This window comes from Haliaeetus leucocephalus, unplaced genomic scaffold (assembly GCF_000737465.1).
Source record: "Haliaeetus leucocephalus isolate CR32 unplaced genomic scaffold, Haliaeetus_leucocephalus-4.0 Scaffold306, whole genome shotgun sequence".
Taxonomy (NCBI): domain Eukaryota; kingdom Metazoa; phylum Chordata; class Aves; order Accipitriformes; family Accipitridae; genus Haliaeetus; species Haliaeetus leucocephalus.
Window position 1 is genome coordinate 8,174,783 of NW_010972742.1, and position 288,358 is coordinate 8,463,140.

Sequence of the window (288,358 nt, forward strand, 5' to 3'; positions counted from 1 at the left end):
AGACGGTGGGCAAATGATGAGACTCTTTCTGTTGCTTTGGGTGTTAGGCTCAGCTAGTGAAACGGAAAACCTGTGTCTGCCAGTACAGCACTGGAGGCACTGGGAGTCTGTGGGAGACTCCACTGGAATAACTCAAATTTTCAGTATTCTGGGCTTCCAGGTCCATGCCTCGTGGATAGGGTTGTCTCTCGTGGATGAACTGAGCTAATGTGGTCAGATTGAAGCAAGTTGCCAAATGCCTGGTGGACTGAAATAGCCAGATGTCAAAAGTGTGATAGGTGTTGTTTATATATGTTGATGTTTACACTAGTAGGACACATATAGCAGATCAGAGACACACGAAATCCATCTGCCCACCACCCAGTTTCTTCTACAGGGATGGCTGGCCACGCCTGTGCTGATGTTCTTCTTCACTTGACTCTTCTGAGATATTCTTTGAGCACATAGGATTGGATTTTCTGTTTGAATGCTGTGGAGTTATTAGTGTCCAAAGCAAAGGGATAATTTCAGGATCTGAATATTAACTTCTCCTTCAGTATCATTTGGAGGGGTCTGGGCTTTTCAACCTGGCTCATTAACCAGGGCATACTCTATCCTGAGGGGGATATCAGGAGTCAGGACAGTAAGAGAGAAAAAAATAGAGAAAAAAGGCAAGGAGGCGGAGGAGACACAGAGTAAGCAAGAGAGAAACACCCAGGGCTTAATGTCAGAGCGACTGTAATAATTAAAACACATTTTGTAGTGAGTAATGAAACTTTTTATGGGACCACAAAAGCATTTAAAGTGAGAGCTGGCAAATGGTCTGTCAGCGAGAACTTTTTAAGATCTTGATTAATACTTTCCCTTTGCCTCCCCTTCTACCGCCCCCCAGTTAAGTATGTTGACAGTGTCTGAAGAAGGAGAAGCCTTTGTTGCACATCTCTTGAGCAGGGCTGTGTCCAGGAGCAGGCTCCAAGTGATACCTCTTGCCATTTAATACCTTTAAATGTTTTCTTGTTAAATACATATAATGCATAAATATAATTATTAATATCTCTGGGAACTGGGCTGCTCTGAAAAGGTGCCAGGGAGAGGCTGGAGCAACCGCAGAGCTTGCTAATAACCCGCCGCCCATAAAATCAGCCGGTTGTGAGCTCTCAGCCGTTCAGCTTACGGCTGCCAGAGGCACTGGGCAAGGGAAGAGCCGCTGGGTTTGATGGGGAGGCTGCTGCTGAGGTGAACACACGGAGCTGGGAGCCAGAAGGTCTGGCTCTTGGGCAGCCTGGGCTGCCAAATCATCTTCCCCATCTGCTGGGCAGGGATAATTGCACTCACCCATCGCTTTAGGGGCTCTGTGATCTAATTCCTGATGTCTGCAAAGGGCTGGGAGAGCCTTGGGTGGAAGGTGGAAGGCTTCGTCCAGGGTTTTGTCATGCTTTTGGTCAAAGCCAGACTTCTGCTTCACAGTCGTGAGGCACATTGCCGTGGAGGGAGTAAGCAGAGTTGGTGATGCCCCGTGTCCTGGGGTGGCTGTGGGCAGCTCCTGCTCTCTGTGGGTGCCCCTGGGTGAGAGACAGTAGCTTTTTGTGGGGAGCCATGGCTGCAGGCAGCCAGCAGGCAGCAGTCCCCTGGCATCAAGGAGCTTTGGACCTCATCCTTCTGCGGGGACAGGCCCTGGGGTGACGTACAGTGTTGGCTCCATCCCGCAGCTAACGCTCAGCAGGGCTTGGCACACTGTTCCCAGGGCTGTGCACGCTTAAGCGCACATGTATGGACACATGTTCATGTTGGCACCTGTGGGGCATGGACCCACACTCGTGGGCATCAAAAAAAATGTACGTGCACACACACTACAGCTCACCCTCCTTGGCGTCTGCTGCTGCATGCCCCAGCACACACACGTGGACCGATAACACCTACTACTCAACGTATTCGCATGCACTGCTGTGGATGCATGTCCAGCACGCACACACACATTGGCTCCAACCTGGGACCTGCCCAGAACGTGTTTACTTAGCATCTGTGCATTCTCAGATACATAGGCACACACATTAAATATTCCTCTGTTCAGATGTCCACACAGTTGCAACACAGCATGAAGAAAGCCAGAACAGTGAAATGTGAGGCTAACACTCTGTTCTGAGCCCGCGCAGACGTAACAACAACAGAAACACGGGCACAGGGTCATTTCTTAAATTGAATTTCTTCTGCTTGCTTCGTTTGTTTCTGTGGAAAAATAGCTATCTTGGAAGGCTCTGGCCTGGGTATAATCCTGATTATAGCTACACGGCAGGGACCTGTGCTTTCCTCTAGCCTGTTAGGTAAGCACACAGAGTCTGCAGCATCAGAACTCTTCAAAAGCAAATGGTTTTGCTTGTTCAGTAGTCTGAGGGTATCATGTAAACCGAGAGAGGGACTGTGAACGTGGAAGTCTCTTCTGCTCTGTAAATGTGTCAGCCATCCTGTCGCTTTTCTTCTGTAGTACCTGTGGCAATTACGCTCTGCTGTTGACCATTCATTTGGAGTATTACCAGCCTGAGATCAAAGCTGGGCTTGAGTATGAAAAACAAAACCAAAAAATGGTCTATAAGCAAACAAAAAAAGTGATTGATTCCTCTACTTTTGAGACTTCTGTTATTTCAAAACATAAACTAAAAAAAGGAGAACTTATTTCTTTGTCCTTTGCAGTTTCAGTCTGATGAAAATATGTTGCCTGTCAGCCCTTTTCTTCCCCTTGCCTGTAGTACATTGAGATGCTAGTCCTTGCACAGAGGGTTTTCAGAGGGAAAGTAGTTCATGTCAACAAAGATGCATGTGCTCCATAGGCTCGTGTACACATGTGGACACTCCTGCTGGTCTGTCAGACATGGGTGCCCATGCGTGGGGATCCATGCTGCAGTCATGTGAATGCACTCATTTGCATGCACACAGGGACACTGATGATGGTCCTTGAAGACTGTCAAGTTTGGCTTAAGCTCTTAAAAACCAAAAGGCTTATGATTCTTGCAAAATGCATCACAGGAGAGGAGATTGTTCTCCCCCAAGGTCAGCTAGACCAGAGCAGTCTGTCAAGCTTCCTCCCAGGTGGATTCAGAAGAGGATGGTGTGAGGAAGGCAGAGGGAGAGATGTCTACGTGTCTGTTAAGTGCTCGTCTTGCATGGAACAGCCAGCCGGGACAGTGGTTAACACCAATCAGACTGATAGTTTGAGAGCTTGGGAGCGCCATGCTGTGACAGGCAACTTGTGATGCACCAAGCACTAAACACTAGTCAAAAGAAAGAGCTCTGGCTTGTCTCAGAGGTCAAACTAAGCCTGGAGGACTGAGCTTACATTGCTCATGGTCATTACATAGCTCAGCACCCTGCAAACCCAACCGATCTCTTCACTGTGGAGACAGGAGCTTCCCTTGTGCATCCCACAGCCTCTCTGAGCCTTCAGCCCAGCTCATCCATCTCAGCTTCTCACCCCGTCGTTCCTTGAGTGCCTGGGGATGCCTCTTCGCTGAGCTGTACCTGATCGGCTGCCGGAAAGCAGCTTTGCCAGCCCAGCATGTTCGTTTCAGATACTTGGGGAGACACCAAGTATCCCTCAGCCAAAAATGGAAATTTTGGAAAGGGAAATGAAAACCCCCTCCAGCTCCTCAATGGAGCTGCAGTGCAAACACACCAACTTCTTCCCTGCGCCACAGATACTATAATTATAGATTAGATTAAATCCCAATGTTTCACTTTATTTACATTCCTGACCTAGCCTATTCATTTCCGGTGTTTGTGCCAAGAATCAGCACAAAATTTACTGGAAATAATATGGAAGTCATCAGGATCCCTTCCAGAGCCTTTCTTTGGAGTGTGTTCATGTGCTGAGAAGGAGCCTAGAGTTTGCATTCCCTTTGCTGGCTCAGATGGGGTTTCCCCAGGGTGATCCTGAACCAGCTCGAAGGCTCTGGGAGAGCATGTTTCAGGAGTGTTCATCCTAGGGGATGAAGATTGGGCACTGCCATCAGATGGAAGGGGATTCAGTTAGACCTCAGAATGACAACACAAGGCTCCCATCCACAGCCAAGACCCATCAAGACCTGCCTGGCCAGCATCGTCCCCTATAGGAGGCCCCTGGAGGCCATCACCAGCATGCCCAGGCTTAGCCTTTGTCACCATATGCAGGCTAAGAGTGAACATACTTTATTTTGGTGAGCTTAAGGAAGGAGGCAATGGTGTTAAGTAGGGGGAACCCATCATAGCACCGAGAGACAGCGACTGCAATTCAGCAAGCTGGATGCGCTAAAGGAGCTGGCCCAGAGCAAAGCTGATTAATGTTGACTGACCTCTGCCTTGTGCATAGCTGGGATAAAAAGAGGAATGGAAACCCTTGGTGCTCAAGAGTGTGCTAATGCTGGCAGCAGTCCGCTGCTCCTTATATGACACTAGTTGTTATTGTTGGTCTTCCGTCAGGAAGACACGTGAATGAGCACTGGAGCAATCGGAGACAGATCACAAATAGCTCAGTGGCATGGGTTAAAACACATCTGTTACAGCCCTTGGCTGAGTCCCCTGTGTGCACAGGAGCTGTGCTGCTTCATTGAATCCACCTCTTCTATTCTGCATGCTCTCCAGCTTCCTGAAGCCGAGCGGTATATGGCTATAGTTTCTTCTCAGGCATTCCTGGGTTGCAGAAGCTCAAACAAGACAAGTCAGGAGTTGAATAAGTGTTTGCTAAATCCCAGGCCTGTGCTCTAAATGCAGGCTCGTCCTTCCTCAGCAGTTTAGGGTTGCTTCAGAACCAGACTGCCCAAATGCTGGTTCAGGTGTGTGGTTGTTTTTGCTGAAATAAGTCCAGCACCGAGCTGTCTGGGCCCACCTGGGCTACATGCAGATCACTACAGCAGAGGTGGATTGGCCCTATGAAAATTGTACAGAGAGGTCACAGGCTTGGCAGAAGAAGGAGATAATCTCTCTTTCCACTGATATTAATGAAGTCCCATGCATGGAGGAAGGTGGGGCTCCTACTGAAGTTTCAAACATTAGCAGGGTACAAATATAAAAGCCATAGAGAAGACATTCATGCTTTCTTCCTGACCGGTCAAGGTGCTGGAGGCTCTTCCCAACTTTGCCATTTGCTCTACTGAGCGATTTACGCAGATCACTTTGTCTCACTTTCATCTTCATCTGTTTGCCTGTCCCATTTGTAAGCTCAGGTTTTAAGCTTTCTCTTGCTATCTCTGTGTACAGCCCAGCCTGGGTGGATCAGAACAGGGCCTCCAGGTGCTGCTACAATGTTGCTATACCAGACGTTTGCCATCGCCCTTTTAAAAGTTGGGTTTCTGCCTGAATCCTCCTTCTGATCTGTCTCTGCCACCAGTATTCAGCCACCTGGGACAGATCTAGAGTCAGGACGTGCCTTTCCACTGACCTCAGTGGAACCTTCTTCCCTAGTATCTGCCAAGCATATGAGCATCTCCCTCCTTTTTGCTGGAAAGACCAGGTTATCCTCCCCAAATTCTCTGCTTCTGCTCATACCTCATGCCACAAAGAGAAACAAAACAGCCTTTATTGCTTCCCGCAGCTGGCTCCTCCCCATGCCTTCCTCAGGACATCCAGATTGAAATAACATTCTTGGTTTTGTCCTAAAAACTCCCAGCATCCAAATCCCAAACCTGGCTGGGTCCAGGCCCATTCACATTGCTCCTCTCGGGGTGGCTGGAGGAAGGCTAGCAGTGGGGGAACAAGGAGGAGGCATGGACAGATCGTTGAGTCGGGTATTGCAGCTAGGGGAGTGTGTGAATGTGAGATTCTTCCTGGAAATGGTAATGGGGTGGAGAGGAGGAGTTTGGCCTCTTCGTCTGTTGGTAGACAAATGGACCTTTGCCATTCCACCTTTTCCCCACCACCAGTCCCCTATCACCAACCCTTTACAGTTACAGACTTGGAAAGTATTCTTATTTCTGAGCATGTAGAAAACGAATGCCACTAACATAGATCAGTCCAAGTATTATCTCATTGACTAATGGGAGAGCAAGTACAAGGGATGCTATATAAATATCAACACAGGCGTTGCTGGCTTTGATTTACCTCTAAGCCAGCAAAAGCTGCATTGTGCTACTGCATTGGAGTCTTTGTTTTGTTCATCAGTTCTCCATGGTATAGAGCACCTTTTTACTGAAGGCTGGAAACCTGAGGGCCATGTTGATTCGATTCTTACAGCAGGGTTTGAACCCTCTCCTCTTCCAGGACACAAGGAATTCACTGCTTGGCGTGGATGTTTCTTTCATCTTGTAGGGAAGAAATGGTTCTGGATAAGGGCAAATGTTTTTGTTCTTGTTGGCCACGTCCTAGCTAGGGAAACTGAGTGGGCTGGAGATGAGCAGAGTCAAGGGATGCCCTTGCTCACACTTCGCATAAGCCCCACTTCAGAAGAGCGCTTGGAGAATTGCTTTTTTTGGTCAGGGGATTAAGTAATGCCACCTGCACAAAAATACGATCTCCTCTTCCTAATTTCCTTATGCAGTCTGGGACCCAGGTACCTGAGAGCGCACATCAACGAACCCGAGGCATGCCCTCAAAAATGCTGCTGGCTGTCTTGGTGTCTCACACCCTCCCCTCTATCTTGTTCTTGCTCTCAGTGTGTTGGTGGTTTTTTCCCAGCAAAGCCAATCTGGCAGCAAAATGACTTTTTTTGCATGGTACTAGAGACAGCAGGCGATGCCACTTTGCCAGCTGGAGTTTCCCCTCTGTTGCCAGAGCGCAGATGAAGCTCCTGCCGCTGCACCTCCATCCTGGGCAATGAGCAGGAGCGATCCTCGCTCGCTTTGCGGCGGGCAGCACCGGGGCTTTGACACCAAGAGGCAGTGTTACATCACGTCTGCAGCAACGGGTCCTGCTTCCAGTCTTGCTGGGGTGCACACAGCCCGAAACAAGCTCTGCCCATGCTGATCCTGGAATTTAAATTACGGGCAAGCATGATGCAGAGGGATCCAAGCAGGCTGCATGCGAGCCAGCCCAAGCCAGACACAACATGGCAGCGTTCGCTTGGCAGTCCCATGGCTTTACACCTGCTCTGCCAAGCCAAGAGGAGAGCAAGGGGGTATCAGATGGGGTGCAAGCCTGGGCTGGCAGGGCTGGTCTACAGCAGGATTGGAGCTGGTGCCTTACATAGTACAGTGCTGGTGATGTTTTCCTGCTCAGGTCTCTGTTAGGGTGATTGTCCCTTCACCGTGTGTTGTTTTGTGGCTGAATAGCTCTTGTACACCCCAGGCAGACGTTGTCTCTGTAAAATGGTGGTTGGATTTGCCACGTATCGGTTCATGCATCACTAGCCGACACTGATGTTTAGGTGGGAAGTTTCTGCCTCCTCCTTTGACTGCTTCCCTGTGCCCAGTAGTAGCTCAACCTGATATTTGCAGGTTTTCAATAGGCTAATTCTAGCCTTAAGGAGTGGCCAAAAGCATCTCAGCTGTATCCATAAATATGCCCCAGGAAGGACATGACAAGCTGCTTTGGTGCCCAGGTGTTCAGATAGTACTGCACCCACGGGTCTTATCTGAACCTAGAGCCATACCCACAGCCCATGGAGTAAATCAGCTCACACAGACCCTGGATGGGACCCCAGGTCCCAAAAGCTGGAGATATTTGGCCCAAAAAGTGATGCTTATCCAAATAAAAAGATAAGTCACAAGCTAATCCTACCTGCCCATCTTTTCCTCCACAATCTAGAGGCAAAGTTTGGATGCCATTACCTACAAGATCTGTCCCAGCACAGACCAGCAATGTGCATACACATCTCATATATGGCCTGCAAGTCCATAAAACCAGTTAAACGGTTTTTTTTGTTTCTTTTTTCCAAAGGACACCTGCAGCACATCCCACCCCATCCTTTTCTTGTAACAACAGCACAGAGACTCCCAGAGGCAAGTTATCTTTGCAAGATATATATCCCTGTTATCTTCATTTTCCTTTTTTTTTGTTTTTGCTGTGTATTTAAAAAAAACCCTCTTTTAATCTTTGACTTGCACACAACATTACACGTGTAAGTACCCACCTGCTGGTCATGCCACCCTGGAGTTTATCAGCACACAGTGACCCCTCCAGCTCTGCCACCCATTCTCTCCCTCAGGGTCAGAGGACAAGGCTGTTACCCAGCTGCAGAGAATTTGTCATGGGGAAGCTGTGCAGGTGATGGAGCCCCTGCACAGGTGGTTGCTGAACTCAGCTGCTTTCCAGTAGATCTTGAGTGACCTTTAACTTATTCCTTGGGTTTTGGAATCATTCCCCCCCTGCAAAAGAAGTTTGCTTGTATTTTCCTAGTTTGAGGACATTGAGTGCATCTGGGCTTTTCTGTGCTGGTCCCATCTTCGACTGTGTGGTCTGGCCCAGACCCCATTGCAGTTGATGGGAATTGTTATTCCCCTAGACGTCAGGCAGCCTTGGGTTCTGATGATGGAGCAGGAGTGTGGTAGGGCATGGCCACTGCAACTGCTGCCGCTTAACTCTTTTGCTTAAAAGCAGACTCATCAGGAGTGCCCATATTTTGGGACCTTTTTCAGTTGTATGTGCTGAGACTAGAAATCCCTCATCTTCACAGGTTCACAGCTCTCGTTGCCTGTCTCAAGTTATGTTAGTGCTTAGATGGCCAAGTCCCTGCTGCAGAACCCGTGTTTGCAAAAGTAGCCAGTGAATTCAGCCATCTCCATTTTGGGAGCATCATCTTCAAGGCTTCACTGGCAGAGCCACAGCTCCCACTGGCTTCAGCTGAATTTGCGCCAGAGTAGATCAGTGTAAAATGGAGACAGTCAAGGTTAGCAAGTAACCTCAAAGTAGCTGCTTCTTCCTGAGTTTTCCCACCTGTAAAACAGGCATGTTAAAACTGAGCTACACCCTTTGCTAGGTTTCCTATACAGCGAGGAGAACAGCATAATAAAATGGGAGAGAAAGCTGAGAAGTAGCTGCTTGGTTGCAGAGGTGGCATCTACACGTTGAGGTGGAACTTGCCATGGGTCGTGCTCCCTCCTGGAGCTATGGCCCACTTGGTCTCTGCTTGGTCTCCTCAATTGGATACCACCCTGTACTGCCAAGGATATTTGCCTTCAGTACCTTTAGAGTGATTGCTCCCAGCACACATGCCCTCATTGCTTCTGGTCACCTCACACACATACTCACTTCCCTCATCAGGAATGAGATAAATTGGATTATACAGCAATATGGTTTCTGTTTTGAAAAGGGGAAAGAAAATACCCTGGCTTTCACTGAAAACCCTTGGAGCCAAAGCTTATGTCATAATTTAAATGTTTCTAAAAAAAGAAGTAGGGTCTGAAGGTTGCTTTTTGTTCAGGGGATGGTGGATGGAGGGGGTGGCGAGGCAGGGTCCTGTCTTCACTAGCTGAGCTGATGGAGCGAGGTGTGGAGACTTGCTGCCCTGGCAGGAAGGAGTGTGAAGGGAGCTCTGATTCAGGGAGCTCGGTGCCGGATCACTGGGAGATGTTTGCCCAAACACCTGGGGCCACTGGCTGGGCAGCCAGGCAGCTCAGTGAGGTGGGCTTGGGTGCTTACCTTGACTCAGCTCTGAGCTGTCACACCCCTCAATCAGGGTCTGTTGCTTTTCTTCCGTCTTTTCTCCTCTTGATTTCTGCTGGGGAAGCCGCAGGGCAGCTCATGGCAGCGGCAACCTGAGCTACGTCTGGAGCCTGCCAGCCCCTGGCATTGTTTTCACCTTCCTTCTGAGCATCTCCCACCGCCCTGTGGTTATGGAAATAGCCTCAGCTCTTAATCTCATGGCACAACCCCAAACAGAAGGGCCTGCCGCTGGGCTGGGATACTTTCATATTTTCTTTCTATCTGGTTTACCTCGTTGCAACGTCTCAGTCTTCCAGCCTTTCTGTGACAGTGCGGGGGAGTACGTATCCTGCACGCAGGAGGCTCTACACGCGCCAGTGCCAGTTTCTTGCATGGGGCAGGGGATGCTGGGGTGTGCCGCTTGGTCTCTGCGAGACCCACCCCAGGCTGCTGGGGAACCTCTCAGAAGAAGCACCCCAAACCAAAATGCTTCTTCAGTGCCCTTTGAAATGTCACCACTGATGTCAGGGAAAGGATTTCAAGCCATTCCAGCTGCCACAAGTTGTACTCTTGGCCCTGTATTGCACCTCCCTTCTTGCAGGAGCATCCGTCCTGCATGGGCGAGGATTGATGCATGTCCCTGGCTTGGGCAGCCTGTTCTCCAGTGGAAGCTGCTGTCTTAATAACAGCATCTTCTTGCTTAATTGTGAGCTTAGTTGTCCCAGAGCAAGTCTGGGATAATGCCCAAGAGCCTCATCAATGCGGCTCTCCCTCCTTTATGCCCATAAAGTAGACCGAGACAGAAACAAGGACGCTGTCTCATCCCCACCCTCTGTCTTGCCTGCCCAGCTGGCCTCATCCCCATCAAGGCAGTATGTAGGGGGCTGGTGGGGACCTGAAGCTGCCCGGGGTAATCCTATAAATCCAAACTTTGCAACACTGCCACAGCCTGTGATGTATTTACCCGACTGACAGGCTGCCTCTGGGGAGCATCAGCACTACCAGTGTCACTCCCTCTGTCCTCTCTTCCTCTTGTACTTCTCCCCTCTGGGTTTGGGGGTTTCTTAGGTTTGTGTACATTTTGTGGTACTGCATCCCCGTGGGTGCTGCCCTTTGTCAGCGCCGGACCTGAGTGCATGCAGATGTATGGCTGAGGACTGGTGTGCATTTCTGTCCGTACTGTTTATAGGTTTGGATCTGGGGAGCAGGGACACCTCACTTTGCTGGGGGTCTTTCCCATACCAGCAGCAGGAGCAGGTACCTTAGTGCTACCCAATAGCCCCATAAACCCACCATCCCATAACCCTTATCCCGCAGCCCATCTGAGGTGAAATCATGGCCAGATCATGTTCTAAATAACCTCTGGGTGTGCAGGTGGTTTTTGAGATGTTTGATGAGGACACCTATGGCTGTGCAAGCGTGGAGCAGCATGTCATCGTGTGGCTGGTTAGCCCCAGGCTCTGGTGGGTGAAGCAAACCCTTTACGTAGGGCTTTCCAATGTCATTACAACCAAGAGCACTGCAGAGAATGGAATATCCCAAATACTGCTGAAGCCCAGCAAAGTGCTGCACCTCAAGTTCCCCTTGGCAGTGTACGCCATACCACGCTCCCCAGGCAGCAGCTTACAGTGACATCCCTGCAGCTCTCCCATTGTCTATCCAAACGTGCCCCATCGCTGCTCCAGCAGAGCTGCCCTGGTGCAGCCCAGCCCATGGTGTGAAGCCCACCCCATGGCGTGAAGCCCACCTGCATCACCCCACACGGCTCCCGAGCTCTTGCAGGCCACCTCCAGCTCTCAGCTCTGTCCCTGGCTTGTACCTGCTGCACTACCACACGCTGAATTGTTTTCCAAGTGGAAACATGAGTTGAAGTATTAACTCCACAAGGGCCTTTCTGTGCAGTGCACCGGGATTAAATATTTATGTTGGCAAAAAGCATGTAATAGGCAGCTCAAGATCAGAGATAATGAAATTGAGGTGTGTGGAGAAAGGAGGGGGAGGCAGGGGGCTTGCAGGAGCAGAAGGGAGAGGGACCCAAGTGAGTTGTAGTATGTGTGCATGGGCGATTGCTTTTGGTTTTATTAATACCCCACCTGTTTGCCGGGGGACCCCAGCCCCATCACTGGGAGCTCTGCAGCCACGAAGGAACGCAGAGATCAGCCGTCGCCATTCCTTGCGTGCACACCAGCGTCAGGCAGGAGTAATTGTCACCCGGGTGACTTTAACTTAGAGCCATCTGAAGGGAGGTGGGGCAGGGACTGTCCTGGAGAAGATGGCTGGGCGGAGTAGCGAGGGATGAGACCCTCTCTGTGTCATCTGCAAATGATGTACGATCCTAAATCATTAATAGCGGTGATATAGGATCCCTCTCTCTTCCAGACCGCTGCAGTCAAGGTTATTTACCGGTGACTGTATCCAATCAGGCAGCAATGTGGTTTGGATTATACGGAGGGTTCCCAATCGGGTCAGGAGGATGCTCATCGCAGCGACTGCAGCACACCGAGCAGGGAAGGCCCATGCAAGCCTCCATGGTGGGTGTTAACGAAGAGCCCCGCAAGGATGGGCAGCAGGGGTGCAGGAGGGGAGCGGGCAGAGGCGAGGTGCACGGCGTGGAGGGTGCTGGGCGATGCAGGAGGGGCGACCCGCTCCGCTGCCACGGGAGGAAAACAAGGAGCACATGGAACAGCAAAGGGTGCTGCTCTTTCTCAAATCATTATCTTTATGAGACAGCAACATCTCTCTCTTTCCACCCAACAACAAATATCATGGAAGGCGGCACATGGAGGGGGGGCGAGTCCTGCGCCGTGCTGTGGGACTGCGGCCAGTCACAGAGCCTCCGGGGAGGTATGAAATGAGGCATGAATGGAGTGTTAGGAGAGAATGGAAACTCTCCACTGGCTCCCAGGCCGGCTCTCTTGCGGGGGGTCCCTTGCTCACGATGACAGCGCTGCCTCTCATAAACACGCATTTCCTCATCCCCGTTTGTTTCTCTCTCTTGTGCAATCTCTTGTACCAGACGGGAATGGGAGTGAGTCCCAATGGTACATGAATGTGTTACAAAAAACCTTCCCACCCTGCCACCAACGAAGTACTGAGAAATAACAACAGGGTTTAAAAGAAAAAAAAGAGAAAGAAAAGAAAGATAGGGGAGCCAGATGGATTTGCTACTGGCCGTGAGTTATTCTGAGCGTACACTGAAGGGCATGGCTATGCTGGTAGTTTGCAGCATCAGCCAGCACTCAGAAGCCCTCACTGCTCTCGGTGCTGTGCATCCCTCTGGGAAAAGGAAGTTCCTTCTCCAAATGACTTTCCTGGGTGAAAAACATGGGATAAAAATAGGGGCAAAGTAACTTGGCTGAGATCACATAGTGCTCAAACCAAGAGATAGTCCCAGCTCTGACCTGCCTGCCCCACACCGTCCTCTGTGCTGGGTTGTTTTGCCTGGGGTACACGAGGAGCGCGGCTGCTGCCCTGCTGCCGGCCTCTGCTGTCAATACAGATTGTCCAGGCTGCCCTTCTTGAACAACACTGCTAGGATAGAGCACAGCCAGGGTGAGGTGTGATGCTAAGGTGTAGGAGCAAGGGAAAGGCCCACCATCAGACACAGTAAGTCTCCTGGACCAGCAGTAGAGGGAAGAAGGTCTCCTGGACCTGTGCTGGGGGAGCAGGGATGGAGGATCTGCGTGTAAGCTCTAGCTGCAGAGGAGGAAAAACTGCTGGGTGTTGCAATCCTTCCATGTAGAGGGAAAAGCAAGGGAAGAAACCTGCAGGGAGCGATGCCTCTAGAGCAGCATTTGCGGGAGAGCAGGGCTGGCTCCACACCTCCGGACGCTCGCAAGCATGGCCACCGCAGTGACAAGGCGCTCTCCCGAAATGCAGGGCAGCGGGTCTCCGGTCCCAGCGGAGGCCGGCTGGGGGTAGCAGGGCTCTTGCTCCGGGCTCGTTGGCTGTATAGCCATCCCTTCAATAAAGAAATGATTAAAAGGGGGTGGGGAGAGGGGGGGAGAAAAACCCAAAACATCTGTTTTACTTCAAATCAGGGAAGATTCCTTTGCTTGCAAGGAATGTGTAAATCACGCCGGGCTGGGAGATGTACATAACCCTGCCTGAAAGCTCCTCTGCACTTCAAACGAATTCTAACGTGCTTACTGGGATTTTGTTTTTATTATTTGTTTCCCCCCCCCCCCCCGTCCTACCCTCCACCCTCCCTGTCTGCCTGCCAGAGCTGTGAGAATCTCCCGCCCGCTGCCAGCCCCTCGCCCCGTCCCCCCTCGATTCGGGGGCCTTGGGGCACGGAGGGAGCGGCCAGCGGGCAGCGGTGACCACAGACCTGGCTGGCGTCCTTCTGCCGGGGCTCGCTGGCACGCAACATCCCTGCCTTGCCACCATCCTCCCCCCGTGCCGTCCCCATGCCGATGTTGCGGGGCCGTTGCAGGGACCCCTTGGCTGCCCTTGCCACTCCTGCAGCCTGGCACGGGGTGTGGATGCCTCTTGCTCGGAGGCTGGCACATTTGGATCCTGCCTGGGATGCTGCGAGCACGGCGAGCGGAGGCGTCCCCCTCCTCCGAGCCATTCCCTTGTGTGCCGTTATTGTTGTTGTGCTTTGTTTTGCTTTGTTTCATGCGGAGGGTGAAGCTAGGGCTGGCCAACGGTGCTGGGGACAAACCCAACGGAGATAGATAGATTGACAGCCTCTGCTCATAGGGGTGCACAGCCACCTCCCCGTGCCAGCCTACTAAGGTGACTTGCCCTGCACCAGAGGGACCACCCTCGGGGCCAAGGACAGGCTCCGCTCCCTGCGGTCGATGCAGCCCTTCGCCTTTCTTCTGAGGCTGTCGAGCAGGAGGCCCTATTGTGATGGCTTATATAAGAACAGTCAGCCATCAACTCGCTTGACGTGGACCACCCACTACTCCTCAGATGACACTGTCTTTTGAAGTCGCTACCAGCCTGGGCTGGATTTCAACCAGCAGCCCAGATGGAAACCAAGCCCCCAGGAGGATGAGAACAAGCCCTACCAAGGGGTTCTCCTGGGGTAGCAAACTGTGGAGTGTCTGGTTCTTGTTTAGAATGACTGTGAGGTTGGGAGGGGCAAACATTTCCCAATTTGCCAAGGGTCACAACCTTCCTCTCCCCCCATCTCCCCAGGGCCGGCGATGGCCAAGCTTTGCAGAGCATTGGTAGGTTGAATGGCTGGTATGGTTAGCTGTGAACATTTCCATTGTGGAGCTCACTGCAGGGGGCCAGGGCCTCGCTCGTCTCTCCTTTCTCCCTGGCACAACTGGAGGAAGAGTTTGATTTATTCCCTCTCTCCTTCTGAGCAGCCTTCTCATCTCCTGCAGCTGCAGCCTCCCCAAGCCCTGCTGTCTCTTCATGGAGGAGGACGGCAGCCGTCTCAGGAGTATCCCAAGGCAGGTACTAAAGTGATGTGTCTCTCTTGGGAGGCCCACCAAGCACACAGGACTAGTGCTTTAAAATGAGGCTGAAAGCCACCAACCCATAGATCTGTGCGAAGAAGACAAGCAAAACCACAGAGTAATGACTTACCCCTAAATGTGTAACCTTCATGGAGCTGGGGCTGGAGGCTTCAGGGTGTGTGTGGCTGAGGGAAGAGGGGCAGGGTTGACCCAGATACAAGGGCGGAGCAGAAGGTATTGCAGCAGGAGGGAGAGAGGATGCAGGTGGTGTCTGGGGATACCCTGGCCATGGGAGCGAGGAGGCATTGGTGGGAGGGTTGTGGAGAGCTGGAGGGATTGGTGGGCGTTGTTGAGGTGCCCATGTGAAGGCTGTGGTGGGACATGAAGGACATGTGGGACGCAGAGCCTGGGGAAAGCCCTCCTTGGCCATGCTGTTCCCAGGACAGCTCGATCCATCACCAGCTCTCGCTGACGCTCTGCAGCCGGAGCAGGACAAGCCCCTGCAGTTTGCAGCCTCAGGCATCAATCTGAGCCATGGCGTGGGTGGAATTGTTCCAGCAGCATGGGGAGTCAGAGGCAACTCATTTGACCTTTGTCCAAGGGCTTTGTTTGGGATCTCCTGGTGACTCCCAGCAGAACAGGGACTCTGGCACTCGACAGACTGATAGGAGCTGCTTTTGCTTCACTGGAGGCAAAAGCACCAGCCTGTAGTGGCTCAGCACCACCTCCTTCTGATTCTTCACTCCACGAAAGTACATTAGGATTCATATTCTGGGGGACCTGGTACCTTCTGTGGCTTTGCCAGGCAGAGTGGGGGAACACCTTGCCCAAGCCCTGAGATAGGCAGTGGAGATTGTGAAGAGCCAGGCCAGTTCTTGCTACATTGCCTCTGTAAGCACATCTGTGAATCTTCATCCTCACAGCCAGCAGGATGACAGCAAGGACACGACTGCCAAGAAATATGGAACCCAAACACCCTCTATCCCTCCTCCCCAAAGCTGGTAATTTCATAGTGATCCTGCTTTTTCTGCCACCGTCCTGTTCCCAGAGTTGAGGGACCATTGCTGTGGGACACCCTAAGATGTCTACTGGGCATCTTCAAGCTAATAAAAGACCAAAACTTCTTGCTCCTTGGAGTGTGCTGAGGAGCAGGGTTGCAACATAGGCTGTGTTAATGTTATCTCATGTCAGGGCGGCTTTTTTTGGGTGTGCTCTCCTGCTGCCACGCCAAGGAGCTGTTCTCTCATCCAATCTGTCTCCACCAGAAGCCTCGTGTAGTGAAGCGGCCCCTCTCTCCAGGGAAGCTTGCTCTGCTCTTACTCCATCAGTGGTGTAAAGCTGCTCCTGAAAGGATGTGCTCTGAGCATGCACCATGCACTAGGGGAAATAGAAACCTTATCAAGGGTGAGGGATGGGGAAGTAATTATCTGCTACTTGCCAGTGGTTGCAAGGAGCAGGGGTGACAAAGGAGGAAGTCTGTAAGATGGAGAAGAGGGCAAGGGGGGACAGGGGACACTGCTGGTGCTCTCAGCCCCGGGATGGTGAAGGCACTCTGGGGACACAGCGGCCGGGAGGGCTGCACCGACTGGGCTGCACCTTCCAGGTGAAACTGCAGCCCTACTGAAACGGGCTGGCATCTTTCCCTCAATTCCAGTGAAACACATTTTCGCCCAAGGCAATCTTGGCACTGCCGCTTGCAAGGTGTCTGGCTGGCAAAGGGGCTCCTTGTGGGATCTTGGCCCTCCAACACAGGTATCATTCAGGAGCAGGGCTCTAGGGAACAGAAGGTGGCCTGTGTATCAAGGCCTTCTTTCACAGCCATGGCGGTACTGGGAATCGCTGCTCTAGTGGGGTTTATTGACAGGGTTTCGAGGGAAATCTCAGGAAACTGAGACATTGCAGCTGAGGCTGGGAAAGTGAATGTCCTACCAGAGATTTCTCTAGCAGGGAGGCAGTGGATCCAGGCAGTAGCAAGAAATATTCGTGATTTTTAATTAATTTCTTTCTTTCTCTTTCATCCTTTTTTTTGATCTTGTTTGACAGGGATCTGAAACAAAGATTGATGAAGTGCTATAAGGAGCGAGAGCTGAACGACTCTGCATTGTAGCTTGGCTCAGGCATGCAGCGTCTGCCATGCATGCAGAGGGGAGTCGGGGTTACCAGCACTCACACCTTGCCTGCTGCAGGTTTTGGCTTTCCATGGCCTCGTAGCTCAGAGAGAGAGGGCAACCCTAGGAGACCTGGAGCAGCATGGTATGCTGATCCAGTGCTGTGCGGAGACAGCATTTCAGTGCCAAAAGTCACAGAGTGGCATTTTCCCGTTCCTCAGCTCTCAAGCTGATACAACTGTAGCCGAGCTACCTCGTTTATGCTACCTGAGGATCAAGCTTGCGTGTAGACATGCTCAGTGGTCTCCTATGAGCCTCTCCTCCCTCTTGTCATCTCCCCAGTGCCACCCAGCTTCCAGGGGACAGCAGCAACTGCCTCAGACAAATCCAGGTGCTGGGTAAGAAGGCATCTGATACTGCTTTAGCTTCTGTGTCTTTTGTCGTGCAGAGGTGCATGGCAGCTGTGGGGTGTGCAGTATGTGCAGCGGGTGCTGCAGAATGCCTCTAGGAGCACAGTGTTGGTGATGTCGTGACACCAAAGTGACACTGTCCCACACTGCACCCCTGTAATGCAGCAGCTTTAACTGGCCCTGCCCTCCTCCCTGGCAGCTCCAGTGAGAATACCACACTCTCAAGTCAGTGGTTTTGAGCGTGGACAGGGCATCAGCTGCAACTTAGGGTAACATTGCAGTATGGATAACCCTCGGTGACTTTCCCAAGGCTGCCACAGAGCAGAGATGGACCCATGGCTGTGCAAGCCTGTCCCAGCCCCACAGTTGCTCCACCTGCCCTCACTGCCTCAGAAATCAGGTCTCCTCTGCCCTTTTCCAGAGGTCTCCTTGAACAAGCAGCCTCATACTCTGCAGAGCAGCCTGTGCTCTTCCTCCTGCCAGGAGTATTTGATGGGCACTGTTTTATACACTTCTAAAAGGCATCAGACACCTGAGGCATGTTGTGGCAGGTACATTTATTTACCTCCATCTGACAACTGTGGTCTGGTATTGTTGCAAGGCATCTGTTGAAGGATAACAATTAGTCTTACAGCATTTGCTGTCCTGGAAAAAAAGCTGTGAATTGTGAGAACTATTCACTGACAGCCTCATGTATTCGTGTAACAACAAAGCTTCAATACTCTGATGTGGCACCAATGTTACTGCTAACCTGTTCCTCCATCGCGCTGGTGGGAGCAAGGTCAGTTGTCTCAGATGGTTAAAAGAAGCCCAGTTACAAAACGTACTTTTCTTGGGTGGTAGAACTGTGAAGAGAGCTTTTTAAAAGATGGGTTTTTTTTCAAGATGGCACTATCCACTGTTTCCTTATTGCAGTCTAGGCTCTGCGGAAAGGCAGAGCCAAAACCGATGGCAATGCAAAACAGAAGACATTGGTCCTTTTGCAGAAGAGGTATGATACATAAGCAGCAATTTGCTGGGTGATGGTAGCAGGTTGCTGTCACGTCCCTCGATGCCTCTCCCCAGCATGCAGCAGGCACCGAGCTCCTCAGAAACTCCTCTTCCACGACAAGCTTCCCCCTCTGCGCTGGCACAGCCTGAGGTCACAGCACAACCCCTTGTCCACAGCCCTGTCCCGCATTCCTGCCAGGCTTCAAATGCCCTAACAGGAGCACCTGATTGCTATAATACTTGTGACGGTGCCAGCCCTGGGGAGACAGCATGAGGACATCCACTGCTCTGTAAAGCTTAGCCCAAATCCCAAGCCTCCAGCAGGGTCTCTGGTCAGGATGCAGCATGGTTAGTCCCGTGCCAGGGTACCAGTCCACCTCGCTGGCTGGCACCCTGGACATGGGCACAGTGTGAGCAATCAGCCCGAAGTCAGGGCTCAACAAATAGATCAAGAAATCCTCTCCTTCCACAAACCACACCCTGCTCATTGTCTGCTTGGTATTTGCTCCAGAGACCAGGGGGGTTGTTCTCATTTACCTTTCTTAATTATTTCGAATCACAGAGTCGCCAATAAGCTAAGCTGCATTTCTGTGGCTTGTGTGGACCGGCTGCTTTTTATTTGATTTGATTTCTTTTTAAATTGTAACTGTTTCTGAATTGGGAACGCTTGCACTAAACACACACACACCCCTTTCCGTGCTTGCCCAGACTGCTGCTGGCAGGCGAGCCCCACTCCTGCTCCATGGCCCTCAATGAAAGTGGCTGGGAGGCTTGACAGGAGATGTACGAGCCCACAGTGGGGCGACAGGGGTGGGTGGGTGCCCAGTGACCCCGTGGTATGCGGCTGGGGGTAACATACCCACAGCTTTGCTCCACCCTGCAGCACCCCAGGCTCCCCCACCTCGCAAGAACAGTCTTTCAAGAAAAGCATTTGTGTAAATTTATTGATGTTTTTAGCAGCCAGGAGATGCTGAGATGAAGGTCTGTTGCTGCTCACCAGACTGATGCTCTGCTGTGAGTATCGGGACAAAGACGCACGCACACCCTCTCAGCCTCCCCGCTCCGGGCTGCCTCCAGTGAGCCCCTCACCTTGGCCTCTGGGAGCTGAAGGTACTAAAAGACTGGGAGAGGACAGTGTTTGCTCCTGGGTCCCCTGAGCACAAGGGTGTGCACAGTGCCGGGTGAGAGGAGTGTGTTCACACCCGTGTGTGTGTTTGTGGCAGCGTTCCTGGCTGCTCCGCTCTGCACGTGCCTGAGTCCGGGCACAGCCCGAGCCTTGCTGACCCCGGGTCCCTCGTGCCCAGGCCCCATGTTGAGATCACTGAGGACAGGGAGGAGGCAGGGATTGCCAAGAGCTGGTCCATTGAGGGCTTTTAAATGGAGGCCTCCGAATTGTTTTTCAGCTGGAACAGGAAGCGAGAAGGGCTGGCAAAGCAGGGTGTGATGTGTGCATGTGTGTGTGTCAACACGCTGGACCAGCCTCAGCGGCGCAGCTCTGTTTGCGTGTGAGCCCAGAGACCCTGGGCTGTGCAGGAGGCGCGGACAAGCCGTGACTGACCAGAGGGTGACAGCGGGATGTGCACAGAACACCAAGGTGATGCAACCTCAGCCAGGTCAGGATTTGTGTTTTCATGCTCAGCGTCACGGGTGGTGGTACCCACGCTGCCAGGGGAGAGAGAATCCATCGCGCCGTGTGTGTGACACCAGACAGGTCTGCCCTGCGCCAAGCTCCTGGAGCTAGCAGCAAAGCAGAGTCTCGTGGCTGCAGGAGCCCAGGCTTATCAGCCAAGCTCAAGCCAAGCCCTACTGGCAAGAGCATCCTGTGGTTGCACCACTTCAGAAAGCATGAGACCGCATTTCTGCATGACACTGGGCTCTGGAGCAGAGTGTCTGCCCTGTCTCCCATTTACATGGTGCAGGGGTCTCCATAGCACAGCCCAGGTTTGCCACACAGCCATTGCTTTTGGATGCAGCCGGCTACTCGTAGGCACTCGGTTACTTAGCGTGGGTGTTTGGCAGCTGCAGGAGTGCTTTTTGGACTCCTTATCGGCCCCTTTTCACTGCAGGCCAGGCAGCCCATTTGTGGTACGGCATCTCACTGAGCAGCTGCAAAAGCCCAAAGGCTTCAGGAAGAGCAGCGCACAAGACAGAACAGCAATGCCTGTGGTATCTCTGTAGGATATAAAGAAATCAGCCGCCAAGCTAAGGAAGGTCAGACGCAGAAGTTTTTATCTCCCTTCCCGCAAATAAGGATCATGAGCAAAGCACTCAAACATCATGAGCATCATGAGAGGGAGTTAAAAAAACATGAGCCAACGTTGTTGTCTATAAATAAATAACATGTTCTGGGGTTTCATTCTCAGCCTTACAGTTTCATGCCTTCAGAATTTTGTATTTTGGGTTCTTTTTTTCCTCTGCATTGGGAAAGGATAGAAACATCTATTTCTTTTTTCTTTTCTTTCTTTTTTTTTTTTTTTTAATGCACTTGACAATCTTCCACAGTCATTGGATTCCAGGAACTGAAGCTTTAACACCCCCCTCTGCTTTCTCTTCCTCCTGCAAGAAGCATCTTGAGCCTAGTGATAAAATCCAGGCTTTAGCCAACGTTGGGTCGGGTATCTACAAGGAAGGTGTTGTTGACATTTCATGAGGCCACATGTTAATTGTTTTCTATCTCTCTCTAAAAGTTCCTTTGGGTCCCAGTAGGTTTGAATTTAGTAGTAAACATTTAAGCAGCATTACTTCATAGGACTTCATATACTGTGTTTTGCTGCAGAGGTGGCAGCATTTCCAGGCATGGAGGGGATGATCTCTGCCAAGAGCATTTGTGCTTCCAGTGATGAAATGCTCTTTGGAACCTCTTTGGGCAAACTATGTCTTAGCATTTCTAGAAAAACAAGCATTCATGTATGATCTTACTGAAGGCACGGGTGAAGAAGAGGATCAGCTCTGAGGCAGTAGCAGGTAGCCCTAAGCTCCTTTGGAAAGGACAGGGAGAACATGAGAAAACATCGTGGGGAAAGTTTATTGCTAAACCAAAGGCCTCCAGGTTATGAAGGAGGCTCTGCCAGATTGTAGCTAACATATGGCATTCCAGGTTGTCTGACGTGGTTTCTTGCACTGCGTGTGGGTCTGGGACCTTTTCCTTTCTGGCTTTGACTTCGGAGATCCTCTGCCTTGGGCAAAACACTCAGCACCACTCTTTGGCCTCATTTTTTTAAAAAAATTATCAGGGTTGGCATAATCAGGTGCACCTCCATCATCATCAGTGGGGATGCTGCCTGTTTTGGTCCTTGGCCCAAAACGCTGTATGTAGATGTAAGTATGGCAGGAGGATCTCCACGTAGCATTGCAGAGCTGGACTCCAGCCCACCATGTGCTCTGCGCAGCTCCCTCCCTCAGTCATGCTCGCTTCGGTTTTCCCCTTATTTGCCATGCAGACATCCCCATCCCTCCCATGCGGTGCTGGTCCCTCTCCTCCTGCCAGCCACCCACTTCGTGCCCTGTTGGGTCCCAGACTGGTCCCGTCTGTGCTGGTGGCTCCTCGCCTGCATCTGCCAGAGGTTTCTCTTTGATGCAGCAAGCAAGATCTGCCTGTTAATGCTGGGTTTACGGTGAGCTGCAGATCTTTGCACTCTCTTCTCTTAATTGTCTGTTTCCGGGAATAAAAGAAAAAAATAAACCCCAGCACTCTGCGCAGTGCCATTAACTGGCCATAAAAGTGTTTTGCCGCAGAGAGGCTGGGTGGTCAAGTGGTTTGAGAACAAGATTGGAAACCGTCATCTCCTGAGTTTCCAAACTGTTCATCTCACTGAGCCTCTCCGGGGCACGATGCTTCACCCCGTATGTCTCTGTTTACCATCGATAAAACAGAGCTATTAATACTGCTGTGCTTCAGGGTGATCTTTTGGACTGTGATTAATGTTAAAACCTTCTGAGTTCACTCGCTGGAAGGAGCTAGAGAGGTGCGGAGGGCTGCGTACTGCCAGGGCTGCCAGCTTCCACCAGAGCTGAATTTATTGGTGCTGATGCCAAAACATCTCATTCAGAGTGAATGGAAGTGAAAAACTTTCCTCTAAAGTTCTTGAAAGAGGACTGGTTTCAGGTGAGGTAAAGCAGTTATTTTTTTTCTCAAAAGAGAATTTTTGACCAGATCAAAATCACTTTGATTCTGATATTTTTCCATTTACACTTTGTGGTTTTTTTCTTATATCATCTGAAAAAAATGATGAAATGAAGGGCTTGTTTGTTGATACATATTTTTTAACCCAGGCCTGACCGGTACAGATGCTCTTGCTCTTGGCAGCTGTGTGACTTTTTGTTTCTGTGTGTGCTGGGCAGAGGGGAAGAGTGCAGTCAAAGGGCTAACGCAGGTCTTTAACATCACCCAAAGGAGTGGATGTGCTTTAACACCCGGCCACGCAGAGATGCTTCCTCCTGACCCCACTGGTGATGGAATAGGTGATGTGGGCACTAATTGCCAAATATTACAATTGTGTTTTGATAAAAGAAGTCTGCTGTTTTTCAAGGAAAGTGCTCTGGCACTGATTGCCTCAGAGCTAATGGAGCCTTACTGACTGAGCGGCTATGGGCAGAGCAGAGGTTACACATTAGCTGTGCTCACCCATTTAAAAAAGAATATACAACAACATAGCCGTGGTGGCTAAGCAAGTGACCCCAGGATGGGGCTGGAGATCAGCTCACAGCAGTAATGTGCATGTTAAGCCCTCTTACTGCTTGTTGTGCTTATCCTGATGAGCAAGAAGAGCGTTGCCCGGTGCTGAGCACCTGGCTGGGCAGCAGGACTCCTGGGGTCTCTGCCCAGCTCTCCCGCTGCAGAGTTCCTCATCTCACTGGGGCTGAGGTCCCCTCACCCAACACTGGGTGCCCCTATTGCAGTTGCTTTCTGGACCTGGAAGGAGGGGGAACTCATGATGCCAAGCTGCAAAGACATGTAGCTTATCTGCTGACAGCAGGAGACTCCTTACTCACCTAGAACCCCTCGTCTATTGAAGGGAGGAGGAGGGATGGGATGCAAAGCCCTGAAGTTAGACTCCTGCCCTGAGTTCGATATTACCCTATTGCTCTGTTGCTGTCCCTTAATTATAGCGGGAGAACAGCCTGTGTGTGGTACTTGTGAAGTTGCACAGTGCGGACGTCCTTCCTGAGATGCTCCCACTCTGAGCAACGTTCCTTGTAAATTAAGGAAAATGATGTCATGCCAAAGAATTAAATAGCATCTCCTTGGGTGAGCTCAGCGTGTGCGTCCCCTGCATGCCCCAGCTTTGTGAAAATGGGAGTTGTCCCTACACACAAGTGGGTTCCTTGGCAGTCTGCTGGCATCCTTTCAGACAGCAAGTATTGTTAAGGAACTAATGCTAATTGCTTGGAGAGAATATGTCCTGTGCTGGGAATTGCTACCGTGCAAATGTCAGCTCTTATCAGCTGTATGTGGGGTGCACAGGGCCAGCAGGGAGGAGAGGGGGGTGGCTGGCGGTGCTCGTGTGTGGGGTGAGGAAAAGGGAGGCATTGCTTCTGTCCCTGTTAAGGATGCTAAGGAGTTAGGACCATTCCCTAAGTAAACATACCTCAGAGTCTCAATCCCATTTAAGCTTCAGCTGCTTTTATGGTACTCTTTGCACTCACTTGCAAGAGCTGCTCAGTTTTACCTTAGGATAAGGAGTGAGGCTGTGTTATTTCTCAGGAGCTGGGTACCCCGCCACCAGGCATCTCAGACCTCCGAGGGGTTCAAGCCAGCTCCTGCACTTTGTCAAAGCCAGCTCGAGTTTCCGTGCCTGGCTCAGAGTGAATAAATATGAACCGATGCCTTTTGGGAGAGTGGATGGAAGATTGTTGCCCCTGCTGCGAAGAAGCATTCTCATTTTGGAGCTTTGATACTCTGACCAGGACTCTCAGCTCAGTATCCCGGGACGTCCCATGCAGCCACAGCCTGTTTATTCAATGCTTCATCCGGCACAAAAGTAATATTTTACTGTCAGATGCTCTCCATTAGCTTCAAGTGTGAAATTACCATTCCCACCCTTTTACCAACCCCACCCTGGTGAGGAAATGAGGGAGAAAACAACCTCAAGGGCCATTCACAGGATGTGTACGAGCTGTCACTTGTCAGCACAGAGCCCGCTTACGGCAGGAATTACTGCTGTGCTCTCAGGAGGGCCGGAGAGGAGCCCGGCTTGCAAACGCCACAGCGTTACAGTATTTGCATCAGCGCATGGCAGAGCAACCCCAGAGATGTTTGCATCCTTTCGCAGTCAGGTGGCTGCAGGGTGCAGCCCTGCAGGGCTCCCAGGGACGGTGGGGGAAGAGGAGACGCAGCTCCCTGGATGCTGCGTGGGGACGCGGTGGCCTGTCCCCCTGGCCCTGGCTCTTTTGCTTTCCTGTTCTAAGCCCGAGATCGTCTCACACCTCCATGAGATGCCAGAACTGACAGAGAGGAGCCTGGACCACATTTTTCCTTTCTTTTGTGAAGGCCGGTTCCCATAACAACCTGGTGGTGTGGGACTGAGGGATAAAGACATGATTTTCCTTTTCCATCCTGCCTTCCAGATTTACCCTCTACGCGGTGGATACACGAGGGAGACACTCGGAGCTGAGCACGGTCACCCTGAGGACAGCCTGCCCGCTAGTAGACGACAGCAAGGCAGAAGGTCAGTGTTCAGGCACCTCATTTTCCACGACAGGAGACATTTCCTGCTAATTTTGCTTTTCCTCTATTCATTGAACTCCTGCAAGCCCCTCTAGTCCCTCCTCTCCCAGTGTGAAGGCTTCTGTAAATTCACCCACGGGCACAGGGACGTTAATCTGGGAGGGGTGACAAACTGCAAGAGTGTCCAGTAGCAAAGTCCCCTCGGCTGGGCAGCTGGTGGCTCCTGTGGTCCTGTGCCAGGCAGCGCCACGGCATCCTTCCCCACACACGGCTGCGGGAGCCGATAGTGTGTGTTTGACACATATCCCCTGGAAAAAGAGCTATCTCTTCTTGCAAAAGTGAGAGGTGCTGGGCTGGGGCAGTGAGCAGTGCGGGACACTGTTGGCTCTGGGTGTTTAAAGGGATGCTGGTGGCAGCTGGTTCGGTTCTGGAACAGAAACACCGACAAAAGCCCAGCCGCTTTTGCACGTTTGCATTTTCCAGTGTTGAAAGCAATCCCATTTGTTCTTATGCCCAGAGTGCTTGACTGCTTTCAGATTTAAAAAGATTGCTCTAAGTGAAAGGCGGATTACCTGTTTTCTTTCTTGCTTGCTTTCTATTTTGAAAAGCACACAAAAGAAAGTTTTGATTAATGCTTTGTTCCATGTTATTGATAAGCATTCCCAGGAAAAATGAGAAAATGGGAGACTAAAGAAAAGGCAGGAAATGGAGTTTTGTGCATTTTTCATTTCCAAAAAGAGATCCTTTTCTACAGCAGGGAGTGCACCCTCTTGTTTAATACATCTGAGCTGCTCTAGTAGATACCCACAATGATGATGTGCTGTATTTCTGGCTGAAGTACTATCTTGTTATCAACAGTGTTGTATTCTTCCTGCCCTTTATAATAGCTGTGCAATTGCTTTTGGTTTGGTGAATTAGGGAAGAGCTTGCCTGCCTTACCTAGGAGGATAAGGCTGCGGCTGCCTGTGCTGACAGCCTTCCTCCTCTCCTTCTTCCATTCCTTCATGGAATATTCCTGGAGTCTTTGGGGCTGCTCTGCTCACGCAGGGCACTCACTGCAGGATTAGCCTAAGGAATTGCTAAATGCTCCCCAGGTCACTAAACCCTGCTGCAGCCAGCCCCAAGGGACTGGCAGCCATCCCAGATGCCAGCCTCTCCTGCCAAGGGCTTCACTCCTCCTTCTGTGTTAGCACCTTCTGGCTGTTCATTAATTCCGTCCCCCGATCCTTTCCAGAGATAGCTGACAAAATCTACAACCTCTACAATGGCTACACCAGTGGGAAGGAGCAGCAGACAGCCTATAACACACTGATGGAGGTCTCTGCTTCCATGCTCTTCCGAGTCCAGCACCACTACAACTCCCACTACGAGAAGTTTGGAGACTTTGTCTGGCGCAGTGAGGATGAGCTGGGGCCCAGGTACCTGTCCCTTCACTGCATCCTCCCCTGCCCCGCCACCTGGAGCACCCCTCTGCTTGGCCACTGTGGATGTGACCCTCATTGCCTTCTCCTCGTAGCTGAGAGAAGTCGCCTTTTGGTGTTCACCAAGCTCTCCTGCCATCCCCTAGGACTACCAGGTCCCGCGCGGTCTTTGGATGAATGCTTATGGGACATCTAGCAGCTGGGTGGTCTTTGGATGAATGTTTGTGGAACATCTAGCAACCAGCCTGAACCAGGCGGGTGATACTGCAGATGAGCTGGGTGCGTTGGAAAAGCTGGGGAAGGGTGGGGGGCAAAGGGTGTAAATTAGGCCTGGGACAGAGTGTAAACCAGGACCGACTCAGATCCTCTTCAGTTGTAGAGCCATGGTAGATGAGACCATGGCTTGCCTAGGGTTCAAAGATGCCCTGATTAATTGCAGGGTGGGCGGCTAGAAAGGATGACTAGGGGAATGAAGCAAAAATGCAGCAGGTACGTATGTGTTGAGTGGGGTGTACAGTGGCAAGCATTAGGTATCAAGAGCTGCAGTACAGAGGCAGCTTTATACCTTGGAGGTGTTTGAGGAATACAGGGCAAGTCCATCTCTATATTGTAGGATTTGTGGATGTCAAATAGCCAGATAATGAGGAGAAGCAGAATCCCTCCTGGCCACTTTTTGGTGGAGCCCACTGGTGTCAAGGAACATGATGTGACCTCCAGAACCGGCCCCCCATAGTGGGATGGATTCTGCACCCAGGACAGATCCGTTCTGACATCCTGCATTCAGACTAGCTTCCTCCACACCTAGAGAATATTCCCTGTGGACAGTCAAGGAGAGGACTGCTTGACCCAGGTCTGGCTTTGGGCACCTGCTACTACCTCGTGTGGTTGGGGATGTGTGTGGCAGTGCAGGCACCCTGCCGCAGGAGGATTATTTGTACGCAAAAACAGTTTTGAGCCCCTGGAAGGGCAGAGCTGAGGTGCTGGTGAACAGATTATTACTTTTGTCTGGAGATTGACTATTTGATACCATCAGAGGGGTCAATGGTTGAGCAATCTACGTGCGGTAAACTTGACTCTTCTAAATGGTGCGTTTCATGGACATTTCCTTCTATTTATTTCTCTATCTATCTCACTTGACATACATTTATTCTCACAGTGGTATATGGTTGCCATACAAACTGTAAATATTTCCCAAATTCCCTTTTCTACCGTCCCTCTCACCCAAAAGAATAATTCAGCTTTCTGATGCAGGCACTAGAAAGGTCCTCCTAAATTTCAGCCCTGTGGTGCCCCTGACACCATGCAAGGATGCCAGCAAGCGCATGGTACCTCATCTGTTACCTATATACAGCTTTATGCTAGAAATATTTTCTCTTTACTATACATTTCATGCTCTGAGGAAGGCTGGGAGAGGATTGTTTCCAGGAGTATAAAAGAGCAACGTTTCCAGAGGGACTGCATCTGCAAACCCCCAGTGTACAATGAAAGTGGTGGTAAGACTCTTAAGAGATCACAGGTACGTGGACTCCATTGTGTCCAGGGGCTGGCAGTGTCCCAGCAAAGGCCAGACTGCCACCCAGCCCCTTGGGAAACACTCAGCAAGAAATGATCAGAAGTAGCCATATCCCTCTGGACATCTTGAGGTCTCTTACAGGATTCAAGACCTGCTTTGAAGTTTTTAGAGACATGGTTCATCCAGCATCCTCATCTAACATGTTGTTCTCTGAGAAGCTGGAGCAGAGGAAGATGGAGGAATGGGGCCCTGCAGTCATGAAGAACTGGAAAAGATTTTCCTTCTCTCCCTCTTGCTCCTATCTGCTTGTTGGACACGGCTGAGGATCTGTCCATAATACCAGGATGACAGCTCCTCACAGTAGTTTACACCCCTCCTGGACATGAACCCAAGCTGGTCTGGGGCTTGCCCTCCTCCAGAAATGACCTTGGTCATAGTTTCTTTGGTAGTTCATTAGTCTCTGGCACAGAGCCATTCTCATCCTTCCCACTGCCTTCCTCCTTCTTTGATGACACTGCAGGCTTGTTTGTCCTTTTCAGTTGTTCCTCTGTCTCTAAATCCCTGGGAACCATCAGCCTCTTCTTGTGTAAGAAGTATTTCGTCTGTTACTTGAGATCCAACACACTTATTGAAGGATGCTATCTAACCTGATACCTGCATCAAGCCATGGGATTTTCAAGGTGACATTTAAATTGCCTGTATTGCCTGACTCTATACCAAGCTACATCTGGAGTCAGTGGTCGATTCAGCTGCTGTCTGTCTTCCTCACGGAGCCAGGTGAGCTCCTAGCAGCGCTCGTATGGCCCTGTTCTGTACTTGAGAAATATGTGACCTGCAGCCAAGGGGAAGCATCTATAAATGCCATGGCAGCGGTGCCAGGCTCTTGTCAAGAGCGAAGCTTTGCCATCCGGCCTGGCTTGTCAGGGAGCTTGGACAGAAACAGAGGCACTGACGTAGCGGGAAGCGAGTGAGGATTTGCCAAGGGAGGCCATCTCGTAACACGATTTTAATTGACGGACTGTTCTCCTTCCCAGGGGGACATTCATTTTCGTACCTTGAAATGTTTATCAGATGAGCCTCAGCTTCACAGTAAATGTTCGCTCATAAAACTGAGCGACAAGAGGGAAGTTGATTGCCTCTGTGTAATAAATACATCACACTGGAGTCCTCGTGAGCCCAGTTTCCATGAAAGCCACAGGTTACTGCAAACAGCTGCTTGCAAGAAGACACACTGACAGCCAGATGTCCCAACCAGACCGTTTACATTAAGGAGACATTAAAAACTTAGCTCATAGGTGGCCCTAAACCAGGACTTTCTGTGGTCAGCAGCATCTTGGCACCTGGCTGGCCGCATCCTGCTAGTCTCCTTTAGCAACAACCACCTCTTTCCTGCTCCCCCCGCTCCTCTTACAGACACCAAGCGAATCTCACAGAGTTAATTTGTTCCAACAAAACAGAAGAATCTGTCGAAACCAGTGAAGGTTTAATGCTACTGTGCATTCAGACCTTTGGATCTGTGCAGCCAGAGTGCTTCCTGACTCAGCGATGGGGAGCTTTCTCTATTATTTTCTCTTACTGTGTTTTCAGGACAGTTCCTATGACCACTGCAAACAGGGCCTGGCTTTAGGAGGAGGCAGGACAAATAATAAAGTTAAAATCTTTCTTCCATGCCCCTGCTTGTGGCTAGCAGCAACAATGGGGTCAGGATGTGGCATCAGCCCAGGGCTCACAGCCTCTCCTGTGCTCGAGCAAGTCCCCCAGGCAGGCAGCCGGGACTGCCGCAGGAGACGAAGTGCATCTCCAAAGCAGCTGCCTTCTGGTACCGAGGGGGAATGCAATGTACTGATGGGAGGCTGTGATAAAAGGCCATCGAGTCCCGGACTCAGAGTCCTCCCACACGAGGGTCTGACAGACCCAGGTCAGTTCTCAGTAGAGTGGAAAAATCTGAATTTATGACAAAATCACCCCATATGGGAACACAGCAGCCAGGCAGCCACCCTCTCCTCACAGCAGTCCCGGGAATCTCATCCTTCCCTCCAGCCCAGATATCATTCTTTGCTTCTTCATGCTGGTTCATTCTCTTTTAGTACTTTCCTCTTAGGTGAGATGATAGGGCAGGGTTTTGCTGGCTCTGGATACATTTTCATCCCACACCAGCCATCAAAGTGAGTGATTGCTGTCCCCTGTGCCGCTGGGGGAGAAATGTCCCCGCGGGAGCACCCCCAGGGCTGGGCAGAGCAGGAGGTAACATGTCTCATGCTCTTGGGCACATCCTTGCAGAGCTGGGGCTGGCAACCAGGGACCTCAGTGCCCTGTCCCCTGTGCAATCACTGCACCGCACTGCCTTGCAGGGGGGCACTGGTTCATGCACAAGCCCTTGGAAAGTGCCCTGGCAGCAGTCACCCATCCCCCTCCCCTTTCCTCTGCCCCACCATGCCATGAGGTACTGTAGAGGGAAGCAGCCATGTAGAGCCATCACTATTTTTAAATCCCCTTCTTCATCATTTATGACTGTGGCTGTGACCTCCTAAATCCATCACATAAGTGGAGACCAAATCAGACCCGAGCTGGCGCCTGCTTAAAACAACGGCCCCTGCGGCAGGCACGTGGCAGGTGGGAGGACACTGCTGGCTCATGCCAATGTGGGGAGACCCCCTGTCTGGGCTATGGGGTGAGGGTGAAGGGGGCTACTTCATCCCTTTGGGGGCTGAGAGCTCAGGGTCTGGCCACAGGCAGCCATGAGAGTGACTCCCCCCCTCGCTTACGCCCCTGCCGTCCTCTCCCGATTCCTGCCCTTTAATAAGGCAATAAATTAAGTTTCTGGCAGGGATGAGGTTGGTCAGCATTTAGGAAGATTTCATTTCCAGTATTTGAAAAGGTGGTCGTTCTGACCCGACAGCCCTCCACAGGGAGCACTTGGGTAATACCCAGGGCTTGATTTATGGTGTTAAATTGGCAGCCCAAGAACTGCTCCTGTAATTTATTACCCAGCCTTCACCAGAAAGCCTCTCTCTCTTTCTCACCCCTCCCCTCGCCCGCTCTGTCTCTCTTTCTCCTTATTTTTTTTAAGAGGGAACAGCTGACAGCCAAAAGCTAAATCTAACATTTACACATGACTTCATTACCCCACTAAAATAAATGACTCAAAGCAGTGAAACCCATCAAAACTGGGGCTTTGGCACCGGACACCGAAAGCGAGGGGCCTGATTCCCTCTGTCCCCATCACCCTGTCTCCTCCTTGACCACGGTGCAGTGTGTTTTCAGCATCCTCATAGAGCCACCCCATCATGTGTGCTGCATCCCACCCTTAAACATCAGTTCTTTCCCAGGACCGACTGCACCGAGCATAACTGCAGATGCAGCAGGTGTATGGAGACCAGCTCCTTGAGGAGCACGGTGTCCGGCACATGAGACTTCAGCAGGTCTGGATGGTTTGGCCCCTGGACTTCTTGCCAACCTTGAGCTGCTCCTCACACGCAGGAGTGTTTGCCTGGATAAGAGACCTGAGTATGTCTCGGGAAGCAAGGGCAACATGGTGATTTTTAGCAAAATCGAGAAGATCATGGAAGCAAGTGGAGCAAGTAATGAAAATGGGAAGGTAGAGAACGCCAAGTGAAATGGAGGCAAAGGCAGGTTTTGTGGGAGAGAAGTGAGAGGTGGGTGAAGAAAGCTACGGAGGGTAGGAGAAAGGTGAAGTGGTGAGAAGGGAGGAGAGGAAGAGAAGAGCTTGGCCAGCAAGCATGTGTAGGTGCATGCTGGGGAGTCCACTTGTGGGGTTTGTCTCAAGGGCTGGTCATGGCCACTCATTGTCACTCCCCTCTTGCTGTGGCTGGGAAAGTCTTGTGGCGAGCTGGAGTGGGAGCCAGTCTAGGGGAAAATCCATGGGCTGCTTGGTTTGCCTTCAGATGGACAACTTCCCCATGTTGGCGCAGAGTTCAGGTCCACAGATACCTACACAAGCACAAGCAAATGGGCTGGGGAAAGGCCAATACCCCCTTTTGGCAGCAGAGATGATTTACAATAAATAAGGATGACCATGGAGCTATGGCCTTAGAGAGATGATAGTTATCCTTTATGAGGAGGACGGTATTCTGGCTCAATGCTCTCTTCCCGAGCACTGTTAACTCACGTAAAAGTCCATCCTATGAACTGACTGTGGGCCCTGTGCTTGCTCAGCCTTCCCTGATAAAAAAGGGAGAATCAGTGCAGATGTTAAGAAAAAATTTCTCAAGATTAGGGTGGGTGAGCACTGGAAGGATCGCTAGCTCTTGGCTCTAAGAACAGGTTAGACAGATATTCATCAGGTTGATCCCAGCAAGGAAATAGCACAGATGATGCCTTTTGGCCCCTTCCAGCACCAGTGACTGTGATTTCCTAAGGTCTGTTAACTGTAGTGACAGTCACTGCAGACTTTGATTTGCTACTGAGCTTAGCTTTAATCAATCAGTCTTTACTGAAAGCATCTAATGCCGTCACAGAATTTCATACCTTCTTAGCGGCAGGCATCCAGCAGTGAAGGCCCTGTTCTGGGCAGCGTGTCAGGTCTTGACACGCAGTGGGAGCACTGGATGCTGTAGGAGGTCAGGTGGCTGCTGTGGAGAGTCGCATGAGTAGAGGTTTTCGGTCAGAGCTGGGCACAGCTCAGCCCATGACATCACTATGTGTGTGTGTATAGCTAATGAAGCTCAAATTGCCTAGTCAGGCTTGTCTTTATAGATTACATTGATGCATGGATACCATGTAGTGTTGTCCAAGAAGGGCCAACTCCCTTTGCTCTCCCCTTCCCCTGGAAAGCCAACCCTGAGCCTGTCACCCCTGGGGAGGAGCGGGGAAGTTTTCCCTGTGCAGCCCTGAAGGAGCAGAGCTTTCCTACAGCTTTCATCCAGTCTTCCCAGTCTGGAGGGAGAGGTCCGTAGCCGGCTGGAGATGCCGGGATGCCCTCTTGCCTCCTGCCACTGTCTCTGCCCTCTGCTCTGGTGCTGGGGTGACTCTGACCAGCCCTGCCCCGGCGTCCCGTCCCCGGGTGCCTGCGGGTGTGCAGCCGCATCAGGCTCCCAGCGCTCCCCCCTCCCCGGCTGGGAGCTCACAGCCCAGGCTGAAACATCACTCAGCTTTCATAATCAAATAATCCCCATGTTTATGCCTCGCTGACTGACAGCACTGCCCCTGACATATCATTATCGGGAATTTACATTCCTGCAGGAACTGCGAAATCCCCTAGCCCCGAATCCAGAGCTTTCCTGTGGCACCAGAGGGAGAGGAAATAATCTGTGATCTTGAGACTTTCAGACCACTGAAGTAAACCCTCTTCCCCTCCCTTTGTTTGATTTAGCACTTTGCAGACTCCCACAAGGGGATTCTTGGTTTCTTATGGGTTTATTTTGTTTTGTCTTAATGTGTTGTGCTTTTTTTCCTCGCTTTTCTGGTGTCAGTCCTTTTGGGCCATTTGCCTCCTGGAGACTTGGGAAAACAGGAAAGGGAGGGCTGGGCTCATCAGTCAGGAGCAGTAAGGTGCAGGGGGTCTCACCAGGGTGCATGGGGGCCAGCACATGCGCTGGAGCCTGCCAGGAGCACATGGTGGTGGTGGTGACAATCTAGCCGGTGGTAGACAGTGTCCCCAGGGCACCCAAGCTGCTCCGGTGGGCCAGACCTGAGCTCCCTCCAGCCCTGTTGACCTGGTGCTGTGAAATAGTAGCTATACCCAGAACTTTTGGGCAACACGGTGCTTCCCTCCACTTGAAACAGGGAAGACAATGTCTTGGGCAATGGGTCTTGTCCATTTTTGTCCCAAGACAGAGCTGGTGATGGAACCCAGAAGCCCTGGCTCCTGGTCTCCTCTTTGCATTGGCCACCCTGCTCTGTCTCTATCTCTGTCCCCTCCAGGAAGGCACACCTGATCCTGAGGAGGCTGGAGAAGGTCAGCAGTCACTGCTCGACCCTGCTACGCAGTGCCTACATCCAGAGCCGCACCGAGACCATGCCCTACTTGTTCTGCCGCAGCGAAGAAGTCCGGCCGCCCGGCATGGTCTGGTACAGCATCCTAAAGGACACCAAAGTAACGTGCGAGGAGAAGATGGTCTCCATGCTGCGCAACACTTACGGGGAGTCCAAGGGGCGGTGAGGGAAGGTGCGGGCCTGGAGCTGTGGGAGGCAAAGGGACTCTGAGGAGTCGAGGACTCGTGATGTGCTGAGTGGCTGGTGGGGTTCGGGGTCGGGTGGTGTTCGGAGGGGGTGGAAGGGGACAGCGAGGCCAAACAGGACTTTCTCATGCAGACGGCAGAGAAACAAGAAATCAGCAAGTTGGACTTTAATTTCTTTTCCTTTTTTTTTTAATTTTTCAAGAGGAAAAAAAAAGAAATTACCTAATTTGACTCAGCATAAAAGCCTCTCCTTTTTAATCTTTTCTTACTGAATTTCCTGGACTACACGCTCCAAAACCCTGGGAGGAGGAGATACCCACTCAAGGCCAGGGCCAGGCAGAGGGGAGCTGCTGGGCACAGGGTGACCCCCTCCCTGCCTGCCCTGCCTGCCCTGCCACTGGGCAGGAGCTGTGGGGCGAGGGCCCCGGTGCCGTGGTGGCCGAGGACGCCAGGAGGAGGTGGCGCGAGTGGCCGGTGACACCGCGCTGCCAGCGAAGGTCCCGGAGGGGGATGCCAGGCAGGTGCCGGGACGCTGCAGGCAAGCTGGGCTTTTGTACCACTCCGAGTCGACGGACCGGCTCCGTGCGCAGCCTTCGTTCGCAAGGCTCCCGGCGGCTTGTTCTGTGCATTAAAGATTCACATTAAGTCCATCTTCGCTGCCTCCTTGGTGTTTCTTCCTGACACCGTCTCACCGCCACTTGGGCATTCGTAGGGTTTCAGGACCAGAGAGGGCATCACCGACGGCTGTCCCCGTGCCAGGACGTGGCTGAGATGAGGGGCCGTATCTGGAAACCGGCACTCACCCCAAGAGCTGGACGCGCAGAGAGGAGGGGAAAGTGCAGCCTCTTTGTGCAGGGTCCTCTCCCTTCCCAACACCCAGCTCGGCCACCGGCCCCGGTGGGAGCTGAAGGCGTGTGGGAAAGCCCAAGAAGGAAGCCAGGGGCTAAAAAGACATGGAGAATCTGGTTTCTTTTACTGTCAGATGTGGGTTAGGCTGGACTGGGATCCCTGTGGGTAATGGATTTCTCAGCCTGGTAGCCAAACCAAAAAGGGCGGGAGGGTGGGGGGCGGGGGGGAACAAAAATTGGATCAGCTCAAAGCTATTGCTTTTTCTTTTTAAAGCAAAATAACAAACCTGGAGGGGGAAAAGGGAACAGTGTGGGTTGAATGAATCGGTTTAGTCAGCCCAAAGAAAATAGTTTTTTTTAGTTTTTTCAGGTTATTTAACCCTTTAATGTAAAAGCAAACAAGCAGGAGGTTGAGTTTCAAAACGAAAATGTTTTGAAACCAAACAAAGGTGCTGAATTTGATGTGGAGGAAGTTCAGCCAGAGACCTTTTTCTTCTTGAGCTAAACCTATTTTCCTGATTTGCACCCACTTAAATAATTCTGATTGTTTCTCCCAAACTGCTCTTTTCCATCCCGTTCCCTGCCCCCGGCTTTGGTTATGTGTCTTCATTTGTCTTGAGCCATGTTTCATGTTGCACATTGGGAAGGCCTCCAGTACCTGGTCAAAGTCCCACTGGAGTTCACAGAAAACTTTGCCTTGACGTAGCAGCCTGTAGCCCAAGCACCAAAGCATTGCAGGTTCCCTGAGGTCTCAATTTTGAAGCTAAATCCCTTCTTGTGACGGAGAGGGAGAGGACAGTGCCACTGAGGGATCTGGGCTATGGCCACTGCATCCCTGAGGCTTGTACAGCAACGAGCACAAGGGCCATGGAGGGACCACAATGCCACGTGTGTTAAAACCTTTCAGCCCCCAGCACTGCTGCTGCCCATTAACCATCCCTTTGCCCTTCGGAGGTGGCTGGTGTTGAGTTTGGTTGTGGGGATGAAGGAGATGACCGTGACTTGCTGCAGACGAATGTAGACTTTGCATTTGCTTGGCTGGAGCTGCCGAGCCCCGGCATGGCTCTCGGCACCCGTCCAGCACCCCGTGCACCAGCCAGGCCTGCAGCAGGTCTGTGAGCCGCAGAGAGACCAGAGCTCACAGATCTTGCACCCCCTGAAATGGGAGACACTGGTGTGGGAGGAGGTGAGGCAATATTAGTTCAGCTTTGCTATTGTGTAAAACAAAACACAGCAAAACCCTTGAAGTGCAAATGTGCAGGCATCCCGGCTGGTGCCCGGACTGGCGTTTCTGGCATCGCGGTGTCACACTGAGCTGCTCATTTCATTCATGACATACGTGCCATGACATGGTATATGGACTGCTGGGGGAGGAACCCCAAACCTGTCTTCGGAGCCACTGATGCAGAGTGACGGGGACTGATCCTCCCCTCCCGGCAGCTGCAGAGCGGGCAGTGGTCCCATCGCCCCCCGGATGCTCAGCAGGACATGGCACACACCGGGACGGCCAGGGCCGGCAGCAACCGCGCCGAGCCTGGCTGGTCCCAGCCCGACAGCGTGCTCTGCTAGCGCTGGGTGCACCTCCAGGTTCTTTGAAGCTGTCTTGTTTTCGCAAGGCTCTGGCCCACAGCCGTGCCTTTCCCTGTATTTTACAAACATGGTGCTTTATTTTGTTTTTGTTTGTTTTTGCTTGGAGATGATTCATTTCTCTTGAAAGCCTCGTGCAGTGTCTGCTGCGATGGGGAGCAGCTCTGCGGTTTCACTGCAGGCGGGAGCCGGTGTTGACCGACCTGACGGACAAATTGCTTGTGTTTTCTGTAACGCTGCTGATGGCACTGGAGGCAATCGTAGGTGTGACGGGGCTAATGTTACTCATGGGATTCCTGACCATCATGAGTGTGGTGCTAGGTGTCAGGAATAGGAGATGCCAGCCAAAATACAGGGCTGGATGGATGCCCTTCAGCATGTTTTTCTCCACTCTGATACAGTGAGCTCCCCCACAGTGGTATTTTTTATACCTGGGATACCCATCCCAGAAGCCTCTCTCAGCAGAGCTCGTCGGGAAGGCGCAAAGCCCGCAGCACAGGGCTGTTTTGCTGCAGGTGGAAAGGAGCCCTTCAGCTCTGGTAGCCCTAACTTCTGCTGGGAACAAATCACAAGCAGCGCAAGGACAGGCTGGCTGTCCCCCTGGCTCCACGCTGCAGCTGTGTCCACTGCAGAGACCAGGGGCTTAATTCTTGCTGCTTACCTTGGAAGGCTGCTGAAGAGCTTCGCTTCGCATCCTTGGTGAGGCTGGCTGTTGCATACGGGTACGTATACAGAGCGAGTTGTGTGTAAGCCTGTGTTAATATGTACACAGCAGGTGGAAGAGTCTAGACTCCCGGGCAGGAAGGCTGCGGAGTTTGACGGCTATTAACCTGTCGAGAAGCGCACCTAACTCCCAGATCAAAGCCAGAAGAGCCTCTGGCCGGTGATGCTACCCGGCACGGCATACCCAAGCCAAACAAACCCGAGGAATTCGTCGAGGTTACACATCCTCCAGCACGCAGCTGAAAGGAAGGGTCTGTATTTTCTCCCTGGAAACTTTGGAGAATGTAACCCTCCGGCTTTCAAGATAAACAGTTGTAGTCACAGCCTAGCAATGCTGGCAGATGGACCCGTGCCCTGTAGTGTGCACACCCCCGCCCCCCCGACACACACACACACTCCCCCCCCATTCCTCTGACTCCCTTAGGGAAAAGGGGTCCTTGCTCCAAAGCAAGTCATTGCTGCCCCAGGAGCTGGTTCCTCTTGCCAACCTGTACCCCGACTGCTGCGCCACTGGCTGGGATTTGGCAGACCTGGGCCAACGCTGTCCTGGGTGGCGAGAGCACTAAGGGGTGGATGAAACATGAAAAGTGAGTGGGGAGATGGGCAAAAAGATGCCATCATCCAGGTTTAATAGATTAAAGCGTCCACATCCATTTGCAAAGCTGAAATTATTTGCCTGACGGCATGAAGCAGGGAAGGGTAACCTGGCACCAATGGCTCCTGGATGGAGTCACCAGCTTTAGCGTGAGTTCAGGTCATAGAGGAACCTCCTCTGTGCCTTTGCAGTGAGTGCATGTGCAGGTAACGGCATCGACAGAGCAGTCGTGGGTGCGTGCAGGGCACCCGCTGCTCCCTGTGCAGCCTGGCCCTACTCCCACCACCCATGCACCCCTCCCCAGCACCCCATAAACTCCAGCTCAGCACCAGAAGCTGGTTTCTCTGCAGAGGCTGCTCACTCTTCACCATAGGTGTGTTCACACTCTTCCTTTTAACAAACCTCTTCACTGCCACTTTCAGCAGCCCTTGAACGTCCCAGGGGGCACACGCCCTTCTTAAGGGCACCCCAAATGTGCCACTTGTTTGGCAGCTCAGAGCTGGTGACAGCCACAGGTCCCCTCCCAGGGCTGCGTGGGGCTGTCCCCTCCCGAGGAGCAGAGCAGCCCGGAACAATCCCCATTGTCCCCACGGCCATTGTTCCCCACCGCCCTCATCCCCGGCCAAGCTGCAGCTGGCACCGTGCACAGAGGGGCTGATTGTTTGGGTTGCTGTGCCGCTGATGACACACCACTTTGGGACAGCTTCTTCCCACGGCAAAGGCCTCTGGAGTCAAGTGCTGTATTTGCTGCTTTATTTATTTGTTTGGTTTCTGCTTTTCCTCCCTTTTTTTTTTTTAACTTTTTGCTTGGTTGGATGAGGCAGGCTCTGCTGAGGGAGTGCCAGAGGCTGTTCAGCATGGGCAGCCCAGGTCTTCTCCATCATGGGGGGTGTCTGGGATGGACAAAGCCTTGCAATAGCACTAATGCTTAGACATGACAATGCCCTGTGATGTGACAGATGCCTCAGTGGCCTGCAGGCTCAAATCTTGTTGCGCTGGGAGGATGCACACTGCACATTGTACCTGCTGGGCCAGAGGCAGGATTAGCTGAGCATCACCAACATGAATCAATTTGTGCACTGCAAGACACAAAGTAAAAGGTTTCTGGATTTTTGTTTTGTTTTTTTTTTTCTAAGAACACTTGCCCTGTCTGCCTCTCCCAGTGTTGCTGGCCATGACATTAAGCCAGGAGGGACCACCGCAGCTGATAGTCCCACCATGGTGGGGGCACATGCCCTGGGCAGCTCTGGCCTTGCAAGTGCCCTTCACAGGGCTGGGCTGGGGCTGGGGTGGGCACGGCTGTGCCCGGAGGGCTCTCGGCAGCTCCCGGACACCAAGAGCTGCACAGGCTTAGAGAACGGTTTGAGTCAGTATGGTGTGCTTCAGCTTTGGCATTTCATATGGTGCTGCAGTGGTCAGGAGGCTTTAAATGCTTGGGTGGAAAGTTTGAGCATTGCAGTATTAATAAGGTGTGCAACAAAAAGGATTCCCTTTCCCTTCCCTGCTCCTGCCCACCTTCCCGTCTCTCCAAGCCCCTTCAGCAGCCGCTGTGGCATGGAGCCTTCACTCCTTACAGAAACACAGCAGTGCCAGGGCTCAGGAAAGACCATGTTATTAGGGTGACATTTTGAAAAGAACCTGCCTATTTTGAGCTGGTCTGTGCTGCAAGGTGAGTGCCCAAAGACAGAGCTGGGCTATGAAGTTCAGCCAGAATCAGTCCCATATTTCAACTCTTTCATCGAAAGTGCCAACAAACCTGAAGCAGAAGTTGGTTCATCCCCATGGGCTGGATGATGACAAAAAGGGGAGCAGCAGTGAGCTTAGATATGGGGCTCTTGGGCTTCTTTAAAAAACTATATGAGTGGGGAAGCAGTTTATAAATGTATAAATTGGCAGATAACGTCTCCAGACCAGCGTGGAGGGGTGGCTAGAAGTGACCACGTTGCTGTTTGGACTAGTTCGTCATTCGTCATAAGTAATGTCATCAAAAAGTTGTGAATAGCTTTTTATCTGCAAAAAATATTAATTTTGTGAAAGCTGTTTTTAACCACTAACGATCTTCCCCAGGCCCGAGAGTAGTCAGCCGAAAGATTCTCAAGACCTTTAAAACTATTTTGACACAGTATTGCCTCATTTGTACTGAAAAAAAAATCTAAGACCCTGGCCCTTTGGCTGCATTTTATCGGAGAACTTAAGCCAGTTGTTGACTTGACTTGAATGATGTAGGCAGCTGTTATTCCAATTCAGGGCAGAGGGAAAATGTGGGGCCATCATAGTGTTGTGGTAGTTGATGAGCAGCAAAAAGGAGAATTCTGGCCTGGGAATGGCTCACTTTTCTTCACCTCCCAGGTATGTGGCTTAGAAACTGAAAAACTGAGGAAGTGGAATGGAAAAGCCCAGGAAAAGATAGTGCTGGACCATGTGAGCAGTTTCCTTTATATTCCAGTCTTTCTACAGAGGCTTTTTTTAAGCCTCTGTGTCCTTTTGTCCAAGTTGTTCAAAGTTGCTAACAAACAGCTTCATTTTCCCATTACCACAATTACCAATGCCATACTTGTTTGAGAAGCTGTGGCTTTCAGCTGGGAGAGGACTTTGCCATATGACTTCAGAGCAATTTCCCCAGCTTTCATATATAATTAATGCAGTCAGCTCCTTTTGATTTAATGCGGCCAACAGGAACCACAGCTGGTGTCACAAGTGCCTCGCAGTCACTTCAGTACATGGGCTTCTTGGAGAGGCTGTTGGCCCAGTCTGGGTGACTCTGAGTGCGCCATCAGACTTCCCGGGCTGGCCACCGCACAGCAAGGTGACTGGCATTACTGCTATGCAGCTGAGATATTAAACCTGCCTTCCTTGCTAGGTCTCAGCCAGATTTAACATTTGCTGGTGGCCACGAGCCTTGTTGCCATCTCTCAGGACAGTGGCTTCAGCCCTTGCTCAATGCGTGTATCGATTTTTTTTCTTTTCCTCTCCCCCTCTTTAGTGATTGATTTCCAGACAGACACATAAACTGGACTAAGAAACTGTTGTTTTGACTGTGCATTTCAATTGATCGTGCTCAGGTGATTGTGCACATGCGGGAGGAACAGAGCTGAACATAGCTCAGCAACTGCAGCCCAGCCCAGCAGGAGTTGGTTGCTGTTACTCTGGCTTTATGGGTAACTCCCAGCTTAAGGTCCTTATTACTGCTTAATAGATAATTCAACACACAGCCAACTGATTTGTATATTGCTATAGAATCACAGAATCATAGGATAGTTTGGGATAGAAGGACCTTTAAAGGTCAGCTAGTCCAAGGCCCCTGCAATGAGCAGGGACATCTTCAACTAGATCAGGTTGCTCAGAGCCCTGTCCAATATAGACACAACCCATTTAATACATTGTTTATGGACCTTTTATCTACAGTATGTTCTATTGATAGGGCTGTCTGTGATGTGCTTATACACTATTAATAATGCATTGACCACAGACAAGGATGGTATAGACAGCACGATGCGCTCTTGCTTGTGCTCTTTCTATCTCTCTCCCTGCTCAATATATTGCAGTGGATCTTTTTGACAGTTAAAATGCAAAACATTTTTTTACTGACTCACTTATGCCAGTGTAAAAAATAAATAATAATTTATTCTCACCCTTCAGTCTATTGTCCCCAAACATCCCATGGATTGTGTGGCATGGAATTAATTTATTGTTTAATCCACAGAATGCTTACACACTATGGTATTACTGCCACACTTTTAAAGGGGGCCAAAGTGGTACCAGCCAGCACCGTAACTATGTCAGGATGGCAAATGGTGCTAGCTGGCATTATAGCCCAACGCTGACTAAAGCAGATGCAAAGGGAAATGTGTAACAGGGAAAGCATAGCTGGTATTTAACACTCCTGCCCCCACGCACTCCCTCCTTGTCCTCTGCCCAGCCGCCATGTCTTACCAGGGCTTTCCTGGGGACTTAAAACATTCATGAGTTTAGGAGTTAACTGGGTTAAAAATGACTCTCTTTAGGATGGGGGTCAATAACTGTCAGGGTTTATGGCACCTATACTGACTGCATGCCCATCCTCAAGGTTTGGAGATGTCGATGCTGAATCAATTCACATTTGGAAGCTGAATCAATACAGATTTATCAGTATAACAGCATAAAGTCCCTTTCCTTGCCTGCCACAGCAGGGTCTGAGCAGGAGGCACGCTGGGTCCTGTACCACGGCCCTGGCCCCGGCGTGGGGGTCCCACCGGAGCGGTAACGGTGCGGGGGTAGCAGCGGCAAAGTGAGGCAACGCAGCAGGACCAGCGTGGCTGGGACCAAGGGGAGGCAAAGCCTCAGGGGGAGGAAAATCTGCAAAGATGGTGAGCCAGAACAGGGCCAAAGGACTTGGCCACTAATGATCATCAACTTAATTGCCCAGGGAAACTGCCCTCGGCTGGGGCAGGTGGGCTGCACAAGCTGCGCAGGGCTGAGCCCTGGGCTGCTGCAGGCTTTGCTGGAGCTGCACCTCCTCCAGCCCACCCTTCTCTCCGCAAACACCTGCCGTGGCAACAAAAAGCCATACTTTTGGTCTTGGAGGACCAAAAGTTTCTTAATCCAACTCAGGTTATTTCACACATTAGCAAGAACCAACAGCCCTGTGGTTTGAGTCCACCCTGTTTTCTTTTGGACCTGTGCATGCCTCTGGGCATGCAACTGAGATGGGTCCACCGCCGCGCCGACCAAAATAATGCTATTGGGTTGCAGAGCCTCATTCTCCAGGAGGAGAGAGACATGCACCTTCACTGCAGGTGAGCCAACTCTGGGGGGCGGTCAGGACCAGGACAGGCTGTAACACTGCAAGTGTGCGTGAGTGTGTGTGTTTATACTGGGCACAGGGCTTTATCATCACCAGACGTGCGTGAGCTCACTGTGCATACCTTACAAGGCCTTGGTCTGGCATGGGGGGGACTGCAAGCCCAGCTATCTCTTGACCACTGGAGACTGCCTTATCTTTATCTGTATGTTTTCTTGTGTGTCCAAAGGCTTTGTGCATTGGGATGTTCAGCTCTGGCTGCACATAGTTATCTTTCAGCCTTCCTTCCCTCCTTGGTAATACCCCTGAGGCAAGGCAAATTTCCATTGGGACTCATTTTCTGGATGACCATGTTCTGCATGTGATGGAGACTGTGAGCAGAGACCATGGACAACAACTTTAAAAAAAAAAAATTCTTTTTAAAATCAGAAGCATCCAACCTTCAAATTCTCAAGCATTTCTCACACCAAAACCTACACCAGGCACCAGCCTGCCCCGAGCGAAGCAGGACCTGACCCGCCTTGACAGAACCAAACCTGCTGGAGGTGAAATGGGCTCTTGGGATGACACATGGCTCTGGCCGGTGCTGCCTCCCTCCACCTGCTGCAGCCCTCTCCCATCAGTGCTCTGTCAAAACACTCTGATTTTTCAAAACCCCTGCCCAACACCAAAGCGCTGGAGCTCCAGCAGGAGCACGTGGACAGGGTGGCCCGTGCAGCTCTGCAGCCAGATGTGGGGCCCCACGGCCACACTCACCCCCCCCCGGTACCCAGTGATGCTCGGGGCCGGCTCGACCGACAGCAAAGGAGACGTGGCAAGAGCGAGTGATCCAGTTCAGAACTCTTTAATACAAGCTTATATTGTTTGTGTTTCTGATTCTCTGTTCTCCCAACATCTGGGGACATTAACCCTCATATGTGTGTGAGCATGTGTATGAAGATATATACAAAATCACACAGTTAAATATTTAAGCATACAAGGTATTATATATTTATATAATATAGAACTTTAGGGTATAGGAATCAACAATGGCAAAATATTTCTGATGAATCTGACATAACTTTTTTTTGAGTGAAACATGACCTGTTTTTGAAAGACCAGAGGAAGTTGTTGCTTATTAAAAGAAAGAAAAACCTGTATAAAGAAATTCTGTGCAAATGATTTAAAAAACATCATGAACCAAAAAAGGACAACTGTTAAAAACTGTATTGAAAAAAAAATAAATTAGATGAACAATTGTGTAAATATAAATTAAAAAAGATGACAATCTTAATAAATAAGCTTTACTATTTACATCTTTATATATTGCTTGGAGACTTAAATTAGATCCGTTAAAAACAAACGAACGCAAAATAAAACCCAAAATCGGAGCAGCAAACGTACAGGCGTGAGGTACAGAATTAAGGGTTGAACTGTATTTTGCTTGTTTCTTTTTTTTTTTTTCTTTTCTCTTTTATACAGTAGACCAGTAGAATTCTTGTGAAAATAGATCCTCAGCACTTCATTGGAGTATTGGTTGACATGGCTTCCAAAAGGTGCCAAGAAAGATTCCATAATAATAATAATAATAACAACCATAATAATCATAATAATTATAACAATAATAAAAAGATACAATATGATACATAAATATGGAAGAGCAGTTGGTAATATGAATACATTTTTCTCTAGACGAGATCACAGTTTTATTTGTAAATATTACACTGATATATATATATAATATTACACATATAATATTATATATATATCATATATATATTTATATATATATTTATATATATAGTATGGCTCAATCCTGCTCCCAGTGAAGTCAACAACAACAACAAAAACCCCTGTTGACTTGATGGGAGCAAAATTCAGCCTATCATCTGCAGACAGGTAAGTAATTACAGAGGCCGTACAATGCAAACTCCACAATGGTTCCAATTCCCTCTTTAATTGCTGGTGAAATGTTTCGTTAAAGCCCTGGTTCTTTGCACTCAGAAGATGGAAACTGGTGGCTAAATTGTGGCCTCACCAAACGAAGGAAAAAAACCAAAAGACCAAACCAAACCAGAATGGGAACCAAAGACAACTTGGACTCATTAGCTCCGCATCTCGACCTAACAGGACTAACACCACCAACAAGTAGCACCAAGACTCCTCATCGAACACCTGAAGCCAATCCGAGCTCTTGTTTCTGGCCTCAGAGGAAGCAGTTATTATTCTTGATGAATCTTGGATGTATCGATCAGACGAAAAGGGGAAAATTCAGTTTGCCAAACTAAGACAGAAACAAACCGTTAAGCCCCACTTTGCTCTCACTAAAACGCTGGGGGTTTGAACACCGGTTCCCCAGGTGGCAGGAACAGCCCAACACCAAACCCCTATTGCCCAAATTGACTGTAGCTCCAAGGAAATACATCTTGGGCCACCTGGACCTGCTCCTGCTGATGTTTTGGTCACGCTCCCACTGAACTCAGTGGTCAAGGTCCTCCAGTGGAAAGGGGACTGTCCCCAGGGCTCCAGTGTGCCCAACACATGAGGTCAGCTGGAGACAGGCGTGCAGGGAGATGGCTTTCCCCAGAGGGTGGGATGATGTGGAAGAAACACAAAGCAAATCAGCTCAGTTGCAACCGCTGAGACCAAAATGGGCCCCACAACTATGACGATTTCAAGAGCGTATCTAAGCTGGGCATACAGTCCTCTCCCAGTGATATGAACATGCCCATCACCTCTCACTGGGGCATCCAGGGATTGGGCAGGGAGGGCAAGATGCTGCCAAAAGGCTGGGAACTTCCACGGCATCCAAAAAAGTTCAAAGGCCAAATCGCCAGCTCTGAAACCCCTTTGAGCATCCCAGCCTCGGCTGACTTAACCCCATCCCCTCCTGTCTTGTAGCTTGGCCTCAAATGGAAATGACGGGCTGGAGTGCGGGAAGGGGACGGTCAGCACCCCGCTTCCTGCTCATGGGAATCACCTGTCTGCTCATGTAGCAGCTTTCTCCTTCCCCCCCCCCCCCCCCCAGTCTCTCGCAGCTCTTCGGGATTCAGACTGTGCAGTGCTTCTGAGTGCAGTAATTAGAGCACAGTGAAATACTGGTTAAATGTGTATGTACAGTTGGATAATGTAAAAATAAGCACAAATACACACTTAAAAAAATAATCTGGAAAAAAAAAATAATAATAAACTCCGCCCCCCTCCCCCCAGAAACAACGATATACCAGGGGGAAAAATACCTTAGTCTTAGTTCCTGGACTTATCACAAAGCACAAGGAAAACAAAACCAGACAATGTTATAAAACCTCACGGTACTTCTAGGGAAATCTACACTTAAGTATCTAGCGCTCTACTCAGCTGGCAGAATCAGTGTTTTCCTTTCAAACACACAAAAATAGGCTTTGCTCTTCTTGGATTTGGATTATGTGGGTTTTCTTTTATCCTTTTTTTTTTTGTGGCTTTTTTTTCTTTTCTTCCTCTCTGTAAAGCCTCACTTGTTGTTATTTTTTCCCCCACCTGAATCAGTTGCAGCAAGAAACTTTTGTTGGCTATTGGGTTTTCCTTTTTTCTCTCTTTTTTTTTTTTTTCCTTTTTTTTTTTTTTCTTAACACAGGTAAAACCTAGAACAAACCGACAGTTACAACCAAGTGAAACCGAAACCGGAAGGGAGGTAGCTGGAACCCGACTCCAAGAGTCCTCTGGTGCCATCCTCCTTTCTCAGCCTGGGGGGGGGGACAGCGGAAGATGCAAGAAAAGCAAGAGGACACCAGCTCAGCCCATCTGCAAGAGGGTGGGGAGGGAGAGGGGTAGCAGCTGATAGGAGTTTCCCACCCCACCATGCACCATTCACTGCTTTCTGCTCCAGCTTTCCCTCCTGCTGGCCATGGACACCACCCATAGCCAGGAGGCTGGCTGGTGGCCCCAGGTAGGGTGCAGCCTTGGCTCACTGTCATCTGTGACAGAGAAGATCTTGGCACTAATGTGACCTGGACTTTATGAGCAGCTAAATTTCATCAGCATGAGCACCCTCTCTTGTTCCCCCAAACTTCTTGTTTGATGTTGTCCTACACTACTGGCTCGGTGGGTGGGGGTGGTGGGTAATGTCCCTCTCAACTCCCACCCAATGGCCATCACAGTCATGGACGGTCTTTCCTAGGGACTCCACTGGGCATTCAAGGCCCTTACAGTGGTAGATGCTGCAAGGCCATCCAACTGACCTTGCCCCAGGGTGGGAGCACAGGGGACGAGAGCTGAACAAGTATCCATGCCTCATGGCTCCCTTCACGTCCCCCCGGGTGCACGGTACAGCACCTGAAATGCAGAGGGCAAAGCTTTGCCCAAATGCAATTTTTTTCCAATGGAAAAAAAAAAATGCTGTTGGGTTTAACATGACTCAGGGCAGAACTTCTTCTGCTCCCAGTTCTGTCAGCCCCGTTGGAGGAGATGGACAGTGCCAACATGGCAGTTAGAAAAAAAATCAAATAGCAGCGTGGAAAGCCTGCCCACGGGAAAGGGAGTTGGGTCACCCCTGGACTGCAGGAGTGAAGCTGAGGTGTGAGGCTGTGCTGGCAACAGGCCACCATCTCCCTTGAGCTGAGAAGGACTCCAACTCAGCGAGCAGGGGCTGGCCCTGGCTGGGCAGAGGAGCTCAGCAGGCCCTGAGCTCCTGGGAGCCCACAGCAGCAAGTGGCAATAATGCTTATACAGACCTGTCTTTCCCGGGCAATGTCCTAGGTGAGAAAAGCAGATGGAAAATCTCCTCCATGCTGAGCTGTATAACTGAGAAGTGGATTTTGCAAGCTGAGCTGCCATCAGGATGCACAGAGGATGTGAACTGAGGCTCCCTGCTGGGGTGAAACCCAGGTGGGATGGAGGGGGGAGATCATGCCAAGATGCCGCAGGCATTGAGGACACGATACAGTGGCAGTCCGAAAGGCTTTTGAGGTTGTGAGGTCCTCTGATGGGCTGGATGGCACATGAACAAACGGCCAACACAAAACGGGAGGACAAAGGGACCAGAAGAAAGCAACCTTCTCAGAGTTATTTCCTTCCATTGTTAATTAGATGGCAAGAGGCAAAAGTGGAACTTTTGCCCAGGCCAGTTTTTGCCACTGCTCTCTACACTGGAGGACATTCAGCCTAAGTCCACGGAAGGAGCCCTGATCCCACTGCGCCTCTCTTTCCTGTACACCCCTGCACGGTGAGGGCAGAGCCATCCACACAGCTCCCATGGCCAGGTCTCCTCTGGGAATAACTAGGAGCTTCACCACAGAGAGCTCCTCACCTTCTTATGACAATCACCTCTCCATGCCTCTACATTTTAGTTCTTGAGATTCACCTCTGCTTCATTCCGATAGAAACAACCCCAACAGTGGGTGACAAGAGCCTGGCTCCTTGCACCTACAACTCTGTCAGTTTTCCATTTCTAGTTCTCCTACCCATTTTTACATTCATCTCCATGACCCCTCACCTTACCCTTCTGCCTTGCTAGAGTGCCTAAGTGTTCAATCAAGCAGGAGAAGGAAAAAGTCTTTCCAACCTGTCTTTACCCAGTAGATTGTGCAAGTCAGGAGAGTCCCAAGGAACAGACAGACTTAACACTTGGAAGGATGTTCTTTTGGATGTGTGTTCTTCCTAGCAGGAGCCTGAAGCAGCAGGAGACAAAAGACTGGAAAGACCTCTGGGATTTCTGTGGGATGGGTTGTAGCAGCAGCAGCAGCAGTAGATGCATTGGGCATCTCAGCGACTCCACATGATGAACCCTATGATGAAGTGAGTCCCCAAGGGTCTGGCACAACATGTTGCCCTCTGGGCTGAAACACGAGGATGGAGCTATATGACAGGGAAGCGTGAAGTCTGCTGCAGCTAATGCCCTTCCTTCTGGAAGATTACAAGCAGCTAAGCTCCTGGTCTATCAAAAGCATCTGACCCACTGGCCTGACAGCTTAATACTGACAAATATGGCCAAAATTCTAATACTGTCTCCTGCAGTCCTTTCACCATATCATGTACCTCCTCCTCCTCTTCCCTCTCCTCAGAAAACATGAGCATGAAACGGTTCTTAGATATAGACCACCATAAGAGGGGGGTGGAGGAGGTCTAGAGAACCACTTGGCTGGGTGGAGACCAGAAAGCAGATTCCTTTGGCTGGCTGGTGTCCTGTTTTCTTGCCCCAATGCTGAGGAAGAGACCAGAGGGTTTGAAAGGCAGGTTATAGGTAAGCTTTAAGGCAGACTGTTTGGTTGCATGGGGTTGTTTTTCACCCTGTCCTGACACAGTAAGGAAACTAGTTGTATGGGACATAGCAGCAGGAGTAGCAGCAGCAGACATGCTCAAATGACAAGTGCGGGCGCGAGTTACCCTCTCTGCTCCTCAGAAGCAATCATCCACATTCCTCAATGCCAGTCCTTAGACTCCCCACTCCCTAAATACACCATGGGACCACCTGCCCATCTCCACACAGAAACGTCCCAGCAGCCCTGCAGCTTGCAGGCAGGCTACAAGGGGACTTTTGTTGGCTTTTTGAGGGCAGGGGGAGAAGGAGGAGCTGTACAGAAAGGCCACTGCAGTCTGCTGAGCTCCTTGGCTGGAAGTAGCATTCCTGTGAGGAGCAGATGCATCCCACGTCTCGAGCTGGCTGGGCGTCTGGCAAGTCACTTGCCAAGAGGCACAGCCCTGTGGAGATCCCACCCCAACCTCAGTGCCCCGAGCATGCGATACCTTGGCATTCAGCATCAGAAAAGGCTCAGCTTGGAGTCCTCCAAGAGCACAGCCTCTTCCATGAACGGTCTGAATTGTGAGTTTGGAGAGGGGAAAGTTTTTGTGTTGATCATAATCTTTCACTCTTTCTCTCTTTCTCTACTTATTTCTATAAATATGTGTACATAAATAGCTTGTTTCTCGCCTTGAATCTAGATATGAACTGTTCAAATTAGGTGGGCTTAACATGCTGTTTTGATACATGAAAGTCTTCTCGACTTGACTCTTGGTTGTTTGTTTCTCGTCATCGCTATTTAAGATATAGTTAATACATAAACCCCTACTTTGAGTTCTCCTTGGACAAAAATTAAAGGCAGACTGGTTGAATTCTAAGGGTCCCTGGTGCAGAAATGCCATCCAGTTGAGCAGCTAAATGTTAAAAACGATACCAAAAGGGATGTGGTGTCTCTCCTAGCCTGCCTTGAGCAGTGTGGTCCTCCATTCCACGTCGCTTGGCATTACCCAAGACTGAAGCCACGGAGGTCTTTCTGATTGTGCTCTTGGGCGTTAGGGTCCCGGCAAGCACACTCTCCTTGTAGGTCACAGGACATAGGGAAGGGAGTAACCTGGGGAAGGAAACCAAAGACACAAAGACATGAAGGAGGGAACACACCTACAGCACCCTGGAGAACAAACGAGACCTCTGCAGTGATATCTTCAAAGATCAGCTGCAGTCTTCAGCTATGTTGTTTTTTTACAGTGATTTATTTTAGTGCTGAGCTGGTGGTGCACTGAGGCCTCAGGTGAGCTACCTGTCCATAAGAAAGGCTGTGAAAAGTGTAAAGGAGAACTTGTTCAACTCATGCAGTTACTGGTCAGCAGATATACCCTTAACAGCTCACATCAATCACATGAACATAGCTGGATAGGGAGACATGTACTTCTCGGGCGTCTCTGGGGCTTTTTGGGGTACTTATCACAATGCTTGGATCACAGTACACAGCCAGCCTCTTCTGAAAAGCTATCCTTATCCCAAAGGCTACAAACACTAAATGACAGCAATGTTACAAACCCCTCATCTCACAGGACCAACTCAAATGCTCACCAAACACTACTGGGTCCAGCAGGTCCCAACTCCAGCCGCCCCGTAGCACTCCTACCTACCTCCAGCTTGGGGGTTTTGGTGAACCCTGCTCCTGGGCCATAATCTCCCCTCTGTAGGGTATCGTTTTGCAGTAGGGCCCTATGACTTGGGCGCTGCTGCTGTGCCTAAGTCCATTTGTGCATTTAACTATGAATGTTCTTGGTTTCAATTCCTCAGGAACTGAACCAAACACTACCTAGCAGATCAGTGAAGCTGGAGGCCAGCAGAGACTTCTCTAAATACCAGTTGTGTTTCAGGTGAAGAGATGCAGCTAACGGGCACTGAGGAACAGCAAAGGAATGCAAGTGAGAGACTGCTATGTGCATGATCTGTCATCTGTCCATGATCCCTCTGGAGAAGCGTGGGAAGGAGCTGAAACAATAGCCTGCAGTGCCTGGCGAGCGGAAGTTGATTTTGGCCTATTTGCATCATAGTATTTACATAAAGAAAAGGGGGTGGCAGTGGAACAGTGTCTCGCTTGCCCTGAAGTGAATTCCCAAGAATTTCTCCCATCTGCACAGACTGAGCAAATGACCTCATTCCCCTCCTTTACACTCCTTCCAAGACAGTGCCACAACCTGTTCAAATGTTCCCGGCAAGGGCTCCATGCGTGCGGTGCGTCTGCTTCCCTTGGCTTTGCTGCCACATGTTTGCTCTCTCTTTCATAAACACTTTTCTCCAGGCTACGAAGCCTGGGTCTGCCTGTTCCCTATGTATCATCAACAGCGCATCTAGGAATGTGGACTAAGCACTGTGCATGAACACATAGCTGTCATTTCCACCTAGACCTTCCATACATGTCCCTGCACGTCCATCTCTAGCGTGCCTTTCTCCTGACGCACACAAGAATGGGAGAGAGGGGTGTGGATCTTTATTTCACAACTGGGAAGCCTAAGGCAGGGACATGCTGACAGAGACATTAAATAGCCAACGCTCATCACCAAATCAGGGTTTAGACAGCCTCCTCCCCTTGCTTTTGACTTCATTCCCAGAAGACCTGACCCTCCAGGTAGAAGAGGGTGATGACTCTTTATCAAGCCATGGCCTTGGCGACTTATGAGCTAAATAACCAACCAGTGAATAATCTGAATCTACAATTGTGCAAATGTGGGGGTTGCAAAAAGAAGAGATAGTCCAAAAAGTTAAAAGCAAATGAATTCAAATAATTTGAAACTAAAGAAGTTCATAAACTGCAGAAAACAATAAGAGCTTAGGGGTCACTTAATCCAACAGAAGCCAGCCAGAGCAGGACTGTCTCATATCACAGTGTTATGAATATTCTTAGATAGGAAAACAGAGAAGTCTGCAAACAATGGGGTTTGGGGAGGAGGCTGAGGAGGGATTGTTTAGTGACTGAATTAAAATACTGGAAAGGAAAAAAAAAAGATACATAAAAAAATTGACTGTTTTTGTTCAATGTAGAGGGAAACATTTTGGTTTAGATTATCTGCTACGGTTCAGGTTTGACATTTCCCTCCAAGACATACAAATAAAAAAGACTATTCCAGAGCAAAAGTTATGTCTTGAAATAAAAACTTATCTCACTTAGAAAATGCTCAAACAAAACATATAAGTATGTCTGGAGTTTTCCCCTATTTTTATTTTTTTATCCTGAATCATTCAGTTCAGTCTGGATTTGGCAACGATTTTGACTTAAAAAATCCTCCCTGTTGTACAACGAAGCTACTGGTTGGAGGCGAGACCTGGGAACTTGATTCCTTCATTTGTCTTGATCAAGCTTTTCCCTCTCCCTGGCCTGGATTCACTGCATTTGTCTGTAACAGTCTAACAAAGGCAATTAAGTGGCCCCTGCATTCAAAGGTCCCTCATCTTCCCTTGCACTTTCTTACAGGTCACTGTAAGCGTGTGCTCAGCACTGGAGCAACCTGAACAAAAAGTGCATGTAAGAGACTAGGTCGCTACTACATTGCAGGCAATTTCTGGTGAGATAGAGCCACTAGAGAAGAAATGTCTTGCCGTGTGTTGTCCTCTAGAAACCCTCTGGTCTCCTAATAGTGGTCATGGACAGAAGAGCAGAAGCTTTCTCTCTGGGGCAGAGCTGTGGCCCCAAGAGCAGACAGTTTCATGGCTCAGCAGCAGTTCACAGCAGTGGGTAGCCTGAGTGTAAGAGGGTTTCTTCCTGATCAGATTAGCCTCATTCACTTTATGTCCCTTACAGAGTTTTTTTGTGCAATTTGATTTTTACAATGCTATTGTCCAGATAGATGAATTGTTTTGTCTTATGGCAGTGAGCTCCAGAGATCAGTTTTCTATTATGTGAAAAGGCAGAGATTTCTATGGGTACTGAGCACATCCACAGTCATATTAGACAAGACAAAATTCTCCAAACACTTCTCAGTAATTCACGGTTTCCACTTCAAACAACAGCTACAAAAAATATACGTTTGACTTCCCCAAGGACCTGATTTCCACAGGTATTTAGGGAATATTACCCCACACACAGCATCTACTAGGATTGTCACAAGTACCCAACTCAGAGAAACTGTAAAAACCCTTAGAAGAAGGACTGTCTATTGCCTTGGGCTCATAGAGTGATAGCCCTCTGGAGTACAGAGCCATGAATAAAGCTGCTGGATGTGCTAGAAATAATAAATGCTGAACCTTTTTCTGAATGATAGCCCATTTAGGTGTGGAGCCCAGATATACATACTCCAAGATTAACTGCTTCTTTTCTTTTTAAATAGGTCTGTGAAAGCCCAACTCATTAACAGAATATATGACCTGTACTGAAATTTCCAGATATACCCATTGTAAAGCCAGTATTAAAGAATCGGCTCTTCTTCCTTCCACCCGCCAAGTCCTGCATTTCACTGATGTCTATCTCCTGTTGTAGAAAACCTGGCTAATATCTAGGAGGGCAGGGAGAAAAAGCTAAAAACTAAGCTTAGGGCCTGGCCTGGTCATTTGATGAAGTAGTGCAGGATATTGTCTCCTCAGGCTAATTAAAATAGGTTGAAAAAGGCACAACTGAAGAACACAGCTCTGCACACCTACGCGCACCCCCTACGCACACACATCTCCTGGAGATGATCCAGAACAGAGCCATGGCGTGGTCTGACAGCACTCAGGGGAATGTGGGTCACACCTGAACCACACTGGACCACAGACCTATCTATCTTCAAGAATAAACAGACACTATCTAAATCACATCCGTCACCCCAGGAGCGTGCATGGCATGACACGTCCTGCTCTGAACCTAAAGGAGCAATTGCAGCAGGTGTAGGCTTATGGGCTAGGCAGGAGGTTAGCACAGACATCTGGGGTGCAAGACACACGAGATCCGAGACACCTCCACCTCGACCAACTCACCACCCGTGCTGCGCAGTATGAACCCATACTTCCATTCTCCACAAAGGTATGGGAGCCCTAAGCATCCTCTCCCACGCTAGGCGATAAGACCTTGGATAAAACCCAGGGTCCCTCTTGGAAACAAGGCCACACTTGTCCTTGATGCCATGCTCCTGACTATGGGAACAAAGACAAGGATACAACAGACCAGTGCAGAACTAGGATCCAGGTCATGAAATGAGTGAGAGGCCATAAATCCTCGCTACATGGCACCTATGTGAAGAGGCTGGTGACATCCCAAGACAGGTCCCTGCTGAGAAAGGCCAGTCTATAAGGCACTGGTGGGAATGTTGACAGGAGAAATCCCAGACAGGTACAGGGAGGGATGGGAAACAGTTCTGCAAAGGGTCAGAGCTCATCCCTCACACAGGCCCGTATCAGGTTGACCCGGCTGTACCTCCCATCCAGCGCGCTTGGGGCTGGTTCACAGCAGCACCAGGGCAGGCAGAATCAGGCCCGGGGAAGGGGCCAGGTTGGAGGCGGGGAGGGGGGAAGCAGGGGAGGAGGGCTGCGAAGTGTTGGGAAACAGCCTGTTGTTAGATTTCAGCCCTGAAGTGTTTGCGAAATCTCCCAGACAAGCCTAGCTGGAAATATGAAGGCCCTGCTGCAGACAGAGCCTCTGTGGGCGAGCGTGGCATGTCGAGATAAGCGTGGCAGGCCGTGCTGAGTGTCGCAGCCCCGCGCCTCCCGAGACCCCCGCAGCTCAAACGCCGGGGAGTATTTTGTTCCCTGACAAGGCCCTTGTGGGACAAAAATGCATCTTGTAAGGATCTTCTCAGTGGGTTTTGGCGTTTAGGTCACCAGGGGTGTTTTGAGATAACGGAACAAGAGCGAGCCCCCTTTTAACTCCAGGGGCTGGTATGCAGGTTCACACCTAGGGCATTGCTCCAGAGGGCCTGGGAAAAGTGAAGATGAAGCTCGCAGGAAACCTCCTCTCCACACAGCACATACAGTTTTAAAGGCTTGAATTTTTGTTAACTGCCCCACCATAAACCTGGCTTTCTCCCACTGAAGCCAGCAAACATGGTGTAACAAGACGTAGCTCAGCTGAACCCAACAGATGCTCCTCTCTCTCTGTCGGATATAAATCGGGAGCAGCCTCACCAGAACCAGTGGAAGCAGGATGGCCCAAAGCCAGCAGGGATCCCTAGGAAAGCCCTGCCCGCACGGATCCCCGCATCCCCGCCTGCCCGCTGAGCAGAGCAAGGGAGCCCGTTTGCCAAACCACACGGAGCTCAGTTGCTCAGCAATCAGCTGCACTTCCTACCCTCGTGCTACTGATTGTGCAAACATGAATGTAATTAGTCTAAATAATCACCAAAGATTTAATAGGAGCCAGACCACCCAGAGGCCAAATAGCTGGCGGTGGAGCAGGGAAGGTTTGTTCGTTGGTTTTTGTAACACTTGCTAATGAAGTGAGGTCAGATAGCAAAGCAAACACCCTCCACTAGCACGTCCCCTGGGAACGCTGTATGTTGTGGGAAGCCCCATGTCCCTTGAAGCCAAGAACGTTCTCTCAGGATAGGCAACATGTGCTACTACCATCACTGCTTTTAATTTATCACCGCCTGGAAAGCCTCCCTGAACGATTATGAAACCAAGTTCTGATCCCCAAAATAAGCTCCCATCCCAACCAACCATGACTGAAAGCGCTCCTCACATGGCAAACAGCTAGCCACTGAAGCTGCGACCAACGGTTCACGGGTAAGTGAGTTCACCCACCCGCCTGGGTGAACCAGCGTGCTGGGAGCACGCAGCAGCGCTCAGCCGCTTCCAGAGGCATGAAGCAACACTCCGTGCTTGTAGCCTTCCTTCCTCCATGCTCACCCACCATTCATTGTATCTCGTCAGCTAATTATAGAGCTGACAAACACACCCAGCTGGGGACACTGAAGTTGTTGGGAGCAGCATCATGGCAGGAACATCAGGTCTTCTGGATAAGCAGAACTTCCTCAGCTGGGGTGGTCACTTAGGCTGCTAATTGCACGAACTGCCTCAAAACCATGTTCTGCCAATGGAGCAAGACCTGAGATTCCCCGAGACAGGTCTGTGTTGCAGTTAGAGAGCTGGGAGAAGACGCTTATTTCTCCAAAATACCAAGAAGTGGTTATTTCTGTTGTCCTAGGGGTAGGACTGCAGCAGACCCCCCTTTCTGGGGAGACAGGGACAGTCTTTGGAAATCCCTGCTGGAGCCAGCAGCAGCCCCTCAGTTCAAAGCTCCTTTCTTTAGGCCTTGAATTCTCGGCCATAAAGTCTCTGAAGAGGTTTTGATAACTTGCCTATCTTTTAGATAAGCAAAGCTTTGGATGAATCCCACACGGTCCTCTATCTATCGCAAGTCCTCATTTGTTTTCCGCCAAGGCACTTGCTGGTTTTCCTCTCCAAGGTGTTGGACAGAAATGTCAAGAGGCTGAAGGGGCGGGACAATTTTTCTATTTCTTTTCTAAGTGCTGTGGGGCAAAGCAGTTGAGGGAAAACCCAAGTGATAACTGAGACAGGTTTTTCTCATGGGAGCTGTGGGTTTACCCCTTATGTGACAAAAAGGAAAGGCAGAGAGGAAAGACAGATGAGAGTTCGCCCTTTCAAATGGTTTAAGTTGAGGGAATTTTAAAACAGCAAATTCTGTGTATTTAAATCTGCAGGGACCAGACTGCAGGATCTTCAACTAAGCAAATCTGCGATCCGAGTCTGGAACAAAGTACAGAAGCAGAGCCTAGAGAGAGACATTTCTGATTTCTGCGAGGCCTTTCTAGACAGCCTTGTCCAGGGAAAACTTGTAAAAGGGAAGGGGGAGAGAAAAGAAGTGAAGGAGAACAGCGACCGGAGAGAAGATTTCCTGAAACAAATCAGAAAGCAATAGCCGTAGCCTCTCTCCCTGCAATGCCGCACACCCCAGGAGTTCCTTGCAGGCAGCCGCCAGCCCAGAGACAGCCAGTTATGCCCAGGTTATTTATTTTTCTCACTTTAGCAGTGTCACGTATTTAATGTTTTAAAAAATAGTATCTTCTTTTATCTGCGGCAGGATACAAAGCAAGAAGCAGCTTCCTAGAGCAGCCAGGCAGAAGGGAGCTGGCAACCTGTGCTGGGTCAGGAGGGTAGGAAGATTAAAAGGAGATGGGATTTTGCTTTGTCCTTCACGGAAGACTTTATCCCCTCCAGATACACAACAGAAGCTTTCTCTCCCTTGGAGGTTGGCCGGCAATGGCCTTCCTGTCTCTCAAAGCTGCTCCTGGGTCATGCACAGGGCAAGCTGTGAGCAGCGCAGCCCCGTCCTCTGCCCCAACTGCAAACCCTGCCGCCGGCCCCCTGCTCCCCACGCAGCCCACCTGCCCGGGGCTGCGCCCTCAGGCACCGCAGGACACGCGTCCCTGCTGCCTTGGGTGGCTCTCGTCCCTGCGCCAGCCCTGGCTTCGCGCCCGCTGCAGGGTGACGCTGATCAATTAGCACACAACAAATAATTAAGCTGATGAATGTCTCTTTTTCCCGCTTGCTGACTGCAGTTGCCTCGAATTTATGCCCAGAATATGACTGAATTTATTCGTTGTCGTTTGTAGCATTCAGAAGAGATCTTTAATGATTTCTTTTAAGCTTTCTAGCCTGATTGTGAATAGTGCAGGGCAAAATACTCATTATTTCCTATCTAAGCAGCAGCGCTGATTAGTCGGCGGTTGGTCAGATAAGTCACACCACTCTGTTCCCCTCTCGCTGCAGAAATGCGCAAGGTCATTTGCTGCTAATGCTCAAATGCAAAGGGAAAACATGGCCTAAGTGAATGCTGCACGGAAATTGCTTGTGCGTTTTCAGGGCAACAAAACAGAGGCATGAAAAATCTTACATTAAGTAAGAGGGCTCAGAATTAAAGTGAATATGGGTTGAATAATTTTGCTTTCACACGCAGCCTGGTTCACAGCATTGTGTGCAGCTGAAAGTGCATTTGGGAGGGTAGTGGGATTGCAGTGAAACTTAAGTCTTGACAGTTTGTGGACATTAAAGATCTGAAGCCAGCTCTTACTTGACTGTTAACTCCTGAATCTTCACATGATGCAATGTTAATCTTCAGCCCTTTCCCAAAATAATGTGCAGAGTTGCTATGTTCTGTTAAATGTGAACCATGTGTCACCTCAGCAATGGCTGCAACGGTGAAAAGATGATAAATCTAAAGCTTGTAAAATGTCCTGTGACATTTTGGGAGAAAAACAGGTGTTGCATAAATGTTAGACATTTATGGGTAAACTTGCAGGGGCTTTAAAAGACTGACACATCTGCCACATAGTATGTAACCCTGAAAGAAAAGGAGCAAAGCAGTCTCTTTCATGTGTCTCGCTCTTTCTACAATCGTATGAAAATACATCCTCATCTGGTATTGGAATTAACAGAGCTGGACTCGCCCCTCCCTATGTCTCCTCCAGGTTTTTGGCTTTTACACCCAATGTGTATTTTAAACTGTGCCTTTTTAAGTAAGTGGCAAACTGTGCTGGAAGGATTTGGTATGCGGAGTATTTTTATTCAGCTCCCTTTTCTCTCACCTTTCATTGTTTTTCCCTTTGGAATATCTCCTGTAACGCTCCACTCATAAACCTCTTCAAAGGGAGGGCTGTATTTGAACAGCCTTGCCTGAAATCTGGTCTCAGTCAAAGGCCTCAGACGGGAAAATAACTCGCAGAGCTGAGACCGGCGGCCCCACGGCTGCTGCCGCAGGTGTCGGCAGCCGCTTTGCAGGCAGAGAGGTGCTGCCTGCCACCTCTTCGGCTTTGACGCTGCAGCCCCGCCGGCTGGGTTATTATTCCCCCCCTTTACCCTATAAATGTAATAAACTGGGACTTAGCATCTTGCTTTTGGCATGGAAGGTCCAAGGAGAAGGTGGTTTTCTCACTCCTCCTGAGTGCATTGTTCAGCTCCTGGGATGTTGGTGGTGTTTTGGGAGAGAGGAGAAGATTTGGGAAGCTGAATGCATGCCGAGGAAGCGATGGGCTCTGTGGTTCAGCCCTCAAACCATGTGATCTCTAGGATGGGTGTTTCTAACGTCCAAAGTAGGGCAAGTCTAATTGTCCCAATCACAAAGACACAGCTCCTAGTGAAGTCAGAGGAATCAGACTTATCTCCAAAAAGCTACAAAACCTCCCCATCCATGGGGAAAATGCACAAGACCTGTGACCAGCTGCCTGTCTCTGAACCACTTGCCCCTTGCATCATGCAGTTTTAGCACAGAAACCAGTAACCAACTAGGCTACAAAGTGCTTTCCCCCTCTTGGGTGGTCACTTCATTTCTGGGTGGCAGCGAAGCAGCAGAAATTTTGAGTGTGACTCGCCTGGCTGGTAAGTGCTCACGACTCTGTGCAGATCCCACTCTGTCTCAACTCCCTGCCCAGCAATAAATTCTGCTACCAAACCTTAACCCTACCCCTCTCCCCCTCAATTCGGCACTCACATCCCTTGTGTTTCAGTCCCATCCCCACCCCAGCAATACACTGTGCCCTTAGCGCCTGTCTTGATGGGGCCGGTTTGGGTCGGTTCCCTCCCAGCCACCTCACTTCCATTCCTCTGGCACCTCTTGGGATTTTTCATCCCCTGCTCTCAAGCCTGGAGGCAGCAAGATAAAGTTTCCCAGGCAGGCTGTTGTAGGAGGAGAAGACCTACGCCATGCTGAGCTACCGGGCACTTCCAGCTCTGCTCTCCCAGCTGGTGGGCCTGTGAGGCCAGCAAGCAAGCTGTGCTTGCCCTTGGGCTGCTCCTCCCAAGGAGGTAGAAAACCAGCCAGAGACAGGAATCTCTTCTTGGAGACAACACTGAAGATGAGCCGCTGCCTGTCACCCCGCTCGTCTCTGCAGTGGTTGTTTCAGCAGGGAGCCCCGTACGGGCTCTCCAGGTCCTACTTCACCCCTGGGGAACAGAGAAGCTCACCTGCCCGTGCTTCCCTCCCAGCACATGGCTTGCAGGGGCACTGGCAAAAGAAACACAGCAATACAGGGGAAAATTTGTCCAAAAAAGCACATTTAGGAAAACTACCTCTTCCCCAGTGGAGAAATGAACAACTTCCACTTGCCAAGACATGTCCGCTTCCCTTCCCAGTGTTCCCAGATGGGCCAGAGACAGCCCACACTGCTGTACTGGTAAGAGAACTTTGGCTGAACCAAGGAAAAGAAGCCTCCAGCCAAAGCTGTCTTAGAAAGGACTGGTCCCTGCAGAGAGGTCTTCAGTCCCTCAGCTGTGGTAGAAAGGACCTTCTTCCTCAGATGGGAAATGGATGATGTCATATGCTGAGCCCAAGCTCCCTCAAGTTTTCTTATTTATTCATATATATCAGTTAGTTAACAAAGCTGGATTTTTCTTCTGATCTACACTCAAATCTTGAAGACAAGCTAAAAATCTCACATGGCAGAGGCTAAAATTTTCTGTCCTTTCTTTGGGAAACAAGTTCAAAATCTATCCCGGTTAGAAACATATGAAATGTTGTACTGCTTCAAATCACAAGCTCCATTGCTCCAGCCACTGTCTCTAACAGTGGCCAGAAATGGGTGATAAAGAAGCATAAAAAAGAGGGATGTGTGGAGGGATCCTTCCCCAGGCTCAAGCAGTCAATGCTTTAGATATTCCTGAGGCAGAAACTGCATCCAGATCACAGCGTTTAATAGCCACTGATGGAGCTCACCTCCACGAATATGCCTGTTCTCTTTTCAACTTCAAATTCATTTTTATTCTTAATAATACTCTGTGGCAATGCATCCTATCATTCAAATACACATTGTGCAAATAAGCACTTTCTTTCATCTGTTCGCATCTTGCTTCCAGGTAATTACCATTTCCCCCCCTCATTGCTGTGTGATGAGAAACAGTGGAATTTATTTTCCTAAGCATCTTCCCTGCATTAAATACTGTTTTTATAAATCTCTGCCACTAACCATGTCCATTGTTTCTTTCGCCAGATTTGCAGGTTCTGGTCTATGTGGTCTCTGTGCAGAAGATATTTCACATCTCTACTCAGCCCTCCTGCCCTGCTCCACACCATTCACTGTCCCACTCTGTCCTTTCGGAGATGGGGTGGTCAGCAGCGAGCCGTGCGCATGTGGGTACACACGGATCAAAGTACAGACCTACAATGATGCTTTTGTTTTGCTCTCTGTTCTTTTCCTAATGACTCCTAACCTTTAGTTTCCCTTTTGAGCATCGAGAGTATGTATCAGGACAGGCAAATCTACCCTTCTCAGTGTTTCTGTGTGAAGGTCGCCTGAGCACTAGGTGCAGCTTTGCTGATGAACATGCCCCAGGGTTTTGGAGGAAGGCAGCCTTTGCCTGTAGAGAGGCTAGGGTTGATTTCCAATGAATGAATGATGCCTGGACTGAAGGTCCTTCTGAGACTTCAGACCTCCCCTAATCTAGCAAAAATAAATTTTCTTCCAGGCGCAAAGCAGCACTCACCAAGGAATTCCCAGTGAAAAGAGGAAGGGGCATCCCTACCTTTTTGGTCTTGACTGTTGAGGCACAGCAGTCCCCACCATCATAGTTGCAGAAGGCTCGGTTGTTGATGGAGTCACAGTAGTTGTCCCCCATGAAAGGCTGAACAAGAAAAAAGCAGAAAAAGGCTGAGAGTGTGGACATGGACAAAACCTGTAACAATATGTCAGAAGGAAAATATGAAGACTTGAAGGAGCCATATAGTTTGTAACATTACCAACTCCCCTGAAAAGCAAGAGAGAATTATTCCTCTCTCCCTTCAAAGCAGACAGGAAAAAAAAGGACACTAAATGGAAGGGAAATGAGCCCTTGTTGGCTTTTCACATCCCACATAAGATGATGCTTCAGGAATATTAATTTGACTAGGCCCAGAGACAGCATCAAGGCATCTAAAATTGTGGCACCTTTTGATAATTTTAAGCTAACCTTCCAAAACTATGTGGGATAAGAAGGTGGTTATGTATAGCAGCAAAACTGGCTTGCTTTTAATAGCTGTACTTTCCACCACAGTTCTCCCAACTATGCAACAAGTGTCAGCAATGAGGGCACAAAACATATCACAAAGAGAAATGGAAGTGGTCTGAGCTCAGCATAGGGACGACGTGCTCTTGTTCGCCGACCAGCAGTGACTGCGTGTGACCTTGGCCGTGACACATAATCTTCCTCCATTCTACAGCTCAGAGCCGGGATAATGGCAATTATTCAGAGGGACGTTGTGGAGAGCTATTAAGTAAAATTCATAAATCACCTTGAAAAAAGAAAATGTGGTCACTAGTCTATGCAATGTGATCACTAGTCTATGTGCTGCACAGGACCTGAATAATAATCATGATTCTGAAGAAAAGGCTCGAAGTCTGGTTCTTCATTACACGTTGGAGCCCTCTTGGTCAGTAAGTACAGAAGTCTTTCTTGGAAGTCAAAACTGTGCCTGGTATGAGAATCCCAGGCAGCAATGAAAGCTCAGAAAAATGGATGCTCAGCAGAGAGCACAGTCTTATCTCTGTAACACTTATTACATGTACAGGCCCATGGGGCCATTCCCATTTTATCTGCTCTTTGGAAAATTCATTTACTCTGCTCTGAGAAAAACACAGCAGGGACTTTCCTACAAGAAGGCATCATTGCAGAGCGGGTGGGGAGGCTTGTGGAGGTTTCCTGGGAGGATTTTGCAGCAATTGCAGTACCAGAGTCTCCCTGATGACAGATACCTGAAGGACCAGCCATGAGAGCTCACTGTGCTCTCCTCAGACAGAGCCATGGCCATGCTCATAGGTATTGAAACAGACCCTGCGGAGTGGTGCAGACGCAGGCTTTCACTGCTGATGTCTTGCAAATTTAAATATTTCCGTCAAGGTATAGGAAATCCAGGCAATGATGGCAATATTGGACCACAGCAGGACTACCAAGAGATGACTGACTCATTGCATGTCACTTGTTGAGCTACATGCAAATACTACAAATGCTGACAAAGAAATCAGAGTTACAGGGTGAGGCTCCTATCCCTGCAAAGTGCCTTAACTCCATTGACTTCCACAGAGATTGACGTATTTGTACAGGCAAAGTCTTTGACTTGCAAACACCCTTCCAATTTAATTAATATGCTAAGAGTTAAAAGGGAATGATTTATAAGTAGATGGAGAGATATTTTTATGCCAACCTGGTCATATTCAAAAATGTGAACTTTGCCAAACCTCCCAGGAAATTTTGTAGGCTTCCCATGTTTCACTTGTACTGCCTGGCTGTGCCCGCTTGTCAAGAAAGGCTTGACTTTAATTTTCCATGCCTATGCCTGTACCCTACACATATGAACACTGGAAAATTAGTAGAAGAAACTTGTGGAAGAATTTGCATTTCACTCACACCGGCACAGAGTAGGCAAGTCTGTCCTTTGGAGGAGAAGAATGGGACAAATAGCATCTATTCTGATTTGGTACCAAAATCCTCATTTGGGAGACCTTGGAGGCCTGGCTGTGGAGGGTGAGGTCTCTATAGGTCTTTATGCATATCTTAGTGCTCCTGTATTTTCGGAGGACTATACAGGTAGTTCAGAGGGACTAGTTTTCTACTGAAACACCTAAGTTAGCTGCCGAGAAGTCTGGGGCTGACTCAGAAACCTCTATTCCTGCCACTAGGGAGCGACAAAAAATCACATTGCGGCAGCAGTCTGGGTTACCACTGTGAGCGCCAAGAGTAAAATAAGGCCTCGCTTCCAGCCTTCTATTCAGGGAACCCTCCCTAATGTTAAGGATATTAATACATTAGGGATTGTATCCACTTAATGGCCCAGTATTATTGACCTACTGGCTTATTAGTCCCTGTTTCCATAGTCGTGAAAAAAGGTTTGGCGAAGATGGCTTTTCTTCTGAAATCTTAATGCCAGAGAACAAACTCTGGCCCATTCTTGGATCCTGGAAGCATCATGCTCTAAAAATGATGCTAGAGGCCATTATCAATTGTCTGGGCAAAGCCTTCCAAGATGATAGATTGCGATGCAGTGACACTGCTGAATGAATGATGAAAAGAAGAAAGTTCCTATTGATGCAGAGGGGTCTGGCAATTAACAATGATGGAAGGGAATAAAATGCTGAGAAAAAGCATGTCAGTAATAATGGCTTCTGGTAAATTATTACATCATTGCAAAGTTTGCCTCAGTAACAACTATCCTTAAACAGCAGGAGAATGGATACCCAATGGTGCATCAGCACCTGAATGGCATTTCTTAATGGTCGCTGGATGTTATTTTAGCTCTCTTTGGAGAATAGCGGCGCCTAGCCAGCCTGCATGAATGCAATGCGTGAGATGGCTTATGACATTCAAAGCACTGACAGCAGAATGCTTTTCATTTAGGGAACAACTAGACAGAAACTATTACATTGTTGGAGAGTTATTACTCTCTTGGGCCCAACATTCGTATGCGAAGGAAACCTGTCTTTCACTTCAAGACAAATCACGTCGCACAGCAATGTGGTCTAGAGTTTCGTGTCAGATTTAGGAATTCTGTGCCATGTTCTGCCACTCCGGGCAAATAACTTCAATGCGCTTATAAAATTGGGTTAGTGGTGCTGAGAGCACAGTCAGTGCTGCAGAAAGTCAGGAGATGTGGGGTCAAGACAACTCTTCCACTGTCCGTCCGTGTAACCGAAGCAGCCATCTATCCCTCTGCCTGTGACCTACCCCATTTCTAAAACAGGCATGAAGCTTCCCAGCCTTACAGAGGTACCACAAGGACTGACTTCTTGACATGAGTGAGATACTCAAGGGCTGGCATGATGGAAACCGCATGAGCGCCATGACCCAGAGAGAGGTGCTCCAGCCCCGTTTAACCACTGGAAGCATCTTAAGACTTCTCAGACTTTTCAAAAACTGTTGCCAGCAGAAACAACATCCTTCAAAATAATTGCTTTTTTCAAATAACACGTAAGACTGTAAAAATGTATCACAGCTGAAATGTAACTGCATTTTTCTGTTTGGTTTTTTTTCTGGTTCAGATGGAGGTGCACAGCAGAGGGATGTGTGATTTGCTCACTGTCCAGCTGTGCTGTCCACCCAGTGGTATCATTTCTGCCTCTGGCTTTCCTGAATTTTATCTGCATACACCAATGCCCAAAGCCTAGCTGGCCTTGGAAAGAATTGGCCCTCTAATAAGATGTCAAAATCAAGGAAAAACAATTGAAGTTTTTTGCAGCTTCCCAGAAATTCCCAGATCCTGGGAAATTCTGACAGTGTACCAATGTTGTCGAGCTACTTGATCATTTAACTCCTGTGAGAGTCACCCAATCATCGGCTTTAGGAAAACCATCAATTTCACCACTGAGTGTCAGAACCGATGCAGGCGATCACAGTCTGTTTGATAGGACAGTCAGGACAAAACCCTGTTTGCCCCACTTGAAAAACAGCATTTACAGCCCATGTGACCACAGTGACTGTTACCATAACATTTAGGAGAGCAAGCACGGACCACCTGAGCTAATGCGAAAACTCACCTCGCAGCCTTTGACACAATGAATCAGGGAAGGGTGAGGGTACCACTTGAGTCCCGCCGTGCAGACAACGCTCTGGAGGGAAGAAGAAAAAAACCCAACAGGTTAAGACAAAGAAATCAGTGTACAGAAAGTCAGCGTGCTGGCTCCTATGGCTCTCCTGTACTTAACCAGTGAAGTTCAGTTCCTAACACCTCTTGTGTTCTCAGGATCTGGCTGTCCTCCAGGTATTTACAAGAAGTGTTGGACTTGACACTTGCAATAACAGAACATTTGAGATTAAAATAATATTTAAGGTTCTCCTAAAACGTCACGTCCAATATTTCACTCATGGTGGGGGAACGTGGCAGGGAAAGGCAAAGGCACAGGTCCACTGTCTTGCTCGTGGGTATTGGGGACACATTTTAGGATTTAATTGAAGGATTTCTTTGGTGCTGCAAAACATTGTTCTCTTTCACTACCCATCGTATCTGTGCTTCTTGAAGATGCTAAAGGTGGACTTTCAGATACATTTTCATACCATCCTTTAGATCTTAAATGGAAGCACCTCCCACTACATACCTTCAGAATAACCCCCAGAAAGGACAATATCATCTGCTACATTATATGAGCTTTAAAGTAATTCCTGGATTTATAATAAACTCTGGAGTTCCTAGTTTTGGACAAAAATGATGACCAGCCTACTCAATGATGACACACCCAGGGCAACCACTGTTTGCCTGTAGACATGGAAACTTAGATTTTAAGAGTGGATGAACAGTTTGGCCAGTTAGTGGAGATGGCAGGTCAATACCATGGAGGTCTAGGAGATAGGACTCCCATCATTCACCAGGACATCAGGCACAATGCTCATTTTGGGTTATCATCCCCGGATGGAACACTACTACGTCCAGCTGGGCAAGATGAACACATAGGTGCTTACCCAAAGCCGGGGTCGGGGTTGGATGGAGGCCTGGGGAAGGAAGGGATTAACATTTGGGAAGACCTGATGCACAAGCCATCCCTTCCTCTGTTTATTTGAGGGCTAATTTAATCCATCTGCAGGGGAACCTCAGCATGTTTTTACAGTTTCTGTCATTTGAGGCTTACCTGGCGTGTGCTAGAAAAAGGACTTTTATACTATCTGACTTGGGCTGTTTATCTTTCCGATGCTCTCGGATTTTCCACTATTAGTCAAGCCCGGCTTGCCCCACCTGCCTCGTAACAGGGCCCGTCTGTGTGCGTGGAGAAGCGGCTGGGCGAGGGGGGAGGATGTTGTTTATCCCCCGGGAGGGAGGCTGCAAGGTGCGGGGGCCCTGCGGTGTCAGACATTCCCCCAGCACACTCTTGACAGACAGCTGGAGATTTCCAGGCTGTTGCCTGCCACAAATGGTGAGGGTTTTTTTTTTTCCCTCTTCTGTTTATTGCACTTCAGAGGGAAAAGAAAGGAAACTTTTCTAGGTTTCAAAATAAACAAGGCCAGTCAACAGACCAGGAGGGGGGGGACAGTAAAGGAAGCAGTTCAAGAGCATTTGAACCCAAGAATCAAACCAAAGTAGAAAAACTCAGGCGTTTGCCTCCTGCATCCAAGGCCAGCCAGACAATAAGAAGTGCAGTTCCAAAGAGCATCTCACATTCCCCTGGTAAGAAGCATCAATATTTACAAAACCCCTCGATATGTGTGAATGTGTGTGAGCATGTGGAGCTAACAAAAGGAGCTGAATAGCCCTGAAACAGGCTCTTAGGAAAGGAGGTTTCCAAGTAAGAGCAATCCCTTGCAGAAGATGCACTGACTACTTTCCTGACCCTCCCAATATTAAAAACCCAGCACCCTCCCTTAGAGGAACGGATAGAAGGTGAAGCCTCTGCTAGGACAGTGCTCTCCTTGGACATCTCACTCAAGGTCGTCTTCAATCCCACGGGCTGCACAGCCTGGGGCTGGACATCCTCCAGGGAAAGGGATTGCCGCCCCGGGCTGCTCTCCATAGCGTAGGAAAACCAGTTGACCTTGTGCTAGATTAATCACTGGGTCAGTGGGTCATTCACATTGCTTTTGAGTGGTACCTGCCAACAGCTTAGTCCCAGTTACTTCGCCCTCTCCTTGGATGATACTTTGCTAGCTGAGACCATTAGAGCTACTCCAGCTGAATTCAATCCTGCTAATGTTCACAGAGCTGGAAGCGGAGTATGCTCAGGGAAGGGCCATCAGCCATGGTCCTGGCTCCTCTCGATGGTTTTCTAAACCTGAATTCCCACCACCCAGCCTGTTTGTACCCTCAGGCTGCTGCTGTGGTATGTGCGGTGCAATGGCATGGGACAGGGGTTACAGGTAGAGAGAGAGACTGGGTTGGAAAATTGAGAAATTGGGAAGGATTCAGGTTGCTGGGCATCATTCCTGTCTCTTGTGGTGCAAAGAAGCACACAGGTGCCATAGGGTGCTGCATGGGGCAACTGAGATAAACAAACGTGTAAAGAGCAAGCAAGGAAGGGTACAGGCAGCACTACTGCAGGATCTGACCAGGATCCCACGGCATCACTGCGCACAGAAAGGAAGGTGGACTCACAAGGCCGACAAAGGATGCAGTAACAGGTTGATGGAAGGACCACATCCAACACGTGCCAGGTGGTGCACAGGGGATAAAGCCCATCTGGCCACTGCCTCTGCGAGCCCCATCCCTTCCTCGTGCTGCCACGTGCTCCAAGCCGCTGCAGTGACATATGCCGCTCTTACGGCCCCAGCTCCCCTCATGCATCGGCTTCTGCAGCACAGCTGCCCTCCTGCGTGGGCCACGCTGTGCAGCCGGGTGTATTGACTTTGGTCCTGTCCCCATCCCAGAAACGCCATCCAGCCACATCTGCGGTTTGGTGGCTGTGACTCCATCTGCTGCGAAGGGAGAGGAAGCCGGGATGCGCTCCCACAGTAGGTAACAAAGAGCCAAGAAAGCAAATCAAGCTGTCATTTTCTGCTTGTGAGGGAAGACCTAGTGCCTCCCGTCACGGCACTTCCCTCCCATGGTGGGACTAACACAATGATGTCAACCATTTGTGGGCTGCAGAGGAGATTAGGTTTCCCCAAGAGAGGCCAGTGGAGAGCTCTCCCCCACCTTAGATGGGTCAAATGTCCCCCAGGGCTAAAGCCCAGGGACTGGCATCTACTGGTCTCAGCTAACTCTCTCCTCAGGCACCACATGAACATGACAATTAACCATGGGCTTAGCGTGGCAGTGGTGAGGGGATCAGCCACTGCTGCCACGAGAGGGGAGACATGGCAATTTGTCGCTGTTTCCTCCTATAGCTATAGACGCGGTGGAAACTCCTGCCTTCCCAGGCGCTGAGCCGCCGTGCTGCAATAAGTCATTTCACCGCTCCATGACTCAGTTTCCCTGCCTGCACAATGAGCCTAACACTCACAGAAAGGGGAGAGGGGAAGGAAGGAGGAAAACTTCAAAGCTTAAATGAATAGGGGAGTATTTAAGAATTCCTGTTAATGACTTCTGGACATCCCAGGGCTTGCAGTACTTATGGGAAAACACATCACCAGCGTAGGGCAGCATCCCAGGCATGCGGAGGGGCCATGGCCACACTCAGCCCTGCTGGTAAGCAGAGTTGGGGCATGTTGGCCCTTTCAAGGCTATCCCAGGCATGCACACGCTTGCACAGCATTTGGCCTGTTCCTGCTCAGCACAAAGGCAAGGATGCAAATTCAGACAACCAAAGAAATTATGTGTCTGCCCTGTTTCTCTGCAGTCAATGGGAAAGAGCTGTCAAGCTGTCTTTCTGAGATATTTCACTTTTTTCTCTCCACTGCCTGCATAGTCAGTCTTGGCAGCTCTATCTATGGGTGTCTTCAACAGCTCGCTGCCCCTTGCACACGTACGGTAAATGGGAAATTGTGGGAACAGCAACGGTTGCTCCAAACATGGCCCACTGCAGAGCAACAGACATACAGAATATTTCAGGTGAATTTTTCTTCCTGCTGAAAATACTGATTTGGAAGACATGGCCAACTTACACTGATTTCAGCAAACTGTTTCAGACCCAACAAAGCAACTCAACCTAAACCGGTTCTGAAAAACATGGTAATACGTAGACATTTTTCAAAAGGAAATATCTGTTGTTTTTGTTCCTTTGAGAGGACATTTAATTTCTAAGTTTTTTTCATTTTCATTAAACAAAAAGTTTAAAAAAATCCTTGGAAATGAAATGCTACATTATGTTCAAACCAACATGTTTTTTTCTCCAATTTTTTGGTTCACCAAAAATCACAACAACAAAAAAGTCACTTTGATTAGGAGAAAACATTTTTTTTCTCAATTCAACAAAACTTCCAGCGAACCGAAAAATCAAGTGATTTGCACAGCTCTGCTCTAAACAACCCCCAGAGGAGGGATGGTTCCCTCTTCCCACTTTGCTTCCATAACAGCTGTTGCTTGAGCAGCTACACACAAATATATTTGGTTTTTTTTCTTGCTGGCTCTCCCTGTGTTTTATCTGTGCCTGTCCGCTCAAAGGTAAACTCCAGAGATTGGTCTTGCCTTTATGTGCTTCTCATACTGCACTCATTTGTACATCACTTGTGCCTGAAATTAAGTAACTAAAGACGTTTCCTTTGCGTCGTTCAAGTACTTTGAGATCCACAAAGTGTGGCTCTTGCTGTGTAAATGCAACCAGCTGCTCACTTTACTCATATGGCACAACAGCAAGCTGTCACTGACCATAAACAGAGACACATATTATTGATGATATATAACGCATTGCCATGGGGACCTTCCCCTAAGGCATCCCAGCCCCGTCTCTCCAGGGTCTCCCTGGTCCCACCAGCAGCAGCATTTCCCCCAGCGGCACCCCACGAGGCACTGCTCCCTGTGGGTGACATCCCCTTATCTGGAGAGTTGAGTAAGATGGATGTTTTACAGCTACCAAAAAAAACCCCTCCAGCATGTCTCAGCATCATCCCACTCATCTCCTAAAGGCTCCCTTCGATCTCCCAACACAAGTTTTCAAGCCCGAACCTCACCCTCTAGTTACAAAGTGTTTGTGGGGTCCAACTTGTATCTGCTCACAGCCTAAAGCTCTTGCAAGTTCCTCACCATCAGGGCAAAAAAGGTCTTATTTACCACTGTACTCTTGGAAACCATGATTTCTCCTCCATCCCTCACTCCCCTCATCTCCCCCTTTACTACTATATGTTTTCCCTGCTGCCTAATGAGCCCTCCAGAGACCTGCAGGTATAAAACTCGTTACAGCTCCCTCTGTGTACCCGCATCAATAAACGAAGGAGCACGGCAGAGAACGGGAGGGAAGCTGTCACTTTATTTCACCATGAATTACAAAACCACTTTAAAGTCTAGCACTCGGGAAAGGGACAGTGAGAAATTGCCCCTAATACAGAGAGAGGGGTTTTCTTTATGTTTCATGCCAGAAACTTGGCAAAGCCTAGGCTTAGGCAGTAATATAATCTTGGCGTCTGGAGTGAATGGGAAGCTGGGAAGGACACTATGAGCTTGTCGTATTCTCTGGACTTAGGTTCCCCACCCCTTCCCAGGATTTATTCTATTGCTCCGTGTGAAATAGGGAAGTATAAAGTGGCGGAGATTTTTGGAGCGCCTTGCTATCCACAGCCAAGGCCAGATTTCAAAAATCCCAAACCCTGGGTACATATTTAGGCATGTAGAGAAGCAAATAGACTGTCAAAGCTGCTCAGGACATGCTGGAGCTGTGTTGGCTGCTTGTTCTCCTCCTAAATGGAGTTCAAGTGTGTAAAACAGACTCCTGCAAAGCCAGGGCCAAGTATGTAAAAGCCGACAGGGTTTGCTCAAGCACCACCAGCAACCTGCACCCTGGTGACACGTGATGTGCCAGCGTCTTCCGACACGCGCTTGAGCGTGTCCAGATAAACGTCTACACCTGCAGAAATACTGCGTAGGCACAAGCGCCTGGTTACACGCGCTTCTAGGCAGGAGGGCACGTTTCTGTAGATGGCGTGAGGGTTTTCAGAAAGAGGTAGATGAGTGTGTCTCTCGCTAGTATCCAAGTGTGTGCATGAAACCAAGCAGCTATTTGCTGGCATGGCACTATTGGCAGGCATGTGCAGGGGTGAGCGTGTGTGCAAGGCGCTGTACATGGGTGTGCACGTCCCCAGCGGGGCAGACCGATGCCGGCACGCACTGGAGGGCGCACAGGACGGAGTGCCGTGAGCGGTTAATGCTGCCTGTGCGTTTGCAGCAGGCAGGAGGAAGAAGTGGTGACCTCTGGAAGGGGCTGTGCTGAGCAGGCATCTCTCGCATGCGGGCGAAGGGGTGGGGGGAGGACTCAGCCAGCTCTGCTGGTTCGGGAAATGAAATACCCTCTGTATCAGCTTCTTTTGTCATCCAAAAGCAGTGCAGAAAAATCCAGCCCTGCCACTCAAAGAATGCAAAACACTGAAAAGAAGGAAGAAAATAAAATCTGGCCAGTGCCCTTTCTCTCACTGTCCATCACATCTTCCTGTGTAATGAATCATGTTTAGAGATCAGCCCCACTGTACTGGTGCTGGGTGGATCTGAGCACACTGATTTTGACAAGCCTTTACCTTGAACTGACTTTCGCTGGGAAATCACAGAGAGAAAGCAGCTTGGAGAAAGCCACCACGTTACCAGAACAACACGCAAAGACACAACAAAAATCGGGAATTCTTTTCTAAAGGGCAGAATTCCCCATGTATTGCCCTCATTGAATGAAGCATGGGTAACGCTGTTCACTCACTGCACATAAACACGCAATAAGGGATATACTGAAATCATCAGGCACTGACCTTCACTCTTTGAGGGTTCATCCAGTGCTGGATGTCTTGCACAGTCTCGTTCACGCGCAGGAGGATGGGCTCGTGACTGTGATCCAGACATGAGGTGGTACACTCCGTGCCTGCATGAAACACAGAGAGGATAAAGCTAAAGGATAAAGCAAGCAGCTTTTGACCCTTTCAGCATCCTTCCAGCTGAAGGACAGGATTAGGGCTCGTTTTTCCTAAATTGCAATTAGCAGTCAACCATAACTATCACATATCTTCTAGCCACAAATGAAATGCTGAGTACAACCCTGCATCTCAGCAGGAGATCGTGGGGGTGGCAGATATTCCGGGGCCTTTTTGTATGAGCTGCATATCTAGGTATTTCTCTGGCTATTAACTCCAAGAAGGAGGTCAGGTTTTGTGCTTTCAGATCATCAAGAAAATGTGAAGGTTTTTCCATTTCAACTGCTCTTTCAAGCAATGGGACTGATTAAGCAGAGGCTGTCGAACTCATCTCACCTATGACATGACAAAAACCTACCATTTGATCTGTCAAATTTACAGACCTTCAATAATAATCTTTCGGAGGGTGACCAAGCCTAATGATATTGCAGACGAGCTATCACCTAAGTCCCACAGTCGATAAGAAGTACGCAGAGAGGTAATGATGGCTTTGTTCACACATAAACCTGCTTTTTCTCTGATTAACTGTCATGCCCAGTGGGAATCCTGTCCTTTCTTTATTAAAACATGCTGCGATACTCTGCAGCAATATCCCAGAGCCCTGTGGTGACACAACCGTAAGCCCTAGTGTGTTGGACCATTACCATTTCCCCCCTGGAAAATCACTCTTGAATGGCACAGCTGCTGCAAACATGTCATTAGGATTTCTGCACTCCAATCAGCGCTGGGGGAGGAATTAATCTCCGCACTGGTTTGGAGAGCTGAACCTTTGGCTCAACACACACCTCAGCCTGGAAGGGCAGATTAGGTGTCTGAGGAATTACCGAAGGTGTGTGGGATTCATAGTGACCATGGCTGGATGCTATTATTTTCCCCACCTGCTTCTGCCTTCTCACATACTCCCACATGGAGGAGTCAGCAGGAGCGGAGCAGACCTGGGCTGTTGAGCCAGCAAGACGGGGAGCGCTTGGGGCTTGTTTTGCTTTCCCAGCACACATGGTAGTGGCTCCAGGGACCCGCTGGATGAGGCCCCTTGACACCAGCCCCATTGCGAGTGAGTGGCAGGAGAGCACCTTCTTGGAAGGACATCGATCAGGCTTCCAAAAACACAAAGAGAAGAAAACCCCAACAACCTGATCCCGAAAGGTGGTGCTGGGCGAGAATAACAAAGTGTGTGGTATGTCTCCATCTGCTGAGGATAAGAGCCAACGGCCGCTGTGCCCTCACCGAGCTCTTCCTCCCTCTCCAGTGAGAACCACGCTCTCGTGGAGGATCTGGCCCATGAGTCCTTCACCTCCAGGAGGGCTGCGTGGTCCCATCCCAGGATCAGGCCCACCAGACCCGGCAGCTGGGATCAGCACCTGCTGACAGCCACCCCGGCAGGGCTGGGAGAGGACCGCGGGCTGGCAGGCACCCGCTGCGTGGGCAGCTGCAGGTCCTCCTGCTTCCAGCACCGAGATGCTGCCCTCCAAACCAGGAACTGGTATTTCTCTCCTTGCAAAAACCTGGCCGGCCCTGGAAGGTAACCTCGTCTCAAGGGTAAAACGCCTCACCACATTAAGAGTCGCCACAGCCTGCTCACCGCTCACTCTCCCGCGCTCTGCCACGCTATTTACACTTACGGAAAGGAGCGGGTTGGAATTGTTTTGATATATGATCTGTAATTGGCATCATTACAGAGTGGTGATCTCATCCAGGTCGTGTTCTCCTCCCCAGGGAGGGAACACAAGGAGGCTCGTGGTCCCTTGCATGGCTGCGATATAATGAGGGAGCCGCAAAACGAGGAAATTTCTCCCAAGTTCAAAGGGACAGGCGGAGGGAGGAGGGGGCTGGCAGGGGCTGGGAGTGGGGCTGCAGGAAGGGGCCTTGCGAGTCTGTGCAGGCTGCAGCCAGCGCAGCTCCCGTTGCAGCCCTTACAGGAGGGAGACCTCAGAAATGGGGGCTGAAAATACAATATAGTGTCTACAATTCAGTGTGTCATCTATCCCTCCCTCTGCCTGGGTGACACAAAGCAAAGCTGAGCGCAGGCAGTCATCACCCCTTGCAGAGTGACCAAGCACCCCAGAAGGAAGGGGGAAAACATAGCCTTACAACAGGTCCTAAACAACTGTCATACCAAAGGGCATGCTCAGCTGGTCTCATATTCTTTCTGGAGAGACCTGAATTATCCTGGTGCTGTGCTTCCTGGCCAGCTTCCTGCCTTTCAGCCTCTGGGGCATGTGTGTGTGCATGTGGTTGAAGGAGGGGAACATTACAAAAGTGTAAGAGCAAATGCAGGTACAATCTCTCCCTATATTTTGAGGACTAGATGTGTCTCTGGCATAGTCTGGCGTGCTGGCTGCCAATTAAAACCAGCTGGCCAAGAAAGGACAAGATAAAACTGGAAGCACTGCAAGAAGCAGGCAATCAGAGCATGTTACATGATGCCTGGCTTCTCAAAGCTTCATGTTTCCTAAAAGCAGTTCCCTGAAAAGCCTCCCATAGCAGCCTCTCACTCAGGCAAACAGGTCCACAGGAGAAGGTGACTTCAAGGACTGCAGGCTCGTTCCTTCCTCCCTCTCATTCCCATTCTCTTCCTTGTCTCCTGTCCCACTGCTCCCCACTCCCGCCTGAGCTGCATCCCCCCGTGGCAGACAGCCAGGGTTGATGCTTACAAACCTATGCCGTAGCCGCCGGCGCACTGCAGCTTCAGGTGGCTGTTGAGCTGTGTGGGCAGCGCACACTGGCCCTGCATTTCCCTGCAGAGATGAAAGGAGCCGCTCCAGGTGCCATCCTTCCGGCAGTGAATCACGTTGCTTCCACGGCCCTGGGAATGAGAGAAGGAGATAACAAGAATAGTCACAAAACCAACAGCAAGGACAGGCTGAGAAGTGAGAAGCGGGCAGAGCTGAGCTGGGAGCGAAGTTCTGCTGGAGCTGGAAGAGCCCCCAGTTTGGACTGCCAGCCCTGGGGAGCAAGAAGGAGTTTTCTTCCAAAGAATAAAAAAAAAGGAAACCTGCACTGCATACAAACACACACATGCCTCTTCTGGGCAATGCAATGTCTTTACAAGGTGGGTCTTTACCTGCAAGGTCTACACCTTAAAACTGACTCACTTCAGTTGTGATAAAGGAGCATTCACCCCATTTGCCTTCTCTCTTGTTGTTGAGAGGTTTGTGCTGAACGTAGACAACCTTTTCCCTCTTCCCATTTTCTAACTAGTTGCACCATCTTTGTCTCGAAAAAGAAAGAATCCCCAATGGCCATCTAAAGGAGGAAGGAAAGCAGGACACGAGCAGGGATGCTTAGCAGGGCAGAACGTGCTCTTTAGAGCTTGGCTGCCTTGAGTGACAGCAAGCGAAGAGGCTGAGACAGACACGCACAGAGGCAGGTGGAAAGGAGAAAAAAATCCTCTGGTGTGGGAATGGGCAAGGAATAGAATATGACATTTCTCTTATAGAAAAGATTCTCTGTATGATACTGAAGAATGAATACCAAAGTCCGAGGGGAAATATCATGCCCTTTAGAAACAACAAAGGAGTGCATAGGCAATCTTTTGTCAGATCTATCGTCGTGGCATTGGGGATTTCTGCGCAAGCTGTTCTGCAGGATCTGCGAGCCTAACTGCCATGGGGTAATGTGGGGTATTCAACAGGAGGATGTCTGGTGTGGCTGGGCTCCAAACCTCCCACAAGGGCCTTGCTGGGTGGGAGAACCATGCAGGATCTCTTGCTTCTCCTCACCCATTTTACATGCCAGGCATGTTGCCTGCAATATACCCAACCTGCTCTTGGAGTTTGCGCTGGATATCTTTGGGGATCCTTTAGTGTGCTGCCTATACTGGGATCCCAGTGGGGCTGCTGAACTTTTCCTAGGAGCTCTTCCCCACGACCCACAGCCGTTGTTGCACAGGGATCTGCACAAGCCCCTGGTACTGGCGTGGAAGATTGCGCAGCCTTCAGTATTAGTCTTGTCCTTAATATCCTAATGCCTTTTTTGCTCAGCTTTGTTGATGAACATAATGTTTAGCGAGATGCAGAGTGGTCTTATCAGCAGGCTACTGCGTGGGACCTGCTTCCCCTTCTCTAGACATCTGGCCATTGCCAGAAGTAATAAGAAAATCATATGAAAGGATAATGGACCAGATGGACTCAGGGTGTGATCCAGCTTGGTGACTCTCACCTAAGGGCCAGTTTGGCAGAGACTGATTAATTTAGATCTGACTGTTCATATGATTTGTGCACCATATTCAGAAATGGAAGACCCTTGCTCTGGGTGCCAGGGGAGGTACCTGCTTAAATGACCATTACGTTCCTGGTGATTAAGAGATGCCATATGTACAGCTGAGTAATGATCTTTCAGCGTGGTGACAAATTCAGGAAGAGATCGCTAAGTGATAATTGAGCGCAATTTGCTGGTTTAGCAAGTGTGGTGCACTTCCATTGCAATTTGTATGCCAGGGTTCAAGCATGATTTTTAAAGGTGAGCCATGAAACCTGATTTATGTTCCTGGAGCTGGCTGTGCTTGAGGATACTATTGTATAGTTTCTGCAACATACTCAGAGATCCCAGGATATCCATTGCTATAGTAACATACTGCCCATCGTTCCCTGACCTGCAAAATCTCTTGTGAAAATCCCTGCTGGGTTTCTTGCTTGGATGCAATGTGCATTATCACCTTATATAGCTGAGAGAGACTTAGTGGGGTTTAATCCTTAAATAATTAACACCTCTCAAGTGGTTCTGGCTTGTGCCAGGAGTCCTCCCTCTTTTTCTGTAGTCTATTTTCTGGAATATCTGGAAATACCTTTCTCTGCAAATCCCTTTCTCAAGATGTTATCTGCTCCTTTGCTTAAGGTGCTTTCGCAGCTGAACAGTCACTACACTCTTCCTTGCAGTGAACAGAGACATGGCTCTATCTCTCGCTTTCCAGAGCTCACTTCATTACTGCTGTAACCCTGACTCCACTGCTTGCTCCTCTTCATGTCCAGCTCATTTAAAAGCAAACACCAACTTGTTATACCAGTTGTCATTACCCTGGTGGCCCTGCTTTCCTTGCACTGGCAGCAATGGTACTCACACTGACCGGTCTGAGCAAGTGGTAGATGCACAAAGCCACAGACCCTGTATCCCAGAGCTCCCACCCAATCTGCACCCATGCGTGCAACTCTCATTTCACAAGGCTTATAACCCAACGTAAGTCTTATACAAGAAAAGCTTTTCCAGGTGCCCTGATGCAACATTCCAGGGCTCTGCCTGCTGTCCCCGTGAAGGGGGCAGGCCAACCCGGCAGGAACTGGGGGCAGCAATTGGCTTTTAACATTTGAAGCAGGTATCAGAGGTGTCTTTCAGATCACTGGCTCTAGGGCAGTGTTGGTCCCTTTTTAATATGTCCTCAGAATCTGGAATGATATTAAAAGGCCTTTGACAGAGCACTCCCTGCTCTCTGCAGTGCTTGTAGTAGCAGCAGCTTCTACATCCCCACTTGCTCTTCCCAAGCATATTAAGCAGCAGCAGCACTTCTAGGAGAAGTTACTTATCTCACAAAATATAATTACCTCTGGGGAGGAAAACTAAGCATTTCAAACAAGACACTAAAGGCCAGACCTTCTCGTATCAGTAGGAATTCAAAGGCAACATGCTGATTTACGCCAATGAGGATCTGACCCCGATGCCAAATGACACCTTCACAGTCAGAAAAACATTAAAGTTTAGAGACAGTTCACCTGAATAGTTGTAAACTCTATAAAGTTAAATTATCATATGGCACACAGACATATAATAATGGGTCCTTAGGGAACATACGATAAAACCATGCTTGTATGGGTGAGCTAATTTGGATAAGAGAGACTCACCGACTGATTGTCATCATCTTCGCACTTGATCCGGCACTCGCTGTTGAACTGGAAACCGTTGGAGCACTGGTAGAGCCCGTGAAACTTGGAAGGCGGAGGGTCGCAGGTAACGGGTACACAAGCGCCTGGCAGCCACGTGCCGTCTTGCGTGCACTGGATCTTAAAGGCTCGCCTTGTTGTGCAGAAAAAACAAGACCATTTAGTGAGTGGCTGAGTCAGCGAAGAGCCTCTAAAGCCTCTAAGCTCTGCTAGCAGGTTGCAGGGGATGGGTGTGCTTGAGCTTTTAACACTTGGGGAACAAGTCGTGAATCTGCGTCATGAGGTCTCTGAGCAAAAATAACGTTTATTTGCAAAGCCAACATTGAGCTGCCCAGCCTAAACTCCTCTTTTGGCCTTGGACACGTCTCCCAAAAACTCTGCTTCCCAGGCTTGTGGGCTGTGGTTGGTTTGAAGTGGGTTTGTGCAGAGTCAGAAGCATACGATAGCACTAACCCTTTCCTGCTGAGTTTCAAAGGGGACTCCCCAGGCTGCATATCAAAGGGGTATTTCTAAGGTAAGATCTGATTTTTGAGCACTGGTTAGGATTTTCAAAGAAGCCTAAGTGAGCTAGGTGCCTAAATCCCCTTGAAACTGCACAACTATCTGCGTGAAGGACTTGCTCAGTGATATTCCCTGCAGCACATATAGTCTGTTATAAGCAGCCCATCCCTTTCCCAAAATCAGTTTAACTCCTGGCTTTCTGAATCATGCTGACTGCAGGGCATTACTCTTTCACGTACTTTCTCGCTTTTCTGGAGGATCCAGGGACATGGTAACCTGGTTTGCACTTGTACTTGCAAAACGAGCCCACTTTGTGCTTATCTTCTCGGCAACGAGTAGTCTGGAGATCTGCATTAGGGACGATGGAGGGTGCTCGACACATCAGCTCACACAGGGCCTCTGGAAAGGACCACAGCCCATCCTCCATGCAGGTCAAGTTGCTGTTGTTTCCTGAGAAGAACAGTGAGCAAAGTTAACAACGTTCAGCGGGACTATTTTTTTCAAAATGTTGTTACACCCGTAATATATCAAAAGCCACCTCAGTTGGTTTGACAAATTCAACTGTGTATGTCCTGTGCATTTTCTCTTCCCAGATGATGGCATTAAATCATTAAGGACTGTTTTCACATGACAGGCAGACAGTGCTTATTTCAGGAAATGCTATAGCATAGGGGAAACCACACTGGCTTTGTAATCTTTTGTATTTCTTTTCCTTATTTTGTTCTTCTCTGAAAGGAAGCTTGCTTCATACATCAACCCCCTCCTCTCCAAAGTCATGGCATTAACAGAGGGTTTGGTGCCATTACATTCTTCATTCTGCTTCTGTGTTATATCTCTTCTCTGAATCTGTCCTTTTTATTTCAATTTTGAGCCTTTTGGAGCAGCATCTGTTAGTATTAGAGTCACTACTCCAACACAATGAGGAGCCATTCTCAGCTGGGGACTCTCAGTCCTTGGGGACTACTGTGATAAATACGATTCATAATACTCATTAGAGACTCATTTTCCTTAGGAAGCTTTCTTGGCCAGCACCTCAAAGGTAAAAGGTACAATAGATCTATTTGCCTCTGCTTTGACCTACTTGACTTCAGAAGGTTAAGCTAAAAGTAGCCTAGTCTCAGTGTATTTTACATTCTTTGTTATTTTATACTGTATGTTGAAAAGGAATAAGCTTTTCCTAAGAAACAAAGCACAGCTATGAGCCACTAACCCTTCAAAAATCCCTAATACTCTATTGAAATCCCCAAGCATTGCTGCAGGAACTCTTCTCAACCCACAAGGCATATTTTCAACAGTAAGCCAGCTTCGGACTTATCCAAAATAATACTGACAAACTGCTAACCCCAGAGCAATGCCATCTCTCTGAGAGGGAAGGAAGAGAGCCGGGGCATGAGGCTGGAATTCAAAGAAGAAGAAAACAAAAGGCTCTGGAGGGCTCAGGAAGGTATGTGGAGGAGCCCTCCTGCCCTACCCACAAAGATAAGAGAAGCTGCATTAAATCAGCCCTGGCTTTCTCTCTCCCCTCCCCAACTGCAGATGATTGCAGAGGTATTTTGTGCAGAAGAGAGCTCTTTTCTAGAGCACCAGTGTGCTCCTCTGCTCTGACTCATGCAGCAGCTCTGCAGACCAGCCGCGGTGATATCATACTTGCCACTGCAAAGTGATAAGCTGTGACATTACCAACAGTGGCTGTCATGACGTCAGTGGTCAGTGATTGAATTAGGCATGAGTCATTCGAACGCCATTCTCCAGAAGCTTGGTGGCAACATCTATTAGTCATCTCTGATAGCTGAACACCAAATGGTGCCTTTACCTCACAGCTCACAGAGTTTCTGGACAAAAGTGATGCTACACACCACAGCTGCACCCCCTGACCTGGGGGTTGGTCATCGTCCCTCCAGCTACCCCCACCAGAGTCTCCAGCTGAAGCTCTTGTTGGTCACGTTGAATATCATTATTTTCACTGCCCCCTCAAAAAAATTCCAGGCATTCTCAATGAAAAAACACCTCTTGTTGAAGATGACCCTCTGAGTGTATGAACAGAAAAAGGGAATTCTGATAAATATCTCCCCTTTGAGCAGTCTTAACTTTCACTGTGTGTTAGCTGCTTGTGGTTACCCTCCTAAGCTGGAGTTAAAAGAATTAAGCAATTTGGTGATATATGAAGGAATCAACGTATCCTTTCACTGAAATGAAGAATACTTCCCATGCCTTTTCTGGGGTTTGCAATGAATTCTAGCAGAAAAGGTGATACCACATGTACAAAAAAAAGCGTATACAGCATTTGTACCTGAGTTGACAACAGCAGTGAAGATTACTCCACTGCAAGATGACAAGTTAATTGGGTTCTAATGTTCCTTCAAATTAACAACGATATCTTTTCTTGTTTCCTGAGGACCAGATCAAAAAGGGTTATGTGCCAGTGAGCAGGAGAGTTGATGGTGCTGAGAAGATGATGGGGATGCTATGCTAGCAGAAAAACAGCACGGAAGATGGGGGGGGGACGGGGGGACAGAAGACAGCAGAGTGTGTTATTTTTAAGAAAAAAAAATAAAATCGTAGAGAGTCCCAAACAAGAAGAGAAGAGAAAGGTCAGAGGTAGAGCAAGATGAGTGCAGAGAGACGTGATGGGTGGATTAGGAAAAACAGTGATGGGGGACTGTGCCAATGGGACATGGGACTTTTCAGTCTTCTCTTGCCTTTCCTAATACATGAGGGGGCATAGAAGGGAGAGAGACACAGAAAACAGAGAAGGCATGGGAAAGAAGATGAGAGAATTCAGTTTGATTTATCCCCATGACTTTTCCATGTTTTGGTTGTATGGAAGCAATATTCAGTCATTACTGCCTGGCCAGCCGTGATCAAGGAAAGGTCAAAGGAAGGTAATAGAGAGATGCAAAGGAACTTAACTTCTAATATAAATAAACCTTCCCATAGAGTCTCATAATTCTTCATACTTAAAATATCACGAATAATTCTAAAACAACAGCAACAGTAACATATATTACTAGGAACAGTCTGTGTTAGCTGTGCAGCTATCCTCAGGCCACTGCACAGACACCCTCCGATACCTTTCAGAAGAGCAGGAGGTCGGCAAGTGAAGGAGCATTTCTTGCCAAAGGTGGTCCCCTCGCTGCAGTTGAAGGTGGCTGGGTAGACATGGTACTGGTCTGGGACACCGCAGTCCACGGGCTCGCAGGTCACCTGCTTGTTCCACTTCCCATCTGTGCAAGTCATGGTGATGCTGGACTCCATCTGGAAAAAAGACACAGGCCTACAGCCACCACAGCCAGCAAGGGAGAGATCAAAACCATTTCAAGCCTAGTAACAGCCATTATTTTGGCTCAGAAGTTAAGCAAAACTGGGCCTGATCCTACCATCATCATTTGGACAGCAGCTACTAAAACCACCAAGGTCCCACAAGAAACAGTGTCAGAGAACCAGGAGGTATTTCCGTCACCTCTGCGGTGAGACACCAAAGTGCACCAAAGAGCACTACAAAGAATCTGAACTCTGCATCACCTCCCGAGACAAGCCGGGAAGCCTGCTGCTCTGCCCTGTGATCAGAAAGGACCGTGCAGATCTGAGCTGTTTGGAGCTGACAGCTATCCCCGGTCCTTGTCACCTTTGCAGTGACACAGCCACTCCAAGGGGATCCCAATGTACTTCTGAGCAGTCGAACTCACTCTTGGGTTTGAAGGAAAAGTCAACCTGACATGAACCCATTTGGGACTCCCATCCTCCAAGGCTCTCCCAAGTGGTGTCAGTCACCCTTGGACCGGGGTACCAAGGGAGGTGGCCTGGGCCATGTCAACATTGTGTTCAGATACTGACAGCTGCTGTTACGGCTTCTACTATCAGAGTGCCCCGAGGCTCCACGTGAACTCAGGGCCCTGCTGCCCTGGCACCGGCGACATGCACGCCTGAGAGACAGACTTTTTCCCGGAGGAGTTTGCAATGGACAGACCCAAGAGCATCCTGCCCATACATTCACCTGGCACTTGAGAGGTTGAACACAGAGTCAGTGCCTATGCCCTGACTTCCCTAATGTCATTCTACCATCATAGCTGCACAGAAGCTACACCTCTATGGATTTGAGGAATAATCCAAACAATGCAGCAGATTGAAATCCTCAAGTGCTAGGGAGAGAGAAGAAAAAAGGGGGGGAGGTAACGGAGCCACTCATCCAAAGCTAAGCTCAAGAATTTACTGGGTGACCGAAGGACAAACAGATGCTGGCAAAGAGAACAGAATAAACAACATATCCACTTTCTAATTACAAAGGAAAAATTATTAAAAAAATAGAAGTGAAGAATCTGAAAGTAGGACTCTTCCCTCCATACCAGAATAGAGGGACAGAAGAGAAAGAAATGTGAGAAACCCAAACATGAGAAGGGGAAGATACCGGTGAGGAATCTGACCAAGCCATACAGCAGCACTCCTCTGCCTCCAGGGAATATTTTATTCAGGGCTAGTATACTCACAGGAGATTTGCACCGCCGACCATTGATCTGGGTTTATAAAAGGAAGGGGAATTTTTCTAGCACACATCAAAGGGACCTGGATTCCCTTTTTGCAAAAACACCCTAATGGTTTCAACAGAAGTTCAGACCTGTCTCCCTTTGATATATGGTTGCATTCAGAATGGAAAAAGCAGTCCCAGAGCTGAGAAACTGGACACTTCCCAAGTGGGCACAAAACCCCTTTTCTAGACCGTGGAGTTTATTTAAACAGGGAGCACTGCTGATGGAAAAAAATGCCTTTTCTACAAATTTAGAGTAGCACATTCTGGGATTCTCGGAGCGCTCAGGTGAAGTGACACTCTGTGTTCTCATTCCCAATCATTTTACTCCCTATGGCGATGAATTCTGCCTTTGTTGCTTATCAGAATATCTGCACCATTAAAAAGTGTATATATATTGTGTAGACAGTTGAATGCCTTGAAGATGCCTGTGCTTCGAGGAATTTGCGGTGTGATGGCCACAGGAGAAGGGATGATATAGCCTATTTCCATGTCTTCATAACGCATACACACAGCAGCAGCACCACCACATTTGCACTCCAGGCTGGGTTGCTCCAGCACTCAGCAAAGCCTCCATTTCCCTTAACAGATGCTATCATCAAATAATACTCCAGCACCATGGCTGCTGGACACCTTGACAGCAGGAGGTTAAAACATAAAACCAAGCTATTGATGTCAGGGGCTATCCGAATGTTATGGAAAAGACATGAGTCTTGCACTGTATCTTGCTGGATGCTGGATCCATGCTGAGCACAGGGAAGCTCTATCAGTGACAGGAGACTCAACTTCAAGAATTCAGTTATTAGTGTTGGTGTGATCTAGTTTAGGAATAAATGATTGTTCCTACTAACTGATACTGGCTGCTGAGACACGGTATGGTGCACAAGGGAGTTTCTCTAACGACAGGGTTGCACATCAGATGTACCTCTACAGAACACCAAATAAACAGTACAAATTCAGAATCTGGAATATAGCACCAAAATTTAAACAGAAGCAGTATCTGTGCATGACAGTCACACCTTACAGAAAACGAGCAAGAACATTTTGCCCAAGCTAACACTCATGAGAGTATTTCAGCTGCAGCCGTGGTCTTTGTTAGCAGAAAGCTGCAGGGCACTATGGCCTGCTGGAAATGCAATGTGCCTGGGGTCAACCCTCCTTGGAAGGGATCCCTCATTAGAGCTATTCTCCCACTGCACTTTATTTCCGCCCCTGTTCCAGACCTTGATGTGAAAAAAAAAAAAATAATAATTAAGTCTCTCCCTGTTTTCATCTCTGGGTTTTTCCCCATGGTACTTTCCCAACAAAAACACTAAACAAATCTGGAACAGTCACCTCCTTCCAGACCCATAAGGCTTTTCCTCTTCCTGGCACACTGGCAAGGCCATTTCCATGCAGAGAAGCTGTGCCCATGTGGGTAAGACCCTGGCTTCTCAGCTTTTTCCAGTAATTTGTTCCACACTTTGTACGATGGAAGCTGAGGTTTTCAAGGTCAGACATAATAATGGCACATTTTAGAGCATGTCTATCATGTCATCACTTCAAGCAATAGGAGCACATGCGCTTCTGCAGCAGAACATAACAGAGAACATTCCCCACAATGGAGACAAAGACTAGTGGCTTTGACTGAAAGCACAGAGGACAACGTTACCACGGAAATTACCATAGATGGCACCCACCAGCTTTCAGCTTCTCCCTCTTGCAACATCCCACTTGAAGGTGAGATCGTTGCAGTGCCCAGGGGCAGGACCCCATGCTGCTGAGCAGGAGCCCGTCTCTCCTCAACACCACGCCACACCTCGGGGGTATTTCCAATCGCCTCAGCCCGAGCAGTGCCGCCTTCGGGTCTGGCATTGCATCTTAGTGGCAGCATCTGCATCTGCCTTTGCATTTCTCCCACCCGAAGCCTGAGCAGGCACGTGCCTGTTTCGCCTGTCTGATCTGACAAGGTCACCCAGCTCACAGCAGTCCATACGAAGCACTTGGCTTTCTCATCTGGTTTATTAGCTGTCACTTTGGGCACTTTGTGCTGCTTTGACTGGCATCCGCTTCCCTTCATGTCCTGCCTTCCAAACGAAGCTTATGCAAGGAGGGAGGGCGGGTGAGGACGAGAAAAGAGGAAAAAAAAAAAGGGGGCCTCCAAAGATACAGTGTGCGGTACAGTGAAGAGGATGCAAACTTAAACAAATCTGGTGCCAGAAAGATTTGTTTCTTGGGACTTTTAACAGCCTGGGAGAATTCATGTCTCCTTCCTGCTGCCCAAGATCCCAGCCGGCTCCTTCTTCAAGCGATGCTTCACGTGTGAAGTTTCCTCTCCTTAAAAATGAACAGCTGTGCCCTCCCCTCTAAGTATTCTTCCACTTCTGCCCACTACTGTGCCTCTAATTGAACCCACATGAGCCGCGCTTTCTTTTCCTGGCATGATTGATGATGCCTTTGCACAACATTAGGGAGCTGCTGGGTTTTAAATAACACCTCTTGACCAGAGCAGCAGTGGTGGTAGCTTCAAGGAGAGATGACAACAAGTAACTGAATGAGCGGGGCTTTCAGCGAAGGACAAGGGGGAGGAAAGCACTGAAAGACAAAGGGGGAAAAGGGGGAGAAGAGAAGAAAGAGCGATGAAGTTGTCAGGGGGGTGGGAAGAAATCGGGGGGGAAATGAAAACATCCAGAGATCTTCTTTGTGAGAAAGATACATGAAGGATTTTGCTCCATCACTATGCAAACCCATTTTTGTTGTTGTTGCTGAAGTCCCTAAATGAGGACGAGAGAGAGCCCAAGTGTCTGTAAACAGCTCAGCTGTTTTTTTATTTTCAAACAGCAAACAGTTTCTACTGCACATAGTGCTGACGGGTTTTAGGGTTTGGTGATTTTATGGAGTTTTAACAGAATTTGGGAATGGGAGCTTCTAGAGAGCAGAGATGAATGAATTTTTTGCCCTAAGACTGATTAAAATGGTGGCTTCAGAAGACACAGAGGCCAGAAAGTGCAGGAACTGTTAAGAAGATTTTCAAAGACCCCTCAGATGTAAAAGATTGATTTGAAATGTGACTTGTGCCCCTACATCTCTGAGGCGCTTTTGAAAATTTTGCTTTTAATTCTCTGTTCACCCTTTTTTTCTGCCTTTCAGTGAAATACGGAAGACAAATGTGGTTCAGATGCTAAACCAGGGTGTTTTCGCTGGTTTGTGTTCATCGGCATGCAGTGGTCATGGGCCACCGATGTTCAGTCTACTCTTTGAGACATTGAACCTCACCTCAGCCCCCTACCTACCCAAGAGTGTGAAACATCAGCATGTGCAAAGCTACCTTCCTTCCTCCTTTTCCTCATGCAGCCCCCCCCATCAGTTAAATGAGAAAAAAATAGCTCTAGACCCTCAAATCAGTCAAACAAGCAAAATATTCAACTAAACGACAACAGTGAAACAACCAACAGCTTTGTGCAACGTTCCTCAATCACAGCAGAAAGTCCCTCTGACCATAGACAACAACCCACATGCCCCATCTCATCTCCAAATGCTTGAGATCAGAAAAGGAGCTGAAGCTGGGAAGCAATTGTGGAAGGAGCACAATGCAATTCAATACAACACAATACGAGGAATCCAAACCACGGATTCCGGACTTTCTTGGATAATTCATTTCTTGCCTACACATTCCACAAGTTCTGGCTTGAAGCACCTGACACAAAGAAATAAAACAAGACGATAGTGAAAGAAACTGTCCGTTCCTTTTCAACAGATCTCCAAAGCACATGAATAAACTTTCAAAGCATGCGTTTAACGTGCTTAGCTGAACATGGATATCCTTAAGATGCTCCACTCCTTCCCTGATTTGAACAGCTAATGCACAGCACCCAGCAAAACAAAGCCATTGGCCTCAGGGGTTTTATCGGTGGAAAAAAGACGATGAAGTGCAGTAGTAGACCAGGGCGAGAGGAAGCATGTTGTAATAGGCAGTGAATCACGTCAGCTAGGGGTGCTAAAATCCTCCATTCCTGTCATATGAGTCTGATCAAGGCTCTGAAACCAAACTTCTCAGGACAAAACCATATACAGTTGGCTGAGCCTCGCCAAAAGGTACTTCTTGTGTTTAAGTAATGCAGCACTGGTGAAACATGTTTAGGCTGTTTTATTTGGTTTGGGATTCCTGTGTGCTCAATGTACAGAACCCTTCCAACTATTTCCTGGTTCAGCCATTCAGGCTCGTTTGAGAACTTGTTTTCTGTTCTGTAAAAATGCTCAGCTGGAGCTGGGGTTCTGGTGCTGATGCCAATTAGGATGGAAGAGGCCCAGCTCGCGGGGTCTTGTATTTGTTTTGTAATTGAGTTGAAAGGGCTGACTCATTCCCCTCCGCTCTGTCTCCCCCCTCTGCGAGCTTATGAAGAACACAGTATTTCACAAATACAGACAGGCTGCTGAGCGTGGCCGCCTGCCCCCAACCCTCCCCGGCCCCAGATGTGTGTGCTGCCCCGACAACACGTGAGAAGGTGCCGATGGGGGAAACCACCCCCACGTCACACTCATGGGATCCGGCAGCATTAGAGATGAGAGCACAAACTGGGGTGTCTGCCCTGCACCCACATATCCCGGGCACCCTGCTCCCAGTCGCATGCCGAGGCTGAGCCATGCTGCACATAAACCTCGTCCACCTCCCCCAGCATGAAGGACCTACATTTTTATTAATGTTTAAATAAATTGATAGTTTTCCTCAACACCCCACTCACTGCATCAAGACATGCTGCTTTTGTAGGACTGGATATTAATGCATGGCTTAGAGAAGATGGAAAGCACTCCCTGGCCCACTGGGGTAGGTTTTTGGTGCTTTGTTTGGAAGCAAGAAGGTTTGGGTGCTTTTTCCACTCCCTTGATACCATGCATTTCTGCAGTGCCAGGGTGTGGTTGGGAGCAGATGGACTGAAACACTGCAAAGGAGTTAAGACATTGTTAGCCTCAACCCAAGGAATAAAAATGAGATATTTTGCCCAGAAACTGGTTGTGCAAAAAACCAAACATCCCACCCCCAAAAAACCAATCCAAGAAACACTTTGGCTGAGTAGAGCCAGTGAGATCAGAGAAGGCCTGAACACATATTTGAACCTTTTGGGTTGAAAATTTCTAAATTCGGGGAACATCTGAGCTTTGCTCACTGCCAGTACCTCTTCCTGCAGAGTCAGATGGCTCCTATTCTGATGAGAAGTATTTGGATAAGGCCTTGTCCCAAGGCTGAGCTGAGATTTTGGTGCTTAGGCTGGGTTATTTCTCAATTTCTCCACATCTGTTTGCTCATCCCTGTCTCGTGGGTCATACAAAACCAGCAGAACAAACCTGGCTCTTGCTGAGATCATCATCTCGCTGGACTTGCAAAATGTAGCCGGTCTTGCAGCTCACATTGCACTGGGCACCGTTGTACCACCCGCCACCGGTGCAGTTCAGCAGCGCGTTCTCAATGTCCAGCTTTTGGCAGTCGTTGGCTTCACAGGAGTAGTGGACGCAGCTAGGTGGGAGACAAGAAGTGGTATTTTTATTCAGTTAATTTAATTCCTTCCACAAGAGGAAGCGTGTCTGACTGACAAACTCATCACTTGTCAGGCAGCAGGTACACAGACTGCATACTGAACCCGACTCGGCAAAGGGCTCCTTGCCAACAAGCACACCCTCTAGTTATGTTTTCCTAAGGACAGGGACAGTGGTAACGGTGATGACAATGAAAGCAAATTACAGGTCTGGTGGCAAAAGGGAAGAGCCTGCCAGTTCTGCAGAATTACTTTCTGTTCTGCAATATTCAACTGCACTGCGGCCTTCCTACTCCTGCACCAACATGTATCCATCCATCCGTCCCACGAGAGCACTCTCCCTCCAAGAGCAGTCCTTATGCCCCATCCAATTTTAAATCTCTGCTGAATTCAGGAGTGCCCGATATTGCTAGTGATAAGTGTGCATGTGCGTACATGTGAGGAGGAGTTTCTGTGATCGACACTCTTATCTTTGAGAAACTCGATTGAAATCAACACATTCATTTTATTCCACTTCACAAGTAACACCAAACATCAGCTGTGTAGCTGTGTTGATAAGCTCTTATCAAGCTCAGCAGCATGCTGTCATTTCAGATCTCTCCGGTTGCTCTCCTGCCATCCATAAAATGTTTCCCTGGATGGAAACTGTCTGTTCTCCCTACAGTAAATTATTGTAACATTTAGCACAACTTGTAAAAAGAGGTTTTTGGTTTATTTTTGTATACACAGAGATGTCTGGTTGACACAAAATCTTTCACCATCTCTGATGACCTGAGTCAAACATTATAGCACATGTTCAAATGTGAGTATGGGGCAGTCCCTCAGCTAAAGGGCAATGAAAATGCTGAGTCTTAAAGCATGAGGGTATATTTAGACTAGATATAAGGAAGACATTTTTTACAATGAGGGTGCTGAAACACTGGCAGAGGTTGCCCAGAGAGGTGGTAGATGTGCCATCCCTGGAAACGTTCAAAGTCAGGCTGGACGGGGCTCTGAGCAACCTGATCTAGTTGAAGATGTCCCTGCTCATTGCAGGGGGGTTGGACTAGATGACCTTCCAAGGTCCCTTCCAACCCAAACCATTCCATGATGACGTTTTGCTGGATTAGAGACAAAATTTCTAGGGTTAAGGATTCCTACAAGGTGATATGCCTCTGCTGAAAATTTAAATGAATTTAAATTAAATACAGTTAAACTAATTCTGAGGAGGGAAAACCTTGACTTATTTCACCATCTACATGGGTAGGTAAGAACCCGAAACACAGAAAGTTACAGAAAGAAGGGAAAGCACACAATACACATATTTTGAAATGGATTACAAGCAAGCTCTTCCTGTCTTAGAAAAAGGGTTAACAGCCACCAAAACCCCATCCACCTTAGTAAGCACAGGACTTAGCATGTACATGGTGTTTTGCTGTGTTCAAAGCATTGTGCAGACATTATCTAATTACTTTTCATGACACCCCTGTGAGACACCTGGGCTGGTATTGTTATCTCCATGTTACTGATAGAGAAGCACATCTGCACATGTCTCTACTGAGCTCTAGATCAGATTAAACGACAGTATTATGTACCTCCACAACTCATTTCTCAGTCCCAGACTAGTGCTATATGGGAAGTGCCCGCTGCTTGTAATTTAAGGTTGCTTGTTCAGTGGCGGCCCTTCCCTGGAGTGCGATGAGCCATAAACAATTTTTACATTCAGAAAGATCTTATTTCCTCATTGTGCACAAAGTATTGCTGCTGACAGGACTGAGAAAGGAGAATTCCACCTCTGTCTTGGCCAACTCCATACCCTTGTATGCAACAAACAGCACCCAGTCTATCAGCACTACAACTGTGATGCTCATTACTTCTGCAGAACGGATGGATGATTCTCTGCCAGAACTGACCTACACAGAGTGAGCCTGCCTTCAGCAGGATCTGCCCCCCCCACCTCCCATACCAAGGTTTTCACACATGTTTTCCAGTCACTGAAATTCACAGCCTGACATACAAATTTAAGCTGCCGTTGATTTCACTTTGCACCAATCAATAAGACTGTGGATGAGACGGAGGAAGAACAAGTGGACAGTGTATCATAGTGCCCAGGTGGTCTTCTCTTGCAGAGAAATGAGGTGAGGACAACAGCCACGTGCAATTGTAAATGCCCAACAAGAATCGCCTGGGAGTGCGAACTGCAGACTTCACTCTGTTTCGGCAGCAGACCCCGGGGAGCCTCACATACTGCAGCTCCCCGAGCGGAGCAGTACCTTATTGACCCCACAGCACTGCTAGTTGAGTAAGTCACCAGTTAACCTTAGCAAGAATGTCGGAACATGGATGTTGAGTGAGAGCATAAATGATGAATGATATCTTGTTGAACCCTCCCTACACATCCCAGTTACACCTACCCATGAAGGCTAACTGTCACTTTGCTCCCCCCCGTTTTTCAGATGGTGAGGCTGCAATACAAGTTCTTCCCGTGCCAGGGCTCCAGTGACGAGGAAGTTGACTCATTGAGGAAAAAAGCAAGCACTATTGCCAAGTCATTCTCAGAAGTACATATTGCAAACCTTGACTGCCCATTGCAAAACTCCCACAAAATCTGAAAACCTTTTTGCACTTAAGTTGGAAAAATAAAATAATAGCAGACCTATTTCATTTTATACTTATGTCAATCAACGTGCTACACATTGATGTAGCACTGAATTCAGCCTCGAATGGCTTCAGGGGGAAGGATGAGCCTAAGAAAACCTTTGCAATTTGCACAAAGGGAAATCTGGAGCAACGTCACCGCAGTCAGTGGCGTTGCTTTTCATTTCCATCAATGTAAAGGGGAAAAAGAATCTGGTTTTTTGAGTTCATATCAGGACACCAGATGAGCAAGCCTGGGCTTAGAAGTCCTACAGAACTGAAACGCCACAGACAAAGGCATTAAGAAACACTTATTGTGATGTTCTTCTTTCTGTTTACTAGTCCCCTTGTGGTCTTCTTAAATGGCCAGGGAACATTTTTAGCCACCCCCTCCAGGCTCCAGATTATGCCTCAGTTAGCAGATCATCTGGGCAGCTCGCTCTGTCTGTAACTCTATATGAATGACTTCAGTGACAAACAATACAACCATTCACTTTTTGTAAAAAAACAACCACTGCCACCAAATGTTTCCAATTTAAATATTTCTGGTTCTCTAGCTACTGGTTCCAATTTGGTATCAGCTACTGTCAGCTGTAAATCCCAATGAATTTTGAAGTCATGATCCTGAATTGAGTTCTGCAAATGCAGAATTAAGAAGGGGAAATTAATATTTCCAAGTAGGAAGTTTAGACAAAGAACCCATCACATCCATATTGCAGAATTGTGGGTTACAGAAGCTCTTGCATGGGTCCTGCCATTTAACAGTGGTTAATCATCACATGCTCCAGAAACTGTGCATTCCTCAGGAAAGAAACAATATAGAGTATCTGAGAATGAAATCACTTCTACTTTAACTCATGTTGATTCCTGGCATAGGACAGCTTATCCCATTTTCTCGCAATCAAAATTGGGCGACTTCATCAAAACTGCCTATTTCAAATCATCCCTGGTCTATCCTAACTCCCCAAATGCACCTGGAAATTGCTTGCCAGAGTATGAGCTGGTCTGGATGAAAGCTATGCCAGGGACCCAAGGACCACTCTAATGGTTTACTGATACATATGTAATGAACAAGGTCAGTGCCCGCGATATGCCCTGACAGTGTTTATTTATTTTACTAGGTCCACCTCAGCTCCTGTCCTTGCCCTGGTAGTGTATGATTTCCTAAAGCAACATTTTCATGCCAAGGTGTGTGCAAGGAGCAGTGGATTTCTTGCATGCGTTCCACTGCCTGCACCATGTTAAAAATACAGATCAAGGCAAACCGTTCTGATGATGTAAAAAGCCCTGAACTGAGTTAGCTTCACACGCAGGCTGAAGTTCTGAGCCAGTTCTTAGTTTATTCAAATCCATTCTGCCCATCCCTAATCTAAATGAGCTCAGTCATTAGCCTCTAAATCTTTATTTCTCTGTGCCAATATTGGCCCCAATTCAGCAAGGTGCTTAAATATCTGCTTAACTTCAAAAGCACGGTTAAGTCCCACTGAAAGATTTGACTACAGGGGGATGTAAGCAAATAGCTAAGGGCTTTGCTAAATTGGGGTCTTAGTGACACAATCCTAGAAACATTTGTATTTTAACATGTTTATAGAGAATTATAACAATTAAGTGGAACTCTTCCTTCCTCACATAAAAACAATCCAGGACTTCCTCTTTCGAAAAGCTTACAGCAGCCAAACTTTTTCTTCCTAACCCTGGGGTCAAGCACTTTTCCAAGAACTCATCTTAACATACTGCCCTAATTATTTGTCTCCTTCGTGACAGCTCTGACACATATATATGCATATGTAAGCATAAAAGCTCATGGTATACACTTGTTATGAGAAGAGCCACATCAGTATCTATTGTACACAGGAAAAACTTCCTTTTCCACAGTCCAGGCCAGCCTGGACTGCAGATCCGAAACATACTTTGGTTTTGTTCTACACCACCATACGTACATACAACTCACACACGTGTAGCCTTCTCAGAGTTTTTCTAACAGATTTATCCTTACAGTGGGTTTGCCTTCAACTCTGTAGAGATTCCTCTAAAAGCAAGAGCAGATTCTCTCTCTCTAATCCAAATATATACGCAGCATCTTGAAAAGCAAAGGCTGCTAGCCACATTCCTTGTTGTAGAAATAAAACAAAGTATGAACTGCAAAGGTGGCAATGAATTTATCTTCTTCAGTCTTCAGCTAAAACACACTGGTCTCCTTGTACTAACACAAAATCTCGAAGAACATCTACCCAATTCCTTGGGGCTGGATGGGGACCAGTGAACCTGTGCTGACTGTGCCACTGGAAGAAGGATCAAACCCCTTCCTTTTAGGCGTTTGCCTTCAGATCTGGTCCACGAGAGTGACCAAATGAGTAGCATCACCTATGGTTCCTTCAGCAATCTCACTGCAGTCCCGTTGGGCCTGACCCTCGATAGCAATCACAGCAAAACCCTATTTCAAACTGCCAGGCTCAGGAATGTGGATAAACCCAGAGATTTACAGAAAACACTTGATCCAACCCCAGGTAAGCTGTGGGGGAAGGAGAGGCATGAGCCACCACATCCTCACCACTGTCCCCACCACTGGCAGGGCAACATTCTCCTTGGGGACTGGCTCTGCCTTCAGCCTGCCTGCACCTCGTTGTGTGAGATATTCCTGCCCGTCGGGGGGGTCCATATTGAACTGATAAAGCTCTCAAAGCCCCTTCGCCCTGCCAGCCTGGAAGTGGAACCGTGTGCCTGGGTGTTAGCAGCCCTGCAGGTCTCCCTGCCAGAGTCTGTCCAGGCAAACAAAGAAAATGCATTGCCTTCCACTTTAATAAAAGCCAAATGATGCCGTTTGCCAATTACCAAAATGGGGTGAAGGTTAAAAACCCATTGAATTATAATACATGTCATGGACCAAAGCTTCTATGATTAACAGTTCTGTGAGAAATTCATTAATTTCACCAGAAGCAAGCTGACAGAGATTGCGCTTAATGACAGAATGCAGGGCAGGGGAAAGGCGGCTGAATCGGGAAAGAGAAAGCTGCATTAAATCACAAAAAAAGAGATGAGGAAACTCTTTCTGCCCCCCCCCCCCCCCAATAAAAAAAGAAAAAAAAATAACCAGAGTTATAAAGGGCAGTTGCATTTGTTCCACTGCTGAAGATTTATCTTCATCATTTCTTGTTGGGGAAGCTGACAGCAGGAGAGAACAAGACAAAGAGAAGAGCTGGAGTGGGTGACATCTCCCCGGGGCTTGTTTGGGGCAGCAAAGGGTGAAGCTCAGAGGACGGCCTTCCACGGAGGCCAGGGCAAGGGCAGGTGATGGCATGTTGGCCAGGAGTGGGTCTTGGTCTACAGTGCTGCTCCCCCCCAGCTGTCAAACGCCCAGATGTGCACACTTATGGAGGAAGGTAAACCCAAAATCTCCCCTGCAGAAGCAATTCTGCAGCCATAACAGTGAGTTTGTGCTAAGATTTAACCAAACAAAGGAAAAGAAAATCTTTGTGCTACACTAACTAGAAAGCCCAAGGAGCTGCCCAACATGGGGCATGCACACCAGAGAGCCAGAGCCCGCTCCAGGGGCAGGGAGGCTTATCTTCATTGCAAACACGGAGTTAATGGAGGATTAGAAAGCTGGAAACTCCTGAAATCCACAATTCTGACAGCTAAATTGGGGTATCTACCTGGGTTTTCACACCTCCCACCTGCAGTTTCCAGGAGAGGAGCAAACAGCACCAGGCAGGGTGGAAGAGGGGACGGGTCTTGTGAACGTGGCAGGGAAACGCCACCGAGGGAAAGCAGCATTTCACAAGAACTGCCTTGCCAGGGATGGGAGACCCCCAGCTGATGTTTCCTACGTGGTGCAAAGGACAAAAACCTGATTTCTGAAGAACTGCTGTCAAAGGCAGCCCCAACGCACCAGGCTTTCTTGCTGCTTGAGTGACTGCGGGGTGGGAAATTACACCTCTGCTTCTGCACACCCTATTTCGCTGTCCACTCCACAAGGCTAAATAGGAAATAATAAAAGTATAATAATTTGAGCTATAAAGCGCAAGAGAAGAACTAACTGGGCCATTATATCTGGTCTAAGGATGCAATGTGGAAATAAAGCATGTCGTTTTTACAGCACATCTCCAGCAGTGAGGTAAACTTTGCTGAAAACAAAAAAGAGCCTGTGGTCAGCTGCAGCAGAAAAACCAACAACTGGAAAAATACAACTGGAAAGTACAGAGTATTTTTTTTTTCAAACCCTCTATAAATGTCTTCAGAAGGATGGAATGGATTTTCAAAAGAGCTAACAATGACTGAGGACAACTACCTATAAAGTTCAATGGGACTTTTGCATTTAAGCTCCTTTTTCTCTTCTAAAATATTAACTGTAATATATATTTTAAGAAAGAAGCAGGAGTGCATGTTTTATTTTCAGTTAAGTTGTCACTAACCCATGGGAGTGATCCATTCACCCTCAAAATACAAGCTGTGTTAACTTTTAAGGGCCGATATATTTCTTTTCCCTCACATATTTAAAATCTGCACCCTTGCCTAGAAGTGTCTGTATCTGGCTATAAATCCTCTCCAACCCAAATAATTCTCCTTGAAGACAGAGAAATAATCTCTCTTGTAGAGAGAAGCCAAAAAGCAGGCAAAAATATCCGTGTTGACCTAAGGAAAATGAAAGCAGTGAAATTGATGCTTACACATAGGAAGGAAAGTTCCTTTAAAAATTAAATAAATATTTTAAAAATCATATTAGGCAAATGCAACCAGTGGGGAAAGGGGAGAAGGGAAGGATGGGCAGTGTGGGACTGGAACTCAAATGGAGTCTGATGAGGAGACCATGAGCACAGGAGGTAGAAAACCCACATCCAGCTTCTGAACTGGTTAAGAATAAACTTAAAAAATCCCTCTTTTTATGTTCTTCCTGGAGTGCGTAAAATAACAAAGGGAAAACCTGGCAGGTGACAGCAAAGGCATCACCTATTCCCTGGCTGCACAACTTAATGCACAACTTTCTCTACATCTTGGATACCTGAACTGCTTAGAATTTCTTGTACAGAAGAAAGCATACACGGTCACCCAAAGCAATCCCATCACAAGGCAAATTGGGGATTTTCCACTATAGCACTGTCAACAATGGAAAAAAACCCACCAATTTCAATTGGCTTTGGATCAGGGGTTTATTTCAGAGAGTTTCTAGTTCCTTGACTGACATGGGAAACTTCATGATCAATCCAGCGTTGTAACCTGCAAGACCTAAAATGTTACTTTGAACGAGCAAGGCTCTGACGGAAGTTTTTGAGAGCAAGGGCCTGAGATGGTTCAGTGCATCACGAAAACAAAACAATGCAAAAAAAAAATCAAGAAGAAAAAGAAGAGGCAAATGGTGGGTGATTCTTCTTCAAGAGATTTCTAAAGGTTAGTTTGCTGGGCTGCAGAGGCTCACTGAAGCTTTGCCTAAGGGGAATACATTTTTTATTAAGGAAATAACTTTCTAAACACAGAGCACTTCTAATTTCATAAGTGAACAAATGATTCAATTCCTACTGAAAACTTGAGAGGGAGGAATGTGGCCCTGCATCTCAGCCCTCTCGAGCTCCCTGTTGCTTCTCACCATCTCCTTCCAGTGGGTCTTTCTCGCTCTTTTTCTGTCCCGCTCCTGCACTGGGATTTGGCCAAACTTCCACAACTAGACTTCTCATCTGAAATTTGATCCTGCTGTCTTTGGGCCTCTGAATTTATACAACCTATTGCACAGAATGATCAGACTCCTTGAATCTAGGTCAGAACACACTGACTGGATTGATTTAGCTATAGATATACTCCTTTTTTTTTACATTTTATTTTCCCTTCCCTCTCCCCCTTCTCACCCTCCCGCCTTTCCTGGAATAAAAGCAGGCCCTAAAAAGAAGCCAGAACATTATCAAAAAACCTGACAGCTTGCTTAGGAGGCTGAGCAGAGGTTTGCCGGGATATGCAACTTGTTTTACTGTTGCTGCCGCTATGGTATGACGACTGCTCACAACTTTGAATTCACAAAGGGAAAAAAAAAATTATTCTTTCAGGGGTTTTGCTAAATTCTCCCCTCTTCTTTTCACTGCCTCGCTGAAAGGATCCATGAAGCTGCCGCACCAGAGGCCACAAAAGGTCACAATCTCTGTGGGATGCTGTAAAGCAGAGACTGAGAGGGGTTGGTGGTGATCTATTGATGTGTCTGTAATAACAACAAGAATAAAACGGTAGCCATAAACCTTTCATCCTGGGGGGTCCCACAGAGCTTTTCAGAACATGGGCTGGATCCGGAGAGGTACTGAGGGCCCTTACCCAGCCATAAAAGCACCACAAATGCTGGTGGCCAAGCACCGGCCGCACGGGGCTGAGTACCTTGCAGGATCTGGCCCCACCGGGGCACAAGCATCACTTTGTCTCTGTGCGACCGCTTCCGTGGGAGGTCCCTGTAGCACTTTAGCAGCACAAAGCGGTTTAGATCGAAGCCGGTGTGTGAGTGGCAAAAACGATGCTGTACTGGGGAACGTATGGAGAGTTAACTGGCCCCAATTCCAAGCTTGGGATAAAGGAGGGAGGAGAAAGGAAGAGGAAATAATTCACTAACAGTATCCCATGCGGGTTAAATGTCCCATCCATCCTGATCAATGAGAACACTGCCGGTTTTTTACCGGCGACACAAAAGGGTCAGCAGGGTTCAGCTGCTGTGCCCCTCCTGCCTCCTCTTAACCCCCGGCGCAGGCGGGCGGCGCGGGGGGCGGTGGGTGGCGAGGCAGAAGGAAGCAGGCTGACAGGCTCACCTCTGCTCCGCCGGGCTGTAGGTCTGTCCTCGCTGGCAGCTGCTGATGGTGATGGGGTCGAAGTTGTGGAAGGAACGCAGGGCCACCCCGGAGATGGCCACAAACTGGGAGCTGAAGCTAATGAGGACAGCCTGGGTGTGATAAAAAGGGTGACTGAGGTCATGGATGACGGGGATAATCAGGGGATTGTTCCTGCAGCTCAGGACGTGGACACCTGCCAGAGGAGAGACAAGATCAGAGGAAGGGTCAGACTTAACACAATCGCTTCCCAAAGCCGTGGGCACTTCAGAAGCATTTCCCCCACAGGAACGGCCCTATAGAGCTGAAAAGTTATGGTAAGCTGCCTGGAGGGGCTTCCCAAATCGCTCTGGAGAGCTTAGCAGAGAAGGATATCCCTCCAGACAGCTGAAGAAAGGCTGCCATTCTCTCCACAAGCACAGCAGACTCTCAGAGCAGTTTCTTTAGACCACAGCTACGTTTCTATTGTGCTCTGTTAAATCAGGAGCAACCATCACGGAGGAAGCGGAGTCGCGCTATTGTAAAACTGGTCCGAGAGGACAGTTGGAGCCTTTATACCGCACATCAAATGGTGCCGGCAGGCTGGGTGGCTTTGTGCACCGTGAGCAGCGCACCAGTGGCTTGTTCGTAGCCGTGCATATTGTTAGTACTCAATGTAAAACTTTTTTGCATGAGTTCTACACCAAATGTGCTCAGTCTTGATTTTTTTGGATGGTTTTCAGCCTTAGGGTATCTTGCTCTTTGCTAAAAAAGGCCAAGATGGTTCTGGAGAGAGAAACGAGGGTGATGGACCCACTGAGGATTTTACAGGTGATTTCATTTGAGCAGAAAATAATTGTGTCTTGGGAAAATAAAAGTGTCTCAAGAGGTCAAGGTGCACAGAAGCACCAGAGAGGTGACAAGGAGACTTCTTAATACCTTTTCTTCAGCAGAGAAGGCACTCAGTGATAGTTGGGAAGAAATTTCCACCTTCAAGTAGAGGCAACCTGAATTCAAATGGGCCAAATCCATCTCAGGGGTAACTCAAAGGACAGACAGCTGTCGGCTGGCCTCAAAATTCATTAATTGGGATTCACAGCCTGATGGCTGCCTGCAAAGCCCTGCCTCCACAGCTCCATGGCATCGTTCCGAGGATCAGCTTGGCTCCAGCTCCATTTGCTTCACTGGAGCTCCCCCAGCAATGGCTTTGGCCCAGGCCCTTTGGCTACCCTGATACACTTACAAATTTGAAAATAAAATAAATTCTATTTGCATGTTTAACTGGCTCAGGGATTTCTATTATTATTTTTTTTTTCCAGCTCAGGTTTCTTGACTCAAAAGGGAAGGAATAAAAAAGTTTTCATTTTTGTCCTTAGAAAGTGATTTCCTGTGAATTAAGACAGACTTCTGACCACTCTCTTTAAACATCTATCTCCCACCCTCTACTTTAAAAAAATCTTCCTGTAATAAAAAAAAAAAAAAAGAAATAAAAAAGCAAACCTCTTTTTGTTTTGGTCTTTACCTGACCCTGAAATAACCTCCCTGTCTACTTGCCTCCCACAGGTCTTTTGATATCAGCTCCTTGTGGAACGGTGCACGTTTCTCACTTACAAACAGGTGCAGTTAATACTCGAAATCCCGGGTTCCCAAATTCCTTGGAAGTTTCTGCCTTCTCTGATGGAAAGCCAAGAAAGACCTTATGGTATGAGGCTGTTTATTCACTTCAATTTCATTCCTCGCACTCAGGTGGTGTCCACAACAAAACAGACCCTCAGAGCTGTGCTGCAGTTGCTGGTGCTTTTGGACCCCGACAAAGGTAAACGGGGGCTGAACAGGTCAGGTTCATTTAACTAACCTGCCTTCATTAGCAAAAAACCACTCAAGACAGTGCAGGTGTCCATGGCAGGGGAGTTAGAGCTGTCTCTATGCTTGCCCCGTTTCTGTAGCTCTGTAGCCACCTATTCAATGTTCAACAGCTCTTGCAAAGTACCCAGCAGCTGAACCCCAGTGTATACAATGGCTCTGAACTAACAGCGCTGAGGTGTTTGGCATCCTGACCACTCCATCTCCTATTGAGACTCAGAAGAAGCTTCTCAGTATTTTCTGGGATTTCACACAGTAAAAACTTGTTCTGATCAAGGTGGGAAACTGCACTTCTGGTTAGACCGCATTTTGCTCATGGGACTGTCTTTAGCCCACTGAGGACTGATTAAGTTTTAAATTATTCCTACTTCCTTTTGGACGTACTTTTAGTTTGCCACTAACTTCTGCTTAAGGCTGGCTGACCATCTGCAGCCAATCCTGCACCCAGTGCATGCCAAAGTTTGCATCTCAGCTGCAGTTTCTAGCTTGCCGCAGTGATAATTCAAACACATGAAATACAATATCCAGGAAAAGGACTTAATGCCGCACCCAGAACTCAGACAAAACAGTGATTGGGAGCTCTGCCAGAGTGAGTGAGAACTGCTGGGTAGTCTACCTATACCTCTCCTCTGCTCCAGGCCAGCCTCTTCGGAAAAGGTCAGAGGGGCTTTTCCATGATCTCCAGGCATCAGTCTGAGCCATGCCAAACTCATGTTGCAACTTCATTGAGGATTTCAAAACCTAACCCTCAGTTTCCTCTTTGCTCCTCTTTCTTGTTCTCTTTCTCTCACAATCTGTCTGTCTGTCTCCATAAAATGTTGCATTAAGTATTTGTTGGCATGCTTGTGTCTCCATCATTTATTTCTCAGGGGGAAAGAGCTATGTGCCACTGTTTTGTGAAAGGAGGAGGATAAAACTAATCCAGGGCTCTGGCAAACTGGGAGCTATCCTGACTCAACCTGCACAACTTGCTATGAATTTTGGTTTGTTCTCAGACGACAGACACCACACGTACTTTCTTTCTTTCCTTCCACACCCCACCAGATCATATATTGCCCTGGATAGTCATCCAACACCTGCCACTTGTGTGTAGTGTGTCCCTTCTCCTTCTCATCACTAGTAGGAAGTTCATTTGAGTTTCAGCTTGTCAAAATTCCAAAGTTATGGTAAAACAGAAAGCTGGGGAAGGGGGTTATGTTTCCTTAAAAACTGCTCTTGGGACGACATGGCCAGCTTTCTTCCCAGTAGAAAAAAGGGCAGGGGACAGCTGGAAAGGGATTATGCAAGTCCTACCCTGACATGGAGTTGGGAGCTAGGGTGAGCTCTGTCCTGGAGCTTAAATGCAGCCAGAATCAGTTCACCAGACACAACCTTCCCAGGTTCAGGGACCTGTAGCGACAAAAATGGTCTATCCTGGCACTTCAGCACAACTAGCAGGTCCGCAGCCTCTATCAGGCACATCTGCTTGAGGCCATGCAAGCAGCCCGCAAGGGCCCTGGTGTTAGACCTTCATCAAACCTGAAATACTTTGCATGAAAAATTTTGGCCATTAAATAGCTGTGGAAACCTCCCTGCAAGCAGGACTACAGATACGACCAACTACACCTTGCGAAGCAGAAGCGTTTGCTGCACCAGCTGGTGCAGGTCCCTCACTCTCTACTACCAACAGTCCATCTGTATCACTGGCAATTTCTCTTCAGGGAGGAGCTGTGCGTGAAACATTGAAATAGTGCTTATTTTAATGACTAAAGAGGACCTAATAACTTCTGAACACATAGTGAACAGGTAAGGAGAAATGTCTGTATAAAATGATGCATCATTTTCAACAAACTCTAGTGAAACTCATGTCTTGGAGCATTAAGCAAGCACTTTTTTTTGTGTCTGATCCTGGAAAAACTGAGCAGGAGTATCGGTCAGTTTGTGAATGGGGGTACCAACAGATTAAATGAGCAATAAAGAGGGAGTTTAATAAAATAGACTTACCAAGATCATGGCTTTGCTCTTTGGTGTCAAACAGCTGCACACCAATGGTCTCCTGCTTCTGATCCAGGTAATAGGTCCCATCAGTAACTAAGTGAACTAGGACTGCCGCAGCTACCATAGGCTGGGAAAAATAAGCCTGGGAAAACAAAAGCCCCACAAAGGCTGAGGTGGAGAACTGTGGTGGGCTTTAAAAAAACCCAAGAGTCAGTCCAGGACTTTTAAAATAACAATTCCCATCCCAGGTCACACGAAGTCTTTTCTTCCAACCTCTCCTACACAAACTAGATAAACTCGAGTCAAACAGCCCTGCAGCTGGAGGCTGTAACCTCTCAGAAATTCAACAGCCTTGTCACAGGAGGGGACTTTACCACTGACTCTCTAGACAGTGCTCAGAGGCTTTGTTTTGCTATTTTGCACTACACATACTTCAAAGTAAGAGGCAGCTTGTCCTGGGGAAGGAAGGCTGTCCCATGAAATTTTGCCTGTTGGGAGAAACTTTGTGCAGGCAGGCAAAGAGGAGAATTCTGAATGACATCTGTACTTCCTACCTTCAGCCAGAAAATGGTCTGTGTCATGTGGGAGTACTGGAAGTTGGCTGTGCAGGGATACCAGGCATACTGAGAGACACCATCATTCAAGTCAATCACCTTAGTTCGACACATCTGCAGGAGAAAAAAGAAACATCAAAAGATACGTAGATGACAGCAAAGAAGGACTATGACTATTTAAAGTGGGGGGAAAAAAGTCCAGGTGCACTGCTAGAATAAAATAATACACAATATTGATGTTTCTAAATACCATGTGATTATTCAAAAGTTAAGTTTCCAGGTCTTCCTCCTCAATAAGAAAAACTGAAACATGAAAAGCAGCTAAAGACTCACAGCAGCTGGATGGCAGCCAACAGTTTCCCCTTAATTTGGTACAAGGTCTTTGACAGCATTCAGAACAACTCTGCTTCCACCCAAATGGACCACGACTCTTCCCACTAGAGTCCAAGTGACGATCACCTCTGAAAGTACCAACTCACAGCACGGACAGCCTGCAGATGCTCTCCACATTACTAAAGCAATGTCCTATTTAAACCTGCACGTTACTGTAACCCCAGAGAAGCCACAGATGGCCATGTAAACTTGGAAGCAAGTGTAGCCCGGAAAGGCCTGCCTCTACAATCTAATTTAAGCAAACTAGTTTCTTGTTTTGTTAACTAGCTTCTGTAAGTGGAATCACCTTCTTCCTATGCCTTCAGCACTTTCCATGGCAGGCAGCAGTGGTATTATGAGCGAACTGATCTTTCCAATAAAGAACAACTACATGAATCCCAAGTGCTGGCATGGATGAAAAGCTCAAAGAAGAAAATAAATACCTGAATTTAAGTACCGGAGAGCCTTGCAGTGCCATCAGTGTGTAAGATGTGAAAATGAAGCTGCAAGAAATGGTAGGATTTACCCTGAAACCACACTGCTCAGTGAAGCTGCTTCAAAAAAGAAACATGCATGACCATAGCCTTCATTCCCCCAACAAACACGAGAAAGGAAATGCCCGCCACGCAAAAGGCTACAACTGCATTAGAAGGATGCTTCCAGCTGAGGCTCTTGGAGCGCCTGAAGGGTACCTGTTAAGATTCACAACACTTTGGTGAACTCAGTGACTGTCATTACCAAAGTCATGGGGATAGAGGGAATTCCTTGTGCTCACACCGTATAGTGACAATGTTGCTACAAATGCAGGCCAAGAGGCCAAACCATCTCCAGCAGCTGTGCCAGCCACAGGAGAGCCTAGGACTGGTCACGCAGACCACCTGCGCTAGGTGCAAACTGGAGCTCTGTACTCCTGGGGACAGTATTAGATTTCTTTCCAAGACCAGAGCCTGAACTGAGCAATCAGGTGGTGATGTGCTGTCAGTAAAGCTGTTCCCATAAGCAATTTGCCTGATTATTAAAACAAAAAGAAAACCCTAAAGTGAAACAAGAGAATTAAGAGAGATTTTTAACCATTCAAAATCCTATGCCCACTCGCTAATTCTGCATGGAACTGCCCTCTTGGTCTTGGCAGGAAAAGTCCGGGCAATGCAAAGAGAGCCTGGGATGCCTGGGAATGAGAAACCAGATTGGCTAAAAGTGAGGTAATCACCTCTATAATCTGAGTGCCTCAAGATCCAGCACAGAGGAATCTATGGGCAAAACATAAATCAGCTTTAATGGGCTGGAAGAAGATTTTTAGTTTATTTATTTTTTAAAACAACTGGGACCAAGCTTCATTGAGGCTAGCCAGTGGATAGTGTTACATTTTACAACAGAGCAAGGCTTTACATAAACTATCTTTGGCATTTGAAATCCAGGCCAGCAATTCGACATGTACCATTTCGCAATTCTCCCTTGCATTTTCAGCAGCCTGTCTCTTGTTGGGAGCATGGTTTTTATTTTAATACCTCTCCAGCTAGGGAATTTATCTTACCCAAATCTGCAATTTATATGGTCAGAGAGCTCTTTGACATGAACAAAGGTCTCATTACTTCTATATGATTTTGTTCTTATTCTTATATCTCCTCCTGCTCTATTGGTCCAAAAAGGTGGTTGAAAGAAACAAAAGTACTGACGTTTGGTGCATTTTAAGTGCCACTTAATGGATGAATGAAAACCTGTATTAAGAAATCACCCAGACCTTCACCAAAAGTTTGAATCAAACCCAAAATAAACCCCTGCTGAGATGGGTTGGAAATCTCTGATAACTTTTAAATGCCTTGTTTGATTTGTGTGTGTGTATGAACTCCAGCTCTTTCTGCTTCTGCCTGAGAATATTAGCAAAAATCTTAACATTGCATAAAGAGCCTGTGTTTGAGACACATGGAACTGAGGTGTGCAGACTCGGTAGACTGGTCTGGTTTGAACAGGTTAGATAAGCTTCCTCCTGCTGAGGCTGATCCATCGCTACTCAGACAAGTGTTTCAAAGTGGTACTAGGGTAAAAAGTTCTTTTAGTAGAAAAGTATAATTGAAAAGTGTGGGAAAAGTCTAACAGACATGACATTAGGAGTGGCTAGAAGAGCCTCTTCTACACTAGCTGCTATCCAGTAAACTTAGCTAATAGCAAAAAAGTTCTTCAAGATTTTGTAATAACAATCGGACTGGATAAACAGTCCCTATCACCTACAAACTCCACCATCTCAATAGGCTCTAACGTGCTTGGTAAATGCATCCCCTTTCTAATTCTACCCTGTTATTGAGTGTCACACCACAACTGCCAAGTCTGAGAACCATTTGGTGGGAGAGTCTTTCACACCTCTGCTTTTAAGGCATCCCTAGAAGATGGCAGCAGGGTGAAGGCACTTATTACTGCAGTACCACCACTTTTAAGCTAAAAGTTCAATGGCCTGGAAGACACAGCATCATCTCTCCTCATGGCTACAAATTCATAGGAATTCATGCTTATGAGAAATAATTTATTTCCTAACATCCTCTGGTTTGCTACAATGATGCAAAACAGCAGCTAAAGCACCTGACAGCTGCGGAGGGAAGAAGGGATAGATGTATTTTTCATTTCAGGGTGTTACCAAACACTAAAGTATTTGCTTTGAAGAATGACAGCATCACGCAGGACTCAAAACTTCGCTCACTGGGGCTTATCCAGGTTCTCAGACCCACACAGCAACTAGGATCCACAGGAGCTTCGTATCTGCTCCAAAGTATTTGGGGACTATTTGTGTCTACTTACTGGAAGCCCATGTCATACCCCTCCCTAGGAAGCTGCTTTCAATTAAAAGAGCTGATGTCTGTTCCTCTCAGAGGTTCTAATCCAGCTCGTCTCCCACCCACACATTTTGTACACAAACATCGAGAGACAGAATGAACAAGGCCAGAGAGCACTGTGGGATCTTCCCACAAGAGGGAATGCCTGGAGGATTCCCTTTGACTGATTTATACAACCTCTTGTCAATCACAGGGACAACATGTTCTTCAAACCGCCTCTCCTGTTTTCCTTCTCTTACTCAAGGGGACCGAGGAATGTGTCAGCAGAAAGAAAAGTGATATATCGGGAGCGCTTAGTTCATTGCCACATCTAAAACGCATTTACTATTGCAATCAACTCCATTTCCTCATAACGTTTTCCTTCAAAGTAATATGGGAAAATTTGCTGAAGAGCAAATTTTGGAAGGCACCCTTGTGAACGATTCCCAGCCATCCCACGACTTCAGGCAATGTTAAGTTGTGTTGATGGGCTCCTCTTGCAGACAAACTACAGGTTAAGGATCACTGACCCTGCGGACTGGGCACTGGACTAGGTCTCAACCTGACTGTGCCCAGTGCCTGGCCCCATTACAACCTTCTGGGCAGCACTTGGCTTCTCCAGGCCTGAGGCCCCCATCTGTAAGACGAGGATGATATTTCCCCATGTCACACGGGTATCTTGAGGGTAAAAGCCATCAGCCCCAAAAAGGTGCTCAGATGTTACAAAGAGAAGGGACAAACAAGCACATAGACGTGTGAAGGACATCGCTCCCCACAGGAGTGAGTTAAATACAAACAGATGCCTTCCCACTATGTCCTTCCCATCAAGCAAGCACAGCCAGACACCACAGGCTTTGCATACACTGGCGGTTCTCATCTCTCACATTGTAACATCAAAATGATTCTAAATGCAGACAGGCAAAGCTGCTATTTAAACTAGGATGCTGCCCTGCTCAGCCGTGGCATACGGCTGACACCGCGGTTGGAGTGGACGTGCCTGTCTGCATGCCCACGGGCGGCTCTAAACAGAGCAAATCTCCAGTGCGCAGATCTGTCTGCTCCCAAAATCCCATCTGTTGTCCCATGGTGGGGCTTCCTCCAGACCATGTCTTCAAGCTAAGAATGGCTGTGAAGGGCCATCGCGAGCGCTTGTCCCTCAGGCAGCAGGGAGCAACCTCCTTCTGGAGAAGGGTGGAAGGGGTTATCATGCCCCAAACGTGAGGCTGCTGCCTCTCCCTCCCTCCTTTCTACTGGGCACTGTGCTGCTGCCACTTCTGCACCGAGACAGACAATGCTGCAGGTTTCTGGGATGAAATGGGCTATACCCTGTCCCGTTTGCAAAACAGCAACCAGAGAACAAGGAGGAACAGGATCTATTGGTGAAACCCATGGTACCGTCTATTTGTGGAGCACACAACACCCTGAGCGAGGCTGTACGAGTGCACGGAAATACTCATGGACTGATATGAAACCCATGAAGGCACAAACAGGACATATTCTGTTGTTTGAAGATCCAGCTAAAGAACAGATTTCAACCACAGTAATGAAACCTCAGTAATCTACAATTTTTAGCCGACTGCTCTGCAGAATGTTGTTTATATTTAACTCAACACGTGCCAGAGAATCCCAACCATGACATAAGCAGCATTTTAACACATCCCTTACAGATGAAAACTTTCTCTCTCCATTGCCAGACATGGGGGCTGGCAGTCACCCAGACCTTTTATTCTTAAATATGTTATTGTTCTTGCAGACCTAAGGTTAATCTTACCCAAGGATGAGGAACTATGGTGCAGTTGCTAAATATCAGAAAGGTTCCTGCTTGTTTATTGCCCAATATTATAAGGCAGCTTGACTGCCACATGGACACCACCCAGTTTGCCGACTGCAGCACAGACCTCCAATCTGTTCTGAAAGCTGTTGCACTGTTCCTCTCATTTAGGCTAGGAATTGGATTAGAGTTACAGCAAAAATGAAATTGCCCACATTAGTGAGCACTGAACCATTAAAAAGGCCACCATTTGGTTCCAACAAACACCTCAAAAATCAGCCAATTGCTATGACCATTTCAAACCTCAGGAGCCCACAGAGCTCAGATGGAAACTGTACACACAGGCTTACTCAAGGGACATCAGAAATTTTGCTTTGGGTTTTCATCTAGGTTCTGGTCAGAAATGTTTTAAGACTAGTCTCTTTATTAGTGTTCTGGATTTGTCCCGTCAGAAGATTTGAGTCAACAGTTGTCTGCCCAACTATGAAAGTCAGCACTGGGTCATTTCAGGTTGGCCTCTAAGACTTCAGGAAAGCATTCAAAGTTACTTTTTCCAAACTGGGACATATATTAAATTTTTATGTACATTAACAATGAGTTTAAAATACTCTGTTGTTGTAAAAAAATAAAATAAAAAACTTTTCAATAGCTTATAAGCTTTCAATAGACTTCTTACCTTCTAGTCTGCTGCTTTTTCCTCAGCAGCAACTCTCCCTTACCACTGATGCTCATGAACTCCAGCTTCTACTCCAAACCTCTCCTTGTCCTCTGTGTCTGGTAACATGGTTTTACTAAGTTTCATGCTCTTTGTCTGCTTTTGCCTGTTTTCACTGGGGTACTTAAAGGTCTGATGGCAAAAGATGAAAAACTGCAGCATGTCCTGCTCCAGGACAAAGGCATGCAGGCAGGTGATCAACAGAAAAGCTTTATCAACTGGAAGCTGATAAAACTCCTGGGGTAACACACTGATGCTATATTACTCCCAGATTCAGTTGGCTCAGAAGTAAGAGGAAATCTCATCTGTCAATTTTACCCGTGTAATGAAGAACAGGATTTGGCTGTGGGATTGGGAAGCAGACTACGTCTCCTGCAGGACGAAATAAAGCTCCATTGCCAGTTGCTATGTCCAGTCTCAGCACAGCCACTTGCCCTTTGAATCTAGAGCAGCCGATGGTGTCTGGACCTTGCAGACTTAGTATTCAGTTAGCACGCTACTACAGCTTTCTTAGCACAGAGCCTCAGTTTTCAACTGAAGGTTTGGCTGGATTTTTTAGTAATTGGAAAGCGACCTTTATGTGTATGAAAACACTGCAGCTGATATGTCATGCCATCAATAGTTCGTTTGCAGTGTGACACGATGATAGATTCCTCTACTTTAGCAGTAGTTAAAGCGTTCATTTCCAAAGGGAAATTTCCTTGGGTAGAGTTTTGGATGCTAACACAGGGCTGTGATTCAGAAATAAGTGGGAGATGCAAGGGCTATTTTGTTTTGTCATAGAAGTTGGTTTAGTTTCAGGAAAGCAAATAGGAGCTACAGGGATTTCCATTAGACAATGGGCCAGATTGTGTATGTATTCAATGTGTTATTAACTTTAGCCTTCTCAAAAAATGCAGTTATTGCACTTCCAAAGAGTCTGTATGAACAATATATTTCAATTTTTAAATCATGCAGACCTGCATTCTTTGAGCTTTCCTTTGAATTTCTGTTATCTCCAGATTCAAAGCAAACTTCATTTAAAACCGGTGAGTTCAAATCAAAATCACATAAAACCATAAACTTCACATGGTATACCTGAAAAAACTGTAAATCAGTTGTGACTGGCCCTATCCCAAACCCACATCAGCTTTGACATCCAGCCAGGTGTAATCAAAATATCTAGGATGCTAGCTGGACCTGTGGAAAAAAACAATATGGAGTTTTGATTTTACAACAAAACCCTAACCAGATGCTTTTTGCATGGTACAAAGGATCATCCCAAAGACATCAGTTAAGCCAGGGCCAGAAACTACAGAAAAAGAGTGAGAAAAAGAAGAATTGTGCTAATGGGATTTAATAATCAACTCAACTTTTACATAAGCCCACAAGTAAACACCAGCATTTGGAGCTCACGGGTGCAATTTGTACTTGCCCCTGCTTCTTTTGCCATTCGGTAATGCACACTGAAAGGATGCGAAAGTGATAGCTCCAAGGACACAGCAACGCAGAATATAGTCTCATATGAAGCACATGAAAGCATAACTGAGCAATTTGCCATGTGCTCTTGTTTATTCATATCAGACGTTTGCTGTTTCTTCAACACAGCAGTAGGACATAAAGATGCTGCTCTCAGACAACAGCATCCTCCACCCCAGCACTGCTGGGATCTCACCTAGGAGGCATAATTCTTAGAATTATCCCTGAATTGCCTTCTGCTGCTGCGTTCAAATTCACAAATACATCTACCAGTAGAAATAGCAGCCAAATGCAACCCGCTAGACAGACAGCATAAAGAAACAGCACCCAAACAAGACCTTATACCTTTAGTTTTGCAAACATCAGCCTCATTAAAGCTAAAAGACATTTTCAATCTGCAGCAAAAGCTCCTGTCTACAACTTCCACACTGCTGCTCACAAAAGTGTGAAGGCATTATAGACTGATAAGTGCTTTAACAGACTGTATATCCATCCACTGGAGAGCAAGGTTAAACAAATACAGTAGCCAGAACATTATTGTTGGCTGCACACTCTGGTTCCCGAACTGCCTGTCTCTAACTTGAACCAGCTAGGTCCACTACAGCAAAACTTGCATATAACTGCGGGCCAAGGCTGGCTGTGGGGGTGCTGCAGCAAAGGAAAACAATCCCATCCCATAAGCTTTTACCATGATGAGTAGAGCAAAAGATTTTCTTTTTTTTTTTTTTCCCCTTTGACTGGAGCGTTTCATTTGGGAGCAGCTGGCATCAGAAAATCAAACTCAAAGGCAGAATGTGCACCACGCTACAGGAGGATCTTAAGTATATTTTTATTATTATATTAGTGGATTCAACTCACTGGATTCATTGTAGTTTTGCTGGTTTGGAACTCCTGCAAGGCAAAGCAGGATTGGGCTTGTTACAATCCACTCGGTAACATCCCCTCCTTCCTTCCCAAAGCTGGTCCTATACATTTGCTTGGCTGAAGAAAGCACACAGCTTGTTAGAGAAAGCCCAAAAGCAACAACAACAAATCCCTAAAGAACTTCAGCTTGATGAGGAGTTCTCCATCACAATAACATACTGGCTGAGGTGGACAGAGATGCTTAGAAGCACTTGGGCAACATTTCTGATAGGAAGAGAGACAAATAGGAAAAAAAACTTAAGCCACATCTTTTTCAGCTATCGAGGAGGAAAGAAACACAATGCTTTTGTTTCCAGCACGGTAGGAGTAGACCCTAAATGTCCCCATACCTAACCCCGTCTCCCCTGAACTGCCCCAAGTGCACACGGGGCACAGGGGCAGCTTCCAGGAGATGTGAGACAACGCAGGTGCTACCACGAGCTCTGAAGATTGCTCGCTAAGCTTCGCCTGCGGCTGAAGCAAACAGCCGTGCAGTGGTTAATGTCAGCTCTGACCACATGATCACATTCAGGAAAGGTCAAAAGAGTGATTTTTCATTTAAAAACATCTGTGTGTTTAAAGAACAAAACTTTCTCATGTGCAGAAAACCAGGGTTTTCCAGCGCTTTTATTTCCAGAGTTAAAGTCATGCTTTTCAGCTTTGTTTAGGGTTATAGACCATGTAAACACGCTGTGTAAACCACACGCAATCCTCATCACACAGCGTTTCCACATGCAAGGATAATTGGGGGTGCAAATCTCTCTCTCCCTGGCTCCTTTTCCCTCTCCAAGCTGCCCAGCTTCCCACACCGCACTCCCAGCGAGCCAGCCAGACACCCAGTTGTTGTCCTCCCCTATATGAAGACGTACACATGCCTCTAATCCTAAGGGTATAAGTCTGCTCTGGGCTGTCAACAGGCCTTAATTGGATACATCCAGGGAGATGATACATTGGGAAGAGGCCCTGAATTTACACTGCGAAAAGGGAAGGCTGTGGTGGGGCTCCCAGGGAGTGCAGCAGAGCGGGCGCAGAGGAGAGCTGCCATGTGCCATCCTGGGGAGCTGACTGCAGTTACACCTCAGCAGGGAAAGCCTTTTGGTTTCCCATCCAACTAGTCAGCTCTACATCAGCGTGCATTAATTAAGATTAAACCCTGTAGCTTGTTTTTCTTGATACCTGAAGGCACGGCTTGTGGTATGCAAATCAGAAGGTTCCCCCTTGCTTCACCGGGCTTTTCCCACTGAAACTGCAGAGTAACGAAACCACCACCGCGCAAGCAAATTCCTCTGAATGAGTTGGATCATCCAAGGAGAGTCCATAGAGCAGCAGCCAGCTGCTTCCTCCAGCCCGTGCACACCTCCACCCAAGCAAAGGTTTGGCTGCAGGTCTCTGGAGCAGCCTGTCACTTCCCTCTAACCTCAGAACAGCCCTGGTTGCTCTAATAAACCTCAAACTCCAACAAATTAAGTCAAAAGACTCCTTGGAGCATTTCATCCTTGATGTCCCAGGCTAGTAGGGGAGTTCACAGGAACTCCCAGCTGCTCTCAGAAGAAGTTACTGGAGGGATTAAAGTACGAGCATCGTCTGTGAGAGGAAGCTCACGGTTCCTTCAGCCTCACTGCCTCCCACGAGCAGGCTCCGGGATGATGGACTGGGAACACAGGGGATGGAGGAACTCACAGTGGCCAAGGCCTGGCCTTTTCCACCAGAAACAACCATTGGGAAACAGTTAAATTTCCATACAGTGAGGCTTTCCTTTTCCAGCAGGCAAGGGTCACAGTGTAAACACAGTGCAGTGCACCAGGAACAGATCTGCTCTGCTAGAAGGGCAGATTTTTCAAAGGTATTTGGATGGAGAAAGGCGGAAAGAAGGTTATCTCTACCCTGTGCTTCAGCTTCCCCTCTCTGAAAAGAGACTTGTCTTCAAGAGCGATGATGCAAGGGTTCATTACCAAAAATTGGGAAAATAAAGTCCACTGCCCAAAACGCTAAGCATAAGGATTTTGGCCCAGTGACCAAAATGGCTAAGCAGAACTTGTTCTCCTGAAATGAGGGCTTCTCCCAGTGAGTGGGTACATGCACAGACAGGTAATAGCACTGATCATGCAAATAACCATTTCCTGGCCTGCATTACCGTTTGCAGCCGGACCCTTAGGCTACGGTAGAAACCCAGGCCCAGGGGAGGCTCCTGCTGATAGCAGGGGGAGCTGGGCCCACTTACCAGATGAGTGAATCATGGCTTCTTATCAGATTCACCACTGAAATGACCTCAGAGGGAACAGTGTTCCTCCAACTCTACAGGCAGTATTTCCAAAAATGAGCATGAATTTGGGGTGCCTCAACAGTTATAGCTCCAACTAAGGCAGCATGATTCAGGAGAGATTTAGAGCAGCTCAAAAGTTTATCAAAATGGTTGCCAGTTTGGGGTTTTTTTCTTTTTAAAGCAGATACTTATTTGCAGGTGGGGACAGAGGCATTGACTCGAGAGACCTTCAGGACAGTGCTGGGTAAGCACCATCCTCCAAAACCCATGCCTTTTAGAGACATCTCAAGATGAACACCCTAAAATTCACTGGCATTCAAAATACGAGGTCTCTTATGACAATGTGGGCTAAAATGCCGACAGTACTCCGAACAAGTAGTGCAGACAATCCTTCATTTAAAAGAAAAAATAAATTATCCGCTCCTGGCATGAGAAAGTTTACTTTCAGGCTTAAAGAAATGATCGTGTGGTTTTGGGGATGGCATTCCGTTCTGCTGAAGAATAGCACCCTGCCTGCCTGTATATCTGTGGCTTTGTAGCTACATTACAATCCTGGAGAGCTCTGTTTACATATTTTACATGTTTTCTTGTGCAGAACATGAAACCAAATTACATAGTAAAGCCCATTATGGCTTCGCTCTTGCGCCCTTTTCCATCCCCTCCTTCCGATCACTTGTTTTAATTCTATCCAAAATAATCGACTGGGTATATTTAACTGCGCTTGATTGACTGGCAATGCTTCAGGCAGGTTTATTTGCTGTTGCACAGGGAAATCATGCAAAAGCTGGTGAAGCTACATGCCAGGGGGGTAGGGAGAAGACGGCCGGGGCGGGGGTGGGATGAGAAATGCCGAGAACCCTTCATGCATGAACAAAGCAGACGTGTCGATGCATTTATGCAAAATCATTCTGCTCTGAATGGAGAGGGACCCAAGACAAACAACCCGGATGGGATGCAGGAGAGCTATCCCACGCTTACGGCTGGACATGCTCTGCATCTAAAGGCTTGTGAGCAGCAACAGCAGACGGAGAGACTGGCAGGTTGAGGGGCAAGGGCCGAGGAGGGGGGTCTCCTTTCAGAAGAGTGCATGCTAACGAGCAGCGCTGCTGTCATGGGGTCTGGCTTTCCAGCTTGCTGATGCTGGGGGGGCTCCAATCTGTTTCTTATTACCACGTGTAATCTGGGTGGGTGGCTGGGTGTACAGTAGGTATGATCATAAAATGCTAAGTTATTTCCTAAAGAAGCACATAATCATTATTATTATCCAAGACAATATTCATTTCTTGCCTTTCTTCTTGCTTCTAGCAACAACAAATGGCATGGAATTCTGCTCTCATTTCGTTAGTGGTAACTGTCTGCTGGTCCTAGGAAGATGGGACCAATTTCCGGCACCTGAGGATTTTTGGTTTGACCTTCATCTCTGAAAAGGTCATACTGAACCTCTCTGAGAGTACTGATGGCTGCTTTGCTCTCTGCATCATCCTTTGTTTCTTTTATCTATTTTCTCTACAGTACACAAAGGGAACACAGTGTACCAGCCCCTGGTACTCACTGTTCTGTTTCCCTTAGATGACTTGCATATGTGCTCTTGAAAAATTATTCTAAAAACTAAGGGGGGAGGGGAGGGGAAAGAAAAAAATATCCCTTGAGTGTTTGGCAAAATTGCTTGGAATCTCCTCTGACATCTCATTGTGTTCTCTCTGTCCTCCCCTTACACAAATCAGCCAGAGGCTACGACATCAGCCATGGGGTCTGCTAGTTTACTACTGCCAGGAGCAGAGGAGCACTGGAAGACGTGGGGATGGAGCGGTGAGAGGGAGGGAATCACTGTCTGTCCTAGTAGGGAGCAGGCAGCCAGGTGATGGGCAGCATCCCCAATTCCCCAGCCAGCTCTGGATCGACTTTAAGGGTAATGCTCTTTCTCAGCCATCTCTCTGCAACCGAGTCTTGTTCAAGGCAGCCTACCTAGAAATCCCATTTGTCATTTTATTTTGCTTCCGAGACCTCCCCAGAACACTGAGATCATTCCTGAGCAGGAGCCATGGCACTGATGTTAGCACACATCTTTGTAGCATCCCTCACCTTGGTGTGGACCCTTCGCATGGATCACCTCCTCCAACAAGGCAAAGCACCAATGCAAATGTGAGAATAAGGACCAGTGGAGTTCCTTTGGCAGAAAGGTTGCAAAATCCAGCCTTCCCAGCAAGACAGGTGGGAAACAAGGTTTCTAGCCATTAAAGCAAGGAGTTGGTGGGACAGTTTTCCCATCCGCTTGTACTTGGAATGGACAGCCAAACTGTGCTTGGATAAAGACTGATTAATTCACAAACGGGATGGTGTGAGGTGGCTGACAGAGCTAAAATGCAGATTTAATGTCCCCAAACCCTTCCAGGGTTTGTCTCTGCTCCCAGACAGTGACTCTCAGCAGGCCCTGAACAGTTTGCTTTTTATCAAAGATATGAATATTTCCCTTTCAAGACGTCCTGAACTTCCTAGTCCTGGGGAGATCTAGGCTCAATAATGCCCAGTGCCTGCAACATCTCTGAAGGGTACTGAGGTTTAATCCTCAAACAGTAGCTTTACCTTCCTATGCTCCAGTTTCCACCTCTATTAAATGAAACAGAAACCAAGCAGTGTGGCTCTGATAAGGCTTAATTAATCCCTGCATATTGAAAAAATATGAAAAATATCATCACTTGAGCCAAAGAGGGAGCATTCCAGCCTGAATTTGCCTGATGGTCAGGGCCAGGCTCGTGATGCAACTCTCCAGCCTTCAGGCAAAAGACCAAATTGGCTGGTTTGTAGTATCCAGGGGAAGGCTGAAATAAAGATGAAGTTTTGGACCCCCTTGAACTAACTTTAGACTTGGAGACTCTGTAACCTAAGCTGAAGCCGTTTGGTGGATCAGCCAGTACTGGAAATGAGCTCAGATACGTACAGCAAACCTACATTCCTCTTGCGACAGCCTGTGCACAGTGTCCAGTTCATCTTTTTCCAGAACCGGTCTCTGATCACTCATGGTTCCTCCATTAATGGTTTTTCTTAGTGGGATTCTGCCCTCATCCTCCAGAGATTAGCAGTTCAAAGCCTGGCTCGGCTATAAATAACAAAGACATTTGCAAAGCAAATCATCTTATTAAAAATAGGGATTTTTTTATCCTTCCAACCACAACAAAACTCTTACCGTTGAAGAGCGACAGTACTTGGCTGTGAATTGGGAAGTTCAAAAAGGGCCACTTGCAGAGCCGACAGACAGACACCCTCCCTCTTCTCAGCAAGATCACCCCAAAGGAAAGGAATGGCTTCTCCATTAAAAGTTGCAGGTTTCCTCTCTTCCCACTCTTGTTCAAGATTACTCTATTTGTTGGCTTTGCTGGATCTTTGGGGAATTATCTTAAGTGTTATATTTATTAGACAGAATAAAACTGCGTGGCAGAGAACTTCATCATCTTTCTCTTCAATTTTCTTAACGGTATTTTCTTACCACTCTTGGAGCACTTGCTCTACCATGTTATTTCTTCTAGTATTCAGAATATTTTTGTGCTCCTGTCTTCTCCTTTTGTGGGCAATTTCAGACATACTGCAATTCTAGACATCTTTCTGCTGCTGGTGGAAGAATAGGTTTGTTACAGTGAGTCTGGATTAGTGCAATTGTGGGAACTGTAATAGGGGCAGGAGGGGGCCTCTGTTTGTGGGAAAGATGTAATAAGAATCCTCTTCCACAACTTCTTACTCCATAGCAGCCCCTGTGGGGTACCCAGAGGAGAACAGGGTGTGTTCATCAGTCCGGGAACGAAAACGAATCCCAGGATCTGTCTGTGCCCAGCAGCCTTGGGAAAGAGTCCGCCTTTGGTTAACTGTGCCTGAGCTGTGTGGCTTTTTCCATACAGGGGAAAACCAAGCTCAAACAATGGCATAGGGAGAAAAAAAATATTTTTTTTATATATATATGGTTACTTGGTCTAACCAACTTCTGCATAACTGGGAGGAAATGCAATGAAAGACTTCAGTTACTGGGGGACTGGCCCTCTAAATCACCAATGCATACAGCAACTTCCAAGTCTGGAGCACACACTGCTGTGACAGGAGTAAAAAGTTCAGCAATAAGCCACCTAAAGATCCATTAGTCCCTTCTTATAATTGTCTATTATAAAGGCCCAAAGGGAAACTGCAGATGAATCAGTTCTCCAAAAGCAGGAGTGCCACCAGCAAGAGGAAAGGAGAAACGGTATCTCCAGCCTCCTGTGGTTGGTCTGCACCCACCTGCCTCTGTTCCACTCGCCCAAGCCATGGAGCAACCCTCCTGAAATAGGCCTGTCAGAGGCTTCCTCCAAAGGCACATCTGTATAGAAAAGACACTTTAGCAAAATAACCAAATCCTTCCTGCTACTGCAGAAAGAGAGACTAACATATAAGCTAATGCACTCACCCAGCGTGAACTGTGGCAAAACAAAATTGGTGTGCAATGAGAGCATGGAGATTGAGTTGACTAAGGTCATTGCAAGACCCTGGTTTCTTGAACCCTACAGGAGACCCAACTTTTTACAGTGACCTAATCCACACTGCATGTTCCTACTTAACACTCCTCACCGATGCAGCTTCACCAGTGACGATACAACGGGGATTATCTGGGTAGACCACGAGTCGAACTCATGTCTTGTCAAGCCCAGGTGTGCTTAACTTGGTGTCAGGAGACCATGTCCTACCCCCTCCTGCTGGTAACAAGGAGGTTGACCCTAGCTTGGTACAAACCAGTCAGGGAAATAAGTCCTTTGGGACTTCCAATACAGAAAAAATTGCAGCTATTCACAAAACAGATCAGCCGAAGCACCCTTTGTCTGACTGTTTATGCCTACTGGATCTGTCCTTCAACTCGTATAAATCTGCCCAGTGCTACTGCCTTTTTGTAGTCTTTGCCAGCATACACCAGCTGATGACTTAATGCTAGCATCAATAATCTTCAGCACAAGAAAGGCCCTGAGAAATAAACAGCACTGTAGAAAACCCCACATAACCAGTACATCAACACTGATAATATTTCACACACAGTGGATGGCAAGGCAGGCTGTTTACAAACTCACAGCAAGAGCGGTAAGGAAAAGAGCAGCCCAAGAGTATGCAAAGCCCTTATTGCTGAATTCCTCCTGCAGTCGACAACAGGTACTGAGCAGCGTCTGTTTCAAGATCTGCGGAGGACACCAGATTAGAAATCAAACTGTAAAAATACCCTGCATTGGTGCTCGCATTTCTGTGCTGGTGCAATGTTGCTGACTGGTCCTCTTTGGCTCTAAATATGATGCTGTCAGTACTGAGAATATTTCTTAATCAGCACTGAAGAGTGGCTGCCAGGAAAGTAGAAGTGCCTGTCTATCAGTCTTGCTTCTGCAGAAAGAGTGGTTGTTTAAAGGAGGGGGCTGTTTGACCTTTCCATTTTTCAAATGTGTATCTCTTCGCCAAGACTGTGTCATTCTTTGTAAGCATTTTGTTGTTCAAAACAAATCTTATACTGTGAACTTTTTTTTCCCTCCCGTAGTATGTTGCCATTCAGCAGCCTCATACTAACAAGTAAGGAACCAGCATGTAATACCCATCTCAAAATAATAAGCAAGTGCAGGCACCCTACTTCTAAGGAACAACCAACTCTGCAGAAACAGGCAATGTCATAGGTGGACTGAGCAAACAGGTGTGGGGTGGTCAGTTCGCAGAAGCAACTCTACAATGATAAGAAAGCGTTCTCCGGCTTGTGCTCATAAACAATCCTTCAACAGTAAAAAATTGCGTGCAGGCAGATATTGCTGAGAAATACCACAATAACAAGCCGACCTGCGATGCCTACTCCTCAGAAACAGCCGAGGCAAAACTATGACAGTCATGCAGAGAAACGGGTGTTGAGATGTCTAAGGATGAGAAACATTTTAAATCATGAAGGACATGCTTAAAATGCTTTTAAGCACCTTGAGAACGCTGGAGCAATTATGAGAAACGAAGATGGCTAACAAACAGGCAGCTTATGTATTCTGTATATTGCTGTGCACTGCACTCAAACATATCTTTCACAGCATTCCTGATGAGAAGCCAACACAAATGCCACTCTGATTAATCAGGAAACTACCCAGCAACAACACGAAAAGTTTGCACAACACCAGCAAGCACACAACCTACTCTGAAAGATATCTGGGTGAGGAAAGGTGCTCCTTTCATCAATACAAAAAACCCCTAAGGCTCAGTGCTTGTGCAGATAATGAAGCCAAACATGTTTACACACCAGTGATCATTACATGCAGTGATTAGAGGAGATCTCAGGTTAATTTTCATCTCCACTAGCTAACAGACTGATGACCTGCTGCCCCACCTAACCTCTCTGGAGTGACAAGTCAGGTGCTTTCACAAGCCGACAAGGCTGTCTTGTTCCTGGGGAAAACAAAGACTTTCTCAACATATATGATTAAAAAGGTCAATGAACCCCATGCACTCAAACTGGTGTAATAGGACCAGCTGAGCTAAAGCAAAAATTCCTTTTGCTGGAAGTAAATAGCACACTGTTATCTCCCCAGGGGCCAGGCAATAACAGGAGGCATGTTCCCATTCACTCTGCCAGTGTGTGATATGCTAGTGCTCTGCCTATAAATACAACAGCTTTTTTTGCCCCCCCCTTCTTTTTTTTTTTTTTTTTCACAAGGCTGTGACAACTTCATCTCATCTGGGTACAACAAACACGCCTGAGTTGTGGCTACACAGCAGGGCTTTCTGTTGTGTGTGTGCATGGTGGTGTTTTTTCCACCACAGGACCATTTGCTACCTACTGCACGGCATGGCTGCGTTTCCACCAGTGCATTAGAAGAAAATCAGGGCAGCTCTCTGTAGCGGCTGCACGGGGATAGAGTGCTTGCGGACATGCACATAAAGCAGCACCTGAACTAGAGACAGCAGGCTTTGGACTGTACTACAGCATAGGGAGCTCAAACGAGAAAGAAGTTACGAAGGCACTGGTAGGGGTCCAGAGGAAAGTTCCTTTTACAGTGTGAAATAATAAATGAGACCATGACAAAAAGGCAATACTGGGCTCGGGATTCTGTCTTGGTACTATGCCAGCTAACCACGCTTTGTGCATTTAAAACTGACCTGGTCATTAATTTGTTACAGACTTGTGCAATGTGAACAAGGCCAAGTCTCTTGGATAAAGATGTTTTCTCTTGCAAGCCAACTGGAAATGCTTAGTATTTACTGTTCACAGAGAAATCTGCTTGTCATATCTGTGACACGGCATTCTCTGCATTGCCCACTCAAGACACCTCCCAAATAATTAGAGTGTAAGAACAACTTTGCTGCATCAAACCAAAAGTCCACCTAATCCACTGCTCTATCTCTAGCAAGGGACAACGGTGGATGCTGAAGGAGGAATATATGAAGCAGCTCTCATCGATGATGATCCTTTCCCTGCAGTATCCTCTAAAAAAATCAACAATAAGCAGTATGAGCTTTCCTGAGTCAGGTTGCATCTGGACTGTTGCATCTGCATTGTGTACAGCTCTGTTTTCCAGGCATTTATCTAATGTCTTTTTGAACTCATTTGGATCTAATTCTCTCAGGGAGACAAAAGGTAAAGTTATGGTAACTGGAGCTATTTATGTTACAAAGGAGACATGCAAGAAGGGGGTTAAAGCTAATGAATGGCTTTCGGAATGGATGGGACCTTTCTCAGAATAGAACAATAGGGTGCTTTTATGAAACCGGGAGACAGAAAACACAAAACTATTAAAAAAGAAAGAACGGTCTTTTGTATTATTCGGCATTAGCCTTCAGAACTCATCACTGCAAGATAGTACCCTGTGCTAGCTGCAGAGAGCCTGTCTAGTCTTTTAGGTGATGATAGTTAGTCGAGGTGACTCCTACACCTCCTATTGAATCAAGCAGGTCACAACTTCAGCCAGTTTTTAGTTGCATGACTGGAACTGAATTTCAACTCATCACTACTAATCAGGCTCAGAAAAAGGGAAACTGCTGTCAGGGGCCTTCCTTGGTGAAGCAGCAAGTTAACAGGCAGGGGTAACATCACGAGTGAATGCTGACCATCTAGCTACACTCATGAATGTTGCTCCTTGCTGAACTTCACTTTCCAGGACAGGAAAGGGAGTATGCTTTCCTTACCTGGGTTGCTGCTGGCTGACCAATGACCACCCATCCTGGACACTGCTGGTCACTGTGATGTGAGACGGAGACATTGGAAGCCCACTGATCGAGGAAGCCTTTGGGAGTGTAAACACCACAGTCCTTGATGCTGGTCATTTGCTCAAATTCCTCGCATACTCCATCACCATCATGGAAATAGCACCTGCTGGGTTCATCTGACAGGAGAAAGCAGAGAAGAGGAATCACAAAGGACTGGCTACACATGTCTGCAATCTAGTTGCTAGGACCCGATAACATCAGTGGTCATGTATCTGCTGGGCCAGGTCACTGGGAAGTGAAAGCGTTGGTCGCTTCTAGGCAATAGCAAGGTGATTTTTAAAAAGCCAAGCAACAATATTTTGTATTGGGCAATTCCCCCAAGATATTTCCTAATGTAAGGGGTTTTCTGCTTATTTTCATCTATCTCCATTTAAAAGGATGGGAGACAGAAAAAAGCTGAGAGAGAAAATACACAGAGAGACAATGTGGGTGTTGGCATAATTCCACCAACTTGGATGGAAAAATGCCAACAGAGGGTCTGGTCTACAATGTTTCCCTTTTTGTTTTTAAAAAGATATCTGCAAAACAACAACAGCAGCAACTGTGAATTTAGGGATGGCGAAAACCGCCAAGTTCACAGTTGTAGTGACCAAAGGGCGAAACAGATCTGTTTATCCAAAGAGCAGATACGGTATACATAGTGTGAGGGTAAGCTTGCCACATACACACACGGCTTCAACCAACATGACTCAGATTTGACCTGAAAGGATCAAAAGCAGCAGAAGACTTTATTATCCTTGTCCATTTATTCTGTGGCTTCTCTAATGAGACTGCCAACAAAGATGCCAAATTTTTGAGGTTGTTTCTGTAACACTGGCCCATTAAAAACTGAACTGAGATCCATCTACTCTTTTCAAACAGACTGCATAGCAATAATGACTTTCAGTCATTAGAGTACTCTGTGAAATGGAAACCTTTGACCTGTTGGTATCCTATTTTGTATTGTATTATCATTGCCAGTCCCCAGAGGTATCCAGTTCTGACAGCCTGTTGTATTTTTGTCTGGCAAATAAGCCTGCTGAAAAAACGGTAGGAAATTAGCCAGAGCTCCTAGCTGGACTGATGGAAACGATCCCTAAGGAGAGTCCTGTCGGTAGCATTGGACTATCTTGAGCTAGGTGTCAGAAAATCCAACGGCTGCTCAATTTTGAGCTACTTCCAAACTACTAAATCCCCTGTTTATTTTTCCTCCTAGTTTACACAGTGAAATACTATCATGAGCCAGAAAAAAATCAGTTTATTGCAATTCAATTATTTAATGACTTTCACTCCTTTTTCCTCCCTTCCTCTCAGTCCCCCGTGCAAAATTCCAGGTCCTTAAGAGAGTGTGACTTTGAAAGAATGGACAAGTCTATGTCATTACGGTTTCATTTCCTCACGACCTCTGTGGACAACTTGTGTACGTGGATAAGTGTGGGGAACTGTGTATTTGCTGGGCCAGTACTCCGAGCTGGCGAAAAGGGAGCCAGCATGAATCTGGAAGCCGTTCAGCTGTATGAGTGCAGCCCTGTGTCTGAGCGAATCTTCCCGGGGTGGCCAAACTTCTTGACCCTACATGTCACATCTTCAAATCTTCATATGGCTGAGAGCCACCAAACATATACCACACACCTCGAAGAGCTCGGAGGAGGAGCGCTTGGGAGAGTGCTTCACACACAAAAGATGACAATGGCTCCCCAGGGTGTCCCATTACTCCACGGTGGGAGGGGGCTCGGGTGGATGTGCAGATGGGCCCTAAGGCAACCCAGCAGTGCTGGCCCCAGCGCCCGCTGCCTTGCCTCTTCCCACAGCCGGATTGCCCAACAGCCCTGATGCCAGCAGGGCCCTGCTACTCCTCATCTGATACGGACCCAGCTGGGAACGTGTGCTTGAACTGCTCATGAACGGTACGTGCCCCGAGAGCCCCAAGCTTGGACGTCCCCGTAACATATCTTGTGTCTCTGCAGGGCTTATTAATGCTGGCACAGTGCTACACCAGTGTGGCTCATTCATCCCTGGGAGAGACACGCTCTGTGTCTGGCCAGCTCAAGGAAAGGGCAGAGAGAGCATGTAAGTGTGATGGCCATGGAGACAAACCCTGGGTTCCCTCACCTTATCCTTCTGCATCTCTTGTTCTGCTCCCCTCTCGGCAGAGACGTATCAAAGCGTAAGCCAGGTCTCTGCTGTACCCAAGAGCAGTAGGATAAAGCTAAGCAGCTCACTCACCTCAGAGCACTATGTCCCAGTTTGAGTGAGAGTCTCAGCAGAAATCTCTGAGAAATATTCAGCCTTGGAAAGACTGTGGTCAGCATCAAAAATCCTCATAAACAAATCCCAAACATATGAAAATATGTATTTTTGGAAAAAGAGTTTCTTTTTTGTTTTATGAAAAGGGGCTTATTTCTGTAAAAAAAGGAAAAAAAAAAAAGAAAGGAAAATACCTACCATATTAAAAAGACCCAACCTTCAGCATATAAACATATGCACAGATACACACTTACAGTGAAACACTGGCACCCAAGTGCATCCTGCTACACACCCACACTGACAGAAACATTAACACACAAACACATGTACGCTTTCTTTACGCATACCCAATGCAGTCACCCCACTGATGCAAACGCATACCCAGAAACTCACAGCCTAATTTTAGGCATATGTGTTTAAACAGTGTTTCCCTGGCCTTCCTGAAGCACTGACTTATTTTCACGACCGGCCCTGAAGTAAGCACAACATTTATATAGCAACACACTCCTGCACTGGCTCCAAATGTTCCCTCCTAATGCGATGATAAACGTAATGGGCTTCTGATAAGATCGTGTGTTTGGGATAAAAGAATACTCAAGACCTACTCCAATCCGATGACTTAATTCATACTCACATGGATGGGAAGGCAGCCTTTGAATAGCTGTGATCCAGGCCAGTGTGTGATCCTAACAGAGGCTAATTTGTTCCTGATTATGCTTAAGACCCCAATAAATCTGTCTGCTCGGAGTCTGCAAAACCCGAGGGAGGAACCGAATGGAGAGACTGAGATGTCTGAATTAAATGGAGACTGCCTAAATGATTAACAAAGTCTTACTGAACTGCACTGTCATGAGCCCTTTGGCTGTGCTAGTCCTGGAGAGTCGCTGCACCCTGCCCTCCGTCGCAGCGCGGGTTCGCTGGCTGCATGACACTGCGCACAAAGGCTGAGAGATTAGGTACCCGCTTGCTTTTGTGTGCTTTGAAAAATGATGGGGAAAAGGGGCTTTGCAACCCTAGCTTTCTTTTAAGGAAGATCTGTAAGTCCTACTATTGACACCCCCTCCTGAAGTGTGCAGTGCCATGCTTTGAGGCGAGTGTTGGTGAGAAGAGGGGAAGACCTTTTCTGCCCATGAGCTTCCTACTTCTGAGTGATGGCAAAGAGGGGGACTTCTTTAAATCCTTCCCAGACACTGGTGAGGTGACTGACGAGGGCATCAACCTACAACAGCCAAATTTAGTGCATCACTGGGTGGGCTGCCAAAAAACAGCGGAGGCTCTTCCTTCTGCAGGTGTTGGGCACCAGCTCTGATTCCTGGTTCTTACTGTGGTCTTGGATGCTTGGTAGATTACACGTTGGGCTTTACATTTTCATGAGCAAAGTGAAGAACGACCAGATTGTTTCTTCCTACGATTGCCCTCACAAAATAAAAACTAACAGGCTTCTTCCCTTTCCACAGTGGTGTGAACACAGCTCAGTTAAATCCGTAGAGTCGTACAGGCTCAAAGCCGGGGAGGGCAGTGTCAGGAGTGGTATATTTCTAGGAAGCAGTAGCTAACATCTTTATTTCCATAATGGTGCAAAATGCCTTTTCCATTCTCTTCTCAACTACTGTGACATGAAATGTATCCAGGGCCTTGGTAATATGAGCTAATTTTTGTCTCCACAGAGCTCTATAGGCTCCCAAGATCTAGCAAAGGTCATAGTGATGTATTGGTCATGTATGGCCCGTGTCACGGACTATGTTCATCAACACCAGGACTTCTCACTTCAGAGTTGAATCTGATTTGAAAGAGATATGCAGGAAGGGAACATGAAGGAAATCTCATTTGTCCTCAAGGAAAAATGACTTCAAAAAATTAAAAAGCAGTTACCTGGAAATCCAGCTTAAACCTAGAACAGTAAAATGTCTGCAGGCATAGCACCTGGCAGCAGGAAACAGCATCTCTGGGGGATTGACAACAGATGCTGAAGGATCCTGAGCTGAACTCGGGGAACACGTATTCATTCAGGCAGCCCGAGCTCCTTTTCCCTGACAGTTCTTACTGCAGGCACAAAAATGCTGGGGCCAAACCAAAGTCCCTCTCTTGCCCTTGCTTAGGGAAAAGGCAGTCTCCGCTTCAGTGAAGATTTCTGTGACACCTGGGAATCCCTGAACACTCCATGGCAGACGTCAATCTGGAGAAAGGGGATTTGTTGGGGAAACAGATTGGCAAGACCTGGCCTGCTTCCTATTGCAGTCAGGCTTCAAGATCAAGAATGATCTTGAGGCTCTCGTGTGTTGCACCAGAAAATGATGCAAACTCCATTTCTCCTTGCTTCTTAAGCTGCCTGAGCACAGTGCAAAAGACAGCCTTTTGTATTGAAAAATAAACCCCTCCTCTGGGGTTCAGAGATGAAAGGATGCACAAGGTAAGGCAGAGGATTTAGGGAGTACCTGGGAAGCGCCTGCCAGACCAGGTCTGGATGAGCAGGTAACTCCCCATCACAGTTACCTGTTCAAAGCGAGGGTAGAAAATAACCAGCGAAATGAATGAAGTCTGGTACAGATCAGGAAGCAGACATGCAGGATATACTTTTATCTGTGATAGGCAGCCTTCCACCTCATTAAAAAAAAAAAAAATGAGAGAGATAAAGAGATCCAACGCATAGCACAGGGCACATCCTCTGACGAGGCTTTTAATGTCCGAGCCGCATAGTCAAAGTGCTGGGGACAGACACTTGGGGAGGCTTCCTGTTTTCAGCTAGAACGCAATGATTGGCATCAGCATAGTCTTCTTTTGTGCAATAACTACTATTTTTTTAAAAGGCCAGACAAAAAAAGGAGTATTTTTAAGCTCAGCTGTTTACTTAGGGATGTTTCCAACTATAACAAGTTTCATGCCACATAACTATTTGTCCGAAAAAAAAAAAAAAAAAGAAAAAAAAGGGGGGGGGACGACACAAAAATGCAAAAGCATTGTCTCAGAGTAACAAATTCTTGGAATGGAGCAAGCTTCACATTTTAACCCCTGTAAGGTCTATCCAGGGGTGTGCAGGCCTTTTCAGACACAGGGAGGGCCAAATCACAGGCTCACCGAAGTCAGCAACTTCTGCAGAAGCAGGATTTTACCACCCTGTCACATAATCGACATCTCCAGCACTGGTGTTTATGTTCACAGATGAGAAGAAATGTATCCAGAGGTTTCTATCACAAAAGGAGAAATAATTCCACTGCATATCACATGAACCCGGCGGCTGAGCAATCACAGAACCTGTTCCATTTATTTCTATGGGAGTTTCACCTTTGGCTTCAGTGGGAAGAGAGTGAATAACATGGCTTGCTTCCAGGATATCTGCTAATCTCTTCTTTAATATTGAAGAAGCCAGAGACAGAGATATTTCCTGCTACAGTAAAATATTCGAGAGTTATTTTCCTTCCTGGATGTTCTGATTTGAAAAGAGAAAAACCATTACACAGAGCTTGGTCAGACCTTTCTGAATAAAGTTGCATATCAATAAATTGTGACGTTTTCCTTCAATGAAATAAACCAGACACTTTGGAAATGAAGGCAACACGGGTGTTGCAATCTACTGCGGAACATCCAGGGGCCTCGCAGGAGGCTTTTTTCTCTACAATATGACAATCGTGTCTGAGCATCTCCTGAACCGAGCAGGCGGGCATAATGCATTTGCGGAGCACGGCTCCCTGGTAATTCAGCTGCTTCGTGGAAATACATTCCTGGGCTTGTCCTTTGTCTGGCGTAACTCGGCTCATCGGTATGATATAGCGGTTGGAGCACAATAATTATGCAATTGATCTGTGTGCTGCAGACAGATACAATTACAACTCCCTCACAGAGCCCGGCACTGAAATTTGATATTTCACCTCCAAGAACATGAGCCTTTGTCACTTAAGCGAAAGGATATTTTCCATCGCTAGCAGTGGTAGTAAGACCTTATCTGCTCTGCGGCTAGCCAACAGGAGCCAATGTGGCCTTCCCCCAACCCCGGGCAACCAAGCACGTTATAAAAGCACTACAACACGTGTCCTCTTCCCACCTAATCTTGTTTCCCTCCCTGGGTGGTTGGATAAATCAGAAAAGCGGTGCTGAGAATATTTCAGTATTTCCTCAGGCTTACACAGATGTATTAGCTAAACGTGGAGACTGTTTGACTGAAAGTCTCGAGGCTTCTGTCACACAAGGCAGCAACCTCTACAACCACGAGCAGGCTGGCCAGCGTGGCCCTTCTCAACACCTGGCCCACTTGCTTGGGAGGCTGGGAAGGAGCCCAAGAGAAAAAATCAGTGGTGCCATTCACCAAGGAAAACAAACTGCTTGTTTGTGCCTGTGGTAGGATGTTATTGCAAAGGAAGGTCTTGTGCCTAGCACCATCCTCAGCACAGCAAGTTGCTGTTGAGTCACAGAGGATACTCTAAGGAGGGAACTATGACGAGCCGTGGAAGCCTCTCTGATCCACAGAGAGTAATCCGTGAGGGATGCAACAAGCAAAGGAGTAATTCTTCTGTTGGGCTCTTATTGTAGCTGTGTCCTAAAAACCAAAGCTGGATTGAGCTGGGCTGGAGTCACTGGCCTAGGGAAAAATGCAGGCAAATACCACTCCAGCCCACATTCTCCCCCACAAAAAAACATCTGTCCTTTGTATTTTGCTGCCTGAGATGCCTGCTCTCTCTGCTCTGTGGCTCAGATGGCCCTACTAAGATTGCACTATTAATGATGGCAGTCTGAAAATCACTTTAAGAGACTTTATGACAATGTTGTGATTACTAACTTGCCAAATGAGTGCTTAGACATTTAAGAACATGTAGCCACACTCCCACGAGCTGCAGGAAACAGTCAGCTTCAAAGTATTTGCCCTAACTGAAGGATTCACACAAATATCGTCTGAATAGCCCTGGTCGGTAAATTCATTGCTATTTGCTATGAAATTCTGCTATAGAACCTCAGCTCCTTTATCGACAGCAACACTCTTTCCCAAGCTCTTTGGTCAATGCTTTAGACTTATTGATGCCCCGTGAGATGCTGAGTTTCACTTGCAAGGTGGCTCGGTTTCTCCCATGCTGTTGTTCTACTGAAAGCCCTCGGCAGGGTCAGCCAAGGCCTATTTAATGTTCGTGAAAGAAGGCAAAATCACCATTAGCTGCTGTGTGGGGCCGCGGTTTCGGCAGTCAAAGCTGTGTTCCTGTGCAGGGGTATGAGGAAGGGAGGGGGAGAGGATGGGAGCGAGGCGCGCTCTCAAAGCATGCCCACAATGAATATGGATGGTCATCCATCAATTTATTTTAAGCACATTACTTCTCTGTCAGAAAGGGAAAAAAAGGAAAAAGAAAGAAAGGAAAGAAAAGACATATAAAATTAGGTTTGTGTCACTCATTTAACACTGCAATTTCCCTAGAGGATTATGCACCAAACAGAGATAGCAAGCTCATGAATATTAATCATTTCCCTGAATGCAATGCAGCCCGCCAAACAATAAGATTAGGGGAAAGTGCTATGCTTAATTTATGGATAATGGGAGAGGTAAAGGATAGAGCTCCCACAAAGGTAAGGCTCACAGCTGGAGGGAGAGGCCTCTGAGGAGGAGAAGGACAGATCCAGATTTGTAAGGTAGCAAAAAAACATTTGAGGCCAAGCAGGAGCGAAAGAAAAGGTGTTTAAGGATCATTGTCAAATTAAAATCATACTTCTCCCAGAACAACCACTGGCGACTAATGCTTCAAGCATGCCAGAAGTTGGTGGTAAATTCAAGAGCTACATGTATTTATTTTCTCTTTTCCTCTGCTCTGTGCCTCTCCTTATATTTTACATCCCTGAGGCCCTGATCCAACAAACCACGGAGACGTGTGTCTAACCTGAAACATTCACGTTCTTCAGTAGGACCACTCACATGTGGAAGTTAGCGGAAGTGCTGCCCTGTTTTGCTGTAAAAAGGCTTTAGCGAAGAGTCCCTTATAAGCAAAGGAGATAAAGTGTAGCAATAACACCAGTAAGATGCAACTGAAAACCCCATAAATTGCCAGGCAAACGTAAGGGTAGATAGAAGTTCTGAAGCTACTTCCCAGCTGTGTCTCAATGTGTCTATCAGTCTTTACTCATCTCTTTTCATATTACTTTCTCTCCCCCTCCCTTCTTTTTTATTGATCTCTGCATCTTTTTTATTATAACCTTCTCTTTCTTTGGCACTGGTGAGCTAAATCAATGCATAATGCACATCACACTCAACAAAAGGAATGCAAATGAAAGCAGCGCTCTTTTTCAATGTCTGCACATATATCTAGATGCATGTGTACGATGTTGGTGTGTGGGAGAGTGCATACCAAGGACAAGGTGCTCAGCTGCTTGTTAGACACCCATTTCTCAATGGTCTGGTGGGAATGGATCAAGTGCTAAAAAGCTCTGGGTTCCCACAACTGCAAATCATAACTCTTAACGACTGGGGCCTGTTTTACACAGGACACATCAGCTTGAACTTGGCTGAGATCCACAGTAATCGCAAAAATCAGTTATCCCGAGAGTAATCAAGAGCAAGGTGAAAGAAAAGCAGCCAAGAGGTAGGAGAGGGGTGCATCAGTCACAGCGGACACGACTTTGATTCACTTGTCTCCTACAAATCAAAAGGCAAAGCGAAACTTTCCCCATGGGACCAAATTCTGTGCAGAGGAGATAAAATATGCAAAATCTGCTATGCAAAGGGGAAAAAAAGTAGAGATAATAAATTTCAGGATGGGGAAGGGTGAGTGTACTGCAGAACTTAAAAAAGGAGTACTGCCAGATGCTTTCATTAATTAATTAATTAATCTCACTGTCACTCTTCAGCATGTTGTAGGAAGAAAACGCTATTAATCTTATCTGTTTTCTGTTACTCGGCTTTGTGTTCAGAGAAGGCCAGGACAGCCTGATAGTAAGACCACACAGTTTTCTTCCCTGCCTCCCTCCTTCCTTCCCCCGCGCCCCTCCTCCCGTGGCAGAGCAGATTGATCCACTGTTATCTGATTAGAGAGGAAAGGAGGAGGGAAAACAAAACCGAGAAGAAAAAAAAAAAAGTCTAATTTTATTACAGGCACTAGCGCAAAGTGTCTTGAGAGCCTTGTGCCATTTATTCAAAGGAAAGTTGGACCAATTAAAAAAAAAAAAACAACCTAAACCTCATGATCGTAAAAGGCAAAGGGAGAAAGAGAGGCAGAGGGACACCTGCAAACAGGCTGCCTCCATCCTTGGAGATATCCAGAACACGGCTGGACATGACCCTGAGCAACATGCTCCAACTTTGAAGCTGGATCTAACTTTGAAGTTGGCCCTCCTCGGACCAGAGACCTCCAGAGACTCCTTCAAACCTAAATTATTCTATGATTCATGGCTTTAAATCTAAAGCTTGGTGGTGTTTGCAGGCTCTGTTATATTTGTCTTCTACCAAGCGAGGAGACTTGCGTGGTCTCTGCTTTGGAAGGAAGAAGCCTGCTTGGGCTTTGCTATCAAAGCTCCTGCTATGGAACCCCCCGATGACACCCCTTCAGCCCTGCCTTTGCAAACAAAATGTTTAGTGATTATTTTCAGCCATGTGGGACCCAATCCTGCAGACAATTTGTGACAAGCATTGCCTTCACTGTTGTGGTTAGATTTGCTGAAGTCTAAAGAATGCCTTGTGGTAGTTCAGAAACATGCCTGGAAGGAAGCATTTGCAAGATCAAACCCTGAGGCCCCCAAGCCAGCAAAGCCTCTGAACATGTGTTTGAGGCTCGCTGAATTCTTTGGTGAAGGGGAGTGATTCCCGGGGCTCTAAAGAGCTACATAATACAACAAGAACATCACTGCAAAAATAACACTCTCTGAAATAATTACTTGTTGTCCTACAGGATTATAACATGTGTTAGCCTTGTAAACATGGAAATAAAGTACACTTATTTTTCTGTGCTCCTCAAACAGGGACCCAAGCATTCTGTATTTTCCAAGAAAACACCCCATCAGTCTCAAAGACGACTTTTGTTTGGCTAAAGGCAGAGGATTTGGTCTGATATTATTAGATTGTGGAGAATGCTGAATTTCTGCTCTTTTAAATTATTGTTATGTAGTACATACAGCCACTTGCTTCCCCAATATCTTTATGTTTTCCAGTGAGATTTTAACGCTTGATATGTTAAAGCAGAACACAAATCAGTGCTGTTCATTTGTGTGAAAGATTAGCCAGCAGTTTCTCTCTAGCTCTTGATGTCCTAATTCACGGTGGTCCAGCACCCATAAAAGCCAATAGGACCTGTTTCACAGGTACTACGTTCTCTGAACCTTTCCTAGGGACTTGATGAAGGCAGTGTTTGCCCCAAAACAATGCAGCTGGTCTACCCTTGCAGACCCTGCATGCACACTGAGGCCATCACCACTACAGCAGTTGCACCACCACAACTCTAAAGTGATGCAACAAACCCTTTGTAAAGTCATGCAACAAACCCTTTGTAAGCTCTGCGTCCACGCACCTTTCCATTGATTCAGCTACTTTGATTCACCTAAGTGACTCCCCACATTCAGTATTTCACAGACAATTCGATTTCATTTGCTTTTGTAATCCAGGACCAGTGGAAAACCACAACCTTCCAAAGCCCATGACAATCAAACAACTTTTTACCTCTGGAATTCCCCTTTCCTTTTCAACACAAGCAAATCTGAAAAATCCCTTCCTGCGTAATGGCATAGAAAAATCCATCTGTATGTTTTAGTTGCTTCATTTTCTAATCATATTGCTGTCAGACAGGTTTTTTCCACACTTTAACCAGCCCCATTGCTGGTCCTGGAGATGAAGGTGTACACGTGCATAAAGCAGGCTCCTGCACCCACCTGGCAGAACACTGCTGTGGGGTCCCAGGCTTGGGACACCCCACTCTTACTCCTTTCTGGGGATTTACCTAAAGCATGATGCAGCTCCTGCGCAGCCCACACAACCCGGTTTCCTTGAGAACCAACGTACACAGGGGAGGACCCGGGTCATGTCCTAACGTAACACTGGGATGTGGTCAAAGTACAGACCTGGACTGAGGAGCTCAGACCTGCTGCTGAACAGGGTGATACAGCCATACAGCTCCAACCCAAACCCTTGCTGGAACCAGCCTCACACTATGCCTGACTTTCAGAGAACCCAAAACATTTGCATAAGTGTTTATCTCACTTTCAAAATATTATGACTAATATCTTTCAGTGCTTGAGGGTCTAATGCAGCAAGTTACTTGAAACACAAATGTAACTTCAAGGCCACCAATAGTCACAATTAGCCTCAACCATAAATACGCTCAGATTTCAATAGAGCAATTTACATATGTAAATATGTAAATAAGTACATCACCAAATCAGGCCTCAAGTTGCACAGTGTGGGATGCTGAAGTAAAAACGTAGCCATTATGATGAGACAAGCAGTCCCTAGCTTACCACCCAAGGGAAACGTGGTGCCTGTGAGGTCCTTTATATGTCACTCCAGGCACAAGAGATAATTGTCCGTTTGCCAAAAAGAGCCAATTTCAGTCTTGCCAACATTATATTATCTGCTTAGGACTGATGGCCTGAGCTGAAGGCATGGGATCACTAGATGGGACAGAGTATTTGCTTCATCAGTCCAGATAAGGAATCTCACAAAATCTCTTGAGAAAAAGCCGACGCTTTATAAACATTAACTTTGGTTTCAGAAGCTCTGCATGTTTCATCCTTCCCCAGATCTGCTGAGCCCTGTTTGGGAAATACAATCCCATAACACAGGGCTACCCCACAGAAGGTGCAGCGTAAATTGGTCTCCACTTCCCTTCTCTGCCCCCAGCATTCCTAGAGAGTTTAATAAATATGTAAAGCTCACAACTGCAGCCCTGCTATCCCCGATAGCTCGAGCATCTTCCGGCCATTGTGCTTACAGGTTTTGCTAATCAGAGCAAACCAGGCTTGCAAATGAAATCTGATTAAGTAGTTTTCACCTCTGAAAAAGGGGATTAGCTAGACCTTTGATCCTCAGATATCGATTTGCAACTCAAAGGAGGTGTGACCTCAGCTGGACTTGCTTCTGGTCTCACTCCCTTCCCCTTTCACTCCTCCTCCTGTTTACCAGAAAAAATCAGTTCATGTCTTCTCACATAGCCAGATCTAAAGCCTATTGAAGCCAGTGGAAAACCACCCACTGACTTCAATGGGCTTTGGATCAGTCCCACAATGGCTGACTTAGCCTTAAGTCCTAGGCTGTTTCAAAGGCAGCAGAACCAATTTCCCACCAAAATGACCAGAAGCTGGGAAGATATGTTCGCCTTTCAAACCTACAAATTCCACCTTTTTTTCTCTTCCATGACAACTCTTCAGCTGGAAATGCTGAAAATACTGTTGATTTTTGCCTTGCACTCTGCGTAGAGTTGTCGCCCACCGTGAGTGGAAGGTCTCTGAGCCAGACTTACCAATGCAATTAAAGGATAACTCCTGCAGGCAGAATAGGGAGCAGCCATCACCGTTGATCTTATTCATATCATCGCATTCTTCCCCCAAGTCTCTGTAAGCAGGGCACACACATGCAAAAAGGAGTCAGATGGCAAATGGCATCATCCCGATGATCGCTGCAACCCCTCTGCAGAACCCTAAAGCCCTGAAATCCAGTACGGCAGCTTTGTGTGCTGACCCTTAAAATACCTCTCCCTTTCTCCTCCAGCCCTGACTTTCATCATTGCTGGTTCACAAGCTTGCCTGGCCACTTCTCTCCTGCACATGTGGATACCACTTGCTGTTCTCTGATGAGGATATGAGTAACTTCCTTCATAGCTGGTGTGGCTGCAACTCAGCAGGTGGGGAAAAAGAGAACAGGAATCTCTGAAACTCTTTGTATTAAATCTGGAAGGGCCAGACTGTGACCCCAGCATGGGAATAACAAGGCATAAAGCCTGGTGCTGGGCTATTCCAGGTGACAGCATTTGGAAGACAGCAGTCGACAGGGAGCAGGTGGTGTCGGGGACGGGGTCCTGCCTTGTGCCAGCCCACACGGTTGGAGCAGCGTGTGGGGAGAAGAGTGTGAACCAGATGAGAAAGGGGCTGCCGCAGCTGCAAGTGGGGCCACAACCAACCAAGCTGTGACAGTCTGGTTCCTGCTCGCTCCCGAGGCAGCTCAGCTATTGTTTGACGCTTGCTGCAAAGCCACAAGTGATGTTTGAGGAATGTGCAAACATAACAGTAGGAGAAAAGTTATGGAAAGCAAAATTAATCTGTCTTTCTCCACCTCTCTCTCCAAGACTACCCTGGATTCATATGTCATTTGATTGTTCTCTTTGATTTCCCTGCCTGTTGGGCCTCATCCTGAAAATACTTGCTGCCAGGTATATCATCTGACGGAGTTGAACTATGTGATTGCTGATCAGCATTATTTCAAGAAAATAATACTGGCTGGATTAAGCACTTGCTTGTTGTTACTTCCATCATTTAAAGAATTAAATTGTCTAATGCCAGGAAGCTTTGAAGCAGGTAGCCTTAAGGGCCAACATAGTAAAATAATAAACCCTAACATAGTCGTGAATGATTGTTTTACATCTTCAGTGGTCTGGAGATTGGCAGCTGGTGAGAGGGAGGAGCTGATCGAGAACATGCAGTTCCCAGCACTCTCCCTCAGAGGCCAAATCTATCACCTCCAAATGCATCCCAGCTCCGGTGGTCAGTCAAACGAGAGGTTGCACCAGGAACCTGGCCCACCACGTAGCACGGGTTTTACCCTGTCCACCACCTGCCAGGCACATGGGACTTCACATGTAAGGACAGCATCAAAGGCTGTGTGGATTTTTCCAGCACCTACTTGAGCTCCATACAGGAAATGTCATATACATGTATAAAGATATGGATACATGAACAAACAGCATAAACAGCATATAGCGTACTTTCATATCGATCCTGCTGTCTGGACTCCATTATCTGTATCTCTGTCTGTATCTACTGGTGCCAGGATAACAGGGCCTAAGTTCCAATTAAATGTCATCATCCTGGTAATCATCAAGCACATGAGTCATTATCTACAGATGAGAGCCAGCCTAAACTAAGGAGACATCAGAGGTCATCAATTCCTTTCTAGTCTCAGATTCTGGCTGAGGAGATGTGCCCAGATTTATCTGTTTGCTCGCTCCAGACTTACATTTGGATAATCCCGTCTCCACAGTATCCACTTCCAGAGATATACACAAGCGCGGGGGAAGGCTCGCTCTCCTCCATCCCGGAAACAATGACAACCTGGTATGTGTATGTGGTCCTATCGCTCAGTTCCCTGCAAGACAAAAGGAAATATTAAGTGATCGGTACAACAAAGGCAGTAGCAAAGGGCAATTTTGGCTGCCAAAAAAGCAAGTTTTAATTCAATCAGGCCCTCAGAATATTCCTACCTCATTTTGATGGGATTAATTTTTGGTTGGGTGTCTTTTTTGTGTGAGCACAATCAGCGCTACCTATGTCCATGCTTGATTTATGCACAGGTCTGAAATAGGTGCAACTCTTGACTCTTTGACAGCTAAACTATTTGCTGATGAAAAACATGCAGTTCGGTGTGTTGCTGCTTACACCTATACCCACATGAAAGATGGCATTGCCCTGACACTATGACAGTGTATCAATCCTCACCGTGTGCAGGGGGAAACGGTAACACCATTACCGACAGTCAATAGCACTGCAGCATTTAAGAAACCAGCCCTATGCTTCACTGAGCTCAGCCGCCGAGCACTTCTGCTCCCATCTCTCCGCAGCAGGGACAGCATTACCTGCAAGTTTGTGGCATAGTTCATTTAAGGAACTTAAAATACCCTACAAACACTGATTAATTCCTCAACAGCCCTGAGCTCAATCCAACTGCAGCTGGAGCCAGTGGGAATTTGCCCATTGATTTAAGACAGAACTGGACTAGGGATGTTTCAGCGACAGATAAATAAGTTATCCACTTTGCATACAGGTATTAAAACAACAGAGTTAAAAAGGAAAGCACAAAAAATAGGATCCATACCACAGCACTGCATCACGGTATTAGCATCGAAATATTCACAAAAGAATTAGCAAACTGTTACATATTTATGCAAAGCCATAATTACCTAAATCCGGTGCATCTGTAAATGAGGAATAATTGTGTTATATGCAATACAGAAATAATAAAGAACCTAATATAAATGTTTAGCTCTTTTACAATTTCTTTTACATTATCAGAACTCAAAACATTCCACAAAGAAACTCATTACCATTATCCTCATTGTGCCGATTTGTAAAGCCACAGAGTGGTGAAGGCAAAATGATTTGCTCGAAGTCATCAATCAGGCTAATTGCAGAGCCCATAACGCAACCCAGCTCTTTCCTAACCCACGCCAGTCCTCTACTTATTCGCTCATATTGCCCCAATTACTGACAGTAATATACATGTCTTTTTGTCACAGGAACTTGGTCAAAAAGCACATATTAATGAAGTGTGTACTGTGAAGAGATATATCTACTACACAGAGCAACAAAGCCATTGAAGTAGATATCAATGGACTGTAGTTACTGAAATCTTCAAGTTCATGAAATAAGTATCTCCTTACAACATTCATTAAATTAACAAGCATGACTTAAACTCCAATATCACACATTATATTTTAAAACAAAGCTGTTTCTCATGATACTATTAACTGTTATTGAAAGAATTGCAGGCGAACAGCCCTGGGATTTGATTCTTTGTTACCACACTTGAAATGGGGAGTGAAACTCAGTGGAATGAAAACACAACACAACTGGCTTTCTCATTGCTTCTTCACCTGATTCCTGTCAGCAATAGCCTGTAGCTCCTACTAGCTAAATTTGAGGATTCAGGCAGCACAAATGCTACCTTAATTCACCTACAGATTGGGGAGACATCTACCCAGATATTGGTATGAGTGTTTTTTCAATCAAAGTGAAAAATTTCAAATTTCTGCCCTTGGGACCTATTTAAAAAAACTGTTTTCAAAAAAAAAAAAAAAAAGAAAAATTATAGGAAATAACTTAAGTGGCCAAACACACACTGATGTATAATACTGAGGGTTTCCTCTAGATTTCACTCTCTGATAAATCCACTTATTAAGATGGGAAGTTTCTGATATATACTGATGAAACGAAAGTAGAGGCAAGCTTTGATTATTAAAAAGCAGTTATTTCTCAAGTTCCTTCTCAAAACCATTCGTAAAATATTTAAGATTAACAAATATACTTGCAGAAATGTGGATTTTATCACTGGGGATCTGCTAACCACAAAAAAGGTTCAATTCTTAGAAAAGACTGTTAACAAATGAACAGTTTGGGCAGCTGTAACAGCTAAAAAATAAACAAATCCATGCTGCTTTCTGACGCGCTGAGATCACACGCATGAGTGCAAAATAGTAGTTTTCAGAGTCTGATTTTTTGCGTGATTTCCACTGACACCCATAGGTGATGGGCAGGCATTCAGCTAACAGCAGAAAATGTGCCTCTGTGAGCGTGTTTCAGTTTGTGGGAGTGTTTGTGTATGCTTGTGTATACATGTAAGCAAACGGAAAACAGGAAAAGTTCACATTTGTTTATGTACAGGGCGGGAAGTTGGCAGAACATAATGGAAGAAGACATAGTACTAAATTAAGCACAGGAGAGAATATGGTGTTTATGAATTATTAGGTGACTGGAGATGAATGTGTACGTGGGTGAATAAGACAGAAAACTGGAAATGCAAGTTATTAGGTGGCGAGAACTCTGGCATATTTAACTGTATGGATTGTGAATGAAAAACTGTATGGGGAGAGGACCCTGTGGACATCGGAGAAGAGGGACTGCTGGCGCTGTGGCAGTGGGCTTTGGTCTAATCCTGTCACTAGCTACACGCTGAGGAGGGGAGATTTCCAACTGCAGCCTGCTGCTCAAAAATGGAAAGCTCTTGGAGAAATGATATGTTGTGACAGGCAAATGATCCTTATAGTTTAGTGACACACAAAAAAAGGCCATTTCTTCTCCAAAAAAGAAAGTGAACAAAATATTTGACTCCCTACACATAGATTTAGGTATTTGCACAGCCTGGCTTCCCTTACTTCTACAAAGTTTCGGAAGCTACAAAATAGCTATTAAGTTATTTATGCTCACAATACCCCATGAGCTATGAACATAATATCCTTGTCTTAGGTTGAAATATAGAGAAAGGGAAGACAAATGGCTAGAGACATAGAGTGCCTGTAAAGCAATGGCAGGACTGGGAGCCAGCTCTCCAGACCCACGGTGCAGCCGCGAGGCCAATCCTCCCCATCCTCATCCCGGCTTCTCTCTTGGACAGCCCAGTCGAGAGCAACCTGGAGCTGCACAACCTTCTCCACGCTGGGGACAGCAGAGAAGCCCCAGGCTGTCACACCCAGGAGCAGCACCAACAAACCAGCCATGCCCAGAGATCAGAAATGGGAGCACGTGTGCTCCAGGGGTGCCCTCCAGCATCATGCAATGGTAACTGGAGATGGGCCTGGACTGGAACACGAGAAAGCCACCTTAGAAACTCAGACGCGAGCCATCGTGCTTTCAGTTCACCCTGGCTTATGCAACTAGTGGCAAAAACCTGATTGAGCTGGATGTGGCATTTCACATCTCAACAACTGGAATCTGAGATACTTATATCCTCCTGAACTGTTAAATATATCATATCGGCAGCAATTGAGAGTTTTAGCATTCCTTCACAGTACCCGCATTTCGGAAAAATATAGCTGCTAAAGGGATGATACGTACAATACTTCAGGCAGTAATCCAGTACCATAGCAAGGGAGGGAGGGAGGAAGGAATGCAGGAACGAAGGGAAAAAAAAAATAAAAAATTTATTCTCTCCTATATAGTTATGGGGCACCAAGGTCGATATTACACACTGTATCTGGAGACGTCAGCAAAACAAGCTCTGCTCCAAGTAGTGATAAAAGTGTGATTTTTGACCATTTATTTTCTCTCCCGCCTTCCCTCAGAGCTGATGGCACACTAACAGCAATATTGTGCTCTTTCCACTCTGCTGTCAGGCAGGTCCAACGCACGCCGGCTTTGTACGATGCTACTTAAGGAAGTGAGACAGAAGAACATCTTTAACATTAAGGATGTGAACAAACACTCTTTTAAATTTATATCTATGGTCTTTTAATGACCTTTTCGAGAACTGAGTAAGCCGCATTGATCGCTGCAGCTTCCGCCCGTGGGGAGGCAGTCTTATTAAAAAGCAATGACTCAAGCCCTCTGCTTAGAGGGGGAATTAGGACGTGCCGTGTGAAATACCACAAGGGCAACTTTCCTGTCTGTTGTGTCGAGTGACAGATCCAGGGTCAGAAATATAAAACCCTCTAATTCTTTTCCTGTTTTTACTGGGGAGGCTGGGCAGTTGAGTTAATCTTGCTGTGTCCCCCAGGCAAGGGACCTCTGCTTTCAGTTGGGGTGTTCCTGTAAAACTTATGGGAAAAATTATACCTCTGGGAAGTTGTTTTCTGCTCAGACCAAGGCAGGTTTAGAGGATCATTGAATTTACAGAAGCAACACGCATGCCCTCGAGTGCCAGCAGACCTACAAGGGCTGACACTGCCCCAACCACATCTGCTCTGTGCCCACTGTAGCGCTTCAGCATCTGAGGACACAGCACACACTCAAGAAGCAGTGAAAGCACCAGGGAAAGCAAACATCCCACGCCTCTCTCCCTACTACAATAGTATATACGTTTTTCCTACTACAAATAACAGCAGGGAGGGGTTTTATACAGCAAAGACTTGTTTCCAACAAAATTGAAAATATCCTTAAGGCTGATCCCAGTTTCTGCCCTGTGAAAACATATAAGGCCAGAAAGCAATGAAAGCAGACAGCGTTCCTGTTATTTAAGGACAAGACAACAAGGTCTTAGACATCCCCAATTAAATTATGGCTGTCACAGGCAGTGTCATGTGAAACAGGCAAATTCCACACCTCAAGCGTCCTCATGAAGGACCCATCTTTCTTTGAACTTAAATAGGCACGAAACTCTTGTGCCAAAAGGCGACATTTCCCAGGGAGCTCTCTGCAGCCCAGAATGAGCCCTGGTCTGCCAGCAACATCCCCGTTTCCCTCTAACACTGTCGGCTTTACTCTTCTTCTCTAGCAAGGAAGCCTTGCTGAGCAAAACAGGAAACCTGCTGGTAGCGAATAGCAGTGACCCCAAATCTTTGCTTGTTGCAATGCTTTGGATCAGCTGCTCGAGGTGGACCGAATACAACCACACGCAGAAGAGCTGAAGGTCTACGCCACCTCCTGTCCCACCCTCCGCAGCCTGGAGCTCTCCAGTCCGTTCCCTCCAGAAGGCTCACAGACACCGAAACACCCAACGTCATTTACAGAGGTCCTGAAATATCCCAGATAACCACTAACTCAGTGAAGAAGCACTGCATTGCTCAGACATGTTTAAAGCCTCCCAGTCCTGGGCACTGAACCGGGGCTCAATGTTTCTAGATTGGAGGAGCTACCACCGCTCTCTTCATTGCTACTCAGAGAATGGGTCATTAAACTGCGCTGGGTTTTACCTCTCGGCAATACCACCATGGTGTTTGCAGGCTCCCCCATCCTCAGGTGCTCCAAAAGCAACTGATAAAGAGTAACCCAGGGGATGAGGTCGTTTTAGGACAACCTGAATAGATCTGCTCCCCAACTCCCATCCTTCTTCCTTCATTGCCATTGACTGTATAAATATGACTGTTTTCTTCTTTTATCTCCTCTCTCGCACACGCTCCCCCTCGCCTTGCCTTTCCTTCTTTTAATAAAAATGGCATGAGAAGCACGGCAGAAGATAATGAAGAGAATTCCTGCCCAGCTCTGCAGTGGGGAGAGAGGAGGGGCGGGACGCTGTAAACAAAAGAAGGACGTCAAAAATCCCGAGCTCTTGCGACGGGCTGTTTTTTCAGCTGCGGTCCGATCTCTCGCTGTTTGGATAAGCCCAGCGACATGGCAGGTGCAAAGGCCTCAAAACAAGTCTCCTGCCTCTCTCTCAGACACCGAGCTGACTCAGAAGACATAAATGCCGAGGAAACAGCCTTGGAGAGGCTTTTCTCTCTATCCACGATGAGATAGGTCCCAACAGGGGCGGTGGGTTTGCTCTTTGCCCTGTGGCTTTTTTACGATTTATTTGTTTACAAGCCAATCGAAACAGCGTAGCTGAAGTACTAAATGAACACTCATGGGTTGGATAGGAGAGTGGGGACTGCATGGTGGATTGGTATCCTCCCAAACCCAGCTTAAACCTGAACTGGATATTTCTCGAGGAAGAACAACAGAGCAGCCAATGACCTGAACAGATAATCTCAGCTGAATACTTGGTGGAGTACCTTTTGTACCATGAGGTGGCTCCGCTGTCTGAAGCCCAGAGTCTCACCATTCAAAGCAGTGGCATCAAGACAATACCCAAACTCAACTTTTGCTTCTAACAGTATCAGGAAGGTATTTCTACTAATACCTAAACCAACCACCTTACCCACTTATGCAATACCATGGAGACCCCACATATTTGAGATTGAAGTCACAGGTTGAAGGATCTAATCTATTAGGAAAAGGAAAATATCCTTTGCTCCATGAAATAATTCTACGAACCAAAGTCACCACCAACTCTCATAATCACCACAAAATCAAAACAGGCAATTAGTCTCCAGCTCTGCTCTCGCTTACGCTGATGTAAATCTCAAGTAACTTTAGAGACCTCAGCAAAATACTCCAGGTTCAAACCACTGCAACTCAGTTCCTCATCTGCTCCTCTGAGTTGAGAACATTTGCACTTGCTGCTCAGAGCAGCTCCTTGTCTGTGCAAGATACCTCAGTGCAGGACTACATGACTGGCTGTAGCACCTCTACTCTCCAATCCAGGCCCTCTTTAGGACCTTAAACACCCTGAATGCTCTTCTGTCCTTCGTGCAAGAACTGTAAGTTTTTAAAGTAGCAAACATACAGATATATATGCAACTGATTAACTCCAGCGGACTTTGATATAATCATCCAAGTATTTGCCCTGGTACCAATTTAAAACACAGTAGCACATTTAATAAAAAACAAAGTTTGCAGCCAAGGCCTTAAAGATATTTCTTGTTTTTTATCAAAAGAAAAAAAAAATTAAATGTCAAGAGACAATTTTCTACTTTCATGTTTTAACAACAAAAATTATGAATTTTTAAGGTGGATGATATCAATTGAGATCTAGATGAGATTGGGTTACAAATCCTGGGATAAAGTAAATCCTAGAGGCCCCGGGCCTCACATGGGTGTTTGCACTAGACAGGCAATTTCACGGCAGCACACAGGTTAAGTGTCGGAGCACCTGGTTGCTATTAGAAGCAGGGAAGGAGGGGGGAAACCTGTGGTGTTTGCTTCTTCACCGCTGCAGTCAGACCCTAAGCTGAGTCGGGAGTGCTTCGCAACGTGAAGCTCAGACGTGGCTGCTGCAGGAGGGAAGGCTGTTATGGTTTGACTGAGGAAGGAAAGATCTGGGACGTGAAATACAGAAAGTCCTATTCCCAAACAGTGGAAGCCAGCACTTCTCTATTGATTTCAAGGGAACGGTGCCAGTACCCACCACCTGAGGATAGCGCTCCGGTGTACCGGCATGGCAGGTAACAGTAACACGACTGGCAGGCAGGTTAGGACAGGTTAATTACTTTAAAGGCCATCACTGTCACTGGAAAAACTTTGCCTGTTGCATCGTGCCCCTCGATGAGCACTGCCTTATTACTCATGCTGTTAACGACATCCCGGTTGTGCCACAGCTTCTCTCTGCAGGACCGCCAGCGGCAGCATCTGTGTGGGCTCCGGCACTGGTTCAGACCACACTGCAGGAGAAGTGCCTGATGCACACCCTGCACAGGGTCTGGGACCCCAACAACCACCCCTCAATTTGTGGATGTCGACTGTTCATCGCTGGGGCTGGGAGCACTTCGGCTGCTACCCTCAGCCCTGTGCCAGTTTGTCAGGTTCGGCTCTCCCTGTGGGCAGAAGGCTCTTCCCAATTTAGGGTCATCAGCTTGGCAGAATAACGTTCTTCAGCTTCTCTGAATCCAGACTTGACCTCTAGGATTTTCTTTTAACAGGCCTGAGCCAAGACCTGATTTTCAGAACTTAATACCCTCCCGTTTCCGTGTAATCCCACCAAAATGGTAAACAGAAGCATGGGAGCAGACGCTCGCAGCGCCTGATCCAAAGGCTCCTGAAGCTAGTGGAAGTTATTATGTGCATTTTCAGTAGGGCTTAGATTGGGCCCCAAGCGAACACAGATGTTTGCAGTTTTCCGTGCTTTCACCTCTACCATCCCTGCTCGCCAAAACTCTGCTTTGGAGGGTAAGGGCACAGGGACCGTGGCGCTCCTGGGACGCTGCTCCTCAGGAGGAGGGAGGGAGCCTATAGGTACCTGCGCCTACGTGTGAGAGAGACATATGTGCTGTCACGCACACCGCACAGCACAGCACGCAGAGATGGGCGAGGAGATGAGGTGACTATTCCAAAGGAACATTTTGTCATTTCCCTCCTTAGGGGCTCTGTGTTTTGCCTTAAGCCACTTCAGATTATGAGAAATCTTACTAGCTGGTCTCCAGTGGGATCTTTAATGGTTTAATAACTGAACATTACTGAACATATTTCCACTAGCCTCCTTCTAAAATCCCATCATGAGCTAATTTCCTCTATTGTCATTACATCTGCAACTGGTCTTACATTTCAAAAAAATCTGTACCACTGTGAATAAATGATCTCGTTTACTGCACTGAGCTCTCAGGGCCAGTAATTTTAGTAGTGGCTGATAATTTGGGGTGCCCAATTCCAGGCACCCTCACTGGGGTACCATTTGCACAGAAGCATGAGCTTTATTTCCACCTCGCCCCTCCTACCACCAAAAGCTCCAGGAAAATGCTGGAGTTGGGGCATCGGCACAGAGATGCCCAATGTCACCATACATTTAAAAAGATCTTGGCCAGAAAGACTAAGATCAAGTCTGGGTGAAGCAATGACACGATGGGCACCTTGGGCCCGCAGTGTGCTCAGTGCATTGCATGCAATGATACACCTAAAAGGCTTCTGTCTTGTCTGTCGCTGTATCCAACAAGGTATTAAGGACAGCACAGGTATTTTAGTCTTACTGCAGCGTTGTTTTCAAATCCTTGCCTGTTTAAGTGTAGCTCCAAATTTAACAGAGACTTGGAATTTATTTCCTAGGAAAATATATTAAAATAAAGTGCCCAGGAAATGATCAGGCCAATAGTTCAGTAAAAGTAGCTGAAAAAAGCTGTACTGGCTGACACTGCTGATAAAAAGGTAGGTAACACATTTCTGCTTCTTCTGTGGTATTTGAGGTTCACTCCAAGTTTTACAAGAGAGTTATTTTTAAATTGTTGCATAACACATGTCTGTCCAATATTTCTTTCCTCAATCAAGCAAAGAAAATGCATTTGTTATTCCTCGGAGATTTCTGGTGCTTCTTATTTAGAGCCCAAAATAAAGATGCACACAAGAAGGCAAACATCAGAGAGAAATTATTATCCATGAGATAATGCACAGCCTAATTTACCACATATCTGAGACTGTTTCACCTGCAATAAATTATTTTGCCCAGCAGGAAAAGTCCTGTTTGACCTTCATTTTTTTTTTTTCCTGCAACTGAAAATTCTGCTACTACTTCTAGGTCACGAGTTCAAATTCCACCCTGGTTGGGAGTGATTAAATATATCAATTTCTAATAGTATCTATTTGGTTAATAATAGGACAGCTGTTAATGTTCACTTTTTCAGGGACACTTGCATATGGCTAAGTTGTAGTCTACGGGTCTGATCTCTCCACAGCCTCTGTGTATCGCCCAAGAGGTACACTGGAGATGTGAATCCAATGTAGCAGCAGTCCTTGGGGAGTCCCTGGCTGGAGCAGAGCTGGCAGAGCTGATCCCAAAGCAAAGTGTCATTCTCCAGATGGGGCAGTCCCTCTTTCCTGGCTCTTCCCGTGCTCTCGAGTTATTTCTTTGAGGGAGGCAGCTGGGGGTCATTCAGAGCAATCCCACCCTTCAAAGATAGACCCAGGCTGAAAAATTCTTCTGGGCTGCCCTGTCTCAGGATCGCAAACACTTAAAGATATAAACCTGCCCTTACTACTTTATTCTTGCATCATGTGCGGCCGAGCCAGAACAGGAGCTACGGATTTTGTCAAGTGCCAGCTATAGTTACAGCGTTACATAAGAAACCGCAACAGCGAAGAATCACAAATCTATCACTACAGCTGGCACCAAACGGCATCTTTGCACAGGCTTAGCAGAAAAGCTGCCTACTGAATGGGCACAGACCGTCAAATTGTTCTTTCTCTTCTCCAGGGCAGGGTTAAGGCAATTTGGCAGAGGGTGGTAAGGGAAAAAATTGCTGTATCTGTTCTGTGTGTGGGGTCAGGAAGCAGGTTTTATGCTTTTGCGAAGATAACCTGGCACCTTTAATGAAGAAAGCAAGAAAGAAGGAAAGCCATCAGAATGTGGCTTCCAGCTGTCAAGTCACATCAGCCAAGTGGAGATGTATAATCCCTGAGAGCAGTGGCACTGCTAGCCTCTAACATTTAATTGTGAGCTCTTTGAAAGAAGGCACCTGGTGTATTTCTTCTGTAAAACGCCTGGCACGCTACTGGCAGCTATAAATAATAACAACCGCTACCTCAGTATTTAGCAGCACAACATATGTGAAGGAAAGACACAGGAACAGTAGATAGAAAAGAAGCAGTGTTCTTCTTCCTGGCTTACCGAGCCCTTGGTACATGCAGGGGTACACACGCCTATCTGGCACAGGGAGCAGAACCAGTCATCCCTGCTGCCACAAAAGCCAAAGGCAAGGCCACACTATTTGGGAAAGGAAAGAATTTCCCTGGGGGCATGTTGGCAGTGAAGATGCTGCTGGGTGGAAGACTCTCCTTCCTACCAGCACTTCACCTGTCCAGCGTCAGATGAGTTTCCCACTGTTGGAAGGGAAGGTGTGGGACAGGCAGTCGTCCTACATTTTTTTTGTTCTTTCATCATGGGAAATTTCCAGGTTCGTTAAGCAGAAACGAGGCAATCAATACTGGCTGCATGAGGAAGGAGCTGAATATGTAGCTGAGGCTAGATGTGGCCTTGAACAGGCATGAAGACGGACGATGCTTGCTAGCAGATCGCCAGCACCTTCACTGAGCTCCAGGACTGCTACACTGTCCTACGCCCATTGAATATTAGACTTCACCACAACTTTGCCAAAACTGACCACAGGCAGCTTCGATACACTCAAAGCTCTTCACTGACACGGGGAGGCTTTTGGACAGTGACAGCATGGCTGCTAGTCCAGCTGGGAAACTAGAGTCAGAGAGGAACAATGGAAACATTTATTCCTTAATGCAAGGACTCTGGATGAAGAGCTAGGCAAGAACTAGCAGTGCTAGTATGGTACATGAAACTAAAATTATAGGGGTAAGAGAAACGGTGGGACAGAGGGGTGTTTGCTTCTTGGGAAAGCTCAAAATAGCTTTGTCTGTGCAGCACTGCAAACTAATGATAGGGGAAGCTCTTAGGAATGAACAAGAAAGCATGAATAAGAGTAGATCTGTTCCTGTTGAAGCCTGGTAAAAGTGTTTTTACTGGAGATGAGTTGTAAACTTTCATATGGATACAGACAGGGTTCTCTAATATATTACCAGAGAGAAATAATATGGAGAATTGTGTAATAATGGGAAAGAAACCTCCTAGATGCAGACTAGAGAACAAATGCTTTTAATAATGGCAGGTCTCTGGTACTGCTAGGCGTGAGAGCAGGCATCAAATACTTAGGGACTCAACAAGAGATGACACTATTTTGCACTTACTTCTAGTAGCTGTAAATAGGTTGGATTAAAAGAGAAATTTGAATGGAAATGGAAATTTGTCTTTCACTTATCACTTTGAGGTTAACTAACAAACATTTCCTGCAAATAAAGATCTGCACCCCAAAGTCCAATATCCGCAGACAGCACAGAATTGGTAAATAGGCTAAGTCAATGCAGAGAAGAATGGAGTTATAATGTAAAAATGACTAATTTACAGGACTGAATGTCTCAAAATGGTGCGTATGTTGGTGTAAGACAGTATTATGCATGTAGGATCAATAAATTCAGACTAAGCTGTGACCTCCTCCTTGCAAGTCAGAGGGGAAGAAGCAGTTGGTTGTATTTATTCAATTGCAAGACAACTATGAACTATCAGTGGGATGCATCCACAAAAAAATCATACGAGGTCCTTGCACGCATCAAGGCAAGGCATTTCCAGTGTAGCTATGTAAGTATTCGTGCACAAGGACATCTGGAATACCATATACAGCTCTAAAGCCTGTTGGGAATCCAGATGTGTAGCATGCAGATATTGCACGGACAACCTAGCAGCTCTTGCAGATAAATCTGGGCATGTAAAGTGCTTTCTTAACATTTCAGTCCTATCGTAGATACTCCCCGGTATTTCCTGGCATATCAAAAGAGGTCTGGCATGGTAACTGTGGAGGAGGGGTAAGCAGAAGACAGTGATAATATGGGCTTCAGCTTTTGGTGTCGGGAGAACATCCACCCAGCAATCTGTATCTTGTTTGGGTGGAAATATGGTGTTAATTATCTTCATGACAGATGGATCTGGCAATTCATTTCAGCTGCTTTAGATCATACATTCCTCTGGCTGGTAGACCTTCAGAAAATAGAGAAATAGGTCTCCAAGATGAAGGAAAGAATGCCATAATAAGGACAGATGTTGCCATGAAATTTTAGTGTTGCATTCAGCAGGGACTTAGGTTTACATATCATCATTGTGATATTCATGTTCTTCCAGTCCTGTGTTCAGCTGGGCCTGTGTTATGTAAATGCAGTCCTCCTATTAAGTCCAGGGGCTAAAAGGCACACCAATAATTGGCTGGAATGAATTATTGTTCATTATGAGTAGCCACTCTGATTCTCCAGCCTCTCTACTTGTTTATGTTTGTAGGAATTTACCAAATATTCCACACACATTCAGACTAAGAACTGATTTCCATCTCCTTCAACTACCCATCATCTGGGGTTTCTGACAAGTCACTTGTCATACAGCCTTCCGATTGGATACCATTAACAAAAGGCAAACGCATCAATAACCCAAATTTTGAAACAAACCATTGTTTCGGCTAAAGTACAATGCCAAAGTACATGAAATGCTAAGAACCCATGAACAATGCCACAGCAGCCCTCCAACTACCTGCAGTCTTGATGATGGTAATTTCTGAATCATTCTGCAATCACTCCAAAAAGCCCTAGTGAGATCTGCACTCCACCATCTTAGGTGTGGAGTTAAAACACAGTAAATGACATGGAGTTTACAAGCTTAGCACTGAATGGAACTCCAGACTCTAACAAAGTATCTTAAAATATCGTACTTGCTTAAACAACTGTACACAGATGACGACCAGTCCCCTCCAACTATTATCGAGCAACAGAAAAAGTTTAGCCATAGAACGTAGGTGTAAAATAGCCAAAACCAAGAAGAAAAACATAACCCCTATATGAGAAAATGCAGGTTTCTCTCTCAGTCTCTCTTTTTTCTTTCTTTTTCAAGTATCTCTAAGTGTCACTTAGGTACTAATGCTCTAGTCAGTGTAGGAACGGCTCAAATGTATGTATCACAGGACAGCATACTTGCTTCTCAGTGGTGTTCAACTCTGCAAACCAAAACTCGTACCAGGGCTTCATGCTGGGATTCTTTCTAAGGCTCTTTCAGTCAATGCCTTTGTCTTGAAAAAGCCTACAGGTTAACACCACAAAGATGACTCGATCCATCGCCATCCACCACGTTTTGAGGTTTCCTACAAAGTCTGTGGCAGAAAGTCGGGAAAATTTCCAATTCTAAGAAACTTTTCCAGTTATTCTGACAGCTTTCCAAAGCTAACCTCGGTGTCTCTCAGCTTGGCTTGCCAGAGAGGAGAGCGCAGATCTTGCCAGCACACCCAGCTGCTCACCGCTAGCAAATTTGGCTACTGAGGGTGCAATGGGGAACATGGGCTGCTCACCCCAGACTGTCCTACTGCCAGAAACGGCCATCCCCATGGGACTGACACCTAACTGTACCTGTGACATCCTAAGGAGAGCTTCTCGTTGTGGGCACTCTTTTCTCACTGAGCTCCTAAAAAATCAGTGGTTGCTACAAATGAATGCGAGAGCAACGATTACTTTCCAACTCCAACGATGTCAGCATAAAAGCAGTATAGTAAGGGCAAAGTGAGGGGAAAACAATTACCATGTTCACCATTGTGACTATCTTGCATGTTATTTCTAGAGAACAGTCAGACTGAAACCCTCTAAGTACGAGCACAACCCGAACTTTGGATTAAATTGTGAGCTGAGACTTTGAGATTCACAGATGAGGCTCCTTCCTTATCACTCGCTGCGGTGTGAAGACTCAGCAGTTCTGTGCTGCACCTGGCCTGACCTCTTTTTTTCCCCCCACTGATTTATTTAGCTTTCTGCTCTCTTCCTAGGCTCTGACTCTCATTTTGTATCACAGAGATGAGCAATTCTGGCTGATCATACTCAGTGGAATTGAGTGTATCTTGCCTGGTTTATGTAAGGTCCAAGGATAAGGTCCTGTCCCTTAGAAATGTTTGTTAGCCTCAGCTTGAGCCAAGAGCCGAGATTAAAATTCAGCTTGAGAACAGAAGGTCTGGCATTATTTTGCATTTCTTAATAAAAGGTTTCCACTGTTCTAGTTATTTACTCTCCTCTGTGGAGCACCCAGTGCTGACTAGGCAAGGGCTATCCATTAAAGGCTGTCTCTCGTCTCAGCTTAAAGAGAAGTTCCCTCTCTTTGACGGGAAGAAGGTAGGAGAAATTAATTTTTCTTTCAGCATCGCCACACCTGGGGAAAGGATCTTGCTCACAGATAACAGTGCAAGCAAATATTTTCTTTGGGAGAAAAAGAGAAAGTGAAGATCAAGGTCAGAGGAGGCAAGAGTAAAGATATGTGACTGCCTTCAAAATAACCTTCCATAGAACATGTGGGGGTGTCATTTTATTTAATATGGAAAACATGCAAAAGCATAAAGGAGGGGTGACTGGCTTGGGGCTTACAGAGAGATAAAGGGGCTGCAAAGTCTGGCTGCACAGATATGCTGAATTCCAGCTGTACAGAATGAGACAACAGGCAGATGCAAAAAGGTCGAGAGAGATTGCATTTACCTTTACATAAATAAATAAATATATATATATATGCAGGAGCATAGCCCAAGACCTCTGTCCCTGACTTCCCTGAAGCATCTTCCCTCCTGCCTGCTTACGGAGTATAAAGATTGTGGCTACTCTTTGCACAAGGTGCTAATGGAAAATTCATCTTGCCTTTGCCTCTACCATATAACCACAACCCCATGCAGAGTTTCAGTGAGTTTGCTGCATCTCAAGGTGCAGCTCAGCAGCAGCCTGGACATACAGCATGAGCCTACGAATCTGCATGACCCCCCATCACCAGAGGATACAGGTCAGTGCTGTGCACCTATGCATATTAGGATAAAAAAAATCACCCCACTTTTCAAAATTTCAAACACATGCAGAAGTCTTGACTCAAAACCAACTATGAGTGCTTCAGAATCTGCATCTTTGACTCCTCACCCAGTGACTAAAAACTTCATTTTAGCTTTCCAAGTGTCTCATCACAGCTCACTGGCAGGATTTTCCCTGTAGTCCCTGGAAAGACACAGACAACCTGAGGCCAGCTAGACTAGAGGGTTTGGTTAGGTTGGCTGTGTCAGCCTCCAAGAGCACCCGTTTCTGTCTACTCATCACAGGAAGAGCCCAGAAAGACTAACCTAAAATTTATGTCTGATTTGTAGCTGGCTATGTAACTAGGTGAGACATTCAGACAGGTACAGTAATGTTACCCCAAGTAGTTTATTCAATGACGCGCAGGAAAATTGTCATTAATCCCTGGCTACTGATTTAATTATTAGAGCACTCTTTCACTTCAGCTAGCTATAAGCTAGGAGTGACCCACAAAATCATAATAAAAGACAAAGGAATAGAACTCAGAACACAAGTTATGTTTTGGGCTTTTCTTTTCTTCTTCTTTGTTTTTTTTTTATTTTCACAATTTGTTATGAACTCAAAACTGGACCTGTTTCCGTGGGAACTTGTGCTAAGGTATGCAAATATTTCAAACCAAACCAGTCCCATTTTCCAATGAGAGTGGGCCAGGTTTCAGGCAAAGATGCTTTCACAGCAAAACCATGGGAAAATTCACCATTTTCCATGTTTCCATTATGCCAATATTCATCTTCTGTTAAGTGCCAGCAATTGTTGGAACAAGGCTACAACCCAAGAAAGCACTTAAGCACATGCTTAACTTTCAGCACAGGAGTAACCTCAGTGATGTCCTGGGTCTTGTTTTTATATTCACTATTGTTAGTTACCTTGAATTTTTAAATCCGTAGGGACATTTTGCATCTTCTGAGCTGTGTAACTGGGCCATGAAAGGGATGGTAGCTCATGATTACTGAATTGTTAATTAATCACTTTTATTATATTTAAATATGCTTTAGAAGACCATAATGATGTATGCTTCCTTGATATTAGCTGTACTAATTAGATCATCTTTTCTAAATTAGAGTGCAGTTTTCTTAGCAGGTTTCCTTTTATCTGGTGTTCATTTTTCAAAAGAGCTTCATGTTGTTCCCACAGATGAGTGAATCATTTCCAGGGAGTCGTGTTATGCAAAAGATGTTTTTCTTGCTGCTGTAGAATGCCTACGGGTAGATCATGGATCTCCTTGAAATTGTTAAATATTTTGAAGTTGGACTTTCCTCAACAATCATACGTTCCTTGACTAGATGGGCATAACTGCATCTGGGATGAAACTCAGTCCCTACAACAAACTAGCGCATTACTATGTTAGAACAATCCCACTCCAATACAATTCGTTTTAGTGACACATGAAAGCAGAAAATGAAAGTGGCTGAAATACATTTATATATCTGAACATGCAAGTGTATTTTTTTGCATTCTTTCTTTAGCACTTAATGGGTGCTCCAGCACTGAAAGCCATTCTGTCTCCTTCTCCATCAGAATATTACTTTCAAAAGATTGCTAAGGAAATTATAACCATGTTACTCCAGAGGTCCTAATTTAGGTTATCTTAAACATTTAACGTATCATAGCTCAGGTAGTTTGCAATATCCTTTCTGGTTACACAAAGCCTGAATTTCACGTCTCTGCACAACTAGCCTGGAAATGTCTCAAAATCTTTCCACGAAATCTCAGGCTATTTCACTTGAGTGTGATGTTCCTGGTTGCAGAGAGAAATTATGAGAATATCCTCCCTTGGTGATACTTGGTACATCTATCTAGTTTAAAATCCTAACAATCAATTGTGATGCTAGACATTAACAAGATGTGAAGAACAGGTTATTGTTTTTCTCTGAACAAGTCTATTCAGCTCTCTGGAAAGCAGTACTTACGCGTCGACAAATCTCCTGCCGAGGTTTGAGATGACAACTGGAGATCCAGACTGGAAAGGGGGGTCCCGAACCACTTTGTACTGGATGGGTTTGCAGTCCGCACACAGCGTGCTGTGGGGGACAGAGCTCAGCATGGCAGCATCAATTTCCAGGTGCTCATCCAGAGTGTAGATCTGGATCCCGTACACCTCCTCACCCACTTGTCCTGCGTCCAGCTTTATGGTCAATGGGATGTCACAGAAGACATTCTGCGGCCCGAGAGAAATGTTCTTCCCACTGATGGTGAGCAACTTGATGTCATTCACCGCTCCGCTGGAGTCCCAGTCCGGCGAAACAAATGTCACCCAGACTGTGAGGGACTCTGGAGTCAGGGGATAACGAAACTCCAGCTGCAGGTAGCAGCCCTGAGGCTCAGGACAGGCTGGGGGCACCGTGTGTTGGTTGACTGCTGAGTTGGGACTCCATGTTCTGACACTGGATTTACAAGGCTGCTCAACATCAGGGTGCCCTGGAAAGAAAGAAGGAAGCAAAGGCAGGGCACAAAAGAAGTTAGAGAACATGAGTTATCATTGGCATCAGTCTTGAAAGACAAACTGGTGGCAGGAGAGCATATCTGTCCAGGAAACTAATTATTTACTTGAGCAGAACAGGCATGGCCAGCATGGAGAGGAGGAATACAATGCCAACGTCTCCTGGCTGGGCGAGAGACACAAACCCAGTTTAAGTGCCCAGCTGGACCAGACACCACACAACACACACTGTGCCAGTGCATCTGGTCCTGTATTTCCTATTTCTAGTGCCTTCCCCTGTGCCAAACAATGATATTTTCTACCCCTTCCACTTGGTACTTTACCTGATAAACAGAGTCACTTTGCCTTCAGTTCACCCCCGTGCTCCTACTTATTCCCTTGCCTCTCACTCTCAAATACAACCTTTTTCTCTGTAACAAAGACAAGAAAAGAGCTTTTGTTCACTCCAAGAAGCTGTTGCACTGTGCTGTTGAGGGGCAACTCCTATGCCACTTACAGACTAGTCTAGCACATCATGTAAGACCCCTTTTTTTGGAGGCACATGGAGCACAGGTCTGAGCTGTCTCTTTGCACTCGTTGTGATGAAACAACAGGCACTTTACTCTTACATTTCTCACCGTTGGCTATGTTCAACTACATGGGAGGTATTACTAAAAACTAATGAAAGCCACAATGCTTGCTGGGTTCCCAAATACTATGGTAACATTACAATTTGGCACAGAGTCATGGACTGCAAGATCCACAGAGGTCAGATGGGTGGAACAGTTGGTAACAAAATCCAGTGAGAGCTATAAATTCCCTCTTCCTTCCCAAATAATCACACGAAAAGGGAGCAAGCAGGACAGGGAGAAGGCAAAGCACAGAAAAGAAGAAAGGGGAAAGTAAAGATAAAGAAAGGTAATGAGAGGAGAGAAATGGAGAAGGCAGATAAAAAAAAGAGAGCACAGCTGTTTGCAACTGAGGAAGAAAGCAAGATAAAGCACTAGGCAAACATGAACAAACAGGACATCACTACTAATTTAAAGAGAAAAGGGCAATGTGTGAAGGTTATTCTTATTGTCTGTGATCCAATGAAGTGTTAGAAATGTGCCTCTTTCATCAAGGATAAACAGCACAGGGAATTCTCCTGTTCATACCAAATGAACCCAGATGCAGAATAGATTGCCTGGTATCTGAGGCAGTCCTCCGCGCGATCCAATGCAATTGTCCTGCAGATGCACAACTTTTCATGCTTCTCCCTCACCCGCACATACCCCATAGGCCTCCTCTCCTCCTCGCATGCCACAGAGTAGTGGGAATGCCACTAACCTCAGCATCTGGAGAGACCACAGCAGCAATATATTTTGAAGAAAGCCAGAGTTCCATGTAACACGCTCAAGTTTCTCCCCCCCGCCCCCCGGCAAGCTTGCAAGTACTGTGTATAATCATTCTGAGCAGCAAATACCCCATTCAACTCATGTTATCTCACAACATTTGCTGCTGTCCGCATGTGCTTGTCTGGGCCCTCCAATGACTTTCTCACAGACTCACAGCAAGCTCCTGACTGCAGCCCTAAGAAGGTGGTTTTTAACCCCAGTATCTCAGAGGGCTTTGGAGAGATCTATGAATCTTACCGCTACCATCTCGCAGATAAGAAAATGGAGCTGATTAATGGCTCACAGCCTAGTACATTTTCAAAAGTGGTCTCCACTTGGGTTCCTGCAAATTCACCTCTGCCAGTTCAAGGCCTCTGTAAGACTTAAATAGTGAATAAACCTACATGTTTTGGTAGATCAGGGTGTGATCCCTAGTGTTACGTGAATTGGACTCAGCCTCCAGGGAGTTTAATGCAGATCATTACCCCAAAATGGGAGCTTGATTGTAGTCATCCATAGACTAAAAACCTCAATGAAGTTGAGATAAACAGACCCTTTCTTAAATATCATCAAACACTTAGACCTTGGTAAGAAAAATTCATTTAATTGTGGAAGAGGATGGAAACCTTATTCCATGTAACTCTGGATTTCTAGAGATGGGTAAATACTATGAAAATTGCAAATATTTGTATATAAAAAGAAATGGCACAGTAGTTATTCTGCCCTGTGCACTTAGGTTCTTAAAGTCCTTCAGCTTATGAGATAGTCAGCAAGATCAGTCATAGAACAGCATCTCATACAACTTCATGTCTTGCCTAACACAAAATGTGAATGTGAGGTTTGTGAGGATAAGCCAAATGGTTAGAGAGCAGGGATGGCAGGCTGGGAGAGAGGCTTCCCCCAAAACATCAGCCACAGCCTGGTATGTCAGCACAAGCCTTCATCATGCAGTTAAGTGAAGCGGCTGGGATGAATGCCCCTCCATTGCCCTGGCACATGGACAGAGACTTGACACACTTGTACAGGGAGGCCAGCTAGAATCAGCCACCTCTTGGGATGCAGTCACTGTCACAACTACAACTCACCTGCCACATTTCTTAGGCAGTCAAGACAAAGGAACCATCCAGTAGGACTCTAATGTCCAACTGAGACAATTCCGCTTGCAAATACAGAGTGAATCGCTCTTGAGTGAAATATCGGCCACTGGGAAAGTCAGGGCACTAAAGCAGCCTAAGGCAGCAAAATTTTTTATTATATTCTCATACTTCTCTTAGTCAATAATGAGCCAGGCAGTAGGAATTGACTGATATATGCATATATTGCACAGTAAGCAAAGGTACTTACTTGGGTTTGAGCCAAAATCACCTTTCATATATAAAAAACCCCTTTGACCAAGTTGTGGAGGTGCTGTAAGGTTTGTTTATCTAGCTGGTGTTGCTGGTGAGAATCCAGGTAGGTTAGAGCTTTCTTGCTCTACGGTGAAGGTAAGGAGTAAATCAGAACTGCCTGATCTCCAGTGCCTTCCCACAACCACTGCCAAGGAGCAAACAGCCCCTCATGCAAGGGGCACAACTGGCTGAGAAAGAATCACAAAATATCTCAGGCCAGGGGGTTGGACCCCGCTGTGCTCAGGCACAAGCAGGGCACTAGGAAGGACACAGACCCCACGGCAGACTTTTGCAATGGGCACGGCTCACACGTAGTCCAAACCCCAACTGGTGTCAGCTACCTGGGGTAACTGTGCAGCCTAACAACGCTATGAGGCCTCAGGAAAATGAAATCAGACCAAGCAGGTTCAGAGCTGCTTCAGAGACACGTGAGAAATGTGGTTTTCTGGTAAGAAGCTGGATGAGTACTAGAAACATTTTCCATGAGTGTCGTCTCAAATTTTAAAATGAGTTCATTTTGGCCATGCTTACGCCTCTTTCATATTCACTTTCCATGAACATTCAAGCAGTGGAGATTTACACACATGAATGCTTGCAGAAAGTGAATTTAAAGCTTGCATGCTTGAGTACTCACAGATAGACAATTAAAGAAGCCAGACAATGATCTAACTGTGCTATTTGTAACTCAGACCAAGTGCAAATAGGCAGAGATCCTGAATGTCAGGGAGTGTGGTAGTGATGACAGAAAATTACACAGCAACAAATACCATACACTTGGTGTATTTTCTACCCTAAAGTGGAGACAACTTATTAACGTAGTAAGAGGATAGGATTCCCAAATTTTCTTTCCAGAGCAATGGCACAACAGCAATTGAATGAGACAGATAAGGATCAGACTGCACCCTTCATAGTTAAGAACATGCAGGCACACACTGTAAGAAGAGGAAATTAAATGCAAAATGCAGCTGAGTAATAAATCTTAGAGTAGCTTAGTTTCTCTAGGAATGATGCCGCTGGCAAGACGTGTGAGATCTAGAAGTTTTCAAATCAGAGCACGTTGGAGAAATTTTGACGGAACTGCATATCTCAATGGATATGCAGTTCTTTCAAAATCAAAACACTTTGCAAAATTGGGTTTATTTGGCCACAATTTTATTCTGGAAGAGAAAATGGGAAGAAAGTTCTAACAATATTGGAACATTGTGTTTTGACATTTTTGGAAGAAATCGTTTCACTTTTGCATTTTGAAACACTTTTCATTTTGATATTAAAATTTTCTTTTGCCCTGGATTATATACTAAAAGGGGATATTTTCAAATGTCATAATTTAACCAAAGTTCATGAAAGAGGAATTATATGAGCTAAACAAAACATTTTGGCCAGCCTCAAACACTTTTTGTTTTTAATTTTCCTTCATGGAGAATTTCAAAAGTTTCAGGTTTTGTTCCAAACAAAACCAGGTTTCAAAGTCTTGTAATCCTTGGCTAAGTGGAAATTCCACCTTCCACCCTGCACTACTACTGCATGCGGTCCAAACTTCACTAACTCTGTTTACTTGATAATCCAGTCACACTCATAGCCGGAGCACTGTTTCCCAGGCCAAAGCTCTGGAACAACATCCACCCAAGGGGCAGGTGTGCTCTGTGCTGTGCCTGGCAGCCTTGGCTCTTGGATGTCCAAACTGGGGGGGTGAGTTGCAGTGAACCACAACCTCTGTTGGGCCCCCACCCCAGGAGGTGGGTGCGTGCGGCAGAGGACACTTGCCCACACATCTTGTCCCATCAGACAGCAGGGACGCAGCTTGCTGCACATGCTGACCTTAGGACTAGGGAGGGCTCCTGGGTGCCAGCACTGCATATATCACCATATTAGCTTACAAATAATCTTCCTTGTAGAATAACTCCCATGTACTCTAGCTGCAGGACAGAGAAGCCCTTAATGTAAGGAGGTATTTCTATAATGAGTTTGCAAAATCCAGGGATTGGCCTTTGAGTTCACTGAGCCCACCTGTGTGTTTACAGTGAAGTCTGGGCCCAGAGTGTGCTGCTCCCAAAGGAATAGCTCATGATGGACATATTGAAATAATATTCTGCTCTTTCCAAACCATAATTTGTGATTACTGACCTCTGCCTGGTATAATCTTAAATATGCTCTACCATATCCACCTACTTACATAATGGAAGGTACATATGCAGGAGAGGTAATGATGGAGCTCTAACGGCATTGCACGACTAGGTCTGCAGACCAGTCTCCCTCCAACGTGCTCTAAGAGAGCAATAAGTATGACTTGCAAAACACCCTGAACTAGACTGGGCTTGATGTAGTCACTTGCGTTCATGCTGCAGAGTACCTGCCCAAAGGGCAATCTCCACTCCCTTCAGCCTGTCTGCTGGTGCAGCCCGTTACGTTCAATGCAAAAGAAGGCAGCAGAAATCAGGCCCAAATAAATAACATGCAATTCTTCACTTTCGGAGTTGGAGTAGAAGGAGTAAACAGCTCCCCTGAGGAATTAATCTGGCAGACGTGAATGGTCAGCATTTCTTGGCACTCCACCACTTTCTGAAATTCAGGTTCAGCTCCCAGAATTCATTTAATTCATGGGCAGGGTCAGGACACGGGGGCCAAAACACAGGTATTTCAGCCAGTGGCATTACTTCAGGGCACAGTGTATTCAAGTGTCCTCTATTTTTGTTCATGCTACATACAGGTATAATCAGTCACTCTCTCCCAGATTTTCCCACTGTCTTTGTGGCTCTCCTTTTGCTCTGGCCCGTCTTCTCCCCCACCACGTCTTTGTCCCCAGCCCTGTGACTCACCTTCTGCTTCCCGTGGGCTCCAGTGCCCTGAGGGATCGCAGGGCATCGGAGAAGAGGCGCTGAAGGCATACTGCACCAGGACTCTTCCTTCCGCACACAGATCACATGCTGATCCCACTTCTCTAGGAGGCCAGGAAAACAGGAAAACACACCAACTTAGTAACAGCTGAATGAGCTGCTTATTCAACTACATTAAAAGCAGTAAGACTTAGAATTCAGTACCACTTAACCCTCTTTTCTCAAGGCACTGACAAGAATGTTTTCTGACGCTGACCTTCTGTAGGTTTGGGCTAACAGCCTGTGTAGACAGCATCTGTGAGTCCGCCATCCAACACAAATGACAGCAACCTGTGAAATCACACTCAGCTTTTTTTTGTTGTTTTTTTTTTTTGTTCCCCTGTACTACAACTGGATCAAACCCTGACAAAAGAAAATATATGTTGCTTAGTGGTTAGAGCAGAGAAAACGGCCTCAGGAGATTTCAGATCTATTTCTGCTCCCACCATGGATTTATTGCTTGAACTTGTAGTATCTTCAGGATTGTGAAGGCCTTGGGCTTACTGGTGATTAGAGGAGAGGGTAAAGTCCCAGGCTTTGAGAATATCAGACAGAGCTGCTCTGCGAAGCACAGCTTTGTTAAGTATGCAAGGACCTGCTTTTGGAGGTGTATCACAGCCCAGATCATTACAAGCCTGGAAAAGGGGTGGGTTATGAACATACATAAAAGAACATGCCCTTAATCCTTTTCGCAGGGGAAACTGGATTTGATACCTGGCAGCTTTGGCACCAGTAGATGGCTTTTTCTGAACTGGAACAGCTTATGGGTACATGCCATCAGATGGCATGACATGGCATTAAGAAAGGCACTTCACTGCCCAACACCAACATTACTTCACCTACACAATACATCTAATACCAGCTACTGTCAATAAAGTACTATCAGCAGAAGTGGTTAAACAGGAAAACCCAGTTAAATGCTGATTCACAAATACTTTTGCTAATACATTCACAAGATCAATGTTTAAGCTGATGTAGACTGGATTAACACTAATATCTTCCATAACATGAAGCTGATTTATATCAGCTAAGGATGTAACTCACACAGTTCAGCTCTACGTTCCTTGGGGTCACAAAATTTGGAACCGTGTATGACCCGGAATGTGTGGTTATTCATCCTAGTAAGTTGCTTATTATTCAGAATTCACTGTTCGGGTTTAAGGAACACTGCCCACTCAAAACGAAAGGAAAAAAATAATTATCTTAATGATTAAATGCACCTAGGAAAGGACAGAAGTTTCAGGCAAACAATTTGTATGTAACCCATAGTGTACTCTCTAAGCTACCCAAGTAAGTATGGATTGAGTCATTAATTATTATAATCAGCTATGCAAATTTGAACCATCTCCCATTGCGCAATTTATTTCAGCACTGCTTTGCAAAGGGCACTGTGAACCTCAGGCAGAAGTTATTTTGGATCCTCAGCGAGGACACCGGGACTGTAAATTTTCTCTCAGAGACCTTCCAGGCTGTGCGATCTCCTTTCCCTTTGGTGGTAGGGACAACACACGCTCAGCTGCTCCACAGCTTAGCATCTCCTATGACAGGGATCTATTTGAAAGTCAACTTTCTGTTGGCTTAATTAGGCAGAAGCATGGATTGTCAACAGGGGGGACTTGGAATGAAATCAGTGGTAAAACTCGTATCCATTTCAATATGGCCCACAGCCACCCCTACAAAGAGGAGGTAAATGATTGAACTCTCAGGCAGTGCAGAAAGGGATGCACCTGCTGAAAACATCTGAAGAATAAAATGTGGCAATGGGGTAGAATAAAGAAGAGGGAGGCAAAGGTGCCTTTGCCTTCTTCCTTGCACAATCTGTAACACTGGTAATGAACAAATATGGGCATGTTGCAAGTAACTTCTCTCTCTGTCTCACTTCACCCACCTGCACTATTGGTATGACACTGCCTCCCTACTTCATTTCTCAGCTGTCTGTTTAGCAGTGGTTTAATGGTCTAACTCAGCCTGCCTAAATAATATATGCAAAAAAAATCAAGAATCCAGAATAAAAGGTACTGAGAAATCAAAACGTAGAATTATTATTGTGCAGTTGTTTTTCAGACACATCCACCAACAGTCAGGATAGAAGTCCCTGCAATAACAATCTTTCAGTTTCTCTACAAAGAGACTCCTGCATTAGCACTTGGTCCTGGATGAGGACAGGGCTTTGAAAGCCAAGTTTCCACAATTAGGACTGCTTTTTACTCAAATTAGCAGCTATACAATTTCATCACAGGCTGCCATGGTGGAAAAAACTGTAGGCTTATGGACAAACATTTCCTTTTACCAGCAAGGACTTGGAGGTAAGAGAAATCACAAGGAGCATCATGTGGGAAAGGCTATGAGCAAACTTTCTCTTTTTACTTTTCCAGTTTGGGAGCCAAACTCAACCCTGATGTAACTCCACTGGCTGAAAGGAGTTACACAGGGGATGACTCCTGGGTTAAAGTTTTTGGTCTGCAGACTCTTGCACACAAATCCTACAAACAGCCACGAATGTCAAAACTAATTATGGAATCGCATTTACAGGCTTATGAAAATCTAAGCCAGATCCTTACACCTTATGCAGCCAGTGAGATCAAGACAAAATGAGCGTAAATTGGTTCAAAACACTATTAATTAGGAACGATAGCATATCTGACACCTTATACACCGGTGCACATGACTCCCCAAAGTGCAGGGTAATGGAAAATCTAGACTTCTCTGTTTTCTAATAAGCCAAGTACTGGGGAAATTCCAGCTTATGAAGTTCAGAGCGCAGGAGGAATTCATTCCTACAGCATGATATTTCAGTGAAGTGGATTCAAAATCTAAAGATTACTAGTGAAAAACAGACAATTCTCTTCAGGGCCAGCACCAGTTCAGTGGGCAACTCAAAACCAGTAAAAATCTTGCATTCCTTTCAGTAAAAAGTGCCTGTTTTCAGGCTAAATTGTGTCTGCTTACTTGAAATTCAGAATTGGTGCTCTCCCCTCTAAGGCACTGAAAGTTTCCAGCAAGGTTTAAGCAAGCGATTATCAAGCCCAGCCATCTAGATCTGGGACACCATACTGACCAAAATACTTGCTTGCTAACAATGAGATAGCATCAGATTCATGGAAATTAATGCAGTCACCTCAGTGAAAACTTGGAAGAGCAGATGCATGCAAAGTTTTCTGTCCAAGCAGAATTTGCTGCAGAGCCCTATTACAATAACTGTTTACATCCTGCCTACGCATATCAAACAGGAGGCGCATGAATGGATGCTTAGCGACAGCAGATGAACGCATCTAATAGATGCAGTCAGGAAATGAATAGAGTTTTCTTTTTCTCACTTGTTTTCACTTGTTTTGTTGGCTCTATTATTATTTTATTATTACATATTATTATATGTGCATGCGACATTTTTCTTGCTTTTTTTTAATGGGAAGATGGAGAATGGGAAGTATTCCAATCCCGTGTGTAGGAGCTACAAGAAGAAATGCTGGTTCTTGATATATTTGATTATTAGGGATGTTTAGAAGCTCAACCAGCTGCTGGAGTTTAGGGTCAAACACATGTTGGCAAATTTGTGTGCAGGTAAATGACTCTCTAATACAGAAGACATCAACTGAACACACTAAATAGGTAAGGAGGGTCTGTCAGGAAGAAGATGTTACTTCTGTGCGCAGCTCATGTAGCTACTCTTGCTAAGGTGTGAGGATAGCCAACCCCAAATTTACAAGAACTATGCGTTAGCATTACTCTCTGTCCCCAAATCCACATAATTAATCATGTAATTTCTAGAACCAAGGTCCTAAGAGAAAAGCACCTAATACTGTGGCACCTGTGACAAAGTTGCATCTGAGCAGGGAAAAGGAACATGGTCTTTACTTCTATGCTTCATCTCGCTTAAACCGCAGACCCGTCAGGACTTCAACCACAGATATAGCCAGCCCAGTGTTACATTTTTAAACACAAGGCTAAATTTTCCCTTCCTGACTTTCATTAAGCAGAGGTCACTGCCTATGCACAGCTCTAGAGAATAAAAGGGACATAAAAGGAACTTGAGTTACACTGCGCACGCCTAGAGTAGCATTGTAATTTGAATCAGGAGCGAGCTTTTGAAGTGAAACTCTCCATCTTCCCCACTTCCAGCACTCGGAGCAGTCCTGGAGCATGGAAGCTGGACCCTGTTCTGCCTGAAACCAGAGTGGAGATGTGCTCCGGGACCACACCTGATGTGCTCCAACTGCTGATGCCATGAGGCCAGGCTAGAGCTAGGCTGAAACAACCCCCCCAAAACCCCTACAGTGTTGACGTCAGGTCTTCATTAACAACTGTTTTGCGCTAGAGATCTACTTATATTGGGCCACAATACTTGCTAATGTAGCCAGAGCCATTCATCCTTTTAAGGCCCTTTTAGACTGTCAAAACAGCATGGAAGGGGCCTCTGTGCATTAGAAACCAGGCCCAAGGCACTCAGCAGTTGAGTATCAGTCTTCTGTTTTTTACATGAATAGTCCCATTGAAGTGAATGAGTTTATTCATTCAAGTGAGGCAAGTAAAATTTGGGCCATGGTGTGCACTTTGTGTAAAAATATCTGCAAAGTTTTACAGTATTCCCACACACAGATAAGATTATACTTGGCCAATTTTACCTCCTACTTGTCTTGCACAGTGACCCAATTTTACAAATTGATACAGGCATGTATCTCTAAACGAGCAGCACTGGACATATCAGTACTGGAAGTTCAGCATGTGAGGTTTTCCAGTATTAGTCACTATAATACTACTATCATCCTTGTTTTGATTAATATATCAGAAATTTGAGCATGGTTTAGACAGGCTCATTTATATATTTCAGTGACATTTTTAAATGGTCACAGCAACATTTCTGTATCTGTTGGCACTGGGAATATCATTTTAACAAGGAATTGGACTCAAAGTATTTGAGGCTGTCTCTTTAAATCTCTTCAGTAATACTGAGCACACAGATTTGAAAACCCAAAGGACTTTTTTTTCCTAGAAAATCACTATTTATTTAACATATGATAACTCTGTTATGAAATTTCAGATTTAGCAAGCTATCCACTGGATGTTATTTAAGAAGCAACTAACTAGGGGTTATTAAGAACATATTGATTGAGTTATAAGAAATATGTAATAAAGGCATATTTAGTTACATAACAATTAACTCTGCATCAACATGTTTTAAAAGGCAGATGGTATTTATTTAATACATGATAAGTGTCTTCTGAAATCTAAATTAAATTGGAGAAACTTAATTTACCTAAAAATGATTATGGGCTAAAAAATTCTGAGTTAATTTTCAGAACTTCACATAAGTCCTTTTCACACGTAGGGAATAAAGGGATTCAGTTGCAAAACTGCAATTAAAGCAAACACTGTTCAGAGCACAACACCTCTCTATCAACTCGTAATATGATTTGATTGCCTTCCCCGTATTAATCTGCAATAAAGGTGGAAAATCTCATCTGGGCAGAAAACAACAGCTATTTGCCTACTCAGATAAAGTGCAAGCTGGCCACTGAAATGGCCGTGGTGTCCTAGTAGCGCTGGAAGGAGTTTCATCCTTGATGGAGGCAGTGGCTTACAAGGTGCTCTCACTGAACAAAGCAGCAGTGCTGAGACAGCTTTTTGGGTGCTAATATGCTTGTAAATTTGGCCTCCTGTGATACATACTGCTACAGTCCTGAAGGACATGCGAAGTTTGTTCTCTATAAAATAACAAAGCAAAAAGTGGAGAAGAAATGCAAACAGGGAAGGTGAGATAACGGTAATGCGAGAAGGTCAATCATTTAGGAAGTTCTCTGCTAGGACTCCCATAGCTCCTGCAGCTCATCCAAGCACTACGTAAGAGTATTTAGATGAACTATCCAGATGCTCAGGTCATCCTGGGGCAGAGTTGCTCCAGCTATGAACTGCAATGAGGTGCAACTCTCATCCAGAGCCCTACTTTCGTTTAATTATTCGTTATTGGTGCCACACACCTGCATGCCTATCAGACACAAACACACACACATACTCTGACCTACATGCTCTACTCAGGGTGCAGCAAGATGACACTTGAATGATATTCAGGGTTTTACGTCTTTGACTCTGCCTCGCTCGGTTCCCATCTCAGACCTCCAGCCCTGGGAAGGAGGCAGCATTTGTCCCTCTCCCCAGCCCTGCCACCTCCTTGCCCTGTGACACTCCACTGCCCATGAGCTCTGCGTTGTCATGGGAGTAGAAACAAGATTCACTTTGTCCTGGCAAAACAAACTTGCAAGAGGAGGAGGGAGGAACGTGCAGGCAGAGCTGAAGCCCACAGGTATTTGTGAGCAGCAGTAACAGCAGGAGTCACAGGGCCAGAATCATTGATTGAAAATTCCTCCCATAACATATGGAAAAAGATTTGCCCTTTACATGGCAAATCAATGGCCCTCAACTGAGCGCTACAGGCTGAGAAAGGAAGAGCAGAAAACAGATCAATAACCTCCTCAGTATGAACCAATTTAGGAAAGAGCCTTAATCCAGAATGAGCACAGCGCACGATAAAGCTGTGCTCCTGGAGAGGGGCCCCGGGTTGTTCCCCTAATTCTCCCCTTTCCATTCAATTCAGTGCAAGAGTACAGAGCAGTGCGTGATCACCTTTCAAAGAAGTGGCCATCAATGGGCGGAAACCACTCCAGGGTGACCGAGGTGGAGGTCCGAGCAACAATCTGGGGAGCAATTGCAATAGGAGCCGGTTTCTTCGCGGGCTGCCAGCTCTGATAGACGAGGTCCAAGTAGCAGTGCATCCTGGCCACTTGGTTGGGCGTGAAGGAGTCGGTGCAGTCATCGTCTGAAATTAAAAGAGAAGCCACATCAACCACGCGGGAGATAAGGTGGGAGCAAGAGAAAGAATTACGACTCACTGAATGGCACCTTCTTGCAAGGGCCGGGATAGGTTCTCGCAGCACTCAAAAGTTAATGGGCTGTGAACAAATTAGTGCAGTCATCACTTGTGGAGGCAGGTGAAAGGCAACAAAAGTTAAAGAGGAAAAAATAAATCAGTAAACGTTCCCTCCCTCTGGTTCAGGATACCTAAGCACCTAGAGATCATCCCTAGATGAGACAGAGACACATGGAGGTGAAGAAACAAAAAGCCTCAGTGCAGCACCTTCTGGTCAGAATTGGGGCTACCAGTGGACCTCTGGCCTTAGAAGAATTTCAAGTCTTAAAGAATATCTCTGAGAGACGATAAAAGGGCAAAGGACAGCTAGTGTTAGTATAAAGCATTGACTGAGATTCATGCACACTGTGTGCAATAGACTTTGACAAATTTCTTAGATTAAAAGAACACAGAATTTTAAAAATACATAATTTTTTTAAAGTTCTTAAATTTTTTAATGAACAAATAAAAACGTTCTGAAAGATCAATATAAAAGAAAATAGTTACAAACACTGATTAAAAATTTAAATTTTTGGTGCGGTAAAATAACTTTATTTCTATTACAAATCTCCCCCATTACCATTATGACTCTAAGCCTCTTCTGAACTTTTCATAAACATTTTTGATATTTTAAATTTCTTTTTCATTCAAAATGGAGAAATAATTTTGCTGGATAATTTCCCATAGATAGCCATTTCTCATTTCATCTGATTTCCCCTAACGTGATTTGGCAACAAGAACGCATCTAGTACCCTCTGAACGCCATACAACTTTACAACTACAACACCCCAGAGAAGCAGAAAATTATTATTTCTCTGTTGTGCAGATCACAGAAGGAATAAATATGTTGTGCAGAGTCACCCAGAAAAACTATGCTGAAGAACTTGATGCTAGCACTTTAACCATTTTTCTGGTACTCTTCCCATCAGATGAAAAGCTCTTGAAAACACAGAGTGTTTCTTCACATGTGCCTTGCAGAGTTCCTTGCCCAGTAAAGCTCAGTCCCAGATGGGACCTCTGCATGCTACTGTGATACAAACAACAATGACGGTTTTGCACAGGTCAAGTAATACGCTTTTCTGGGAAAGATGCAGGTCACCGAAGGCTGTTCAGAGAGTTGCTTGCATGCGTGTATGTTGGCAGTTCAATATTGTAATAGTATTACTAGATGATCTGATGTCTTCAAGCCCTGTGGAACTCAAGAGGAACGAAAAAATATGAGTTTGCTCTAAAGAAAAGCGTGAATTCACTGGCTAATTTAAAACCTTACCACATCTTCCCTGAGATGCAAGCAAAAGGGGACAGCTTCAGCTGGGATCCTGCTCAGACTAAAGCCCCAAATGCAGTCCCACCACAATAAGGACATGTCAGTTCACATGTTCTCCTGCATCTCTCCTAATTCCACTGAGCAGTGGACCTCCTCTCATCAAACATGCACAGCAGATAGACACTACCAGCTTGAAAACATCTACAAATCCCTGTGGGTATGCAAAAAGCTGCTTTAATACGACATCTCTGGATTTCCTCAATAATTATCAATGGTCTATCCCTGAGCATGCTGTAAAAGCCATAAATATTCTTCACGGAAGCACAGAAGGAGACAAAGGCCTTTAACAGCCATCATAAAGGAACAATAAAATATATATAGGACAAAGCAGTGAGACAATGGCACAGGAGAAAGATGACCTGCATTCTCAATCTGTTAAACATCAGCACAGGCTGTCCCCTTGGGGAGAGGAAGGGAGGAGAGGTATTTCATGTGATCACTGGATTTCAAGAAAGGTTCAGGATCCTCAGATGAAGTAATAATTAGAGAAATTAAAGAGTCTTTGCTGCGAAGATTATTCCAACAGAATACAAAGGCAGAATTCCTGCTGATTTCATGGAGAGTGGTCTAAAAGACTAACCTACCCTTTTATTCAGGAACACCATGGCTATTTGGACTTGTAAAAATAATTTACAAGTCAAATTTCTCACACTTCTCGATCTTCTGGACATCATAACTTGTTATTTCAGAGAAAGAAAAGTTACCCTTTAAGTCAGTGCTTTGCTACAGAGCTGGGGGTAACTGAGCAGAGGGATGTTAGACAGAGACAGACAGACAGAGTATGATCAAGCTGTATACAAGCAGCAAAACAGAAAGGAAAGAAAGGCAATGTTTAGAGCTGCATGACCTCAACCTAGATGTTTCAAAGGTATTTCTACAGCAATTTGATATCCTGTTATATTTTTATTCCACTGGCAACAACAGAAAAGCAAATAGATTCATGCATGAGCTCTAGAGATGCCTATCATGTCACTTCACTTAATTTTTCAAGAAAAAAAAAAAGGTTTCTGCTCAGAACACCAGCACATATTTAGCTCCCTATAGCAGATAGGTATCTCTCTCATCTGCCTCTCTGTCTCATCTCTCAAGAGAACTGGCAAGGCAACTTCTCTTTGGAAGAAGAGACCTCAGCATTTTGAAACACACATGCGCTACCCCTTGTCACATACACACAAGCAGATTTGGTGGAGGTATATTGTCATCTGAAGTGGCACTGACTTATTTGTATGATGTTACCAGGAGGATGTATCAGGCAGTAAGACTTTCTGCCCTACCGCATGGACAAAAGTGCACAACATGTTGAGGAGCTGACTCAGTGCATGTATGCTTGTCCCTGAAAACACCCTCTAAACAAATAGAAAAATAAAGAGAAAACTAAGCATCACTTTTAGCTAGTGCCATGAAGGGTATAAAAGCATTTGTTAGAAATAATTTCAATCTGTGCCCCAGATGACATTAAACACTTTGCTTCTCTACAGTTTTATTACAGAATAAGCACTCCTATGACCTTTTGAGTGGGCAATCTGTGTTTTTGCCTGGAGTATAAAGGTGCCCTTCAGTGGCTGTAAGTATATTGGTCACCTTTAAAATGTTGTTGATGCTGTCAGCTCAATGTCACAGACCTTCATCATGGCTAAACCCTGTGACCCAAAATAAGGCAAAATACGAGCCAAGGAATCCCTTGTGCTTTCCGGGAAATAATAGAGGATCCTTCAACTCTCCTTGAACTCCCAGGGGTGCAGCAAGGACCCCACCCCACCCTCGTCCGATGGGCAAGGGTCACAGGAGCTCATGCCCTCTTTGCACTATGCTCTGTTGGTAGGAATGCCATGAACCAGCACCCCTGAGCAACACAGCTGTGCCTACAGAAGCCTGCAGAGTTATAACTACAAAATTAGGCTTTTGCTTAAGCAAAATTATTCCTCTTGGAGGGGTGGTTTTACCGCACTGATATGGAGCCTTTGTAGTTGCACTCCCAGCACAAACCAGCACAGCACACTGGTAGTCTTTGACCAGAAGAGCAACCCTGATCCAGGTACTATCCCAGTATTCACACTCTAATCATGAAACTCAGATGCGAGTGATTCTAGATGAACCACAGTGACTCCAAATCAAACAATAAACATGGTATTTGAACGGACGGGCACCTGGAGGCATGAGCAGTGTCCCATTAAACGTCTACCTATCACAGGTTTATCCTACAGCCTTGGTGGTATCAATATTCATCTGACATTCAATATCTCCTTGGGAGAGGGTAAACAATCTCTGAATTTGTGTTTTTCAAAGAACACCTCATAGATCAGGCACCCAGATCCCTGGGAAATAGGTTGTCAAATTTGCTGTAGAGCCTTTAGAAGCTGTTTTCTTAATGCTTATCTCATTTCTTCCCTCCCCCAAACCTTCTGCCTGGTATTCACATGAAGCTACGTAAAGTTGGGAAAACTGGGAAAAAAACAGAAGAACTGGAAGGGATTCCTAAGGCCATCAAGTTTGATCCCTTGTCAAGCCTGGTCCTAGACCAATGGACACACATGTCAGCATAAAGCCCTGTATGAAATGGACTGTAGAAATCAGAGGTAATACTGTTATTCTTTGCTCTTGCCCAGCCACAGACACCAACAGCAAACCGAGAAAACCCAAGTACCTGCGTAGCTCATGAAGTTACTGAACGGCGTGTTTAGGAAACTGTGAAAACCGCATGTGTCATTGCCAGGTCCAGGATCCCCACACAGTTTGTGCTTAGGAGCAGGGTTGGTGTCACTGCAGAGGTCCCCAGTCTCGAAGGAGGGCTCAGTTTCCATGCACGGATCACTGCAGGAGAGGATCTCCGAGATTCCCCGGAAGACGTGATAGAGCCCCAGGCTGTGCCCAATTTCATGGATCATTGTGTGCGTGTGGCCAGGGATTCCATAGAAGGAGGGATTCAGCACAATACCACCTGCAAGGGGAAAAGAGAATAGCTTCTATATTTGCCTTGTCTTCCTCAGAACAGCAAGAGAAAGGGAAAGGAAGACAATCCTAAGGGCAGATCCACTGGCAGTTCATCGGGTCCTCTAGAACACAGACTGCTTTTTGCACAATCAGGCACGTTGCCTGCTCAGAGAAAAGTTTACTCTCACCCTTAATCTGGGGCTCTAAGGATGAGGAATCGTGGGACAAAGCCCAACATCCTAAACCAAAACCACAGTGACAATCGGTCTTTCAACTGAATATGCTCAATTTGGTTTGTTAACCTAGAGAAAAATCCGACATGCAGTTACTTTATACTATACAATTTCAAATAATTTAATGTGCTTAAAGAGAATGATTCTGCCCAGATAAGTGTAAGCAATGTATTTGATACCAAGAGTCAAACAAAACATACCTGGAGCACTCTCTGTATATTATCCCACACAGTAAAGATATAATAGAAGCCTATTAACTTCTGAAATGCCCTAAAAATTGCAGTAGGTTGCACCAGTATTTGCAAACTAATAGCTGGACAAAGAAAACAGAATACACCCAAGGCTGGAACAGTTTTTGCAGAGTGTGCTCTGATCATATAGACAGCTTTGAAGTAATCGTCAGAAACACACTCTGTTCATATACTCAGACAAGCCTAGTTTGATGTGAACTGCACAGTCCACTAATGAATATGCATAAGCCTAATGTGTCAAAAAATATGAAATCCTGGAATATAATAATTCTAAAAGAACTGCATGGTTATTAAATGTGCGCAAAGAAAACCAACAGTGCGTTTTTTTGTTGTATGAATCATGGATGTATCGATAAGCAAATGGTATATTAGTGAGGCTTTACAGTATATTGAATTAATCATAAGAATTATATTTTTAGCTCAGCTAGATATACCTTTGGATTTATGATACGCTTCAGATTTTCTTTATTTTTGTTGACCTCAACTTTTCCAAGCCTTTTATTTAAAACTGTTTGTGTATACTGCCTACCATGAGAACAGGAGACTGCTCTGTAAAAGTTACAACAGGAAAATAAATCTTGGATATGGTATGCTAATAATTTAGTGACAATAAGGACAGAAAAGGTTTTGGCAGGGGGAACTTTATAGGTGACTAGTGCAGGGAAGATGAGATCACCAGGTTCTGAAGCAACATAGACTCTTCCTTCTTATCTATCTGGAGACTTGGTTGCAATAACCATAGAATTAGAGGAAAATAAGACCAAGAAGATCTTAGGAAGTCATCTAAATTCCACTCTCAAGCAACGCAGGACCAATTAGGTCTATACCATCTCTCACACATCTTGCCCTAACGTCTCTTTACAACCCCTGATGACATGACTGCCCCAGCCATCAATTTCAGCACTCAGTATCCTTACAGCTGCAAGGATTTAACTCACATCTAATCTGAATTGATTTTTTGGCAACTTAAGTTCATGACTTCAAGTCCTGCCTCACACGGATATGAAGAACAGAAGATTCTCCTCCCCTTTCATCAGCTTTTATGAGATTGTCATCATCCCCACTTTATGCTCTTCTCCTTCAGTCTGAGTAACTGTAATCCATTCAACATTTCCTTGTAGCTCAATCCTTTTTCTAGACCTCCCCAACTGTTGTTCTCCTTTGGTCTTCCCAGTTGTCTCATCTTTTCCTCCAAGTACAGTGTCCAAACACAATACAGTATTCCAGCTGAAATTTTATCAATGCTGAAGAGAGAGAGGAAGGACCACTTCTGATGTCCCCCAAGGACACGTGCAAAAATAGCAACAGAGAAAAGACTTTCCCTTTGTGCATGGGCATGTGTGACTACACGAGTGCAGTGGAGAGGAGTCACATGGGCATGTACAAATACATATATAGTATTAAAAAAAAGAACTGAAAATTTAAATACAGACAAAGATTGACTAAAATCAATCACACTGCAACATCATGCCTATTATGCCATATGTGGCATCTGCACATCCTTTTCACAGCACTGAACTGTTCCTTATAGTAGTTCTCCACGATTCCAATTAATCATATACAAACCCACCAGTATGCAGCCACTGCAATCCCCATGTTCCTTGTATCCCTCTCTCCCCCTTTATACAACACATGCTCTGATTCCTCTGGTGCTTGGTCTCTACACAGGTGGAGCCATTTACACCCAGAGAGTAACCTCATATATTTTGTGGGGAGCTCCATCCCAAAGATAATTCCAGAGTTTGTTTTCCAATGGCAGGAGTATTGGTGAAATTCCTCAGCAGGACGTGCCTTCAAAATAAAGGCTGGGTAAATGGTTCTGGCACTGGACAGCCCTGAGGCAGCTGGAGAGGGAGATTTTATTTTTGCCTTTGTTGAAAATTTATATTTTTCACAGCTGTCAAGAATCTAAATCAATTGCAGTTTTACAGAAAAGATAAACTCCCTCACCCAGACAATCTCTATCCCAGCCTTTAGATCTGCACCACAGGACATATTTCATATTTTTTATTAAGTACATATTGGATTTATAGAAGAGAGTAAAAAAGATTAAAGATGAATTCTTACAGGCCAAGCACAGGTCTGGGAGGGCTATTATGACAGGAAATTATGACCATTATTTATTTATTTTTGCTTTTTTCCATTGCAAGTCAACTTTAAACTGTTGGCTAATGTCTTTTTTTCTCGTGAGATTTTTTTTGGTCAATGAATTCTGTCAATACACTGTAGGGGCTGAATTTAAATTGTTTTGCTCAGGCATGATGTTGACAATTAGCTTAACGAAGTGACAGAAGAACTCATCAGGGCTTTGGGCGAGCCCCAGTCCTCTTGCAGAAGGTTCTTCTCAGCGCTCTGGAGCTCTCCCCTTGTTCTCTGCTCCCTCCCATGGCAACACCAAGGGAAGCTGTGAAAATACTCATTTAGGGAAGGATGAGCTATACTGCAACCTTACTTCACTCCAGCAGTGGCATGAGGGCTAATGTTTCCCACCAGCAACCCATACTGTTGCACAATCAGAAGCAAACAGAGTTACTGTGGGGCTAGTGCAGGAGTAGGGGGTTGTGGTACTACAAAGTGATAGAAATCACATCAGCGTGGGCACTAGTCGAGACTGGGGTTAATATCTATCTTTGGTTTTGCCAGAAGACGTTGCCCTGGGGAATGCTCACTGGCAGGCATTTACAGCATCTTCTGTTTTGGGCGCTCCCAGCATGAGCCCATGGAGATGGGGCTGGAGGCAAGTCAGAGTGGAAATGGCTTCACTTCCAGCCTAGCTCAGCAGGAGACTGGATGTGTGTCAGTGCCGGTCCTTGGGAAGGGAAGTTTGCTCACGCTTCTTTCGGAGCAGCTGCAGAGCTGGATGTCGTAATAAAATGTTTACTAACTGAAGTAGGGCAGCCAGCTCCAACTGCTTGGTCTGACCACGGAGCCTCTTTCAGCTATGGAGACAGGTGACTATAAAGAGATGTTAATATCTAGGTTTTGGGGTAATGTATTTTTGAACATGGAAAAGCCTCCCTGACTGATGGCTTGAGTTGTAACTCAGCTCTCATAGTATGCTTTAGAATAATAAACACTGTATTTTGCTCTCCTTGTTGAGGTTTACATTTGCCCTGTCTTTTTTGTTTTGCTCAACGTGGGGTTGGGTAATATAAAAACTGGCTGAAATAGCCTTTCACAGAGACTGAACTTGGCTGAATCTGGACTTCACTTCCAGCCTAGGAAGATCCGGACAAGCTGGAGAAATATCTGGAAAATTTGTGAGAAACCCTGCTCTTGTAAGATGACCAGATCAAGTTTGCAGCCCGAGGGAGGTTTGTGCAGTTAAGAGAAGTACATACAAACTCAGTCGGTGCCTTCTGAACCTTTTGAGGCTCATCTGACATTTTGCAAGGAACACAGATCCAGTGGCACTACAGGTGTCAGGGCAATGAGTCATTTGGGAGGTTGCACAGCTTCATCTGGATCCCTGGGTTCCAGCAGCCATAGGCAGCAACCTAGTTATGAAACATGCAGGGCAATCTGCAGGGTAGTGAACTCTTTCCAGTTCCACTCAAATGAACATTAGAAATACAATCTCTCAGCAGTTTGCTCTTTTGAACATTGGTAGAGAAAAATAGCAACAAATTTTAACTACAGCCTGTGAGGAAAATTAATTGAACACTTACTAAGTAATGAACTAAGGATCAGAACTTAACAGGCTAAGGTTAAAAATTCACTTCTGTCTAGCACCCCTGCACCTATCCCCCCCAATCTTCTTCGCAAAGTGCTCCCATGGAGTGAATGCCCTGTAAAGTAGCTTCACTTAAAAGGTGAAATACTTTCAGCTTGACATCATCTACAAATACCATAATGTGCTTTGGGTTTATAACCTAATATTTTCCTGGTTGTGAGCCAGTATCTGGGAATCGTGAAATACTTTTTTTCCCCTGACTATATATTAGAGGAATGATAAGAAATCAGAACAGAGCTTAAAGCATATTTGTCTTTCCTTCTTAGCGCCTCAAAAGAATGCTTTACAAAGAAGAAACATCTTTATCACTCACCTAGATGCATCAAGGCTTCCTTGTCCCAGGGCCAAGTTGCCACTCCAGCCAGCTCTTCCTCAGAGGAATTGGCAAAGAAGATGTTGAGGTGTGTGGATCCATCCAGTTTGAGTATGTTTTTTAGTTCATTGACATCTAAGTATGCTCTGTAGAAAAAGAAAAGCCTTTTTTTTCTAAAGGTGACACAAAAAGCAACAAAGTATTGAAGAAGTGCTGCAATCCAGGCCAAGATCTTACAATATCCTGCGTATCAGTCACCTGAAATAATTTAATAACCCACTCCCAAACTTCAATTACTTGCATTCATATAGCGAATCTCATCTAAGGACTTCAGGCCATTGATTAACGAAGGCCACAAAATCCAAGGTAAATACATAAAGCTGTCCATATTCCTAAGATAAGTATAGGAATCTATTTATTATGAATGTAATTAACCATGTATTGTGGTCAGTAAATCTTTTTATATCAGCAGTTACCTTGCACATTTCCTCTAAGCTGTTTATTATTGTTCCCTCTAATTTTCCTTCACAATAACAAGTTTCACATCTTCAGGCTGGTGCAACAACTAACACCAGCTCACAAAGTTACTCCTTTAGCACCAGTGGCAGTCACCTGTGCTGAGATGCACAGGGTCCAACCCTAACATAGGGTGGTTGGTTGGGAATTGCTATTTCCAGCAAGCAAAGTTGTGCCAAGAGATCTCCTTGCAAGAGATATAATGCAGGACTGATACCATACCATGACGTGAATTCCTAAGGCTCCTTAGGTCCCGTCCCCTCCCAGGTGAGCAACGAATCTTCATAGCTTTTGGGATGTCTGAAGATTACAGAGCAATCTGCTTGCAGGCAAGCAAAGCCAATCTCTTAAGCTTGATGGCTGTTGGAAGTACTTTTTGCACTCCTCTAAAGAAGTAGACTTTATCAATACTGGAATACAGGAGCTACTTGCCAAAGTGTGTACCATGATGCCACACTGCTTTCAGTGGCACCGTGATGCTCTAACTCAAAATAAAGCTGGAGAAAGTGAAGCATAAGAGTAAACCCATTGGTTCTCCGTTTCTAGCTCGCATTGTCTTTTGACAATAAAGTGTTGTGCTAACACAAGATCTAAACCATGGATAAGTTGTAGTATCTTCACTTGACATGTGGAAACAACAGAGAGAGATATCTCACTGAGTCAAGCATGGTTGACTAGCTTGTAAAGAAAGGACACCACGATGGTCTTGAGCAGGTTGATTCCTGCTTCCTAAAGTCCCCCTTTCCCTACGTGTATGGGTGTGTATAGGGCTCACGTAACTCTCACAAACCAAACACACATTCAGTAAGTAGGGTTCCTTGCATACTTTGCAAGGCTTTCGTTCCCAGAAGGGTGAAGAAAAAAATAGGGGAGTTGGCTCAGCACCAAGATCTTTCTGTCCTTCCCTGGAGGACTCCCCAATGGAAAACACATTCATATTTCCACAATAGCTTCCCCTGCCACTTGCTGAAGTCATTGCCTCCAAAATAGTTCACGGCTGGGTGTCCCCAGGCCCTCGCTGACTCATGGAGGAAGACGTGCTCTTTGGGGACACCAGTGGAAGGGTATGTTTCCATTCCATACAGTGTTTATCTTCCAATCAAATGTGGATGACATCCTGAAGGACAGGTCAGCACTGTGACCCTTTACACATTTCTCATCTCTCCACTGTTCCCAACACATCTATGGAAAATACGCAGATCTTCCCCTTAGCTCCTCCAGCTTGTTCTGCATGTATCCGCACAATGTTGTGAGACGGTGCATAATCTATTTCCAGGATCTTCTTTGTGCATTTGAAAACATCTTTTCCAAACATGGGCTCATACTTATACACATCCACAAGCAATAGTTTGAAATTACATGAGAGCTTATATGCATTTCCAAATGAAAATGTAAATGCATCAGGGGAATATGTGACAGAAGATGAGTGCATGTGAAGGGGACGATGTGTATGTCTGCACGTATGGCAGCATCAGTAAAAGAGAGTGAGCAAAAATGTAAAAGAGAATGTGGGAGTGATGTGATACTTCATGCAAGAGAGAAAAGGACAGAAACAGAAGCACTGAGTACCTCTAAGTAGAAAAACGTTTGTGTGTTTTGTATCACAGTGGGAAGGAAAGGCCCACTGTCTGTATTGAGACTGCAGTTGTTGACTCTGGATGCAGATGCTTTATGGCCTATGCAAATCCCTGTAGGAGTAACTATAATCAAACTCCCCTCCTGAGATTACCATTTTTATCCTCGCTCTTCTCTTATGGTTTCAAATAATCTAAACTAATATTTCTTTATTCTTAGCTGTCTCTTTGCTTATTGTTTACAAAATCCAATCCCCATTTATATCCTCAGTGCATGGCCACAATCGCACTGTCTCTTGCATACAGGCTATGTGCTTCAACATCCAGGGCTGTTTCGTACATGGATTATTACTGCAGACAACATCCAGAGCAGACAGCATTTAACTAATTGGCCAGTGATGTCAGTGCATCACCGAGACTGAACTCATGTCTTACGTAAATCCACCGTACTAAGTCAACTGGACTTGGTTTTGTAGTATTTCTCTGGCTGCTACTTCTCTGCTAGCCAACAGAAGTCTGAATATGAGCAAAATCATAGAACACCAGGTTGGAAGGGACCTCAAGGATCAAATGGTGTAAGAACAGAATGCTAAGAGAATTTTTAGCAAAGGGTCTGCAAAGGAGTAGGTGTAAACAGATCATGCTTGGGAGGAAGTAAATGCAAAACCCCTTTGTAAAAGCAGTCAGCAACCCCCAACACATAAACATGCTCAAGCATTTAGCTCAGGCAAATCCCTTGTAAGTGTGTGAACATGTGCCTGCATGTGCGTGCATGAACAGGGGCGTGAGTGTGTAAGCAAGGGTTTGGATTGTGCACACATGCAAGACAGCCAAGAGTATGTATGCAAAGGAACCAGTGTGTGTGTGTAAGAGATAAAAACACGAGCTGGAATTCCATCCTCTCCTTCCTCCCCATGTTTCTAATAACCTCCCATCCCTATCCATCATCACCACATTCCTACACTCAAGGAGACATAAATTAACTACTTTTGCAGTTCATGTCCAACTACGTAGCCGCAGGCAGCAGACCCAACAGTTACCAGGTCAAAACAGTTTTCAGTTATTGTGTTGGACTAGGCTGACTCCCCCCTGCTGCTGCGGCTGCTTTGTTATCAGCCCAGACTATCTGACCCAACGCAATCTGTGAGCATTGCTTACACTTCTCAAGGTTATGTGGGTCCCCTGATAGAGGACATAATGTCTGTCACATGGGCTCGTGCCAAAGAGAGCCAAAGAGCCCAGCCTTTCCAGAACTGCCAAACTCGCATTTCAAAGACATGAGTGCAGTCTTGGAAAGGGATCAAAGCCTTTCCAACTGTCATTAGAATATTTCCTTTATGCATCTCTCCGTGAGTGCCAGCAACATATTTCATAAAATTCATTGGCTTGAGGTGGTACCTCCAATATAAACCTGAATGGGGGAACTGTCAGGGCAAGTCTATGTGGAAAACAAAACAAAACCCAAAGCACAACAAAACACGTGTAATTCCTGTAATGGAAAAAACATACGATGCTGTGAGCGTGCCTTGCTCAAGAAAGCCTAATGAGCCTATTAGTGCATCATAAAAGGTCTCCTTTGCTGAAATCTGGTTTAGACATAGAAATTCTATGGGCTGTTTAAGGCCATTTGGGACACCAAATCATATCAGGCAATGTGCACATTCCCACCCAGCTCTTTTCATCAACTTATTTGTCCAATGCACAGCTTCAGTTTTCTTTTTTCCTCCACAGCAGTGTAAATAGCCCTCTGAAACTGTACTGTACAGCAGCTTGCCCTCACCCAGTAAGCACCAGACCTCAATCAGTAATACGTATCCCGTACAGTGCTCCAGTTTCAGTCTAATGGAATCTTTAGCTCATCCAGCAGAGTCTCGCGACTGCCCAACCCGCCACGCAGCCTGCCCCGTCGGTCACACGAGCCATTATCCCCGTGCCTGTCTCATCTGTCAAGCCCGTTTCCTCTCCATTTGGGTTGTGCCTTCACCGCAGCAGGACTTGTCCCCAGGCAGCGCGGTGAAGCCCCCAGCCAGCAGCCCCACCTGCCCGCAGGGGCCACTGCGAGGAGCGCCCTTCTGCTGGCCCACGGGTCCAAAGCCAAATCCAGCCACAAATCTCTGCCGCTTAGCTACAAACACATTTGACAATGGCTTTTAAACTTGGCTGGTATCAGGTCTAATCGTATTAAAAATCGTAGCCTTGGTGACTAGAGTCGAGCAGTTTTGTAACTGGGTTGGAAACTCTTCCTCCCCCATTTTCTTCCAGGTCAGAGAATGGCTTTCCCATGTTTCCCTAATGTGGCTGGGGTGCAGCCTCTTGCACTCGTGGTTGTTTTTGCAAGGAACAGAGAGCCTTCCAGCCCTTATTGTCAGGAAATGTTTTCTACTGTTTGCTCTGAGTTATTCTCTATTTGACTTTGTTTTGGTTTTTTCCTTCAAAGACAAGTGTCGCTTTACAGCAAGAAAACAAACAAGGTACTTAAGGGATTATGTGCAAGACCCCACCCAAACACAGAGTAGGAACTTTGCTATCTGCTCACTATGGAGCATGGTCTCCATCTGCCTGATGAGTTTGTTAGGAATAAAAGGCACTGCATTTCATCATTTGAAACAAACAAACAAACAAAACCAAACAAAAACCAAAACCACCAGCATCTTCTGAATTGGGAAGTCAGCCTCCAAAAGTCTCCATTTTATCTCTTGACATACAATGTCCCATCCTTTACCTAGTGGGTTCAGCATATGGCAGGACAGAGCAAATCTGCTGGAATCACAGGGACCCAGTACATCACCCTCCTTCCCAAGACTCCTTGTTTCTGCTTTCATTTGGTGCTCTCAAAAGAGCTGTCAGCTCAGGTTAAACCATGGTATACAGTTTAGCAGACAAAAAGAAAGCTTTTCTGGACAGCCCTGGCAACACTCGCCAGCAGCCTGTGACAGATCCAGGTGTGGTTCCCAACATGGTGTGGCTGATATGTCTCAGTGGTGTTCCCTTTGTCCCTCCAGCTCTGATCTCGGCCCTAAGATTGACACTAACTCATTAGAGCAGCAAAGACCACAGCAGTCGGTGTGTGGGCAGCCACTTACCAGCTGTCCATCCCATTTTTTCAAGCAATATGGGGGGCCCAAGGTTTTAGGGTGCAGTGTCCACCTAGAGATTTTCAATATCTGCAGTGAACAGCAAGGACGGTTTTGAGATAAATGATGTTCTTCCTGAAGATAATGGCAAGAGCCATGACTTCAACAGCACTGAAAGCTGACCTTGAAATGGGGCCATTTGGCAGATGCGCACAATTGTAATTTAGCTTTTCCCCCTGTGATTTCTCAGTCTTGGGTGGTTAGACATGGAACTTTCCTTTTGGAGACACAGTATTGATGCCAGAGTATAAGCTGCCTTTTGCCTTCTGTCATAGAGTCACAGAAAAACAAGTCTGGAAAGGATGTCCGGAGACCAGCGCTGCCAGCCCTCCACTCCAAAGGAGGGGCATCTCTATATGTCATGCTAAGCTGATTTTTATCTAGCTCATACTTAAGACCACACATGACAAGGACTCTGCCACTGCCCCAGCAAGCTGCAGCCCATGTTTCAATACCTTTATGGTCAGGAAGTTTTTCTGAAGGTCTACCTGAATCTTTTTTTGCTGCAACAGATATGCATGACTATTTATGCCATTCCCCACAGACAAGGAGATTAGATGATACCCTTCTGCTTTACCAAACCTATTACTTATTTGAAAGCTTATTATATCTCCTGTAAACCATCTCATTTTTAGGCTAAACCCACCTTATTTCTTCAGCCTCTCCCCACTGGTTATATTTTTTAAGACCTCTGGTCATTTCTGATGCTCTCATCTGCACTCTCCACATCTTTCTCAAAGGCAGGTCATCAAAAGAAGACACAGTCCTCAAGCTGAGAGCTTATCAGTGCCATGTAACTGCTACATTTATCCTGTCTATCACCTCCAACCTGACATAAAGTACACAGTAGAGATTTCAGACCTACAAACATTTCTAACATTTTTTTCTTCTTTTTTGCCTAAAGTGCTACAGGTCTGTCAAAAACCTGAACAAAAAAAGACAACCTACAAACTCTCTTTAGCAGTGGAATTGCAATAAAATTTTTGTCTGACCTGATGTTAAAGATCTGCCTTTGCTGGCAAATTTAATTTTGCTCCTCATTTCAGATGGATTGCCATAAATCATGTGAAGCAGGAAGCATGCCTCATCTACATTTAGTTTAGTGTTAATTTAAGACACTGGTGTAAGTGTAGTAAAAGTCATGATAATTTATTGATAAAGGTATAAATCTTTCAGTGATTGGGACAGAGCCTGAAATAGAGTGGAGCCAGATTATTACAAGTGAAAGGCTTCAGGTCCCAATTTAGATCCAGATCACTGCCTGTGTTCACACTGAAATCCAAATGTGTAACTGTAATTCCGACCACATCCAAACCAGGCATTCACTAGGTCATGTCCACAAGCATAAATTGCAAGCACTGTCAGCACATGTAGGCTTGGCAGCTTTTAAAGAATTTTGGTTTATCCACTGCAGCAAAATGTCCTCTACAGCCCCCAAACCTGATCTCCCATTACAAGAAAGGAGGAATGTTTTGGCAAAAAAAATAATAATGATAAGGATCCAAGAAAAGACACTTAGAATAACTGTTCAAATATAAACCCAGGGTATATTCTTGGGTAGGTTTGGTAGTCTGTGCTGAACTCTGTATCACTCTCTGTGACACTGCTAATGCATTCAGGTTAGCTGGTTAAAGCTGGACGAGGTTTGTTTTACATCAGTGGCAGGTCCTATGGTTAAGACTGACCCTAAGCAACACATATTACAAAATAAAAGCCCACATGGCTACAAAAGTCTGCGTGTTCGTTGATCCTATGGTGCCCTCTTTTCCAAACTGAATTAATTCTACCATTATGCTAGTGACTTAGGCTTTACTCACTCTATGAAAAAAAAATTACTAAAAATAAAATTATAGATAGAAAATAAGAGTTTTACTGTGTAAAATAGGGGAATCCTTTGGGTATGGGTTTTCCTTATCCTGCAACAGACTGAGAGCAGCTTCTTGGTCAAAACTAGGGAATTTTTACAATTGTCAAGTCATCAGTTTCATTCCATTTGCTTTGAAATGCTGGCTTTCCAGCAGGACAGTCCTAGAAATAAGCACATTTCTACTGTAACATTTTGCACTATAAGTCTATAGGACAGCAAGGAAAAAAACCACCCCATACATAAAGGAAATTATTTGCTACTAAGTTCTAAAAATCAGTATTTTCATCCATAGAACCCTAATGGCGAACCTCTGCTCAGCCCTATCTGACTTTCTCATAAAAGACCTCTAATAAATGATATAGCTTTATTTCATGCAATTCCATATAGATGACTTCAGGATGTTGTAAATACAGTATCTACTTAACAGGCTGAACCACAGCAACGGGTTGGAATAAACCTGATGGTCAGACTACTCCAAACCTAGCTCTGGGTCCTCTTTTGGTTTGGTTCATGTGAGCTTGCACTTTGAGCCAACTTCTGTTCTCACTGGGCTGCACACGAGTATCAGCTCTGACTGTGATGTATTTGCTCCAGTGTAAATCTAGAGTTAGTCAGAGCAAAGTTTGATTCTCAAAGTGCAGCTTTAGGTTCAAATCCAAAATCTCAAAGGAAACCTCCGTTGAAACAACCAATTTTTGCCCAATTTCTGGCCAACACAACTTGCTTTTTTAAGGAGGGAGGCGGGTTTCCTCAGATCTCCACACAGATTCTCTCAAAGGTTTGTAAATCCTTGCCAAATCCTTCACAAACCTGGGCTGAGATTTAGAAAAACAAGAAAAAAAAATTTTTTTCCCCCCCCCCCCCCCGGCACTTTTGCTGCTGGTTCTGGCCAGGATAAGAAAGAGTAGAGGCTCAGGGAAAAAGAATAGAGAAAAAGATGATGTAAAAATTTTCAAACGTCAAACATGTTCTGTCTGAGCTCTGGGCAAAAGTTTGGGGTGGCTGTTAATGTACACAAAATTATTTGTTCCGTCTCTCCCTTTATCCTCCCAGGCTTTACTGCCTACTGCTTATACCAGAGACCCCAACTTTATATAACCTTTACGCAGGCTTATAAAGAGTTGCAGTGCTACAGAGCATAAATATGTGATCACCAAGTCTCCTTCCTTTGAAAGGTCTATGTCCAAGAGCTGAGCAACATTTGAGTTCACTCGTGCAGCAAGAACTGAAAAGACCCGTTTCCTTGCACGACCATAAAAAATAATTATGCTAACCAACTACACAGAACTAGGAAAAGATATGCTGGCTGGCCAACTTGCAGGAAGAAAAAAGAAAACAAAGGGAAAGCCTTGGCAAAGAGAATTGTGATCTTACTGTACAATTAACTTCTGAGACAGTGAGTAGGATTAAAGCATGGAACATTTCAAGACACATCTCTTTAAAACAGCAAAGCATTATGAAGCATATATGCACATTTCACAGGCCTTTGAAATCAGCAACACTGGCAGGTTTATTTGTTTTGGTTGTCTCTTTTTCTTTCTTTTACTACTTTGGGATTTTTTTTTCTCTCTCCTTTTCAAGACTAGAGCCAAATGACCCATGAGAAATGTACTGTAATTTGTCTCTTATCCATCCCTCATCTCTATCTGATATTCCCTCTGCCCTGGTTACCCTGATGTTTTTCCAGACTCTACAGGCTGAACCATTGTAACAAGGAGAAAAGTCAAACGATAAAGAAAGAAGTGGCGTAAGGATATTTTCAGGAACCCGGTCTGTTAAAACAGATTTCCTTTGCTGCTTTTCTGAAAACCCCTTTTGGCTGCAGCAAACCTCATTCACGTATACTCAAGAATTTAAATCAGTATAGGAAGGTATATACGTATTTTAGGCTATTTTAACCATCAGTTATACTGCTTGGCACTTCCACAGTGCCTCCCCTCTGGGCCTCAAAATGCTTCCTAAACATGAAGAGAAAAATTCCACTCTGGTCAAAGCCCTGACACAAGCCCTCTGCACCGCTCCAAATGCCGTCCAAGGGCTTAAGTGATACTCAAGTGGGACAAGGACCCTTGCGCTGGGCCTCCCCTCAAGAAATTTTACCATGATTGAAGAAGCCATGAAATCGGCAAATGGAATAATTTTCCTTGTCTTCCGAATGGGAAAATTGAGGTAGAGAAATGCAATAATTTGTTCAAAGTAACAAAATCATTCAGTGTGACAGCTAGGATTAGAAACTCGATCTCTTGAGCCTATGTTCTGCGATAATATGGATCACCTTTCTTTTAAATAAGCAGTGGCTTGTGTTACTGATTCTTTAAGTTTTCTGGTGGCCACTAATCATCTTTTACAAGCCTTCGCTCTTATTTTACAATCTTTTACTCCTATTTTACAATCTCCAAAAAAGTCCTAAAGGTCTGGTGCTCAGCAGACGGAAAGTCAGAGCTCCCTACAATAAGCTGGTCCTTCCTGAATCCCTCCGCTTCACTGTTTCTGAAGACAATGTAGCACATTTACTTCACAAACAGATTTTCTTGTGGAACCAGGGCTCTGCTCTGAATGAGTGAGCAGCCACCGTTCTAATAATATTTGGCATTTACATACCACCTCTCATCCCAAAGCTTCCAAGAACAACCAACAGATACGTGCATAGCACACTGCACAATAGTTCAAGTAAAGGACATTTTGGTTTTAGTCACCAGAACAAACCTGATTTTTTTATGAAAAGCACCAGAGACCAGGAATGCAGCCTGTCGTCACTCCCTTGAATCAGGTCAAGAGGTAGGTAGAGCCTCTGTTAATCAGACTGGAAGTTAGAGATCAAGAGGAAACTTGAAGCTTTGACACAGAATTTTCTTTAATTATAGGAGCAGCTCATAGCAACTCTCTATATTAAAGTTGTCTAACAATTTCCACTACTAATATTCAACTCCAGCCTGTCTTTCTCATCTCCATCCTAGTGGCTGTGGGGTCAGGCTTGAGGTCACATTTGCAGCCTGCCCAAACAAGTGCCTTGCTGGTGGGACCTTTGGGAGTCACTGTTGGAGTGACCCAGGTTTTGGCACTTCTGGAGCACTGGGAAATGCTTTGTGTCCCCCCTCTTTAGAGTCGATGGAAAGCAGGGGGTTACCTTACTGCCTGGATACTGCTCTGTCCTGGGATCCATCTACCTGTGCCATCTGCCCTTGCAGTAGGAAGGATGGGTCAGGACCCTGCCTGGGTGGGCTCCAATGGGTCACCTGCTGTGGGAATATTTGGGATTTTTAGGAATCCGAACACAGGTCAGGGTAGGGAGCATTGTGGCCTTGGGGTGCTCACAGTTAGATTGCAATTACTCACAGCTCCTGCAGAAGGGTGACACATGGCACCGTCCCTGCTGGGGTGTGCAGCTGGGACTTTAAGGGGCTGGTCCTTCAGTATCTTTCCCAATTAACACACCGTGAAAAATGCAGGATGAAAAAAGAACAAGATCAAATTCTTTGCTCCTTTCATCTCACTTTTTGACACTAATCCTCCCTGCACATAAACCCCGTGCCACAAAGTGAGATATACATTACTATTGGAATGAAGAGCGATTTGGAATCAGGCCGACATCAGCAAAAGAATAAAATAAAATCATATATAACCATGAAGGACCTAGCATGTTTATTACTGATACTTCTGGGGTTGATGGGCCAAAATAACCAGTCCAAATATGTATCTTGCAAAACATCACTTTTGCTTTGGAGATGCCGCTTCTTTTCTGTTTTTGTTTTTACAACTCATGGACTTCCAAATCTCATTTCTTAACCTCCTGGCAGGGTTGTGCATAAAGTTGGTCCTGCTGCAGTGGGCAGATCATCAATGGCTTATGGTTAGGATAATCCCAATTTTCCTCTTTTCTGAGAAAGAAATGAAAACCTGATTCAAATGAGACTGCTTGAAATTTCCTCTTATTTCATCTTATGCAGGAAAGGGTAGGAGACACCAAAGTGAGATCACAAAGAACGTAGCCTGGTGATAGAGACTTCAATTCAGGGAAACCAAGAAAAGCTTGTGCCGTGGCGCTAAGTGCCTCACATTTTCAAAGTTCATGAGATTTTTTTCTCCCTGTTGCAACAAAGAAGAACTACTATTTACGGTTTTTTGTTTTCTGGGGTTTTTTTCAGGGGGTAATGATGGATCACACCAGTAAGTCTTTATCTGCAACAGTGAAGTCTTGAACACATTTTTAAGACAGAAAAGAAAATTGAATAGTCAGATCCAAAGAACCACTAAATATTACAAGATCTACGAAAGCTGGTTACTCTTGTTCTTTCCCAGCAGTGAAGAGATTACAAGGAAACAGAAAATGTCAGTCACTGAAACAGAAATCTCACATAAGAACATTTAGCTTTGAAGTTCTCAGAATCCACAGTAGATTGCCAGGTGATCTGGCAGAAACACCAAGAGACCTGCAATGAAAATACTTCAGAGTTGCAGAAAGAAAATATTGTGGACAGTGAGTTTTCTTAATCCAACATATTTTTTTTAATTTTTATTTTTTTTTTTATTTCTATTCCTGTTCACTAGGAAGACAGAAATAAAGGAAAAGAAAGAGCAGGAGAGGGGACTTAGTAGATCATGACTTTGTCAAGTGACTACTGTTGGGAGAAAAAACGTGGCAGCAATATCTGTAACAGATACTGCTAACATAATTAACTCACTGGCATCAAAATCCTGCCCCTCATTTCTCTCTGTTGAGCCAAAGACAAGCAGCAGGAAGACAGATGTAAACGTGCCTTTTCCAAACACTCAAGAACTTTCAGACTGTCTGGTTTTTAAACCTATGCAGGACCTGCAACTTCTGCATAGATACAAGGTAAAGCAAATACCATTGCACATGTGTGCTTCTAAGAGTGGACTTTTCTTGAACAGAAGGATATCTAAAATAGAAAAGATCCTTTACCCTTTAAGTAAACAGTGGACAGCAGACACATCCAATGCTCAGGCTGGTAGTCGGATGGAAGGACATTTGTGTTGCCTCACATATGGATCTGCTAACATGTGTACCAGAAAACAGGCACTATCGGTCCAAAACATAAGGCTGATTGTAAGCATTCCCTGGAGGACACATTTCCCAAGACCCTACAAAATTGGACTGGCAGCTTATGAAACGTACAATACTGATCCAGCATGTAACAGTAAACTATAGGAAATCATACCCATATATTTGGCCTTCAGACATGAGTGCAGAAATTGCCTGTTTTGGCACCACAAGCCTGTGGATCCACTTGAATCAAAGACAGACTTCTAGCAAAGGGCTACGAGAATGCAAAGATCTGTTCTCCATTGTTGAATACTAACACAAGAGGGGGAAAACCCTAATTTTCCTTTATGGCAAATTTCTTGACCAACTTTTGCCACGAGTACGACCCCTATAGACAGGCCACGCAGTTTAATTTCCCCATAACATTTGCACCTTCTGTCACTCTATTTGCATATCTCAACCACACATCAACTTTCGCGCTGGTTTGGTGCAGTAATTTATTGGTAACATGTCACTAACAACTACCACAGGACTTAAGATCTTGATGACTACAAAACTAGCTTTGCAAAGGATCCAGCAAAAATTGCAGGTTGTCATTTTTGTCCACTGTTTCCCACACATAGACCCTGAATTATACAAACCCGCATTTATAAAACGTACGTTAGCATGAAATGTCTTGCAGCTCCCTGTCAAAGACAGAGGGGGGCTGTTACGAATTTCCTCACTTCCACAACTCCTCTGCTGCCAGCTCAAGTACATCTCAAGAACTTTGCAAAACCTGACATCCTGCCTTATTCAGTTGTGGGGGAAGAGAAGGCATCCTGGAACCACCTTTTGGATTACCTCCTCCTGACAGTTTTCTAGATCAAAACCTGGAAACGCTTCAGGTATTGTTCCCAGATGGATAAAAAAAGAACTTTGTGTCTGATGAAGACGAGGACAGCTAAAGGTTTGAGCCTGCATTTTTAAGACAAAATAAGATATTTTGAAGCAAAAACACATGAATAAATCTATCCCCAGAAGTAAAACTATTAGAGGAATTCTGAGTGTATGAGGAGGAGGAAGCCAGAAACTCCTAGCTCTTTTCCGAATCCAACTGGGTGCGGGAGAGGGGGGGAATCAAACAGCACAGATTTCTTCAGGCAAACTGGGAGAAACACTCTGATGTGTCTGACGGAAGCATTTTACTCTGTGTTTGGAAGTTTATCATGACCGATCAATTCTGGAAGAATTAGTGAGTGAGTTCTGGTTTTTGGCACTGACACAGTCGTGGTAAAAAGGCTGGAGGCAAAAGGGAAGTAATTTTCATAATGCTGTGAACTGTTGCCATCAATCCTTACCCAAAACATTTTTTCTCCTTACTCTAGCGCAGTGCTGTTCCGTAGGAGCTTTCCTCTTAGCTATTGCCCTTCGTCTCAGGAAGGCTCTCGACCTCACTCGTGCTCTGGATGCAGAGATCCAAGCCAAAGACCAAAGTCTTTGGGAGTTCAATCTTTCTACGGACTTCAAAGAGCTTGGGATATGTAACAGTCCAGACAGAAAGCATAACATACGTTTGGAACAACATTATATATGTAAAAATAGAAAAGATTGAATGACTGTTAAGGAATGCAGTGTGATGGGGAAGCCTGACGTAAATTGTGCATGGCATTTACATACCTATTTTCAGCCTCTAACCTAGGTGCTCTGAATCCTGGTGGGAGAACCTACCTTTTCTCCAGCAATTATAAAGACTTTAAGATTTAATTCTCTAAATCATGCCTATGCTGTGTGTCTATACCTGCTGCGAGCAGATGGCATGACTTCCCCTAAGGAACTAACAGAGCAACAACTACAAATAGCCAATGCTTATCCTCAGCACTTAGTGCAATAACATTGAGACTACACATTTTGGGAGGAATAAGCAACTCGCAGAATTCGTCCTTAACAGAAAGCAAGCCAAACGTGAAGGCAAAATAAAAAACCCTTAACCAAAAATGCCAAGCCCAAACATATTCAGGTATTTTGAATAATACAAGTTTATGTAATTCTTAATATTTCTCAGGCATGCCTATGTTTGTCTCCATTAGCGCTTGCTGGGATTGAAGACAGGAATAGAGCATCATCAAGCTCTTGGAAATCAGGAGATCACAGAAGAATGCTGGTTTGTAATTGTTCTCAACCAGTCCGCAAACCTAAGCAGTTCAGACAGTTTAGAAACATTTCCATACTCTCTGATGCTCACGTGAAGCAAACTAAGCTCTGGCCTTTTTGAGGTCTACCCATGTTCTCTAAATGAGTGTATCATATTTCTTTATTTACTTAGAATTTTTCACCAGTTAATCTCTCCCTGTCTCATTTTTAATTAAACAAAACAAATAAATTAATCAAGGAAATACAAAACAACTTAAGGCAAAGCTTTTCAAAGTGTAAAGGGGATTTTGATACCCACACGCTACTGATAGTCAGTGGGTCTTGTCTTGGGAATATAATTCCCTTTTGTGCCTTTGGAAGGTGCACAAAAAAATGTGTAGATGATTACAGTGATGGGTCTATTAATTGATATAATCTGGATTTTATCTTATTTAATCAATGTCTGAGCTCTGACTGCAAAAGAAGCTTAAATTGACGCCCTCGTTCCTTTCTGCTCAATGCTCCCTAACCTGTCATCTTCAATACACAAACATAATTTGCGAGTCTGACAAAGGCACAAGCCACATTACATCGTATCACAGAAATTAGAATTGAATCAATAAACAAAAAGGCAAACTCCTGATCAGCTCGTTCTTACCACACAATGTGGAATTCTTCACATTTTACCCCTAATCCCATGTCTGATCAAACTGAAATATCTTCAGGACCAGGAATGCCTCTGCTTCCTTTCGGTCTTTCTTTCACAGCCTAATCACATCTCAGAAAAGCTGGTATTTTGTGCCTATGTGTCTTATCTTTATCCTTTGTCTAATTTGTGCTGTTTAATGCTGAAGAAATAATTCGGCAACATACTTCATGTGATGGGGCAGATCCTTAACGGAGGAGAAATGCTGGCATGGCCCGAGTAACAGATTAAATCCCCTTCTTGGCATATTCATTTTTACTGTGTCTTTCAGTATAATTTTGACATGGAATTTTCCTGGCATAAATCACACAGGTTTCCCTCTTCCCCTCCACACCACGCTGCGTAGCCCTGTGTTTTGGTAAATCTCATCTATTAATAGTTGCCCTCTGTGGCTATAAAAAAATACCTCAGTAGTCAAAAGCCAACCCTTGCTAGGGAACAGCTGTGGATGCTTGAACGCACACAGGATCCGGCATCACACGGCAAAGCCCTTTCTTGGCTCCATGTCAGAGCAAACTGATTAAATAAGGCCATAGTCAAGCTAATGGAAAAGGAGCCCCTTCCCTGCAACAGAGGGAAAGAGAGGCCAACTCCAGCACTAGGCTGGAGAAACATCAGGGTATTTCCATTTTCTCACTGACATTTTCTTTTTCCTTTTTTAACTCAGCACACCCTCCCCCCCCGTGTCTTCCTTGCTCCACCTTTCTGCCAAGTCCCAATAAAATCTTGCACTTAAAGAAATAGGACAAATACGTCATCGCAGCAAGTATCAAAGGTCACGGGGTAAATTTTAAGGTCTAGTCTACTTTTTTTTGTTTGACTGATTTAACTGATTAAAGCATTTCTGCTCTTCCTGTGCTTTCAGCAGCATCCTGGGTAACTCAGGGGAAATTCAAACCAACCAGCTGTGATCTGTATTACAAAGTCAAGGCTGGAAATACAACACAAGGATGTTGATGGGGCCATAATGGAAAGGGTGAAAGTAGAAGAATATTGTCTCCCAGTCAAGTGACAAAGTGCTTTTCTGTGTTACAATGTGAAATACTCAGCTTAGCAGAGGGTACAGGATCCTCTCAGCATTGCAGGGTACCGGTCCCATTGCAGAGGGGCTGGTCGGTGACAAAGTACTTGGCTCCAGGCAGCAGGAATCCTCCCTGGATTTCACTTTGAATTTTCATTAGCAGGAACTGAAGTTCTTGAAAATCCTCAAGAATTGCTGAGTTTCAGGGACTTCCATGCAAAGTGCACAATGCCACAGCCATCGCAAGGGTTGGCAGGGAAACAGTACGGGAGCCTCAAGTCCTCTGGAAACCAGGCTCGGGCTCTCAGCACTTACAGCACACCTGGTCTGAGGCTGCAGGCACTTACAAAGCCAATGCCACATAACTTCAGCACTTTTCAAATTTCCCTAGGGACATTTCACTAAGACAAATTCTCCTTGCAAAGCTGATGGGAATGATTTGAAAAACCAACAGAGCCTTGTGCTAGGGAAACTAACTAGCATAGCTTCTCACTGAAGTCCTCAATTTATTGACATGACAAGGATATAACATGAGAAGCAAATTTATTCCATATTATCTATTGGCAGTATAGCTCAAAAGATGCATTTTGAGGCAGCAGAAAGAATTTTATTCTCCAAAGCCTTGTAATTCAACCCTGCTGAAGCTACCCTCACACAAATCGGTGATGACACATCTTTTCAACGTCTAGGGCCAAAATTATTTTTAAAAGCATTGCAGGTAATTGCCACTGCTGTCATTCCAAACCACTGCTGTTTCCACTATTTTACCATCACTGATGTAACCCAACAAGTGTCAACAGCAAACATGGGCTGCTTCTGCAATTATTGAATTAATGGAAATAATACATTTCACAACACACAGCTCGCACATATCAATGGCCATGACCAGATCTTTAACTAGAATTTACATGAGATGTTCTGTGTTTCCAAGGTTTGTTATATACTACTCAAACATCTGGGTACCTTCTAAAATAATTGGTCTGCAGGGTGCAGATTTTATCGATCTTTTTCACTGGGGTGGATTGGCCACAAGAGTCTTTAAAACAACGGTAGGAAAAGTTTGCTGAACCTAGTTCTCCTGAAGAATTTCAGAAAGATCAAATTAGGCCAAAAACTCTAATCTTGGTTTCAGTGGGGTCCCTTTTTAGCAGGGGTCCCTCTAGCAGGGTTCCTCCTTTAAAAGAAAAAGGAAATTAAAAATGAAAAACAGCACTGGGGAAAAGTTAAGCGTGTACTTCAAACTCACACATGCCAGGAAATTTAGAGTTAAAGGTGAAACTCCACCCTAAAAAGCTCCATACTGGAGATATTTCAGCAAACAAACATAACGTGTTCTGAAATACAAAGACCCAGTAGGGTGCACTAGGTATGGAGTTTCAGCCTTCACTCCAAATTTCCTGGCTTTTTGGAGGTTTATTAGAGTTTCATACCCCAAACATTTAAGTACTCCAAGAATTTTCCTCTGCATAGCTCACCCTGACGCTTTTGGAAGCTGAGAACAAGCACTCTGAAGGTGTAGCCACCCATCCATTATTAATGAACCTGAAAACAATTTCTTGCAAATTTATGTTAATTTGGAGTGCTGAAATTATGTGCAAACTAGGTAGTTTCAGTTGAGTTACCCTGAGAAACTCAAAATTGAAAATCTACTCAGAACAAAACTGAAGGACAGGATTTCATTGACCCCAGCAGAGCACATGCTCCTAATCTTCCTCCACTGTATGTGGGTCCTGTAACTCCACTTCAACCAGGGCTGCAATCAAGCAAACACAGAATTGCTTTTGACAGTAGTGGTTTGTATTCCTGGTCTAAACACTCTGCCATGTTGTGAGGTGGGGATATATCCATCTTACTTCTCAATGCATCTGGCTCTAATGGATGAAAAAGGACTATGGCTATCAGCATCACACCTTTTTACAACACAGCTTTTATGAACACGCCACAAATACTGAAGTGCTTCCAGTGTATCTCAGTAATCCTAAAAGATCTGTTGTGAGGCTCTGCATCATTGCATTTCCTGATAGCTCTAAGGAAATTATTACCAGCAACTCTCTGTAGCCCCTCTGATCACCTATGCTCTTCATCCTTCTCAAAAATGCACACAGAGCAAGTTTTAGGATTGTATGACTATTTCAGTGGGTGTCTTGACATGTAGCTAAGGGAGAAGACATCACACGTACTTTGAAATTGGCCTCGCCAACCACTCTGCACAAGCATATCTTAGTGGTGGACAGGTGCAGAAGCGACGGAACAGCTTCACACTGTCCTGATCCTGGGGTGTTGGAGGGACAATTAATTCCTCTCAGTGCAGTTACGAGAAGATAAACCGAGACATCCACTTCTTGGGTTTCCACTAGCCCCAAACTGGGCAGAGGAGAGAGCCTATACTGAAGGGATGACCTGCCTTGGGAAAAGAAGGAAGACAGAATAGGGAGGAGGCAGACAGGGACTTAAAACATCAGGAACTGGTGCCAAAGAAGTTCAAACAAGGGCCAATAGACACATACTGTGCTTCATGCTGTTGCCTACAGATCTACCTCTACATCCTTTCTCCTTCAGTTTTTTCCAAGACCTCCCTCTTTTCCATCACCTTTCCATTTAGTTAATCCCCTCCTCACTCTGTTCCAACTATCAAATTTAAACATACATACAAACCCAAATCCCCTGACATACAGTCCTCATACCTCTGAAATTCTCCAATAGGCCAACAAACTAAAACGAGAAAGACTACAAAAAAATCACAAGCAAAGATTTCTTGGGAGAAATCTTAATTACTTTTTTTACTGGATCAACTGATTAATTTGGGGGAAAAAAGGACAACTTTTCAAGCTCATAAACCCTTCTTTGTATTATTATTATCTTTTTTCCCTAACACTACTAATTGGCTTAAGAAAAGACATTGGCCCTGCTGCTGAAACCTGCCTTACTTGTAAGCTTCAGCTCTCCCAGCTACATCAAGAACATCATTATCTATCTATTATCTGTTTCTTCTGTTCAGAACTTGCATCTCTTTTCACAGTCTTTCCATCACATCTACTGAGGCTGCAGGCACGAAGGTATTTTTCTACCCCAAAATATAAACTACTTATAGAAACAACTATTTTCTGAGTAATCACACTTTTGGGTTGGCTTTCTCCCCCAGCATTAAGTTCACAGATATTGGGCAAAGGCAGAGCTGCTAGGCCCGTATTCATGCCTGTGCTCACATCGACATTTTCAGCTGAGACTATATAAAGAAAATTCACCTTATCCTTCTCACCCCTTCTCCTGAACCCTGCGAACCCACTATGAGAAGGCACCAGTAATGCCGAGGGTTTGAAGTGTGGCTGCACAGAGCAAACTCCCCCAGGACGTAGCACAAGCCAGCATTGTCTCTTCTGAAAGATTTCTGTACATTTCCACTGGCAGCAATAGTGAAGGGATCGTTAGGAAAAAAAACCCTCAACTGAAGTACTGTTTGCCCAAGTCCAGCAATCCACATGAGAGGCAAAGTCAAACGCATCGTGTTCATGGATGCTGTAAATGGAGCACGGTGGAGGTGGCTGCTCTGTATTTCCCCAAGGGGCAGCTATTGCTTGCAAGAATTGGACTTAAATTCCTACCAGAAAAGTCTGAAGGATAGAACGGGAATTGCAAATGTAAGTATTGCACCTGGTTAAGCTTGCCACAGAAATAGCCTGTGCTTTGCATCTTTCCCTGTGTGCAAGGTGCAACCTCCTGAATTTACAGAAGGTTTCAGTTGCCACTAATTAAAAACACAAAGGGCACCTCACACCCACTACTGAAGAGAGGTTGTACACAAATAGATTTGGGAGAAAAACAGATTAATGTAAAGCTCCACAGAACTTGAAAGAGGCATGTTGGATGTGATCAAACTGTGGGTCAGTCTGTGAGACAGTATAACGTGAATTGATCAGCAAAGAGAATAAAACAGCTTATATACATTGCTACTTTTCAGAACACAGGAAAGGATGAGCTCCACCTTGTTTGCTTAAACAGAGGCTGGTAAGGGGTTGCTGGAGAGCATCCGCAGGGCAACTGGCCCTGGAGGATGCAGTGCTGCAGAGCAGTGAGGGGCAAATTCAGTCCTTGCTAAATCTGCAGACTCTGCGCTTGCAAATCTTCCATGTGGCGTTCCAGAGCCAGAGCCAAATGGGTCTGCATTAGCACTGGAGAGTATAATAATACTTTAATCTATTGTCTCCCATAAGGATTCTTAATGATCTCTGATAGTTTAGTCCACAGATTTTATAGGCTGTCTTCATTCCAAGCATCATGCAGTTTGACCAGACAGTGATCTTTTTACATAATGGATAACGTCCACGAAAGAAACCATGAGTCCTATGAGTGCTGGGGAAAAAATGTTTCTTCAAAAAAACTGTTGGAAAAGATGACTGTGGGTCAAGCTAAATCAAGCAGACTCCTACTGTTTCTAGGGTGTGCAATCGTACACGTAGAAATAGTTTCTTTAGTACTGAAGTCCTGTCTGTATCAGAATTCAACACTAGACTTATAAATGTCAGTTGCTAGCACAGGAACAGATGCAACTCCTCCCAGCTGATTAACATCCCTGACATCTGGAATAGAGGACAGAATAAACAGAGAGAACAGAGGATTTCCTGTTGGGACTTGGCTTTTGGGTGACAACTATGAAGATACAGCAACTCAACTGTCCTTGAGAGTATTACCTCTCCACCTTCTAAACAGCCCTGGGGCTGGTAATTAAAGAACTGGACATTTAACATTGAATCCCTAGACAAAAACTCAGGTATTTGCTATATGTCTGTCTGACACCTGTGTGAATGCAGGAATCCTTGATGTCAAAAGCTGCACAATGGTCTCTTGGAGGCAGGGGATTAAGTTCTCAAGCTTCCTGAATTGAAGAGCTTTGATGAATTTCTTCTGTTCTTTTTAGCGTTTAGGATTATGTAGAAATTAGTCCTTTATTGGGAATCAAGGAATAGTTCTTAGAACTCTTCTAGCTCCTAGAAAAGGGCATTAAGTATGCCTCCCTCCTCCAGCGTAAGTTGCCCATATTTTGCAAAGAAGCCTCATGAAAAGATTTCCAGTGGGAGAGAAGGAAAAAGAGATAGGAAGCTGATCTGATCAGAAACTCCATGGAGGAGCCCTGAAGTGCAGCCACAGCTCAGTTATCTGTACAAGGTTGACCTAGGCTGTGGATTAGCCAGCCACCTCCTTCTTCTAATGCTACTGCTGCGGTCCACATGGCATAGCACGGTGTGTTCTTCAGACAAGGCTCTGCCATATCCATTGCTGTTCAAAACCACCATGGAAATCTCTGCAAGTTGTTCAAACATGTATTCAGAGTCTAATTTACATATGCCTGGAACGTGCCGATGCCCTTAGTCTTGAGCGAGCTGACGTGACGCAACGCTAAGCTTTGCTGAACTGCACGATGCAAGTGTTGGAAAAGGCCACAGAAAAGGGTGGGATCAGCAGGGCACTGGACTCCAGCTCTTTGGTTCAGTGTCACCCTGAGTCTGCAGGTAGGTGCTGCAAATAGACTCCAGAGCTTGTACAGCTCATCCCTGCCCCTTGTTTAGGCAAAGCAGAAGGGCTGCGGCAGCCTTCAGGGCACACATGTGGATGTTGAGAAGGCCCGTCCCCAGGGTCAGTTATTCTGAGGGGATTTCCAGCAAGTATTCAGTAGATTTGAGGGAGTTTGAAGAGACTCCAGTAGCTTTTACTGTTTCAGGAATTTCATCAGCGTTTTCCTAAGAAGGCATCAAGGGGAATGCTTTCTTATCTGTCCATGCGATCCTGTGGTGAAGCCTGATGTGCAAGCCCAATATTACATAAAAGGAACAGCTCAATTAACCATAGTATGGTGCAAGAATTTGCCACATCAAATGGCACTTACAGGGCACGATTTCCTATGATCCCTTGCTGTTTGTTTCAAGTTTTTTGAAAAGGAGCCATGGTAGGTGTCATGAGCTCAAAGTCTTCCCTATTTTGTAACCAGTAATATCCCAAATAACACAAGGAATGTGTCTTTCTGGCAAGCATGTTTATCCTTGCTCTTTCCCTTTGTATTGGGCCAGACTGTACAATCTTAGCATGTTCTAATTTCCCAGAATTGCAGAAATAAAGAAAAGCTGAACAATATTTGCAAATCTCGTGCTGGGACTAAATACATTTTGTCCCACTCTCATGAAATTAGTAAAAAGAAGCGAGGCAGATATTCTTGGATAAAGCCTGCTGTGTGGCTAATGATAACCAGTCCTTTGTTTTTTCCCCATAGGCTATTAAAAACAAGGAGAGATGATCTAGTTGGTACCACAATGTTTACAGCTTTTCTGCTGAGCAGCTCTGAAAGCGGAGTCCTCATCCATCAGTGCTGTCGCTCTGAACTGTCCCTCTGGCAAACTTCTTTACAGATATGTCACTGTACTTAAATCTCTATGCACCAACATCCCCACTACCTGACTGCGGCACAGAATCTCAGCTGTCTGGAAAAAAATATATTTGGAGAGGTGCCAGAAAAAGAGGTTGGAAACAACAACAAAAAAAACCCAGCTCTGCTGCTGGGATCAGCTCTCTAGTCACCATAGTTGCATCACAACAGTGACTGAAGGACACCATTAAAGTACCCGATCACTTTGTCCAAGGTGCCAAAAGGATCACAAGAAATGTATAATGCAGATCGGAGGTGTCTTGAAATTGTTCCAGTGATATCACATCTGTGATTGCACTTAGTCAAGAAGCATCCACAGTGTTTTTTGCAGCATGACTCATAGCAACTTTGTCCCAGGGTGGAGGCTTGATGGACTGGGACTGAGACAATCAGAAGAAGAAAAGTGACTGGAAACAGATACATCTTCTTTTGGGGATGAGGAAGCACTGAAGAGGGTTCCTGTTTGTAACAGCATTAATCAAGCATTAGCACTTTTTGGTTGGTTCCAAAGGACAAAAGTATTTCAGGAATAAACTCTGCATGGTGAACAGCTGGCTGCAACCGCTGACACTAAGGATGTAGAAGGAACAAAACCCAGTAGCGTCTGAAGGCCCCCCCCCAATACCAAGGAAGGCTGTGAAGAGCCCTTACGGCACAAAGCTCAGGAACTTTTTATTGGTACCATCTCATCTTTTTGTCCCCCTTTCCTCACCAGACTGAAGGCTCTTTTCCCTTTCTTCTGCTATTGTTAGACTGAACTTTGGCAGAGGAAATACCTGGAATTAGATGTGAGCTCTCAGTGGCTGTGGAGTTGTCTTCATTGATGTGGTGCAAGGCCTGCACTAGAGGGGACTGAGGAGTCTTTGCCAATGAAAGTGATGACAAGAGGGGCTGGTGATGCAAAATGGGCCCAGATGGTGCCAACTGAGTCACAAATTTTGACTGAGTCACTAATTGGCATGGAAATCTCTCTCAGGGGATGATGCTGAGGGCAATACCAAAGCCAAACATAGGGTTTGAATCTTCACCCTTTTAGTCAATGAAGGCTTTGCTGCCAAAGCCACTGCCCTAAACCTGTATTTGTTAGCCTAAATATTCAAAGCAGTGTTCAGCCTTACAAACCTCATTGATAAGTCCACAGACCTAATTGCTCTATTTTGCCATACTGAGTGCAAACACCCATCATAGTGGTGGGTATGAGCTCAGCCTAAGCACAGCAGCCACCAAATAAAGGCTCCAGAGAGATGGAATATCTTCCACTGCCCTTCTTGGTTTCATTGCCAATGATCAATGCTGCGTTGCAATGTCTCTGCAAAGACAAATAAATGAAATCTAACTGTTGCAGAAGAAAATCTTTGGAGGATCTATGGATTTTCCCAGGCTCTACACTGTGGAAGAGGACCTTCAGGCCTCCCCCACTGACTTCAGTGTGTCAGTGCTTCTCAAGCCAAAATGAACACGTAGAAGTTCTGTGAGCTCAATACCATGAAATGCAAATCTTCCAGACAAGTTCAGCAAGGTAGTTGTCTTCAAAAGGAACATACAACTGCGTACGAAAAGCAACTATGCTGTGTTAAGGTAACTTCAGATTTTGGAAATAAATTTCTTGCTCGGGCTTGTGCAAGTACAATCTGTGCAGCAAAAAGTCTTCATTTGAAATAGAAACATCTCTGCACGTCAGAATAACATTAAAGCACAGTCTTAAATCTGTCAACTAAAATTTACAAGGCTTTTCTTGTTTCATTTTGTATGGGTATTATGCTGGTCACAGAACAAGTGATAAAAGGGTACTATCAGATTAAAAATAATGTATTTTTCTAAAAATTGTCGTAGCTGTTATAACTAACACCTCGAGTTCTCAGAACTACGGTGTTAAAACAATCCAATTTGCATTATGCCTTTGATGATATTTCCTTAGTTATGTTCCTCTCCAATGGAACAGTATTAAAAGACTAGTATTTTTCCCTTCGATATTTTCAATCATTAGTATTTAAAGTATTTCCTCATTTGAGCTTTGTTCACTGGTAACTGACTGAAGTCAAGCTGAGCTATAAGGATTTTTTAAAAAACCACCTCACTGGAGTTTAAAAAAAAAACAAAACAAAAACAAACTGGAAAGGAAGCATTTCTTTGCAGCTTCATTATGTGTATTTAAAGCTCCAGTAGAGCTGATAATGTTATTTAAAAACTTCTCTCTACTAGGGAAGTTACAAATATAGCCTGAATTGCTATAATGGAAAGGACTCCAGAATAGCTCATACTTTCCTTCTTAGCCTGAACTTTAGTGTTGACAACACAGGGTGTTCTGACCATCTAGAGGTTTTCTCCCATGATTTCATGAATTACCCTAAAAACCTGTAACATGGGATACAGACAACAGAATTTCAGCTTTAACCTTCATCTTCTGTGTGTTTATACTTCTAACTCATTCACAGGGAACACATCTGAAGTTGACCAAAAGCAAGTTGGAGTAATTGTAACTATGTGGTACTCAACTGATGCACGTTATTCAAGCATGCCCCTCTTCAACCTACAACATAAGGAAGCCTTTAGCTGAGGACCTTAGGATTTTATAAACTTACATCCACCAAACAAAAGTTGCCCTGCCATATGCAATGAAGTGGCATTACTCCCATTTTCATATATATAAAAAGGGGTGCAGAAAAGTTCAATTACCCATCCAATGTGTACAACAGCACTGCCAGGAACCTGGTACTCGCCTCCCTCCTCATAACCCACAGACTCAGCTGCACCTCCACAGCAGTGCTTACAGAAAGCTGTACTCATAGCATTAAGAAAACAGAATAACCTACCTACCTTCAAAGAAGTCCTACAGAATTAAAGTCTACCTAAGAGTATTTATGTTCCGTTCCATGCCTGAGGGGCTTTTCCCTCTCCAAATACATGTGAGCTTTCTACGACACCCAATCCCCACTCCTAAGAGTCTGTAGTTAAAATAACCTGTGCAATGCTACAATATACTGTTCATAACCAACAACTAATGGGTCTCCCAAAGTTGGCTGCTTTGGTCTTTAGCACTACCTTTCTTTAACCTAGATGGAGAAAACCAGTTCAATGGTAAGACGCTGTTGAGACCATTACTGAGATTGCATTTGGATAACTGCAATGTGAACCAAATACTAAGAAAAAAATAAATTAATTACAAACTCCAAAGCCCGTAATGGCAACAGCACAAGGGTTCAACAGCCAGCAGGCTGATCAATACCTAGACAGATATTCATTAATATGATCATAAAAAGCTTGTTTAAGCAATTGCCTACCTGTAAGGAGAATATGGGTCAAAGCACGTCTTGGTGACTTCTGTTATCTCTGGGTTACAGCATTCCCCACCATCAAAGTTGTACCTCTCATAATTACAATCCATGTCACACACACCATTCTGCTTCTTCTTGTTGAAGAGCGTGTGGCGTACATGTCGACAGTCTCCGCCATCGTACCCAGTCAAGGTGTGGTTGCACTCAGGATCACAGTTCTCGTCCCCAATCTTGCTGATATCACAGTTGGCCAAGATGAGTCGGTGGCGAAGGGAAGAGTTCTTCACCTCCAGCACCTCCAGCTCCCAGGTGATGTTGTAGCGGCTGAAAGCCTCATTTAAATGCTGATGCTGGAACTCAATCTGCTGCCGGCTGACGGTGGGGTTCTGGTGCTTGTCATCATAGAGATTTACCACACGGTAACGAACGATTTTGTTGCGGCGGAAGCTGGGGAGCTTGTTGTAGCTGGCGATTACGTCTGTGTTGTCACAGACTGTCTGTCCACAGAGAGGAGGGTCTAGGCTGGTATCCAGCAAATAGCCATGATGATAGCTGAACTTGCTCTGAGGACTGCTGCCATCCTTCATGGGAGACCAGGTGTTTTTCACATTCAGTAAACTGTCTTGAAGAACTAGCTGAGGTAGAGGCGTATCTTGTCTGTGAATTGCCTGGCCCATGTCCAACAAGATCTCCTTCTGAGACCGGGCTGTTCTCCAGAGGCTGAAGTGCTCTACGTAACCCCGATAGTTCTGGTTCAGGGCATTTCCTCCAACCATGAGCACCTTGCACTTCAAGGTCAGAAGACTGAAGATGCTGCCCACTTGCTCTCCACTTGTGGCCACCTGGGCACCATTCACATAGAGTTTCATCAGGTGCCCATCATACGTGGCAGCCAGATGCACCCACTGGTTGGGGAGGTAGCTGCGATGTGCTGCAATGGTGGTTACTTTGCGAGCACGGTCCGTCTTCAGAGAGAAGAAATAGCGGGGGTCTCTATTCCCCTGGTCACTGACGGTGTTAATCCCCAGGACCCATCCTCGGTCACGGGACGTGTAAGAACATTTGTCATATAGTCCTATGTGCCCCCAAAAAAGAAATATGAATAAATAAGGATGACAGAATAAAGAAATTAGTCTTGAAATTGTATAAATATATCTCTTTCTATGTATATACACACACTCACCTACATATGTTAGAAAGTTAGTGTACAAGAAAGACATTAAATCATCTAGTGCATGATTGTGGGAGGTCACGTTAAGACTTGCTATTAAAGGTCAAGATTTGCCAGTGGCATGTACAAATGGGATTCCCCTTTCCTGACCAAAGACTAAAACTCTTTTGCAAATTCCTATCAGCAAAACGCTGTACTGTGCATTTGGTTCTTACCTGCACTCAAGTCATACATCATTGGTTGAAAATAAGAACACTCTTGAAAAGCAGTCCTTGTTGATCTCATACCTCATACTCCTGAACCCTGTATCTAATAAGGTCCAGAGGAGAAATAAGTATAAAATTTAAGTACTGCACAGTTTGAGAAACACTGAGCAGCTGCAATAATCTCAATAGGTTCAAGCACCCAAATCCTACAGAGAGTGAACGGGATGTGTTCAGGCTACCTTCAAATTCATACCCAATAAAAACTAGTACGGAAATGGCATACAGTGGTATGCTGGATGTGTTGAGCAGAGTATATACCACAGCAGCAAAGGGCAAGAAACATGTACGGATGGACACACACATTCAGAAAGATTCCTGCCCCCTCACACACACACTTACTAACAATTTGGTGCACCACAGGGAATATATGCTAATAATTTCTCTCATAGACAAAGTGTGGATCCACATCTAAAGCTGTCTCAACCAGTCTTCAGACAGCTCCAGGCAGTGGGAAGAGCCCACTCCTTCTCAGTTTGGGACATGGGGTTTGGCAAGTTAAATACATACATTTCCATCTTTCAGTTCTGAAAGGCCAGGGGCTGCAGGGACACCCCTCAACTGAAAAAATAATCGTTAGAGCCTTCAGCACCAAGTGGCCTTTCTACTATCAGCACATCGGAAACAATCCTTCCCCAAGCCTCCACTTCCAAAAGCCTAAACAAAAATCATAAATCTCTGACAGTTCAGTCCTCATGAAAAGACTAAATATCCCCTTACCTCACCCCTGCACCCTAACCCTCCCAGCACTACAACCAAATAACATCTTCTGCTTCTAAGTTGCTCAACAGCCATCTGTTAACAATCACTCATTAACAGTGTGGTCTTGTCTAGTATCAACAGAGCAAAGGTTACAGGAGCATTCACTGTATTTTTCCTCCCCTCTCCCAGCACCCACCTTTCCCCCTCTCCTCACACCCTTCCCCTCTCCTCCTCCTCCCCCTGTAAAAAAAAGTCTTCTAATGGGAAAGTTAAAAAAATTTAAACAGGCCTTTTTTCTGCACACTGGTATTTTGCTAGGGACTCTGAGCTCCCCCTTTTCCTGTTTCCTTTGGAAGAGAGATCCCAGGGTTCGGAAGGTAATGTGTTTATTCATCTGTAGGGCGCACTCAGTTCAAAACCTTTTTGAGACCAGCTTCTAGTTTATACTGCTACTTCTGATCACAAGAAAGGAGAGAAGAAGAACCAGGGAAGGAAAAAACAAATATGCTAAAAAAAATTACATTTGCTGGGATGGGTATCTACCCGAGAAATTCATGATATGAAAGCCAAAGCTACCAATGACCCTCTGGCATCTGTTTTTTAAGTGTTTTTTTATTTTTCTATATGGAATAAATACTTTCACAAAGCATTCATTTTCAGATGTACGAAAGCCCATAAACGCCTGCATTTTTATGAATCTCAAATGAAGGTATTGTCCAATGATAGTGGGTGGATAATACTGCAATGAATGAGAAGACAGCTGGCAAGACAAGTCCCTCTTCCAAACAAGTCATAAAAAAATAAGTTATAAAAATCTCAACTTATTGTAATAAGACTATTAGAGCTGGTCAGACATTTTGCAAGAGAGTTTTTGCCTGCCAAGAAATGCCAACATGGTGAGAGCAGAAAAAGCGATGCAGAAATAGGCTGGTCCCAACAAATCTCACTGAGAAGCTGCAGGTCTTCAACACGGCCAGGGGAAGCCCAGGGACCCCCTCGGCTGTTTTGACTGCAAGCACAGAAGGTTAACCCATCCCAGACATGCTCCCCAACATCTCCTGCCACGTTTGCCACCCAGCAACCGAATTCTCCAGGCCTGCAGACCACAGGGCAGCTGCACACACAATAGCTGCTCCACCTGTTTCTTAAGGCATCCAAGATCCCTGCTGTTGGACAGACGGCTGAAAGTCCTGGAACAGGCTTCTGGGGTCTCCAACTCTGGGGAAGTCCACCACACAGTCTTTAAGGGTCAAGGTTTTTGGCTTTTTGTTTTGACCAGGGCTGGAAATATTCCCCCAAAGAATGAATAAATTATTGTGGAATGGAAATTCAGTTTCCCAGCCAGCATTAAAGAACATCTTCCTCTCTCTCTGAAGTGCTGCATGATACTAGTGATTGACCTCAGCTGAACAGATGGAGCTGCTGGAGGAATACTACAGAATAGTAGCAATCCTCCCTTGCCTTTGAGCATTTAAACCCTGATGTGATGCAACGTGTCTTGAGTTTGGCTCAAACAGCTGCCATCAATTCAAGATTTACAGGGAGCCAAAGGAGGGCAGAAAAAGAAAAAAAACAGCGACAATAGGGACACCACTGAACATGCCAGTATGAAAGCTGCTGAACTAAAACAGTCTACTATTCCGGTTCCTTACATTTTCTAGTTTAGGGCAAAGGTCATTACTGAATCCATATGCCACGTACAGTATTCTTTTCTCAAACTTTTACTATTACAGACATCCAACTCTTGATGAAAAGATGGACTGAACACAATCCCTTCTGCAGCAAGACTTGTTTTATTCTTAACAGAAAGGAAAAAGAGTAACAAAAGGGATAAGAAACCCACACTCCCCATAACTTGCAAAGTCGTACCAGTTCTTTATGACCTCCTTTTGCCTGTATGCTGTACCTACTTTCCCAATCCTTCACTTACTTTTGGCTTTAGACTAAGAATCCTCCGGCTAAGGGAGTGTCACTTTTCCGTTTTGTCCCCAGCACAATGAAACTAATTTCAGCTGGGACTTTGGATGTCATAATAAAAGAATTTATTACTTCTTCTATGACAACTAATAAGGGCAAAGTCATTGGAAGAGGGACATGTGAAATAATTGCCAGAACTTCTGAAAACTGAATAATTTGATGTTTTCACAATTTATTTCAATTCAGTAAAAGGTTCCATAGCCATGAGTTATTTCTCAGACATAATTAAGAACATTTTAAACAAGAGGCCTCTTTTACCCCAAACAAGGCTGGTTTTGAGCAAAATCACCCCTTACAATGGTTGACACTCTGAATTTCAAAATTCAGCTGTGACCACAACCAACATTTACATGAAAAACATACAGAGTTTAGATTCTCATTTACACTGAGAATTCTTTACAATAATGTGGTAAAGGACATTTTTAGCTACTTAATATCCCTTTACAAACCAAGAGTGGTGTAAAGAGGCCTCATGGTAAATGAGACTCAAGCCAATGACTGCAAAACCACAATTTGGCGAATATGCCTGGAGTTTCTGAGCCAAGAAATGGTGCGAAATAAAACTGATGTTTGTTTTCCCCACAGCAATTAGATTAAAAAAATATGTACAAGTTTCATACAGCAGCAAACAGTTTTCCTCACTTCTGCTTGCCCTGAGTTGCTAGAAAGGGATGGAGCTACAGCTGAGAAGAATACTGACAGCCCTTCTAACTCCTTAGTCTGAATGATTTTTCCCCTGTAAAGCTTCTGTTCCTGAAACCCAAGGGATTAAAACAGAATTTTATCTTTTATTAAAAAAAAGAAGAGGTACTAGTTCAGCTTTCCAGTAAGAGGCATTGGTAACCTTCCTTCCCCACAAAGGAGTGAGTCACTTTTCAGACAACTCCAGACAAGTGCATGAACAGAGTAAGATGCCATGTTCCTGCATGCTTGGCCAGAGACAGACTTTGATGGCCCACGAGGCTCCTTCCAGTCCCATGGTGCTTGTCCCTTATAGGAAAAGTAAATTCCTAGGCATCAAAAGAGCAGGGAAAGCTAGGAAATTAAACTCCAAAGGCCGAAAGCCAAAAGCCAAACATGGAAAATCAGAAATACAATCTCTCCCATTTTTTTACCAATTAAATCTCAGTTCTCTGGCTACTGACCCACAACCGCTCCAGTATACAGCTGTCCATCTGACCTCTTCCAGGAGGCCCTAACAAAGGCCAGTGTCTGACTTACATCCCAGTTTGTTTTCAGGACTTCGCTGGGGACTTAAATAGAGCCACATCCTTGCGTGGGCCCTGGTGCAGTGGACAGGATTTGGCAGCACGAGCACAGCATGTAGCATCAGCTGCTGAACTTCTGGAAGAAAGTCCGGGGTGAGGACACAAGGCATTGCTGTAACCAAGCTCACGGTGCTGAGATTGGAGCAGATGTTTATCGGCAGCAGCCACAGAGAAACGGGAACTCACAGCTAGAGGCTGTGGCTGCTAGAGTCGTAAGTAGCACTCTGTGGGCAGAGTTTGAAAGAAGAGAGGCTGAAGTAGCCCATGCAAGCTGCTGTAATCCACTTTAATATTATCAATAACAGCCTCCAGGCCTCCCTCCCTCACTTCAGTGCTGTTTCTTGCGTCTTGCTAACAGCAATCTTCCCGGTAATCTGCCCAGCCATAGAATTACCTAGGAATTTAATTCTTTATGCAGAAAAAGTTTCCCCACTTTGCTGAGCAATGGGAAGCAGAAAAAAAAGAAGAAGAAAAAAAAAAAAAAGACTTGTTATGCTTTCCTTTCCAGGAGCTGAGAGGCTGGGGGAAGGGGAAGAAGAAGGAGGTCAGTTTGACTTTGAACACATCAGGTGTGCTGTGGAGCCCGTCACAGCCGTGCAAGGCAGAACGGAAAACAGTGCCCTGCACTTCTGAAAGTTGGCCGTGCCTGTTTTGCTGGGAGACTCCAACCAGAGGTGACAGGACTCAGTTATGAAAGGGGAATTTAGGTCAACAATCAAAGCTGCAGTCAGGGGGCCCAAGAACAGGGAGCTAAAGGTTGAGGCTGTTTTTTTCTTTAGCATGCTTTAATCGTTTAGTATCAAAGCACAGAGGAACGCTTGAAAGAGCAAATATTCTACAGGAACCTATAGAAAGCTTTTATCTGTCCAGAGGAAAATAATTAAAACCGACAGATTTGGGTTAAGTATCCCCATGTTCCATGCAATTGGATAAGTCAGCGAAGATCCACTGGAGCAGTTCTTGAGTTCTGCACTGGATATTTCATGGTGTGACGTTGAACCCAATATAGTTTTACAAAGGGGAGAAATAATCTCTCCTTTCCTTCACCATGCTTCCCCCAGCCCCCACTTCCTTCCACAATAGTTAAATAATTCAAAGTCCAGAGTACTTAAGGCAACATCTCTGTCTACACCATTTCCAACACAGCTAAGAGGCCTTCTGAGGTCACCCCCTGAGACGAGGAGTGGCTCAAGCAAACCACCTGAGACTTGCTCAGGTGGCAACATACTACTTAAGCGAACAAAAAGGGGATGTTTGCTGCTGCTATCAATCTAGCTGAATTTGCACCAGATATTATCACTTACAAGCTATGCAGTAGGATTCAGATCTGAGACAGGACAGAGTTCTTTTTGTTTTGACATGAAAGACAAGATCTTCATCATGTAGAAATACAGAGTCTAATACAGCTATGCCTATTTAACATGGAGAATATGGCCCAAGGCTCTTTTCAGTATCAAAATCTTTATATCATTGCCATTTAGCATTAAATTAAGCATATATTCTGTACTGTTTCTGAAATTCCCAGTCATTCGTACGCTCAATGAGATACCTTGAAGCCTGAAAACAGGGAGTTGAGAACGGCTAAAACAGCAAAACATGAATTTGTAGTGGCTGGGTAGTTATGAACATTACCTAAATCCTTCCCTTCTGATAACAAAATCATGTAGGCTGCAACAGAGCAGCCACTGGCATGGACAATCATATTAGTGACACTTCACTGAGCTTATTGTGAGAATATACCCGCTAACAGTATATAAGAGCTTACTGCAAATAGATCTGGTAGGCTGGGGTTAGTGAGAAATTATTAGATTGTGAGGATTTTGAGGTGTAAGTGAACACACAACACTGCATAACCAGATGGCACAGAGGAGCGAGCTTCAGTCCTTGCAGTATTTTAACAGGGTCATCTTTGGACTGGATATTGCTTTTGCAAGGGCTCCTTTGTATACAGTATCAGCATAAACAAGTGTTAGTGGGAAGGTTGGCCTCTTATCTAGATCTCCCTAAGCATTTCACAATAAAGCTGCAGAACCAGTGGAGACTGGTACTTGGTTAACAAACTGTGGCTGTTTATGATCTAATAACTAGGTTTAGGGGGGGCTTTTAGATGGATAGCAAAAAGCACATCCTTCGCGAGGGTCAAACTTCAGTCCCTGCTATAAAGTCTGGGACGATGGGAACATTCCAGAGAACAAGGGTAAGGATTTTCTAATATCTGCATAACCATTTATTTCTTCTGCCTTGTTCTCAGAAACAACTGAATATTTTTGGTTGAAGCTTGGAAAATCAGTATGTGTCCATATTATTAGAGATGATCATAACATATGCAGACATAGGAACAGTATTAAGGTAGTATAGGCAGGCTTTGTTTGGATACTACTAAACTTAAAGTCATAAACTCTGCAGCCATCAGCATATTCCTTCAGAGAACCTCTGACGTATGTCATAAATATGGGAAGCTTTGCATCAGGCTTGATTCAGACAAGAATTCAGGTTGGTGGCTGCCAGTTTTAGGCACTCCGGTGTGGCCCACTGATAATAAAGCAGAGTTCGGTGTTTATGAAAACCCAGATATCCTTCAAATATAGGGAATGGAAAGCCCTCAATAAGTTTGTTGGTTTGGCTCAAAGGGACCTTAACGCATCTCTCAACTTCCAAGCTTATCTATGCTCACCGATCAGCAGAACCAGGTTACGAATTAACCATCCTATTGTAGCTGAGGCAGTGTATTCACCTTCAGAGAAATCCAGCATTAACACCATTCTCACTTTAAAAGCAGGTGTTGCAAAACACACAGATACATATCAAGAGGCATGCAGAAAATCATTCATCTTTCACAGAAGCATGCGCAACACGCACAAAACCGGACGCACACACAAACCTACGGAAAAGGACATAAATACAATGGCATACCGGCAGAAGGGTCACTCTACATACAGATGAACATACCCAGCAACACACTTGGTGGAACACACATTACTTCTGCTTCCACATCTCCTCCTCCTCCCTGCACTATTAGCCAAACACTGATTAGCTATCAAAGCTCTACAGAGAAATTTACTCTTGTGCATGCTAACACAGAGTGGCTTTCCTCCCTTTTGTAAGAGTTAATGCTTGAGAGCAAACACAGAGAGTATCTTCTATGGAAGGAACAGACACGTAAGTACCATAACTTCCAGGCAATCTAAATGATAAAGTGGTATTTCTGGGCTCCTTTTAGAAAACAGCAGAGAGAATTGATCATAAACTGGGTCAAGATAGGTCAGCATACCTCAGAGCAGATCAGATGGCCAGAGCATCCCAGGAGGAAACGTTCTCCTGGAAGGATTATTAGGGGCACATCTGTGCCATCAGATGACCGTGCACAATACCCATCAGCTCACTGGGAGTTCAATATGGCATTTCCTTTCAAAATGTGCTTTGTGCCTGACAAGCACTGCAAGTCAATCAGATGCAGCAGCGGCCAAGCCTGTAGTTGTGCTGGAAAAACGCCCGACATGCTGCCCTATGGAACCCCCTCAATGGCCAGAAATGTGGAGCAGTGAGAAGTGGAGGTCTGCACATGAAATTGCTTGTGGTGCTGATCAAAATACACAACCAGGACTGAAGGGGGGACAACAACACAGCTTGTTTTGCTTTTTAGAATTCCCTTGTCTCTGACCTTTACAGCAGCTTTAGGGCAGCACTGGAACCAGCTGAGCAGTTACTACTCCCAGCTGCAGAGAGAAGAGCTTTTACACCATTGCACAATGCATGTGTGTTTGTGGGGGGGAGGTTAGGGCTAGAGAACAAAGAAGGAAATCTAGTGGCACCTAAATCAAACATTATGATCAATGAGGGAGTGGGAAGAGGACCTGGGGAGCAGGGACAACCTTACAACCTTTCCAGGATCAGACAGATGGCCAACATCCACATAATTACAAAACCAAAACAAAAACAAAAAATTCCATGAATGCAAACTAGGGCACCCTGCAAGGAGACTGTAAAAATCACATCATGATAGCTTAGACTTGTTTTGTAATTGAGGGGCATTTCCACATGAAACAGTTCTAGTTATTTAATTGGATTTTGAGAACATTCTTGGGCAGATACTTTGTGAGTGCAAAACTGAGTAGTTCCAGTGCATTTACACCGATTTATACCACACAAATTCTGCCTCTGTGAGAATTAAATATCTTATTGTAAAAATATCTTAGATCTTATCCAGACTCAAATATCTCATTGCATCTGGCTTTCCCATATGACTGCATCTTTCTTGTACTAATAGAAAAAACCAAGGAATTTACCAACCTTGAAAGAAATGTCTCCAATGCAATACACAGAACAGCATGCAATAACAGCAGGCAGAACGGAGCTGATTGTGCCTGTTTTCTGCTGTCACTTTTGAAAGGGATCCGGGCCTTCTCTAATCATGACTATTTCATGCCTCAAATTCCCCGCTCCATACTTGCATACAACTTCCAAACCCATACACAAACCACAGAGATATTTCTGCTTTCTAGGAAACATCCTGCTGAAAAAACCTGCTTCTCTAACATGATATAACTATTATAGCATGCATTCCAGATAGGCTGTAGTCACCACATACTAACCTAAGTATATAATTTTAGAGCTCTATTCTTCTGCTCAGTTTGAATCCAATTTCATTTGTTTTGGTATGATTTTCCTCCTGGAAATACCTGAGCCTGTATTTCTGCTCTACAAATATCAGTGATCAGTAGATCTGTGAGCACAAATGAATAGGCATCTAACAGAAAATTCTCACACAGATACTCACGGTGTCTTAGAAGTGCATAGAAACAAATTCACACCTATTAAACCAAAGGCTGTAGCTGAAAATTCAGCCTTTAGTTCTTAAAGGACAAGATAGGACAGCGATGGGCAAACCTCCAAAAGGTCATAATTCTACTTCGCTTTCCATAAGCGTTGCCAAAGTCAAATGCTTCTCAAAAGTAATTGACCTTCTCAAGTCTGCAGAACTGGGAGAAAAATGTAAAAGAAACAAGCTACCTTGGAAGATTTTTGGCAATTCTTGTGTTTAGCTGAGCAGCAGGAAATATCGTATGTCCAGCCTTTCTTATGTTATTTCAGCCCTTCCACTTCTGGTTAAATTTGGAACCAAAGAAATGAAGACTAACAAAATAGCATGTACGCGTACTACCTTCTCTGTGCATAGGCCTATACGTACATGCGCACATGGGTTTGAGGGAGCAGACAGGGGCATTCTGAGCACTTAGCTTAAATGTGAATTTTGAGGAACGGTCTCCAGCTGGGGATGGCTCAAATGAAATGAAATCCTGTCTCAGAACACTAATTACTTTCGATAGGTCTTTGGTCTGTATTTTCTGTTTGCAACACAAAGTCACAGGAATAGGTCATTTCAGCATACAGCCTACACAGCCTTCTGGACTGCTGTTCTGCCCTGAGACTGTGAGACAGACCACCCAGCAAGGAGATGACAAGTAAAAGTCACCCCAAGTTTATTCTCTGCTTTCTCATTCACTTCTTTATTTTCAACGGATGTCTGCTGTGTTAGCTTCACAGTCCTGACATTGTCAGTGCTCCAGCTTCCAGAGGGAAACCTTGATTTTGCTTCCCAAAGTTTGTGAAGTTTCTGGAGGTAAATTCTTGGCTTCATTGAAGTCAACAGTAAAACTCTTACTACCTTCAATACGAAAAGATTTCAGTCTTGTTTTTCAGCTTATCTACAGACTAGCACACTGGACTTTTTTGAAGGCAAAAAGTCAAGTTATTGCTCAGCACACCATTCTGTTTAAAGGTGACAAAATCTAAACAAGATTAACAACATATGAAACTGAGCCTGACAATTCAACTATAGTGATGCCCAGGAGACCCTACAAAGAGCTAGAAATATTATGGTGATTAGAAATATCCTACCAGTGTCAAGAAGAATCCACAGAAATACTGGAAAATTAAAGGATTTGACATTAGCATCCTAGTGCTTTACTGTTGGCTTCAATTATTTTTGCAGTAACAGCTGAAAACCCCAGAATAATCTGATGTTAGAGGCACTCAGACACAACATGGGTGAGGACTGAATTAACTCCTCTTTAAAGAACTTGTAATTTGGAAAAACACTGAGTTTTAATTTGAAAGTTATGGTGACACATATTCCAACATTCTACTGAGAAAGGTTTTTCAATGATTGACTACTCTCAGGACTAAAATACTGCATTTTCTGTCTGTTCTGAAGTTGCTTAGTCTCCACGTGCATCCATTAGGATTTACTTATATCGTCTATTATTAGACTTCCAACCTCGAATTATCAGATTAATATTCCTCATATACTTAAAGATCATGATGATCAAGTCACCTCTTAATCTTCTTGAGTCAAATACTTTAAGACTTGTTAAAAATCATGTAATTATTGTCATTGTTAATGTTTTTTCTCTAAATCCCCTTTCATCCAACATCCTTCTTAAACTGTGGACAGCAGAACTGGACGAAGTACTTCAGCAGCAGCTACTCCAGTGTCAATACAAGGATAACACAACCTCCCCAATCCTATTCATGCTTCCTTGTTTACACAGCCAACGATGACTCTAAACCTTTGGCCACAGCATTACATTGGCAGCTCACATTTACATGCTTTGTCTATTCCAAGAGGCAGTTACTCCTGCACATTGAGCTTCCAGGTGAAAGACCCTTCCCCCACCATCCATCCTTTATGTATGACCCGCCACCCATCTTTCTATATGTATGACTTCACATTTGGCATTATTCTAATGCATACTGTTTGCATGTTCTCAATTTTTGAAAACACCCAAATGAGAGTCCTGTTTTGGTCATTGTTTACCACTCCCTGAACTCTGCAACATCTGCAAATTTTATCAGCACTGATTTTATGTTTTCTTGCAGGTTGTTGACAGAAAATATTAACTAGTAAAGAGCCAAGATTGCATTGTGCTGAATAGGAGGGAACGTGGCCAGAGTCACACTGTTCAGGCAACAAGCTCTGTTTTTCAGTAGGGGAAAATAAATACCTGTGATACTCATGAATACGAGCTTACACAAGTCAAGAGAAAAAAAGATGGGACAAATAGATAGGTAGAAGATTGGCAAGATATGCCTCTGTCTTTTTGTCTCTTTGGCATTCCACAACGTCAGTCTTCTCTTTATAGCAGCACAGCGCTGCAGGGACCTAGCACGACCCTGGCCAATGGGACTTCTTGGCTGAGCATTTCTTCTGTTTGGTACAATGGAGCGGCATTTACCACTTACAGCATCATACATGATCAAAGTGATGCACTGATGATATTATCTCATCCTTACAAACAGCATCTGTCTGAGGGCTGCTGAGAACCATTATCCCACCTTCAGAGATGGAAAGGACAGAGCTGAAGGCACCTCAGAGCAATTGCAAAGTAGCAACTAAAACTGCAGGGCAACCTGTGCACCTCCAACCACTATGTCACAAAATAAGCAGCTTGAATTAGCAGAAGAGGGAGCCTGTTTCTCTCTCACACGCAGCAGTTTCATCACTGCTGAAACAAACACCCTTTCTTTCTCCCAAAGCATCTAATTTATCGCTGAAGGAAATCTCTGTTCTCTTCCCAAAACCACCAGCCAAAAAGAAACCTCTACACTTTGCAACTGCCTCTGTTTCCTTCTCTGCCAATTAGTCTCTTGTCTCTCCTTTCCTTACAGAACATCTTGTTGCAATGCCCTTCTATAGTAATTTTCACAGAAAAACATTTGCCTCATCAAGCTTGCCCCATCACTAGTGTTTGACAAGTGTCAGAGAAACCCCATAAATGCCAGGCTGTGAGTTCGTCAGTGCAAAGGACACCATGTGTTGAACACATTGACAGTTCTCAATAAATAACATCCCTGCTGAACAGCTGGTTGGATTGCCTGGGTTTGAAGAATGTTGGCCACATTGCCTACTTACGTGTATCCTCCTCAATGATGCACAGAAGATCCTGTGCATGGGGAGCGGAAATACATCACTTCCAGAAGATACCAAAGTATTTAAAAAAAAAAAAAATTATCTGAACACAAGTTTAGATCCTGACTCAAGGTTTATGGCCAATTTCAGACATACAGACGTGCAATAAGTGTTGGTTTCTTGATATAAGTGCAAGAAACGTTCATCCTGAGGGCAGAGGGGGAGAGAGATGGGTGATGGTGGGAAGAGCTATCCTAATCTCATTTCCTTCTTCCCTCTCTCTCATGAAATGCATAGCTCCCATTTCATTATAATACCTTCTTAAGTACCAGAGCACAGAAACTGTTCACTGGAACAGTTTGGCTTTCACAGTGTGAGACAAAACACATGGTCGGGGCAGAAAGGCCCTTGCTTCTCTGCCTCTGCCATCAGCCCTTGAGGCAGAGGGAAGAGTTTGGTCCAGTGCTCAGCCTCCTACTGCTGCAAGGTGTCTTCCTCCACGAGTGCAAGTGCTCCTGGCCCACCTTTGCTGCCAGATCCCAACCCTGCAGAAACCTTTGGAGATGAAACACAGACCCCTCACAGCATCATTTTGCTTCTGTGAGCTGCAGCTGCTGTTGCTTCCCTCTCTGGGCTGTTCCACGGAGCCTGCAGGTGTTTGGATACGGCCATTTCCCAGTAAAACTGGTGGTATGCTGATGTTTAAAATAAAATAAAATAAACTGCTAGTATTAGAGTGTATAGCTCAAGACCACCCCTGTTTGAGCACTGCCTCTGGTGAGATATAGAATGTAAACAGTCTGTTTGATTAAACCATCTCTAGCAAGAGGACTTTGGGGAATTCCAGTCTTTCCCAGCACTAAGAGCAGAAGATACTCTGCTCTTCGTTAATTCAGAGTTCTTCAAAGGGCAAGAATGAATTGCTCAACTTCCCTCCTAGGAGAAACTGTTGATAGTTATCCTGGAAGTCTTGGAGGAAGCTCACCGGTATAAACCAGGTCCATTTCCACCACCACCCCGCTCCCCTTCTTTACTTAATCTGTTCACAGGCAAAGGGATTGTGCAACAACTGATAAACTTTGTCTGTGATGCGATACGAAATGCTCATTTCTGATTGTCTTCCCTCTGTTGTGGTGGGAGGTGGAGAAACCACACTGGAATAGTCTTACAGATAAGGCTATTAATTACACGACAGAAAATATTTGTATAATAAGAGAAACTGCTCTTTCAACAAAAAGTTAACAGATAAGACTATTTTAAACCATCACATTTTAAGGTATGGAGATTCTGCCAGCACTTGAGACCTTTTGTAATACATCTAAAAACTTCAAGGCTCTTGGAACTAAAAGTGGGACCACAACTTTCACATCTATTAGATCTGTAAAAACTCCCTTATTCCCAATTTCCAAAACACTCCTTATGGAAGAAGGGGAGCCTGGGATGGTGACATGAGCACTGCATTGATACCACACCTCTGCACAGGTGAGCAAGCACAGCCCTGACCAGTGCTGCCTCCCTCACTCCCAGAGCTTTCCTTTACCTGATGATCTTCCCATGCATTTTGAGTAGCCAGAAAGGCTTTTTAGAGGATCCCAGTGTCTCCTAGAAGGAAACAAACACATAATTCTCTCACCTCCTATCTGAGACCACCAAGGCGCAGTACTAAAAGCACAACCCAGGAGCAGTCACAAGAAAATGAACTTTTTCTTGGGTTCCCCCTGTGCTGTAAAGGGTTTTGGGGGACCTCTGGAGCAAGTTAAAGCATTTTGTGTTTTCCAGCTGACAGCACCATTACCATGCTTATCCATCCCTTGCTCCAGAGCTCATGGTGACTACACAGTCCCGTGTTATCTACTTGCTTGGGTCCTGCTCACTCCTATCTCCTTAAGCTGGTCATTCTGTGAGAGCGATGCGCAACACCAGATGTATCAGCCTCACGCTCAGACTATACTAGGACAATTATCCTTTGGGCTATTTTAGTCCTTTTACAGCCTTGGCGCAACTCAAGAGCAACAGTTTTACCAGGGAGACAGAATCTAGATTTTAGTGTTTAAAAATAAAAAAAAGACAAAAATCAGTGGATTTATCAAGAAGTTCATTGAAGCTAGCCTTCCTGCTCGGAGTTCCCGAATACTGTCCATGCTGATTTTAAAGCAAATTGAGACTATAATTTTACTCCCTCTTTTTTCATGTTTTCCGTGACGAAGGGAAAAGAAGAGAAAGACGCATAGTTAGACAGGCAAACATCTCATCAAAGAAACTCCTACAAGCAGATGCAGAGTAGGAAACATCCAGCAACCCTGCTGGCTCCAACCCATAGCCTGGACCCGAGTGCATGGTTGATTTTCATTAACTAACTTTTCTTCCTGTGAACTTCCTCCGAGGGTGTTTGTTTATAAACAGAGGAGGGGATATTATTGCTGGAGAAGGGACAATATGGGAGGGGGTGAAGGATTTTAGGGCCACAAGACTGGAGAGTAGAGTTCAGAAGTGTTTGTTGCCGGAAACACAAAGGACTCACTGTAAAACTGGTATATGGCCTAATTTCACAGTCTGGAGGGATTATGATAGGTATATGCAGAAAATGCTCCAAAAAGTAAAAACAACCCCACATTGTACAAATGCTTCCCACTGCATCACCATAACCATTACACACCCAAATTAAACCACTGACAGCGGTGATGGTGGTTGGAGGTTGTTCTCCATGACATCCGCTTCTCAGCTTGTTCATTTTCCCCATTGCATGCGCTCTGTCCCTGCCCCAAATTCTACACGTTCATCAGTCTGGAGCAGCCCCCTTGATTTCCTCTCCAAAGGAGTTACTCTAGGTTTACATTGGTGTGTTCAACAGCATAATCTGGCTTGTACTGCTCACCCTTCCCTCTGCCAAGTACATGTTTCAAAATCATGTGCGTAATGCATTTAGTTAACATTTGCTTTTTCTCCCAGTACTCCTTTTCTCCCTGAACATCTCCATTCATGAGCTACAGCACAGGAGGCTTCCAATTCTTGTCTAGTTTATGCTGAAAATAATTCCCATTAAATTATCACTGGTGAAAGGTGCTGGTTTGACCTCAGAGAGGCCGCACTGTTTATCCACAAGACAGATGCAATGTAAGACAGTAGTAATGCAAGCTCCAGATTTCAACCTTAGCACCTCGGACTTTACAAGCACAGATGCTGCAGAATTCAGAACAAAATCACGTGGATTGTATGATGTACAGCCTCCGTCTTGACGCTCCCAACAGAAACACCGGTTGTTTAGCCATGATGGCATGCACTAGATCATGATCCCTCCCCAAAACAGTCTGGGGCACTAACATGCTGTGTGCAAAGCCCTTTCTGCAACCTCTCACCTGGTCCATTTTAACTATGGGCTAAATGAATTGCTTTTGCCCTTAGTTAATAACCTGAGATATCCAGAGACAGATTTTCAGCATTTCCTAGGAATATAAGCAGTTACAACTTACATATTTTACAAGCTTTTTCAGCAAGTCAATATATCAATCAATGTGCAGAGGTATCAAAAATATCAAAGTATTCCAATTTAAATAAGAGTACTCAGAACTAAGGGGCTTCGGTGATATTTGCTTTTTCTCTCCCATTATGGGCTGCATACACTGTTCCATTTGAGAAATACAATAATTCATGCTGATTCAAACATCACCAGCATGTCTGGTACAGAGATATTAATTCCAGACCATCTGATTTTCTGCCATCTCCAAAGAGTTCATGTCACAAATGCCAACTGCCGCCTTCACCCATTCCCCGTGTTGCCAGTACTTTCAACAGTGCGACACCAGGTAAAGGACTTCACCACCACCCCAGTACAGCAATTACCTAGTGAAGAACCATCAGCAGCTACAAGGAAACATCCTACAGGAATTAGGGTGTGTTGACTTCACATGGAGAACAACCCAGGCTGAGGAATAACCGTCATCGCCCCTAAAAAAAAAAAAGTTTAACAAAAGGCCAAGCATGCTGGGCTCTGTTTCTAACTGTCACCAACACACTACCGCATCTTGGACAAATCAGAGTATTCCTCCGTTCCTCAGTTTCCCTGATTTTAAGGGCAATGTTCTCTCATGCCTGGGAAACTTATCACCACCATCAGCAGGATGTTTTGAGGCAATTATCAGGACTACAAAACCACAATCTTACTGCAATGATAAAGGAAAATAACAGTACTAGGATACATTAGTACAGGAGAGAAAAAAACCTACATTCAGAACTAAGTAACACTGGCAGCACTGAAGGCCTTTCCTTTCCATTTCTTTCCCTGTCTTAAATAAAACAAACAAAATAATGGTGATAAGATCTCTTTCCTCAATCCAATGGATGATCTTTGTGAATACGCTTCCAACACTAACAGCAGAGACCAGGCAAAGAAGAAAACGAAGGAGGAAAGGAGCCTGCAGCTGATGCTTGGTGTGGGGAACAGGGCTGCTCTTCTCCCAATTCCGTGCTGACGGAAGACTCCCAGGAATCAGATGAGGGAGGGAAAGATGGGTCTGAGGAAAGAAATCCACATGGGAAAGTGATTTAAAGAAAATAAAGAGACAATAAATTAGATAAGGAAAAGGAGGAAAAACAGAGGGGAGGAAGGAGAAGAGATAAAAGAGCCCTAAGCATCACTCAAAAGAAAGACTCAAGGAAAGCCTACCAGACCCCAGGAGCTGATCAGCAAAGAACAGAGTGGTTTTCTTCTGAAACACAGCAATTCTTTTGCTTTCATAAGCTGGTATCATATCTCTCAGATGCTGCTTCACCAGGCCAATTCCAGATGCTTCTCAGTTTCACTTCACCCTCACTCCCTCTTTGTGAGAACAACCACTCGCTCCTTGTTTGTGTACCACTAGGATGGATATTAAACAGAACAGTATCAATAATTCCCAGAAAATATGCATGAGCATATGCCTGACTAAGCACACACACCCACAGCCTGCTTACCCTCTGTTCTCACAGCACTTCCAACGTGAGTTGGCTGAAGCCACCAACCTGGCGCCCACCCTTGGTCTGCAAGGAGGGGATACCACCCTCCTGCGGCAAAAGAAGACGAGAACCACAGAGAGCGCAGGGTTACCCATGGCACACGCTTGCTAGGGAGGAGGAAACCAGCAACTGTGTGGAGAAGGAAGAAGGGAAAGTCGGGGGAATCAAGGACACCAGATAGTAGAGAAAGAACCGAGACTATGACGGTGATAAGAGAGGGTGGAGAGATTGGACAGGAAAGTTACACACTTACATCACCCAGCAAAACAGAAAACTGGACAGCGTGTTTTGAATAAGTGCTCTTTTTAACACTGAAAAAAACAAACACACACAACCCCCCTCAAAAAAAATTAAAAATTAAAAAAAAAAAAAGAGAAAGGTTGAAAGAGACAGGGCCGAAGTGGGATTTGGAGTATAGCAAAAACAATGAAAATAAACATGTCCCCTTCCCCTGGCCAATTTCTCTGACGTTAGGGCTTCGCAATCTTTCTTCTTCTGTATCCAAAGCAAGAAAGGACAGCAAAATCAAGGATGTTAAAGCAAGAACCATGGAAAAGTCCAGGCTGTAGAGGAGGGATGCAGAGGACTCTGAAATCAGAGGCTATGCCAGAGTCAGCCAAGGTCAATGGTATTTTTTCCATGATCTTGAACAGGTTTAGGATCAAATCCATGCTGCCTGCATAAATCTAACATCATTAATCCAGCCCCATTCTCACCAAGGGATAATCTGACTTGTATTTATATGTGTTCACAGTTTTAACTACGATATATACTGCACCTTCACTCAGTGCTGGCAACTTCATGGATGTTAACAGTCCACAACTAAGCAAACTGTTCTGATTGCTATGAACAAGGACAGCAGAAAGCAAAATTCTAGGATAAGATATTCACTCTTGTTCTCTTTTTAACTTGCTTTTTTGAGTTCTGCTCTGCTCATGTTCAGAGTAAAGAGTACTTTGACTTCATGGATGGCTTTGGGGAGAGTAAACTTTGTAATAGGCACTAACATCAAATCAAAGCAGTTTACAAGATCTGCCACTTGTGTCAGAATATGTGGGGAAATAAACAAGCTGCTCTTCCTTGATCATTGGAGTTTAAATGCTCTATTGATCTGGGAAAAAAATCAAAGGAGCTTTGGAAATTGTGTGTGTATGTGCATGCATGCTCACACCAGAGAAAATGAAGAAAAATGTAGGGACAAGCAGAAATTAGCACAAGAGCAATCAAGCATTTCTTCTCCACAGAAAGCTGAAATAAAACTAAGAATCATATCCAGACGTCAGCTACTCCAAGGTAGGAAAATGCCCATAGAGCAATGTAAGTATAAGGTCAGAAGAAAGGCATACTTTCGTTTTTAGAAGTCTCATCTTGGGGAAAATAAACAAACAAAAAGGACAGCACAGTCAGTTGTTCTATGCCTAGAACAATGCATGAAGCAAATGCCCAGAACCTAGGAAATAGAAAAGTCCAATATATTTTGCATATTTGAAATAGAAAGAGTAATATATACTGATCATGTAAAAACAGTTTTAGATGAAAAATTTGGTAATATTGAGAGAGGAGGTTAAATGAAGAAAAAGATGATATTAGACTAGCTGATATAGTTAAGAGAAAAATGTAGAGGGTTTTGATCAAGCAAGACTTTTCCTGATGCATTTTCAGAATAATCTGGAATACAAGATTTGAACAAGTAAAAATGTACTAAACTGAACGCGTTCATTCTTACTATGACGGGATGTAGGAACTGCCACACGGACTAAGACCAGAGAAGGGTGGGAAATGTTTGATAAAATATTTTCCTCAGGAAAAAGGGAAATTAATCAAAACAGATTATCTGTGGGAAAGGATCAGTTCTAGCAAATATTCTAACTTAAAATTTCAATAGAAGTTCCATAAATGTCAAAACACCTGATTCTTTTTTAACTTTCTGAAAATAAGAAAGCTGATATCTTTTACCAGCAAATGTTTTTCTTTCTCATACTTAACACTTTTCTAAACCAATGCTTTGGATTTTAGGTACTTAAGATGTTGTCAATCTGTCCTTCTCTCTTCCTGTCTTACATTATAGTGGTGACTCTTGGTCTTAGCTAAAGATCTTTGGTTTATAGTAGAGCACTGGGAAATTTTCTGTGGCCTGTGCTATATCAGAACCTACAAAGTGGATATTCTGTGAATGTTTGGACTAATTATCTCCTGTTATATCCCTGACACTGCAGGGGACTGAATTTGGCAACCCAGGTGGTCCCTTCTCTGCTTCTGCTCCTATAATTTCTATCAGAGAAAAGAAAAGAGGAGCTGAAAAAACAGCAGCTAAAATTGGAAGCAAAACTATTATACGGGAACATTTCAGCTGACCCCAGTCATGGAAGGGTTTATTTTTGTTTTTTCAATATGTCTTTTTGAAAAAAGCCACTATATTTTGGCTCTTTTTTCTGGCTCAGGCCAGCATGAGCAATGAAAATCCAAGGTGAAAGCGCTCAGTTAATCCCATGGTCTTGAGAACACCTAAAACCCGTTGGTCCTTCGGTATTTTTCTGTTAAAGCTGCTCAGGCAGGCATTGTGGCTGCACCTCTCTTGCGACAGACCCGAGGAGCTTGGCACCTATGTCCTGACGGAGCCAGATCCGGGCTCCAGAGAAGGCATTTCTCCACCAAAAATCCCTGCTCCACCCAGCCAGCATGTCCCTGCTGCGTTTAACCGGGGTCGGGCCCCAGTGACCAGGGAGGTGCCTGCTGGCGGTTCGGCTTTTTGCTGCTTGACGCACCCAGCCAAGGATCTCTCCCGCCCTTGGCAAAAGCTAACGAACACACGAAGCTCGTGGAGCGGCATCAGCAAACTCCTGGGCCCGCTTTGAAAGCGGAGACCTGTCCCTTTCTTCACGACAAAGGCGAGTGGCACCTACCTTTGTGGGAGGGTCTGGGTTTGGGTCCCCAGGGAGCCAGGCCACCCCTCCCAGCCGCTGCAGTGCTCAGCGAGACCTCTGGGATTTGGGATTTAAGCGCATCCCTCACTATGCCACGTGCAGCTGGGGCTGATGGTGGGCACCTCCGCCTCCACTTGGCGCGGCCGCAGCCACGGCCTTGGGATCCCTTTGGCCATCTGCACGCTCCCCTGGTGCTGTGTGGGGAGGCGACGGGGGGACACGGGGAGCAGCTTCAACCTGATGCAATAGCGTTCAGGCATCCGAATCACTGACCAGTTCTGTCTTTCCGTGATGGCTTAGCGTGCGAAGGCTCTCCAAGGGCTTCTCCTCGCCCTCACCACCGAGGCCTGCCCGCTGCAGCTCTGCTCTTCTCCAGACATCTCCACGAATCCCTGAGGAGAGCTCCGCTCCCGCTCTCTCTCCAAACACCATCCCCTCAGCTTCCTTTCTGCCTTGCGCGAGTTTTTCTAACTGAAACAGGCTGGCTTGAAATAAATCAGGCCGAAATGAAGCTTGGAGAGGCGAGCTTAGTCTGGGACCCATCTCTGTGCCTACAGGAGACAGCCATACACCATTTAGGAATCTAAATTTACCATCCTTCACACACACACAGAGACAGAGTGAAATTTCCCTCTTTCTTTTATTACCATTTTATTAATTAGAGCAGCCTACATGTAAGTGCTTTAGCTAAAAAAAAAAAAACAAAACCAAACAAACCACAACTTTCTTCTAACTGTGCTGCTCTGACTCTAGTGTGTAGCTGGTCAAAAGAACGAGAGTGATTAAAATTGGAAAGCTTAAGGAAAGAAAAATTCTTTTTCTTTTCCAGTTTCTGATTCTTGTCTCAGCTTTTGCAGGCTGAAGGAAATGTGCCGTTCAAATGCAAATATTTAGCAAATTACAAGCTAGGCTGTATTCTTTCAGTGGCTTATTAGTCAAGCCTTATCCAGATCCACAGTCATGAAGTGGCTAATCATTTGAACCCATCTATAGGGAAGCCAAACCCACACAACTACCTGTAGCCTTCAGCAATGGTGTACTGGAGGCTTACCACCCTGAAGAAGCATCTCGGCAGGTGTTCAAGCTCCAGTCACTTGTCCAGCCGTTACTCCACTCTGCCCATCGTGTCCATCACCCTGGGACCTGGCACATGCCACTGCTAATTAAATGACAGAACTACAAGCTTTATGTTTGACTTATTATATAGTCCTTCATTCTAGTACTTCCTTACAGATCAAAACAAGAAAATTCATGCAATTAAAAGACAACAGGCTGTTGAAGATGAGAAAATGCTGCATTATCTATCTACCTATTATTTTAATGCCAGTGAAGCTCAGAGTAAACTCTCTGTTGAAAATGTCCTCAAGTTCCCAACACACCCGCTGCAAGGATCAGCTCCGGGGACAGGACCCACCTCACCAATTCTACCTGAAGTGTATTAAATCACTTATCAGACTCCAAAACTTCAGAAGGGAACCAAATTAACCCCCCAAAGTAAGCGTATACTCTTAAACCCTGTGGAGGGAACAGACCTACACAGCGTCAATTACACATCTTTATAATTGCCCAATTATTGGACCCCGACACAGATGTTTCTCAGTCTCTCACATGCAAGAGCTGTGGCTTTAAGTGAGCTCCATTGTGCTGATTTTGGCATTTCTTTCCCTTTGGATTCTGCTGCAGTTTTATGTTCATCAAGGACTGAAGTTGGGAAAACATAGGCACTCCCTTACATACGAAGCTTTATTAAGTTGGGATCGTGCTCTCTGTTGGCAGGCAGAGGAATAGAGAGACAGAGGAGAATGAAACCGGGAAAGGAAAAAAAACCAAAACAAAACACAAATAACTTTCACTCTTCAGAGCAGGCACGCCTTCTTACTCCGCTCCCGCTGCCGATCATTCATCCCGCTCCTCTCAGCTCCCAGCCAGTAAAGAGTCAACATCTCATTCCTATGAAAACATGAGCTATCCCACTCCTGAGCCATATACCAGAACACACACTGACAGGGACTCAGGAGGATCCTGTTTCTTAGGACGGAGTTGCATTTCCACAGTAGAACTGAAATATCTTTGATTACAACAGAAGCAAGGTCAACGGTGCTTTGAAGCGTCTTATTTTGCATGGCATGTGTATTACCTAACTTGACTACAGTCTGGACCTTAACTCCTTCCTTCACGACTAGAGATGCATTCAAAGACTCTAGGGGCAAGTGCACAAACTTGCATTGATTAATACCATGTGCACATGTGTGTGTTTATAAGAGGGATGTACTGTGCTGTGTGGTAGGTACGCACATCCAAGGAGTGTTTGTCCAAGAACTATGCGGCCCAGGGAGGGAGGCAAGTACGCACGAGCTAAGAGCTGCCTCCGTTGGAGAGGCGCACCGCGGGAGCCGCACAAACGAAGCACAGCACAGCCCAGCTCCGAAAACGCTTCTGAGCTTTTGCGTAACACAGATCAATGGGTCAGACTTCTAGTTTCCCAACAGCTTTCCCTGACGAATGCCAGAACAGATATCATTGAAGTCAAACAGGGCAGCAATAACATCACTGCCAACCAGCGTGAAAATTGGCAGAGCCTGGCACCAAGGATGGCCTATCATCAGAGACAGGGCATGGCCTGGCACAATGATGAACCCACTTAACAGTGCTGTAAAATTAGCCATTTATGAAAACAAATTGAATACTGCAGCAGAGGGTGACGTAAGGAGAGTTGGCTCCAGACAGAAACTCCTGTAGCCTGGATTAGCAGAAGAGCTCCGTTATATCAGGGCTCAGGCATAGAAGCTGATAACAACTTTGGTCCTACATGAGATTTTTAACAGACACTACAGGCTTCCCCTGTAGGCTCACATGGGACTCCCATATGACCCACAGTGACTACTGCCAGCAAGGAGGGATGGAAGGGGAGCAGTTAACATGGGGTGGGGAGGGGGGGCAGAAAGTAGATGAAGATACAAGGAGGAGGACTCCAAAAAAGAGGTGTCTTCCAGTCGCTCCTTTCCTCTCCCTCAGATCTGTACAATCACACAGTTTCCTACTTTGCAACTGGGGTGGAAGCTGGGGAGAAACTCACTTCTGGCACTGTCAGCAAATTTGACCCTAGCCCTGGCCCCCCTCAGACACCCAGAAGGGCTCTTGATTTCAGTGGGGTCCTACAGATGCAACTTCAACAGCAGAACAGGGCTCCTGAGTCTGTCACATCCCAAAACAGTGAAAATGAGAAAGCCAAGAGTTTTGGCAGTCAGAACCCTTGATTTCCTCATTGAGGGAAGCGTAATCTCTCCCTAAGCTTGCTGCAGGTCTGGGAGGCTGTGGTGTGCGGAGGATACTCTGAGTGAGTTCCTCTTGGACCTCTTCCAGGTGTTTACACACAGAGCCAAACCTGGCTCCTCTTCAAGAGTCCATGCGAGGGGGGGAGGGGGAGCTTAAAAATAAAATAAAAATCACAAAGTCCTCCCGAGCTGAGCTGCAAGCTCTATGGTGCTAAACTGGGGCATTTATTTCCATTTTTTCACAGTGGAATGTTATTTCCATGCATAAAATGGGTCAAGTGTTTTATACAGGCAACAACCCAACCTCCCCCATCCAATTAAAGTATTTTACTACAAATGATCTTTGTGTGTGTTTGTCTAGGTTCCCCATTGTGTGAATTAGAGATACTTGCACCGAAGACAGACACGGGGTCTTAGGTGTTGGATTAAACACATTAAGAAATACACTGACTGTGTTTTGCCGTTGCTGAGACCCATGTAAACCCAAATTCTCCCTTTCCTAACTTGAAAGGGAAGCACTTTGAGCCCTGAGGTTTAAGTTAAGATTAGGAACCAGAAGAGCGGAGTATGAGAAAGCCAGGGGAAATAAAGCAAGTAATCATCTATTTCACCTATGGAATCACTCATCTGCCTGTCCTACTAAAGGCAGAAGGGACCAGCCCATGCCCAGCACCTCCTGCCCACCCCAGCAGCCACCCCCCTCCCTGCGTCCCCCTCCTCACAAGTAAGCAGAGATGCGAGACTGGGAAAAGTTAAGGAAACACACTGCTGAGTTCATCTTTGGTTTTGTTTTCCTTAGGACAAAGCAACTTTCTTGCGAGAGGACAGTCGCGCAGGTCAGGGATGGGACGGGGGAGATGGAGAAGATTGCAGCTGGGAGGGTGGCAGGGGAGAGGCGAGGAGCACCCACAGTACCACCAGCACAAGCATCTGCTGCCTTCTGGTAGGAAGTGACTCCAGCTAAAGGGGAAATCCTCCCTGTCTCTTTAAGGCATCCTAGGACATGGAAACTTTGTACTTTCAGGGAATCTCCTTGCCAAAAGAACTGTAAAACATGTCTTCCCCCCCCCCCCCCCCCCCCCCTTTTCTTCTTTTTTTTTTTTTTTTTAAGGGCATTTCCATTTTCTATGACTTCCTTCAGAGCAAAGATGGATGTGGCGACATTTATAAGGGTTTGTAACCCTCCGAAAAGTATCCGATTTCACGACAACTTTGCTGCACTTTATCACTAAAGCGGGGAGAGGGCGGAAGGTGGCGGGAGGCAGGGGGAGAGGGAGCGAACGCGGGGGGAAAGCACCCAAATTCATGATGGGCTCATAAAATTTAAATAAGAAAAGTGCAATATTCCTCATTATTGTTGAGCTCAGACAGCTTAGACTGGTAGCTGCTTGGAGTACTAAATGATTTTATAGGGCTATTTGACCTTACAATCATTTGTGTTACACTTGCCATTTCTAAGGGGAGACAAAAATACTCAACACATCCTCTAGCTGCAGTGCTAGTCCCAGCCCTAGCTGAGTGTCGAGGGGTTGGGAACTTTATAAACTCATTTGATTCATTTGAGGTTTCACAATAGCCAAAAGTTCCTTTATAGCTTTTTGGAAACCACATGCTAACACTGCATCTAAAAAGGTAACAGTGAAGTACACTAAAGAGCTAATAAAACTAAGGAAATCGTATAGGGACCCTAGATAGGCATTTCTTTGCAGCCACACACTAGACAAATACATTTCTTTTCATACATAAATACAAGCTACTTTCAAACGCTGTCTTCACAGGTTTCCAACCTGAAAATTAGGTAAAAGCCCACCGTAAGAGCTCTCTCTCCTCTCTGCATCTTAACCCGCACACACACCAATAAAGAAAGTACCCAGGATACTGCCATTTCCCTATGCAAAAGTTTACATAACTTTTTCTGCGAGCATATACTTTCAGGCAGTTTGCCGAGCTCCAGTATTTCACCAAACATATAGCTATTAAACGCACCCGAGCGTGTTTACACATGCACTCACATACATATGTATGTTGCAAGGCACTCACGCACATTTAAATGTACACACACACACTATACACACGCACGCCTACAGCTGGCCGTTCCGCCGGCTCCCGAAACGTAAAAGGGATGCTGCAGCCACAGGCACGATGAAGTACCTACCTGCAATGACAGCCGGAGATCTCTGTCCTCCTTCAGCTTTCAGCCACACTTGCAAAGTGAAGGCATCTCGGGGCAGCTCAATATCTGCCTTCAGCCGCAGCTGATCACCTTGTCCACTGAAATAGAGCGCCCTGCTCGGGGTGAGGGACTCCTCGTCGTCCTTTACCTCCCGCTGTTGCCTCCTGCGGGGGACATGCCCAGGCTCCAGCCCAGCAGTGGAGCGCCTTCCTCGGGCTAACCTGGTGGCACAGGTGCCCGGGGCAGTGTAGAGGAGCTGGCGGCTGTGCCTGGTGTCCCTTCTTGCCCTGCGGGAGCGCTCGTCCATCCCACATTCGGGTCCACTGGCTAGGGCTGTACAGAGAAGCGCAAGAGGCAGCAGCAAACTCCAGAGCTGCATTTCCAATCTTCCCCCCCCTTCTCCCCTGCAAATCCTCCCGATCTGCCAGCTTTGGGCTCCTCCTTGCCTTGACTTTCTTCTCTTGTTCACCCTTCTTGGTATTTGCTCTTTTTATAACCCTTCTCAGTTGCTTTTTCTTTTCTTTTTTTCTTTTTCTTTCTTTCTTTTTCCTGCTTATAGATTTTTTTTTTTTTCCTTAAAACAAATAAAAATAAAAAAATCAAAACTCCTTCTTGGTTGAAATGTATTTCTCTGTTCTTCTTCCTCTATCTGTCTTCTTCTCCTCTATTCCTCCACAGCTGGAATTCCTCTCTCTTCTTTTCTCTGCTGGATTTTCTTCCCTTTATTTTTTTCTTCTTAAAAAAAACACACACACACTCTCTCACACACACAAAACAAAACAAAACAAAAAAAACAAAACACCCCCCCCAGCTTTCTCCAAGACTCAGACCCACTGATTTCCCTCCCCCCAAAAGATGCTCTAATCTATTTATTTTTTTGGCCTCCTTTATAACATAAGCCACAACCCCCTCCTTCCCCCCCAGCCTCCCCCCCTCCCTTCTTCTCCACAAAATGAAAGAAAAGAGAAAAAGCCCCTCAGAAGATGAGTAAACAAGAATATGCTAATCTACTCTAGGGTGCTCCACCTTCCCAATTGAATGATTCCCATTAAAACTGCAGGGATCATGACTAATCAATCAGCTTGAAGGAGCAGATAGCTCCAGAGGTTCAAACACTTTTGCTGTTTTCTTTTCCCCCTTCTTTTCCTCTCTTCCTCTTTCCCCCTATCACTTTCCCCCCTCTTATTTATTTTTTAAAGAAGACAATCAAGATGAATGGATCAATGTGACAAAAATCCTGCACCCCCTTTTTTGCAATCTCCCCAGCTTTCTTTCTCAGTCCAGTCCAAAACACACATTCCTATTTTTTTTTCTTGGCAAAAGAGAAAGCTATTTCTCCTCTCAGACTCCCCGTTGCACTTTGCTGGTAAACCTTATGCTCCTCTGCAGCACATAAAGAGTCTTGAAACTTGAGTCTCAGATATTTTTTAATTGCTTTCTTTCTTTCTCTCTTTTTCACTCTCTCTCTCTTTTTCTAATTCTTTCTTTTCCTCTTATTATTTTCTTAAAGTTATGCAATCAGCCAGGCTCCCCCTTTTGTGGTCCCCCTCAGTGCAGTTGTGTGCAGCTAATCCAAATGTTGCATCAAAGGTCCCCATCGAATCATCAGGAACTAAAAGGAGAGAAGCTTTTTGAAGAGCATTTGCCTTCCAGAAGCTGTAGCAACAGAGCAGGATTTGGCTTTTGAATGCTCCAAAGACTCCTGTTTTTTTTAAATAATAATAAAAAAAAAATTATTAATTTTATTGGTGGATTGAGTCAAAAAATCCTCTCTCAATATTGCTAATTTTTCAGTCTAAGGAATTCAGCTCCCCTGGTTTCCTTGGCTTAGTTGTAGCCACAGGTAAGATTCTGGCTGCTTGCTGGTTTGTAGATCTCTGTTTCTGAGCTGGGACGTTTCTTTTTTTTCTCCTTTCCTTTTTTTTTTTTTTTTAAATATTTTTTTCACTCTTGAAAGATCTCAAAAGCTCCCCCTGATGGCAACAAAAAGGATTTTTCTAAGTACTTAATAAGTGGAAATGACTTAGCAGTAGCACACTCTGAATCTATGGGCCACTATTCTACTCAGAAGAAGTCCAGCAGAACCAATTTAAATTGCACCAAATTCAGTCACAAACCCAGTAACCCACATCATCCTCTTCTTCCATCTCAAAATTAACGACTATCACACCTTACTTTCCTATAAACTTTTAACAGCAATCATGCAAGAGAGTTTTCCTGGGACTGTAATTTTTCTGCTTTTGCAGATTACCCTATTAGTATGAGTTTGTTGTGACTACTTACACTTAAAATACACATGATAAAATTAATGAAAGTAAATTATTCAATGAGAAAGAGTTGTTGCATGCTTGCAAGGCTTCCAAGAGATGTTTTTTTCAGTTTCTTACTAACTTGCAAGCACTTAAGAATGTACAATTAGCATTTTCAGAGATGTTGGATATATCTGTGAAGTCCCACCAGAAGTCAACGAGAACTACAACTGACCAGCCCCTCTCTAACCATAGAGACCTTCCCTCCACAACAGCTCTACTTACAAGAAAGACACAAAATACCGGCAAAATCTCTGAAGTTTTTAATAGAAGACCTCAAAGCAATTAAGCCTCTCAACAACCAAGAGGAAATTGTTAGCTAAGAAACAAACTATACCACGGTATGTATAAACTCCCATAAATGTCCCGAAGAACTCGGAGGGGTGCAAAAAAGACACTTATGTGTACGTGCCTGCTCGGCAGAAACAATTTAAGATCAGAGCTACAGTACTGCACTTTACTATTCTAATTTGACACATAGAGGACAGTGCAAATCAAACAAAAAATTCAAAAATTTAAAGTGAACCTGTTCAACTTCAAAGAAGAGCTAAACCAGGAAGAGTCCTGCTGCTGGGGACAGTGCTTTCTCCACTTGACAACTCCCCCAAAGTCCCTGGGAACTTTGCCCACGTCAAGTCTGGAAGAGTAGGGTCTTTAACGTAAATAATGCAGGTTCCAGTTTTCCCAGTGGAAAAAACTAATTCTGTGAAATCACAGTGTTTCTTAGGGACATTATGATTTGGCTGAAATCATCAAAGAAAATTAGTGAAACATTTCAATTTGATGGCACTGCACCATTTCATTTTGAACATACTTGACCGTCTGTCTCTTACAATATTACTGGCAAAAGGAAGGGCTTCACTGTGACCAAAATGCAACACTTCAATGCATCAGACTGCAAATCCAGTAACAAATTCTGGGGTATTCTTGCTAGAAAGGAAAGGCCCAAAGCTCATCTTTCTGCACTCACAGTAGACAGAGAAAGTAGGAAAAGATGGAATTTACCTCTGCAGCATGAATTACATGTTCAATCAGTTTTATTTCTAAGACAGGGCAAAAGCATAAAGAAAATGTGATACATAAACTCTTGCGTCCCGAATGATAAAGAACAGAGAGTGGAAGAGATGTGATTTTAGGAATAAGTGAGTAAATCTGGGATTCCTTAAGTCTGTGGGTCAGATCTAACTTCCCTGACAACAGATGAAATTCTACCCTGCACAGATGGACATTTATTCTCTGCTTAAGCCAGTACTTAAGTGATGTACGGGCCTTCTGGCAGAGGGGTTTCTACCCAAGGAGAATAATCCTCCTGTTGAACTCAAGTGGAGTATTCTCCTAAGTAAAGGGAGCAGGATATTGTCCTGCATCTAGAGGTATTTTCACAAGAAAAATGAAAAAAGCACCAAACCCTAGATACACATATAGAGACAAGAATTAAAATAGATATTTATGATATTATGCCAAAAAAATAGCATTGAGCTACATGCTGTATGCAGTCATTATAAGTAGAAATACTCAGCAGGAATCTTAGCTGAAGCTGCCAATAACTCCCAGGTTCAAGACTAGAGCTGAGTGAATAAATCATAACAAATAATGGTTTTGTCAAATTTTGACTTTTTTTCCCTCCTATTTGCAAGCAGACTGCAAGACCTCTCAAACATGTTTGAAATTATATGCCCATTTCTTCTTCATATTTAGTATTTCTCTAAGGCCAATTAACACACAATTTACTGTAATGTACACATTTCCACATTTGTTCTGTGTTAATTAGGCAAGGAAGTCACACAGCATTATTTTTGGCTCCCTGGGGTCAGGTTTAATCACTCATGATATAGTAAAATTACTAATTTTACATATGATGGCAGATTCCACCGCTTGAAACTCTCATTGTGAAAAGCAGTGTTGGCTCTTCAAATTACTCACATGAAGGTCAATTTAAAAAATGTTTCTTGAAAGTCGAGCTGAAAAGTCTGCCAGTTACAGCTGAATCGAGGCCCTACTATTTTGGGCAAGTATTTGTACATATTTGTCCTCACTGTGCACAACTCCATCAATCACAGCAGAGGTTTGCATGGTTTTTACCCCTCACCGACATCCCAATCAAGTCTCTCCGAACTTGGCTTGGATTGAGGATCGCTGAAATGCGATCCAACAGCTACTCTGTTCAGAATCAGACAGGGCCCAGACACCAGATTTTAATGCAACGTGTTGGATTCAGGGAATATTTTATGCAATCAACAATGGTATGATAGGAATCACGCTGCCTCCACAGAATAGCGAGGAATGAAACCCAGAGAGCTGAGAATAGCTTCAAACAAAACGGGATTTGGGCATTCTGGGTTGCGAATCCCATAAAGTCCAGCACCTCCTAGGAGATAGATAGAGCCGCTCACTTGGTGTCACAATGGTGAGACAGGGATTGCATTAGGTGGAACAGCTCCTCGTGAGCCCAAGAAAACGCAGAAATCCTAATAACTGAAAAACCAACAATAAAAAAAATGTCAAACATATTCTGTCTTGGAAAAGATTTAACAGAAGACCTAATTTGGACTCAGTGTAAATTTGCCAGTTTTTTGAAAGTTTTCTCTATCTGTCCTTCCTCCTCCTATTTTAAAAAGGAAGAACGATTAAAAGGCTTTGTGCTGCCTTTGCTGTCACACTCCATACTAGTAACAATCCTGATTTTAAGGGTCCTTTATAACTATTGCCTGCATACTCATAATTCCATACAACTACGCTGGTTTGAGCAGAAATCAGAACACCAGTACTACACTGCCTTTATTAGTGGATAAGAGACTTTTCTACTGCTGGTCCCACAGTTGTCCCATATGTAAAATACACACCATGTTAATTTACCTCAATAAAACAGCTTCATGTCAATTTGAAATATACCATTTAATCCAGAAAAGTTTACTGAACAATTAAGAAGTGCAATAAATGACAATCAAGACTAAACATATAATTGATGACTTTATGAATGTATCAGTAATTTTATATGGTAATTTGCAGTCAGTGACTATAAATTCCTATTTAAACCTGGCATACCAGTCTTTTTTGCCCTGCAGAGAGCTGTATTTCCTAACAATACGGATGCCTGTTTGTCTGGAATTCGGTTACTTTATCCTTCAAATTTCTCTTATGAAATATCGTATTTCCAGAAAAGTTACATATTCTTTGTATTTTTTCCACCGCATTCTTGAAATACATTCTCGGGGGTGGGGCAATAATCTCTACTCTACTCTACAACATTGTGGTGAGAGCAAAAAGACACAGGAGATGATGTAAGCAATGGGTCACATCCTTCCTCTTCAATTAAACCATGTAAATGCTGATTAATTCAGTGGGTCTATTTTAATTTGGACTGCATACTGTAATTCTGGGTGTTCAGAATGGACTGCCCGTATGAAATCCTTGCTCAGGCACGAAGAGGAGAACAACCGTGGACCTCACCTACGTGGTGCCCAGTCCCCACTCCAAGGCCACGTCCCTGTGACCCAAGACACACACATGAGGATGCCCAAGGCTTATGTGAGCAGCCCCAGTGGGTCCCACGGGGCGACTTTGGGGTCAGGCCCTTTACCTCTCGCTTCTGCAGGGCCACATCCCAATACGGGAGAGCACCACACAGGCAAAGGAGGCAGGTTCCTAAACCAGCAGACTGATGGGGGCAGCAAAATCACAGCCTAAAGCAAAAGATACCGAGCGGAGGAAGGACCTCCTGGGTCTCAGCAAGTGCCCACAGCACCATGCCCAGCCAGCCCCACACCACCGGGGTGGCCGAGGGGATCCCCTACGCATCCCTGGCAGGAGGGAGCTCCCAGCACCCTCCCCAGGACCTCCTGGCATCGCCCCTGGATCGAAAACCCTGCTTGGAGACCCCTGCCCCTTTTGGACACATTTAAAGACCCCAACAAGAACATAAAAACTCTTTGCCCCACTTTCCCCTCTCATTTAAGGAGACTGAAATGATGCCTATTTTAAAAGCCTGTTTGCCCAGAGATTTAAGATCCTCAGATGAAACCAGCATGCTGAAACCCCGAACTGCAGAATGCTATTTTTATCTCTTCTGCACTTCTTGCCCAATGAGGAATTTCTGAGGGGCCAAGAGGAGGAACTATCAAATGTTGCTCCTGAAAAAAGAGGTAAAATCCAGGAAAGTGCACAGAGAGATACCCTGACTTTCCAGAATGCAAGATGTGTTATCGGGGTCCCAAACCATCTCACCTAAAGGTTATATGTCCTCCAGTATTTCTGGGGTTGGGTCAAACGTCGGGGAAGAGAATTAGACCTGGCGGGGAAAGAAAGGGGAACAAGACAAGCAGTCAGCTGACCAGAAAGGGAAAACTGCCTTGTGATTTGCATCTCCTAGTGATTTGCAAATACTGGTAGTTGGTTTGTGACCTGCAGGAGGAGGACTGCACAGGGCCATTGCTTTATTCACCCCTGAGCATCTTCAGTTTGTTCGGGCTGCCTCGCTGCAGTCTGTAACTCAAGAGAGCTGTATCCATGACAGGACCCACAAGCCCACCCTGACATCCACCGAGGCCACCTCAAATCCACCCCCAGGATGCACAGAGGTGCTCAGACTTCCCAAAACAGCCAAGACTAAATCGGAAGGGCAACAGGGGAGGAGAAAAGACTGTTTCACTGAACCAAAGACTTATCGGACAGCACCAGACAGTCAAACAACTCTAAGACAGAAAAGACGGGGGCTCACTTATTAGACAAGGGTCCCCTGCCTTTGTAAACACATGGTACATTAGCAGACATGTTCCACCCAGAGAGGCACGTATCCACAACACAAAACACACCACTGCAGTTGCTGTTACTTAGTCACCACCCCACTGGCAAGTCTCAGCCGAGAGGTCAAGGACTGGGTGAGCTCTGGAGCCTAAACTATCCTCTTAGACCTACTAATGTTTTCCCCACAAGATAAATAGCATACGTGGGTGCAGAGAGGGGAGGGAGGCTGCCTTGGAAAGGCATATGGGGCCTCTGCTAGCAGGGTACCTGTTCAGAAGATACATGGGAGGTCATCAGTCTTCCAGTGCTCTGCTCTGACATTTTCCTCTAGCCATACATCACTTTTAAAACATTAAAGAGAGAGAGGTCATTATCAGCTGTCCTGGAGGAGGAACACAGCAGAAGCAGCGGGGCGGGTCTCCAGCCCCACACACCAGGGTGGGCTCCCTTGGGCAGGGTGGCAACGGCCGCTGGAGAAGAGGTGGGTCCAGGAGGTGGGGATGGAGAAGAGGGCTCTGCTTGCTGCTCCCTCAGCTTCCCCGAGGTGTAGTCAGCACATTGTGGTACTATATCAGCAGAGCCACACAAGCTGCTCTGAAAGCCAGAAGGAAAGTCTGGTGCTGGCACGTAAATATGTATGGGGAGAGACAAGGAGCAGGACGCAGACAGACAGATGGAAATACATGGCTCAGGAATAATCTAGAAAATTCAAACATATCAGGCCATGTTTTGGTATTCACATGCATCATCTACAAGAAAGTTTAACATACCCAAATGTTTTTCCTAAACTAAATTTCTGCTCCAATGCCAGTACTAACAGGATTAACAGGAGAAACCTGTCGTGTCTTGCTATTGAAGAAGATAATCAAGCAAATGATAAACAAATTGATCAAGAGAAAGACACTGTGTGTCATTCTGCAGCAAGAAAGCCAAAAGACAAAATTCAGGGGAAAAGCTGCTCTCTGCATTTGAGAGCTATTCCCGGTGAAATGGGATTTCCCCTTTCTGCTTTCATTTGAATGGCATTTGAAAAACACAGCTGCAGAGTCCCATGCACACAAGGTATGGAGCCAAGTGGGGAACCCTCCCAGCCAGGCCGTCACAGCCTTCAGCAGCAGATCTGAATTTAGCAGTTTGTCCTGTCTTCACAGCACACAGGGCCCAAGTCAAGTCCTTGACTCAAATGCTCCCAAGCCTCAACAGGCACCTGATCCTCATCCGGACTTGGGTCCTTGAGATCACCCATAAATCAGCAGTCAAAGTCTAACTTCTGCCCCAAGTTTACACAGGAGGCTACGTCAGTCCAAACACAACGCACACAGCATCTGAACCACCCTCTGCCGAACTGCGGATTATACCCTAAACCTGAAGTTCAGAGCAAGACAGGCAGGCTCTGGCATTGCAGAGCAAAGTGATCACCTGCCTGCCTGGAAGATATATCTAGTCTTTTCAGTCATGTGCTTAGCTTCAGAATTTGAAAAATCTCGTAGCTTTATCTGTCATCCCCTTGCACCTGAAGCAAGCACTCCAGAGTCCTCGCTTTCTGATCCCACCGCACTGTCAAGCTTCACCGTCCTCATACCAGCCTTGCACCCCGGCTGCTTCATCTTCCTGTGCATCCCAATACTCTGCCCCCAGAACCCACAGATATTAATTGATTTGTCAAAAGAAAGTTCAGGCAAGGATGTATTAAATCAAAACATTCCACTCATACCTCCCAGACTTCTCAGTGTAACTGAGATTCCTCAAATACAGTAAAAAAAACAAAACAAGACAAAACAAAAGCAAGAAGGAAAGAACAGAAAGAGTGGAAATAGAACCCAGACAGATGAAAAGCAGAAGGAAAAAGAAAACCAACAACAAAACACAAATAAATTGGAGGACAGCCCTCACTTAAAGCTGCAGGTTTGGTTTTTTTGTTAAGAATTTGGCATCAGTGGCTTTCTGCGATATGTCACTGCATGAACTAAATACAATATAGCAAGCATTAGAGGAAACAATTACCATATGTGAGGGTGGTGGCAGCCTGTGCTTTCCCCACCACCCCCCTATTGCTTTTGTCTGCAGTAAAGCTATGTTTAAACTAGTGAAATCTATCTCTATCTGTCTTAATGTATAAATACATTTTCAGCCAAGACCCACCACTGGCTACAGTTGTATGGCAACTCTCAATCAAAATGTCTAAGCAGGGTTTTGACTTTATCCCCAGCTCATTGTTAATGCATTTAACAGGATTTTCAAAAATTCCCTTTGCTCTTTGAGGTGATACCCGGTTCTCCAGTGATACGCAGCAGATCTCTCTGATGCAGTACAGCTCACTATTGAGTGTCAAACCCTGTTTCCCACTAGCACAGAAAAACAGAAAACATCATATGGACAGCTATAAAAACTGCAGAGAACTGGATCTGAGAAAACTATAAGCTTGTTTCTACTGGAGAATTTTTCATGTATCCTAGTTTTAAAACTGCTTGTTATTGCACAAGTACATCTGTGCACAGAATTGGACACACTAAATAGACTAGACTGTTGAAATGGCAGCTCAGATACACTGCTAAGGGAGGTAATTAAACTGATGAGTACGTGAATGATGTTAAGAATCTCAAGAAAATAGTTAAGAGTCTCAAGAAAATAGAAAATTCCTCAGGAGGCAAAAACTGGAATTGAAATATCAACATTTATCCTGTAGCAAAAAATAGCCTCCTTTCATTCCTTTGCCACCAATGCTTTAAAAAAGAACAAGGAAAAAGAAAAGTGCATCAAATGAAAACCCAAATAATACATGAAAACATTCTCCAAAACTAAATAGGCACAGAAGCACAAAGCCCTGTATATATTCAATACTATTTTTAGAAAACATTTAAACCTACGGACTTCAAAATTAATTCTCTAAAGTACATTTCTATAGCGCAATACAAATCTCATTAAATTCCATAGTTCACAATATTTATACAAGAAGGTGCCCTTTGCTATTAAATGCTATAGGACCTGCCCAGAAAGGTTAGCAACTCTTTCTAGGATACCAAAATCTTTTCAGTTCAGGTCATCACTAAAAAAAGGCTGGACTGATTTTAATTTGATCAGACTTGAGTTGTTGTCAGAATATTTTACTGAACAGTTAGTATGAAAAATAGGGAGGCTTTTTGTTCACAAATGAAATCAACTTTGTTAGGACTATTCACAATATTTCAGCTCTTAAAATGTCATGTGCTCCAAAACAGTGCATGCTTTGTGGCAAATAATGCATTGCCAACTTTTAATAGGAAAAGCTGTACGTGGCGTTTACAGCAATTACTTCATGGGGAATGCGGGCAGCTTTCTCGCTAAAGCTGAGTGGGGTGATGAGTCCCATTGTATACGTTGGGGCAAATCAACCAAAATCAAGAGCTATAGCAAATCAACCAAAATCAAGAGCTATATAAGTATGTCGGTGCCTACCTTTCCAATTATGTCAGTGGAAGTGAAGGATTTAAATAGGAGTTGATGCTTACATATTCAACTGCTAAGTTTCTACCAGGCTGCAGTGATAGCTGGTTTTTTTCCAACCTTGTCAAGTATGGACAAGGTTATAAACTTGATCTGATCCTTTTTGACTGCCTCCTGTGATGTGATTTGTTGGAGGACATCATGAGTCTTCACTCCTCAAAACTTCACCTAGAATACACCTGAAGATACCAGGAGGTAGCAGAGGGACCACAGCAGAGCTGCAGCAGACAAAAACATGTGCTGACATTCATTATACAAGTTCAAGCCTCCGTCCTTCTATGTCTAGCATCCTTTGCCAACACTAAATTCATCAAGACGGCCATCAGAAAAATGCAACTGAAAAATGAGAAAGATTATCAGGCTCAAGAACCAGTATTTTAAACCGCATCCTATATTGGGTTTTTGTTTCCTCATTCCACTAACTTACTTTTACTAAGGCTGATTGCAACAATGGCATGAAATTAAGAAAGAGAGAGGGAAAAAGGGAAGGGGTGGGGGGAGGGAAGAAAAACACTCTCTGTTTGTTTAGATTGGGTCACATTGTGAATTTAGGTTTCATTTTTCTCTTAATTTTGTGCAAAGATTGGCCTTAAGAAGAAACACATTTCTGGAATTGGGAACCTACAGCATGGTACAGCTTTCAAGACACCATGCCAAAGTGTCTCTTTAATTATTTTTTAGATGAATTTTCCTTGTTCTGAGCTAATGGGTAACAGACCATGTCACAAAAATATTCCACATCCCTATTTATTCAGCAGAGGAGAGCTTTTTCTAAGAGTTTTCAAGGGGTTTAAAAACTATAGGCAGAGAGTCCTCAGCACCAATGCCTACGGGCTGTAGGCATCTAGTTCAGGTTCACTGAAGCCACATTCAGCCAAGGACTTCCAGTTTCAGCTGCAATTTAAGATTAAACTCAGGATGCTTATGAGGCAACAGACCTGTTTGCTTTCCTCTATTCTCTCACTGCCTTCACACTCCAAAGTAACACCCTAAGAGAGCTCCCAGAAACTACAGGTACAGCTTCAACAACCCTTTAAACTGTACAAAATAAACCTGCTTCAGCAATTAAGATGTTTTCAACATTTAAGATTACTGAATGCATGAAAATTAACAAATACCCCTGAGTCATCTTCAGCCAGAAAAGCCCTAAGAAACCCTGGAGCAAGCCATTTTCGGCTATAAGAGGCGCCAAGGTCCATGGCAGGAGTCACTGTGGGAAGCCGGCTGAGAAACCTGACTCTGGGAAGCTCTCAGCCCCTCCAGGTTCAGCCTTACTTTTCAGGAGCCACTGTCAGAGCAATGTGTTGGCTTGGGGCATCTCAGGCAAGAGAGATGGCCAAAATTGGTGTAGGACGCTGATGTTGAGGAGAGGGTGGCCACCCAATGCCCCAGCCAGTCTGGCTCTGGGGGACCGGGTGGGATCCTCTTTCTGTAGGAAATCACACTTTTCTCTAACACAAGTCCTTCCCAAAAGGGCTGCTGAAGCCAGCCTGCTTTTTGTTCTCAGTAATCACTTTACCAATATTTCAAAGGCATTATATAACTGAAACAGTGTAAAGTTATTGCTACCGACATTGTCAATAAATCATTAACATTTCTTAACAGGAACAGCACAACTGCTCATGTCATGGCTGTCTCATTCACTTTCAAATCAAAGCTTTCAAATTAAATATTCATTTAATATTAAAATATTAATGCAGTCCCACTGTTTCTGTAACAAATATTAATTTCTTATGGCATTTCCAGGCAAATGCATATATTATAAACTTCATCTCCCACAGGAGGTCCCTCAGCCTTCCCTTTCCCTCTTTCAGCATTATCCTGATACCGAGCCAGGAAGGGACTTGGAGAGAAGGAGGGGCTGCCTGATGAAGGGGAAGCAAGGTGGATAATTTAACTTAAAGTGTACCCCATTCCTCCCCTCCCACACAACCTCCCCACCCTTAGATCAGGATATCGAAGGCTGCCATTATATCTCCCGCCTACAGAATGAGTCATTCATACATTCAGCAATTCCTGTTGGAAAAACAGTGAATGCCTCTGTCACCAGAGCCCATTACAGAAATTAAACTTTGCAAATCATCAGGGAGGGGCAAGATTTAAAGTCTTTCAAGGCACACTCCTGGTCTCTCCGGTCTCAGTAGGAGCGGAATTGATTTGACAATAAGCTTTTACAGCCTTAATGTCTACCATAGGCAGCACGCACATACCCGGGTAGGAAGCAGGTCAGAGGAATAGAGTAGTTCTCTCCCTGGTATTTTCTTTTTTGTTGTTTTTTGGTGGTTCATCTCAGGCAAAAAGACACCGAATGGAAATCCACAGTGGCATTTCCATTGCTGTAGAACAGCTCGGCATCTAAGACTCGCACGAAGAGCCGTGTCCCCGCATGAGGCTCCCTGGAGGCAGTGAGCCAGGGAGGGCAGCGAGCCGGGGGGAACCTGCAGCACCCTAAGGAAAGCTTCGGGCTTTCAAGGATTTCACTCTGTAGGAAACTCTGATTGGGAGTATCCAAAGGAAAAGCTAAGATTATTCACCGACAAATGGTCAAGACATAACCCCATTCAGAAAGGCTAATTTTCTGCACAGTTTACTATAATTACTTCTGTTGCTTGTAGCTTCCTTATCCCTCCTCCTGAGACCATTAAATCTATGCTACTCTTCTTCAGAGTAAGGAATAAAAGCTGTTTGGCCTTCAGGCTCTTTGGTATTTTCTCTCACTATTTTCTTCTCCAGTCATGAGACATCCTGGGTTTTGTCTGGGGATTTGGTTGGTTGGGGGTGGGGGTGGGGGGGTGGGTGGTTTTTTTAAACCAAGTACTTCACCTGCATTCTTCTGGGTAGGGGAAATTACTTCTTGTCTCAATTTGCCAATGGCTCCAGACCCCCCTATCTCTACATCACTTAAAGGCCTGTGAGGTCTTTGAGACAGGGACAGCATTATCAAGGCTTAACAACGAGCTTCTAACAGGAGTGGACACAGGTTGCAACTGAAGTACTCTGGTGCTGGATTTCAGATTGGTTGTTGGATGCTGACTTTAAAATGACATTGGGAGATTCCTTCCTCCAATAGGAAGAGCAAGAGGTGTCACCCTGGAGGTGCCATGTCTCTTTATGCCCTTCTAATCCTGCTACATGCCAAGCCTTTGTGTCTGGGTATTCATGGCCTGAGTGCTCCATGGGATTATGAGAGCTACTTTCTCAGTTTATTCTGAATACCGGAAAATCCGTTAGCTCAAATGGGTTCTTGCCTTTCTTTGAGGTTTGCTATCACAGGGTGTGTTGCAGAAGCCATATAATCACTTAGGATTAAAACCACAAAGGACTGTCTTTGACAGTGCTAACTTCAGGTACTCTTTATCACTGAGAGTGAAGTTCGGATGCTTCGTCTACCTGAGGATGTTTCTGCTTAGCAATCTTTCTTTCTATGCAAATCCTATACTGAGACCATCTTTGGAAAGAGTGCTCCTGTACAGAAACCAGTGGCATGACCAGTGCATATAACATTGGAATTGTGTTTCCTTCAATTCCCAGTAACCACATACCAGGATACAACCATCATCTCCAGGAAGCACAGAATCCCCCCCGATTCGGTCAGGCAAACATCTTGCCCAGCCACCATCCCTCATCTCACAGCTCTTGCCCCTCTCCTTCCCCTCCCAGCAGCCACCTCCCACCAAACCCATCACTCTCCCCTCCTGCAAAAATTGTTCCTCCGCATCTAGCCCTAAATGCAACATTCACATCCCCTCTTCTTTCCCTTTCTATAATTGCATCCTTCCCCTCTCATACTGTCCACCTCCTCCACATTAATTTTCTTTCTCCCATTACTCTCACTTTCTATTCTCTCCCCTCATCCTTCCCACTTGTAAAGGGTACCTGTCCTTCTTTACATACAACTTCACCCTTTCTCTCCCCAAAGAAGCATCCAGCTCCTGGAATCATTCACTGCCTATTTACCTCCTTCCTGTAAAATACTTCCTGACTTTACCTTTTTTTTTTTTTTTTTTTAAAGATGCTACATAAAAATAAACTATATTCTTTTTTGAAAGTCCCTGTGACCATTAAACCACCACACTCAGCAGTGAGTTTTTACAGCTCATCATAAAGCCTCCTGCAGTCCCATTATAGTTGACTAAGGGAATAAAACATCATTCGAAAATAATCCCAACAGTCTACCATTACTGATTTCCTCCTGTGCTTCTTAACCGATTAAAAAAAAAAAATCAACATATTAGAAGTACTCTGTCCCCGGGTTTTCAGAGCAGCACCCAAAGGAGGCAGGGGAAGCCAAAGTGTGCAGGGCAGCTCCTGCTGAATCCACCACATTGGTTACCGGTCCTCGCGCAAAACAGAAAGCAGATGCAACGCGCCCAACCACCTGCCTTGCCCTGTGATGCAGAGGCATCCAGTCATACATTTGCTGCCAATTAGGACACCTTTGAGTGGCATCGGTCTAGTTTTTCAACCAGAGATTACGGAGGGTACATCGAGGCCTCCAGAAGGGACGCAAGAAACCGAAAATGAAAAAAGTGCAGAAGCAGCCTCAGAAGCAGATGTCAATACTGGAATGTGCTCCGTGCTTGGCTGCAGGACCAGGAGGACAAAGGCACCATGGAGACCTGCTCCACGGACGTATTTTGGGGTGGGCGTGCAGGAGGAAGCAGCACAAACATGAAGCATGAGTCAGAGCCACACCTCGCGAGTGGCTGTCACCAACGTCTGTTATTGTTATGCAGGAGACCCTGGCATTAGTGGGAAGGTTTTCTGGGTTGTGGCCAATGAAGCGATTACCGTGGAGGATATTAGGTGTAACAGGATGTTTTTCTAACAAGGACTAAAGGCAGAAGCTATGTCATTGCTTTGGCTTCCCTTCTTCCACACCTCCACTAGGGATAAAAATGGATCCCAAGGTGGAGAAAAAACTTTGAACGTGCAGTCAGCAACTCACTCTCCCGCTTTGTGAACAAGTTCTTTAACAGTACTAATAATTGCATTAGGGATGAGCACATTTTCCGGCTATCGAGCTCACTCTCCCTCTGTAATGCTGACATTTCAAATAGACTGTTACAGAGTTACACCATTACTAGATTAAAAGGATGTCGCAGGCAGCCTCACTTATAAATTCAAGTGATTGTATTAAGTGAAAAAAATCTTCTGAAAATAATAACGTTAGTTTTATAACATTATTCTCTGCAGTCGTAGCATGCTCTACGAGCAGTAGGGAAAATTAGAAAAGCTCTACACCCCGTGTCAGAAAGTGGGTAACATTGGCCCAAAGTTTCTCTTACCTCTATGTGATGATTCTCAAAAACTTTCATGCAAGAGAAATGCAAGATGACCAGCAAAATCTATACTAGCACAGAGCTGCAACTTTTCTCAGCTGATAAATGGCTTCTGTTCCTTGAAAAACAAAACAGTCAAAAAATCTGCCACTAAACCACCAAATCCTCAAATAACTACCAGCAATACAAAGAGTCCAAAGGATCGCACTACAACGTCATGGGACATAGCGAAGCAGGGCAGGTACATGGGTATCTAGATTTGCCCTTATTTTGTCTCTCATCAAGGCCTCTTTTGCTACCTGCCCTGCCTCTCAAGCTGTCAGTACCTTGGGCTTGGACCAGAGAAAACTTTTCACCTGCATTCCCACAGATACTGAGCAGGGCTCAGCATGTCACATTAATGTCACTGGCCCTACTAGCATTCTGTGAACAGCTCTGGTTTTGCTTTTAACGTTGGTAATAATCTCCTTCAGCTATTAAATGTATATGGACACTCGTTTCTCCATGTGCTCTACCATCCCATATAGCGTCCACCTAGAAGACTTTGGAATAACAGGGGGCACAAAGACATTTGATTAACAATAAGCAAAAAAGTATAATCTTTCACCAATACATCACTTCTAGGTAATTGCTCTGCAAAGGTAAAATGCAGCCCCTTGTCTACATAACTTGGAAAGTGTATTTTAAAGATAATTACGACGGGCAGACATCATTTGGAGCAGGAATATTTCTTCCCAACACTGGGGAGTGAGGGGTTGTTCCCTACCTTATTCTCTAGTTTTCTCCAGTTTGCTTATCCCAGTATCAAATTAGGAAAACTCTGACATTTTCCTTAGGTCACTTAAGACCCCCAGTATGTTCAGAGGTTCATCTGAAGGACTCTCCCAAAAATTCAGATGTTTTGCTGCCTCTGCTCTAGGCTCTCCAAAATTCCTCAAAATTCAAAGGAGGGCAGAAAACCTTTCCTAAATTTACATCTTGCATCTGGTTGAACTATGATGCTGTCAAAACAGCCTCTGACATGATGTTTTGACATACCTGATGCTGTGAAGCCAGGAATTGCAAAGGTCTATAGAAACTGAAGCTTTTTGAAAACGTAACCTGAATCTCCTCTAAAACTCTAGGCTCACGATGTACATTGAGTTAACACAAAGATTTGGAGAAAAAGTTGCATTTCCTTTCTCGAGACTTCCATCACCTATCCATAGCTTGCAGCCTGCAAGACAGACAGGATTATACCTTCCTATCGTTTGTGCTCTGTCCCAGTTCAGTGTAGGCAGGCTAAGGATGATAATGCATCTGCACGAAGCTGCCATGGCAGAGCTGTAAGAGTTATTACAGTGACAAGTAGCTACTACCTGGCCACTACCCAGAAGAAAGTAGTGTATTGTGAGCTATCAAAAAATATAAGCAGGGATTTTTATAACATTGATTAGGAAAACTGCATTTTTATAGCCAGGTAATGCCAAATGCATATTCATATTGGAACCTGACGCTTCACACAGTGTATAATGTCACAGAGCCCAAGACTCTCAATTTTTTACTATTTCATTTTTTTTGTCCTATCATGGTTTAAAAAAAAAAATCCTAGCCTTCTGTAGCAATTATAGCAATGAATTACACCACCACAGATGGAATAAAATTCAAAGGGTTGCAGAGTCCAGATTTCAGTGATTAGGAAATCCCTGAATTATGCTTGACCGTGCAATCAAAATTTGTTCCCCATGTGCACACACACTACAACAATGTCCCCAATGCTACAATCACATGCTACTTAGGGCTGCCTTAGTCTGCACACAGATCCTTACTCCAGGAACAAACTGGGGTGGAGAGCAAATGGAGCTCTATTTTTGGCCCATGAGCACGATCAGCAGTCTCTTCCTCTACCATGCACTGACAGTTCAGGAGTAGGGGCTCCAAAACCAAGCAACATGCACAGTTGGAAACAGAATTAGCTGGAAATTTAGGACCAGAAAAATGCACATCAGCAGAGCGAGGCCCCCACATCCTAGGAACAAATGTCAAGTCTTTTTTTGTGAATGTTTGAGAGTTTCACATTGAAACAGCTGTGAGTTTGTTTGGGTTTTTTAATGGGTAATACAAAATAATTTCCTCCCAATTTGTTCCTGGAAAGAGAAGACTACTTTGGCTGAAATGTTTTAAGAGATGAACCAGCAGGAAAAATTTCAGCCTGCATGAGTAACTGAAAAAAATAGTCACAGTTTTATATTGAAAGCACTAGAAAATCATAACCTTAGCTGTTATCTCTCACATGGCCTATTCTCAGAAGCAGCTACACCTGAGGGCATTTGTTTTAAGGTAGGTTTGGGGTTTTGGTTTTGCTGGGTTTTTTTTAAGCTGTAAGTGAAATTCTGGACCGTTTACAATTTCTCTTGAAGCTATATAAAATTAAGCTAACAGTTTTGGCCAAAAGAGATGAAAAAGAACAGAAAACAAAAGCTTTTGAAAGAGTCCAAATGTTTCAGTTCCAACTTTGCAAAATGATGGGATTCAATTTTTCACTCCATGTAAAGTTTTGAGACCAAATGTACCTCCATTTAATTTTAAAGCACAGAATGTCTACATTCAGTCTCATGCTCTCTGTGTCTTGAGGGGAAGGCACTTCACCAGGTGGCAGTGACAAAAGGCCATGAGACAAATGTCAGCAGAGTTTTTCCACAGGCTGAAATCTTTTCTATGCAAGATCTGCGGGAGTCTCTTTCCAGGAGTTTTTGGACACGCGCTAGGCAGTGGAAAATATTTCCAAGTCTCTGGTTATCTGAGACTCTGCTTTCCCTCGCTGGGTGTGGTTTGGAACATGCTTTCCAGAGACATCCTCCTCAATCATGCAGTCACTGTTGTCTGCGTTAACACCTCCGTATTTGGCTAAATTGCTGGTTCAAGGTACCTTCTGGTAGTTAGTTGTCCAATGCTGACCTCCATTTGCAACACTTGATTAGTTGGGACAGTTCTCTGCAAGGGCATTTTGGTTCATCACTGGAAAGCTTGCAGGAGATTGGGGAAAAGATGTTAATTGAAAATATTTCACTGTGGTGTTTTGCCTGTCCTTGCAGCAGCCCAGGGATCACTTCTTCCAGGGGTAACTTCTTATCCTCCACAAGTTATTTCAGAAGATGCATTTCTTCCCTCTGGGAGGGGAGGAATTTCCCAAATTCATTGTATAGCTCTATCATCCTGATTCTAATTGGGCCTATTTATAAATGAAGACATCTGTCACCTTGCAGAAGAGAGGTCAGCTCTAGACTTAGGGAGGATGCTCATTCCCTTTGCCATGCAGGAAACACAAGTCAGATTGTGCTATGCTATCAATACACTCGGTCTATTTTTCAGGAACAAACTATAAATTTTTCCAGCAAGCGCACTTACTGTAAGTTTGTTTGCCAAGTGGAGTGGCGTTGCCTCCCTCCTTGATTATGGTTAAGTAAAAGTGTTATTGTTTTAAATGGGAAAACAAATTCTCTGGCCTTCCAACCCTCGCAGGCACCTTTGGTATGAGGTTTATCACTCAGCAAAGGTGAGGGGGAGGAAACAATTTTTTTGGACGCCCCTTGTTACGATATGGACAGCTGATCATAATACAAGATAATCCACAATGAATTATTTTTGACAATGTTTTACAAAACTGTCACAATGGTATGCAAGTCAGAGAAAAAAAGCTCTAGGCCAAATCCCTAGAAAACATAAATCGATTTATACTGGAGAATATGCCCCTTTGTCTATAGCTTACAGAATTATTCATGCCAAATTGCTTCATAGAGAAGTTTGGGCTTTTTTCTTGTTGCTGAACAAGTTACTTAGGGAGAGAGTTTTGCTGGTTCCCGCATAAGAATAACCTCATGATCGGACCCAGTCTCCATCTAGCTCAGTATCCTGCCTCCAACTGTGTCCAGGGGACAAAAGGCAGCACCTGGACCAGAAGATCCTTCATCCACATAACAGAACAACAGATGAGACCTGAAGGTAAACCAAAGCCCTCCGCTTTTTATCCCAGAGGAAAAAGGAGCCAAGTACCTGCATCACTGTGTGGCTTTTGGTATTGCAGTCCACAGGTAACTGATTGCACATTTCCCTAATAACTCTCAATTTGCTAGCCACACGTTCATTTCTACCTGCCACCTTCTGCTAGATCAATGCTAAAAGCGTGTGTGCACATGAAATGCTGAGCTATGGGCACCCTGCTTCTGGGTTTTTAGATGAAACAACTACATTTCACTGGCAGAGTTAAAAGAGAGCATTACCTATTTCTCTCATAAGAAAGAAACGTAAAGAAAGTTTCGTAAGAAATGTTCAGAGTGGGATTTCTTATCTACTAAACTTTCCGAGGGCTGGCCTAAAGGACATGGGCTCCGTTTCCTTGAAATAGCATACAGCGTATTACATCAGGCTCATGTCTGTCCCAAGCTGAACTACAGAGTAACTGGAGAATGGAAAAATGCTGCCAGCGCCCAAGTTGCCTGTTGCCACCTCCCACTGTAAGCTCCTTATCTGGTAAATGCCTCGTAAATCGGATGGCAGAGTTTCAACCGACGAGCCGCTGCCTCTTCTGGTGCCTGTCCTGCCCCAAACTGTCCACCACGGCCGCAGAGCTGATCCCAGGCAGGACAGCCCTCGCACCGCGACGCAGAAGGAGGCACAGGGTGAACGGTGAAGTGCACAAAGGAGGATTGCCCTTTCCAGGCTTTCGTAGCATTGCCTATAATGCAACAGGATTCTGATAAGGAGGGAGGGGGAACGACTGATTTTGCCATCAGATGGAGTAAAATTAGCTTAGGTGAGTAAGGGTGTCTGGCTGGCAGACAGCCTATTTCAAATACAGCCCAGTGAGCTCAGCTCCACGGCCAAGAAAACAGTGGGATTTGTATTTTAAAGTGCTTCGTTAGATCAAGTGCTCGTAGCCAAAGCTGAGAGCGAGTCGTAGAGGGAGGAACGGGGTGGTGGCAGCTGGGAGTCTGGCAGCTGTGTGATCTCTGGGGGCTACAAATGAACATGTAAATTTCTATATTAAGCAGCAAAAGCATCTATTAGAGTAAAATTGCTCCAGCTTAATTGTTAGATAGGCATGTTTGTTAAAATACAATTTAAGCAAGATCGTATCATTCTTCCTCACTCAAGAGTGTATGCTCGATAACATCGTTTGTCAGCAACTGCCTATTATGTTAAATAGCTGAGGAATTGCTGGATATCTTTCTGCTTAGATAATAACATTAAAGTTTCTTGAAGCATTTTAGAAGTCTGACTAATCTCTCTGTCTCTCTATTTTATTTTTCTAAAGTGAATTTAGTGCTGGTGAAAGGTTCCAGATTGACAGCCCTGGAGACAGGAGCTGATTGCTTATCCACATAATAGGTACAGTCCAGACAGCTGCAGTGCGTGTACCGCTCCCTCCCAGCCATCGGGTCTGGTTCCTGCACCTTGCACTGTCACTTTGAATGCTGAAGAGTGGCTGCAAGTCTTTGCTGCCTGTGTGATAGCGGTGGGCATTCACACGGGTGATCCATGGTTATGCCAGGTTAACCTTCTCAGGTTCCCTTTATAGAGCGAGAAGCGGCTATATTGAATCACCCTCCAGAAAAACCAGCAGGAGCCTAACTTCGTCTTATCTACCTCCTTTTGACTATTAAGGAAGCTGCAGGACTTCAGGCTTACAAAGGTGCAGTTAATAGGGAGTCTATGTGGCTCACCCTGATCTCCTGGGAAGTGACAGCTTTTGTGCAGGTGCCTTTCACTACACGCACACAAATAACCACAGCCTCAAACCAGTCTTGAAGCCCAGGCCTTGAGAAATGCCTGCAGCTAAGAACTGGCAAAAACACGGAAAATAGTCTTTGGCTGAAACTGGCTAAAAGTGCAACAACGGGAGCCAGCCAAACAACAGAGGATTGGGTTGTTTCTTCTGACAGGTACAGAGCTGAAACCACCTGGATACCTGGACACTCATCAGCTGGCAGCAACGTTCAGACACCAACAACCCAAGATGCATTTGAATGACAACCTAGTTATAGGAAAGCTAATCATACATGGTACTAAAGCTATCCAAGTCCCTGACTCACAACTTCACTCCCCATTCAGCTCTCATTACTGGGCATTCCCACATATTGAAAGATATATGCATTTGTAGGAAGAATATCATACTGCAGGAGACAGGACAACTTGTGGGAAAACACTTTGTTGAGAATACAAGGTAGAAAAGGCACCTCTGGAAAATGCACTGAGCTAGAAAAGTCCTCTTCAGTGCTTCATATACTGCACTCTCAGATTTTCTCCTGCTGGCAGCACTTGAAGGTCTGCTTTGGCAAATCCTACTGAATCCATGCAGTGCATGGAGCAAATAGGTAAAAAAGCAGCAAATCTAACCAAAGCAGGTAGATCTGGATGCTATCTTAAATAAATGAGGAGGATCTTTCATTTGGCTGTCATTCCTGTTTCCATTTGTAGAAATGTTATTGCTCTTTGGATACTAATATGGCAAGCAAGGAGGTAACAAACTAAAACAGGCTATTACTTCTTCATAGCGGACAAGGCCTTTCCTTTCTCCAGCCAACTGCCTCCAAACATCCACATTCAAAGTTCTGTATTAGCAAGCTTGCTTCTAGAATGAATTGGGGCGGTTTCTGGCATCAAATCTTTGTGACAGCCAGCGTGAAAAGCAATCCTAGGGAAAACCATCTGAGATAAATGACCTTTACTCAATTCTTAGGTTGCTCTTGAGAAACTGTAATTGCTGGAGGAGGGAGGACGATAAACCACAAGCCTCAACAAGGGGAAAGGTTTTACACAATAGTTCCTTGTTGTCCAAAATTTCCCCAAACAAACATCACAGTGGCAAATTCTATACTTCTAATTAATTCAGTGCTGGCTCTCAGAGGGAGAATATCTACATCCCCAGTCCCGTAAAGACATATGTACATTACTAATATATACCTTATGATTGCTGTTTCATGCAGCTACTCCCAGGATGCAAAGTTTTGTTTACACACAAAAGCCTTTACAGAATTTGTGTTTTGTCCTCTTATATGCTTATTCAAATGCAATCAGACATTATCAATTTCATTTCCTACCATTGGAATATTACAATTGCAAATAATTTCCCTTTAATCCCAAATATTGACTATTCCAGGGCACAGAGTGAAATTGCAAACATTTTGGTTATAGCTCTAAGCAATACAGACATCGTAAGTGCAATGAGCTGAGCCCACTCCAGTCCCGAAATTGATTTGGCTTCCACACCTCTGCAAATTAGGTTACATATTTCCATGCTCAAGTGAAAAAAACAACCTGCAACTTTTAACGCTTAATATTTAAACAAAGTGCTTAATATTTACACACTAAGTTCTTTTTCTAAATTTAAGCCTTTGCCTATATTAGACAGAAAATAGTAATAGGTGAACCTCAAACCATTGGAAGGTTGGGTCCAGTTCAGAAGCTTATCCAAACCCCTTCTCTGTTTAAAAAATATTGGCTTAGAGACTTGCAAGAACATGAGTCATCTGGATGCCACTCTGACTTATTACAGGCCATCAAAATTTGAGTGATGGTCCCCAAGTTCTCTTTCTGATCACCAATTTGGCTACTGCTTTCAAGTTTAATGATGCTGAGTCACACCGATGATAAAATCTTTTGGAAAACCAGTTTAATCTGTCGGCAGAGCCACAGCCAAATGTAGGTCTGTCTGAGCCGTGCCCTGATTTGCTCCCATCTCACGCTATTCCAGTCCACCCTGGAATGTTCCCCAAGGCCACGGCTGATGCAAAGGTGATACAATATTAATAGATCTGCATTTGACTCCCCAGTCCTCCTATTACCAGGGGTATTCCAGAAAGGCCCTAAGATTTCACCTGCAGCACCTCTCTGTCAGTTCAGTTTATGTTAAGAGCCACAGAAAAATGTCAGATCAAACCTTGTGGCTAATGCAAGATGTACATAGTTGATGCAGTAGAGTTATATAAACTCACAACAACTACGTTCACCCAAACTACACCCCAGAGCTGGGCAATGCACCATAAGAAGAACAGTTTTTCTCGAGTCTGAACATATGTCCACTGTAAAGAGAAAGTTGCATGCTGTGCAGCCAAGCCTTAGTGACTTATCTCTAGAGACTGTCCAAAGCCTTCAATGGCAGCTCTGGCCAGGTCTGGGTGAACTCAGGGGCCTCCAGAACATCACATGGAACTCTTGTTCCGTTAAAACTCACCATTAATCCACCAGGTTGAGGCAACCCATCTCACTTTATCTAACTGTTTATTGTAGGATGATACAATCCACCACAAAAATCGCATCAGCCTTTATACAACAATAAACAATTTAAATATTTTTAGCTCAATGGTCCAGAAATAATAACCATTCTTATCACTGAGAGATAAACGGAGACAAGAAAAGTTAATAAAAAGGGAATAACCAAGCTTTCTGGAGCCTAAGCAAAACTTGATGCAGCTCAGAGTTTCAGTTAAGTCATGGTTTTCTTCACCTTCAGTCTTAGTGGAAATAAACCTACATAGTTAGCTAGTGCCATTGAGTTCATAAAAAAACCAAAACCCGTTGGGTAGGGAGTGTTTTGCAGACAACAGTGACCTGGTAAAGCATGATTCTTAAAAGAAGAAAAAAAAAAAACACAACAAAAAATCCTGCTTATGCTCCTCCAAGGCTGTATTCAAGGCCACTGACGTTAACAGAACTCTTCACTGACTTTATCATCTTTTCCACAAAAATTGCTCTTCCTTCATGGAATTATGTAATGGACACCTAGGCCAGCCTCACCTCTCTGCTGTCTTTCATTTTAGGGTGGAAGACTGCAATCATTCACATGCTTCCAGAAGCAGAAGAGCACTTCCACCGGCAGTCCACTGTAGTGGGAATTTGTCCTTAGGTATTTATGCTTACAGCTATATCATTCCAAACAGAAACAGAAACAGAAAAGACCAACAGAGAGAGCCAGAATTTAAGACAAAATTACTGCCTCTGAGTAACAGCAGTAACTTACACCAAAATTATCCATCATCTGTGACGCTTCTGCAGGAATTTCTGGACCCATTCCTGTCACAACTTCAGAGAAGAAACCTGGGCTATGAAAGGACCTAAAGTTGTGTCCTCTGATGGCAACATCACAGAGATCAAATTCAATCAAGGGAACCCAAATAACCTATTTTTATTTCTGCAACTTCTGGTAAATTTTATTTCTGTGACTTGAGGTGATTATTTTTCCCTTTTGATACCATTTTCAGTGCATGCCCTTCATCTCCCCTGTGGAGCCAGCCCAAATGTCACAGAGACTATTAATGGTGTATACTTAACACACATACTTACAGTATGTTCATTCTCAGGGAGACTAAACATTATTGAAAGGTTACAGCATTTATTTTGATGTGTGTCTGTTTAACCAATTCTAGCAAATGTTACACAAACACAAAATGGGCTTTCCTTCCCTGTTCCTCACAAGCCACGCTGAGCCCTTGATTTTTAAACAGAAATCCTCCCTCAAATCAATGAGGAATTAAAAACCCTGATGCCACAGTATGGCACATGGAGATAGTCTGAATGTACAGCAAACAGATATGTAAAGGAGAAAGAAACATTTAATCCTTACTCCCTGTAGCCCTACTAAAGCCAGTTTCCAGCTTCAAGTCCACCCATTTCTATCAACTTCTGGCTGATTTCAGGGACAACCTCTCCAGCAGTAATGTGATATTAGGAAGAATCAGTAATTTGGTTCCTCACTATCTTGATTCTCATTTAATGGATGAGATTTGGATGGATATCTTGTGATTCCTAAGGATTTCCTGTTTTCATTGGGACTGGACATAACAGTCAATAAATACAGCCCTTCCTATGGCCAAGTCCCTAGCAAGGAGCACAAACATGGAGAAAACATCAAACCTTTAAACCACTGGTTAGAATTTAAATTTTCTTATTATCCCAGCTGTGGTTTAGAGAGGATCTAACCATGCATCCATCCTTAACAGTCACCACTCATCTGCAAAAGTGGGATTAATAATCCCCACTGTAGCTAGTAACAACTCCATTGACTCTTACATGTTATTTCAAGAGAGTTAGGCCTTTAGGAAAAAAAAAACAAACCACAAACAAAACTAATCTAGTAGTTTCCCCCCCTTGCCTCAAACTCCATATAAAATCACAAAGATTAAGTGCTAGGGAAACCCCACATCACACCTCAACTGACTGCAAAGAGAGTCAAGGGCGTATGAGGCCATAGCAAAGTCAGGTGGTTCTATTTATCATGTTCTAGTTCCACCTTGTTTTACCATACCTTAGGAGTTGCTGTTGGGGAATACATCCAATGCCATCAAAGCAGAGTGCTAGCATGAACACTGTTCACATGAAACCAGAATCATAAAACAGTAGCAGCAACTAATATTCAGAGTATTAGGACAGCTAATGAATATGTTCCCTCAGTATACATCCCCCAAAACACAACCTTCCACTGCCAGTCACCAATTAAATTCAGTGTCTTTTCTTCATGCTGGAAGAAATTGGACTGACTGGACTCCTTAACCAAAAGGTCAAATGTGAAAATAAACTAAGGAAAACCAGGCTGTCCTTTCCTCAAGCATCTCACTGCTCTGACACCTTGTCCTTGGACTCTAAACTGCTCTTTTTCTCAGCAACTCATTTTCAAGCAACCCACCGTTCACCCTCTGCTTCTTACCTTCCTTCTAGCTGCCAGCAAGCACAGGCGTCTGCCCAGGTGCTCCCCAGACCTGGAGAACCTGGAGCAGCGAGGAGGTTTGCTACTGCGGGCAACTGGGAAGTGGTGTCCGAGGCCTCACGGCTGGCCTCTCAATTGCTCCCAGAAAGCCCTGTAATCCTACCTGTGCCTTCTCCAAATGGACCAGAGTTGTATCTTGGGTGATATTATGCGGTAAAGGAGGAGCTTGGAGTTAGGGCAGTGGAAGTAGAATAAAAGAGCAGCCAGTTCCGCACTTCAGCCACTCTTCCTGCTCTCCATAGTGCCCTTGCGTTCACATCCGTCACGTTCCAGCCCTCCCAGTCAGTCAGACCGGGAAGCTCTCTGTGCGCTGCTTCCAGCCAAGCAACCCTGGAGGAGAGGAGGGACTCTGTCCCTCATCTGAACACAGCAATCCTTGGTCCTCAGGAGACGACCTTGAAAGACATGCCCTTCTCAGGGCAGGCAGCCCAGTGATGCTATGGAAGGGAGCTTAGCGGCTCTTGCACAAATAGCCATTGGCATTTTCCTATTGCCAAGACTGCAGCCTGAAAAATAAGTAAATAAAGTAGAAACCTAAGACTGGCAATATCTCCATTCCTTTGCCAATCCCCAGAGTAACAGGGAAGGTTCCACCCTCTACTACTGTAGAAGGGGGTCACCGGGGCAGTAGTTTCCGAATAGTTTACCATTGGCTTCACTTCCACCTGGAAGCATCATTTCACATGAACTTGTTGCAGGCTTGTGAGCCCCCATTGTGCCAGATCTGCTGAGAACACGGCAACCTCCTTGGGGGACCAGTGCACAGGGGGTTCAGTGACCCTCTCCTGTCATGGCATCCCCATTCACTAAGGACTTGTGGGGGTGGATGTGTGGGGACACCCCCAGTGTAAAGAAATGCCCTTCTCTCACCTCAAAAGATGAATGAACCAGAAAAGTACAAAAACTTCAACCCAGCTGGAATCAAACAGGAACTATTCCCAAACACGACACCAAAGATCTTACTGAAAGTTAAAAAGAAAATATTTTCATAATTCATTTTTCAATTTCATGCCACCTCTGCACTAATTATTTGTGGCCAGGACCCTGCCTGCCAAAATGTTACAAAATGCTACCAACCAGCGCTACAAGAGAAATCTTTGGGGGGAATTCTCACACAACAACCCCATAGCCACAAGAAACGATGGAGGCAGACACAGTTTCGAAGAGCCACCCAGAGCACTTCATCAACACTTCCCTGAAGCAGGTCTCCAGCCCCCTAAAGTGCCCTCCCTCTCCTCCACCCCCTCCCCATGTTTGCAGCAGGACTGGTCCCTGGCAGAGCCTGCGTTATACGGTATATAGGGCTCTACGGGGTGTTAGGCGGCCGTACATGTACAGAGCTGTTTAAGCAGAGGAATCAAACAGCTGCATAGTTTCTGACCATCTCAGCACAACAACCCCATGTCGATATGCCGAGAGGAATGCGGAGACCTCAACGGTGCCTCTCAACACCCATCTGTTTTTTAGAGTCAACTTCCCTGAACTCCTCTGCAAACTATTAGCGCGCTGAATGTCCAGTCGAGGGCTATGTTTTGTGTGTGTGCTTTAATTCCAAAGTAAACTCCTTTGCCTGGAGAAACATGCAACACAATAAACTAATTTGAGTTGAGCTTAGTTTAATCTTTCTGGGCTTTTTGTTGTTTTGATCTGATCCCAGAAGTGGAAGTCTGGTTTAGGTATCGTGTTTTTGTTTTGTTTCGAGGTTGAGGGGTTTTTTTCCTCTTTCTGGGACTTGCTCTCCACAAGCCAGATTCCTGTATTTGACAAGTTCTGTTTTATGCTACTTACACTGCCACCTGCACAGCCGGAGAGAGATTTCAAAGGCCGACTTCCCTGTTGGTAAAAGCAACAACAAGCAAACAGAGCTGTGTTCATGACAGGCTGAAAGGAAATTTGCTTCCTTTCTTCATATTAATTTACAGATGTGTCCTTCCCCATTTTCCTATGCCCTATCCTTGTACCTGGCCAACGCTTTTCCTCCACATAGTGCACTTAAGTAGTTCTCCTGCCGCATTAGTTTTGTTTAATAATCCTCTTTTTTTACACTTGCTAATTTTGCCACTGCCTGAAGACAAAGTGATAGGGAGCCACACAGGTACACAGGCTGTCCCAGAGACACTGCTGTGGCAGTTTCTGCTGAGCAGCATCACCTCCAGGTCGTCCCACTGCTTCTCTCACCAGGCCAGGAAGACCCAGAGACCACAGCTGTCCCATCAAGAGCCCAGTGACGTAATTTGCCCAATATTCAGGCAAAATGAGGCCAAACGTCACTGACTGGTGAAGTGACTCACGTTGTACGGAGAGTCCCGCACAGGGTCGAGAGGAGGTTCAGGAGTCCTGATTCAAAGCCTCTTGCGTAGCTGAACAGACCACAGCTCAAACAGGAAGGGTGGGGAGCAAGAGCGACGGAGCAGAGAAGAACGAGGTTCACTGCAGCCCAAACCCAGCAGCATCAGCCTGGATATTTAGGCGATAAGCCTAACGTACACACTTCTGCTGCAAATTTTAATTTTGGAAAACCAAAGGTCAAGGGATTGGAAGTTTTGCTCAGTTCCTAGTAAGGTCTGCCAAGCACTACTGTAACAACCCAGATTTCTGAGTACATTACAGACTCAGTAAGGCAAAAGGAAAAATAATAATAAAAAAAGGAACAAGTAATCCCTTTGTGTAAAAATAAAAGCAAATAATGCACTGTAAATATAAAAGCTGTTTGGAGAGGTGAGATCTGCTGTTACAACTCAATGGGATTCTCCAATACAGTATACAACTCAGAAAGCTCTCTTAGAAAAAACAGTGGTTTTCTGGACTTGTCATTCTTTCACAATTGTATCACTACTTAGAGTAAGTCAGCGAAATAAAAATAATCTTTTAAAAAAAAAGTAAAGGCCAACTGTTTCAAAACATAACTGGGACCTTTCCTTCAAATCTGTGCACCCTTCCCACTCCTTCCAGGTTCCCTCCCTCCCTATTCAGATAAACCAAAGTGAATAAGCACACCAGGATGCAAGAGCATAACAAAATGACTAAGACTTCGATGTGTAATAATATGTCTGTACTGTAACTAGACCTTTTAAAAATTCAAAATAGGTGACTCAAAGCTATGGAGACTTTTCCAAACACCAGACAGAACAAAAACCCCTGCATTAGGATATTTTCAGTTAAAGCAATTACATTTAAATAAAGCTGCTTATTATTGTAATTGCAGAAAAGCTCTACAATTCAGTTTGGCTTTGATAATGAGGCATTGACTGAGAAGCATCCAAGACACACTCTGCCTTGATTTGACATCTGTCTCCCTCCAAGTCACTCATCTTCACCCACTGGAGATATAAGGACAAGATTGTTATTTCAAGCAACTGCAAATTACATGCTGTTTCAAAAGAGCTTTGATTTTGTACATAAATCACAGCTTCTTGTAGACATTATAGCGCTCATTGGTCTGCAGAGAAGGAGGAAGTGCCAACAGGTAGGAGGAGATACAGTGACTCCTGTGCCACAGATACTGCATACACTGGTGACTAAATGCATGAGTTGCTGGTCTGAGCTCAGCATAGGACTGAGACCCATAACTTGTGTGCCAGACATGAGCAGACTGCAATGAGTGGCACCCAATTCCTCGATCCCACAGAGACACAGCTTCACCAACCAAATTCTTCTTCAACTATCAACTCTCAGCTAATGAACCTGTAAGAAGACACACATCCACAAAATGTGGTGCAGAGAATAACTCTATTCCATACCAATTGATCAGACAGGCCCTAAAATACCTTTTTAAAAAGACACTAGTGTAATTGAATATTCAATCTACAGCTGACAAAAGATAACTCCACATCAAGGTACTCCTGGAATGCAAGAATGCAAAATATTCTGCTCCAGGCCTAATCCTGATTAGGTGCCTTGGGCTAAAAGGAAATACTTTTTATTGCTGTTACAAAACATGAATAAATGGAAGACCTGGGTAACACAAAGTGAAAATCCCTGAGTAGAGATTCCAAGGTTTACCCCATTAATCATAAATTACTAAGAAAAACAAAATATAAAACAGCTCGCTTTGTTTTCTTGGGTTTTTGAAAGCAGCAGCAGCCACAAAAACGTAAGTACGGATGATAAAATAGCAATGATTGTGTAGAAATTGCGTCTAGGATGTGCATGGTTAAATGTTCATTCGGATGGCTCACTTCCTAATAGAAGGGCCAGGTTGTGCAACAACTTACACAGGGAAGAATTACCGACACAGTAGTCCCACTGGTGTCGGCAAAGCTGGGAGACGCCCGTCATGAGTGGAAGGGGCTGTGGGTCTGACCCAGCCGCTGAAGTGATTCAGGCAGCAGGGCTTCAGCTTTCCTCCCGGGAAGTTGTGCTCAGATCACCAGAGCGGGAGGTGGAGAAGTCCAGTTAGATCATCCAGCTCGTTTCCCTGCCAGTGCAGGTTTGTCTTCAAAGACGTTTTCTAGGATTTTGTCCAGACTGCTTTAAAAAAAGCCCTAAACAATGGGATTCCACTATCGTGCTGCAGTGACTGTTTCATAGCCCAGTGCCCTTCGCTTGTAAACATTTCCTGATAACCACATTTATTGTATTTCTTTCCTATGTTACTCCATTATTTGTAGCCCCAGACTGCTCCCTCTCTGGCAAGGGGATGGCATAGAATTAAAATTCAGCAGGATTCACCTTGTTGGGATTGCAGTGGCTTATCCTGTGGTGATGAAGTTTCTCTTTTAAGGAAATAAGTAAAGGATTTTGCTCCAGGAAACTGGATGTCTCCTGGATCTTTATGATCTTAGGAGGGCTTGGTCATCAGCTCAGCAGATCTGGAAAGGGTCCCTGCAATTGTGATTTTTTTCAGTCCTTCTCTACACATTGCTCCCTTGATTTAGGAACATTGGGAGGTTCTGCCCTCTCCCTGCTCCCTCTTCCTTATTTACAGGCTCCATATCCCATGGTGACATTACACCCTCAACTTGTATTTCTTGCTGCCTTTGCTCTACAAAGTCTCATTTGGCCATGGCAATACAGAACTATTCTTCTCTTTTTTTGTTTTGTTCTGGACTTAGGGTTTACACCCAAAAAACCAGTACATACAATGTAGCTGACTCAGTCTATTTAGGCCCTCTTTATCAAGCAGTTCTCACCACAACACTGCATGAATCCTAAACCTCTTACTGATAAATAATGCATTCTAGCAAAATATAAATCCATTTCCTTCTATTAGCTACAATTACAGCCTAAAATAGTAATGGAGGTATTGGGTTACTAACGCAGCCATGCTTTCATTAAGAGCATTCACCATTCAAATTGCACTTTGAGCCTAAATAGGATAATTTCACATTCACCTTTCTTTTGGTCATCGTCTCCCTCCACTTATTGGCACTGAGAGGTTTACCTGATTTGCTCCTGCACTCCTTCCAGATCCTTGCAGGGGCTAATGACGAATCAAGCCTTCCTTTGCCTGGGTTATTTAATCCCACCTGGGCATAATAAATGGGAAATCCCCAGCACTCTTTACAATATTTGTAGCACTGGGGCGCTTTTACGACATTATTACAACTGGAGCATTGTTGTACCTTTAGATTTTTGGAGAGGTCTCACTACTAGGAATTTTCTCTTGATATTCAGGCTGAGTTTTACTTATTTTCCTTCCACTGCCTACAGGTTTGCCTCTCTTGGCTCAAACTAGACATTTCTGTTTCTCTCTAGTATTTATGTGTTTGAAGATAGTTATCATATACCTACTTAGTCATTTTAAACTAAGCAGCCATATTTAGCTCTTTTTAATCTTCTACTCGTAAATCATCCCACCCTGGTCTCCTTTGCCAACATCAGGAATGTTTTCCTATAGCTCCAAAAGTGAAATATGCCTCTGTTACAAAATAGCTTGTATCTGATTGCAGAGGGAAGAAAAAAATGGATTCAGAAATTACAAGAAAAGAAAAGCCGAATATCCTCTGGCAGGTAAAATTCCCATGAGTCCAGAGCCTCATGCCTTACGTTCCCCGCTTCAAAATCCTTAAAGAACCTCAGAACTAAGCAACGGCATATCAAAATACCCAATAATGCACCTAATCATTCATGTCTCTTCTGACCCTTGCCACCTGAGATCAGGGCATTTCCTTCCTTGCACTTTGTTAAATGTGTTTTTAATCTGCTTAAATTGCATGACAACATGGCACAATGTAAATGGACGCATGACCCAAGTGATTTTTAAAAGACTTTATTACAAAGGTGGTTCTTTCCCATTCAGTCAGTGAACAGGATGGGCCCACTTCTTGCCTTGACCTTGTTTAGGCTCTGAGTGAGGGAAGGAAAGACAAGAGTCCCAAACTCCTTTTCCCCCATTGCTGACCACACGCTCCCTCCACCTACCTTCAGACATCTGCTGTAAGAGCAACTAGACTGTCTGTCCTGCCTTTTGAGCAAGGCCAGTGGTGCCCTGGGACAGCGCTGCTGTCCCTTCCATGGATGTACAAACCACACCTCTCTCTGGGAGGCAGAAATGCTTCTGCATCACTCTGCCGAAGTCTGGCCCCAAGGATGCGCACACATCCATACTGCACGCTTGCCCAGCTGCTACTTGGGTCCCCTTCTGACCTTTCATCCTCACTTTTCTAATGGGATGGCAGGTAGGGAGCAGAGTTCCCAGGGTAATTATTCCGTAAAACAAACCACTCTGTATTTCCTTTTTTCTTTTTTTTTCCCTTCTTTTTTTTAGAGAGTTAATATACTGGATTTCCATATGCAATCAGCCAAACATTGCAGTACAACTCAAAGACAAAACAAGGGGTTTTTTCTTAATACATTTCTCCCACTGTTCACTTGTTTATAGGATTCAGTCATTCTCATCAAGCTAAACCTGGCACGACTAACTCTGATCCCACGTTCAACAAAATCACTGCTGTGTTTATATATCCAGGGGGACTTTTCAGAGGGGGAGAAAAGCACCTCCAGTATGTTAATTCCCAAGGACTCAACGATTAATGAACTAATCTTATTACACGTGCCGGGGGCGGAATCCTGGTAGATGAAACCTGAGCTAATGAATTAAAGCCCAAAAACTCCTTTGGCTGCATAAATGTGCTTTTAATTTCAGCTAACCTTTCAATAATAATCCTTCAGGATTTTTTTCCATGATGCTTATACTTTCTGAAGATATGTGACTCCTCTTGGATACAAGCTCCTTTGTTATTTTATTTCTTGGAAATATTTAGCAATGTCCCAATAACTTTCTTGTTAAAAGTGTATTTGCTTTTCCTGTCCTGAAGGTTGTAGCTGAGTTTTCCTCTCTCTATGGAAGGCCCTTGGCTTTTTACTGAATTTTTACTGCTGGGAGTAAACACAGAATAGGAGAAATGTTTGCCATATGTTGATATAATGGGCACATTGTGGGAGGGGAGCAGAGAGGAAGGCTGCCCCCCTGACATCATGGTAGAAATGCCCTTTTTTCACAGTTAAAAGTAGGTAAATAAATTATGGTAAATAAAAACCAACTTGAACTTTCACTAAGGACTTCAAAGGAAACCTAAATCCCATGTGATTACAGAAGTCGAAAAAAGATCAATTAGCATTCCACATGTTTAGAGACATTGGTCAGAAAGACGCTCACATTATGAGCAACTTGTGCTCACACAGGGACTCCCCATAAAAGTCACTTTTTCCTGTGAATACCTTAGATGCCATATTGGACAGCAGTAGAGGAAACAGAGGCAGAGATCTCTGAGTATCTTTCAAACCCATTCCTGTATCTCCGTACTTTCTGTTCAGCTTAGAAGCTTAGCAGTCTCCTTTTATTTACTATTTGTATGTTGTTCATGATAACACACACAATCCTGTCTTAGCACTTTTGTATATTTCCATAATAAATGATGATTGATCTAAGGACTTGTACCAGAATATATTGGTTGAGTCACCGATTAACCTGCTGCCATGGTCTTTATTTGAAATGGTTTGGAAGTTTATTCCAGAAGGATCAAAGAGATTTTAGTGTCTTTCTATGCAATACAAATTGTGAACAAAAAATAAACATGAACAATCCCCTACCTCGACTTGATCCAGCAAAAGGACTGGCAACAGACCAGTAATTTTACCTCACCTGGGTGAAAAAAAAAATCCAAAAAATTCCTTTACAATTTTACATCAAGATAACTACTGTCATGTAAAACACCAGGTGGACATGAAGGATCATCGCTTTCACGTCCACCTAGCTGGCTACAAAAAATCTGCTTGGGAAGAATCAGTGGAGAGATCTTGTCAAACTCTGGAAGGAAAACTTCCTCATGCCCTGTGTACACTGCAGTTTCACCTTGAGATAACCAACTCAAATGTAAAATGTTTCCATTTTCTTGTTCAGAGACAGTGCAACTTTTCCCCACAAACAAACCTCACTTTTCTGAAACCCACTCTGATGAGATGAATGCACACCCACCCACCGTCTTCATTCCATTTTGATTTAGTTAACACCTTTTGATAGCTTACTTCTATTTTACACTTCCTGGCTCCATATCTTTCAACCATGGTTTTCAAATGCTTTTTTAGTTCTGCAGCCCTATTTATCAAGAGTGGGAGACGGGTAAGCAACTTTTGGTCAGCCATCAGATAATCAAAATGTCAACTTTTCAAAAACGCAGAAAATTAAGAATTAAATCCCATGACGTCAGGGAAGCACCTGACAGAGAAAGGGGAGGGAAGCACCAGGGGAACAGATCCATGAGCGCTAAGTGCATCTATTGAGATTCTGCTGGCATACCCATATGCACACCTTGACTGCTTTGATGCAGTTTAAGGCCCCAAAATACATTATTTCAAGAGCAAAAACTTTATTAATTCACAGAACAAAGCACTCATCACTGCAAGAATGGGGTACAAACAGCTGTACAGAAAACAGTGAATGTGCAAAATGCCCGAGCAGCCACCGGGCACCGCGCTGGCAGCAGAGCAGACCTGGCTTTGCCACCAACCTTTGGCGTGACCCTCCAGGAGCTGCGCCAACCTCCCTGCACGTAGTTTGTCTGTCTTGCCCACGTAGACCTGAATGTCAGAACAGAACTACCTACTCGAGGCCCACGTTTCCACAGGGATATCAAGATACTACTGCAGTATGAGCATTCGTAACTTAAAAGAGCCTTGCTTCAGACTAAATGCTACCCCACAGATGTGCAGGTTTGCTTGAGAATAAGGGGGCGGGGGTCCTCATGGCTTCTCTGCCTCTCTATAGCAAAAGTCTTCTCCAAAGTATTGAAAACAAGTTAAAAGGAAACGTTGGAGGAGCAGGAATGGGTGTTGTAAGGGATTCCTCTGACATACAAGCAAAACCCTGCTGCCTGTCTCGGATGGGCAGCGACGGGGCAAACCCCACCACAGAGCGGCACGACCGCGCCAGACTAAGCAGCTCTGGCAGCACCGAGGAAACCACCTCGCTCATTTGATACCCTCTCCCCCCCTACACACACACACACTTCTTTTTCCAGGCGTGCCGCTAGAAAATATCGCTTCTAATGATATGCCTCCACTGGCAAAGTTTACAAATAATTCTTTCAGGCGGGACGGCGGGGGCGAGGGCGCCCGCCCGAGCCCTTCTCGCGGGCGCTGTGTGGGGAAACGGTGGTTTTTGTTGGCAGCCCCGAGGCCCAAGCCCCTCGTGCCGGGGAGCCGCGGGAGGAGGCTGGCGGGCTCACGTAAAAGCAAGCGCAGGCTTTGGCAGGCTCGGGGCAGCCGACCTTCCTCCCGAGACGCGCGCACGCACACGGGTTTATTCCGCACGCCGCCGTTGGCTATTTCTACTATGTTTTCCCCCTAGACTCCCCCTCTGTCAGCTCCATAAAATAATACATAAGTATGTGATACCTCAGAAGTTGGACGGGGCGGTTGCGAGCAGAAAAACCGCTATTTTAAATTCTCTGGAAAAAGGGGTTATAGATTCTATATTTAAATAAAGGTTAGAACAATAAAGCTGCAGGGTTTTTCCACAGTAACTCTCACCTTCTCAGACAGTAAATGCTGAGTAACCGCTCGGCCCTCCTCGCCCGCTCCCTCCCGCGCCCCGGCCACCGGGCTCCGGCTTCCCTCGTGTTTACTGAACGTCTGCAGCCATGTCGGGGCAAGCCACAAGGCCGCTCTTTTTCAGAGACCGTTCCACTTGTCACCGCGTTAGGAAAAAAAATAAAAAATGAAAAAAAAGGAAAATAAAAAGGGGGAGGGAAGCTGGAGCAGCCGCCCAAGCGTGGGCCGGACCAGGCAGAGGGCTGCTCCAGGCCGGGCTGGCAGCGCTTCCACCCGCCTCCGGCTGGGCCGGGGCACGGCCGCGCTGACGGCCAGGAGCGCGGCGAAGGATCCGTGCGGACGCGAGAGGGGCACTGCCTATTTTTAGGCAGCTGGAGTTTCCACGAGGATTCCTAAATCTCTAGTTTCATTAGGGCGTGTGTGCTGTTTTAAGAACAGGTCATTTAAAATTGTGGTTGCGTCGCTCCACTTCTTTCCCTTCTGCAGCGCGAGGCTCGTGATATAAATAACGAACCTATTAAATAAACGTGTGAGCCTGCCGTCAGACATAAAGAAGGCCCGGCCAAAAGGCTGGAGCCGGGGTGATGAACAGGGGCGGTGGTGGGGTACGGCCCGGCACAGGGCAGGGGCTGGTGACAGGCGGCCTGTGCAGTCACTGGCAATGGCTGGTTGGTTCAGCGATGGGCCTTTGCCTGCTTTGGGCTGTTTTTCCCAGGCTACAACAAAGTCCGATTTACCCACTCGAGCCACTCACGGTCCAAACCTGACTGTCTCCCATACGCACGCAATTTCTACACACTTTGAAATAAACAATATACATTAGAGTCAAGCTCTCACGCCAAGTCCTGTAACGCTCTCACTGGGGTCTTTCAGTTTTAAGCCTCACACAAGCACTTACAACTGTCCAGTGATTTGGCTTGTCAGCTCACTGGCATAGGCACTTGTGCACATTACCCTCCTGACCTCAAAACGACAATCCGCCCCCCTCCCACCCTTTCTATTTTTTATTCCCCCCCTCCTCCCCGCCCTGCCTGACAAGGCTAAACTGTCTACTTACCGTTCCCTACACAGCAGCAGCAGCTGGGAGCATCTGGCATGGGACATATGGAATTTAATTTCCCGATATTTACATAGATTGAAACAATTCCGACTCCAGACTTCAGAAGGCCTATTGCACCAGACCTCAAGGCAAAAGCTTTCAGTTCATTTCATTTTCCTCCTCTTCTTTTGGCGAATGAGCTGGGAATACCAGTTTAAAGTCTGCACGGGCTTTAGGATGTTGAAAGATACTCGAGTCCTTGATCTATATGGCTTACAGGGTAAATGCTGCTTTTTTGCTTCTGGGGAATCCAAAAGGACTTTTAAGAGCCCTAGCCACTTTAAAAATATCTTTTTTCAATGACCTTGACTAGATTTGAAACAGCCCATTTGAGAGTTTTGCACATGTGGCTACAGATAAAAGTTTCTTTGTAAAAAAATAAAATAGCAAAAGGGAAATATTCGGTCATACAAAGGAGAATGAAAAGGGACATGTCTAGTGCTGACTGCAGGGCCAGTGCTGCTGCTCTGCTGCTGTTCAGCAGAGAGTTAAACCAGGACACGCTCCTGAGCAAGACAGATGCTATATGAAAATGGCAAAGCAAAATGTGGCTGAACCACTGTACTCCTCCAAAACAGTTGGTTGTCTTTACTTTGCCAGTCAGTTACCATCCGTGACATTTCCAATAATTGCAGAAACAGAGACTTTAAAGGTGATGGAGTCCATTATCAACAAAGAATTGCCAGGGATGGCAGCACACCAGTCCAGCTTTGCAAAATCCCTCTAAAATCCCTCTTGTAACAACACTTGAAGAGAATGGCTTAAAAAAATCCCACCTTCTTTTAAGGACGTCCACAACAGATTCATCAATTAAAAAGCAGATAGGATGGCTTGTCTTCTTTATGGCTATGAGCAACCAGATTCTTCAAATGGCAGTGGTGCAAGTGTGAATACCAGCAATATCAGTCATGGAGCTCCTCCAGTGTACAGCATTGGAGGACCTCACACACTGGTGTGCAGTTTGCCAGTAAAATCCCGACGGCTGATCTAGAAAGATACTATGGTTTCCTGGGAGAGTTCATCCAACAGAAAATATGCCTGTTGCTTGGTGTATACGCATTTTTTAAGACAAAGGTAATTTTTTTGAGAGCGCATCAGGACAAGGCCAAAATAGGACTTGGATCTTCAGATTTAGATTCTGAATTTAGAGTCCTGTACTCAAAACAGCAACCTGAAAACTTCCACCAACCCTAAAGGCACCTCACTCAGTTCCTTTGAACTTCCCAAGCTCCTCCGGTTTTGCTTCTTTGCTTGCTCAGCTGTTCCATGAAAAACGCTTAAACAACCTTGGAGTTACGGCTGGAACTCAGGTCTCCTACCACTGGCAAAAGCACTTTTTACAAGGCCTCAGATTTTTTTTCCCTCCTCCTTATCCAATGACTCCTGCATTCTTATTAAGAGACCAGTAAAACTAACTGCAGTGCTGGAAAACGCACCCAGTGCAGAGTAACAAGCTCCCTGGACAGAGATCTTTCTGGAAATAAGGAGATTTTGGTCTGAATTCTCCCAGGCAGAACAGAGAACTGAACATGGGTCTCCAACAGCCTGGGTGAGCATTCAGACACAAGGCTGTCATGTAAGAAAGGGTCACTTTGGGGAATCTGGCCTACCATGAGAATCAGGTCTTCAATCTTTTTCTAAAAATGCCAATCTCTCTGATAACGCCACTGTTCAGGAATGGTTATAGCCAGGGAGTGTTTGCCATACACAAGGCAGATCTCCACTAGTGCTAAATTAGAGCAATTGAGACTGGAAAGAAGTTTAAAATCCCCACTCCTAATTGCTTATTTAACCTGCTTGTTAAATTTGATTTTGTACTTGTGTGCCAAAGGATCTCCTTGTTATGGACTTTCAAAAAAAAAAATCTAATAATATATAGTGTTTTAATATTGGGTTCGTTCAACTTTTGTTACTCTATTTAGAGGACCTTATTATACTTTTATTGCTATTAAAGAACTGTATTCTCCTTATGATTATTTTACAGGGCTCTAGACAGTTGATCTGAATGCTGTCTTATTAACTGTACCAGGTGGTAGAAATGCCAATTATCCTCTTTAATATCAGTAATTCAGACTACATGGCAAGGCTGACCTCAGCATCTCTCATGCCCCAGGAGGAACTACATTATATCACCGCATAAGGGGTCAGAGATGAAAGAGCTTTTGGCAAGGGACTTTTCACTGTGTAGATGAAAGCATCCTGATTAAAAATGATGCTTCCTGCATAACACTGCTGTTCTCACTTTCCAAACCCACAAAGGCTGCTTTCTGAAGATGGGTAAAATGATCCCTGTATGGTTTATGTAATATATTTGCTGTGTAGTTTTAGTTTTTTTCAGGATGAAAGATACTGTAGTACAGTCAGGCTTCAGGACAGGTTGTTTAGCATCCAAAAGTAATTGGCACTGAGATGGAATAAAAGGATAGTGAGATGCCCCTAGGCTGCTCTAAATTGGGCTTCAGAATCGGTACATGGGATTTACACTGTCTCTATTAGCTTAGTTCCCAAACACTTTTTATAGCGTTAACGCATTTGTCCTCACAAATCCCTAGGAGGCAAGAATTTTAAAAAGCAAACAAACAAACCAAGAAGTCAGAGCATACCAACTGAGAACAAAACTCTGAGCGATGACTGTGAGTGCCTCCACTCTCACCACCTAATTTGGGATATATCTTAAAGAGCAGAGGTAGGTCTCAAAATCAGGTCCTTTCAAAGTATCTTATTTTTAGGACTCAAAAGCTGAATCACTTCCTTTTGACCCTCAAACATCCATTAAACAGCCTGAAAATCCCAGCAAAAGACCCTGAAGGCCATCTGTGGCGGAACAGAGTATGAAATGCCCATCTCCCATACCAGAGGCCCCTTACCACTTCCTCCCACAGCATCCCGCAGGATGTCACGCCAGCCCGGCCACTCACACTGGATGGCGTCACACCACTGGAAACCCCAGGGCAAGGAAGGCAGAATCAACCCCAAGGTATCCCCAAACATTCACTGTTTGTCCAAGAACAAGAAATTTGAGGCCAGCTTTCTGAAAGCCTTGAGCCCCAGAGTAGACGTGAAATGTAGACTCTATTTTCACAAGTGTTCAGCACGCAATCTATTGAGCTCTTCTGAAAATCTGGACCTTATTTAGATGAGTAAATGAGAGCCAAGCTCTTTTTTAAAAAGAGGGTTTAATAGAAATGTCTGCCGCCTTCTATTCCTAGACCCCTAAGTAAGTGGTGCTGGCTGTGGTGGGAGCTGCTGGTGCATGGCTGGTGACTGGCTTTGTCATCCCAGGAGATCCTATGGGTTGCTAAAATGTTCACGAAAAGCCAACAGAAAAATGAGCACAAACAGAGCAGATGGGAGAAGGAAAAAAAAAAAAAACATCAGCTTCATGCTACAGCAAATGTTCAGGGAAAATGTTTGCATAGGTCTAGTGTGAACTGGTTAAAAGTCAAATCCGAGTGCTGGTCTCCTGGCAGCTAAACCCATACTACAAAATCCCATTGCCTTAGTTCACTTCAGAATTGTCTCAGCTACTCATTCCTATATCAGTGGGAAATTTGGAAGTGACTTTGGATTTGCAGTTTCCTTTTGATAAATGTATTAAAAATACCAATATAACAGCTTTTTATATCATAATAAAAATACATGGAGGATTAAATCCTGCCTAACTCTTGCTGACTTGGAAGCAAGTTTGCATGCTTTCCTCACATCCAGATTCGATTACACTAACTCTCAATGTACAGCTTTGCCAAAAATGTTTTTATTAGAAGAAATTGCACTTGGTCCAGAATGTGGCAGCAGGAATGATCTCTGGCATGCATGGCAACAGGCTTTTTTCACCAATCTGAGATCTCTACATGGGTTTCTAATTTCAGCCGGAATTGAGTTGAAAAATTGGCTTTTGGATAAGCAAGAGATTGGACATGATTATAGGTAATGCTGGACTTTGGAAGTCTTGGACAAAAACTTTTGGCCAATAGGCTCTTTGCATTATATTCCTCAGCTGGGAAGCTTTCTGCCAGAGCGTACTCACATTCACTCTTGACTTGCCTCCTCTTGTTACTAGTGTGTATTTTATTCCTTAAAACAACTTTTTTAAACCCTTTCTTTCCCAAAATAATTTAGCTGCATCTGGAATTGTACTATCTATCCCAAACAGCTTTTAGAAATACTGATAATTTTGTGAAGGGCTTTGAAGTAGCAGCTGGGAAAGATACTGCAGAGATAAAAAGAGATTGAATGGTTGACAGTCTTGCTTCTTTTTTATTGGCTCACTTCGTAGTACTACTTAATTTAGTCAATCAACCAGATATCTTTCCAAAGTGTTTTTTCTGTGCAAGCACCTTTGGCATTATTCACAGTCAACATAAAGTGAACCAATGATGGTTTTGAACAGTGAATGATGATTATTGCATTAATCTTCCCATTAGACATACAATTTTAAATAAGAAGTACTAGAATCATTCCCATTGCTTTGCTGGAAGTCGCCAAAGGCCAAGGGAACGTATCTCCATGCGTTTGCACAGTGATTCCCCGTGTCTTCCTTGGGGTCTGTGGACAGAAGTCTACTACTGCTAAAATGAGACAGTTGCAATGCAAAACTGGAATTAACACAGTGCAGGACTGAGGTCCATCTAAATCTTCTAGCTGGCTGAATTCTGTACAGCTGAAGACTCTGAGGAGCACAGGCTGCAAGATCTGTAAGTAACTGCAAGAATCACATTGGGAGTTAAGATTAAAATGAAGGACATATTGAGGTTTCTGAAACCAGCTGAGAAAGCCTAGGTCTCAATCATGCTAGATTCCTGAGGCAGTCGGAAGACACTTTAATTACATGATCAATACAGTTTCAAAGTAAGCGCGGAAGCCACAATGACTCTGAGGGCACAAACATTATTTGAAGGGTAACGTGAAATCCCGTTAAAGAAAAACGTGAGATCTCTGCTTTAGAGAAACCAATCAATGCTTGCTCAGTCTCCTGTGTGTTAAGTTTAGACACATTTGAAGACATCTGAAACGGAAGTGTAAAGACAATTATGCAAAAACTCAGCAGTTTTCCAGATCCCTGAGAAACCATACAGTGGAACAGACAATCACCAATAACAAATTCATCCCACTGAGGCAAAGCGGGTGCCTGAAACATGGCGTTGCTTGTTGCAAAACCATGGGACTCCTGTCACGCAGAACAAGGCTTGCAAGTAGCTTTTCCCTTTCTTCACAGGCTGTTACTTCCTTGGACAAATTAATGAAGATTTCCTTTTTTACTGAGAAAACTCTGGAGCCAATATCCCAAGAGAGACGTTAGACTAAAATGCTGCAGCAGTACCAATTAAGGTAATATTCCATAATTACAACATATAGAGCAGGGAAGGTAAAGGAACATTAGCAATGATCCCTATTGATATTTATTTGGTTTTGGAGAAAATGCTGATTTGTTGAACCAAACACGGTAGTGATAAGTTTCAGTTACACTGTTGTTTTAAAAGAAGATCAAGATAAGATTTATGAATCTATTCCAGAATGCCCTCTAACATGATTAAGGTACCCACCTAGATTTGACTGAAGGCCCGAATAAAGAAAAGGAGGACTCTGAATTTGAGTCATCTCAATCCAAGCCACTGGACAGTGATGGTTTCGGGTGGATGTAATCATATCCTTCCATCTCCCCCGTCCTGAAAAATGTTAAAAGTTTTAAATCTGAGAAAAAATGAAAACAAACATTAGAAAGTCAAAAAATGTTTTTTGTTGAATTGAGTTCTCATTTTCAGGCCAACTGTAACAAAAACATTGTCGAAGTACATGAGCAAAGCCCAGACTTTCCAGGCTGGAACACAGCACTGGTCCATCAAATCAAGGCCATCACAGTCAGGTCCTTCCTGCAACAGACAGCTGCATCATTTAATCACTTGCAGACATCTATCACTCTCCATCCTAAAACCACTGCAATTTTCAGCAATTAAGTAATGCCATCACAGTGTAAGCCAAAAGACTGGCGTCAGAAGGAACGACTTTGCAAAGTAAATATAAGGTGGAGAATGAGAGAAATTTAGTTGATAAGGTTAAAAACAGACAAGCTGGTCAAGAAGAGCTTTTTCTGATATGCAAACCCCTCTGTCTCTGCATTCCCTCTTCCAATCCTTTTTATAATCTGCCTACTTGAGAAATAAAGTCTTTGTGGCAGGGACAGTATCAGACTATACATCTAGTGCAATCAGCTCCACCTGACACACCACTCTAAGTCAGTCCCACTAAGTCCTTACACAGAACACCCAAAAAGAATTACACTCATCCTTGGTCATGCCCCATAGGGTTTTGCTGAGGCTTTGAACAGAGCAAGAGGCAGTGTAACTTCCACTGAAATTCAACATGATCCAGGTGCCAGCTTTTCTAGGCTTCTCGAAATATACCTACTAGTATAAAAATTTCAAAGTACTTTTCCCTTCACAGTTAATTTCTTTTGCTCAGAACTAGTCCAGAGTTAAATTTTATGGACTGCAGACTTAAGGGCAGACACATCCAACAGAATGATAAAACATGTCCCTCCCAAGGTGTCCCTAATTCCCTGTGATTACAGAATGAGGACACTGCAGGTTTTTATTGCTGATGAACTCCAAGAGCAAGAAATTTTCTCTGTACTTATTGAGAATGATAAAGATGCAAGAGTGATTATTAATGTGCATCTCATGCATTTGCAATTATGCAAATACACATGCAAATGAAGCACAACCTTTGGGCTCCTGTCATGCTGCCAATGCTTCCCTCTGTGGCACAAATTTTGGATACGCTCCTTGTTTTAATATCAGGTCTTGCACACAAGGCCCAGATACTGTAGGATTGTGAGCATCTCCTAGCCAGCCCTTAATGGCATGGGGCTCCCTCTGACTTCAACAGATGCTCAAGGCTCTTCATATCATCCCCAAGTCTCAAAACCTCTCTGGGGCAGGTTAGGAGGACACTGAACTCACCACTCACGGGGGAGTCTTCAAGGTAAATCACTGATATGTGAAGAAAAGCAGTGATCAGTGCCCCAATTTGCTGGTTCTGTAATCATTCAAGAGATTATTTAATGCTGTAGCTCACAGTGAAGCTGGAGCGTATGCCCGCCTTTCTGTTTAATTAAAGCACAAAATGTAATTGGTAATTTGTTTGGGGGTTCTCTTGGGATGCTGAAGAGCAGGCCTGCTAAGAAAGCCAAGGCAATGCAGTGTGCATGCTGAGGTGAAACTCATCTGAATGCACCTCACAGCATGCTGCCTTGGACGTACAGAAACAGCTCTCCCTCTCCTGCTACCCACCCCTGTCCAGGAACTGCTGAAACAGGATTAACCCACCTCCTGAAGGTATAAATCTGTTGCTTTCATTCCTCTCCAGCTGTGCACACACTGAAAATCTTGATAAATGAACAGGTTATAAACTTCCTACAAGACCCGCTGACTGTACATCAAAGACATTGTACTTCCACCACACCGATGGCGGGGGAACCACTTCTGGGACAGACCATGATCCTCCACATCGAGAGCCAGCAGGGGCTGGAAGTATGTCCTAAGCACATTTCTCAGCCCCTGAAGGTGAGGGGTTGATTAAGTGACTTGGGCTGAGCCTGAAGCTGCACCCTGCCCTCTCTTCCACTCTTGAACTGGAAGCACTGGTAGACTCGACATGGGGTATAATGCTGCAGATATGATAAATGTGGAAGCCCACTGTTTCTTCCAAAAGTTGTGCAAAGCACGAAAAAGCAGAAATGAAAGACTATCTCTGTTGTTACACCAAACCAAGAACTCCTCTGACTTTTAGCCACCCCTCTGGTTCAGTGACTTGACTCCTGAACAGGGGCAAATAGAGGCTGGTCTCTCGACCTGAGGAACAGTAAGAACAAAGTGAAGAATGAGGAGTGAGCAGGCACATGACGTGCTGGGTATTTTTCCCTGCAATGCAGTCTGTGCCGTGCGTTCCCTCTCTTCAAGAGATATTGAAATCCAACCCTGATTTGATTCCCATCAAAAAGTGCTAAATAAAACTCGCAGATCACAAATGTACACAGAGAAAAGCATTGCATGGGAGTACTTGCAAGGTGACTACTGCTAAGGCAATCTCTGTATGAGTCTCCTACACATCCAACTCCTAAGGATCATCCCCCAAAAGGGAACTTTTTTAAGGGAAGACAGTGACAAAAAAATCAAGAATCAAAACAGGGGTTAAATACAAAAAGGCCTAAAAAAATTAACTGAGCAAACATTTGGCAGAATATTTTTAAACTTTCTTTGGTGACTCTGGGACTGCAAGTGTGGGTGGAGGTGGAGTATAAGCCCTGAAGAAATCCTTTCTCAGCCAGTTATCTGCAAGGCAATGTCAGTGTGCAGAATTTTGTACTGTGCTCAGGACAGCAAGGGAATTCAAGTCCTAGCCAGGGCCAGGAAGGATTGTGCAAGCATCTTCTGGACCGTGCTCTCATTGTCCCTCTCATCACAGGAGTGGTAGACCAGTCCCCTAATTATGTGGGGTCAGAAACATGCTGAAAGTTTCTTTTTAAAGGGATCTGGATCGAGCTCTGGTCTCAGAGTATCCCCCACAGTTATGCCTGGTTCCTAATTCATGCATATCTGAAAATCTTGTCTTGCTTCTTTAAAGCCTATAAACCATTTCTTCCCCTCATAGTGCTGGGCTGTCTAGGAAGAGTCTTCCCCACTCCCCCCCATCCCATCAGCTCATGTAAAAACAAGTCAACAAAACCAGTGGCAAAGAAAAGAAGATAAACCACATACTTTTCATAACCTTCCCAATCATTCACCTTCTAATACAATTAATGGCTGTGAAATCCCTGCTGAACCACAACTCCTTTCTCTTGCCCTCCACTGGGACTGCCACCGTGCTTATTGCTCCTGCAGCAGTGCCACCACCAGTGACTGCCCCACCTTTCGTGCTGGGCGATGCATAAACACATGGAGAAGAAGAAAAAACGGAGAAAAGTAAGCCAAGATTAAAGAAGCCCTCCTCACAGAAAAGACCAGACACGCTGGTGCAAACTACACTGACTTAGTCAGGATGGTGTCTTCCTCAGCTATGCAAAACAGTTGAAAGGAGAACACCATGCACCAGCCAAAATTCTTCGTGTAACAGGATGTCATCACTAAAGCCAGAGACATCAGAAATATGCCAGATGACACCAGAATTTGAACTCTGAAGCACTGCTGCATTGGAACGCACCCATCAAGATAGCCCCTTGGATCAACGTAGACCAGTGTATGTTGAGAAAGTTGTCATAGGTTGAAATTCAGAAGAAACTGGCTCCGTCTGCTGATATACTTTGTTGAGTCTACACTTCACAAAAAATGCAGTGGCACCATTCAAAGCATGAGCAGCATAATTCATCATCAGCTAGATACCGTATATGCTCAAGTAAAGGACGCAATTTTGCCCTCAAAAACCCAGGTGCAGCAGTGGTACATGCTTGCTTAAAACAGTCAGAATCTATTGCTTGCTATAAATCAGGGCTTGAAATTCTATATAGGAAAATATCTTACTCTACCCTGAGCATCTAAGTACCTGTGTCTATTCAAAGTCCTGTTTTGCCTGTGTCCCTTAAAAATATATCAAGATCAGTAGAGAAAAAAAACAGGTCATAAACCAAGACTTTCAAAGCAATTACAGGTCTAATTCTCAAGCACTTACAACTCATTGCCTGAAACAACATTTCAAAAGATCTCAGAAACAGAACGAATCAGACGTCATTTTTTTGGTCCCATGCAACCAACTCTATTAGTCAACCATTTTTCTTGTCCCAACAAATGGGACAGAGTGCTGAAGCCAAGAAAATATACAGATGGTTTCAAAACCTAGGATTGGGAATCACCAAACATATTTTCATCAAAGCAAAGTTGTACTTATATAATTTTACATTTAAAAAATCAGAACATTTAACTGAAACAGACAATCTTCCTTCCCTTTCGGAAGTGTTTGATTTGGTCCAAACCTTTAACATGTTCGCAGGACATGCATCTAAAATGGTTCAACCAAAGTCTATTTAAACACCTTGGATTGGGGACTGCTCAGCTCCTACCACCTCCTGTTGAGACACGACCTCACCATTCATAACATGCAATGCCACACAGACTTTACTGGAAAAAAATAAAACCCCAGGAACCAGAACAATGGCAACTTCAGTCTTGCAGCAATTTCACGTTCACTTTCGAAAAGGAAAAGTAACAAGCCTGGGAGGCTGCATTACCACAGGCACCAATCCCTCAGTATGCATGTGAACTCAAGTAACCTCCTATTCATCCAGGCCCTAAAATAGGAAGGCACAGTTCTGGACAAGCATATTGATCTGGATTCCTGTAACTATCCCTTTGAAACACAAATAAACTATTGTTAAAAAAACCCCAACAGATCTCAGTGTGTGCTCTGGTTCCTTTGCAATGTGTACTATCTGACTACAATCCATCTTGGCAGTGGAACAGCTACGCAGACGTTCTTCTGAGCCAGCTCTAATGTAAAGGGATGCCAAGTATGTCTTTCCTTTTGTATTTACAGTAATAGTTTCAGCTTTCCCCACCACTGGGAGTGCTGTTGGGGATCAGCTGGCAAAAATATACTTATCTAAAAGGACCACTGTAAGTCCACTTGAAGCTGAACTGTTTTGCAGGGGTTGTCGGCAAGGACCTTCTCCCACATTAATCTACAGCAAGTAACGTCGTGGTGCTGTCACTGGCACGAAGCTGACAGCAAATCCTGTTTCTGCCTCCTCCCAAGCCGGACTATCTGCTGACAGACCACTGGCCTCAGTTTGGCTCTCTTACACTGGTCTGTGTTTGGAGTGAGGCTCTCTGCTGTGTCTGAGCTGTGCTGTCTGCTCTGGAAGTGGAAAAACAAGGGTGATCTATCACAGAAGCGGGTGCTTCAGAGAGACAGGCATACAAATGTTTGAATCAAACAGTGCTAAAATGTAGCTGGGGTATTCTGGCCTCCAGGAACTATCAAGGAGTGGGTAGGGATATGGGATGGGTGCTGCATCACTGCATTGAGCAACCTGCGAAGAGGGCTGTTTTGTAGTAATAAAGTTTGCCAATTTTAGGGCTGCTTCACACTGCGAAGCCTAGAACATGGCGTCTCCAGCTGACCTGACAACACAGCTGGCAAGTCACCTCAAAGTAGCCAGTGCAACACTGGCAGACAGACAGGCCGGCCACTAGCTTTCATGGGGACTTCCAGTATCTGAGCGATAGAAAGTTTTGCTGCTGCTGATCTTAACTACACTAAAAACAAGAGCTAGACACCAGCTTTCCACTAGCTTGAACTATGGATGGACCCACAGGTCTCAGCACTGCCCTAAGCAAAGCACCTAACAGGATGCAGACAACTGGCTGTGGGTTTGCAAGCAGGAGAACTGCTGGTGAGGGCTTAGATTTGGCAGATTGCTGCGCGGGATTAAGATTACCATTTTTCACACAGAGATAAGCATATTTGCTCTGGATTTTTAAGGAATCTTACCACTCTACACCTCTTTTCTGAGCTCCTACACATGCACAACAGTCTGTATCCCAAGGTTTTACCATTACTGGCCTTATTTGCACTCATGTGAAGGAAAGGTACAAATCCTACACCAGCGTGACATCACATCAGGCTTCCTGCAGCTCTATTGCACTCTTTCTCTCTGTCCCATCTGCATAGCATAGCATTACATTCTCTCTCAACAAAACAGACAGAGAATGCATTGAAGATCCCTCTGCTCAGGAGCTGAAGGAGGGAGAAATTATTTTATCTTTCCAGGATATATTCCTGGGTGTTGAAGCTCTGCCCAAGGCACTGTGCAACACAAAGCAATCACTGAAGTCTGTGGAAAGGAACTGCAGGGAGTAATTTCCCACAGCTAACAGCAAACTCAGCTTAGAGAAGTTTGGGGTACAGGAAGTCTGAAACCAGCCCATGCCCTCTCCATTAAAATGGGGCACAACCACTATATGACTGCCCTGTCTTCTCAATACTGTAGAATAATGCACAGTTTTTGCCACAAAGCTAAAACTCCCACCAGGATTTCAGAAGGACTTTTTTTGTTGTTTTTTTAAGGTGATAATTCATGTAAATAAACCACCCCACACAACCATTTAACATTTAACTTATTATACCATTATCCTAATTTATATTTTGTTAAGCCTTAGGGGATTTAGCTGAGAGCACAGATCCATTGCAGAAAGTGCTATAAAGACACACAGTAGAAAGCAGTCCTTACTTCAATGAATTTACAGTCTGAATAGACAAAAGGCAGGAGAAAGGCAGAATTATTCTCCAGGCCCCACCAAAACAGCCAATAAACTTACCCCCACTTCCTGCTGACTTGTGCTCCAGAACATCAGCTTTCATTAAAAAAAGCAACAACAACAAAAGACATTTCTAGCTCCTGTGGTTGTAAAAAGAGTCATGAAGACACACTAAATCAATGCAATCACATTTACCCAGCTATGCAGATTAATTCAGAAAGAGACATAGCCATTCATCTCTGGCAGGGCGCAAATAATTACAAATTTCTGCAGCCACAGACTTCTCCATTTCAGTGCAGCGACTTTTATTCTGTATCTCCCTGTCTTGCTTCATCCTACCTGAAGCTGTGGCTCATCCTCCAGTTTTCCTACCCCAAATCCACATTAATATGCATATTTCCATCACTATTGCAGGCAGTCAGCAACTAAAAGTTTTGGCTGCCGGAGATGGTGTCCTTCTTACGTTCAGCAGTAGGAGAAGCACAGCACGGTTAAAAGATGGGAGTCTGAAGTGAACTGCACTGGAACCAGGACCCAGCGGAACAGACCAATGGCAATGAGCAGAGAGGGGGAAAAAAACCAAACAAACCCCTCCACCATCCGCAGCAATACCTCTTCCTGAAAGCACATGTCCATGAAAAATCTAGTCTGGGGGGAAACAAAGCAACCTTTACCACATTGTTTAGGTTTGTACCACAAAACACATGAATTGCCAGCAAGCATCCCCACCGCACAGACGGATACAGCTCGTGTGACTTCAAATTCAGCACTTGAACCAAAACTAGATCTTCCTCAGTGAAACCAGTAGTGTGCCCACTACCTTATGCTTCTTTTCCAATAGGACATGTTGCACACTGGTAAACCTTCCTACCCATATACAGTTACATGTGTTGAAAGCACGTCTTCAACAACAACAACAAAAAACCCACACAACACACCAGTTCTGTCTTCTCTTCCCATCTTGAAAGGACGTGGCCAATCAAGGTGATGTTGGGATCATTACACGCTTGGGAACATCCTGGTGCTTTCACCACCTGCTGGCACGCTCGAGACAGATCTAGCTCTGCAAACTTCACCTCCCCTGCCAGCAGGAAATAAATCTTGTGGTTTTAGAGTTGGAGAGTGAATCCATATTCAGTTAGGAATTTATGGTGACTTTATGGATCCCACAAATGCTTCACTACCACCATTTTCTGGAAACTGTACAATTCCTGCAGTTCATTCACTGCATTCAATTGCCTTTTTTCAGGGAAGCACTTCTAATTGCTTTTTTACAGATACGGGTTTCTGTAAAGAATAGAACATGCCTCATACCATATAAAATGTTACCATAGCCTTTTCAACTATATATAGCTTTTATAGCTAGTTTTAATTTCCCCAGAGTATTCATCCCAAAGGGTCAAATCTGTCCCTCATGTAACTCCCATGGATATACACCAAAGTGTATTTGACACAATAATCACAGTGCTACAATTCAAGAAAAGTTTTCTCATACAATTCCTACCATCTCACAAGGGCCCTTTCCTTTCAGCTGCAATGAAATGTGTAGCAGTAAGCAAATACCTGTGGAGTCTGCACTGATTTACAGATATCCAAACACTGTTACCAGCCCCTATATCCCCATGGCTGTTTATTTGTTGTTGGGTGGGTATTTTTTGTTTTTAATATTGCATCGGATTGTTCCACTCTTTCCCTGGGAAACATTTGTACACATTTCTGCACCACAAACACTGCAAAGCCAGTATCAATTTTCTTCCTTTATATTAGCCCCTCTGGTACCTTTACATTAACCCAGAATGAATCACTGGCCTCCCAGTCATTTCTTGCTACATTCAGTTTTGAGAAACGGTATAACTCACATTTCAGAGAAGGCTTGGTTTCTACAGACGGGTTCCTCAGCTGCCAAATAGCTGGTGCGATGGCTCACGCTTCCTCTGTACACGCATCCCATCCAGACAGCCCCTGGCAACTCGTTCACTTTTTCTCCCAGCTCTGCATCCAGTGTGCTGGCAACGAAACTCCATTGCAGCCGGTGCAACACGCACAAGGAATGGCAAGGTGACTCCAGCGTTATTTGTTTCCACCGAACAGGGTCAGCTTGTACTGTCAGTTTTCACTGCCAACTCGGTGTCCTTTTTCTATCCAAATTGCTCATCTTTTTCATTAACTGACTGTCGCCCTGTACAAAGAGAGACATGTTTACCCTGTATGCTCCTCACTGATAGAGCACCCAGCTCTATCAAAACAGACAAAAGAAACACACAGCACACACAAGCTGAGCCAACATTTAACAAACTGCCCACCCATGGCAAACTCTGGGCAAGCTAATAATAAAAAATGGCCTGTAAGTGTCCGTATCGGACCAGTGAAATGTGAGTTGTGTTTTAGTTTGTAGCAGACTCAGATGGATGAGAGTGTCTTTAGCGCATGACCTTCACAGCGGTGGAAGAAATGTGGGAATACAAAGGACATATCAGTGACCTGAGGATTTAAGTCCTGCTTGGTCCCCTCCTGCCTGGCCAGCAGAAAAGAAAAACCCAGCTGTAAGTACGGCAGTATCTGCTCTTCTCAAAGGGGACCCAGAGCGGACAAAAGTACTTGACAGGCAAAACTGAGTATTTGTTGTCTTCCCCTGCGTTACCACCAGCTAACTGTAGAAAGACCTGTGTCGAATTTGCTAACTTCAGCATCCCTGCTGGGCCCTGTCAACGTCACCCTCAAACCCCCAAACTACTTTCCAAGGTGTCTTTTTCCCTCCCGAAGGGAAGAGTAGCAGCAACAGGAGGGAGAGACTCCAAATGACCCACAAAACTGAAGGGTGTTTAAACAGTGCGCCTTTGCGTACCAGAACAAAACTGAAAGGAAATTAAAGTGATTACTTAATGAGCAATGAAAACAGCAAAAAGGAGAGAATTCATTTAAACAAAATAATAGGACCTAGCAGAGAAAAAACTTTTTTTTTTTTCCCATCTTCCTGGTCAGAAGTCTTCTTATTTCATCTGTCTTATTCACTCCACTCTCAGAAGTATTGTTATCCCCATTTAACTCATGAGAAACTGGGGCATAACAGAAATAAGTTGTTTTTGAAAGGCCATGCCAGGTTTGTATGGCAGAGCAAGAATAAAATATTTACGGCATTAAACACCCAGTCCTTTTTTCCTTAAGGCACCGGCAGGCTGAGGTATTGACTTCCACAGCAAATCTGTCTTGACAACTACAGTAAATCTGTCTCACGACAAGGGTATTAGGATCACCCCACTACAAAACATGACATAAATCTGTCCCTTACAGTTTGAGGAGAAGGTGTAGATTTGGGTATTAAAACCATTGAAATCTCCCATTACAAAACCCCAAACCTCATGAAACACATCTGCCCCTTTCAGGGCCTGACTTTCAGATAGCTGAGATGCATGAAAACTTTGATTGGGGTTAATACATTTAGTTGGGAAAATATAAGACTGAGATTCAAGAAATGCAGTTTTGGTCCATAGCTTTGACATTAATTTTTGTTGCCTTTGGACAAGCAAGCCCCCTTGCCTGCCAGGTTGGAATAGCTGCCGTCTTGTCTCCTTAGCTTCTAAGTTCTTCATGGAGAGGGTCATCTCCACAGGAATACACAGCAAACTGGAGCTCAAGCCCTGAATAGGATCTGGAAGTCAGATCACTTAAAATACAGCTTAAAATGACATCAGGTACATTCTGATATCCCACACAATTCCAGCATTAGCTAAGGTTTGGTTTGGATTTTTTTTGTGAAAATTCTGGCTAGAATCCCATGGAAAACGCTCGAGGGCTCCCCACGATGGGGAGTCAGCGTGAACTGAAAAAACAAAAATCATTCAGCCCATGCTGGTGCCACAGCCCCCTCCAAAGCCACACTGCTGATGCCTGCCCAGCTGTCCCCAAGCCCGGCTCTCCCCGAGCCCTCCTCGCCTGCACAACATGCTCACAGCAATGGGCAACACATTTCCAGGAGGGTACTATTAAACAAAACTGAGCGCATTTAAAAATGAATGTGTTGCTAGTAATTTAAGCTGCATTAAAGAGCCAGTGTGAGTACTCCATTGGTAATATACTGCATACATTTGTCAACCAAACACAAATCCGTTTGAATACATTTCTTGTGGCCTGTTATTTATGAGGGGAAAATATCCCCTAGTCTCTGGGCTGATGAGAACCCATACTTTCCCTTCTAATCTTAACTGCCTATTATTAGCAACACCATTTATAGAATGCCCCTCTGCCTTATATATCCCAAGTACCCCAATTTTCCACTCTACATGGGTATGCGGCAGGGGAAGACACAGAGCAGTCAATTACTGGCATTTCAACGTGCCTTTTGCAGCACACTCCTACACTTGGGATAATCTAATTACACAGGGCAGAAACCTCACCCAACCATATATTTTCCTCAGACCCTGTTGCCACGAGCTACTTTTACTCCTCATTGAAACAGAGTCCCCCTCTTTTTTATTTCCTCCTCCTTTTTTTTTTTTCCACATCGTTAAAAATTTATTATTTAGACTGATGATGACATCATCTGGAAAGGGACCCAGGCTGTGGTCATCAGGGCCTTTTTCTGCATTACAGAGAAGCAGTTTCTCCTCTCTCCCTTGCAGATCATTAATTTTTTAAATAGAGCTTTGCTTTAAATATATACAGCTCATTTTGCTTTCAGCTGATGAGTCAGAGGAGCTGTCTTTCAACCAGGTCGAGTGCCCCCCGTGCCATGCTTCCTGCCCAAACCAGCACGCACATTCCCCAATGAAACTCTGGCTTCAGGGCTCTACAAGGAACACGAGGGAGCTTCTGTGTAAACAAACAAATAATTGCATTTACAGGCTGACCAGCTTTGCTCCACCATGCATCCTGAAATGGCTTGGAGAGTACAGGCCTGGCCTTGCAGGTGCTCCTCAGGGGTAGGATCTGATCAGCTTTGCCTGCAGATATTTTGTTTGAGGGAAGACTGTAATAAGGCTCTTCCACAAGGAACGTGAGCAGGTTTCAGCCTAGTATGGGCATATTTCACCATACCACATTGTGTTTTTATGGTGAGTATCCCATGAATCCTGACACTGCCTGAGAGCTGCGGTTTCCTCTCCCCTGTAGACACCAAGTGAGGCCTCTGCATTATCTGTAGGATTACACAAGGGATTAACAAAGCAAATGCTAATTGTGGGTACTCACTGCTTGCATCCTAGACCCGAAGGACCGGACCACATCCCTTTCAACCAGGCAGAGTGGGCAGATGTGTATGTGAGCACCACAGCTCTGCAGGCTGGCTGACAGCAGCAGGACCAGCACCCGAGGCAGCATGCAGAGCCCTCCAAGAGATGTCAATGCTGTCACATGCACTTCACGGTGGGATCCCGGATGGAGCAGATGGAGCCTGTCAATGGAGAAGCTGCAGAGAACTATATGCCTGTAGTGTCCTTGACTGCAGGGAAACACCTCCATCCCTGCAGAACCCATCATCCAGATCTCACCTTGTCAGGAGCAGGAGCTATGGGTAGCACAGCTCTGCATTCAACCACTTAAACGTTAATCCAGCCCTAAGTCTAGAGGTAGTGGTTGCTAACTGTATTACTGGGGAGCGGGGGAAGATGGACGGTGTGGGGTGTGTGTGTCAAAACAATGTTTTGCCACAACTGCATGTATTTCTTCATCCTTCAGTATGCACAGATCCTTGCAAGCATTTCTCTGTTTAAGGCAGTATTTTGCTGCTTGCAAGTCTCTTCAGATAAGATAGATTTTATCACCCCCATACATATCTGGGTATTCACAGAAGCACATGAGATCACGATGGATGTGCAGCCACCTTGGAAACACTTTAACATGACATAGCAATTTAGGAGGAAGGGACAAGGCATCTCTTATCTGAGTGAGGATGCAGGACACCGAGAATCGGGGTGTAAACACCACTTATTTTAGATACCTATCTTTAGTCTACATTATGAAGCTAATCTCTCTAGACTTCTTATATACTTAGTAAGGGGGAAAAAACCATACTTCCAGAAGGCAAGTAAGAGAAGGAACTTAATTTAGATGTAGTCTCCCTTCATTGACCCAATGGAGAAAGAGACAGAGAAAGCCTCCTAAATAAGGTGTTATAAACAGCCACAATCAACATATAGAAGAGACTCACTCGAGTAAGTGTCTGACCAGGGCAAGGTGTTGCTCATCCAGCACAGTGAAAGCTGCCACGGTTCTTTAATGAGCACAAGTGGCTTCAGCTTTGGTTTTAGGTTTACTCCAAGCACAACACCAGTCCTCAAACTGTGCTGGGGCACGAGTTCAGGACAGGTCCATGAAGAACAGTGCTCCTCATTCAATCATGTCCAGCTATTACTTTCTTTAATGCCTTGTTTTTCACTGAATTTTCCACATCCTAGAACAGGCCCATCCCTTAGCTTATGAACACTCAGAAGCTACCGAAACCCTAGCATCGTATGCACAGATTCAGGTTTAAGAAAAAAACCTTGATAGTCCTTTGTTATGTTATTATATAATATTATTTTCCATAACTCTCTAGTAGATAGGGAGGGCTGTCAAAGTACGTACATAGAAAACAGAAAACAGTGTCATACATAGCTTCTGAGAAGAATATGAAAAGGTCAGAAGTATGAACTGGCTGTTACATGCACATGTGCTGTAATATTTTCTTGGACTCAGTGATCCAATAACACAGTTCAACAAAATCTGTCAGAGCAATCCACAAAGCCTTGCTCACTCTCAAAATCACTGCTTTCCCCTCCAGCTCCTCAGCCTGACTGCTTGCAGGTCCTGAGCTCCCTCACCACCCTCCAAGCTTCCAAGGGATGATCTATAGAGCACTCAATAATCCTTCCTTTTTGGCTGAAACAAACAAAACAGATGGGAGATGGAGATGAAACAAAGAACAAAAGTAGACAGCACAATGAAATACATTTCACTGCACTTAGAAGAAGTAATCTCCAAACACAATTTCTCCAGGGAATGGCAAGGACACAGAAGAGAAGGTAAAATGCTATATGATCATAAATAGAAAGGAGCAGCCTATAACACAATCACTGGGTGCAAGTAGGCTCTATATTAAGGAAATTTTTAAGAAAAAAAAAAAGTATCTCTATTTCAAATTACAGCAGATACCCTCTTTCAAAACTCACTGCTTTATCTACACCTCCTGGCTCAGATTCTCCTATTCCAAATCCCCCTTTCCTAGACCTCCTGCCGCCCTCTGCGGAAGACCTCTGCTAACTCTACCATTGCTACTCTGCCCTTGCCAAGGGCCTCCTGCTGAAAACCTGACTCGGAGCCCCACTCTGCGGGAACCTGCCCATTATCTGCCACAAGCCTGTGAAGTGGGCCCTAAGTGTGCTGCTGGAGGAAAGAGGAAGGTTTTATATGCAGCAAAAAAGAAGTTAAAATGAATTAGATTATGGTCATATTAATTCAGGGCACCCACCCAATCCTTTCATTAGCTTGATTCTCCTGCTACTGTAGCAATCTATAAACGTTATAAGCTTTAAATGCTCTACGTACTTTAAGCTTTATAAGAGACTACTACTATTAACAGTTACACAAGTTGAGAGGAAAGGGGGATGCTATACAGGGTTATATATGAGCCTATCAAGGCCATGAATACACAATCTTATGCTAAACATTCCCAGAACTTGGGATGAGACTTCCAGATACTTCATATCGAACAGCTCCCAAGGTGACATCTAAGGCTAACTTCCAAGAGTGCTCAGGTCCCGCCAGCAGCATGTGAAGCCTTCCACCTTTTTGGCCATTCATTGCCTCAAAAGAAGACGTTACATGACTGTAACCAGGTCCGAAATACTGGGCAATTCAGCCTAACTCTTTACCCTGCAGTCCAGACAACCACAAGCGTGTGGTTAGCACAAGTTCCTTGAACTTCTGAACTCTACCTTTTTCTCTTAGGTGGGGAATTAAGCGGACTTAGTCACACAGAGCTTCAGTCAGGGGTCTTTGAAGATGAGGAGCTGGCAGTGACAACACTTTGTGTATATGTGTGGGGAGACATTTTTTCTCTTAGTCCTGAATACCACATTCAGCTTCTCAATGAGAAAAAAAAACAGGGATGAGGGCAGCAGCCTTCGTATGGCAATGAAATCACTTCTTCCTAATTGCCATTGGAGGCTCAGCAGCAGGAGACCATCAGGTCACAACCTAATACCTTTTCCAGTCATAAATTTCTAGGTATCTCCAGCAATAGGTCTGATCTCAGTTTACTGGAGCTGGGCTTTTTTTGTTCATTTTTCTCAGAATAGCCTTATGGCAGAACAGCTTCTTTACAGGCAGTACCCCGAATTTATAGAGCTTTATCTCAGCTACTGACTAACCATTAAATTCCATATTTGCATCTATAGGCAAATGGGTAAACAAGTAAGTACCATAATTTTAAAAGTCAAATCTCCATTAACTTTTATGTAACTGAAGATGAGATGAAAGTACATAGGCATCAAGCCTAGCCTCAGCACGCTTTCCAGGAATAAAACTATGCTCCTTTGTTACCTGACATAAAGAGATCAGGACAAAAATTAATCAGTAATAGTTTCACTCCCTTTTTATAAATTAAGAGTAATTCTCTAACCCAATGTTTTCTCTCTTTACCAGCAGCTACGCTACTGACAGATGCCCATTCTCAACCTTTCACGTGAACAACAGAAAGTCTTAAGAAACCAGTTTCAGAATAGGATACGTTTTGTAACCAAAACACACAGCAATAGGGGGGAAAAAAAAAACAAAAAACCAACAACAGAAGCACTTGCTCACAGTAATAGCTATTTTCCTTTCCTCTAAAAGCAACACAATGAAGCAATTACTGTATGCTATACTTCCACGGGCTGTTTCAGCCAAAGCAATTGGCTGGATGGCTTGGAGGGGGCTGGAGGTGTGGCACAAGAAAAAGAAACAACTCCTACCAGATATGATTCACTAACAACAAAAACATCCCCATGGTACGTCTTACTTTTCATAGGATGAGGACAGGTTTTCCACCAGCAGGTTTTTCCAATTAGAGGAATTTTTCTGTAATGGGATTGATGACATAGGTGTCGGTATGAAAATAGGAAGGACCTCAAAGGTTACAGCTAAGCTTGGAGTCTCCTCGTACCTGAACCGTTGCAGATTCTCAGAAAACTCCTTGTGGTCTCAGGAAGACGCACCATATGGGAAACCCTTTAATTTACTTGAGAAAGGAGAACGCGTTCATGGGTAATTGTCTCTCTGGAATTACACTGAACAGAGAATATATGAATAAACACAGAACAGTCCTTGTTAGCCGAGCCATCGTGTCTCGCACAAACACGCACCATCTATTGCTTGACACACAGAATGAGGAACCAACAGATTAGACCAAGGAACATCGTATAAATTAGAAATAGATTAAAGACCATCACGTAAATGTGTTCTGTCTCCAGGCATCAAATTATGTGAATCACCAGACCCACTTTATACATATATATTCTAAAACATGTCTTTAGTTCTGATGGCCTTTGGCACACAGCTTTGGTACGAGTGCGCCTGTAAATTTGTATTTGTTTTAAAAGCATTAAAGGCGGGATTGGAATTGGCAGCAACTTCCTACATTCAGCTTGCTTAACGCTTTCTTTTAGAAAATATTCTTCAAGTCTTTTTTTGGAAACTTAAAAAAATTATGAGACACCCGCTATAAAATTAAATTGAAGGACAGGCAGGTGGGAGAGAAATACTGTTGCCGTTTTTCTCCATGTCAACAGGCACTAATAGTTCAACGTTTTGCATTATAATACATGAGCTTTTGTAATTGTCTCACAGAGATGAAAGTTTGATGAGACAGAGCTGAAGTTAGGGGTGTCTGAGATTTCTCTCTGTCATCCTGTGGAAGTTTTCCTAATATCCAGGTTGTTGTACCTCAGTAGGGCGTCTGATACTGCAACACTGAATGCAGTTAAAGGTTGTGTTGGTCTGACAAATTATTAAATTACTGTATAATATATTTGAAGCGGTATTTCAATATGAGGTTACATGTTTTTGCAACTTAGACTCACACATGTTACTCGCAGCTCCCAGTGAGTTCAACCAGAGATGCTAGTGGTTGGTACATCTTAGAGCCAGACTTTATTTAACCATCAACCAGTGGGTAGTATTCTTGTAAACAATTCAGCAGATGATTTCTTCTACCCCACAGCTGTGCTACCACAGCAAGTGGATGATCATTTTACACCCAAAACATGTTTCGGATGAATAAACAATGAGAAGCATGAAACTAAAATGTTAATATTGCCTGACTTTTTTTTTTTTTTTAATAGATAACAGAACAATGTCAAAAAGCATAAACAATAATTTAACTGCCCTTTCAAATTAATCAATCTGCCATAGGATAAAGGTCTATTAATACCAGTTTTCTAGTAATGGATGAAACCAGACTGAGACAGAATAATTCGTAAGAGAGAAACAATACCCATGGCATTGGCAGGAATAGTACATGTTGTCAAAAAATGGCAGGAAAATTCATAAAACCGCTACAATAAAATAGCTTATAAAGACTTTTATCTTATAAATATATTAGGAAACATAAGAAAATATACTAACATAAAAAATTTCAAATTAAAAAATGCCATTGCATGCTGACATTTATTTTCTATCCCATCTGAAATTGCTTGAAAATTTTGTATACTGAGGAATAGGAAAGCACAGGAAATGGGAAAACATTTTCTTACTTTTCTCCTTTCTCCAAATCTCATAATTTTCACAGTATTTAGAAGGATGAGAAGATTCTATCACCTCAGTCCATTAATTATACATCAGTCAGTGTAGCCTAATCTTGACATTTATCATCTGTGGATATTCCACCCCAAAACAGGCATGAAAGACCTACAAGATTCTCATGCAAATGACTATGTATGTATGTCTTTTACGCACTCATTACTGCAAATGGTACCTTAACTGAGCAGTAAGAATCACACCTGTCTGTCACAACCACATAAAAGCAAATCACCTGCTAATGCCATATTGAAATGTAGCAACACGCAGCACTCTCTTAAAAGATCTGCAGATTCGTTGATGCTTATGCTTTCACTTCAATAGCGAATATCTGGTTTTGTCTCAAATAAACACATGCAAATAAAGCCACCCTTTATGTCAATAAATTATGTTGTGTGTACTTCATTTTCATGCCAATGGGAAAGATGTTGTAAGAAAAGTAGTTTGAGGATGGTCAAAGAGAATTGCAATTAATCTGCCAGAAAGAGTTATGGTAAATATTATTATTATGATTATTAATGATTTGTAAAGCGCTGTAAATCTCCATGACAGTAATTATGATGCTTTGTATATATAAATTTGGCATTCTGCATATACAAGCACTTGGGCTTGAACTCTTCCTAGATCATTAGGAAATTAGAGGTCATCTCATCGGTCACTTGAAAAGTAATTTCCTGCAGATTTTCAGGCGATTCTCAGATTTATCCTCACTGTAAAAAAGGTACTAGGGATTTCTCCCCAGGCAAACAAGCTTACACAGAGGCTGTGATTAACAGCCTTTTCAGTACAGCGACCCAGAGCTGCAGAAGACACAGCGAGCCTGGAACCCCTTCTGCGTCAGGCACAAGGAAAAACAGGGTGGGGAAGGCCTGCCGGAGACGAGGAGGTGGCAGGCTGCGGGCCATGTTCTACATATGCTGGTAGAGTTTCCAAAGATAAACGGAATCTGTGGAAAGCATTAAT

At 45.2% G+C, this 288,358-nt stretch overlaps 2 protein-coding genes across 2 annotated transcripts in view; one reads left to right on the plus strand and one right to left on the minus strand.

The window, feature by feature from the left end:
* The window catches only part of ASTN2 (astrotactin 2), a 302,383-nt gene extending 267,765 nt beyond the window's left edge, over positions 1-34,618 (plus strand). Inside the window, exons 20-22 of the mRNA XM_010571011.1 lie at positions 25,015-25,115; positions 26,349-26,532; positions 33,932-34,618. Of these exons, the coding sequence (XP_010569313.1) occupies positions 25,015-25,115; positions 26,349-26,532; positions 33,932-34,169 (523 nt within the window). The 3' untranslated portion in view covers positions 34,170-34,618. The remainder of the gene's footprint in view (positions 1-25,014; positions 25,116-26,348; positions 26,533-33,931) is intronic.
* Positions 34,619-49,225: 14,607 nt separating this feature from the next.
* Positions 49,226-227,139, minus strand: PAPPA (pregnancy-associated plasma protein A, pappalysin 1). Its single transcript, XM_010571012.1, has 22 exons — positions 226,731-227,139; positions 200,101-201,169; positions 174,470-174,615; positions 169,653-169,946; positions 165,399-165,591; positions 158,724-158,845; positions 152,635-153,142; positions 135,324-135,452; positions 133,615-133,706; positions 120,896-121,092; positions 102,462-102,575; positions 101,914-102,049; positions 98,071-98,284; positions 88,494-88,662; positions 81,721-81,904; positions 78,889-79,099; positions 78,110-78,281; positions 74,934-75,081; positions 72,117-72,226; positions 65,348-65,419; positions 61,368-61,466; positions 49,226-50,025 (listed from the first exon to the last, which is right to left on the minus strand). Exons 1-22 carry the CDS (start codon positions 227,125-227,127, stop codon positions 49,918-49,920), a joined length of 4,884 nt encoding a protein of 1,627 aa, XP_010569314.1. The 5' UTR covers positions 227,128-227,139; the 3' UTR covers positions 49,226-49,917.
* Between the last annotated feature and the right edge of the window lie 61,219 nt (positions 227,140-288,358).

Excerpts from the sequence above, each read along its gene's own strand:
- PAPPA (XM_010571012.1), bottom strand. The coding sequence starts at position 227,127 with ATGCAGCTCTGGAGTTTGCTGCTGCCTCTTGCGCTTCTCTGTACAGCC. Across the intron at positions 121,093-133,614 it reads GTTATCCTTTAATTGCATTG|ATGAACCCAGCAGGTGCTAT; the intron begins GTAAGTCTGGCT and ends TTCTCCTGTCAG. Across the intron at positions 78,282-78,888 it reads TCCTCCAGAAAAGCGAGAAA|GCGAGCCTTTAAGATCCAGT; the intron begins GTACGTGAAAGA and ends CTGCACAACAAG.